The 288,358-nt window shown below is 44.1% G+C and overlaps 1 protein-coding gene across 3 annotated transcripts; it reads left to right on the top strand.

The window, feature by feature from the left end:
• The first annotated feature begins 57,693 nt into the window (after positions 1-57,693).
• Positions 57,694-215,122, top strand: EML4 (EMAP like 4). Of its 3 annotated transcripts, none has more exons than XM_066595575.1 (24): positions 57,694-57,932; positions 137,367-137,549; positions 146,569-146,692; positions 154,039-154,191; positions 159,565-159,669; positions 160,459-160,484; positions 160,773-160,805; positions 172,636-172,759; positions 173,736-173,885; positions 174,923-174,992; positions 178,112-178,222; positions 178,751-178,846; positions 183,318-183,452; positions 184,209-184,344; positions 191,137-191,288; positions 199,730-199,855; positions 201,195-201,326; positions 202,399-202,466; positions 204,065-204,153; positions 207,589-207,686; positions 208,195-208,282; positions 209,663-209,761; positions 211,369-211,499; positions 212,781-215,122. In XM_066595575.1, exons 1-24 carry the CDS (start codon positions 57,806-57,808, stop codon positions 213,246-213,248), a joined length of 3,024 nt encoding a protein of 1,007 aa, XP_066451672.1. In that variant the 5' UTR covers positions 57,694-57,805; the 3' UTR covers positions 213,249-215,122. The 3 variants fall into 3 exon arrangements, with proteins under 3 accessions (XP_066451672.1, XP_066451674.1, XP_066451673.1); XM_066595577.1 differs by lacking the exon at positions 57,694-57,932 and adding an exon at positions 95,773-96,015; XM_066595576.1 differs by lacking the exon at positions 57,694-57,932 and adding an exon at positions 118,910-119,180.
• Positions 215,123-288,358: the final 73,236 nt, after the last annotated feature.

Here is a 288,358-nt window from a genome sequence, read left to right as displayed (position 1 = left end):
GTTGCGCTGTGTTTTTTTATTATTTAAATCTCCTGCTTTCCCGTGGATTTGCTGCCCGTCCACAGGGTCAGCTTCAATGGAAGCCGTCAGTGCTGGATCCACAGAAAAATGGAGCATGCTGTATTTTTTGTTTTTCCTGCACGCGCGATCCGCACGCCAGGAAAAATTGACATCCGCATGGTTTGAATTATTTTGCGGCGCTAATGCATCATTATGGGTGGCTTGATTTGTGGATCTCTTGCATGGGTGCCTCATGAAACGAAGTGTGGGGGTACATAGAAAAACATTGCACATACAAGCATATAATATTAAACACGTTAACTATTTAGCTGCTGCTTATACTAGCAGGGTGCTATATCTTGCCCAGGCTAGGAGACTTAATACATATGTCCCCTTATTCATATGAAGTATTTAGCTGCTGCTTATACTAGCAGGGTGCTATGTCTTGCCCAGTCTAGGAGACTTAATACATATGTCCCCTTATCCATTGTAAGTTTTCAGCTGCTGCTTATACTAGCAGGGTGCTACATCTTGCCTAGTCTAGGAGACTTAATACATATGTCCCCTTATCCATTGTAAGTTTTCAGCTGCTGCTTATACTAGCAGGGTGCTATGTCTTGCCTAGTCTAGGAGACTTAATACATATGTCCCCTTATTTATTTTAACTATTTAGCTGCTGCTTATACTAGCAGGGTGCTATATAATAAATATATGCTTTGTATTATGCTTTCAGGGACTTATATTATGTGGGGATCTTTTTAATGTAATGTGTTTTTATGCTTTGTGTATTTCTGTGTTTTTCACATTATTATACTTACCTGGCTTCCCATTGATCCCTATTATGAACTCATCTTGTCCTTTGGCTTTTGTCATGTTCTCTTGACATCACTTGCTTTCAGCTCTATATCAACAAAATAATTTGGTATTTGTGACTGATAGGCTGTGATTGCTGTGAAACATCTATACGAGAGGCCACATTGACATGTAACCATAGAAAGCAAGAGAAGACCTCTATATCCTTAGAGGGACTTACAAATGAGGAGCCTACGGGCAGCAAATGCCCTCCATAGGGAATAAGTGCTCGTTCACCTGGGCGTATTTGCACAACATATTACCTGCACAAATTTTGCATGCATAATCCTCAGTAAATAGAACCTATTTATCTCAATTTCATGCAATGTGCGATCGCCTGAAAAATCCGCAGCATGACCTTTCCTGGTGTCATTTGTGCACCGCAAGAGCCTATTGAAATCAATCCACTCAACATTTGTGTGCGCAAACATGTGGCAAATACATGGCGAAGCCAGCAAAATAAGCGGCATCAGTGCATTCCGGTCACACAAACACGCTGCGTATTTCTGTGGCTGAAATGCCCTTACACCCGTGTGAATTAGCCCTAAACACAGGACAACTATAGATCTTCTACTAGAGCTTCCAGTATAGATCTCCATCACATGTCTACTAGTACTGAATGGAGAGAAGAACATCACCCACCAATAACTGACTGCACACAACTGACAACTTTCAATTTGATGACCGGCAATCCTATTGGTGGTCGCCTCCTGACGTTACTATGGCAACATAAACAACTCACGATTTAAAAGGAAATACCTCTATGTCATGAGACGGCATGTACATTTACTATCTATATAGGATTGCTATTATGACGCCTATCTTCCATAAGGAATAAAACTATCAGTTAATTGGTAGTTGTGAGTACAAATAAAATATATTATTAAATCTATATTTTATATATGATACTGCATTTCATGTAATGATACAGCACAGTGTACCTCCTCCCCCTCCATGCAGACTCTATAACCCAGTTCCCATCTACTTACTGTATTGTTGGATGAAGAAGCGATGTATCATTTCCTCTGGTCTCAGATGTGCCTCCACCTCTTCAGAGTCAGTGCTGTTGCTCAGGTGGCAAAGAGAGTGATGTCACACCACTTATGGCAGATGTCTTGGTTACGATGAGGTCACAACACTGGAGTTCTGTAAGTGCTTAAAGAGGTATTCCAGTAATATAAAGTTACTCATAGGATAGGGCATAACTAAAGTTACAATCAAAATTATCCCCCACCCCTGCAAATTAGGTTTGTCAGATTTAAGAACTTTCAGCTGTTTGCAAAAATCAATCAAATAAAAGCAATTTAAATAAATCTACACAACTGATATAAAAGTGGTTTCTCCAAATTGAAGACAAAATGCCACTTTTAATAGGCGTGAAATTTGGCAAAAACATTCTTTCGGTCCTAAATAAGAAAAGTAAAGGGGTCGCAACTTGATTATTCAATGCACGAGCGCAAAAAAGAAATCATGTTGTATTTTTTGCCACATACATGTGCATGATAGAGTGTATATATATATATATATATATAGGCTTGTATATACACATGCCCATATGCAATTACATTGGGGAATATAAACAGTTGGACCGCACATGACAGTTCCTTCATCATATGCGGCAGTGCACCAGACGGTTGTTGAGAGCCTGGAGCAGTGAGCGGTGGCCTCGTTGAGCGGTCCCTGGTCACATGATAAAGAGGAAGCGATTTACTTCAGGCCAGTCTTATACAACCGGATAGGATTTACGAACTCTGCATGTGTCTGATCCGCGGTAATACGCAGATCAATCAAATGCAATGGATTACACAATTTCGCTCAGACTAGCAGGTCGGAATTACATAATTCACACGCAGAAAACAGAGCGCTGCATGTTCTATTTTATCGCAGATATCCGCAACATTAGAGCCCATTGTGCTCCATGGTCGTGGATATACCCGCTACCCATACGCAGTTGCATTGTGTACGGGCTGCGTGTACCTGCGTCATCGATAAGCGACGGCGCGGGAAATACAAACAAAAAACGGCATAACCGCCTTTGTGAGTATGCAGATATGCGCAGTACATTACACGGATGTACGCAGCGCCACGGTCGGGCTCATAGCTGGGATTCACTGCAAGTCTCCGCTTGCGGATTCCACATATGGCCGTGTGAGCCCGGCGTAATTCAGATCGCTACCTGTAATACGTAATTTACAAGAAGCCCCCGAGAACGCTCGCCTTCATGCAGTTCCAGGAGCAGCTTGTTGAACACCTTCTGTGTGAGACCGCCGCACCTCACCAAGATTACGAAGCCTCACAGACCACCACTTTCTACACCCCATCCCTGGCACTGGGGGCAAGAAATACCACTCAAAAAGCATGAGAGGAGGGGGGATACCCGGCTTAATTGCCCCATGTGCCCATCCGAACTAGCCCCCATAATTACCCCTGTCTTCGGACATACCACACAGCTTACATTATTACTTTTATCTAAGATTTAGGGAATGCCAAAAAGGGTGCAGAGGGGGGGGGGGGGGATTATTTTTAGGGAGTTAATTTTTTTTCCGCACAAGTGAGCAATGGGGCCTGGAATTTATTCAGTTGTGCCCTAAAATTCAATGGGTGTTCCCTGCATTACAGGCCTAGCCATGTGTCCTGTAAGTAGATTAGCCACAATGTGTATGTTTCTGAACAAGGGACAAATAGGGGGATCCATTTTGGGGTGAAAGTCTTCATTCAAGTGTGTGCTGTACAAAAAAAAATGTTTTTAAATTGACATAATTGCCAAAAAAATGAAAATTGTAATTTTTTTCCTACGGCTTTGCTTAGATTAGTTCATAAACTGTGGGGTCAGAATATGCAGTACACTCCTAGATGAATTTGTTAAGGGGTCTAGTTTTCAAAATGGAGTCATTTGTGGGGGTTCTCTATCATTTTGGCCACTCAATGGCTCTACAAGTGGGCAATGGGGCCTAAATCACCTTCAAGCAAAATGTCTGTTCTGAAAGCAACGGGCTGCTCCTTTCAGTTTGGGCCCCATTGTGCTTACAGACAGAAGATTAGGGCCACAATGAGTATGTTTATGAACAGAGGACAAACAGGACACAGGACAAAATGATAATGTTTTCAAAATTTCCCCAATTTTAGCGCTTTTAATTAATATGCACAAATTCCATTGGTGTATTTTTACCACCTAAATAAAGTACAATATGTGGCAAAAAAAACTGTGTCAGAATCACTGGGATATGCAAAACCTTTACGGAGTTATTCTATGTCAAAGTGATTCATGTCAGATTTCCAAAATTTGGCACCGTCACTAAGGCGCAAACAGGCTTGTTCACTAAGGGGTTAAATGTGTCTAATAGAGATGAGCGAACGTGCTCGGGCCCCGCCCCTTTTTCGCCCGAATACCGCGATTTTCGAGTACTTCCGTACTCGGGCGAAAAAATTCGGGGGGCGCCGTGGCGGCGCGGGGGGTTGCAGCGGGGAGTGGGGGGGGGGAGAGAGAGAGGGCTCCCCCCTGTTCCCCGCTGCTACCCCCCACACCGCCGCGCCTCTCCCCGCCCCCCGGCGCCCCCCGAATCTTTACGCGCGAGTACTGAAGTACTCGAAAATGGCGGTACTCGGGTGCGTAAGTACTCATTACGAGTACGTTCGTTCATCTCTAGTGTCTAACTCTATTCAAACTCACCCCCTGTTGTGGACACTTTTGAAGAATGGAGTGAAAGGTGATAAATCTGTTCTTTTTCGTGCAAATTAATAGTAAGTTTGTCTAAAGTGATTTGCAACGGGATTATAGCACAACTCCCCAATGAATCTACATCTCCATACATATTTAACCCCTTAAGGACATGACCTATTTTGGCCATAAGTATGCAAAGATTTTTGGGGGATTTTCATTTCAAAACCTTCAAAAGCTGTAACTTTTTTTATTTTCCTGTCAGCATAGTCTTATGAGGGCTTGTTTTTATTCCAACCATTTTAGGGTACTTATGGTTTTTTTCATTTTTATAGCATTTTTTGGGGAGGTAAAAAAAAAACAAAATAAGCTTTTTTTTTAGTTTTTGCCATGCAGGATACATAGTGTGTTCAATTTATTTTACAAGTCGTTACGTAATATATGTTGTCCAGTTGCTATGGCAATCTATCACAGAGTACCGATGATGTCACATTGATGTAGATTAATTGCAGTATGTAAGGGTTTAAGAGCGGGGATCTCAGCGATCCGAGCTGTTACAGCGGGAGGCCAGTTATTAGTCACAGCTAGCTCCCGCTGCAGGATGGCATGGGCTCACTTTTGAACCTGTTGCATTACGTGTCCCACAGCCAGGACGCAAACTTACGTCCTGTAGCGTTAAGGGGTTAAAATATGCACACCCCTGGACTCTTGGCCCCAGTCCTATGAGCCCATAGCCTTAATTTATGGTGATTATAGATGATAGCAGGTTCCATTTAATCCTAGTGTTGGTTTTAGTCCAAGCGCTCAGACCCCACAGCTCAAACAGTTACAATGTGTCCTATCTTAGAACCTTGGAGCCTTTATTAATGGCAAAGCTTCATATGACTGGGACACAAGGTACATTACTGCAAGCATTATTTGCATTGACAGGAAGAAAGATTTCCGGATTCGATCTCTACTATAGAACACTTTATATAATGAAAAGAATTAACCCTTTACATTGTATAGAGGACGTATACAGCACCCAGTGTTTATTACATAGGAGAGAAAGTGGTGAAATGTTCCCTTTAAGGAATTTTGCAAGAAGCATCTTGCACAACCGAGGACTTAATGACTAGATCCTGTCTGTAATTATATTAATCAATGTTGCGCCCTGGGAAAGAATAGTTTATAAAGATGAAGGTTTTATCACATGACATATCTCAGTATATCTGTCACCACTCTATCTATCACGGTGCTCATGTCAGGACAGATATGGGAGATCGTTCTGTGTTGATTAGAATGCACATTCTGCTTTAAGTTTGAGTCTGCAACAAAGTAGAATCTAGAGAGAATACATTTATAAGGGTTGTCCGATCTGTTTTCGACATCAGGTCACTTTATATGACCCTACGTCATCACAGCGGGCTGTTCAGCTTATTTCAATAACTAAGCTAAACGCCTTCTCTGTCGCTGCATCGGCTGGCACGGATTTTTGTTTAGGTGTTTAAAGAGGGTTAAGGTGACCAGATTTTTCCAGGGTCAAAGGGAACAGGGGGTGTGGCCAGGGGCGGGGCTTAACACAACGTATGATTTTACCTCCGTTGTTATAAAATGTACAGGTACGTTTCAAAAAAGATGGAGTAAATTCCGCAGCATTTCTGCATCCAAATAACAGTCAAAATCTGTACCATTGGTGCGGATTTTGACTAGAAATTAGCCGCGTACCCGCAGCTGATTTTATGCTATGCGACACTCCCCCTCACCTTTTCCGTAGGCTCCCCGCTGTCAGTGCTTCCGGTTCCCAGTGGCCTATAGTGGCCTCCCCTTACCAGCATCACCTGAACAGGAACACTGCACCAGACCAGGCCACTAAGAAACAGAAGGCAGAGAGCGCTGACAGCGGGAAGCCTTCAGATGAGGTCAGGGGAAAGCGCTGCATAGTATGACATTAGCTGCAGGTGCGCGGCTGATTTTTTTAGTTATAATTCGCACCAATAGAGCAGATTTTAACTGTTTTTTGAATGCAGAAATGCTGCGGAATTTGCAGCGGAAATTTCAGCTGTGTACACTCCGCAGCATTTCTGCCTTGTGTAAACATACCCTGAGGCCTCCCTCACACTGGGCGTTTGCAGAAACGCAGCGTTTTTCAACGCTGCGTTACTGCAGATTCCGCCCCGTTTCAGCAGCGCTGGCATACTTTATGCCAGCGTTTTGGCTGCGTTTTCAGCTCGGCTGAAAACGCAGCCAAGAATGCTGAAAAGAAAAAAAAAAGTAATACTCACCTAGCCGCTGCAGTCCGGGTCGCGGCCGCTGGTCTCTGCCGCTGATCCGGGCTTCCTCGGCACCGCAAAGTCTATTGCCGGAGGCCAGGTTTGAGAACCCCGCCTCCGGCAATAGAGTGCTGTGATTGGTTGTCGGTGCTTGCTCGATGCCCAATCACAGCCCTTCATTGACTGTCTCAGCCAATCAGAGCTTGCCGGTACTGATTGGCTGAGACAGTCAATGAGGGGCTGTGATTGGGCATCGAGCGTGCCGATAACCAATCACAGCACTCTATTGCCGGAGGCGGGGTTCTCAAGCCTGGCCTCTGGCAATAGACTTGTGAATGCAGGGGAAGCCCAGATCAGCGGCCGCGACCCGGACTGCAGCGGCTAGGTGAGTATTAACTTTCTTTTTTCTCTCTACCTAGCTGGGGCAGATTTTCGGGGTAGGGCTTCTATTGCAAGCCCTCAAACCGAAAATCGGCGAGCGGTTAACGCTGCCAAAAACGCGGCACCAAGTGTTGCCGCGTTTTCAGCAGTGCTAAAACCGCTGCCTATTCATTTTAATGAGCGACACAGGGCTGAAAACGCCCCAAAATAGAAATCGCATCGCTGTCAAAGCGCAGCGTTGCAAGGCGCTGCGTTTTCAGCCCTGTGTGAGCAGCCCCATTGAAATGAATGGGAGTGTTGTACAGCGTTTAGCGCTGGGCTGAAAAGGCAGCACTAAACGCTGTATAAAACGCCCTGTGTGAGGGAGGCCTAAGTCAGCTAGAGGTATGCTGCCACATGCTGAGTGGCCTTAGTAGTAATAGTGTCCCCCATATTGGCCCAGTAGTAATAGTGTCTCCTACAGTGGCCCCAGTAGTAATAGTAACCACCACAGTGGCCTCAGTAGTAATATTGACCCCCACAGTAACCTTAATAGTAATAGTGACCCCCACAGTGGCCCCAGTAGTAATAGTAATCTCTGCAGTGGCCTTAGTAGTAATAGTAAGCCCCACAGTGGCCCTAGTAGTAATAGTGAGCCCCACAGTGGCCTATGTAATAATAGTGACCCCCACAGTAACCCCAGTAGTAATAGTGTCCCCTACAGTAGCCCCAGTAGTAATAGTGACCCCCACAGTGACTCCAGTAGTAGCAATGACCCCATAATAACCTCAGTAGTAATAGTGACCCCCTCAATAACCTTAATAGTAATAGTGATCCCCACAGTGGCCCCAGTAGTAATAGTAATCTCCGCATTGGCCTTAGTATTAATAGTAAGCCCCACAGTGGCCTAGTAGTAATAGTGAGCCCCACAGTGGCCTATGTAATAATAGTGACCCCCACAGTAGCCCCAGTAGTAATAGTGACTCCCACAGTAGGCCCAGTAGTAATAGTGACCCAGACAGTGGCCTCAGGGGTAATACTATTACTACTAGGGCTGATATAGGGAACACTATTATTAATAGTGTTCCCTATATTGACCCCAGTAGTAAAAGTGACCCCCACAGTAGCTCCAGTACTAATAGAAACCCCCCATGAAACCCACATACTTACCCTCCTCCTGGTCTTCCCAGCACCACTGCTCCTCTTCGTATGCTGTGAGCTGCTTAAGAAAACAGCAGGTGACTGGGGACAAGAGGTAGGAGAGTGGGAGGGAAAGTAGGTGAGCGAGCCAAGGGGGGGCGGAGCTTAGGACAGGATGTAGAAAGGAGGGAGCGGAAGAAGGGAAGCAGAAGAAGAAAGACACGAGGAGAAGAGGTGATCGGTGAACGGAGAAGACGGCAGTGAAAGAAGATAAAGAAAGATTAGAAGCAGAGCAGCAGAACGAGAGCGGGGAAGAGTCCAGGTGAAGAGGCAAGCAGCACAGCAGAAGTCAAGCGGTCGCAGCATCGGACGTGCAGCGGTGAAGAAGAAAGAAAGGCGATCGGAGGGCTGTGAGTTGGCAAAAGAGCGAGAAGTCCCAAGAGAGATGGAAGATTTGCAGAGGATGATCCGGGAGGCTATCGACCGCGATGGAGCCGGGTGGCTGGAGGAACTCCTAGGCAGCTGCAGGTCGGGATCGGAATCCGGAAGGCGGGGGGAGCCAGCAGTTCAGGAGCCGGCAGCAGGAGAAAAATCAGCGCAAGAGGGGGATGCCGGGCGAGGACGCCCGAAGAGAAGGAAGAACCCTCCCGCGAGGCTCAGCCCGAGCCCCGCGGCAAAGAGGAGCGGCCGGAGGAGCAGCCGAGGCGGCGAGAAGACAGCGGGGACAGTTCGCGCCAACCAGAAAAAGGCGCCAAAGTCAAATCGCGCGGCGGGAGGAGCGCCCGTCGCCGACCAGCGGTCACTGCCGAGTGGCAGTCCGCTGGGAGCGGGATTACAAACGGCGGCATCGTCGGGGTGCCCCGGCCCGAGGGACCAGCGCGTGGCAGGGCGCACGGCAGTGGAGCATAACTCGGGACAGAGTCAGCAAGGAAGGAGAGCGGCGCGCGGCGGTGCCCCGCAGGAGCGCAGGAGAAGACAAGATGGCGGCGCGAGCGTTCAGCAGGCGCAGGTAGGACAGACAGGGACGGGTATGAGAGGTGCAAGGGAACGAGGGGGGGGAGGCAACGAGGTAGCAGGCCACAGCAGGAGCGGAGTAGCGGGGAGGGGGAGGGAGAGTTATAGCACGTCTTCTAGTGTAGTTAGCAGCGTGGATAGCAGGAGAGGCAGCAGGCAGGGTAGCGGGGGCAGGGGTTGTGAAACAGATGGTAGCGCTAGTTTGTTCTCGGACAGCCCACCACAGGGCCCTACGCCTGGGGGCTACACAGATATCCCACCCTCACAAGGCTACGGCAGACAGCTCTCGCGGCATCAAGTTGCGGCCACTGCGCTCCCACGCGGTGCCGCGGCGTGCAGTCGTGACAGTTATGTCTCCCTTAGTAACCCTCCCCCACAGCAGCAGCATGATGGCGCACGCTCAACGTCGCAAAGGTTCTGCTACGTTAACCCACGTTTCGTGGAGGCTCTCTCTTCAGGTGGAGGAGAGTCATCATATAGCTACGTTAGTCGCGCTAGCAAGAACAGGCAAGGCCAGGGCGCTAAGCGGAGGCAGAGGGAGAGAGCTAGAAGGGAGAGGTATCAGCGCAGGCGCGATAGCGAGCAGGCCAGGCTAGCTGCGGAGGCCAGCGGCATCAGGGCAAGAGCAGGTAGAGAGACCGTAGGCGAAGGGTTCCGCGGTCCTGAGCAGCGGCACCAGACGGGAACTTACCGCCAGACGGACATCTTGCCGGAGACGCAGAACACCAGGGATTGCACACGCCACAGGAGGCGGGATGTTACGCAGGAGCGGCCGGAGCTGGGCCACCTTGGTACAACACAGGAAACGAGGGCTCGCAGGGCTCCGCACGTGAATTCGCGGCAATCAGCAGCCCTCGGGGGCAGAAGCCCAGGAGGAAGCCCGGCAAGGTCCACCCCCTTGGCGACGCCGGAGGACAGGCATGCCGGTGAGTCCAACTATTTAAATGCTTGGAATAATGTGTTGGATCCCGCCAGGGTGGCGGAGAAATGTGATTTAGTCACGGTATTGAGATCGCTGTTGAGCAGAGTGGATAATAAGGATGGTGTGTCAGAGTCCTGTGGTTCCCCAGGGGGCGCGGGCCCGCCGGTGGGGCAGGAAGGTGGTAGCTCAACAGCCGGTGGTGATGTGGACCCTATGGAGGGCTTGAAATATGCGGACTCGCTGTTTTGTGGTGTCGCCCCTTTGGGGGTCGGTTTGTCCAATGATGTGGTGGAAAAAATACGGAAAGGTATATACGTGGATATATGGTCCTTGCTGTCGGCGGACCATGTGATGGTTGACAAGGAAAGGGTTACGGAGCGTGGTGCGGACAGGAAGCCGAAAGTGGCTAAAACGTTCGCCAACTGGTTACAGGCTTATACAGTGTTGGCGTACGTAGTATGCCAACAACAGCCTAAAAAAGGCCCTGAGATGTTGGTGTACCTAAACACAATTTTTAGTGCATATAAGCTACATGGCGGCGCTGCGTGGTGGCGTTACGACGAGGATTTTCGTCGGAGGATTTCGGGCGTTAACCACATAAGTTGGGCGTCAAAAGCGACGGACGTCTGGATACAACTCATCCTGGCACAGCGCCCGCAAAAAATGACATTTCAGGGAGGAGCCGTGGGGGGCGGGCAACAGCCTCCTGCGGCCTCCTCAAGACCCAATGGCACCTGTTGGCTCTACAATGAGGGCCATTGCAGGTTCTATGCCACCTGCAAGTTCAGACACGAGTGTTCTGTCTGTGGGGGTCAACACGCGGCGGTGCGATGCTTTAGGAAGCAAAGAGCAGCAGGCGCCGGAGCTGGCGCCAGCGGAGCTCCGAACGCCGGTGAAAAGCCAGTACCTCTCCCTGTGGCTAGACAAATATCACAGGAAGGAGGAAGCAAGAATCCTTAGACAGGGTTTTGCAGAAGGCTTCGGTATACCGTTTACGTTTCAGCCCGCGTCCACGTGGTGTCCGAACCTAAAATCAGCGACGGATAATTTAGAGCTAGTAAAAGAAAAAGTACTGAAAGAAGTAGCAGCGGGCCGCATGGCAGGCCCCTTTGCTGAACCGCCTTTCCCCAATTTGCGGGTCTCCCCATTGGGGCTTGTCCCCAAGAAGGAGCCCGGAAAATTTCGTTTGATACATCATTTATCATTCCCAAAAGGGGAGTCGGTAAATGATGGGATATCGAAGGAGGAAGCGTCGGTAGTTTATGCTTCTTTTGACCAAGCAGTAGCGCTGGTAAGAAAAGCGGGAAGGCGGGCGCAATTAGCAAAAGCTGATATCGAATCCGCCTTCCGCCTCCTCCCGATACATCCAGATTGTTTTCATTTACTCGGATGCAAAGTGGACAATCAATTTTTCTTTGACATGTGTTTGCCGATGGGCTGCTCAATTTCATGTTACTACTTCGAGCTGTTCAGCTCCTTCTTGGAGTGGATGCTTAAGTATGAAACGGGCATCTCATCGGTGACGCATTACCTTGATGATTTTTTATTCATAGGTACGGAAACATCCGGCGCGTGCTCCTTGTTGTTAAACACGTTCCGAAAATTGATGTCGCGCGCGGGGGTCCCATTGTCTGAAGAGAAGACAATGGGCCCAGTTAACAGATTGATTTTCCTGGGGATCGAGATCGATACCGAGGAAATGGTTTTCAGGTTACCTCTGGAAAAAATCGCGCGGCTTCGGCAGACGGTAAACGAGATTGCGAGCTGTAAGAAGGCCACGTTACGCCAAGTGCAGGTCTTATTGGGTTTATTAAACTTTGCTTGCAAAGTGATTCCCATGGGCCGCGTTTTTTCCAGGCGTCTTTCCCTTGCGACGGTAGGCATAAAAGAGCCACATCACTTCATAAGGATCTCGCAAGGAATCAAAAGGGATCTCCATATCTGGAGAGTTTTCCTGGAATCCTTTAACGGGCAAGTGGTGTGCCCTAAGGAGGAGTGGTTGGGCCCCGACCTCTGCTTGTTTGCGGATGCAGCAGGATCGGTGGGTTTCGGGGTGATTTTCCGGAACCACTGGTGCAGGGAACCCTGGCCAGTATCCTGGCTGGAAAAAAGTTGGAACAGAAATATTACGCTCTTGGAGTTTTTTCCGCTGGTGGTAGCGTTGGAGTTATGGGGCGAAGAGCTCCAGGATCATAAGTTGTGTTTTTGGTCCGACAATGCGGCGGTGGTGGAGATAATTAACAGGCAGTCCGCAGCTTCCCTGCCGGTACTGGTACTGTTGAGACACGTGGTTTTGAGGTGTTTGCAGCGGAACATATATCTACGCGCAAAGCATGTACCGGGTTACAAGAACATGGCAGCTGACGCACTCTCTCGTTCGCAGATGGAGCGTTTCAGGGAGCGGCATCCACAGGCGGACGCCGAGGGCGTACGCTGCCCGCCTTTCTTGTGGAAGCTGGCCGAGCAGAGTTGCTGAAGCTAGTTGAGACATCCGTAGCGGCGGGAACGTGGAAGCAGTACAATGCGGTTTGGCAGAAGTGGGTGAATTGTGCGGGGGGCCGCATGGTACAGGGTGAAAGGGCGCGCGCGGTGACGCTGGACATGTTAGCGGCATTGCGAAAAAGCAAGGCGTCAGTCGACGTGGTCAAGAAACATCTTGCTGGTGTTGCCTTTTTATTAAAACTCCACAGCTTGGTAGACGTTACAAAGGAATTCGTTTTCCGGCAGATTGTCCGGGGATGGAAAAAAGAAAAGGCCCAGGTGGACACCCGCCGGCCAATAACTTACCCAGTTTTGTGTAGGTTATTGGAGGTGTTGGAAGGCATTTGCACGGACTCGGCGGAAGCGTTACTATTCAGATCTGCATTTTTGCTGGCGTTTTTTGCAGCCTTGAGAATAGGCGAGCTCGTGCCCGCCAGTAGATTCAAGGCGGGAGGGCTACACGACAACGACGTGATGATAGTAGAAGGGGCGCTACGAGTACGGATAAGAAAGTCGAAAACGGACGTGTACGGCAGAGGTGAGTGGGTATCCATCAGCCCGCTGGGCGCCCGTTGGTGCCCAGTCGCGACAGTAACACGTTATATGGCGTCCAGGCCTCAGGGCGATCGGTTTTTGGTCCACGCGTCGGGTTTTCCCCTCACGCGTTTTCAGGTTGCGGCTGTCTTGCGCAGGTCCCTACGGGCAGCAGGTTTCGACGCGTCTGATTTCGGTACCCACTCTTTTAGAATTGGCGCAGCCACATCGGCCGATGCGGGCGGTATGAGTGAAGAAGGGTTAAAGAGACTGGGGAGGTGGAAGTCGCAGGCGTATAAGTCCTACGTTAGGCCGGATCTAATGGTAGGGAACTTCCATGGTTAGTCGTGTTAGCGTTTTTAAAAATAATTTTTGTTTGTGCTCAAGAAGAGATCGTTGCCCTTGGAACTGTTTTTTGTTTTCTCAGTTATGGAGCCATGGAAGGTGCACATCGTGGGCCACTCATATATATATTGGGCCCAGAAGAGGGCGGCGGTACGGCCAATGGGATTGGACTTGGGCCTTACCGGAACGTCCGTAACCTGGCACGGCGTCCGGGGGCTAAAATGGCCGGACATGCTAAGACTCGTAGCGGACATTGGGAGGCGTAACCCCGGGAGAGTGGTTTTGGTCGTCCACGCAGGGGGTAACGACCTCGGCAGTTTGAAGACCAGGGACCTTCTGGTCTTAATGAAGCAGGACATTTTGCGTTTCCAGGAATGTTTCCACATGGTGACTATTGTTTGGTCGGACATCGTTGCCCGCAGGCATTGGAGAGGAGCAAAGAACATGGAGGCGATAGAGAAAAGCAGGAGATTTATCAACATGAAAATGTCTCAGTTTGTGCATTCCCTTGGGGGGGTGGCCGTGCGGCATTGGGAATTGGAGGATCAGGAAAAAGGTGCATTGAGGGAGGACGGTGTACACCTCAATGAGCTAGGCTTAGACACGTTTCTATCAGGGATACAGGACGGAGTGGAAGTTGCACTGGCCAAGGTCGGTGGGGTGGGACGGAATGAGCCGAAGTAATTCGCCACATCCCGTGTGGCCCGGAAGTAGTCCATGCTGGGTTAGGGTTAGAGAGGAAGGTTCGCAAGCCCAAGGAACGGGGCTTACGAACGTCCTTGGCAGACGGTTATGGACTGTAATATACCAGCTTTGCAGCATGGATAGGGTTTTTCAGAAAAGTTATGAACATTAATGTTATTTACAAGTTATTCAATAAAGCTGTGGCCTACCCCACGTTTTACAGCAAGAAGTGGTAGATGGTTATTTTGTAATTAGGTAAGCGAGCGGTTTAAGTAAGTTATTTGTCCCCAGTCTCGTATGCTGTGAGCTGCTTAAGAAAACAGCAGGTGACTGGGGACAAGAGGTAGGAGAGTGGGAGGGAAAGTAGGTGAGCGAGCCAAGGGGGGGCGGAGCTTAGGACAGGATGTAGAAAGGAGGGAGCGGAAGAAGGGAAGCAGAAGAAGAAAGACACGAGGAGAAGAGGTGATCGGTGAACGGAGAAGACGCCCGCCCGCCCGCCCGGTAAGTAGGGTAGAGAGGTGGAGGGTGCAGAGTAGGTGGTTAGTTAGGAAGTCGTCACAGCTAGTGGTTGGCCCGGAAGTAGTCCATGCTGGGTTAGGGTTAGAGAGGAAGGTTCGCAAGCCCAAGGAACGGGGCTTACGAACGTCCTTGGCAGACGGTTATGGACTGTAATATACCAGCTTTGCAGCATGGATAGGGTTTTTCAGAAAAGTTATGAACATTAATGTTATTTACAAGTTATTCAATAAAGCTGTGGCCTACCCCACGTTTTACAGCAAGAAGTGGTAGATGGTTATTTTGTAATTAGGTAAGCGAGCGGTTTAAGTAAGTTATTTGTCCCCAGTCTAGCGCTGCTGCGGGAGAAAGTGTCTGTGCCTGCAGCAGCGCCTCCTCAACTGACCTCTTCTCTTGCGGAACTAAGCAGAAGAGGTCAAGGGAGGAAGAGCCCGGATATACACACTGCCTTCAGTGTGTGCATCCAGCCGCAATGCCACAAAGCGATTAGCAGTTAGGGAGCTGCAGCACCCTGGCTGGTAATCACCTTCTTGGTGACCAGACACCCTGAAAGCGGGACAAAAGCAGAACACTTGGCTGCCCCGCTGGGGTCCCGGCATTTGGGACGCAGGGTCCCAAAGTGGGACTGTCCCGCCTTAATCGGGACGTCTGGTAACCTTAAAGGGAGTATAGTTTTTGATAGTATGATATTGTTTGTTTATGATAGTATGGTACTGTCTCTTTAATTGGGTCAGGAATGAAGGAACAGAGCCCAGCAGGAAGAAGAGACATGAAATAGTTGAGAGAGGTGCTTGTTGCAGGATGGAGGTTGAAGCAGGAGTCTCTCCTGATGTACTACAGTGTCAACGATACAGTTCTAAGTATGGTTCACTCAGGGAGAAAGAAACATAGCTATTGAGAAGCTTTTAGAGTGTGCAGAGAGCAGATAAGCTAAGGACAGAGGAAGAAGGTCTCTCCTGAATTGTGCTACAGGGCTCTAGCAATTGTCCCATGGGCAGTTTTCCTCTGGTGAACATGGAATGGAGTGCTGAATAGTTAAGTTAGTGCCAAGTGGGTCCTCCATCCCCTGTCTGACTAGGCTCATCCTGCACCAGCAGGCCTGGAAGAGAGTCATCACTGGTCATCTGGGTGTAGAGTTGTTACACGTGTTGTGCCAAAGGACCAGAAGGGGTGTTGTGTCTTCTTAAAGAGAGCACCCAAAAAGTGTGTGGAAACACCCAGGGGGCGAGTGGATCAAGGAATGGCACAGTCTCTCCCCAAGAATAGCATCCAGAACGGGTGTGGGGACACTTAAAAGCTAAGTAAGGAGACTTATAAGGCAATGCACCTTTGGGAAATTTGTGCAAATGAGAAACCTGCAAAAAAACCTCTACAGCGCCATCTATTGGATGGCAGCATTCCTTCAATTCAAAGCGACCCTATAACTTTTTGGGTGCTCTCCTTAAGGAGACACAACACCACTTCTGACCCACATCATAGGCCCCTCACAGACTAAGCCAGAATCCTACTGTACACTGATGAGGGGCAAGCACCCCTAAACAGCCTGCCTGTGCATGGTTTTTGGCTTGGTTTAATATTCCCAATCATTGAGGACTTGTTATGAGGTCACTTTGAATTGAAGGAATGCTGCCATCCAATAGATGGCAGTGTTTTTCCATCTTTCTTATGTGCTAAAGGACCTAAACACTGCTTAGTGAGACCATTATTGTTTCTGATCCCCATCAACCAGACTAGAACTCTGATTGACAACCATTCGTACGAACTTTCTTGACACCCTGGATTTCAGTTAATAAAGCATTGTTTGTTCAGCAATGGTGACTTCTGCACCCTATGTCCGTCAGGCTGACCCAGAACACCATGAAAGCCCCTAATCCGCTGCCTGCGGTCCCTTATAAGTGCAAGCCTCTTATCATTGCATTCCTCAGGCCCCCTATTCATCAAATGTGAAATCTACACAAGTTGCATAAATTATAGCAAATGTGACAAGCCATGAGCAACTACGCCCCCTAACTCCAAGCCCTGCCCAGTTTTTAAAAAAGTGTCAGGGCCAGTGTAAATTTTAAGAAAAATACACACATACAATTTTTTGCATTTGCACCCAAACTGTCGTTTCTTGACCCGACAAATCTGGTGCATGCCAGATAATAAATGTGCTCCTGGGTTCTTGTCATTCACAGAAGTTACAGAGATGAGTGTCCTGGCCTAACCACGGGTATTCTGACACTACCTCCGAGCATCATAGGTCTCTATGATGCTCGTCAGACGGGGACAACCACCCATATTACAGCCACATAAACGCTCATGTGTCACCAGCCTGGATGCTTTTATTCGTTCTTTAAAAAAAACATCTATAATCACCTATTCCTCTCCAGGCCATCTTCTTACCAAATCTTCAGCTCACTGATCTCCTCCTGGCTCCTCCAGTCCCCTAGGTCACCTCACCACCAGCAGGCTGGATCCTCTTTTTTCCAACACAATCAACATTTAAAGGTCTTTGGTTGAGTCAGCACTTAAAGGGGTTCTGTCATTTAAAAAAAAAATCTGTACTATTTCTCTCCAGGCAGTCTACTTACCAGATCTTCATCTCACTGGTCTTCATGTGGATCCCCCAGTCCTCCGCGTCACGTCACCTCCAGCCGGCCGGGTCCTCTTCTTTCTATAACGAATCGTATATTGCCGGCATTCTCCTTCCTGCAGGTCAATGTACGCTACGTCACTAGTGTTGTAGCGTTCACTGCCTAAGAGTAAGGTAAGAAGACTACCTGGGGAGGAATAGGTAAGTACTAGAGATGAGCGAACACCAAAATGTTCGGGTGTTCGTTATTCGGAACGAACTTCCCGCGATGTTCGAGGGTTCGTTTCGAACAACGAACCCCATTGAAGTCAATGGGCGACCAGAGCATTTTTGTATTTCGCCGACGCTCGCTAAGGTTTTCATGTGTGAAAATCTGGGCAATTCAAGAAAGTGATGGGAACGACACAGCAACGGATAGGGCAGGCGAGGGGCTACATGTTGGGCTGCATCTCAAGTTCACAGGTCCCACTATTAAGCCACAATACCGGCAAGAGTGGGCCCCCCCCCCTCCCAACAACTTTTACTTCTGAAAAGCCCTCATTAGCATGGCATACCTTTGCTAAGCACCACACTACCTCCAACAAAGCACAATCACTGCCTGCATGACACTCCACTGACACTTCTCCTGGGTTACATGCTGCCCAACCGCCCCCCCTCCCCCCCACAGCGCACACCAAAGTGTCCCTGGGCAGCCTTCAGCTGCCCTCATGCCACACCACGCTCATGTCTATTTAGAATTGCGTCTGCCATGACGAGGGACCGCAGGCACACACTGCAGAGGTTGGCACGGCTAGGCAGCGACCCTCTTTAAAAGTGGCGGAGCGATAGCCCACAATGCTGTACAGAAGCAATGAGAAATAGAATCCTGTGCCACCGCCATCAGGAGCTGCACACGTGGGCATAGCAATGGGGAACCTATGTGCCACACACTATTCATTCTGTTAAGGTGTCTGCATGCCCCAGTCAGACCGGGCTTTTTAATTCATAGACACAGGCAGGTACAACTCCCTATTGTGAAGTCCCTGTCGACCCACAGCATGGGTGGCTCCCTGGAACCCACCGGCGGTACATAAAAATATCCCATTGCATTGCCCAACACAGCTGAGGTAGTAATGTCGTGCTTAATGCAGGTGGGCTTCGGCCCACACTGCATGCCCCAGACTGACTGGGGTTCTTTATAAGTGTACAGATGTAGTAAAAACTCCGTGTGCACCTACAGCATGGGTGGGTGCCAGGAAGCCACCGGCGGTACATAGAAATATCCCATTGCATTGCCCAACACAGCTGAGGTAGTAATGTTGTGCTTAACCCTTTCCAATCCAATTTGTATATGGTTTTCCTAGGGGGCTTACTCTTTTTCTGCCGTTATACAACGGCGCTATATGCTGGCTAAAGCCAGTACTGCATGAGCTGACACGTAGGATAGGCTCCGACAGCAGAGAGGCTGGCAATATACAGTAAGAGAACCCCGACGGACGTCTACCAACAACGGAGCTGTACAGCCTTAAACCCTAATGTCTTCACAGGTCACACAGTGGACTGGAAAGGGTTAATGCAGGTGGGTTTCGGCCCACACTGCATGCCCCAGTCAGACTGGGTTTCTTTATAAGTGGAAACAGATGCATTTATAATTCCTTGTGGACCCACAGCATGGGTGGGTGCCAGGAAGCCACCGGCGGTACATAGAAATATCCCATTGCATTGCCCAACACAGCTGAGGTAGTAATGTCGTGCGTAATGCAGGTGGGCTTCAGCCCACACTGCATGCCCCAGTCAGACTGGGGTTCTTTAGAAGTGGACACATGTATTAAAAACTCCGTGTGCACCTACAGCATGGGTGGCTCCCTGGAACCCACCGGCGGTACATAGAAATATCCCATTGCATTGCCCAACACAGCTGAGGTAGTAATGTCGTGCGTAATACAGGTGGGCTTCGGCCCACACTGCATGCCCCAGTCAGACTGGGGTTCTTTAGAAGTGGACACATGTAGGTTAAACTCCCTGTGGACCCACTGCCTGGGTGGGTGCCAGGAAGCCACCGGCGGTACATAGAAATATCCCATTGCATTGCCCAACACAGCTGAGGTAGTAATGTCGTGCGTAATACAGGTGGGCTTCGGCCCACACTGCATGCCCCAGTCAGACTGGGGTTCTTTAGAAGTGGACACATGTATTAAAAACTCCGTGTGCACCTACAGCATGGGTGGCTCCCTGGAACCCACCGGCGGTACACAAAAATATCTCATTGCATTGCCCAACACAGCTGAGGTAACGTCAGCTGTAATGCAGGTGGGCTAAAAATTAATTTGATTACACTGTAGGCGAGGGCCCACAAAAATTGCTGTATCAACAGTACTAATGTACATCCCAAAAATTGGCCATGGCCAGCCAAGAGGGCAGGTGAAACCCATTAATCGCTTTGGTTAATGTGGCTTAAGTGGTAACTAGGCCTGGAGGCAGCCCAGTGTAACGAAAAATTGGTTCAAGTTAAAGTTCCAACGCTTTTAAGCGCATTGAAACTTATAAAAATTGTTCAGAAAAATTATTTGAGTGAGCCTTGTGGCCCTAAGAAAAATTGCCCGTTCAGCGTGATTACGTGAGGTTTCAGGAGGAGGAGCAGGAGGAGGAGGAGGAATATTAGACACAGATTGATGAAGCAGAAATGTCCCCGTTTTGGATGGTGAGAGAGAACGTAGCTTCCATCCGCGGGTGCAGCCTACGTATTGCTTACGTATCGCTGCTGTCCGCTGGTGGAGAACAGAAATCTGGCGAAATCCAGCCTTTGTTCATCTTGATGAGTGTTAGCCTGTCGGCACTGTCGGTTGACAAGCGGCTACGCTTATCTGTGATGATTCCCCCAGCCGCACTAAACACCCTCTCCGACAAGACGCTAGCCGCAGGACAAGCAAGCACCTCCAGGGCATACAGCGCTAGTTCAGGCCACGTGTTCAGCTTCGACACCCAGTAGTTGTAGGGGGCAGAGGCGTCACCAAGGATGGTCGTGCGATCCGCTACGTACTCCCTCACCATCCTTTTACAGTGCTCCCGCCGACTCAGCCGTGACTGGGGAGCGGTGACACAGTCTTGGTGGGGAGCCATAAAGCTGGCCAGGCCCTTAAAGACTGTTGCACTGCCTGGGATGTACATGCTGCTCGATCTACGCACATCCCCTGCTACCTTGCCCTCGGTACTGCGCCTTCTGCCACTAGCGCTGTCGGCTGGGAATTTTACCATCAGCTTGTCCGCAAGGGTCCTGTGGTATAGCAACACTCTCGAACCCCTTTCCTCTTCGGGAATCAGAGTGGGCAGGTTCTCCTTATACCGTGGGTCGAGCAGTGTGTACACCCAGTAATCCGTCGTGGCCAGAATGCGTGCAACGCGAGGGTCACGAGAAAGGCATCCTAACATGAAGTCAGCCATGTGTGCCAGGGTACCTGTACGCAACACATGGCTGTCTTCACTAGGAAGATCACTTTCAGGATCCTCCTCCTCCTCCTCCTCCTCCTCAGGCCATACACGCTGAAAGGATGACAGGCAATCAGCCGGTGTACCGTCAGCAGCGGCCCAAGCTGTCTCTTCCCCCTCCTCCTCATCCTCCTCATGCTCCTCCTCCTCCTCCTGTACGCGCTGAGAAATAGACAGGAGGGTGCCCTGACTATCCAGCGGCATACTGTCTTCCCCCGCCCCCGTTTCCGAGCGCAAAGCAGCTGCCTTTATGGTTTGCAGGGAATTTCTCAAGATGCATAGCAGAGGAATGGTGACGCTAATGATTGTAGCATCGCCGCTCACCACCTGGGTAGACTCCTCAAAATTACCAAGGACATGGCAGATGTCTGCCAACCAGGCCCACTCTTCTGAAAGGAATTGAGGAGGCTGACTCCCACTGCGCCGCCCATGTTGGAGTTGGTATTCGACTATGGCTCTACGTTGTTCATAGAGCCTGGCCAACATGTGGAGCGTAGAGTTCCACCGTGTGGGCACGTCGCACAGCAGTCGGTGCACTGGCAGCTTAAAGTGATGTTGCAGGGTGCGCAGGGTGGCAGCGTCCGTGTGGGACTTGCGGAAATGTGCGCAGAGCCGGTGCACCTTTTTACGAGCAGGTCTGACAAGCGTGGGTAGCTTTTCAGAAAGCGCTGAACCACCAAATTAAAGACGTGGGCCAGGCATGGCACGTGCGTGAGGCTGCTGAGCTGCAGAGCCGCCACCAGGTTACGGCCGTTGTCACACACGACCATGCCCGGTTGGAGGCTCAGCGGCGCAAGCCAGCGGTCGGTCTGCTGTGTCAGACCCTGCAGCAGTTCGTGGGCCGTGTGCCTCTTATCGCCTAAGCTGAGTAGTTTCAGCACGGCCTGCTGACGCTTGCCCACCGCTGTGCTGCCACACCGCGCGACACCGACTGCTGGCGACATCCTGCTGCTAACACATCTTGATTGCGAGACAGAGGAGGAGGAGGAGGAGGAGGAGGGTGCTTTAGTGGAGGAAGCATACACCTCCGCAGATACCACCACCGAGCTGGGGCCCGCAATTCTGGGGGTGGGTAGGACATGAGCGGTCCCAGGCTCTGACTCTGTCCCAGCCTCCACTAAATTCACCCAATGTGCCGTCAGGGAGATGTAGTGGCCCTGCCCGCCTGTGCTTGTCCACGTGTCCGTAGTTAAGTGGACCGTGGCAGTAACCGCGTTGGTGAGGGCGCGTACAATGTTGCGGGAGACGTGGTCGTGCAGGGCTGGGACGGCACATCGGGAAAAGTAGTGGCGACTGGGAACTGAGTAGCGCGGGGCCGCCGCCTCCATGATACTTTTGAAGGACTCCGTTTCCACAACCCTATACAGCAGCATCTCAAGGCTGATGAATTTTGCTATGCGGACGGTTAACGTTTGAGCGTGCGGGTGCGTGGCGGCGTACTTGCGCTTGCGCTCCAACAGTTGCGCAAGCGACGGCTGGACGGTGCGCTGAACTACACTGCTGGATGGGGCCGAGGACAGCGGAGGTGAGGGTGTGGGTGCAGGCCAGGAGACGGTAGTGCCTGTGTCCTGAGAGGGGGGTTGCATCTCAGTGGCAGGTTGGGGCACAGGGGGAGAGGCAGGGGTGCAAAACGGAGGCGCTGAACGGCCTTCGTCCCACCTTGCGGGGTGCTTGGCCATCATATGTCTGCGCATGGTGGTGGTGGTGAGGCTGTTGGTGTTGGCTCCCCGGCTGAGCTTTGCGCGACAAAGGTTGCACACCACTGTTCGTCGGTCGTCAGGCGTCTCTGTGAAAAACTGCCAGACCTTAGAGCACCTCGGCCTCTGCAGGGTGGCATGGCGCGAGGGGGCGCTTTGGGAAACACTTGGTGGATTATTCGGTCTGGCCCTGCCTCTACCCCTGGCCACCGCACTGCCTCTTGCAACCTGCCCTGCTGATGCCCTTGACTCCCCCTCTGAAGACCTGTCCTCCTGAGTAAGCGTTGCACACCAGGTGGGGTCAGTCACCTCATCGTCCTGCTGCTCTTCCTCCGAATCCTCTGTGCGCTGCTCCCTCGGACTTACTGCCCTTACTACTACCTCACTGCAAGACAACTGTGTCTGATCATCATCGTCCTCCTCACCCACAGAAAGTTGTTGAGACAGTTGGCGGAAGTCCCCAGCCTCTTCCCCCGGACCCCGGGAACTTTCGAATGGTTGGGCATCAGTGACGATAAACTCCTCTGGTGGGAGAGGAACCGCTGCTGCCCAATCTAAGCAGGGGCCCGAGAACAGTTCCTGAGAGTGTTCCCGCTCCTGAGCAGGTGTTATTGTAGTGGAGTGAGGAGGCTGGGAGGAAGGAGGAGCAGCAGACAGAGGATTCGGATTGGCAGCAGTGGACGGCGCAGAACTGCGGGTAGACGATAGGTTGCTCGAAGCACTTTCTGCCATCCAGGACAGGACCTGCTCACACTGCTCATTTTCTAATAACCGTCTCCCGCGTGGACCCATTAATTGGGCGATGAATGTGGGGACACCAGAAACGTGCCTCTCTCCTAATCGCGCAGCAGTCGGCTGCGACACACCTGGATCAGGAGCTTGGCCTGTGCCCACACCCTGACTTGGCCCTCCGCGTCCTCGGCCGCGTCCACGTCCTCTAGGCCTACCCCTACCCCTCAGCATGCTGTATTACCAGTGATTTGATTTCACAGGCAGCTAATAAATTGGCGCAAGACTGCAGGCCAAATATAATTTTTTCCCTTTTTTGAAAACGAAAGGCCCCACTGCCTCTAGTGAATGAATAATCTAAGTTTAATAACTGTGCTGTTTTCCTGCTAATGTGTCACAGAACGTGAGGGTAGCAGAGTTATTAACTGTGGCAGAGCAGGTATTTTTTTTCCCAATTAAGGAAAGCAAATGGCAAAGCCAGGAGTAAAACATAGCTGGGTGCGTCTGATTTTTACAGGTTGCACACGCAGCCGACACGTGTCCACCGGCGTTAGGACGGACAGAGGCAGGACAAATAGAATTATTTTCCGTTTTTTTGCACCAAAAGGCAGCACTGCGTATATTCAATGAATAATAACTGTGTTGTGGCCCTGCCTATACAATTCTTTCCCTGCAGTATCAATGGAGGGTGCAATGGTCTGCAGAGGCGATTTTGAGAAGCAAAAAAAAATGCAGCACAGCTAACAGCAGCCTGGACAGTACTGCACACGGTTAAATATGGCCCTAGAAAGGACCGTTGAGGTTCTTGAAGGCTACACTCACTCCTAACACTCTCCCTGCCTATGCAGCACTTCTGTCCCTAATGCCAGGTGCAACGCTCTGCAGAGCCGATTTTGAGAAAAAAAAAATTGCCACTGCTAACAGCAGCCAACACACAGCTATCAGTGGCCCTAATAAGGACCTTTGGGGGGTCTTGAAGCCTACACTAACTACCAATTCTTTCCCTACAGCAGCTCCGGTACAAACAGCACTGTCCCTCATCTAACTCACACGGCATCTGAGGCGAGCCGCGAGAGGGGCCGACTTTTATGTTCGGGTGACACCTGATCTTCCCAGCCACTCACAGCAGGGGGGTGGTATAGGGCTTGAACGTCACAGGGGGAAGTTGTAATGCCTTCCCTGTCTTTCAATTGGCCAGAAAAGCGCGCTAACGTCTCAGGGAAGGAAGTGAAAGTAACCAGAACACCGCATGGTGTTCGTTACGAATAACGAACATCCCGAACACCCTAATATTCGCACGAATATCAAGCTCGGAAGAACACGTTCGCTCATCTCTAGTAAGTACATTTTTTTTTTAATGACAGAACTCCTGTAAGTGTTGACTCAACTAAAGACCTTTAAATGTTGATCTTGTTGCATGGCAACAAGGGGTTAACTGCCTTCCTATTCTATGTAAAGCTATCTACAGTTTATATTATAGTGAACCTGTTTGTGTTTTGTGTTAAGTGGAGTAATGTATATGACTAGATGTGAAATCATTTATATTACCGCACTTCCACAAGTGATTATTCCTGCAACATCATTCCAACTTTTTGAACATGTAATCACTTTGCAGGCGTATAAGGGTGCAGTACCTGCAGGCAAACACGTGTTACATATGTTTGCAGTGAATAATGGCTGCTTTTCCTGGAAATGGATTTTAAATGTAAACCTGGAATCTGGAAATATATGGCTGTTCAGTCTGTGATGTATTAGTATACCCAAGTCTTTTTCACATGTGCTGCTGCTTAGCCCAATTCCTCCCATTCTGTATGAGCTTTTTTCATTTTTCTTGCCCAGATGTAGGACTTTGCATTTCTCCTTGTTAAAGGAATCTTCGCCTACTTTTAGCCCTACAAACTACACTCATGGGCTGAAAGTAGGTGACCCACTAAGTCCGAGGATGTAAGTGTTATACTTACCTCCCCTGTCATTGCCCCTGTGTCAGAGTGAAAAGCCACCACTCAATGCATTGAGCAGCGCTCCTAAGTGGCAGCTTTCAGTACTGACACAGAGGGAATGACAGGGGAGGTAAGTATAACACATCCTCGGACTTAGTGAGTCACCTACTTTCAACCCCTGTAGGGCTAAAAGTAGGTGATAGATTCCCTATATCAGTTTCCCCTCAATTCCCTAATCTAGATCTTTTATAAAGATGTTGAACAACACTGTGCCTAGGACAGAGCCTTGTGGTACCCCACTTGGTACATTCTTACACTTGGATGCGCAGCCATTTATGACCACTCTTTGAGTACGATCACTCAGCCAGTTGTGAATCCACCTAACAGTTGCCTTGTCAATCTCATATTTGGCCATTTTTTCAATAAGTGTAGTATGAGATACTTTGTCAAATGCTTTACTAAAGTCAAGATATACTATATGTACCGCAATATCCTGATCAACCCAGTCGGTGATTCTATCATAGAGGGAAATTAGATTTGTCTGGCATGACTTGTTTGTTACAAACCCAATGCTGGCTCTGGTTAATTACATTTTTATCCAAATACTTGCATACATGATGTTTAATAATTTGTTCAAAGATTTTTTCCAGTATAGAAGTCAGACTCACAGGCCTGTGGTTTCCTGGTTACCTTCTCCTTCCCTTTTTTGAAGATAGGGACAACATTTGCCCTTCTCCAATCTTCTGGAACGTCTACTGATTTCCAGGAGATTAAGATAATTACAACACCTGGAGTAAATTGAGCTCTCTGTAATAGTAGCTTTCTCTTCTCTCTGTCCTCCTGATCTCCTCCACCATTCCTCGACACTGTCATACAGATCTTTGCAACAGTAGCTTTCTCTGTTCTGCTCTCTGTCATTCTGATTTCCTTCAACGTCCCCTGGCACTGTCATACAGCCCACTGTAATAGCTCAGTGGAAAGACAGTGAATGCACATTTACAACATGGGAGCAAGCGAGGGGACGAGTTATTTTACTCTGACTGACAGAATTTGCCATTATTTCAGTTCTCCAGCCTGCAGTTCCTTGAAAAACAATACAAGAGTAGAAATCAAACAATCAGAAATTTTTTTATGAAAACCAATTACAGAAAGTTTTCATTTTCAAAAACACATTGATTAAAGGGAAAAAAAGAGTGCAAATGTCTACATAGCTTTTAGGCTTCTTTCACACGAGCGCATATCGGCCGGTCGTTTTCACAGCCGGCCGATATACACTACTTTGGGAGTTAAAAATATGGTGAATGGGCGCACAAATCAAACGTTTGTGCGCCCGTTCATATGGCCCGCTGAGCTTACCAGGCCATCGCCCATTTCCTCTCCCTCCCCATCGCAGGCTCATCTGTCGTTCCTCCCCACTCGCTCTGTGCAATGAGAGGGGGTGGAGCTAAGCTCCGGTCCACCCCGCCTCCTCCCATAGGAGCCCATGCAGCGGCCGACATATTCCTGGCCGAAAAGATAGTTCCAGGACTATCTTTTGGGCCCAACGTAAAAACGCCCGGCGCTATATTGGCCTGGTCGGGCGTTTTTCCATTTTAGAAATACGCCCATGGGATCTGATGCATTGGAATCCAAGGTATCAAATCACAGCGCATATCGGCCGGCCGTGAAAACGGCCGGCCGATATGCGCTCACGTGAAATAAGCCCTAAACTGTATGATTTTACAGCTGTTTAAGGGACTGTTTTTTCAGTTGCGTTTTATAATGTTGCAATTTTCTAGATTCATATAACTTAATGATTACATTTTAACTCTTTTTAGGTGAGGATGGAAAAAAACAGCAATTCCATTGTTGTTTTTTGAGTTCTACAGTTTGTGCCATTTACCATTCGGTGTAAATAATGTTAGGTTTATTCTAGGAGTTGGTACTTTTACGGCGATACCAAATGTATATAGTTTTTATATGTTTTATTACTTTTGCACAACAAAAACACTTTAAAAAACTGTTTTTGTATCACTAGATTCTGGCAGCCATAGTTTATTTTTCAGCCATATGTCGGTTGTTGTCTTTTTTGGTGGACGGATCATATTTTTTAATAGAAACATTTTGTGGTACATATAAATTATAGATTACCTTTCATTATTTTTTTAGGGGGGAGAAAGTCTGTTGTTATCAGGCACCGCTGGGCTCTTACGGTGATTACATGGGCAGAGTACTTATAGCCAAAAAAACTTAGTTATATACATGTATGCCAATTTGCGACCTACTGTTCACCCTGCAGATGTATGCAGTTCTGCACTAAGGGGTTAAAAAGGGGATTATTACAGCCATGTTTTAACCTGTTTATTACAGCTGAGCAACGCAGGACTGACATCAACTCCCTCTTCCCTGTCTGTCACCCATTGTTCAACCAAACTTTTATCTCCATACTTCCTAAGACTGGTTTCACACGGGCGATAAAATTGTGTGGTTTTCGCGCGATGTGTGAGTAAAGAAGCAGAATTATGAAACCAATGATTTTCGATTGTTTCCTTCACATCTCTGATGTTTTCACTGATGCTACGTTGCGAGAAAAAAATATCGCGGCATGCTCTATGTTTCTGCATTGTTTAATTTTTTTATTTCCAATGTTTTCTTATGGAGCCTCCTTTTTATCGCGTCACAATGCACAAACTTGTGATTCTCGTGTGATGCGATGTGTTTTCAACATTAGAAAGTCCTGTTGACTTTCGCAGCAGCGATACAAGATTATTCCAAAAAAAATAAAGCATCACTAAAGCTCAAAAGTCACGGGAACAAAGATAATCAGTATAGAAGTCAGACTAACAGGCCTGTAGTTTCCTGGTTCCACCTTCTTCCCTTTTTAAAGGTAGAGACAACATTTGCCCTTCTCCAATCTTCTGGAACTCCTCCTGATTTCGATTATTCGATGCAAAATTATTCTAAAAAAAAAAAAAGCATCACTGAAGCTCAAAAGTCATGGCAACAAAGACGTAATTTTGCCGCAATTCTCTCGTGGCAAAATCACAATTACCTGTGTGAAACTAGCCTAAGGGTGATTTAAGCTGATTCCCGTAGACTCGAAGGTCTTATGATCATCCGGAACCCACTAAGTAAAATACCTTTAAAGCGACCCTCTAGGCCAGGACAAACCAAGATGGCCACACTGCTTCTCTGACAACCTGATCAGTAGTCTAAGACATTTCACCTGATTTCATTGGCCAGTGCTGCCCATATGAGCAGTAGAGGTTAATTAAAGCAGGTGTAGTGTGCAGCATCCAAGGAGATGGGCCCACAGCCGAGGAGATGGCGGGGTAGATAAAGGTTTCTGTCATGGTTGCTCTACCATCTCCTTCCCTGAGGGTAGTTCGGGATCCGTCCAAGTTACTGCTGGGGCAAGTTAAAGGGAAAGGGTAGCTAGCAGTTACCTTTACAGTTCTTTGTTACTCGTGACACCAACGTTCCTTCCTCTGCGGTGAACCTTGAGACGGAAATAAAGTAGTCCACACACAGGGATAACTTTTTGAGCAAACCGGGAATGGTCGGTAATGCTCGTTTACGTAATTCCAACAAAGTTCCAACAAAAACAGTAACAGTCCAGAAAAAAACTCTATACACTCTCAGAAGGTGGTGACAGGGAGGACTCTCGGGGTAATCTAAACAATCCACAGTTCCAGTTATCTGTGAGATCCTGCTCCCAGCAAAACTCTCTTTCCTCTCTTATCCTCTACAGGTCATCACACACTCTTTTGGCGTCCTTCTCCTTTTCTCCCAGCGCGGATAGTGGCACTGTCATATTCTGGGTAGCGTAGGCCCAGGGTAAGCTGACAGATATCTTTCAGCTTCTTTCATTCTGGACCACACAGACCAGACATTCACTTTCTTCTCTCTTGCAAGACTTCTGCTAGACTCTCCCGACTCAGACTTGCATAGACTCCCTTGCATCCCCCTTGCAAACACATATATATATATATATATATATATATCACAGGGTCACATGATATACAACAAGATACATTTCTCAGACATAACCCAGACGTTAACCCATTCAGTGCCGCAGAGGTGCAATACACATCAAATGCATACAACATAGAAGACACGGACAATACGATTGCACAGGACAAACACTTAACATAATAGAGGGGCCCGCGTAAACTCTGGGCCCCTACATAGTGTCTTAGACTAATGATGCATACTAATGCCCTGTGTGCACCGGGTAGTCAGAGAAGCTGAGTTGTCTTAATGCATTAGAACTAAAAACTTTGATACTGGCTACAATACTGTCCTCTTTGGACCAGAATATGGAAGTAATTAGGAAAGAATGCTTTTATATTTGACTGAAATTGCTCTTTAAATATTAATCCATTCTCCATTATATGCATAAGCAATTTGTACTTTATTATGTCATATTACAGGGATTTTCTCCACATCATATCCATTTTCTTTGCTGCTGCATGGTAAGTTTCTGATCAATAATAAGAGTAAAAGTTTACTGGAACATAAATAAGAAATCCTATACCATCAGCCTCAGGGGAGTTGGAAATCTCTCTTATTGGCGGCGGGCCATAGTCATAAAATGCAAAGAGAAATTGAGGACACAAGAAGAAATACAATTATTCGCTGAGTTGTGTTTCGGTTCTTTTCATATTCTTTAGTAAATAGGCATGCTAGCTGGTAGAAGCGGTGATAAAGCGGTTTTCCAACCACAGATTTCTGTGGAATATTGACTGGCTATGCCATTTAAGTCTGATTGGTTGGGCTCTTGATGATCCAAAGAGCTGTATGCACAGTTATTCGCTATTAAAGTCAGTGGCCCATATGGATAGTTCAATGAGTGGGGTCCATTTTCCACTTTGAACAGGAACTGGACACCCCCATTCCTGCTCAATTATTGCACATGTAGTCGGTAAACCAAAAAGTGAGAAAACTCCATTAATGCAGATAGGTCATCAACATCAGATCAGGTGTTGATCAGGCACAATGCAGTACAATTTACACAAGTAGTACCTGGTATATCAGCTCAATTCATCTCACTTAAATGGGACTGAGCTGCTCTTAGGCCAAGTGATCAATGAATGTGACATCACAGGCCAGGGAAGAGGTCATAGACCAGATTCACGGGTGGTGGACCTCCACCGATCTGATTAAGTTGACCCACTGGAAGGATACGACTAGATATTTGCCCCAGGTGATGGAAATTACAGCTGCAACCCTGGTTTCCACAAAGATATGAATAACTGTGAACAAGTAGGATCCATATACAATCTGCTTGGTAAGCCCAATGGGCAGATGTCATGCTGATCTTTTAGGGTCATTCATTCCAGTGGGGCTAATATCATCAACATCTAAGAAGGCCTTAGAAACTAATTACTAGAAAAAAACGGACCATGGTATGCAACTAATAAAGCAGCCCATCTAACATTTACCCACTGGTCCTGTAGGGATGGTGGCATCAGGGAGAAGTTGTATGGCAGTAGCACAACCAACATGAAGAAGACAGAAAGAAATAGAAATGAGAAGAGCTGGAATGGCATTGGTTTCATAATCATGCGTTTTCACTCATGGCGAGAAAATTGTGCTATTGGAAAGCAGCATTCCTGCAAGTCAATATAAGACTCTTTATACAAGCTTTAATTGAAAGCCAAGCCAGAATCCATATACAGACAGCTGTCTCAGGGTGTTTGCCCCTCATCAGTGTGCAGTAGGTTTCTGGCTTGGCTAGCGAGAGGCCTGTGATGTGAGTCAGGAATGCTATCTTTCTCCTTAGGGAGAGCACCTGGAAGGTGAGTGACCATTTATGCTCCTCTGGGTAATATGCAAATAAGGGGGATAGAACAATACCTCTGCAGCGCCACCTATAGGACGGGAGTATTCCTGCAAGTCAATGTTAGACTCTTTATACAAGCCTTGCAACAATGACTGGGAATTGAAAGCCAAACCAGAATCCATACACACTTTTATTTATGTACTGGTGAGGATAGTATACTAGGAAGACAGTAAAGAAGATGCAAGTCTAAGTGGGAATTCACATCACATTGTTTATTAAGTTCCGGGGTTATGTCTGAATCCCTGAATCACCCAGGTTCAAGGTCACTTTAATACATTACTGGACCCAGTGCAAAAATATAATAAGTGGGTCACCCGCCTTCTTGAACACTTTCATAACACAAATGACATGTCCTCTTATAATATACATTAAAAAGGGACTCTCTTTCTCCCCCCCCCCCCCCCCCCCTCCCCGCAACTCCACACTCACCTCCGGCGCCCCCCGAATATTTTCGCCCGAGTAGGCAGTTACTCGAAAAAAGCGATACTCATTTGAATAATTGCTCTAAACGAGCACATTTGCTCATCTCTACTATTCACACTGATGGTGCTGAACACTGCAGTGTTATGATATGTCCTGATGGTCCAGATCTTACCTGCTCAACTGGTAACACATCATCTACTAAAGACCCCAATCACGTGATGCCACCAATCTGCCCTCTTCCTGATAGTAAGAGCCACACTGCTATTGGTGACTGTGATTGGTGGTAGTGTCATCAGAACAAAAAAGCCAAGTGATCAATGTAAATATTTAATGTGTTGGGGTTTAGCCACTAATCAGAACTGATGAATTTTATGCTTGTAGAGGGGTAGCACTTCTGGGTTATACAGTAACGATAGGAAAGACGTTGATCACTGATAATTTATATTAAGCGTGATTTTTACAGGTTTCCTAGAAGCATAGTTACATTAATACCATAATGGTTATATGCGTTTTCCATATTTGTGTTGTTTTGCTGCCATCCAAAAGTTAGAGTTGATAGCGCAATTTTGTGCACTATATTGGGGATGGGCTCATTAGCAGGAGAGAGTACGTGATGGGCAGTACAGGAACCAGAAGGGGTCTGAGTCCCTCAGCATAGCAAAAGCCACCAGTGTGAATAGATACATTGCCTTGGCGTTTGGGTGGCTCCTATGCCAGGGCCTCCAACTCAGCCACTAATTCAAGGTTCAGTATACGGAAAGCCTTGTAAGAATTTGGAGCATCTCCAGCTGTGAAGGCGCGTTGTGGAGATTTTATACCACTTAATGAACGATTTTGTACTATACAGTGTGGTGCCGCCTAACACATGCTTTCTGCCTGTTGCTGCCTTATCCTTGGCCTGAAGACAAAGATAAATCCTGAAGACTGCTCCGTATGGGAGTATTAGCCTGGCTGCGCCTTCTGGATTATTCCTCATCACCAGGCACATATAGACTTGTCAGTTTCCCTAGCCTCTGGACACCCTGGAATAACAATAGCGCAGCGTGCGCATAAGGTGCATGCGATTAAGGGATCTAATTCTATCATATCTGTTTGTAACTGCTCAATGGACTCCGAGCCTCCGGATTCTGGACAACTTTGTTTGGTAACAAACACCACTGTTATTTGTTTCAGCATGTCTTCATTTGCCGCCACCGCCCACTTTCCTTAATCTTACAGGGCTGCGGTAGGAAACATTTTCAGACTCAAGATAAATTGGGCTGGGAAGCAGACCTTGTTGCGTCAGCTCCATCCTGGGCAGAGGAGAGTCTTGATCTAGTGCAGCCGGTAGCTGGTGGCACTCGGGGGTTTCAACATTCAACCCACTGCAGGGCTTCTATTGCCTGGAATTCTGAAGGGACCCTGTTACAGATTTTGCAATGGGGCCCAGAAGCTTAAAGTTACACATCTGTGAACAATAGTTTTCATTTAGGAGTAAGTATACCCATTTAATTGGAAGTGCATAGCTAGGTAGAAGAGTAAAAGAAAATAACTAAAAGGAAGTTCTACTTTCACAAACAATTTTTTTTATGATTTTGTGTATACAGCTCCTTCGCAGACCTATGTATCACCATAGTAACAGACTACAAACAAACCCTTCATGGTCTGATACTGTGGTCGTATTCCTTTCCATCTGTCCCTCACTTCTTAATAACATTTATTTGGTAGAGTAGTATTAGCTAGAGGACATCTAGAAGGGAATATGACCTCTGGGTCAGACTACACAGAGTTTGTTTGGAGTCTGTTACTATGGTGACATATAGGTCTGTGCAGGAACTGTAAATACAAATAAGACACTTGTAAATATGACTATACAAAGTTGCTTAATTGTTTGATTCAAATATATTGGAACGTTGGGGGGGGGGGAATGGTTGCTAAGCTAAACGTTCCCTTTATGGTAATTTAAAGGAGTTGTCTAGGAAATGAAAATAATTGGTTGCCATCTAGCGATTGTGAGAAACCCATCCTGTAATGTAACTAGGACAGGATGACTAGACCTACTCGGAGGGGGTAGAGCCACAGGCGGGGTGGAGCATAGCACTTCAGCCGGATAGGAACAATGTAGCGTTAGGCTCCGCTTCTTCCCACAGCTCCGACCTTCACATCTCAGGTCTTATCAACCAGTCCTAATTACATTCTAGGACCGTTTTCTCACGGGTTTGCGGATAGCTGTTTTTTTTTCATTTCCTAGATAGCCCCTTTAATTATTTAAACATATGCAATAAAACTTCCATTATTATTAAAAAAAGTTCTAAAACATTAAAAAGTACAAAAACTGTCCAAACTTGATCATTAATACTCTCGTCGTGAGTCTTGTTAAAAATGGGGTCATTCAGGAGCAGAAAATGATTTTCAAAGGCTGAAACATGTTTTTTATGTTGTTACAGTTGTGTCTGATATTTCTACAGAAATTCCTGAGGCGCAGAAATGAAAGATTTATTGTTCCTCTGCTTGGTAAGAAAAAAAAGAAAGAGATAAGAGAGAAAAAGAGACAAATTGTCATGTATTTCAGTAGAGTTCAAATTCACTGACACGTCAATGATGAAAGTCTATAATCTGCTGATCCTTAGGACACTCTGCGAAATGTGAAGTTCTCCAGGCCCCACTTCAGCCATTATAGATCATTATATATTAATGTGAGCGCTTCGATATTATTGTTATACCAGCTACTTATTCGGGAAAGTACCTCCACATGGCATGAGATAAGACGACCATGGGTGCCTTCTTAAGGAAACAGTGCCACTCTCGTACATAAGCTGCGTCTAGTATTGCATTCATTTAAAGGGGTTGCACCAGAATCGAGTTTTTTCACCCCATTACAGTCAATGGGATCCCTTTGCTGCTGTTTGGTTCCGTCATGAGATTGATGCATTCGGCCAGGGGATTTACCTTTCCTGATCCTTGAAGGGAGCAGGAAAATGGAAACCCCGATCTAGATGTGAAAGCAGCCTTACTGCTGGGACCCTTGTAGAAGGTATTGGGTGTCAGGCTCAGGGCGTCCCCAGTTGTCCAGGTAGGTATTGGCCTGACATAGTAACAGAGTACATAGCAACATAGTATGTTAGGCTGAATGAAGACAATGTACATCTAATTCAGCCTGTTTCAACCCATTCCTTGTTGGTCCGGAGGAAGCCAAAAAAAAAAAACCCTAGCAAGCCAATTAGCATCTATGGATGAAAAAAATTCCTTCCTGACTCCATAATGGCACCCAGAGTAACCTCTGATGGGCAATGAGTGGACATTGCTCCAGAATAAGGGGTACCAGGGCGATCTCCATGAGTGAAGTCATGGTCCTCCTGGGTAGGCAAATGAGACAGCAAGGACTCATGACCTGGTTCCAGCCATACCGGTTCATGGGAGCACAGAGGTTTTATTGGTAGCTGATGTAGGTCACATGAGTTGTCATCGTTGCTGCAGAAAATAAACTTTAACCCCTTCTTGATGTGAACCATACATGTATGGTGCCTGTTGGTTGTCTGTGCTAAGAGCGGGCTCGGGAGCCAAGGCCACTACATACATCTTTGACAGCTAACACCCGCTGGCAAGAGCTGCCTTCAGTGTTTACTCTGATTGCAGCTGTTAACCATTTAAACGCACTGTCAATTGTGTCATTGACTTTTTAAGGCCCCAATCAGTGGTCCAAAATGACCCTTCCGTCTACGGTATGATTGGAGGTGCTGTTTGGTTGTCATGGCAGCCTGTGGGCTTCGAAAGGCTCCCAGGGCTGCCATTAATGATTGCCTATCATTATAGATGGCCCGTCAGAATGTGGCATAATGGAATACTACGGTATTGTATTATACTGTATGAGCGATCAAACAATTCCATGTGCAAGGCCACTATGAGAAGTAATGAAAATACATTTAAAAAAAGTTTTATTAAATATTATAAAAAAATAAAAGGTAGTAAAAGTTTAAAGAAAAACCTTTTCCCAGTTGATGGTGACAGAAATCATTTTTTTTCAAAAGGTTTTTTTTTTTAAATGTACTAAACTTTAAAAAAGACACACATTTAATATTGTTTTAATCGTAGTAAGGGTGCTTTCAGATGAGCGTGTGAGTACATAGGTGCGCACAAAACCACGCATCTATTAGAACCATTGGTTCCTTATAGTGTCTTCACATGTCAGTGTTATACAGGCATGCAAACGCACGTACCTGCAAAACATAGAACTTGCGTGCACCATAGGTGTTAATATTCCTCGGCGCTTCTGCAGGCCCATTGAAAACAGTAGGCTGCCAGCAAGCCCTGCACAGATTTTCGGGGAAGGGCTTTAAATATAAGCTCTTCCCTGAAAACCATCTGTAGAATGTTTTTAAAAATATATATACTCACCTCTCTGCAGCTGCCGGGGCTTAGGCGTGTCCAGCCTCGTCTTCTCCCTGTACTGCTCTGAATCTCTTTCAGCAGCAGGGATTTAAAATCCCCGCCTGATGAAAGGGCTGTATATGATTGGCTGGGTGTTCAGCCAATCACAGGCAGCACTCAGCCATTCATTGAATGACAGCTGAGTGCTGCCTGTAATTGGTCACAGCGCTCAGCCAATCACAGGCAGCACATGGCCATCCATTGAATTCAATTGAAAGCACTGGGCATGGACCTGCGTTCATGCGTGTTTGTGCACGTATGTGGGTGCGTGGTTTTGTGCGCACCTATGTACGCACATGCACACACTCGTGTGAATGCACCCTAACCCCAGGAATAGGACTCCAGCAGCAATGGGTTAATGAAACTATAATAAGGTATATACTGAGTCCTGGATCCCGGGATTACTTATTCTCTTATATAAAATAACACAAACAAGAAACATTCTGGCATTCCGTATTGGTGGTAAGATAATGAAAGTTCGTTGTCGAGGATGATTCTGTTTCTTCAGACAAGCAGATGTTGTCGGAAGGGAGTGAACGAGGGACCACTTGACTCTGAATTCCCATTGCAGTGCCTCCTTTCCCGCTCACTGGAGACTTTGTCTGTGGGACAATTACTGCCTTCCTGCAGCATCCATCAGTAGAGACTCCCTTCTTCCTCACGCGGCATCCAGTCCCTTCCGATCACCCCCCCCCCCCTCTTAAAGCAACAGTACCATTCAGCAAACAACACAGTATTAAACAAATAACAATAGTAATCTGTTCCCCTGTTACACCTCTACCAAGCCTAAAAAATATCTCCTTTATCCTCTTACTACACCCCCTGCAGTGAGGAGAAGGTTGGATGAATTGGCAGTTAAGCATACGCACTGCTGCGCTATTCAACTCTATGGGACTGACAGAGATAGCCAAGAACTTTTGCTCACTTATCTCCGTCTGCCCCATTGAAATTAATGTGCAGAAGGCCTTAATTTACTTTGTATTACCACACCCAATAAATGAAACCTCTTTTCCGCACTGAACTATTCTGACATCTAAATTTCCTTTTTCTTTCATCCTATTTACTGTAATTCGAGCAACTGGAAGCTATGAACACATAGGAGTCAATTAAGTTAGAGAATTTTAATAAAGCAATTGCCCGTGGATTTGGCACCAGCACATAATATATTGTTCTAATTACCGCTATTTCAAAATATAAATTGCCCATTACATTTTTTTCGTCTTGAATGTAGCTAAGGATCTTCACAACATGAACATTTGGTTTCCTCACATTGCCAGCAAATGTGTTATTGTCTCTTTAAAATTATTACATCAATAAACATAGATTTCAGAAATGCAAGGAAAAAGAACTTTCTCACACCAGCTGTGTTAAGTCGGATTCCGGGCTGCGCTGCTTTTTGGTGGGAGGCAGCATTGCTGGATATTGTAATTGTGTCAAGCTGTGGAATGCAGATGTTGAAAGAAACTGGTTGTAGACTAAACACTAATGACTATTTAATGGAAACACAACTTATAGAAGAGCTACGGTAGGTGGATGTATATGTTGTGGTCTTTATATAGATACTAATACGGGAAAAAATGCTGATTAATGGCGTTATCCAGGACTTTGGTGTCAGGTTGATGGGGGTCTGATTTCCGGTACCCAGCTGATCAGTTGACTGGATAGACCGTGGAGAGTGTATATTTAAAAAAATGGACAGTGTATCAACCAGATTATACAGCTCAATAGAAAGCAGTAAGCAGATGATTGAGATAAGTCCAGCTCTCTTCTGGCCATGTGACTCACAAAGAGAAGGCTGTGGAGAGCTGATGGAAGGAGGCTCCCTCTAGTGCCATCACCACTGCCAAAACTGCCACAGGAGCAGGCGATAGTGAAAAGTTTTAAGCCCCACCCCCAGCCCTAATTTTCCAGGTGCCCTGAAGGCATATATCCCTATTCAACACCACCTCTACTCGAGCCAGCCTAAATAACCAATCACGGTGAATCAGCCAAACCAAATAACCAATCACCGTGAATCAACCAACTCAAATAACCAATTACCGTGAATGAGTAACTCCAAATAACCAATCAGGTTGCGAATGGTATGGAGATGGGGTGTAAAAAGCTAATATGCACCCTGAAGGCACCCTATATGAAAGGTCATTTCTACTCCACCACAGACTTGGCTGTGAGCAGAGGAAAAAGCTAGAGTGTGATTGCCTGCAGAAGAGCTCAGGAAGCAGAGAGTGAGCTGAGAATAATGCTGTGCAGATGTCCCTGAAGGCATGATATAGAGTAAATTGCTGACTGCATAATGGCAGGTGCAACACTCTACCAGACTAGGGGGATTTCCTGGAGCGTACAGTGTGTGCTATACAAAGGAAGCAACATTTGCCTAATATCAAAGTTACAAGAAAGGGCCTCAACCACAAGAAGTCTTAAGACAATCTCCTGAGCAGAAAGAAACTCATTGGAGCAAGAGTTTGTACAGCAACAAGGACTTCTGGAGACAGTGGTTGAGGAACGCTTAAGTTACCACTCCCACACTACAAACCGTAAGTGAGGCCAGCCTCAATCTGCTGTAGGTGTATACACAACTGAGAATTTTATTGGGTAGTCAACAGGCCTGTCATACAGTGGGGTATTACAGCCAACACATATGGACTGTTAGTAAATTATCTTCATTTGTGCATATGGACTGATTTATTGTTAAAGAGATGAGAGCCTTTGTAGGAGCGACATTTTAAGTGTGATTCATATATTGTATTCCCATGAGACTGTTAATTGAAAAGATGTCTATAAACTCACCTGGTGTTAAAACATAACCTACTCAGGGTCACTGTCATACCCAAAGCACAAACAGAGCTTGTTTGTAGCTAGAAGTCACCACATCCTATTCGCTCTGGACATCCACCATAGGGGACACTAGCAAAACTCCTAAAGGAACTCAAAGGTATTGGTAGGCAACCATAGTAGGAAAAAAAAAACACACCAACACTCAGGAGTGTACTTCATGACATATCAGTACAAGTTAGCGGGGTCATTACCCTGATAGGGATGGCCTCACGTCAGGAACCTAGAGTACCTAGTCTATTCCTGGATGGAAAATAGGGAGGATAAATTTAGCAGATGGAATTAGCAATGTAAATAATAGTTCTAGGCAAGAGTGAATAAGCCCCAGGCAAAGTTTAAACAGCTAATGGTACTTAACTTACAGGAAACTGCTTCCTTACCAAACACCAAAGGCAAGATAATAACCGGTGCCCATACGGAGGCGGGGCCTGCATCATGATGTCACCCCCAATCCACTTCCCGATTGCGACCAACAGCATGTCACAACAGTCACTTTTAAAATAAAGAGTTCAAATGTGAGCAGAGCCTTCTATGCATGTTTTTATGCCATATTGATAGACTGCTGTTTACAAACACTATACAGACAGTCAATGGCAGATTTTGCTTTTCCTCTGCTGCTGAATCAAAATAGTTATTGGACCGGTTTCATGCTCCAAGATATTCAGAAAAAAAATTGGATAGAGAATGGAATGCATGTGAGAGCCATGGAAATTCTAGCAGAAATGATGCTTAGCAGTTTCAGAATTGGTTTCTGGTTTGGCCTGATTTCATAGTAAATCCTTTGTCCCTTCTCCAGAAAATGTAGAGATCAGACAAAAATAAGCAGTTTCTGCAGATTGGATGAAGCGGTAACACAGCTATAGCGGTCTCCCTCCTGATGCAAAAAAATATCTTACAGATGTGTAGGAAGGCAGAAAATATTTTAAAAAGTTGTAATAGATTTGCACAACTTCAACTGAGATTATTTCATCACAAGACACTTATTTCTTAATAAACGGCATTTACCCTAATAGGAAATCACCATTGACTATATCATTGGTTTCGGAATGGCGAGTAACAACATGAGAAGAGGTAGCACATGACTGTATAACTGCGGGTGCATCCACACGGGCGAGTGCGATATCGGTCCGTGAAACTCGGACCGATAACACACTTGCAATCCTGCGATCTTTGCTGCATCCGTGATGCGCTTGCAAGAAAAACATATCGCATAGCTACAAAATACGATTTTCACTCGCGTGAAAATCGCATGTTGTTTTAACCCTTTCCAATCCACTGTCTGACGTCTTCCTACATTCTGAACGAAGCTTATACAGCTCCAATGTCAGAAGACATCCGACAAGGTATTCTTACCGTCTATTGCCAGCCACTCTGCTGTCGGAGCCTCTCTGGCGCACACACACTGGCTTCAGCCAGCAGATGGCGCCATTGTATAACAGCAAAAAGAGAAAGCCTTTTAGGAAACCCTGAATCCACAATTGAATTAGAAAGGATTAATAATAAGACAAATAAAAATGACATCACATTCACATAAAATTCGCATCTATATGATAGTGCAATGTGATTTTTTTTTTTTGGCTGCCATAGGAAATCCTGCGCGAGCCTGAAACAGAATCCCCCAAAAATAGGGCACGCAGCGATTATTCAATCACGGACCATCAGGACAGTTTCAGACGGACATGGTTCTCTCCCCTTATGCGGCCGTGCCAATCACAGTTGCATAACGGGACAAAAGGAAAGCACTGATTTCAATGGATTTCAGTGGTTTTGTTTTCGCAAGCGCTTTTCTCAGCCGTTAATTGTACAGGCGACAAGATCGCACTTGCCGTATATTCGCCATACGTAGTATTAATTACATGCGGGAAAGATAGAGCAGCACTTATCTTCCTGCAGCCTTGTGTAAACTCCTGCGCTATGGCGCTGAAAACGGTCAGCGAAAAACCTCGCTGGTACGGAGCGTAGTTGCGTCCACAGCTGTTTGAGACCGCCCTCAGTCCGAGAGAAAAATCGGTCATGTGAATTTACACATTTATAGTATTGTGGTTTTTTTCACACCCAATATCTGATCATATTTCTATCGGTCAGATATCGCACGTGAAACTTCGGACATTCTCAGGCGCAACTCGTATCGCACGGCATATGGAAACACTATCCTTGTGCTGTGTAACATGCGGGAGATTGCACATCCGTATGCTCTATGCTCATGGGAGACTCGCACAAAAATAGAATATACTGCATTGTAATTACACCCATTGCAAATAATGGGCTGTGTTTTCATGCGAGTTTTGTGCATGATTTTCTAGCACAGACCGATATCACACTATTAACTCTTTCCAATCCACTATCTGGTGTCTAAAGACATTTTGATTTAAGGCTGTACAGCTCCGATGTTGGAAGACGTCTGTCAGGGTTCTCTTACTGTATATTGCCAGCCTCTCTGCTGTCGGAGCCTATCCAACGTGTCACCTCATGCAGTACTGGCTTTAGCCAGCAGATAGCGCTGTTGTATAACGGCAGAAAAAGAGTAAGCCCCCTAGGAAAACCAGGATACAAATTGGATTGGAAAGGGTTAAATTTGTGATTTTGGATGTGAGCGCTATGCGTTTTTGCTTTAGAAACACATCACATTTCAAGTCGCAATCGGAAAAATCGCAAGTGCTTGCAATAGTTTCAATAGTAAAAATTGCATTGTATTGGCATGCAAGTCACGTGCCATGTGAGTAGTATGCGATTTTTTTTTAAAAGATCCCATAGGAAGTAATGGGCAAATCATCAAAAAAAAATAGGACATGTAGCGATTAGTCACATGAAAATCATTCATGTGAATAAACACATTTAAATCAATGAGCTATTTTTTTAAATGTGACAGAACTTGCATGTGAATCCAGCCTCAGTAGATGTGCCATGTAGGAGCTTGGGAAAGCGGGATGATGACATTCAGGTGTCTGGCAGGGCAGGATGATGAACACGTACGTGGAAGCTGTAATGTATATTGGCTGTTAGGCTTTTTACTTGATTAGCTCTATAGCATTTGCCCTCATTAAGGCACAGTTTGAGAAAATAACCCACAAACCATTCCCCTTAATAACCCAAACTATACAATCCCTACATCAAACCTGGCATACACAAATTGGAAATCACATGAACCGTAAAAACTTTATAGCACTAAAAAAGCTAAACTGGAAAAAAACTGCAAAAAAGTTTATTAGTAGAGATGAGCGAACCTACTCGTTTCAAGTAATTACTCGATCGAGCACCGCGATTTTCGAGTACTTCAGTACTCGGGTGAAAAGATTCGGGGGACGCCGGGGGGCGGGGGGAGGTGTGGCGGAGCGGGGGGTAGCAGCGGGGAACAGGGGGGAGCCCTCTCTCTCTCCCTCTCCCCCCCACTCCCCGCTGCAACCCCCCACTCACCCACAGCGCCCCCCCCGAATCATTTCGCCCGAGTACGGTAGTACTCGAAAATCGCGGCGCTCGGGCGAAAAAGGGGCGCGGCCGAGTAGGTTCGCTCATCTCTATTTATTAGAAGAAAATATTTTTTAAGACACCATAATATTGTAGAATATTGATATTTAACTCAAACTATTGTTTCATGGGATTTGTAAAGTGAAAGGGGTATTCTAGAGATCAAAAGTTTTTTCAAGTTTTCACCTATACACCTAATAGGTGAAAACTGATAGATTGATTCAACCACAACTAAGAGGATAACTTTAAATTCTGGTACAACCCCTTTAAACCTTTCATGGGTCACTGGTAGAGATGAGCAAGTGTACTCGCTAAGGCAAACTACTCGATCGAGTAGTGCCTTATTCGAGTACCAGCCCGCTCGTCCCTAAAGATTCGGGGGCCGGCGCGGGTGAGAGGTGATTTGCGGCGGTGAGCAGGGGGGAGAGAGGGAGAGAGAGATCTCCCCTCCGTTCCTCCCCGCTTTCCCCCGCCGCTCCCCGCCGGCAGCCGAATCTTTAGAGACGAGCAGGCAGGTACTCCAATAAGGCACTACTCGCTCGAGTAGTGTGCCTTAGCGAGTATGTTCGCTCATCTCTAGTCACCGGTAATATTATCAGGTCTACAAACACCACCATTGGGTTACTCCACCTTTTTTTCTTGTTTTCACTTCAGTTTAAAGTGTACTTAAAAGAATTGCTGCTGTTTTGAAGGCAAAGGGCGGTCTCACCAAATAGTCATTTGATGCAGATTTCCCTTTTGTTAATTTGCTTTGCGTTTTCTTAATTGACAAAAATAAACTTTCTGTTCTTGAGAGCATTATTACTTTGCAGCATTTTTTCCGTACCTGGCTGGAGGAAGCTTTATGTGGGATGACTACAGCTGTCTGACAGACTCACCTCCGACTATCGCTTCTGCACTTTACACAGAAGTGATAGTCATTCTGCGAATGGAAGTGGAGCGGGCCGGGATTCTTGTGGCTGCCCGTCTCCATTTATAGTTAACAGAAGTCATTCAAAGATTGACAGTCACCTGATTTTTAGTTCTGCTAAAAACCAAATGACTCCTACAGGCAAATTGCACGGAAATTCGAATACACCTGGGACTAAGTAGGGTAGCCCAACCATCTAGTCGGCTGGCCTGCCTACCTAGTTGGCTGGCCTGTCTACCTAGTCAGCTGGCCTGCCTCCTCAAACATGGTGCTGCTGGGTCCGCGCCGATGTGAGTAGTCCTGGCAGCGCAAAAAAGGAAGTAAAATGCACCACTATGGATGCGATAGCACGCAGCTTCACACCTTGCATAGCACATATAGATCATGGTATCATAAGCGTATATGCGCTTACGCCCATGTATGGTTGCACTTAAAAGTGCTAAAACTTTCCATTTTCTATGGAAATTCTTTGGGCTTGGCAATGACCTGTAAAGTTGGAAACTTTATTAAATGAAACATTTAACCCAGCACTGCAGTCAATGGGAACACTGCAGGTTGGGCCTAAAGGCAATGAGTCAAAGACTTTGTTGCAGATATGGATGTAATGATTTGTGACAACTGCGAGCAATAAGAATTGCTCAGTTTACCTAAAAAAGTCCAAAATGTATTAGACATTTCATTGCTGAGTAGATGAGGGAAATACTGTACATTAGCATATAAGAGAAGGGATCATAAATAAATATAAAGACACGTCTAAGATGAATATCAGGGTTGTATCTGTTTGACTTGGACTAGACGAGCCTCATGAATATACATTACAGATTTCAAAGTTTGTGGCTAGAGTTTCGCGATGTGGCAGCGCTCATGTGTTTCTCTATAGCCTGAGGCCAGTGAATCTCTCTCTGCTGGCCTCTAGGCTATCGCTTTGATGTTGTATGCGGTTTACATATTTTATATGGGTATTAGAATAGAAAAATAGAGGTTGAAAGAAATCAGAAATGTGCCGTTGCCAACTGGAAAGAGATGAACTGTAGCATAAAAACAATCAGGCAGATTTATCAGTGTATTGGGGCATTTTTCTGGCATAACTAGAATAAAAAATATGGTGTTCAGGCTGAATATCATATTTATGAAACCCTTCTGCCACTTTTTTCTCAACCTCTGAGTTTACAGAAAAAGATGGTATTTGTAGTGTGACCATGGCAGGATGCAAGAGCTCGACAGAAAAAACGGAGGCATGAAGACACAGTTTGCATCATTTATTCTATTCTAATCATATTCTTATTTAGTGATAATATTTAAATAGTGATAGATTTGGAACAAAAGAGTCCTAAGCTCTCACTCACGACCTGAAGGTTACAGTATCAATCTCTGCATGGTTGATTCAGCTAGCCATCCCTCCACGGTTGGAAAAATGAGTACCCAGCTTGCTGGGGGTAGAGATGCCTGGAGAAGACAATGGCAAACCCCCCTGCAAAAACAGTCACGATGTAACGTCACCCTAGGAGTCGTTCATGACTTGGTGCTTGCACCGGGGGACTTTACCTTAACCTACATTTGGAACAATTAGATTTTAAGTATAAAAGTGCGTTTCAAATGTGAATCATCAAACCTGATGTTTGCCACAATCAAAATATGTGCTAGCCATAGACACTAGGGATGAGCGAACGTGCTCGTTTAGGGCAATTACTCGAACGAGCATCACTTTTTTCGAGTAACTGCCTACTCGGGCGAAATGATTCGGGGGGCGGCGGGGGGAACAGGGGGGGAGCTCTCTCCCCCCCGCAACCCCCCACTCACCCCCAGCGCCCCCCGAATCCTTTCACCCAATTAGGCAGTTACTCGAAAAAAGCGATGCTCGCTCGAGTAATTGCTCTAAGTGAGCACGTTCGCTCATCTCTAGTAGACACATGCTGTCCCCTAGTAATTATACTAACTAAACAATGCACTGCTTGGTCAGGACAAACTCTCTTTGATCAGTTCATTTATATAAGCAACAATGTGGACCAATCCGAGTGCCTGTAATATTTAGGGTCTAATAATATAGTGTCTCTTAGTAGATCAGATGGCTCATATGGTTTGGGGAGCACTCTCCAGTATATAAAGGGGCAAATGAAGGCAGTACAGTTCAAAGCACACAAATCGTGTTGGTTGACTACTTGGAAGTTATAGTTCTGCCTTAGCTATTCCTAAGTGTGCGCACTATAGTCCTACCCTAGGGACCGGTCTCTACTTACAAAGGTTATTTGAGTTCAGCTCCTACAAAACCACCATCGGCATTCTCTGTAGCATTTGAAGGTTCTTGGAAGTGATGTATGGCATCACTGCTTCTGTTCTCCCCAGCATCACTGACCTGTCCTGTCTGAAAACATTGGAAACCCACTGCTCTAAGCTCTCTTACTGAGCATTTCTTCCATGCTTTCAGCAGCTTCCTCTCAGCTCAGGTTGCTGTCTCTCTTCCGGTCAGCAGGGTAGTAACCTGCACTCACTCCTCCTGAGCTACATCAAACTAATTGCATCACCAGCTCTCTAAGAGCGCACTCCACAATAGCCGTTCCATCCCCTCTCTGTCAGGTAACCTGAAGACTACCAATCAGAAAATTGTCCAGTGTAAAGTGATCTGGGGGTTATTATATAACGTGGCCACTAGATGTCACTGTAATGTCGAGTTTAACCTTAGTCTTTATAAATGTGCTAGCTATACCGATTACATCTATATTTTCTTCGCACATTTCAACTGGATAGCCCCCTTACATATTCAGAGTGGCATGAAGTGCAATCCACTTGCTACTCAATCTGGCATATCATGCATGCTGTAAAGATTTAAAAAAAAAAAGTTTTGTTATTTCTATAGCACCGGGTAATTTATTTATTACCCCACCACCACCACCACCACCACCAAGCTGGGTACTCATTCTACCAACCTCAGAAGGATGGAAGGCTGAGTCAACCTTGAACCGGCAACCTTCAGGTCATGAGCAAAAGCCTAGGACTGCATTTCTGCTGCCTTAGCACTCTGCACCACACAAGGCTCTAAGGTATAGGTTATCTTGAGATAAGTGGCAATATACAGTACTTCAAATGAATGTTGGCTGAACTCATCAATTTTGGAGAAACCAATCAACCATCTGATGGTGTCTCAACTATCTCCTGACTGCAAATGTTGGAACAAGGAAGTGTTGATGATGTTAAATTTCAACATGCTTGATCCTTATGTTCTCAAGGAAGATAAGCTGCCACTAAAGGTTTATGGTAGCAGCTTACCGCTCTCTCCATTCAGAACATATACACACTTAGCCAAGCCCAAGGTACATGTGTATTGGGGGTTGGAGGAATAGCTGTCATTCAAATGAGAAATCATCCAACAGCTGTTAAATCTATCATCGAAGTTCATATTATTATGACTGATTGTTTATCCATCAATGGGATAGATGTTACAAATTTTTTAAAGCTATGTCCACTTAATGTTTTGTTTATACAGCTTCTAAGCAGACCTATATGTCTCCATGGTAACAAACAACAACCAAACAAACCCCGTGTAGTCTGATCCTGCAGTCATACTTCCTTTTATATGGCCCCAACTCCTTCCTAATATACCACATTTATATAGGGGACAAATGCAAGGGAGTATGACTGAAGGCCAGACTACACAAGGATTGTTAGTTGTCTGTTACCATGGAAATACATAGGCGTGCATAGGAGCTGTAAACACAAAGTGATGGGAAAGCCGTGAGAAAAATATTGTTTGCAAAGTTGGACATAAGCTTTAAGGGTATATTTACTCATGCCATGACAGAATGCCATCTGTAAAAGATATTTTTAAAAACATTTGCAGATTTACAGTTTGTCAATCCAACTTTTAGGTATAGATTTTTTAATTGTTACTGTATTGCTGAGGTAGACATACCCTATGTGCCACTGGGCCCAGTAGGTCAGTGGGCCACCTTGGTTAGACTTCCTGCAGATACTCTGACATAGAACTGCTTAAAGGAACATTATTTGTAGTTCAGCTGGATGCCAAATTTAGTTTCCCATTATCAGCCATTGTAAAATCTTTCAATGATATTACAGACAAGACATCCAAAAAAAACTGCTTTCATGTTCAGTATTTTATCTCACATATCTACATTTCTAAGACCCTAGAGGAATGTTTAGCTGTCATCCACACAGATGTATACAGAAACCCATCCTTTTGGCAGTAATCTAAGGTTATGACAAGTTCATAATACTCTCCTTCTAATATTCTAGTAGATTTGATATAACACAGTAAAGGCCCACTTACACGAGCAGATAATCGCTCAAAGACCGCTCAAACGACAGCTTTGAGCGATTATTTTGCATAAAAAATAATTGGTATTCAAGTAGCTTCTCAGCTACCGTATTTTTCGCTCCATAAGACGCATTTTTTTCGCCTCCAAAGCGGGGGAAAAAAAGTTGCTGCGTCTTATAGAGCGAATGTGCCGAAAATTCGTTCCGATCGTCATTTTTAGCGCAATCACACGCAATCACGCGATTTAGTTAGCGCGTTTGCGCATTAAACTCGCGATCGCGTAAACAAATGTGTGATCAGTCAGAAGTTTTCTCTACTCCTCACTGCCGCCCATACGTACCGCTGATTGGTGGTGAGCGCCGGCGGGTACTACTGCTGCTCCCTGCCTCCACGAAACGGCTCCTTACCTTCTTCCTGCCGCACAGCTGCGCCGCTGTGACATGTAGAGCCGTTTTTTCAAAACTCTGCTTTTTCTGCTTTGTCGCCCAGCACTAACCCCGCGCTGTCCCTGGGTGAGTTCAAAAATGTTTTCCCCTATTTTCCCGCTCTAAAACGGAGGTGCGTCCTATAGACCAGTGTGTCTAATAGAACGAAAAATACGGTACTTAAATACCAATTATATATGCAAATGAAGCCTTCACTGAACGCAGCTAATAGCCCAAGGCTAATATCTGTCCTCAGATCCATTATTCTCCAAGGGGGAAACAATGCTATTAGCACTCCCCTGTAGAGAACGACTGATAAAAGTGATCGTTAAAATCAAGTGAGCTTGATTTTAACGATCAGCAAAAAGTGCCTGAAATGCGGGTGCCCCGCTCCCATTTACACGCACCGATTATCGCTAAAATGATCGCCAATTAGCTAATTTTTAGCAATAATCATCCAGTGTAAATGGGCTTTAAGGCCTTGTTAACACGACCGATTTTGCGCAGCTAACTTAGCCGCGCAGTAAAATTGCGACCATTAGAACCTCTGGTATCCTATGCACAAAAAAATTGGACTGAAAAAGATAGCACATAAGACTGAAGTCAGTGACTGAAATTTCCTGCTGCGGAAAAATGTAGGTCTTGCCCTATCCTTGGGCTAAAAAATGCTAGAGCCTCCACAGGCTCCTATGGGAACTGCAAAAAAAGGGAGGCGGGGGGAGGTCAGCTGCGTGTAACACTGGGAAAAGATGACAGATGCCTCTATTTAAGTCATTAGAAAGCCATGAGGAAGATTTCTAAAGACCGAGGGAATTCTGAACAGTGTTGCATTTTTTCATTTTTCCATTCACCCGGTCATGTGAATGGACTAAAAAACACTAATGAAACTCGGGACTTGTTCACAGAAAATCGTCCATTCACTCAATTTTCGGCAGCGAGGTTCGCGATTTTATTGCATGGCTAACTTCGGTGCGATATTGACGCTTGTGCGAAAGAGGCCTTAAAGAACCTTGAACGCCATATTCAAATGAGCTCTAAGGCGGGGCTAATTCTCAGAAGAGTCACACTGGCTGGCTCCCCTCCTGACTTGATTGATGTCCCATGGACATCTACATCATCACAAGCATCTCCAACAGCATTCAGTGTATGCACTGTGCTAGATGAAACCAAGACCAGTAAATCCTAATTCACTGTGCATGTGCCAAAAGCAGATGGAGGTGACTAGTAATGATGCAACTGGACAGTGGGAAATCAATCAAACCAAGAAACACCTGAGGAGCTGCTCCACCCTCATAGACCACTTACAGGTCATTTCAATACAGCGTTCAAGGTTCTTCTTGTTTTTATTATGTCAAATTAGCCAGAATTTGTGAACCGGGTTGGTGGCAGTTGGGGGGTCTAAATCCTTATGACAGGTTCCCTTTAAATGTCATGGCCCTTTAAGTCCACCAAAACTAGTTTGTAACATGACTTTTTCCTTTTTCTTCATAACCTATTCTTGGCTTTAACATTCCACCTATGGCTCATGTCGCCTCCAAGTACAATTGCTGAAGCTGTTAAATATTAGCGTGCTGTTTATTTAGAGTTCGTCAAGAATGCCCATGTTATGAAGGTCTTGATTTTATGACTTTAGCCTACATTTTTGTGAGTTCTAATAAAGTGAGAATCCAAATGTTTGGTCTGGAGATCTGGACCCAGATGCCAAGGAGGGTTCAGATCTCGAATATTGAAAACCATTGAAACTTTCTGTTTAATAGTTTGAGTCAGAATGTTATTATTCGCTTTTCTCTAACCGCACAGTATAACTTCTCTCCCCTTTCATCTCTGGCATCTGTGTTGTTGTTCTTTTTCTCTTGCGGTCAAATTTTTTTTATATTCTTTAATTTCTGCCATATGGTTTATAATGTTTATGTATCAAGTTCCCCTGTTTCCTGAAGCCAAGTACTGCTTGTCTCGCAATATTATAGTTCCTATTATTATTTACATATTGAAGTATTTGTGTTATACTGACAGGCAAATGACATAATTTGTAAGTCAGTGTTCCATGTTATGATTTTCAATGTAGAATGCTTTCCATCACCGTTGAAGCCATAAGTCGAAGTTCTCATTTGTTGCAGACTATGAAGTCGGAAAGTTACCATAAGGGATCATGCACAAAACAGAGCTGTATGCAGGGGCTGTATGGCATGCATCTGGTGTGACTCCTTACACACCAGGGAAGTCTCAGCTCACCCCGTCTTGCTTGTTAACCCGCCAAGTGCACGGAAGCAGGGAGCCACTGTTGATGGCAAAGAAGTATTCCAGCACTTCAGTTATACGTGGATTTATTTCACTTCAGCATACAATGGAGGAAAATCATGGATAAGTTATACATTTCCTACGCACTTCGAGGGAAGCTCTTAGTCATGGCATATTGTATAGATATGGCAATATTTTGGGTGTGGAAACGGGACTCTAGGCAGCATGCCTTAGGATAGTGTACATCTGATATGACCAGTTAGTACAACCGGAGGTGACAAGTTTCGGATCAAACTGGTGGCCCTGTAATCTTGATCTACAAGGTCTAATAAAACGGGCTTTTGGCAAAATGTAAGAAAGTACTGTAAAGTTGATGACTATGTTTAGCAGAACTGCTCAAACTGGAGCTCCTGCCCCGAAAAGGGTGACCCCACTTTGGGAAAGAAGTCAAAAACCAGTCCGCACTGGAAACAACCAGCTCTAAACACTAATCCATGGAGACTAAAGGGTACAATGTATTAGGCATAACTCTAACGAAACTACTGAACGCAGGTCCACGGAGCATAAAGACACAGAGCATACTGTTACATCAAGATGGCAGTACACAGGACGTATAACTGGCATCCTTTACACAAAGTAGCTTATCTAAATAACCTTACACAAGAACTGATTGGCTGACTGGGTTGAAAGGATGCCATAACTCTAATGTTAGGCCAGGTCTGACACATGTTTCTAACACTGAGGCCTCATGTCCACGGGCAAAATAGGATTTAGAATCCGCAGCAGATCACCCGCATGCGGATCCGCATCCCATAGGGATGCATTGACCACCCGCGGGTAGATAAATACCCGCGGATGGTCAGTAAAAGGGAATAAAAAAAAAATGGAGCATGAAAAATCCAGACCATGCTCCATTTTCGTGCGGGTCTCCCGCAGGCTTCTATTGAGGGGAGACCTAAAATAAGAATTAACTTACCCGCAGCGGACGAGGAAGTTCTTCTCTTCTTCACGGCCGGATCTTCTTTCTTCGGCTGGGCGGATGTGCCCGGCGCATGCGAGCGGCACGCAGCCGGCGTGCCGAGCACATCCGCTGGATGAAGAAAGAAGATCCGGCCGTGAAGAGGAGAAGACCTTCCCGGTCCGCTGTGGGTGAGTTAATTCTTATTTTAAGCGCTCATGTCCGCGGGGCAGGAGGGACCCGCTACGGATTCTCCATGTAGAATCCGTAGCGGGCCTGATTTTACCCATGGACATGAGGCCTAAGCAGATCAGAGCTCCGTTATCTGAGGTTGTTCTGCATATATATATTACACTATGCGGAACAGAGCTTTTATGTCGGAGCTCTGTTCCGCATAGTGTAATATACATATGCAAAACAGCCTCTGACATCAGAGAGCTGTCCTGCATACTCTATTAATTTCTAATTTCTCTAATGATAGATAGATAGATAGATAGATAGATAGATAGATAGATAGATAGATAGATAGATAGATAGATAGATAGATAGATAGATAGAAAACTATCTATCTATCTATCTATCTATCATTAGGGAAATTAGAAATTAATTGTCTTATAATATAAATGTATGTTATATCAATATACATATTTGTACATGATTATTACAAATGATCTTCCTTATGTGAAACACTCATAACTCACATTTAATTTCCAAATAAATTGCTAAATAAATCATAATGAGTTCACTTTTATGTGTTTGTGTTGAGCAATCCCAAGGAATCCACAATGCGCTTTCCCACCCAAAATAAATACAAGCTGGGGAGTGTGCGGGTAGCAGGGAAATTGGATTGGAAAGGGTTCTAATCCCCCTGTTGTTGCCTTGCGGCTACAATTCCTAATGCTATGTTCACACTTTGTGTCTCAGCCCATGTGTGGCTGTTGCACAGATGAAGCTACGCTGCATGCAAGTCATTGCACTGTTTTAAATGACCGAAGATAAAAGCAGTTTGATTGTAAGTGGTTGCGCAGTATTGCAGGTATTAGCTGCTATTTACAATCCAGCTGTTTATCTGCCCTCAATTAGAAGACTGCACCAGCTTGCACATGGTACAGGTTTGGGCGCAACTCTGCTGTGTGACTCACACTATATGTGAACACAGCCTGGATCTTCGGGGATTCAACACGAAGACCTCTGTGTTATTCTTATTATTTCATAATTCTCTCTTTATTCTGATGATTCAAGATATTTCATGTTGAAATCAATAAATCAGCAGCAGAATTTTCAATAATTAGTGAATTTACCATAATTTGCACTTCTTCAGAACTAAAATTCAAACCATACTATCCACTTCGCAAATTCATCTTATACTCCCCATTGCCTTAGGCCGAATGCACATGGCCAGGTTAGATTCCACATGCGGGATCTCGCAGTGGAATCTAACCCTGTGCTCGGCCGGTGACCCCTGTGTACCTGTCCAAATTCTTCATAATCTGTATTGTGGATGTGACGGCCATGGGCTAGGCGATGACGCGGATTCCGCGGCCCGTCCGCAGTTTCAGTTGCGGATGGGCCGCCGATCGGATGGTTTCCATCTACTTCAATGGAAGCCGTCCGCGTAGAATCCACACTGAAATATAACAATATTAGAAGGGGTTAATTTCTATGTGGTTAATATCTATGTGTTCCATCACTTTTTGTTAAATGGGTATGGCTTGTTTCATCAAACTTTTGAAATATAGTGACATGACAAAGTGACAGACCCTCAGTGAGGTCTATCCACTGAGACCCATATCAATCATTGAAACAGATTGGATGAAACGCTCAGCGGAGTTCTGTATTCCTCGGGCTTTGACTATCCTCAGAGAGCCAAGCGTGCGGTCTACAGTTCCATAGCAAGTATATGAGTCTGTACACCGCACGCTCCATTATCCAAAGAGAGCCAAGAAAAGCTGAAGTGGCACAATGCTCAGTTCTTCTGCCCCTACATTTCAGCAATGGGTGTGGGGGTCTCAGCACCCGGACCCCCTACCTCTGACATGTCAAAAGGTAGATGAAATGACATTTTACGGCTGAGGTACTGGCGTCATGTAATAGGACAATTCTACAGATCTAGACAGCTGGAGCCAAAGTTGAATGAGAAATGAAGTGCTAAATATACTGAGGCGAGCTGGGAATATTCCAGGGGATGCAGGAACAATGATTGCTCGCTCTGAATCTTGTTAGTCGGGGTCAGGAGAGGGCCATCAATTTAAATCAGATTTATTGCGGAGATGAAAGCAGATGCTCGGTTATTAGTCGGATGGTAAATTGCAGACGTCTTCCAGGTATGGATATCTCACTACTTTGGTTCTTGTTACAGGAATATTGACATATTACAATTCTGATGTAAGAAATGCAACATGAATTCTAGTTAGATGTGATTTAACAATTCAAAGAGTTTTCTCGAAAACATCTATCAGGTATCCATAGGATGGGTAACAAATGTTTGATTGGGAGTCTGACTGATGAGATCCCCAGAGATCCCCCGAGCGGTGGTTCCCAAGTTGGCTATATGTATGAGGCAGTATTGTGTATGCGAGACTATGGAGGTAACTAAGTACAACACTGGCTATCCTCATAGACCAGTGTTTCCCAACTCTGGTCCTCAAGGCTCCCCAACTGGTCATGTTTTCAGGATATCCGATAGTAAGAAAGTGATAAAAATCAATAAATCTTGTTCTTTGTATAGCGCCAACTTATTCCACAAGGCTTTTAAGTAATTTATTGATCACCCCCCCCCACTATGTTGGCTACTAGAGATGAGCAAGCATACTCGCTAAGGCAAACTACTCGAGCAAGTAGTGCCTTATGCGAGTACCTGCCCGCTCGTCAATAAAGATTTGCGTGCCGGTGGGGGGCGATGAGCTGCGGGGGAGAGCAGGGAGGAACGGGGGGGAAGATGTCTCTCTCACTCTCTCCCCCCGCTCCCCCTGCTCACTCCCGAAACTCACCGCTCTCCCCTGCCGGCACCCGAATCTTTAGAAACGAGTGGGCAGGTACTCGCATAAGGCACTACTCGCTCAAGTAGTTTGCCTTAGCGAGTACGCTCGCTCATCTCTACAGGCTACTCATTTTACTGAAGGATGGAAGGCTGAGTCAACCTTGAGCTGGTTACCTGAACCAAGTAGGGATTGAACTCACAACCTTCAGGTCGTGAGCGAGAGCGTAGGACTGCATTTCTGCTGCCCCTACACTCTACACCACACCTGTGGCAACACTGACAATAATTATATCATCTGTGCAATACTGAGGAAATCCAGAAAACATGACCTCTTGGGGTGCCTTGAGCACTGGAGTTGCGAAACAGTGGTATAGACAGTGAATGAAGCTGTGCTCATGCATACGTACTCAATTCACTAAAAGAGATTTGGGATTAGCTGTTCTTGGGATAGCAGCGGTTGGATCCCAGATATGTCAAGTCACTCGGATTTCCAGGGAGACACAAAGGTTTTGGGGCCCTTCTCCCCTTGACTCGGTCCTTTCGGAAGTGGTTAGAAAAATTTTAAGAATTTGATGTATACTTCTTTTGCTATCCCTGGCGGCTTCAGCCATTGTCCCACTAATGTCCGTCACTTCCTGGATGCGTAGTCACATGATCTGAGCATATGACCACGTCAGCCAATCACTGAATTGGCTACATTTGTCATGTGATGACTGACTGCAGGTGGCTAGCTGAGACTGGCAGAAGTCACAGGATGGAGTCTGTGGTGGCAGCAGGGGAGAGAAAAAGGGGTGATTATTTTCTTTTTTTTTGTATTTTACTGTATTAAGTCAATTAAGAGGTGGAAGTAAAAACTGCGGATCACAAGAGGAGGAACTAAGGATTGTGATGGCTACAAAAGACGAAAGTAATGACTGTGAGATCAGAAAGAGAACATTATTATTTTTGGTGGGCACAGTATGAGAACTATTACTGTATAGGAAGCACTGAGGGGAACAGCAGGATGGGCACTGTGCTTAGACATGAGTTGTGGCTGGAAGAAGTCTTCATGGCAGTCTGGGCCAAGATGGAGAAGAAAGAAGATAATTAATGCTTGTGGGGAATAGTGTAGATTACAAATAATTTCAGGTGACACATTGTAGGTTATATTTTTTTCTGGGGGCACAGTGTATTATAATTTATCTTAGAAGGCACAGTCTGTAGAGCTGTTTCCCCCCAGACACAGTGTGTGGTGCTATTGTTTTCAAAAGAACCAAAGACATCTGGGCTGCAAAATCTGCAGCATGAATTAGCTGGAGAAGTCGTGAAGGTCTGGAGCAGATGGAGAAGAAAATGAACAAGTCCAGAGAATGTCACCTGTGAGTCACTCAGTGTCATTGTGTATTCTCTCTCTGATTGAGTCACATCAATGTTGCATCTATATGTAAGATCCATTGCATTCTAGTTTCCAAAACTGGTCACACCCTCTAGGTTGGTCACACCCTCAAAAAGCAGGCCCCATCACTCTATGAAAGGATCCCAGGTTGATGTCTATGGGACTCCCAGGGATCACACATTTAAAAGTGCTTTTTTTTTATTAGTTCAGCAACTATTAATGACCTTTCGTGACAATAGGTCATCAATAGTAAAGTCCTGGAAAATCCCTTTAAGTGATAAATGAGTTTGCTGATGTATATAATTAAAGCTGACAGCATGCAGGGATTTAAAAATCCGTAAGGGACTGATTCACAAAGTATACTAGAAAACTGTTGAACTTTTCATCATACCTTGATTACTATTTATTTGCTGTTTACACATATAGCATATGCACACAGCAGATACAGGCTAACCGGAGCACATAGGCAATGACCTATGTCCACGGATACGCCTCACTGGCTGCTCACTTGGCGCTACAGTAGTGCATTGTTAGGACTGAATCAGGGTTGCCAACCGTCTGGAAATGCTCTCTGTAAAAATGGGGGATTTTTTTCTACTGTCCGTGAAAAAAAATAGATACACGCGCAATTTTTATTTTTAAACTGGTGGTAATAGAGCAGGTTATCATGACTGTAATTACCATTTTATAGCTGACAGATGGGAATGAGTTCATATCAGTATCTGTCCTACGAACGGATTTGGATTGCGGAATCTGCGATCGCCACCCGTGCGGATGATCCGGGGCATTCCGCATCCATTAGCAAAAACAGAACATTCTCATGTCCGTTCACACGAGCGGACAGCGATTGCGATTTCTGTTCGCAGAAAAAAAAATCACAGGATGTTCTATTTTTGCATGGATTCAGCGTAGACGGCTTCCATTGAAGTTTAATGGTCCGACCTGTGGCCCTTCCACAAATGACATGGCGGAAAGGTTGCGAGAAAAAGACTGATTTGAAAGAAAATCTGTGATGTGCATGTCCAACGGCGGCTCGCTGCAGCCATCCGCGGTACAGATGAAGAAGAAAAATGGCAGGCACGCAGAGTCGCCGACCGGACACAGGGTTGGATTCTGCTGCGGGCTCCTGGAGGTGGATTCCGACCAGTTCGTGTGCAGGCGCCTTTTACGCGAGCCGATCAATCGTCCAGCGAGAATCGGAACGATTATCGTTTAGTGTAAATGCATGCAACGACTGAAAGACGAATGAGAATTCGCCTGCTTCTCGTTCGTTCAGTTTAGGGCTTGTACAGACGAACGTATGTGCAAATACGCGCATGAACTAGGTTGGGAGATGGCGAGAAACGGGCTGATACGCACATGCCAGCGCATAGTACTGTAATTTTTGCGCTCGGAATACTAGTTCACATTTGCGCGTGTTACTCCCTTTCCGGGCAATAGAGTGGCATTTAAACGCCAAATTAGGGCCACGCAGAGTAACTCCCTCCCCCTCCCTTTTTTTAAACTGCCATAGACATCAATGGCAGCTTTGTGCGTAACACACAGAAACATAGGGCAAGGCCTGTCTTGTCTCGCACGCAGGATTTGCGCTTGAGAAACACGCTCATGAGAACGAACCTATTGAAAAAAATGGCTTTGCTTCGTCACATTTTATGGGGTGTGAGTTTCACCCGCGCAAAAGTCAGTTTATGCCCTTATGAATGCAGAAATCTGAACGACGATCGGCCCGTAAATAGGCAGTATCACTTATGAACGGCTGCCTGTTTTCTGCGAATCGAGGCGGCAGGCCGGAACGATCCCCAGCCCCGCTCTGCCGCCATTCACTGAGCGATGATCGTTCCGCAGGAACAATTATTGCTGTAAAAGGCTCCTTGATTATGCTCTTTATCAATTAGTACAGTTTTTCAATGTGTTGATAAAAAATGGTGGCTGTGTGTGATTTTGCATCAGTTGCAGCTCTGGTCTAAATGGCCATTCATAAAAACTAAAAAAAATACTTGTCTTTGTTTCCCATAGCAACAACAAAGCAACTTTTTACATAGCAACCGATCACAGGGCAGCTTTCACATAACAACCAATCACAGTGCAGCTTTCATTTTTTCAGAGCAGAATCCGAAATGAAAGTTGCGCTGTGATTGGTTGCTATGGGCAACAAAGTGAGTTTTTTTCCCCCTTTCATTTTAGTATAGCTCCATGGCATTTCCATTTAATGACTGCGTCCACCATTATTATTACAAATTACTGTATTTGTCTTTCTCTTAAGAAACAAAAACCCTGTCTGTATGTATATTTTTCTCTTACTGCGGAGCCTATGACTGTGTGAGAACAGACACTTACAATAAAGTTATGACTAATTGAAAAAAAAAAGAGAAAAAAAGGAAGACAGACACTAGTAGGCGTGTCTAAGTCGGGGCAGCGCTGCAGGAGGCGGGAGCGGCAGGAGGAAGAGGAGCAGCCACATAGCTCGCACTGTGCACGGAGCGCACTGACCAGTCGTCCACGGACGTGTCCGCCGTCTCCTGCGTGCGGACTGAATGAGAGAGACTCCCCCGCTCAGCCCTATCCAGGAAGGCGCCGCTTCCTGCCCGCCTGCCGCAGCTGTACGGGACGCGCACACCACCGGGAGCCAGCACAAGATGGACGGGTTCGCCGGCAGCCTGGGTGAGTGGAGCCGCTGCATGTGTGCAGGTGACGGGGAGGGGAGTGTGAGGAGACGGGGCTGCGGGACGTTACCGGACGTGTCTGCTGCGCATGCATATATGTATATACGGTAATGTATAGCTCTGCTGTATAATAGATGCACCATTTTTGGGGAGGTTTAGTAACATTTGGTGTTTCTTCAGGATACTGGGATTATTATTATTTTTTTTGTCTTGACCAGAACATCCGTCAGAAAATTGGATAGAAATGAATAAGTGGAGTTAAAATAAAAAATTGGCGTTTCCTATTCTTGACCGGTTTTTGGACTAGACCAGCCCGTGTCAGCGTGCGGTGCCCAGCCCATTGGGTGCGGTGTCCGTGTTCTGTCTGATCCGAGGCGCACCTGTGAATCTTGGGCGCTACTTCCCTAACGCCTGTGTGCACGTACCCTTATGTGGCATTGGTTGGCGTAAAATGCGTAAGTCCACCCTAAAAAAAAAACTGCACTAGAGTTTGTGCCGTTTTCTATCTTTTCGGCATTCTTTTGGAAAGTTGCTTTTTTTTCTCAAATCCCCCCCCCCTTTTTTTTTTTTTCAAATATCACCAAAATCTAATGATCTCACCCCAAATGTCTCCATTCAGCTACGTTCTACATGGCACATAACTAGCCTGCTGAAAGTAGTCAGGCACCCGAGCAAGAGCGGAAAGCAGGATTTTACATATGCTAACACTCAGTGGGGCTCCTGTGGCCCTAATGATATGCTTGGTGGCATACTTTTTTACTACCGTCTGATTCACTTCAGCTGGTATTTCCCTCCATTCATCCTGCAAACGTCTGATAAGTTCTCAAAGAAGATGGACGCTGCTCAGATTTCATGACTTGAGGTCCCGGAGTATTGCCATATCATTGTCTGGAGTGTAAAGTTACACCGCCGTGTTCATGGCCCATCGCTACAACCAAGGGACCGAGACCATGTTAAGGTGGTGGTCCACGATTTAAAGGGGTCTTCTACGACTAAACTACTGAAGACCTTATCTGTAAAATAGGTTCTCAACTTGTGATTGGAAGCATCCTAATTAACAGACCCCCTCCCCAATCAGATGACTAGAGGCCGCCTCTGACATCTGATGTCACGTGGCTCAGTCCTAGTTAAGTGACTGGCCTGAGCTGTGATACCCAGCACAGCCACCATGCTGATTACTAGAAGTGATGGTGGCGATCACCCAAGCGCCTTCCTCACAAGTCAGCTGATTGGTGGGGACCCCAACTGATTAACTGCTGATGAACAGAGTCCCGCATGGAAAATCGGCATCAATCATTTCTTAGTTTCCATAAAAAAGGATTGCTTGCCTCATGTTACAATGTTTGGTCACATGACCCCTTGTATAGCGTATTAGTTTCTCACATTTGGCTGTATGGCAGCACATATTGTGCCATCGTTGGGTTTAACCCTTTGCAATCCAATTTTGGATTCAAGGTTTCCTAGGGGGCTTATTCTTTTTGCCATTCTACAATGGCGCCATCTGCTGGCTAGAGCCAGTACTGCGGTATGGGACATGCTGGAGTGGCCCCCGACAACAGAGTGGCCAGTAATATACAGTAAGAATACCCTTCCGGATGTCTTTAGACATCGGCGCTGTACAGCCTTCAATCAGAATGTCTTTAGACGTCAGACAGTGGATTGGAAAGGGTTAAATGCGACTATATGTTACTGACTGACCTTTCTAGAAAAAGCTTCTGGCATCTTTGTGGGTGATGAGACTGCATTGTGGTTCTAGGAGTGTATGATGTATTTACCTATACACTGCGGAGGATGGGACGGGTGGGGTGGCACAACTTGCACAGCGGGTATCAACAGCAGATATGAATGTAGGCTTTGTTATACACTGTAGGGAAATAAGGAGAATTGTAACATTGTTTCTTTCAATACAGACTGTGATTATATACACACTGGAAGCTGTTATACTCGCTGCCACTTCCCTCGCTCCAGCGCAGCGGTCCTGAGCACTGCTTTTATAGCAATGCCATTGGATGTACCCATTGGGTGCCCGCTGCCTCCAGACTCTCTATAGGGATAATATAATCAGAATTGCTATAATTAGAATATTTTTAGGATATATTCATATTCTCATCTCTACCTGCCAGCCTAAAAGGAAGTCTTTTACGTCCGCATGGGGTGGAGACTACTACTGAGTGGACATTCCACAGTGTAAAATCCATGTCAAGCCAAACATTTGGTAAAGACTCTGTGCAGAAATGAACCCCCCCCCCCCCAATTAGAGGTGCAATTCTCTCAGAATCCCCACTGCTATTATTGACATTCTACATGTCAGTTTGTGTATAGGTTTTGTGTTCATCTCTTCTGCATCGCATAGACTCTACATGCCACTGCCTTTTTTTTTTCATGTGGCAGGCCCACACGAAAATCTGCAATATATCTTCCCCATGCTAACATGGCTTTGGAGTAAAGGAAACGGTCACTCAATTTTGGGTAACGAGAACCCTGTAAAAACTCATCCTGTCGTCCTTTTCGGTTGATGCAGCACTTGACGTTAAAATAGTACTGGTAATTATTAGGGAATTGATAGTACCCGTGTTTCTGGTGGTGCAATGCGCCACACGACTGTGCTACATCCATTATGATCCCCACACATCACACACAGCTCTACTGCATGCATCCTGATTCGCACACACTATACACAGCTGTGGTACATCCATGCTGATTTCCAGTCATCACCAGCTCGGCAGACTCCTGGATACAGTGATCAGCCCCTGCTCATGTGATCCCTGACTCCACCCACACAGGTGATCACATGACAGTGACGTCATCACAGGTGCTGGTGGCCGCTGTCGGCTTATCAGTATACAGTACTTTCTACCAAACACAATGGCTCCTCCCACAGCAGTGACATCACTGCTGGTCCTTCAGCCCAGCGGATCTTTTACCGAACTGCACAATGGCTCCACCCACAGCAGTGACATAACTACAGGTCCCTCAGCCCACCGGATTTCTGTGGTAGTGGTAGGTCAGTGTCTTCTGTCAGGACCGCTGAGTTGTGTCTGAGATATTAACGGTTTAGTTGTATTCTCAGTGTTTTTTTTGTTCTCCCCTTCCAAGAGCCGTAACTTTGTTGTTCTTCTGTCAGTCAGACTCCGTGTTTTATATGTTGTAGGACCTGCGATGACATCACCAGGGGCGGGGCATGAGAAGCATGCATGCATACATACAGTCTTTAGTAGTTTGATATTTGGTGTGTGTATATATACACAAACGTATGGTAAATTGCAGCATTTTACCAGGTTGTGGAACAGCACATCGTCGTGATTGGCCTGCGCATAACAACATATCTCTCACGCTGTCCTGCATCGGCTCCCTGCTTTTTTTTTTGGTAACATTCTATTGTCTCTAAGCAACATTGTGTAAAGACGCAGCACATTCGCAATGCAATTACAATGTACAGCGGTTTTGTACGCACCTATAAAGAATAGCGCTGTCGTGCATAATGTGGTAAAGTTGAACATGCTGCGTTCTATTTTACGTGTTATATGCAGTGAATATACTCCTCTGAGTAAGAAGAGTGGAAATCAATGTATGTGAATTCTTGTGATTTACCGTGTATTGTATACGAAATAAGCAACTTCAGATACGCTTGTGTAGATTCTGTCCGAGGACCAGAGTTGCTTGTAAAAGCACTTTTAATGAACATTTGACATGCCTTACAGACATGCTAAAAGTGTTGATGGGTGGTGGCCTGCTGCTGAGACCCCCGCTGATGGTTGAACCAAGGGCGTACACGGGTTTGTTGGATTGTTCTGCTTCTATGGCTCGGCTAGCTGTGTGACTGGCACTTTGCGGAACAGGTGTAACTCCCTGCAGTGCTTGTCCCTCATCCTTCCTTAACCCACTGCCCTGCCCCTGATTTTGGCTATTTACTCATTTATGCATGGCTTCCCTTTTGGACGGGGCTCACGTAATTCTATGCTTAAATGGGAATATTGCCTTTTAAAGAACCTCTGTTGGCCTCCTGGCAAAATGATATGGAGAAATGCTGCCAGAGCCGCTCCATAAACTTCATCCAGCCATCCCTGATGGGTGTTGGAGGTGTCAAACGTTCCCGGGGACATTGTTGCAGATTCTTTGGCATGGTGACCTACTTGTACCTTTCTGGGCCATGGTCCAATCACTTATTTAAAAAATCTTGGAACTTTCCATCCACCTAGATACTTTGTAATGTTCTGCCTTGCAATATTGACAAATCCAGATCCAGGATAATACTTTATTCTCTCTGCTGCTAAATGATTGTGCCTGGGAGATACGAGGGAACAGCGCCCCCACTTACTCTGTGGCTGGGAAGTGAATTTTAGTTGCATTCATCAAATTCTTGTAGTCGCTGTTGTATTTCTGGTTTATATAAAGCATTTGTATGGTATATTCCCATTCATAAACTGTCGGTGGGCACGTGCCTGCTGCTGTATATATGAGCCTGCAGCCGTGTTTACGGATCAGTCAGTAAGGAGACATGATCTCTGCCGTAGGCTTACATCAGATATTGATCTCAGCCGCTTGTAAACATCAAACCCTCCAGTGAACTCCTTAGTAACTTCCAGGTCCAGTAATTGTGACTCATCTACTCCTGTTTTTATCTCCCATCTTTGGCCAGTCTGGCACGACCGAGTTTCTATAGCGAAGTCCGCGATCGTCAGCTGCGCGGACCATCCGAGGTATTCTACACTCGTTAAAAGAATAGAATATTTGCACATTCGCTCAGATGATCAGGCGGCGATTACCATTTCCGTACGGACGTTTTCCATTGAAGTCAATAGAAGCTGTTTGACCTGCAGCCCCTCAGTAATTGACATTGCGGATAGGCTGCGGGTACGCGCGTCATCGCTTAGCGACGGCGCATGAAACAAAGATTTGGGGGGGAAAATCTGTACTGCACACGACTGACGGAGATCAACCGTGGTCATCCGAATTACAGAGAAAATGAGGTGCACGGGGTCACCAGCCGGGGCAGATGGATTCCGTGTGCGGAATACAACCCGCCCATGTGGACCAGCCTTTCTCCACTAATAGAGTAAAGTTGTTAAGTCCCAGTGGCTCGTAGCCACCACTATGGGTCTGATTAATATTTGGCTGTATGAATGAATTGGCAGCACCGCAGATCCTTATGATCCCAGATCTGCAGCTAGAGCGAAGACCTTCACAGAACTGTGTCCGCACCGCTAAAGAAAGTTCAAAACCTGATCTTGTCTCTCTAGACACATTCACTGTTGTCTTCCCTGCAGCACAACTTTTCATCAGTGTTCCATGTCGGCAAAAGAGACATGTTTGGTCCTGTGCCATTTCCATATGTGACTTCAGTTCCCTCAAGCAAAGTTCCTAATACACTTAAGTTGCACTCTGATTCTTCTCAGACTTACCGTACCTGATTTAAAGAAGTTGTCTGGATTAAAAACATACATGGGCCACTTTATTAGGCTTTTGGACCGCCTCTGACCTTCAGGACCACAGCGATTCAACTAGGTTCTGCAGGAGATTATTGGCCCATGCGGACAGGAAGCTGCTTGTGGTTGTTGCAGATTAACCTGACAGGATGGGTCTGTTTCATGCTGTTTGTACCATTTTTTTCCATTAGGTAAGGGATCTTCTATTTTCCATACATGGAAGCTGCAGTCATGAAAAGACTTGTATCTCTAATAAAGTGACTATTCAGTGTATTTTGAAATGCCATTGTAGGGATCTTTTAGCTATTGAAGGCGTTCAGGTCCCCTTTATCAACCAGTCAGTAATGGCTACAAAGAATAGCTCTGGAGGACCTGGAATGGCCATGCATTTACATGAACTACCCATTGATCTAAATGAAAGCGATATGTACTGCTTACTTTAACCTGTGGTAGGTTAAAGTAAGCCAATGCTACCTCAACTGGACCCTGTTTTAAAGGGGTTGTCCCGCGAAAGCAAGTTGGGTTCAGCACTTCTGTATGGCCATATTAATGCACTTTGTAATGTACATCGTGCATTAATTATGAGCCATACAGAAGTTATTCACTTACCTGTTCCATTGCTAGCGTCCTCGTCTCCATGGTGCCGTCTAATTTCAGCATCTAATCGCCGGATTAGACGCGCTTGCGCAGTCCGGTCTTCTCCCTGGTGAATGGGGCCGCTCGTGCCGGAGAGCTGGTCCTCGTAGCTCCGCCCCGTCACGTGTGCCGATTCCAGCCAATCAGGAGGCTGGAATCGGCAATGGACCGCACAGAGCCCACGGTGCACCATGGGAGAAGACCCGCGGTGCATCATGGGTGAAGATCCCGGCGGCCATCTTGCTAAGGTAAGGAAGTCGCCGCAGCGCGGGGATTCGGGTAAGTACACATGCATTGGGTTTGTCTCGCGCCGAACGGGGGGGCCTATTGAATAAAAAAAAAACCCGTTTCGGCGCGGGACAACCCCTTTAAGGATGCTATTACACTAGTGGTAGACACAGTCGCTAGTGCTCAAGGATTTCCTAACAATTGCTAGGTGGCATCTGTGAGCGCAGGTGCTCCCCTGCAAATGGCACTGCTACAGCTAATTGCACTAATTGCCTAGCGGCACCTGTGCTCTTAGGTGCCTCCTGGCAATTGTATATTCCCCCTCCCTGCATAGCACTGACATGCACCTCGCATCCGGTCAGACTCATTGAAAACAATGGGTGCGTTCTGAGGGAATGCCCGCTTTTTCTTTTCTGTATTGGTCATATTAACCTCTCTAAAGACATTTCACAGTTTGGTTACTTGATGCTTTCTGTGGTTTTGTCTTTTTTTTTTTCTGTGACCCTGTACAATTGTAATGGCAGGAATCTGGATGAGCCTTTTCAAAGCTAAATACTAATTAAAAGGAAATGGGTTCTAAAATGAAAGCGTAACGAGTCCTGCCTGAGTATTGCTGCTATCATCTGGGAGATGCAGCGCGCTTCAGTGAGACATGATGAAAGCAACTTCAAAGTGCGGCTGCCAGCTGGAGTCAGGATCTTGTAGATTACTAGCGCAGACTACCTGTATCCTCTGTGTATAGGAGCGACTCTTGCAAGCCCGGCGTCTGCGTCTTCTTAGCTTTGCCACCGGCACACTGTGAGAAGTATGGAACGAGCCAATTAGGGCGACTGCAGGTTCTTGTATCTCCAGCCGGGAGGTTTCCGGACTTTGTAATTAGCGATGCAGAAGAATGAAGTTCTGATTTGCCCTCAGTAGCATTGCTGTAAGAAAAGTCAAACTTTTCAGGCCCCCCTTCAGTGTTTTGTGTGGATATAGCAGATGGGTGGTCTCTAGGGTGTATTTACACGGGTGAGCATGATATCTGATGTCACGCTTGTAAATCTGAGATTAACACTGATGCGTTTCTGAGCTGGTGCTATATCAAGATTCGTAACCAGACTGTAGATCTTTCAAGATCATGTGCTTGTATTGCAGTAAATGGTTCCGCCACAAGATGGCGTGTGCTAACCTAATGTCTCCATCGAATCCCGCAGTAATAATGAATTATGAATCTGCGTTCCTCACTTGTATTTTTAGGTGCTCTCCTAAGTCTGTGCAGGTGCTGCTCACATTATACTGTGCTGGTATAGAGAATTACAGAAGGGGCATTCAACTACTAGACCGTTGCAAGAAAGAAGTGAGCCCTCTGGAATTTCCTGGATTTCTGCATTTATTACGAATTAATGTGGTCTGATCGAGTTTGTCTGTTATGACTTGGATAACAATCAGACCTCGTTTTTGTTTGCAATCGGGGCAGGAATGCAGGTGATTCCTGATGGTTCACTTTTCTTGCATCTGCGCTCCTCTCTGACTCCTTATTTCTCAATTTGGGTTAATTGAATATTGAAGAATCAACCTATCCAGCTGTTTAGTTATATCCCACCTGTAGGCCTCCTGAATTATGTGTAGAAGACACTTAAAGGGGTTGTCCTGCGAAAGAAAGTGGGGTTATACACTTCTGTATGGCCATATTAATGCACTTTGTAATGTACATCGTGCATTAATTATGAGCCATACAGAAGTTATTCACTTACCTGCTCCGTTGCTAGCGTCCTCGTTTCCATGGTGCCGTCTAATTTCAGCGTCTAATCGCCCGATTAGACGCACTTGCGCAGTCCGGTCTTCTCCCTGGTGAATGGGGCCGCTCGTGCCGGAGAGCGGCTCCTCGTTGCTCCGCCCCGTCACGTGTGCCGATTCCAGCCAATCAGGAGGCTGGAATCGGCAATGGACCGCACAGAGCCCACGGTGCACCATGGGAGAAGACCCGTGGTGCATCGTGGGTGAAGATCCCGGCGGCCATCTTGCTAAGGTAAGGAAGAAGTCGCCGCAGCGCGGGGATTCGGGTAAGTACTAAACGTTTTTTTTTTTTTAACACATGCATTGGGTTTGTCTCGCGCCGAACCCCCCCGCCTATTGGGGAAAAAAAAAAAAACCCGTTTCGGCGCGGGACAACCCCTTTAAAGCGATCGTCTGATTTCAGGACAAAATTCTGTCACAAGGCCAGTAGTGATACATTACCTGCAGTTCTCTCTTGCTCTTCCAATTGCTGTTTCTGATCCCCAATTTCAACTTCTGAAAGGGCTACAGCAATTTTTCTACCTACCTTAATGCACACTGCTCTCTGGTTGTCTATTGCTGATCACACGAGGGGACCTGGCTAATCAAAGAGCAAGTATTGTACATTGGTAGTCTTAAAGGGGTTGTCTCGAGGCAACAGTGATTTTTTTTATTTTTTTTGCCCAGTCCCCTTTCTTAAGCATACATTACTATGCACCAGTGTTAATGGCTTTTAAAGCAGGTTTCTACTCACAGTTCTTGTGTTTCATCAACTTGTAAAACGTTTCCCAAAGATGGCCACCGGTTCTTTTCCCAAGGATGCACTGCGGTTTTCTTCCATGGTGCACCGCAGGTCTTCTCCCATGGTGCACCATGGGCTCTGTGCGTTCCATTGCCGATTCCAGCCTCCTGATTGGCTGGAATCGGCACATGTGACGGGGCGGAGCTACGCGATGACGCATAGCAGGGGGCGGAGCCAGAACTCCACTCGTGCCCGGACGAACCAGAAGAAGACCCTTCTGCGCAAGCGCGTCTAAAAAAGCAAGCAGACAGCGAAATTAGACGGAGCCATGGAGATGAGGACGCCAGCAACGGAACAGGTAAGTGAATAACTTCGGTATGGCTCATATTTAATGCACGATGTATATTACAAAGTGCATTAATATGGCCATACAGAAGTGTATACCCCCACTTGCTTTCGCGAGACAACCCCTTTAACATCAATGCACTGTGGGAATAGGTAGTCTGAAGACTGTTACTGGAAGAAGGCGGCCATGTGTTTCTAATCTCAAACAACCCGTCTTAACTCTCCGCAGTGTACATGATTTCCAATAAAAACTAAAGACCCACAAAGCAGCAGCGCTTGTTCGCCATTGCACGTCATTAAATCCTCTGAGGAATTTGGTATGGAATGACCAGACGAATTCTACCCACCCCCTACCCCGACCGCTGCGGCACCCATGTCCCATGGAAGCCAAAATCTGGCTGTGTCATTCTGCAAAAAACACACAAAATTGGCAGCTTGGTATTAAATTAATAGTGGTGTACGCTTCTTATAACGTGGACTGGATCTAGTTCAAGAGACCTAACAGACGGCCTTTGTTTAATATCGGGCTCTTTGTTTTCTTGTTAACGTTCCCGCTCATTAGTTTCTGTTGGACATGGAAGAGAAATGGTGTGTAAGGTTTAGATGGAATGAGCTATAAAGTCTTTACGAAGAGCCGTGAGGATTAGTGGGGAGCGAGATTATCCCGAAATCCACGCCGCTTCTGCAGGAGACTTGTTTGCTCCTACTGTTTAAAGGGGTTTTCTCTTGAAAACAACCCTAGTCCATGTGCTCCGTTGGGGTGCAGGGACATCATAGAATGGGATCACTCACTTAAAATCCTCATCTATGAGCCAATATGGAGACCTGCAGTGTAGGAATAGCTGTCCTCCTTGAGTTGTCCACAGGCGGAGGATGTGTCTCGCCAAATCCACACTTCTGGCGCCCGGACAGGGCCCTGTGGCTAAGCTCTGTATAATGCGCAGCAGGAGCATTCCCACTACGTATGCAGAACGTATTAACATAATGTGATGTGACTATACCGTACATAAAGGGGTCTGATTCAGAATCCTTATTTATTACCCAGAAAGAACTGCTCCAAAGGGGGGGCATGTCTGGAGGGCCCATCTTGGCCATGTATTAAAAGGACAGCCTATTGGGCTTTGTGTAATGCTTCATTTCCCATGCTGTAGTGCTGCAGGGGAACTTGGAGGCTTTCCACACAAATGCTATTGATGACCTATCCCCAGGTCCCCCATTTGTCCCTGTAGGTGAATTGAACCTCTGATCACTCTGATAATACATTGCAGTAGTTCTGTTACTGCAGTGCATTAGTGTCCTTCACAGGCGGCTCCCACTTCAGATGCCACCATCCATAGGATATAACTGTAGGGCCCATGTGTGTAGACACATTTTGACCTAGGCTGTAAATGTATGCCCTGGGACGGAAAGCTATTTAAGGGATTGTCCCGCTTCTGGCTATCAATGACCTACTCAAGATAGGTCTGCAGATCAGTGAGGTCCGTCAACTGGAACCCCCAGGGATCTGCGGTTCTCAATGTAAGGCGCTATCTGCTTCCTGCAGCAACACGGCTCAACAAACAGATGCTGACCCGAGGTATCGCTGATCGCCAGGGGGTCCCAAACAGTGGAATCTCTATCTATCCTAAGGACAGATATGACTAGAAGTCCACTCGCTGCTGGATTTCTCCACAGATTAGTTGTCTGTCTTCCTAATCATGGCGGCCGATCATTCCTGAGTCTTTAGTTTTCCACATTTTTGCATCCACCAATCATCCCAGTGGTACCAGGAAGGAGCCCTTGTCATCGCACCTTGACGATACGTCCAGTCTTTGCATTTGGAAAGTGCATGAAGTCTAACGCCAGAGCAATGATCCTCCATGTGTATCACTTCTGGTTACCGCAGGAAAGCTCTAATTGTACTGGATGTCCACTTCTCTGTAGTGCGTGGCAGCTGCCAGATAGCAGAGGTGACCTGCGCACGGACGAGACGAGTGATCCGTCTGGCTGCATCTCCGTCCTTGCTGATCTGTAAGCCATGTGTTTCGGCTTTCTCGCACTGCCAGGGATTCCTGTCTCGACTTCAAACTTTAACAAATGTCTGTCCTGCCAAGTGTTGCACTTGCTGTTTATTTCCAGAACGTTATCAGAATCATTTTCTTCAGTTTCAAAGGTTTCTGCCGTGCGGCCCCGGCCGTTCTTGGAGGGTGCGCGGAGCTGACAGGTGCTGTGGGGGTCCCAATGCCATGAGGCGCTGTGTGTTATACTTGGGCTCTCCCCACCCCTTCAGATGGCAAAAGTGAGAATGGATTCCTGGTAGGGGTTGAGAAAAGTTAACAAACCAGTCACTACAGCAGGTTCTGTTGGGTGCAGAGTAGATGGACCGACTCGCTGGAATATCCCTTCAGTTTACATTTGAGGGCGGGTGGGGGGCAGGTTAACTTTTAAGAGGTTATGCAACAATTGACCTTTCTTACCTAGCCGTAATATAGGTTCTAAAAGTCTAATGGGTGGGGTTTCACCACTGAGACCCCACTGATCCTAAGCAGGGGTCCTGGATCCATCTTATTCTGGGCTACAAAACGAACAATTCTGTGGATAATCATTAATCTCTCATGCAGTCGGTTTAGATAAGCGGATACATCGTTGGCTCGTTCAAGCTTGGCACATCTCAAAGTGTGCGGCAACAGAAGACATGCATGTGCACTGCGGCTCAATTCACTTCACTTGGATGACTGGTGATAGCTGAGCGTTTAAACTGGAGTGACTGGAACCTCATGATCAGTGGAGGTTCCTAACGGTTGGTCCTTCAGGCGGTCCGTTGGGTCAAAGACTCTTATATCTTGGGATACCCCTCTTTAATAGCTAGAATCACTCCTGTCCAGGTGTAAGAGGAACTGGCAGGTCAGCCTGCGCTGCCAAGCGTGTGGGCACACTATGTGGGCGTTCAGAGAACTAATCAAAACAAACAGCAGGGGGCGCCATAACAAGGCAGTATCTACATGTGGGACGTTTCTTAAAGCATTTCAATAAAAAAATTTGTTACATTGTGCGCGATCTAACAGACACTTCATTTTACTGTGGAATGACTACTTTAAGGTGGGGGGGGGGAAACGCACGCACTTTCAGCTGACTTTTCATGAGCTGCAAGGGTGTACACGAGGTGTAACACCATCTCTAGCCACTAGATGACTCCTATGCTGTATTTATTACCAGTTTCTCTGCAGGCTGCCTGTGGTTTGCAGTTTGCATGTATGTGCGTGTATGTCTCTCCTCCCCCTAGACATCTATGGGCAGCATGAGTCATTGCCTTCCTTAAAAAGGTGGAGCACAGGATGTAATCTATTAAAAAAAAACTTCACTTGCCAAAAATAGACCACAAATTAGAAGGGAAAACCTGTTATAGGAGTTTTTTTAAAAACAAGTGTCTAATTTTATGTAATTTACACTTTGCTACTCATCACGTTGACCGTCATAAAGTTCCAGCAAGATTCTTCTCACATCGTAACTTTCTGTGCCAGTTTCCTTTCAGTTAGTTTACAATGGCTTGTGGTGTTAAGAACAATAGGTTTTTAATGGTCGGATTTCGCATGCGGAGTCCAGCCCTGGCGGCGGCGGCGTCTGCGCGTACCTGCTTTCTATTTTTTCTGAACTGTGAGCGGTCCGCACGGCTCGCCATTGGACATGTGCGGTCCATTTTTTTCTTCTTTAAGCTCCTGCTTTTCCCGCGGAATCCGCAGCCCCTCCGTAATTGACAAGCCATCCATGCGGAATCCGCAGGAAAATGGAAGATGCTGCGATTTTACTTTTTTTAAATTTATTTTTTTAATCCAACCAGTGAGCAGAAACCGCAATTGGTTTCCACTCATGTGCATGAAGAATCACTTTTGCATTGCATACATTGGGCCGTATTTGCTGCTGAATCCGGAGGCAGTCGCCCGCAGTGGATTGCGCAATTCAAATCCACCCGTGTACATTTACCCTATACAACAGCAAGTCTGGTAATGTGGCACTTTTTCCCGCGGGAGTTGTTAGTCCCTAGGGAAAAGCCGGAAAAAAATCTGTACTGTGCATGTCTGACGGCTCGCTGTGCGGACCATCCGCAGTAAAGATGAAAACGAAGGTGAGAACGTGCGAACGGCGCTGCTCCCTGGGCAGTGTGCTGCAGCCCTATACTGTCAACTGACAGGACACAATGTTTTTACTAACTTTTTTTAATGTGCTGAAATCTATTTAGTGCCACCTCTGCCAACATCGATATTGAGCCTTAGTGTCATGTAAGCTTCATAGTGGTCCGTTACTGATAAATGGGATCTATTATTGAACAGCGTAATAAATCCTACACGCCATCTGTATGTTTGAGGAGGGTAATGATATTCCAGCTGTAATGATTGCCAGATCCTGGAACGGCGCAGTCCGCTCTCGCCATCTGTGCTTACCTTGTCACCATTTTCCTGTTTGTAAATGGCATGGAACAGTAAACAGTACAGCGTGTGCGATCTCAGGGAAAGGGCAAGAATTCACCCGCACAGGACCGGCCTTGTGATGCCCGGCTAATGTTTATTAACGGGCCTCTTCACACCTGTTGGTGTCTGTGCCAGAGCTGCTTGTAAAACAGGCAAGGTAGAAAATAGTCCCCCTTCGCCCGGGCTCCCCTCAAGCGTGGCAGCGTACCCCACATGTTGCAAACTACTGTACACACAAGGGCCACTTCTAGAACCAGTTTTAGAAAACCATCTCTGGCAGCGGTGAGACGGCCCTTTAATTATTCTGAAAACTTTTATAAATTGGATGATCTAACGGAGAAAAGCAAGATGAAGTTGTGGAACCCCTCTGAGCAGTGACTTAGCGCTCCAGTTTGTGGCTCATGCCCCGACGCCGCGGCTCACATTACAGCTCTCATCCTGAGCTGCTGTTTTTCATGTGTCCTTTGTTTTGCCCCGGGCCGAGCAGTGAGATGACTAAGGCTCCGCTCATTCTTCAGATGCTGTTTATGAAATTGCTGAATGATGAAATGGCTTTTACGTTTAATGGAGATGAAGAACCGCCCTGTGACCTCTAATGGGGTTTTTTTGGTTTTGTAATAACATAAAAGGCTAATTGAATCCGCTTGGATGTGACTGTTGTCTCAATGATTTTTATCTCTATTGACTCTGCCTCTGAATGCTATAGCTATTGTTCCCTGTTATTAGCCATTTCAGGCTGGGGAGAGACTAACAGTAGTCGTCTCATCGGACTGTCCTACATTCACCACACCTCCTAATCTGCAGATCTGAGTTATAACTGCAAGAACTCTTCCTGTGTCTCCGGCCCCCTGCACACGGGTGGAAATTCCACGGCGGATTTCCTGCAGAATTTCCGCCCGTGCCCACCTACATAGGATTGCATTAGCTAACGCAATCGTAGGCAGACGGACGTGATTTGTCCGCGGAAAAACAAATTGCGGCATGCTCTGTTTCTGTCTGGGCCTCGCATGAGGCCTGCACAGAAATGTCAGTGGTGATGGGCCGGCTCATGCGTCGGCTGGCTGTCAGACGGCACACAGCGCAGAGAGGAGACGCCAGGCGCGGGTAAGCCGCTGGCCCTGCAGGGGCACGGGACTGCAGCGGAATCCGACCTGGCCGTCTGCAGGCGGCTTAAGGTCCATTTAAACACGCAATCTTTCATACAATTAAAAGATTAACAGTTTTAGCCATCGTTTTGCATAAAGTGTTAATAAACACTAATGTCCATTAACACTTGATCATCTCATTTGCATGTAAAAAGCCTCCGGGAACGGTTTGTAGAGCTCAGCATGTGATCTGAGCTCTGCACGCAGCTCCTTTGTTCTTGCAGGGGCTGTCAGCAGAATACAATGTAATCTCTGACTCTAGTGTAGAACAAAGCGTGGGGTCTGTGTAATCGCTCTCCAGCTGAAAGGATGGATTTTAAGCTCACCTTAAAATCATTGTTCAGTCGAAGAGTGAACGATGGCAGCGTTTACACACAACAATTATCACTCATATGCCATCGTTTGCTCAAATTTTGAGCGATAATTGTTGCATGTAAATGGGCCTTTAAAGTTAAAGGGGTTCTCCAGTTTTAGAAAATCTGTCATTTTAAACCAGTTTTGGATCTCAGTTACTACAGAGGGTCCTCTGTTTAGGATCCCAAGCTCTTAGCCAGAGTGAAGAGCTATTACAAAGAGTGTCTCTCTGTCTGGAGGACCCATCCTGTCCTGTATTACACACAAACCTTGGCTATTAGTGGGCAGTGTGTAATACTTCATTTTCCCTGTGGTGGTGCTGTAGAGAAACTGAACACTTACTGACGGGCTTCAGTTAAGAGCCGATCACTGAGAATCCCAGTCTTATTCAGATCATTGTAAATGGACTCCTCTAACAAGAAGGGATTGTCCAGAGTGGAAAACCACTTTAAGGATTCTTAGACTTGACTGGAGAGAGCTGAGCACATGCATGGTCCGCTCTACGTTTAGTTCGTCGCTCGCCTGGTGTCATGGGGGTTGGGGGTTCTTGTTCTGCTGGAGTATTGTACTTTGTGACACACGACACGCCAATAATGGCCCCATAATGTGTGTAGGATGTGCAGACATGACACAATGGAGGGCGGTGGTTCCGTGAGCCCTGCATTGTAGCCATAGCTGGTCGTTGACTGTAGGCTCTTGGCTCTGTGCCAGAGATGACTGAGCAGTGAATGCAGAGGAATACTGTAAATGTGGTTTTCTCGTGCAGTTTTGAGTTTGTCTCCAGCCACATTAAAGGGCCATTAAACCTAAAAGTATTTAGTCTTCTTACAGAGCAGCCAGAAGCAGTTCTAACCAGTCTGTATTAGTGTCTTGCTCTAGGACGATGCCTTCAAAGGCTTCCCTTCTGGGTGTACACTAGATACAGACTTGCTTGTGGCAATTATTCCAATTATATTCATTATCCACTGTCAGGCAGATCAGTATTACATGGACTGGTGGGGAAGCATTATTATACACGTCGGGGTCTTGCATGAGCTTGTGTTGTGTTCATCTAGGTATGACCCCATTACCCTCTTATTGCTGCAGTGAGTAGATCACCTTGGAACAGATGTCTTTCCAAGACGACAATGTAAAGGCCCATTTAGACACAACGGTTATCGCTCAAAAGCCGTCTTTTAAGAGATAATTGTGTGTAACTGCACTGACATCGTGCAGTTTTCGCTATCCCATCGCTCATCGCTGGCTTTCAGCGTGCTGAAAGGCAATGATGAGCCTTATCAGGGATTCACAGAAGGATACAGCTGTATCCCGCCCCCTGATGACAGGCGGGGTATGAAGAACAGAGCGGTCCAGCTCTGTTCTCCATACCTTACACGGAGCGCCCGGCTGTTATACAGCCGAGCGCTCCATGCAGAAAACGGCTGGATGCGATCATCTTGCGCTGTAAATAACACAACGAGCCTGATTGTAGCCCCTCTCATACCTGACCCCCATCACTTTCCCATTATTTCCAGTCCTGCAAGAACTTTATTCCACATTGAAATGGTTTAAAATGTCATGTATTCCTGAGAAGAGATGCGGGTCCGTGCCTCCATCTGTGCCCCCACGTATCGCAAGAAGGGGACGGTTGTTATATATATATATATATATATATATATATATATATATATCTCATGTTCTGATTTTCTCCCGTTGAGTATAATGAAGGCTCTTGCATACATGCATCGCAGACTTTCTTGACTGATCCTCCTCTCTGCTGCTAGATCTTAATGACCACCGTTAATATATGGAGATGCATAACCGATCGGAATACGGGTGCCCATACTCATTAGTAGAAAGTAGGAAAAATGTATTGATTTCAGCAGGAGTAGCGGATTATCTCATTCTGGGGTCTCCCAATTTTCCTATAGGGAAAAAGGCAGGCTTTTTGGATTTCAGCATGACCTTACTACTTGGGGGCAATTTAAGAAGGGCCATGAGGCAGAATTCATGTTTGTGAACAAATAATGCTGTCCCACCACCTCCCCCCCTTCTCTTCCCTTCACCCCGCTCCCCCCTTTATTTATCTTGTTTCCGCCCTTTTACTAAAGAGTAGATGGGTCTCGGCAAAAGCAGCGTGACCATCCACAGCCTCTCAGATTTACTATAATTTGTGCCTCAAAGTAATTTATGTATTTTTGTGCAGTGACTGCGTCACATTTATTGTGTGTTCAATGAAAAATGCATCATGAGGGCACCATAGTAACAGTGACATGTGCCAGTGTGCCGATCGCTGCCCCCATGGCAGGGACATGGGGCGATCAAAGAGTGCAACAGAGGACTCCAAGGGGTTGCGGGGCAAGACTTCCTGGTGTGCATATAGCAACACTTCTTATTTAGCAGTTAAAGGCTCTTTACATTCCCAGAAGAACTTTCTATATAAACTTCCTTGTCCATTTACTTCTACAAATGTCCACTTGCTACCGCTCACTTGACTCATTTTGTGCCTAATCCTGCAGCTAGGTCGGTGTTGAAGCCTTTCTAATAAAGGGAAGAAAAAGATATTAAGTTACAGAATTCCTCCTGCTGAAAAGAAAAAAAAAAAGTACAGATGCTTTCTGAATAGTTCCAGATGGAGCAAATGGTTCTACTTTCCCCCCTTTTTTTATTTTCATGGACTGAATTTCCTTACCAAAAAAAATCCAATTTTTAAATAATTCGTCTGCCATAAATTTCACTTCCAAAAATAAAAAAAAATATATCTTTCTTCAGTCCGTGCTGCTATGCAGACTTGTAATTCTGTGGGTCTGACACAAATCGGGAAAATGTTTGCCGCACTGATGCAGTTGATTTTTGCCTGGATGATATCTTAAAGTGAAATCTTAAATATCTGGACTGTTTTCTAAGTTGGCTTTTTTTTTTTTCCCCCCAGGAAGCAGATTACTCCCTTCCCGGTGCAGTGGCCAAGCTTGGTATTACAAGCAAAGATTCTATTGGAGGGAATAGGAAGTTTGCCTGTGACACCAAGCCAGGCCACTTCACTGGGCATCAGCTTGGTGCACAAGCGTACTGGCCTGGCAAACAGCTGATCAGCGGTGGTCTTGTCAACTTATTATGGGTCTATCCGAAGGCTAGTCCAATAGTTTACAACTGGAAAATCCCTTAAATCTTTCAAACAGCCATGCATTTGTATGTTGCTGTCCCTGGCCCCGTCCAAGTGGCTTGTTTAGAAAAAACAAAAAATCACATTAGCTGAGAAATCCAATAGGATTGTTCTCAGCAGAATTAAACCTATTAAATCTGTATCTTTGGATGAAACTCCACAACCGCTCCAAGTCCTGTGACCGGACAAGTAGGCCTGTGGCCGGCAGCAGTGTGGAACATGGAATCGTGTAGCCCTAGCAAGATGCCAGGTAACTGGTTCTATCCCTGAATTTTCTGACTTGGGTTTGTTCCAAATGCAGCAAGACTGTAATTATTTGTTTAGCAATTATAACTGAGTCACCACTATAGAAATGAGAAAGGTGTACCTGTCTGAGGCCACTGCTTGTGCTTAAGTTGACCTGCTTTCAAAGTGTGATTTAAAAGAAAAAAAAAATTCCAAGGCCAGTAGTACCTACCCACAATCCTCCAGAAATGAAACTATTCCCGTTTCTTTAGGTTTGGTTATATGGCGAAATTGTCATGTTACATAGGGATCACTAGACATGATTTTTGAAAGCATGCTAGCTTATTGTTACCCTTTTTTAACTTCTATAGTTCTCTGGTATCTTACTCTTGTGTGATTACTGCAGAGAGTGCTAGAATCTGTGCAGATGCTGCTGTAATCACATTACTTCATTGGCTAAAATGTTCCCTCTAAAGACGTTCCCTCTAAAGACATTCCCTCTGTATTTCCCTATGTTAAGTGCAGACCTTTACTTCCTCCCTGCTGATGAAAGAATTTAAAGGCCCATTTAGACACAACAATTATCGCTCGTCTTCCATCTTTTGAGCGATAACTGTTGTGTGCATTTACACGGCAAGACAATTGCTCACAGTTTGCCCAAATGGCAGTTTGAGTGACAGTTTTGAGCCTTCACTTTGCATAAATGTGTAATGAAGGCTCATGCTTTATGCAAAAGACAAGCAGGACTGCTACCTTCTGCATACAGCTGTTGTCTTCTTGGAGCACTCAGCTGGTATACAGCTGAGCGCTCTGAGTGGGGTATACAGAAGACAGCTGGACCGTTTGTCTTCTGCATACTCCTGCTGTGTTCACGGGGCGCTCAGCTGGTATACCGAGTGGGGTATTCCGAAGACAGCTGGACTATTGTTTCAGCTGGTATCCCGCTCGGAGAACACAGCAGAAGTATGCAGAAGACTTTTGTATACTCCTGCTGTGTTCTCCGAGCAGGATACCAGCTGAAACAATAGTATCAGCAGTATCCCGCTGAGAACTTGGCATGTGGCCCTGATAAGACCCATCGTTTGTTTTTCTGCTAGCTGAAAGACAACGATGAGCGAATAGTTAACGAAAACTGCCCAATGGCCGCATGCTTAGACCCAACGATTCTCGCGCAAAAGATGTCTTTGAGCGAATTTTGTGCGAGGATCGTTGTCTTAAGGCTTCGCCTACTGTATATTATACTAAAACAGATTGCATGTGGAGCCTGTAAATTAATTAAGCTAATAAACTGCGTTGTGTACACTACAAATATACACACTGCATATTCCAACAAGTTATCGTGGATCATTGGAGGTTTGCGGTCCAGTAGTAAGTGTAGTTTATGGCTTCAATTCTTAGGCCTTTGTGGGATTCTGTTCTATTTCCAGGGTACATTTTACATTATTTTTACCCAAATGTTCCACCTATTTTAGGAAAATAAAGGTGGCAGATAATGGGTTAATAATCACTTTAGCATTCTGCTTGGCAGGCATCCTGTAACAAACATCAGTTTGTGTTTTTAGCAGATGTTACCTGTAGAACAAGAGTAAAAGGGCCTCGGGGATCCTGTGGTGTTTTCTATCCCGATCCTTAGATTGACGTGGCTTTCTCTGTGGCGCCGATAAGTTTACAGGTGTGCCTGGCATGACGTGGCACGCTCATGCCCATGGCTAGGGGAGAACTGTGGTCTGACGTTAGCTCTCTTTTTAGTTTTCTTGAGTCTTTTTATGAAAAGGAACTACAGGAAATTCTTGAAATTAAAGGGGTTGTCCCATCTCAGGATTTCACCGCAGGCATGTCCCCAAGTTCTGGCAGTGGTGGCTGCACGGGTGTCTCTGCTCACCTCATTGAGACTACTGCCAGAACTTCGGCATGTACCGGGGGTTAAATTTTTTTGTGAGTTCCAGCAGTTGGACTGCCACCAATCAGTAAGTGGGTAAGTATTTGTTGTGGTGGGAATAACTCTTTAACTAATGCATTGCTAATTTACGGCTACTGGTTGGCTCAATAGTCACTGGTTGGCTCAATAGTCACTGGTTGGCTCAATAGTCACTGGTTGGCTCAATAGTCACTGGTTGGCTCAATAGTCACTGGTTGGCTCAATAGTCACTGGTTGGCTCAATAGTCACTTATTTTTGAGCACCCTAACAATTTTCTGCAAAGTAGTACTCCTTTTTTGAAAGGGACATGTTCAGTTAAAGGGGCATTTATATTGATTATCAGTATCGGATCGTTGGAGGTCGGACTCCTGTGATCCCTGACAATCAGCTGCCTGTAGGTGCCATGCTGTACTGGAGTTGGCACAGCTCCATACATAGTAAAGAGGCCGTGAACAGTACTGCATGCTCAGTCCCATTCACACCAAAGGACAGCTGATGGACCTGTATTTCCTGGGTAATGCTTTTTAACTGGATTAAATAGGGAAGAAAAATGAGTAATTTTAATCGTCCACTTGTCACATTGGATCGGCATTATGGTGCACTGAGGGATTTCAAGTATTAGAGCCTGTTTACTTTTCAGCATCCAAAGTCCTTTAGCGGAGACATCATGCACTCACTTTGATGAATGTCACAGAATGAACCTCTGTAATATTCGGCTCGAGGGCCAAAGCAAACAGTCGTGTATGGATTAAATAAATACGCCTAAACTGCTTGAAAAAAGTTAATTATACCAAATACTTTATGCCTTTTTTGTTACATGGGAGATTAAATGATGAGCTACACCAGTTTAGCTAATGACTGCCATACCAGTCCTAATTGGTTAGATATTCCTCATGCTGGCAAAACCTCTTAAAGGAGAAGTGATGACATTGCTAGGTTATGCCATTACCTCCTGATCGGTTGGGGTCCGGCTTCTGGAACTCCCATTAGTAGCTTCCAGAGCTGTTTAAAGGAATCCTCCTCGCTATTTTTTTTGCTTTCGTTAACAGAAACTAGACACAAGATTTAGCTCTTCGAATACCTGGTGGAAGAGCTGTAATCTGCTGTGGAGGAAGTCTGCTGTAATACCAGTCAGAGCCTGTGTGCAAGAGTGGTGCCATTTATGGATGAAACGTAATACTTTTTATTCTTATGCATAATCCTTAACAGTCCCTTTTAATGCAACCCTCCGGTTTTGGGAGGAGGCTGTATTACCCGCAATTCTTTGCCGCCCCCTCAAAGTTACCAATTTCTGTCCCGGTTCATTCATCCAAGGTGGCTGCAGCAATTTTTTTTTTATCTACCTAATGTGTACTGCTCTAATAGGCCAGTGCTGATCAAATAAGCAGCGCTGACTAGTCTGAGCAAGTGTAGGGTATTGGTAACGTAACACTAACAATCCATTTTGGGAGGATTAAGTAGTCTGAAAATCGTCGGCCATCTTGGAAACAGAACCCGGAACAGAGAAACAGCTGCATATAATATACCCCCCCTACATAATTTTGTCCTGAAACTGGAGGGTTGCTTTTAGGGATTCAAATTTGCTACATGACCTCTAAAAAAGGAAAAGGGAGGTAAGGTTTTATGCACATCCCTTGAGAGACCCAACTGATCACTGCCGGGAATACCCCAAGCCAGAAATTTGAATGTGTGAGTGCCTGCAAGCAAAGGTATGAAGCTTTCTAAATGCATGAAAAGGAAAAATGCAAAAAAAAAATTTTTTTCTCTATGCACAAAGCTTTCCAGAACCTTGAAGGAATACTTCTGCCCTTTGAAAAGTGCACAGGTTTAAATGTCAGTGTGACCTTCCTGACTAGTCATGTAAAGAACTAGGAATAGCATTGCCAACTTCTATCAAACGTTGAAATCCACAATCTTGGAATGTTGTGATCTTTTTCCTGGGGCTACGTCCTCTGTAATGAGGAAGGCCAGATAGAATATTCTGTATAGAATAAAACTGCGGATCCCTCTCTTTAGGGGCACAGTGCCTCCAACACATGGTTCATGTTCTTTCCTTTTAAGTCTGAGGGAAAGCAGATGTGGTTCTAACTTAATTTGTTTACTGAAGAACTTTATTCTTGGGAATAAAAGAATACTTATATTTTTTCTTTAATTAAAAAAAAAATGCGCAAAACTTTTAGTTGACAGCGGTATAGTAGAGACGTCTCAGGAATAGACTTCTGGGGATACAGTAAAACTGATGCAGATATGAAAAGCCAGCGGGGATCTATCAAAAGCTCTGCTGCTGTAGGAGAAGGGAAAGTCTGCAGTTTGTCATGTGCGCTGGAAGAGCCCTCTGTGCATAAGTTGACCATATACCCGTAGATACAGTATGGAGGCCAGAAGTGTCTCATACACTATACAACGGCATCAGACATCTGTTGGGAAAGCCTTACCACTTACACAGCAAATGCAGTACAGAAGTCCTTTAGGTCTCTCCAACATGGCGGTCCAATGGAGATCCACAGCAGAAATCAGAAGTATGAAAAGAAAAAAACTGGGAAGACGCAACCCAGTATAATGGAGAAGCAAAAGGCACAGAACTTTGATCTGTCTACTTTGTTTATTGCTGGGGGCATGCTATATGGCCGAATGCCCACAGACAGATTATTACTGCGGAATTCGCGGACAAGGTCCGTCCACAAAAACGCTGTGTGAAGCTGTTCTCCGCTACCCACGAGCGGAAATCAATTTTTTTATTTTAGTTTTTTTTTTCTCCACTCGCAGTATGTCATATTCTGAGTGGAATATCACGTGGACGACTTCCATGGCAGTCAGTGGAAGCTGTCCATCCCGCGATACTTCTGCAGTGTGAGCACTGCAAAGTATCGCAGGAATCCGTGTCACAACCCAGCGTGTCATGTGCCGGCTCACCGTGCGAGACACTCGCGGTGGAGCCGGAGAAGTGAGTATGGGGTATATGGGGGACGCCGGGTTCGGTCGGATTCCACCTGCAATATTTCGCAGGCTGAATCTGACCCAGCCGTGGGCATGAGGCCTATAGTATACAATACAAATGGGTGTGCAATATATCATGGACCCCATGCATTTCTAATGCAAATTGTCAACTGAAGTTGCTCTGAATCCGCATGTGGGTTAGCACCATTGATAGTTCTATTGTTTCTGTAAGGTCTTCAAATCTGCATGTATGAACTATGGAGCAGTTTAAAGACTATTTACACGCAAGGATCTTTCAAATGATTGAAAGATTAGTGATCGTGTTGCATAAAGTTCTAATGGGCACGAATGCCCATTAGTACTTAATCAGCTTAATTTCATCAGCGTGCAAATGAGCCTCCAGGAGCTGTTGCAGAACTCAGCCAGACCATGTTATCTCCTGCTCCTGTGGAGAACACAGAGTGCGGTCTGAACTATGGCTTTTAAACACTCCTAAAAATCATCGTTCAGACGAAAAGTCCACGATGGTAGCATTTACACACAATAGTGTGGGATATGTATTTTTAATAGGACATGGTGGCGTTTTATAGTCTCCTTGTGGACGTATACTGTAGTGAGGAGCAGACCTGTGTCTCAGGAATATTAGTTTGCTATAATCCTGCCAATGTAATCTGGATATATTCAACTGCATGGCCAAACGTGACGTGAACATTGGTTATATACCAGAACCTGTTTGACCCCTGTTATAAGCTAATGCAGTTAGGCGTGGGGATTCAGAGAGCACCAAAGACAGGATCCCTGTGTTCTCCACCCTCCTAAGACCTTTAACTATGCATAACTGATTGTATGTACAGTACATGGAGACCATCTGTGTTATTTCAGGGTTCATCTTCACTATTTTATGAGGACCACTATGTGTATAAAATGCCTCATTCATAACGAAGCTGGCTAATAACTCTGGTTTGAAGTCCAGGAGCTCTTTGGTCTGGTTTTCTTTAATTGCTTAATGTGCATTCTATCTCCAGAAATTGATACAAGACGACCAGGTCACATGACTAAAAACACAGAAATATTCCAAAACTAAACAAGATACATTTCTGTAAAGGGCTAATCCAGATGTCTCCAGCTGTAGCATCACTTTTGATTTTGCATTTTATTAAAGGGGTTGTCCCGCGCCGAAACGTTTTTGTTTTTTTTTCAACAGCCCCCCCCCCCCCCCCCCCCCCCGTTCGGCGCGAGACAAACCCGATGCAGGGACTTTAAAAAAAAACAAACCGCACAGCGCTTACCTGAATCCCCGCGCTCCGGTGACTTCTTACTTACCCGGTGAAGATGGCCGCCGGGATCTTCTCCCTCGGTGGACCGCAGGGCTTCTGTGCGGTCCATTGCCGATTCCAGCCTCCTGATTGGCTGGAATCGGCACGTGATGGGGCGGAGCTACACGGAGCCGCTCTCCGGCACGAACGGCCCCATTGAGAAAAGAAGACCGGACTGTGCAAGCGCGTCTAATCCGGCGATTAGACGCTGAAAATTAGACGGCACCATGGAGACGAGGACGCTAGCAACCGAACAGGTAAGTGAATAATTTCTGATAACTTCTGTATGGCTCATAATTAATGCACAATGTACATTACAAAGTGCATTAATATGGCCATACAGAAGTGTATAGACCCACTTGCTTTCGCGGGACAACCCCTTGGTTGCGGCTACTTTGGAGACTCAAGGTTTTTCCAACTTTTAACTATCAAGCTGCAGTGCTGGGGAATGCTGTGAGTTGCATGCATCCAAGTACAATCCCACGAACTGTAGCTTCACTCAATAAAGGGACATTCCAGCAAAAAACATATTTTTTTCCAACCCTGCATCCCTCACCTGATTGCTTGTCACATTATGGAAGTCTCCTCTGTACATTGCAGTCACTTCCATACAGTGCAGTCTCCTGTCTGATGCTTATCAGGCACCCTCTTGATGCTGAAATTTCGGCTTTCACTTTCCCTAGTCTGTGCTAACCATCCTATGATGCATCAGTACACCACTGCATGTGCCATCTCTGCTGCGTTGAGAACATTGCTATTACATTCTATATTCACCTAAAATAAGCTATAGAGGAGGAGAGTTCAACGATAATTGATAAGAATATCTGTGCCCCCATCTGAAGAGCATGTGTAGTACACTACATGTAATATAATCACTCAGGACTTGCAGTGACTGAGAAACTGACTAGTCTAAAAATACATAAACCCAAGTAAATCTGAGCTGGTCAGAACTTGCATAACATAACCTACCTGGGGAGGTCAGACGTTTTGGATAGAAAGGAATAACCAATATGATTCTGATTAAAAGCACATTTACATGCAATGATCGCTTAAAATTCGATCAAACGACTGCAAGTGAGCGATTAATCATTGCGTGTAAACGCGGCCATCATGCACTTTTTTTTTGGCTGAACGATCTTTTTAAGGTGAGCTTTAAATCCATCGTTCAGCTGCAGAGAGAACACAGACCACACACTTTGTTCTCAACGGGTGCTGGGAGATTACATTGTAGTCTGAAGACAGCCCACGTGATAATAACGCAGATCTGGGCAGAGCCCAGCCCACCATGCTGGGCTCTGCAGACAGCTCCCGAGGTACTTTTTATATGCAAATGAAAATGATAGTGTTAATGGACATTAATGTCCATTAACACTTTATGCAAAACGATCGCTTAAACTTTCAATCGTTTGAACGATTGTCTTTGTGTGTAAATAGGCCCTAATACATCCTGGGGGCAGAGTTGCATAACGAATGAATACATTGGCGTGAGCCTTTTAAAATTGGTAAGTTGTGCTACATTGTGTCTTCCTGCATGCTTTCATGCGCAGTGAAAAATCGCTGCCATACGTGGAGATACGCCGGCACAGGCAGTGTTTTACAACACGCTCGAGTGAGCCCGGCCAAAGTCTCAGTCGCACAACCAAAAAAAACTTTTCTGCATCTTCTGTTGCGCTTTTCGGAACTGACAAATTGCAGCCCCGTCACAGGGTAGTCGCATCTAGGGCTGTCGCCTCTCGTGGTTTGCGGTGTGGATTACGCAGATATACTGCTTTTGGATCCCACTGGCCCTTCCACCCCTCCCCCCCCCCCCCCCCCAAAATACTCATAAAATATGTATATAATTTTTTTCATATTCTAAAGCCAACTTCTAGAACCTGGCAGGTCAGTTCAGTTCTACTTGTAAACAATGCTGCCGCCATATAATAGACGGGTGCAGTTCTACACGGTGATTACAGTGCAGGTGCTCCATGATCACAGGTGTCGTCTTTTCTGGAGTCACCCGGTTTATTCAGCTGCAAAACTGAATAATTTTTCACTGGCCTCAAGTAAAAAAATTTTTTTTAATTTAGTTTTTCGACTGGCTGCAGGTTGCAACACAACCCCATTGACAAACCTTAAGTGTTGCGTTGCGACACCGACTTGTGTTATGCAGCCAACGTCGGCATGTAGCTCTAGCCTAAAACCTTCTGGTCAGGGGTGTGTGGCAACCGCCCAGTTGTCATGTAGTTCATACATTTCCAGGAGGAATTGGAGGACTGCACAATCCAGAATGCTAAGAAGGCTCCCCATCCGTTCTAGGTTTTACCGCAGCTGCCGTATCACTTTCTGATAAAAAATAAAAATGTGTATTTATTTTGCTTTTGGATTCATTCCCCATTTTTGGAGGAATTTGGTTTGTCTTTGTATGGTTTCTTGCTGCTTTTATAACATGCATTCTCTGCAGTGAAATTCTGCTGAGCGCAGTATTCCAGGACCAATTTTTGAGGTATTTTTGGGCATGACAATCTAGCGAAAATGTTTCAAGGAATAAAACCGCTGCTCTTTGAAAGCAGAAGCCATGTAATGTGTCGTAAAGATACGGGAAGTATTAGGCCAGCATCTACTGCATGTGCATAGACTCCTAACCTTTGCAGAATTGAAGCCTGTATCTCTTCAGAGGCAAATCCCATATTGTAAGTTGTCCATTTGCTGTAGGGACCCTTTTTGGATCACAAAACGGCACACAGAACATGTTCACATTGATTGCAGCTGAACAACCCCTTGAACGTTTTGTAAACCCTTGATGGCCAATCCCCAGGATATATCAATATTAGATTAGGGTCTGCTGCCAGGGACCTCCACCGATGAACTGTGCTCTGGGGCAATGAGCTTATTTCTGCAGGAAGCAGAGGGCTCTGTTCTTAATGTAGTGGTCTGGATTGTTATTGCAGGCTACAATTCCACTGAAGTGAATGGCCTGTAATACAAAATCTGGCCACTGCAGTAAGGATAGAGCTGTGTGCTTCCTGCTGAAATCAACCCGGTGCACATCAGCCCAGAGAACTGCTGATTGGCATGGCTGTCTGACAGAACACTACCCATCTACTATTGATGTACTATTCTGAGGATTAGCAGTCAATAGTCTTATAACTGGACAACCCCTTTTAAGTATGACATTACTGCAATGTGAAGTTCTATCAGTGTAATCTACATGGGGTTTCCAGATTAGGACAACTTCATCAGAAGCCGGTAGCTTGGAGCCCTGCAGCAGCGTCTTGGGCAAGTGTTCAACTGAAACCCTAATGTCTAACACAATGTAGAAGCTAGTGACTTTGATGTGCACCATGGCCTGAACAGTAGGGACTCCATGTAATGTTGTACACGTATGCACCGCCACCAGAGCTGAATTGTAGTAAGCAACTGGCCTTAGGCAGGCATGGAGGTGTTGGAAGCAAGTCCTCCACATCCAAAGTCCTCCAGGCATGAAGAATGGCACATGACTGTCCCCCGCTTCTTCTGGGTTCTATATGATGGGCACAGGGCTGCAGTACTGGATGAGGAGTCACCAGCATAGAGTATTCTAAAGTGGTGTAAAGAGATTTAGGACTAAAATCCCACTTTGTTTCGCTGGCCGATGGCCTTTCTCATCCCTTGTCACATGTTTACACCATTTTATTGTTTCTTTAACAGCTCCATGAATATTGCACACAGCGAAAAAGCCCGTCTTAGTATGATTCAGCAATGTTGGAGGGTTCGGTGCGTGCCGTTGTCTCAAAGGATTGTGGGGATTTTATGCAGTAATTCACACCATATGGGCAAGTTAATCTTGGCGAGACACTTTACATTATATATACGATATGGAATTTGGTTGCTTGTAACCGGTTTGGTGGTGTTTGCATCAGAACGTGTTGAATAGAGAATGGACTGACATAATGTGACTTCTGATGCAGTTCCTGGCCCTCTTTAAGGGGGGAGCTACCGTTCCATTTGAATGGGGCTTGCAGATATCCCTGTGCTTCCTACTGACCCATTGCTGTTCTGATGAGTGGTATACATAGTTGCAAAAAGTTCAACAAATTTGCATATGAATATATACTTTGGCTTGTTCATACGGTCTTCTCTTTGTCAATTTCTACAATGTGGGTCTGTCTGACCCTCTTGGGTTTATTCAGATGACTGTATTTACTCAGGTAATTGGCCATGTAAAAAAAAATCACAGAAACGCAACCATGAGAAGCATTGGATTTCAATGAATTCATTCTGATTCATGTTTTTTGCTTTTTTTTTTTTTAAATGCATAAAATTGCATTGGGAAAAGTGGCACATGCGCACTCGTTTTCAGTCGCCCATTTTATACGCAGCATTACCATAGGTCTTTCCCTATCTTTTGATGTGATACACAGCAAGCTCCCTTAGACTTCTGTGGAAGCTTGAAAAAAGGGAGGTAGTTACTTTGCATACAATGCTGGGAAAAAGACCGCTCGCCATAACTAAGCAGCATTGGTCATTAAATACAGTAATGGCGCAGCAACGCCCCGTGTGAATGGCAGAAATGGATAAAAAACGGAACTCGATCGCATCAAATCTTCGGGGCGAATGTAAAACCCCTTATGGCTTATTCTGACATGCGTATAGCGGCTGTGTTTTCATGCCCAGCCGATATACGCTGTCCCTCTCTGCAGGGAAAGGAGGCAGCTTGGGAGCAGTGCACTGAGCTCCCGCCCATCGCCACGGTTTTCAGTGGGAAGGGTGGGACGGGAACAGAGCTAAGTTCTGCCCCGTCCGCCCCCTCCCATTGAAATTGGTGACGAGGGGCGGGAAGAGGGTGGAGGGGTTGTGGGAGCTCAGTGCACTGAGCATATATCGGCCGGGCGTGAAAACCAAGCTGATATAGGCATGTTGGAATAAGCCCTTATGGTCATGTGAAGGTGGTTATCCCACTTCTAGCTGTTATGCTGCAGGAAGCAGGCAGTGCTGTTTATTGTGCAGTGGTCTGCATTAATACTGAAGGCTGTCCTAGTCAGGTGAATGGTACTCTGCCTGCAGTACCATTCTGGGCCACTATACAGTGTATAGAGCGGTCTGTTTTCCTGTAGCAAAACAGTTAGTGGGACAACACCTTTAAATCTTTCGGCAGAACTTAAAGGCCGAGCCCCTGAGTTCTCTCATGGATTTCCATGCAGATAGACTGAGGTAAATCTGCGTTTTGGTGTCGGACGCGGATTTCACATCAACAATTTGACATGTCTGTTTCGTGTCAAAATGTGCATTTCAGGATCCACTTGCTAAACTGATGCCGAATTTGCAGGGAAACAATCACATTGAAAGGCAGCTTACAGAAGTGCACTAGAGGGGCATCTTCAGGGGTTCTCACTATTACGGAGTTGCACCCAACCCAAATATCACCCGGGGGTCCAGTGCATGACTTGTGTACAGAAGACTCGGAAATATGAATCCCTGGAAAGTTTTCAACTTGACAACAGTAACTTTCTTTTCTTTTTGGAATTGGGGTTCGTTCAGTCGACCCCCCCCCCCCCCCCCCATCCCCCTTGGGGATTTCTGCTTCTTAGTTTCTCTCCTCCAAAAACGGAACAGAAAATTCTGCAACGCTCCCGACTCATGTGACCATCTTGGAGAAGAGTATATTGCATCGGCTCCTCTGACTACCTGATGCCCGCTGTGTATTAGTGGCATCTGATGCCACTACCTGCTTTGATTGACCAGCATTACCCACATGAGCGGCACGGACTACTCACATCAGCATGTTGTCTTAGGCCGGATTCCCACACGGAGACCAGTAATTATAATCCAGCGGCGAGCGGTTTTCAGCGCGACCTTTTAACCCTTTGCAATTCAATTTTGGATTCAGGGTTTCCTAGGGGGCTTTCTTTCTGCCATTATACAATGGCGCCATCTGCTGGCTAGAGCCAGTGCTGCGGTATGGGACATGCTAGAGAAGCCCCCCCGACAACAGAGCAGACAGTAATCTACAGTAAGAATACCCTGCTGGGTGTTTTCCGAAATCAGAGCTGTACAGCCTTCAATCAGAATGTCTTTAGACGTCAGACAGTGGATTGGAAAGGGTTAATATCCAAAACGAAGCGGCTCTTCTGTGGTTTTTACCTTTTTACTTAGAAAATTATGAGTTCATAGAAAAAGTGGTTGTTTCCTGACATGGGACGTGTTAGCTGTCACACTGCTCAGTAGTCTCTTCAGGAGTGGACTGAGTTTAGTGTCTCATGATTAATTCATTGGATGATTACTGAAATCTCTGCACTAACGAGCCCCATAGTCCTTCATGCTGATGGGCCAAGTTTTAGTTTGGAAGTTCACCGATTAAGTGATGGCAATTTTTTTTTTTTTTTTTGCTAATTTCTTTCGGGTTGTGGGCTGGAATGAGACAAAAGTAAATGGATAAACGGCATTTTCGAGCGGTTTGGAGGATCACTCCTGAAAAAGGCCAGCAGTAAATAGACTCCTGCTATTGGCAAGAAGGTTTGGGCTAGACCGTAAATATTCCATCGCAAATTCAATTTGGCTTTTGAAACACTAGAACTGTGAGAGTGTGTGATAAAGGGGAACAGTCCATCCCTAAGCTACAAATTTACTTGTATCCGTATCAATAATCAGGGCCAAACGCCTCCTTAAAGGAGTAGAACAGTTTCAGCAAATGTTTTCTATATAATGAAAAGTTCAGTCTTCTGTAGAAATACTTCTCAAGATCTCTGCTTGCTGTTCAATGGGAGCCTTAAAGGGGTTGTCCAACCTCCAGCTGTTCTGCTGCATAAAGCAGACGGCTCCATACATTTCTCAGTGGTTTGTGTTGGTACTACAGGCTGAGTCCTATTGAAGTGAGTAAGACTCCGCCTGCAGTACCAACGTGGGCCGTTGCGCAATGTACGGAGCTGTCTGACTTCTGCAGCAGAACTACTAAAAGTGGGTGAAGGGCACATGACCAGGACAATTTTTATTCATTGAAGGTTCCTATTGAATTACTTCAATTAGAGATCTTAACTTGAAGTTTATCAATAATACGTGGTATTGCAGAGTCTGAAGGGGCGGACAATGCTGTAGAGATTTCGGCGATATATTGGCTAGGCTGTCCTGAGAGCGCTGTATGGCTCGTGACCATTGCAGGAGCTTCCAAGACTGGCTGACTGTGCTGCATTGGGATGGGGGATGCCCGTTACTTGCCAAGAGAAGAAAAGGTTTGAGATCTTGGAATACCCTTGTAGGGATATGTTCACACATGGCAGATTATGACATGGATCTGACGCAGACACCACACTTTCACTTGAAGGGGGTGCGTTCTGCTGTGGATCTGTAGACAATGGTGCAGAGTTTGATGCAGAATTTCCTGCAGGTTTTCTGCGGGGAGAAATCTGCGCTACTTCTGCTAATTGTGGGTGCGTTCACACGTAGAGGATAATGGCGCTGATTTTCTGTAGTGAAGATGCATCAAAACCGTAACAAATGTGTTAAAATCCATGCTGTTGTGGACACGGTTTGACACGTTCATTGATGTAGATCTGCAGCTTTTTTTTTTTTTAAACACTAAAAATACATAAAAATCTAGAAAACCTAAAATGTAAAGCGTAATTTGCGCTTGCTGACTATGCAGCACAGAAGACGTCCTCTTCTCCCTAGTCTTGCTTTGGTACAGCTTCATCCGTGCCCATGGACTACATTATAAATGCAAGTAGTCCTCTAACTGGCATTGGGCTTCCCATGGGCATTTCTTATCTCGTTGGCCGATTTTTGCTTCTATATACATTTCCAGATTAAACGATTTACAAAGAAATCCGGTCCTTGTGTTCTGTTAGACATTAGTATCCTCCTTATAAAAATGGCTGCTACACCTATTGGTGCCGTAACGTGTTCGCAGACCACTTGCTTCCTTCGATTTTTCACGATGTGACCGTTTTCTGCGTTTTAATGTGTTAACAATGCCTATCACATCATCAACATTCTTTACCTTGGTCTGGCATTGTTGTCTTGGCTCTATGGAGGTAATCCCCTCTGGCTGCAGCCGCTACAGGACTCCTGAGTCAGGGTTTGCCTCTCATTTTCGCAGATTCAGTCCCCGCCGCTATTATGTAGACCGGTATCTCCATACACTTTTCTGACTCTCGTCTAATGGGGCTTATTTAGCTGGAACCTGTTTTCCAGTAGAATGGAGCGAAAAATCCTAACTATATAGAATACTTGTCTGAAAATATTGGCTTTGGTTGCAGTTGTCCGCCGGTGCCAAATGTAACACTAGCGTGTACTACTGGATAGGATTTCTAGCTGCTGAGAACCGACAGAGATTTAACACCAGATACGGGATGTCAAGATGCTATTTGCTCTAATTTGCCTATTCTGCGACACGTCTGTTGCAATAGTTTGTTACATCTCAATGTTCGGTTTGTCGGAAGAGCTATAAAAACTTTATTTTTGGACTAGTCCAGTATGCTGAGTCACTGAACCAGTAGTGGATCGTTCTCCGCAGGATGGCCGTGGTTGGAAATACTGGCGGAGATGCCTCGATAGAGAGGAACGTCTCGAAGGGTCACATGCCTATGAAGATGAAGTCTAAAGTAGAGATTCCTAAAGTAGCCCCCCCCTTACGATGAATATGAAGCATTATGGAGGAGAGTGGTCAATCTGTATTGGTGTGAGGTTTTAAAGTGATCCCCTGATGTGAAACTATCACTTTGGCGAGGCACTTGAAAACCTCACACTTCAATACAGATTGACCACTGTCCTCCATAATGCTTCATATTCACCGTAATCCATACTATATCTTCGAAGGTCCGCGGCACAGCAACATGGTGGCCTCATGCAACATGGGTGTAGAAGTACGTCTCAAATTTAGGAGCTCCATCTCCTGCGGACATAATGCACCATTAATGCAAACCGATATCCCTTGTATATTTTGTTTTGTGTCACCGTGATCTGCGCACAGCGCTGCTACGAAGTGCTTTGTCCCTATTACAGAACATCAAATCTACACAAGGTGTCGTGTTTTTTTCTTTTTTTGTACCCAGTTTCACATTCTATCACTTTACTTACTAACATTGGTAACCATTAATACTGTCAGAATCCCTGAATCACGGCCCCCTGTGGAGATTCTCCGGCTATCACATCCGCCATTGTCCCTAGTGTGTGCGCACAAACATCGGTCGCTGTCCTGGATTAATGGTGCTGTCTTCAGGGACAGAGTCCCCATCAGGAAGGGAGACTCCCTTTCCTTATACGCGGATTGTGTCTGTTCTCTTTGGCCCCTGGGTCATCAGGGCTCCATTAGTGTCTCTCCGGACAATTGGGCCTTCTGGCAGCTCCCCAGGGTGGTAACAGCGTTGCTGCTTCTTTCATTGTCTACTTGCCTCCGCCACTTCTCTGCTGGCTGTGGTTGGTTGCCCACAGCTGCCGCCAGTCATGGGGCTCACCCTCCTGTAGCTGCATCACCCCCCTGTAACACAGATAGTATATAGCTCCTGCAGGGCGCTTAGAAACGTTTGGATATTTCGGGACGCGGGATCTAGCCCATCCTGTACTTCGTCCTTATCGTAAGTGCAGTCCTCTGGCAGTTAGCCACGATTTGTGTCACTGCCACAGAAGAGGGGCTGGAGTTCCTGTTCTGCAAGTAAATGACCAGGTTTAATAATTTTGAGTCGCTTGTTTGAAAGTTTGTGAACCCTTTTAGAAGTTTCCACATTTCTGCATATATTTGACCTAAAACTACATCAGATTTTGATAGGATTGCAAAAAGTAGAAACAAATCAAACCTCACTTTGTCCTTGTAAATCTCTTGTGTACTGATGGTCCATGGAATTTGGTCCTTGGGAACCCGCTAAGGGGGATTTTCAGAAAGGAAAGTGGCACATCAAATGTCATGGCTTCTGACGCCTGCGCTGAAGTAAACTGCAGTTCTGCAAAAATTATCCAAACCGCTGCAGAATGATTGGTAGGAAATCTCTTATCTGACGGCCCGTTTCTGTGGTTCAGTTACTGTAATATGCTATTTTTGAGGAGGTGTTGGATCATAGAGCCATATGCATTATACAGATCGGATGATTATAGCAGTATTTCTTAGATATGGACAATCAGCTTTAATCAGAAATGATAGTAATGAAAATTCTTAAAGGGGTTGTCCCGCAAAACAAAGTTGGGGTATGCACTTCTGTATGGCCATATTAATGCACTTTGTAATGTACATTGTGCATTAATTATGAGCCATACAGAAGTTATTCACTTACCTGCTCCGTTGCTGGCGTCCTCGTCTCCATGGTGCCGTCTAATTTTCAGCGTCTAATCGCCCGATTAGACGCGCTTGCGCAGTCCGATCTTCCTTTCTAAATGGGGCCGCTCGTGCCGTAGAGCGGCTCCTCGTAGCTCCGCCCCATGCCGATTCCAGCCAATCAGGAGGCTGGAATCGGCAATGGACCGCACAGAAGACCTGCGGTCCACCGAGGGTGAAGATCCTGGCGGCCATCTTCACCAGGTAAGTAAGAAGTCACCGGAGCGCGGGGATTCAGGTAAGCACTATCCGGTTTTCTTTTTTAACCCCTGCATCGGGTTTGTCTCGCGCTGAACGGGGGGGGGGCTATTGGAAAAAAAAAAAACCCGTTTCGGCGCGGGACAACCTTTTTAACATGCCCCAATATGCAAATGATCTGCCTGGAGTCAGGTGTCGCTAATAGGTCTTCGAATCAGCCTGTCCTTCAAGCCTAGCCTCTTTTCCAGCTGGCCGCTGCCCCCCAGGTCTGTACATTAGCGCTGAGACCCCACACGTCCATGGTACTTCACTCCCGCTCTACCGTCAATGTACATGTGCCATGGCGCGAGATGTGCTCATTTGGACTTCATTGGCGCACTATGTATGTGCCAGGGGGCTATGGAAACCATGCATTGACCTCATGTCACCCGCTACCCAACTCCCTCTCTTCTTGCTCCCGGTTTACAGCCCCATATTAACCTTGTTTCTTTTACCACTACAGACATTCTAATGGCTCGTAAATGGTTAATGTTTAGTTGCACACCGGCTCTGTTTGCTCAGCATCGCCACATTGGCGGGCTCCTTCGCTTATTATGGTTTTGTTGTTTCCTGCAAGGGTTTATAGTGTATTGTTCATCGTGTACGTACAGAAAGTATCCTGATTCCAATTGTCGGGTTATTGCGGACCTCACGTGGGAGAGCGTTTATTTAAGGATGACGTTGCCCTTTTTAAAGATGGCCATTCGCCCATCATAAGTGTTTGCAAGACTGGACATGCTGTTCTTGGATAGTGCTGCCAGTGGGTAGAGGACCAGGAGGACGCCGAGTGCTGCAAGTCTAACTTTACACCCCGTTTATCAACAGATTAACATCAAAAGCTGTCAGTCTTTGTTTGGAGTGAAACATTTCTAACATACGTGAGATGACCTGGAAATGGCGCTCAATAAACAGTCAGTGGAATTTCTATATTGGGCTGTATTCTCCCTCCATAACCTACAATAATTAGAATTTAAAAAAACATTGCACTCATATGCAAATCACATTTTTCCTTTTTATGGCAGCGAAAAAATCAATTTTTCAAAAAGTCACCCAAAAATAGGACAAGCAGCTATTTTTTTAAATCCAGATTATCGCTTAGAGTGAAAAATCGTTTATGTGAAAATTGGTTTTGGTGAATGGAGCTTTAAAGCCGGATTCACACAAGCGTATCTCCGCTCGCAATGCACACAGAATAGAGCCCATTGATTTCAGTGGATTCATATGCATGCATAAGTGTGTTTGTGTGTGAGTGCTTCTCATGCTCCGCCCCTGGTGACGTCATTGCCCTTCCTACAACATATATAAAACGCAGAGCCTGACCGACAAAAGAGCAACAAAGTTAAAGCTCTTAGAAGGGGAGGACAAAAACAACAAAATGAGAATCCAACTAAGCTATTATCTCAGATATTAGGCTGAAGGACCTGTTGTGATGTTACTGCTGTGGGAGGAGCCATTGTGCACTTTGGTAGAGTACTGTATACTGGATAAGTGACAGCCGCCACCAGGATTGGCATCATTAGAGGTCATGTGACTACCTGTGTGAGTGGAGTCGGATCACATGACCAGGGGCTGATCACTAGATCCAGGAGTCTGCTGAGCTGGTGATGCGTGGAAATCAGCATGGATGTACCACATTGGCCCTGTGTGTGAATTAAGATGGATGTAGTAGAGCTGTGTGTGTGATGTGTGGGGATCATAATGGATGTAGCACAGCTGTGTGGCGCCTTGAAACACTGCTACTATCATTTCCTTATAATTACTAGTAGCACTATGGATGCTAGATGGTACCAAAAAAGAACCCAAAAGGTATGTGTAACTCTGGCATGAAAACAAGCCATAAAATAGGAAGCTAGCCTAGGATAACTAGAGCGATGGCTAATCCCTAATGTATGTTGTTGTTTCACACGGACGTTTACAATTTCTGTCTGTGAAAAGTACACTCTTCTCACCGACCCTGCACCGGTTGTAGGCAACCAGAATTTAGTATAGGTCCGTACAGGAGTTAATTTGCAATGACCAGACCTTTTAATTTATTTTTGAAAACTTGCATGTAAATGTAGGCAATATGGCTGTCGGACATGTGTCTGCACCATCTATGCCCGATCCGATCGTGTCCTATCGCCATGGCCATAAATTTTTAAGTTTTTTTTTCCGATCCTTGAAGATTCCCTTAACGACAGCTCCTCTCTTCTGTCATGAGACAAGACTACAGAAGCTCCATACCGCCCCTGCTGGCGACGGCAAGGAGAGCAGGTGTTAAGAATCTGCTGTCCTTGCTCCTGTTGTGTTTTCTACACCCCAGACACATTCAGCTGTACATAAGGGATCTCTGTACATAATGAGCCTTTCTTTACAGCTGATCGGCCCATTTCCTCTCCTTTTTACCCAGCCTCGTACATGAGCGCAGGAAGTTGGGGGTGCGGAGGAACAAGTCAGCAGATATGAAAGCCCTCCTGCACGTGGCTGTTGCTTGTGAGCACTTCTTATTTTTGTCATAGCTACTTTTTGCTTCTTGAGGTCTGCAGAGGATCGCACTAGGAACTGTAAGCTGCCCCGCTCATTTATTAACCCCGTCCCACCTTGTCAGGTTGGGTTGTACATTTTATACCTGTCTTGAAGCTCAGGAAGCCGTGTTTGCTGACTGATCACGTGCCACCCGCCCGTCGGGTTTCTTCAGCGGGCACGCCTCTCCATTTAGTACTTTTTCAGTTATTCAAATCTAACCTTTGCTCGCAGCAGCAGCTTCACCTTCTGTGCAGAGACGTCTGGCAAGACCCGGAGTACTTCTTTAAGAAAGGCCTATTTATAGCCGGCGTGGATGCTGAGCTCCAGCCGCTCTGCGCTGAGGAATCACCAACCGGCTCAAGTAACATTTAAAGGAATAATACGCTGTCATCGGGATTATAGCTGTTTTTTTTTTCTTGAATAGTTTCAGCACTAATGGATTCTGCAAACCCGCTCGTCAGTGAGTACCTTACAATTATCACCCCCCCCCCCCCCCCCCCCCATAGTGCGACTAGAAATTACACTCTGCTTGCTGGAACTCATTTTTGCTGTGTACATATAATTACTAAATTACTTCCTAAAAGAGCAGTTCTAGTAAATCGTAACTCCCCGTAGTGATACGTTCGTGTCCTTAAAGTGGCGGAACAGAGATGGAAATGCAGCTGCTTCTTCCAGGAGTGTTGCTGTTCCTAATACATGGGCTATGACTTGGTACTTCAGCTTTCTTGTCAAATAGGTGATGCTAAGTTGCAATACCAAATGCTGCCATAGACGCGAGTGGCGCTGTTTCTGGGGGGAAAAAAAATTAAACCCTTTAATTTCCTGTATAATCCCCAAATGCTATTCAATATCTAACCCCTTCCTTACCAGGCATGGGCACGTATAGTCTATGAGCTGTCAGGAAATGGTAGTTTCTGGTCAGGAAGTAGGTATATTAAGTGTGACTGACATGTGCCACCCTTCCCATGTTCGCTTCACCCTAAAATGATCCCAGTAGTCCAAAATAGGAGGCATAAGGTTTTGATGCGCCCTAATTTCTGCTTCCTGGTCTCCTTTGTACCTGTAATGTTGGAAAATGGGGGTTAGTGGCCGAGACACCTGAACAGATTTTCTGTTGGGCTCGTTCAGACAAGCGTATCCAATATCGATGGGTTTTTTGTTTTTTTTTTAAAAAACTTTTTTCAACAGCGTCTTGCAAGTTGCATCAATTAATGTGCACTGCATCTTTTTTTTTTTTTTTTCCCCCTTCTACTATTGCATTGCAATGACCCCGAAAAACTGGGGTCCGCACGTACGTTATCCGCATGTTTATCTTTAAACAATATTTTTATTAAAGATTTTTCAATAACAAACATGGTTACCAACCGGTCAGAGAAACGAAGTTTGTTATAAAATGACTTGTCTTTTGGTGTGACGCTGGCCACAAGTCTAGCCGGGCACAATCTGTAAGGTAAAACTAACTTAAGTCATCACTTAACCAGCTTGCAAAATAATAATTAGACCCAACAGAGTGATGGAAGGAGGGGTGTAGATTTTTAATGCTACAGTGAGGTCTGCTTGACCAGGCCCTGCAAAATTTTTGTTTTTGGGGCTCTGAAATTCCCCTATAGTTTCTCGTATACAGCATGTGAGGTGTTAATGGAGGCTATCCATTCCTCGATTTTATGTGATTGTGCTACTTTTTCAGTAAAACTTTTATTTATTTATTTATTTATTTTTTTTAAAGGCACTCTGACATGAATGTGACTGACATCCAAGAAGTCCAACTATAATTGGATATTGGCACACTTTTTTTTATTAGCGTGGTCCATTGGTAGCGCTGACTGTAATGGGTCGGTTCACTTTACACGTGGAGTTGGTTGCAAACAGACCGCATACATACGTGTAAATTAGCCATGAGAATAGGCCCACAGCCTGGGATGAAACCCCTGTTAAAGGCTCCATTTTTAGGTTTTTGTGTTTCTGCTCTGCCTGAACACATCCAAACTAGGACAAACCAAACAGACCCCCTTGACACTAGTGGGGTCCATCCGCCTCTGTTACTGTACTGCAGCTGAGCCCTCACCACACATATGACCCCCTCCTTAGCATTGAGCTATTCTTTAAAGCCGTGTGTCTCGGTGGTTTCCATTGAGGTCTGTGTTACTGCACGTGTTCGGTCTCTGTAATTACCCTTTCACTGCTGATCTTCTACAAAGATTAGACCAAGAGTGAAGAAGTGAGACACGTGGAGCCCTGCGCACGTGACGGCGGCCTCTACCATACCCTGCTGACTACAGATGGCGGCAGCCATTGCAGGGTCGTCCCAGCGCACCTCATAGATTCTGACCGCCATTTATTATACAGCGGAGCGGCGTTCTCCTGTGCTCTACGTTCTTTACGTGAACAAGGAGTCCCTGGATGAAATCTTTTCTCGACTCCTCAGATGAATGGATTTGCGGTTAGATGCCAAAAAAAGTGAACAAAAGTATAAAAGGGTTTTCTTTAAAGCACTGTTGTAATTCTCCGTAAGCAGCGCGGCGTGCAGGCTGTAATCTGTGGGGGTTTTCGGAGGCCGACAGCTTCTCTAGTTCCTATTTTTATTCCATAATAGAATGAATGAAATCCATTGTGTTTCGGCCCTTACTGTTTTTTTATCACAGCTTTTTGTGTTCGCTTTACTAATCCTTAAAGGGGTTGTAGCAGATTGGAAAAATGTGGCTTTTTTTGTTTCTTCCCCCAAAAACAGCGCTGCTTCGGTTCTTGGATGGTCTGGTATTGCAGTTCAGCTCCATTCGAACGAACAGGCCTGAGCTTGCAGTACCTTGTATGACTCAAGAACAAGAGTGGCGCAATTTGTGTAAGGTGGCAGCCATGTTTCACTAATTTGATACAATACCTTTTTAAAGGGGTTGCCCAGGTGCTATAGCTACTCTTTAAAAATGGATCCAACTATGTTAAGATAAAAGCAGTGGTACTTGCCTATCCTCAGATCTGGTAATCAGCGCTGCGGTTCTTCTGGGCTTCGTTGTAGAACAGCTACCGAACTTCTAAGAACAACTAACATTATAGTGCAATACTGAAGTATTGCAGTGTATGGTAGAAGTGATCAAACTATTCCCTTTGGGAACTAAAGCAGTATAAATAAGATTTTATCTTTTTCATAAAGAGAAAAATATTCTCAACAAAACCTCTTCCCATATAGGTAATAAAATCAAAACCTATTTGGTATCGCTGTAGATATAAACATCTGATCTACCAAAATGGCGCATTTATCCTTCTTGGAATATACATCAGAAATCTTGTCTTTTTTTTTTTTCTTCCACACATGTCTCCAAGAAAATCTTTTGACTCCAAAGTAGTACTAATAGACACCACAGGTTGTCCTGCAAAATGATGAGCCCTCGCACAATCCCATCGACTGAGGGTTATGGCGGTCAGAAGGTGGTGGCAGAAAATGTCATTTCAAAGATGTTGGTTTTTTTTTCCTTTAGAAGTACAGCAAAAAAACCTAAAGCTTGGAATTGTACTGACCCACAGAATAACGTTGTCAGTTACTTTTGCGGGCAGTGTGTACTCCGTAAAAACTATTTTCTTAATTTTTGTGCATCTTATTGCCCATAAATGCCCCCCCATCTGTTGTGCTGACTCAGTTGATCTTTTGAGGCAGTGGTATAGTGCAGCCTTCATGTCACGTGAGCAAGGTCTGTGTAGTCCTAGTTTAAAGAGGTTATTTGGTTGCCGGACAATATTGCTTCACTAGCGCTCACTGTATTAAAATGACTAACTGAGCAGGACTTGTCCTTCCTCCCACCCCTGGATCCAGCGCTGCAGCACCACCATGGTCCTGGTGTCTGACTCCACCGGGGGACTACTGCAGCATCACAGTTCGGCTCTCTTCGCCATCATGATGCCAGGAGGTTGAATGGTGACACTGCAGCGGTCACTTGGCTGCTGGAGACATCAACTGTCTCGGACAAAGGGGACCACAGGCTGCAGCACCAGATCCTGGTTGTGGAGGAGAGGCAAGTACTGCTCAGTTTACTAGAATGAGCGCTATTAAAGGTGTTGTCTCGTGAAAGCAAGTGGGGTTAAGCACTTCTGTATGGCCATATTAATGCGCTTTGTAATATACATCGTGCATTAAATATGAGCCATACAGAAGTTATTCACTTACCTGCTCCGTTGCTGGCGTCCCCGTCTCCATGGCTCCGTCTAATTTCGGGGCTTTCTTGCTTTTTTAGACGCGCTTGCGCAGAAGGGTCTTCTCCTTCTCTTCGGTCCGGGCACGAGCGGCGTTCTGGCTCCGCCCCCTTCTACGCGTCATTGCGTAGCTCCGCCTGGTCACGTGTGCCAATTCCAGCCAATCAGGAGGCTGGAATAGGCAATGACCGCACAGAGCCCACGGTGCACCATGGGAGAAGACCCGCGGTGCATCGTGGGTGAAGATCCCGGCGGCCATCTTGGAGAAGGAAGAAGTAGGAAGAAAGGAAGTCGCAGAGCGGGGATTCGGGTAAGTAATTTTTTTATTTTAACACATCCCATGGGTTTGTCCTGCGCCGAACGGGGGGCCTATGCAAAAAAAAAAAAAACCCGTTTCATCGCGAGACAACCTCTTTAAATGGAGTTTGTCCTGGAACTGGGTGCCCTTTAAGTTTGTAGGTTGAGCTTGAATATCTGTATCCATCATGTATATAAATGGTTCTGTAGGGCGCCGGAGGCATATGACATAATGGTAATTCACAAGTGCAGGCATTGTTTTTAGAGCTTTCTGCCAGTAATCCTATTGAGTATGAGTCAGTCTCACCCTGATTGAATTGGCTGATAGTGGAAAACAGTAGCTGACCTTTTAAATGCTGTCTCTTCATCTCTGTGATGTCCTAACAAAGACTTTGTTCTGTCATATTGCTGTAGAGCGGTCCTGACATTAATGGTGAGAGATAATAGGGGACAATAGATTGCATTCAGAGGATCTTTTGCCATACAGACCCTTTACTGTTTGAGGGCTCTAACACTGTCAGGTGGGCTTCTGCGCCAATAGAACGCACTGACGAGTGTCAGAACAATGAAATAAAGCTGTGGTGAACCGATGGCCTATAATCAGGACAAGTCAGCAGAAGTCTGCCGACCCAGAATCCCCACCGTTCAGCTGTTTAGTCAGGCCAGTGTGCTTGTGCACTGAGCTGATTTCTGCAGGAAGCAGACAGGCTGGTTCTCACTGCAGTCGCCAGGCTTGGTATTGCAGGCAAAGGTTTCCATTCACTTCAATGGGAACTTTGCCTGCAATACCATACCTCACCACTGCAGTGAGAACGGAGCTGTTCGGTTCCTGAAGAAATCATCTCAGCGCACTGGCCTGGCTAACACTAAATGGTGAGGATCCCAGGTGTCAGACTTCTCTTGATCTACACTTGATCGCTTGCCCTGATCATGGGTCATCATTAGTTTACAACTGGACATCCCTCTTAACATTTTAAATCTGCATCGCACGTCCATTCATATGTGGATCAGATTTTGTTTAAAGGGTTTTCTGGGACTAAAATATTGATATCTATGTTCAGGATAAATTCTCAATATCAGATCGATTGGGTCTGCCGCTGAAGACTCCCTCCAATGTCACGCCATCGTTCATCGGTCACATGGCCTGAGTGCAGCTTATTCCTGGTCAGGGGAATAGGACTGACCTGCTATACTAGGCATAGCTGTTATACAATGTACGGCGCTGTGCCTGGTAAGTACTGCAGTGGCCAGAGCAGTGAGACCAGCTGCCACAGCTTCAGTGGGGGTCCTGATTGGCAGACCGCCACCAAACTGATATTGATGACCAATTCTGAAGATGGCTCATCAATATATTAGTATTGGAAAATGCCTCTAAATCTCATCCAGTTATAGCTGGTACAGGAAAATCTGCAGATGTGTGGTCATACTCCATAACCTAATTGGAGGTGTAACCTGAAGCTCCTGGGCCCCAATACAAAACCCCTAACAGGGCCCCCATCTACAATGCTTTATTCATAGTACTGGGCTCCCTATATGGAGAAGAGAGGCTTTGTGAGCCCCCTAAGGCTCCTGGACCCCACAGGTGTTATCGCATCCCCTATGTTTATGCAAATGATTCTTAGTCTCTAAAAAATAAATCTGCATAGCCCCTGTGTCATAGAAGGGATTCCCAGACTGCTCTCCTTCGCATTTTTAAAGGGAACCTGTCATCTTTCACCCCCATAAACTACATTATGGGTCTCAAAGCTGAAGAACTGGGAGTCCGCGAACTGTTGCATACTCGCTGGGCGCCCCTTTCTAGCGCTGTCCTTGTGAATTTGGCATTTGCCAGCTGACTGACATCCCACAGAGATGAATGAGAGCGCTAGAAAGTCGAGCTGCTGACGGATATCAACTCTCTGGGGACGCAGCTTTGGAATGGGCGAGTTTAAAACGCGGCGCCCCCGGACTGAGCCCCATAATGTAGATTTATGGGTTTCAAAGATGACCGGTTCTCTTTAAGGCTAGCTGCACACTAGCCAGAAGTGTAAGTTGTGTGCCAGATTCTCGGGCACAGCTTGCATCGGATGGCACACTCGCATGCAACCCCTCTCTCCCCCCACCCCCAAAAGAAAGAAAAAGCTGGTGTTCATTGCAAAAACCAACATGGAGGATTTGGCACAGCCATGCATTACATTTCTGCCCACTGAAATCAATAATACTAGATTTGCCTGTCGCCAGCAGATGGAGCTATAGACCTCTTTCATGTGAGTCACATCCAGCACTTCCGTTGGCAGAATCCTATATGTTCTGCAAGACCCCAGCACTACGTTTCTGCTGCTCATTCCCACAGTAATGGGATGTGGTGGCCTTGTTGTGTGACCGCTCTGTTGGCGAGGCGTCTGCACTGGGGATGGATCCCCCTGTATTCGTGTTGGAGAACAGTTCCTTCTAAAGGAGATCAGCCATTCTTGGCAGCTGGAAGAACAATGTGCCGTACAATGAAACTTCACAGGATGTGAAGCCAAAGCACAGAAGAATTGTAGGTATCCGGAGAAGAGCAGCGCCGCGGCCACGAGTGCAAGTAATGGGACCCGGATAAGGGCCATCTGGCACTGGAATGTGGAGGAGTGGTCCCAGATTTAAGCAGGCGATGATGGCACGGCTATTTAAAGACCATTCCAGGCAAGCTATGCCCTGGTCTGCATTTCTCAAATTGGTTTAATAACTTCTATACTGTGAGAGGGGAATGCGGCGAAGCCAAGAATGTTTAATGACATAAGAGAAATTTGTCGTGCTGTCAAGTTGTGACCGCGTCTGGAGTGGGCGATATGCGCTCTATTCATATACCGCTCGTAATGCCCAGTACACACAAGGAAGTAAAAATATTAGTCTGTATATAAGGTATAGGCTAAATGCCCTTACTCCTCTTTGGAAGTAGATTGAATGGAGCAGCAGCATAGGTGTTTGACTCCCCACCTCCTTCCCTTCCTTCCCCCTCCAATATTTGGGAGCCCTGCTCTTGTGATTGTGGGGGTCCCAGTGGTCAGTCAGACCCCCACTTATAAGGAGGTGTTGGGGGGACGGGACAATTTCTGTGCTGGACAATCCTTTTAAAGAGCCCGTCAACACCTCTGTGCGCCATACACTACGTTATGGGGCTCAAAGATGAGGAAACGGGGAGGTGTTTCATACTGCCCAGGCACCCTGTTACTGTGCGGTGTCCCCATGAAGTTGGCACGCACACAGCATGTGTATGATCTCCCATAGAGATTAATGGGGATGCACACGCACAGGGCTGGCTGAAAAAAGCACCGTATGCAAGCCAAGTGCGCAGGAACTGGGCGCCCGTTGAATATGAAACAACTCCCAGGACTCCTGTTCCCTCACCTCTTATCCCATAAACTATTACGGAGCTCAAAGGTGATGGCCGGTTCCCTTTAAAGGGGTTGTCCCGTGCCGAAACATTTTTTTTTTTTTTTTTTTTCAATAGCCCCCCCGTTCGGCGCGAGACAAACCCAATGCAGGGGTTTAAAAAAAAAACGGATAGTACTTACCCGAATCCCCGCGCTCCGGTGACTTCTTACTTACCTTGCGAAGATGGCCGCCGGGATCTTCACCCTCGGTGGACCGCAGGTCTTCTGTGCGGTCCATTGCCGATTCCAGCCTCCTGATTGGCTGGAATCGGCACACGTGACGGGGCAGAGCTACGAGGAGCAGCTCTCTGGCACGAGCGGCCCCATTCAGAAGGGAGAAGACCGGACTGCGTAAGCGCGTCTAATCGGGCGATTAGACGCTGAAAATTAGACGGCACCATGGAGACGAGGACGCCAGCAACGGAACAGGTAAGTGAATAACTTCTGTATGGCTCATAATTAATGCACGATGTACATTACAAAGTGCATTAATATGGCCATACAGAAGTGTATACCCCAACTTTGTTTCGCGGGACAACCCCTTTAACTCTGCCCCAGTTCACATGGCACAATTTTGCCGTAGATGCTATGCCTAAAACCGCAGCAAAACTCACATTTTTGCATTTTGTCAAAAGCTGTAGAATCCGTGCTGTAGTTCATAAGGTGCAGATTTTGAAGTCTGTTTTAAAAGATGGAAAAAACGGACATATCTTGATGTAGTTTCCTCTTGGAATTGACATTAGGAGGCCGCATGCGGAGTTGTCCACTCGACTGGGGTTAAATCCACCTGCGGATCTACATGAAAATCCACTTTCATGAGCTTTGAGGCTCGGACTCTGAAGTCAGTAGGAAAAATCGGCCGTGAATCTGACTCTCTATTTGTATTGGATCTTTCCTGTCTGACATTACGCCATTTTCAAAGTTGTCACTTGTGCACCATGATACTTTATAGAAAATTTAAAAGGTTTTCGTCTGTTTTTCTTGAGGACTTATCCTTAGGGTAGGTCATCAATAGTTAATCGGGAAGCAGATCACTCCGACCCTTATGTAGTGACCAGCGCTGGTTAGTGCATGTGCATCACTCATTGAATTTAATGAGCTGTGCCTGCAATTGCCGGTGTCGGCCACTACATGGGTTGGCACTATCTGCTTCCTCTCCATATTGGGTGTTTTTTTTTTTTTGTTTTTTTTAACTGGTAATGGCAGGCACCCAAACATCTGATCGATCATAAGTGGCAGAGCCCAGCTGACCATGTAATAGCGACCCGAGAATAGGCCAATAATTTCCAGGGAAAGACCTTTTAATAAACCGGATTATAGCCATTATTGCATAGCACTGGGTTTTCCCTGGACAGTTGTATAGGATGCACCTGGTGGTGGTCTGGCAGCTCGGTTGTATGCCCTACACATGAAGAATACAGATTTGCTTCGTGTAAATTAAGCCCGCACCTCGAGCTGAGGAGTGGTCCGCTCTTAAGAGGATGAGCCTTAAGCTTCCAGCCTTGACTTAAATCCTGCTGCTTGGTGTAATCTTGTCAAGTTGGATTCCTCTGCATGCTGCGAGCCATAAGTATGGGAATATAAGCGGTCTGCGGCGGGGATTGGGGACCACGTACACCTACTTGTGCAAATACACAGGAAAATCGTGTATTGTGTGCAAATGAAAAACCACAATTTCTGTATGTGAGGTTTGCACCAATTTTTTTGGGCTGTGCTGAAACGGTCTGTGAATAAACCCTAATATAGTAATTTGGCCCCGTTGGTTCCTGAATCCATTGCGGAGCATTCATTAACCCCCAAGGCTGCAGATGGGATACAGATTAGATGGTGACAGTCATTCTGCAAGGTCCTGGAAGATGAGCATGGAAGACACTGGGGAAATGTAGCTAACACCGCACTAAGATTAATGATTTAAGGAATTACTATTTGAGCAATTCTTTTCTGAAGATTTCCGTTTTCAGTTTGGAATCCAAATATCCTTTTCTATTTGCCTTGATGAATGAACTCCGCTCGGTAAACAATCCCCTAAACAGGAAGCGGCTTGGTGAACTGGGATTACACGGCTGTCGCTGTTTAACTTGGCTTTAGTGCCCCAATCCCAGGCGACACCAGAGCTGGTGAGCAGTAATCTTACTACCTTTGTAGGTATGCACAAGGCCCTGCCAGCTCCTGACACCCAGTCCCTGCGATGAGAGATGAACAGCAGCGGCCGGGACACAAGGCCCAGATGATTGTCACACAACATGGCAGAACTTGTGGGTGTCGGAGAAGTCTATACCCGAGTGTTATGTACTTGGCCAACAGACTGGCAGCAACTGCCAGCCATTCCCTCATATTGCATAATATCAGATTGTGTTCAGCAGTCATGAACAGGGATATAGGGTACAGCGTGGTTACAAAGAACTAGAAGATGCTATGGGCAAAACGGACCGGGATTCTTCAAAGCTTCTGCGGCAGAAGTTCTGATTTCTGCCATGATGTCCCACCGGATCCGTATGCGGTACCCTGCTGCACTCAGATTTGCCTTATTGACGGGCCAAATCCACATGCAGATGCACAGAAAAATCCGCCGTGGAACTCCAGGTCCCATCCTCCGTAATCTGCCGTCAAATAAACTGTCAGATCCAAGTCGGATTTTTCTGACATAGATCTGACAGTCTACGGCCCGAGGCCCAAGCGAGATAAAATGTAAAGCAGGTCTTATTTTCATGGGATTCACGTTCGAGGATAGGACTTGCAATGTGCGCGGCCTCGCAGGGTGGCCATGCGTGATGTGCGTTGTGCCCTTCTACGACTTCCCGTGCCCCGATAATGCGTATGTACAAAAGTTGTCTTTGTGAAGCAAGCCCTTTTACATGAGGGTGGAGGGGTCTGTAATACCCATTAATATATAGGTCATAGGAGATTTTATGTAGTACGTTGAGCAGTAAAACTGAATTGCCTAAACCGGTCTCTTCCTGCTAGGAATTGGCTGAACCCTGCTGTTCCTTGGAATCCGGTCAGAGGTTTGTGAGAGGGCAGTCGCCCGTTGTCACATACAGTAGAGATGGCAAACGGACTATCCCTTTCTCTCAATGGCCATCTAAAAAGGCATTGGCAATTTAAGAAGAGCCGCTACCCCATCTGATGCATACGTAGACGTGCATGTGTTCATGAGGAGCTTATGTGGGTTTTAAAAATTGATGGCCTAGCCTTGTGACTGGCCATCAATATCTGGTGGGGGTCAGAGCCTCGCCTATCAGCTCTTTGAAAGGGGGTGCAGTGCTTGAACGGGGCAATGTTGCAGAAGTATTGTATTTGGAGTACAGACCTGACTTTTTAAGCGGCTTATCCGCGGGATGCTGAGTTGGACCCTGGTCAACGACCATTGATGTCACCTAAAGATGGGCCTTCAGTTTTTAATGCCCAGGTAACCCCTTTAACCCCTTGAGTGGCACGCCCGGAAAATTTCCGGGGATGAGCTCCACTGCTCATAGCAACATAGCCCGGAAGATTTCCGGGCTATGTATCACTATGGGAGCTGCAGAGCACAATGCCACAAGCTGTGACAGTGTGCTCTGCCTGCACAGACCCACAGAGAGCAAAGCAAGGGCTTTGAAAAACCAGCAGAAGATATTGCTGACATGCCGGCAACCTCCTGCTTTGTTTACAAGTTGCCATAGAGACCATCGGCTTGTCAGAAGCAAGCCGATGGTCTCTGTGGCAGGGAGAGCTGGTTGTTCGCTGTCAGAGGATAGCTAGGTACCAGCTCTTACAGCAGAGATCAGAGAAAACCTCTGGTCTCTGCTGTGTTAACCCTTTACATGCTGCAGTCTATGTGACTGCAGCATGTAAAGGGTTGTCACTGCAGCATGTAAAGGGCTGTCACCATCAGACCCCCGGAATGTGATCAGGGGTCCTGATGGGTCCCTGTGGAAGTCCCCTAAAGGGACAAAAAAAAAAAATTTAAAAAAAAAGTAAAAAAATTATTAAAAAAAAACAAAAAACACTTGTCTCCCTTTACTTTGTAAAAAATCAAAAATACAATCACACATGTGGTATCCTTGTGCGTCGTAATGACCCAGAGAAGGAAGTTAATACATTATTTAACCCCTTAATGACATGGCCCCTTTTTTTCTTTTTTCCCCATTTCTTTTTTTCCTCCCCCTGTTTAAAAAATCACAACTTGTCCCGCAAAAAACAAGCGCTTATATGGCCGTGTCAATGGAAAAATGAAAAGGTTATGGCTCTTGAGACACAACTGCAAAACTAGTTGAAATTCAATGATTAGACCATTTTAAAAAACCTGCCCTGGTGGGCACGACAGGGTGGTAGAAAACCTGCCACTCAAGGGGTTAATTTAAGGTACTTTTACAAAGGCGATTATTGCCCAAATTATTACTGAAAGCAGCAAATTCAAGTGATTGCCTCGTGTACACATGGTCGTGGAGTGAGAAATAACTCGCCTACTGAAGTCTCCTGTGTACATATATAAAGGTCCTTAAAGGGGTCTTCCAGGCTTGCATTTATTGTTTTCTTCTACCCTACCGGACAAATCAAGAGCTGGTTGGGACACGGACCGATCACCTGTTAGTACCATGTGTTTCGCCAGTGGCAGCAGGCACTAGGTGGAAGCAGCTTGCACCAGCCCCAGTGTTTGACTGGCTCTTGTAATAGCAGGCGCAGCTCCTATTAAAATCGGTGAAAGGCGAGCCTGCGATTTACAGCGGGTGCCAAACAGCTTACTGGTTGGGGTCCCGATCAGCTATTGATGACCTATTCTGAAGATGGAAATAAAAACTGCAAAACTCCATTTAAATTCCTGGTGATGTTGACCAGAAGCTCTGCAGTGATTACGCAGCCCCCCAAAACCAGAATGGAGGAGTTTTCAGAAAGGGGCAAGAAAAAAAACTGTTCTATTAGTTTAAACGGTTTGGTCATCACTGATGTAAGCAGAGTAATATTGTGTGTAATGAGGGGTGTTCCCCTTTAATATTACCCTTACTTTATATAAGTGCAGCAATATATTGTTAGGCGGACCCGGCAGCGAGGTTTCCCGGATGGCCGGGCCTCTGCCCCAATAGGAAGGTGCAGGAATCGGGCTCTTGAAGTCCTCAGGTATTTGTAAATACTGCTTGCGTTCCAGCAGGTCGTGTAAGGACAGCGCGGCTCTTACCTCCCTGCACTTGTCTGGGTTTCCTGCCTGCTTCTCTCTATGAAATGATTACTATCTTCAGACTCTCAAGGCTTCTATAAATTCCCCCAGATCTCAGCACCGGGCCGCTGCAAATAAAATGGACTGTTCTCATTAGTTTTTGTAAATCAAACCGTATACGGTCCTGATGACTGCTATTAATTTGGGCTTAAAGGGTCATTACCCTACCGTCTCATCCAGACTTGCTGTGTTGAAGACAGTCTACAGACTGGGAGGTTGATTATAGTGTACCCCAGCCCCCCCCCCCCCCAAAAAAAAAAAAACAAACTCCAAACCCTCTGTCCCTTGATCACTACTTCATCTCGCATATATCATATTCTCAAATAATATTGTATAGTGATAGTAAGAGAATAGTATTCTAAATTGGAACTTGTAGGCAACTTGTGGTCTCCAGAGGTTTCTCTGTAAGGGGACCCTTATAGGCTATAATTTCTAGAAAGACTGATTATACAGTGCTGTAGTATAACACTGAATGTTGCCTGTAAAACATGCACATTCTATCGTAATCTTATTGCAATGATAGATGTAAAGGCTATCTGAGTAAACTGATGGGTTGTTTCTCAGCTCCTGCCATCGCTGCTCCCCTGTTAACTCAGTGGAAAGCCCGTGATTGCATGTTATTAGAGGGCTGTATGACAGCTTCCTCTGCACTGTGGTCCTCATATCCCTGTCATATCACTATTAGAGGACTGTACTTCACGCTGGGTGAGGTCTCTGCACATGTCAGCACTGAGGGGGGCAATGGGACCAGCAGCTACTCAAAAGATGACCTAGAGGAGAGATAGCTGTGTAGTACTGAGTGGGGGTGGTTGTTACACAGCTTCTGGAAGAGGAGAGGGAAGCCGGAGCTGAGCTTGTGCGCCTTCATGAGATCAGCTGATCAATGCTGGGAAGAAGTGCATCAATTTTTTTTTCAGCAGGGACTTGGTAAAGGCCCATTTACACCAGCCAATCGCTAAAAAAAAAAATCGCTAATCGGCGATCGTTTTAGCGATAATCTGTGCGTGTAAATGTGCGCCTATCGTCTGCTTTTCGGGCACTGCCGACTGATTGATAAAAGTGAGGGACGATTTTTATGTTGGACTAAATTTAACGGTCGTTTTCCACGGGTTGTGCTGATAGCATTGTTTCCCCATGGAGAGCAAAGGATCTGCACACAGATAATGGCCTCTGCTATTAGCTGCATTCAGTTAAGGCTTCATTTGCATACCTTATTGGTATTTAAGTAGCTGAGTAGCTATTTAAATACCAATTAATTTTTATGCAAAATGATCGCTCAAAGCTGTCACCTTTTGAGCGATCATCTGTAAACCAGCCTTTAGATATGTTGATTTTTTTTTTTGTTTTTTTAATGTACAAAAACTTCCTCAGACTTTCAAAGCATATATATGGTTGGCTAACTAAAAGTGAAATTGGCCATGGCAACTGATGGGATGTTTTGTTTTTTTTGCAATTTTTCTTACTGTTTTGAAGTAGTTATGTGGAACACAAACCTCCCAGAACATTTATCACTTAAGGCCCCCTGTCCACGGGCGTTGCTGTCACCCGGGAGCAGGAGCCGCAGATGAATCTCTGCCGGTCAGCCTAATCTGATAGATGGGCTGACCGCGGAGAATCGGGGCAATTCGCAGCATGCTGCGAGTTGCCCGCCGCAAGCGGAGAATCTCAATGATGCTGCGCTCGTGGACACAGGGCCGGCGCTCTCCATAGCAATGCTATGGAAAGCTTTAGCCGGTGTGATTCGCCAGCGAAATCACTGCCGTGGACACGGGCCTAAAGGGGTTGTCCAGTTGCAAAGCATTTATGGCCTAGCCTTGGATAGGCATTCATAGTAGAGCTGTACAGGTCTTTCTCCTGGGATCCATGCTGACCAGCTGGCGCGGTGTGCTTGTGCGCGGAACAGATTTCTGCAGGAAATGTACAGCTCTGTTCCCACGACAGTGGATCGGCTTGGTATTACAGGCCAAGTTCCCAGTGAAATGAATGTAATACCAAGTCTGGCCACTATGGTTGGAACAGAGCTGTCTGCTTCCCTCAGAGAATGAAATGTACAAATGCACTTGCCTGGCAGACAGCTGCACAGTTGGGGTGTCAAGTGATAAACCCCATCTAATCCATTATTGATGACTTATCTTACAGATGGTTTCTACAGCTGGACAACCACTTTAATGAAGACAAATATCCAGTTCATGCAGTCACTTTTAAACAATTTTAAAAGGGTCGGATTAAGCCCCCCCCCCCCCCCCCCCCCCCCCCAGAGACCCAGACTCGCCTCTCTCGATCCACCACGAGTGTCTTGCCCGGCGTGCATGCGGATTCTCACGGTACTTCCGTAGTGCTCACTGTGAAGTATCGTGGGACAGGCTGCTTCCATTGACTGCAATGGAAGCTGTCCGCAATTTTCTGCACAAAATAGAACGTGCTGCGATTCTCCCCCGCGAGCGGAAAATCGCAGTTGATTTCCGCTCGTTGGCAGGGGAGAATCATTTACCACAGCATGTCTATGTACGGACATTGTTACAGAATTTGCGGCGGGTATCTGATCGCGAAATCCGCAGTGATAATCCGTCCGTGGGCATTCGGCCTGATACGTGTGCATTTCTGTGCTCATTTTGAGTCCACTAAGTGCAGCTGACCACGGGTCTGACCAACCTGACTACTAACCTCATTGGCACTTATGATTAGGGGATCAGATCTGCGGTTGGGCCAGGATTTGATTAATATGGATAGCATTGGTACACTCGCTCTATGCTTCTGATATTAATCTAAGTTATTCTGAATAGGACATACAGAAACCACAAACTATACTGATGGCCATCTTTTGGCATCCCTAGTGATCATTTGATTTTGGTGGTCAACGTTACAGCCAGCTACACTCTTGCCCTGCAGGGACACCTATAAGGAAATGTAGAGGTTGGGTCATAAGTGGCCAAGATGAACGATCTACAAGATGGAGAATAAAGTGGTGGAGGGCTGAGCACTTGGACCTCCACCTATCAGATCCAAGATGCTCCATTCATCTCTAATAGGACTGCTGGAAATTGCTGCACTCTTTATCTTGAGGCCACTGACCTGTCAATCAGCATTGGGTCTATATGAATGTAAATGAAGTTACAGACCAGCACTGCAAAGTTTCAAAAGTAAGATTTGCAAAATCCCTAAACTGATCTGTATAAGTAATAGCTGAAACTGGCGCGTCTGTCACTGTACCCGCAGCATAGGGGCCATGCCAGATTCGAGTCAGATTAAACTTTGCTTCATCTGTACCTTTTTGCGCTACTCTTTAATTCACTGCACTAGGACTTGGCAAGACCTGCATCTATTGGTTAAAGGGATATTAACACCCTCTATCCCTCAAGTAAAGTGCTTCCTCCTCCTTTCAGCGCAATCGGTTTACTTAAGAAAATACATTACACCCTTTCTGTAGGGTCGGATTAATGAAACGTCTTCGCTAAGAGGTTTTCAAACCAGTTCTGACTGCTTCCAGTATTGTGGTCCTAAGAAAATATGCTCAAGAACAAAAGACTGCAACAAATCTGTTAACACAGCGCGAAGAACATGACGAAGCGACATTTACGGCCGGCCGGGCATTGTCCTGTTCCTGCTGTAATCCTCTCTGCAGAAGAAGTTGCTGGCGGAATTCTATAGACTTGACGGGCGAGGGCGGCCCGGGATCCTGTGTACACAGCCCTGTGCTGAACATACACACATTAGTAATGGAAGGCCAATGGCTGTTTACAGAGTATTACAGAGCATGGGAAAGTAACCGGAGGTGGAGGTTGCACTATGTGTGTGAAGGCCCATTTACACCAGCTGATCGCTAAAAAAAAATCGCTAATCGTCGATCATTTTAGCTATCATCGGCGTGTCTAAACGCATGCCCATCGTGCGCTTTTCGGGCACTGTTGGCTGATTGTTAAATTCAGTCCAACCTAAAAATCGTCATTCACTCTTATCAGCAGTTCTCCATGGGGAGTGCTGATAGCATTGTCTCCCCGTGGAGAACAAAGGATCTGAGCGCAGATAATAGCCCTCGGGCTATTAACTGCATTCAGCTGAGGCTTCATTTGCACACTGAATTGCTATTAGGTAGCTGAGTAGCTACTTAATAGTTTATGCAAAATGATCGCCCTAAGCGGTCTCAAGCTGTTTAAGCGATCTTTTAGCGATTGACTGGTGTAAGAGAGCCTGCAACGTTGCATACCCTGTTGACAGATTTTATTTGGGGGCATGGGGTGTTGTAGTGGTGAACCCTCACATTGTTGCACTTTTAGCACACCAGGGCTGGTTTTTGTTTCAAGGGGTTGCCCAGTTACAAACTATTGATGGTCTAACCTTCCTGTGATGTCTGTGCCTAATTGGAGTATGTGAAAGGCATTATGATGAGACAACCCCTTTAAAGTGCTCCTGTCGTCTCTTCTGACATGTTTAATAAATGCTTGTATTTTCTCGGGATAGGTCCTCAATAGATCGGTTGGGGTCCGCTGCTACCGCTGATCAGCTGTTCAGGTGCTCGCTGTCAGTGCTACTGCACAAGGGTACGGAGTGGAAGCAGATGGCTCCAGCGCCTGTGTAGTGGTCGATGCTAGTAACTGCAGGCGCAGTGCCTTAGAAACAATGGGAGCTGCCCTGCAATTTCTGGGGTCGGCCACCACACAAAGCTCGGAGTGATCTACTTCCTCTCCGTACACTGTATTGTGGCACTGATCGGCCGGTGTGAAGTGGCAGACCCCAGCAGATCAGCTATGGATGGCCTATCCTCAGGATGGGTCATCAGTAGCAATTTCCTGGAAAACCCCTTAAAATTTACAGGAGGAATAACTAACGAAAAGATGTTCCACAATAGTTTTGGGGTCTCGCTGTAAAAGGGACTACTTGTCTGACTCCTTAATAGAAGCGGCTGATGTTCTCCCATACCCCTGCACTGTATGGGACAGGACTCTGCAGAAGCCTTCGGGCTGTTCTCTTGGTACGGCGTCTCCCGTGCTGTAAGCTATTGTAGGGCGAGGAGTCCCGCAGCGCTGCCTAATTACTCCGGCTTCCACCTGTCGCTGTGTTTGTTAAAGGAAGACGCACGTGTTTTCCAGAGGAGCTCTGAAAGAACATCCTGTTTTGCATTTGTGTTCCCTGGGACTGACAGGTAGCGTCATCTGTGCTGTAAACTATGGGCTTTGTGGATTCAGTGGAAGCCTGATGAATTATAGTCGCCCATCGTTAGATCTCTGGAAACGTAGGTGTCATAAAGATCTCTTAGTCTTTGCTAAATATGGAAGACACATATTCCACTGCATATCTAGCGGCGCACGCTGCAGTGACCCTCTGGTCCTGGACGATGGGAGGGGCGCTTTGAGCGAAGTCTCAGGCGTGATGTCCGATTTCTCTATTTCTTGTATATGGTCAGTGGATAAGAATTCATAGAACCGTATGCAGGTTTAGGCTGCTCATACACGTGTTCATAAAACGTCACGTTCAAAATTGCGGTATTTTGCCACATTTTCAAGCGGCGTCTCTTAACGCACCCGATCGTTGTGATTGCTGATGAGGTGCGTTAAAGTGCAAAAATACAGCTGACTGTGATCATATTGCGGTGTTAGAAATGCCACGTTCAAGCGCAGATCAATAGGGGCGTTGTACCGTGATTAGAGCAGCATTTGAAACACTGCGCTAATTAAAAAAGTGTAAAGTTTATTTTGTTGAAAACCCAATTCACGCATTCTGTAGTTTGTTGCAGATTTTGTATGGAAAACTTTGCAACAACTTTGCTACGTCTGAGCAGAGCATCCTGAGGCGAGTGCTGCCCCCCTTCTCCTTTCTGCTCTGTTTTCAGGTTCTGCTCTGGAGGATTTTATCAAGACCTCTATGCAAAGCCCCTTTTACACGGCTCGATTAGTGTGCAAATCGCTCGTCACATTGAGCAGTACGCACGATTATCGTGCCGTCAAAGACCGATCTGGTGCTTTCACGCAGACCGTAAAATCATCATTGGTCTACCGCTGCATCATTCATGCCGGTTTACTGTGAATGGAGGCGGGAAAACCAGAATGATCTCCAGCCTGCCCCTTCATTACCTGAGTGATCGCTGTCAGGCGCCTAACAATCGTCCCGCGTAAAAGGGGCTTAAATTGACGTCCGAGCAGCCACCCGACTAGAAGATGCCGGGTTTATGGGCTCAAGGAATTTCTGCATCTTCAGCTTGGCGTAAGGGTTAAGAGTGCTTTTGTTTGCAGCTTATGAAATCTTTAAATGTTTCCTCGGCCTGCCTTTTGCTCGACTTGCAGGACCAGCAGCGCCGCGGGCTGTTTTTCTTCACGTCTCCTTCCCAGGAGTATTCACGAGATAATGGGCAGGACCAGATTTTAATCATTATAGAGGGAAGAAAACGTGTTGCTTTTCTTTCACTTCATTTGAGATTTGTTGACAAAAGAGCGAGGTGCCAAGACTGCGCAGCCCGCCCGCTGCCAGGGTGCCTCTTAAAACTACGAAAACTCCTGCCAAGGAGATATTCTAAGAAAGTAATGGTGTGAATTATATGGAAAAGTGCCTGGACCGGGGCAGAGCGCTGGGGGCCGTGTTACTGGGCTGTGAAGTGAATTATATAACTAGTGTGTGCATCTCATCTGACAGGGCATTCCATGCTATTCATAGCTGGCGAATCTTCTTACAAGCATGTACACAAATAATTTCTTAGGTTCAGGGAGAACATTCTGCTTTTAAAGGATTTGGACCTTTAACGCTGGCAGGAAAGTACTGGATTTTACTGCTAGGAGGTCTTTGCGCTTTTGTGTCCTTGGGTCAATTAAAGATCATTGCAAGTAGAAATGGTGAGGGGTCATGTGCCGTTCTGTATCATGGAGTTCTAGGCATAAATTTGGTGGTTGACTTTGATGTTAGGAGTTATCACCACACTTTGAAGAGGTAGTAAACTATTGATAGCCTATCCTCAGTAAGTTGGCAGTTCGTTGACGTGGGTTCGCTCGAGCACTGAACGGATTTCTACAAGAAGTAGACAGCTCTGTTCCCGTTGAAGTGGCGAGGCTTGGAATTACAGGCAAAGTTCTCATTCACTGTAGAGGGGACAGCCGTTTGCTTCCTGTAATAAAAGGTGATCCCTGGCGATGGACTTCCACCAATCTACTGTTAATGACCTGCCCTGAAGATTAACGTTTATAGTGCCGGTTGACACGGCGATTTTTAAAGCAACCGTCTGGCTTGTCCTGGTTGATTCTGCACTTGGTTGATTCTGCACTTGGTTTGCTGTCTTGTGCTCCAGATCTGGCAGTTTCTGGGTTCTTCAGTCTTCTAAGATGCTCACACAGATTTTCTGACTACCTCCTGCACGCTGTGCATCGTTAGCGCTTCAGTACTCTAAATTTCATGCCGCTTTTGCAGTGTTGGTGAGTAGAGTGATGCAGCCATCTTGGCGGACCAAAGTGGGGGTCTGGGCATCGGCAGTCATAGCAGAACCCCACAAAGAAGGTAAATTTTCCCCTTCCTGCCCTGAGACCAGAATTACAAGTTATCACCCTATCCTCAGGATAGGGGATAACTTGCTGATCTGTGGGGGTCTTATTACTGGGACCCCCACTGATCCAACAGAATAGGGGTCCAGTGTCCCTGTCCTCACTGCAGGCTTACTGCAACTCTGCAGTGAGGAGGAGGGAGCGATGGCCGTGCAAGCTCATTTCATTCATTCTTAATGGAAGTGCGGAGATGGCCAAGTGGCAAGCGCTCGGGTATTTCCATCAGCTCCATTTGAAATGACTGGAGCGCTGATCGCCCATGGTGACCCCCTGTTCTCAGGATTGGTGGAGGTCTCTGCAGTGACACCCCCACTGATTAGCAAGTTGCCCTCTATCCTGTATACTGTGTATAGGGGGTATCTTGAAATTGTGGTACAGCCCCCTATGACTCAGTCGCTTTACCACACTGGGTTCATCTGGATAACTGCAGTCATTTAAAGCACGCATGTCCGCTCCTGACACGTTCTAGTAATTTGTGCTTCCCATGAGATAACCCTTTTCAAGCATCTTTTCTTTGATGTCTGCACCGTACCATTCCTCTGTCGCTTCTCCTGGAAATGTATGACTAAATTGACAAATGGGAGTTGCCAATCATTCACCTTGTCAAAGGTGCGTGTCCTTGACAAGGTTTTCTGGTTTCATAAAGAAATCTGTCAAAATTTCGGGCAGCTATACCATAAATATGGGGTTTCATTGCATCTGGCGTCACTTTAAAACCATAGCTCGAACACATCTGGAATAAGCAACGGTTTCCTTATGGAGCCCTAATAAGTGTAGTGTCCATGGCTATTGCCTTAGAGGGGCTGGGGAGGGAGTATTTGGCCCTCTCATAGATGAGATGTGTATCTGCAGTGCTGACCTGAAGAGGTATGTGGGAATGTACAAATAATGCAGTATATAACCTCCAATTGCTCAGGGATTGTTTTGACATCTAACAGAATTCCTGCTGCCAGCTGGTCGTAAAAAGCAGATACCAAACAGAGAACACATGGAGATTTCATCCCGCATCAAACTGCAGGGGAGAGGAGGAAAGAAGCTGCCCATCTGACATCCCTAGAACTTGTCCTATAAATTAATCAGGTGTTCTGGTGGTAAGCCCCCCCCCCCCCCCCTCTAACCTTAATTATCATGAAGTTGTAGAGTTAAGTAAGCCTTTCTATCATGTAAATATATCACACTGCTCTTAAGTCAAAGTTGGGTGATTACTTGTATGAATGCAATTCCAGCTGCCAAAAGGGCTGCGACCCAACTTTCCCCATTTTACTAAGAACAAATCTACATGCACTATCCTACTAAAAGTGATTGGACAATGGAGCAAAAGTTAAAAGTAGTATTTATTTCCATATGTTAATACTTAGTGGGGCTCCTTTTGGCCCTAATGACATTGGATAATCTCTGTGACCTACTTTCTACTAACATTTGATACACTTCAGCTGGTATTTCCCTCCATTCATCCTACAAACGTTCTCTCAAAGAAGATAGACACTGTTCATATTTCCTGACCCGACGTTCCAGTTCTTCCTAAAGATGTTCAATAGGTTCAGGCCAGACTCTGTGCAGCCAGTCTAATCATTGGTTTGAGGATACTGATGTTCAATGTAAAACAGTGTTGGATTTGTGACAAGGCGCGTCGTCTTGTTGTAAGTATGGCCGGCCATTCCCAGAGTATTACCACATTGTCAGCAGCACATTATTGTCTGGAATGTCAGGGTACACATCCATGTTCGTGGTTCAGCACACAGGACTTGGCTTATACAGCACACTTTCTTCCTATACCGGTTTGGGATATTGGGTCACATTAATCTTGTCAAATCTGCGACTTCTCTCATTACTTGCCAAATTTAAGAAGTTATTAGAAAATGTCTCCCAAGTTTTACTCAAATTTATGAAAGTGCTTATCCCACCAAAATGTATGATTGTGGAGGGTCCGGGCACTTGGGACAGCTAGGGATCTCGAGAGCAGTGCGCAGAGTCTTCTTGCCACTACCCCCGGTGCTCCATTCACTTACCCGGGACGGAGGGAGATAGCAGATTGCATTGCATGGCTGCATCTATAGGTTGTGACTGCAGCGATGGACACGTACAGCCGCTGCATTCAGGAAGGGGGGTTCCAGCGGTCAGACCCCCGACAATCACACTTATCACCTATTCTGCCTATAGGTGATTAAAAAGGAGTTATCCAATCCTCATTTAGAGGGCTTGTACACTTGAGGATCCTCATTGCGGTCAGAGCTGGAAGTCAAATAGAAGGCTTCACTCTTAATTTGATTTCGGTGGTCGGTTACACTTCGCGCCCGACCACCAATGACTACATCCCACCCCCGCTGAGTAAGAAGGATCAGCTGATCAGTGAGGATCCTGAAGGCGGGCGATGCCATTGTTTTGGCATTAAGCCCCCTCAGTACAAAAAGAGTTAAATAACACGTCCGGCTCTGCTACATCTGTAGATATTTTAGTGTGGTAATGAACGTGACAAGTATTTTCACACTTTTTAATGAAGTCATAATTACAGCCTGGAGCGGGCAGCGCAATTCTAGATGAATCAGCGGCATTGTACAAGTGGCAATCCCCGAGGAGGGGGGTGTATATTTTTCAAGTGTTTTCATGTAACTGATAGGCAGTGTAGTAAGGGAAAGGCATTTGCCTGTCAGGATGACTGTGTGCCTGGACTCCTGACATTTGACTCTCATTACTAGCACCAAACTGAGATTTGACTGTCTCCTCCCCATCCAGCCTCTCGCTCCCTCTCGCCGGAGCGCAGCACAGAGGAGCCGGGCAGCAGCGTCTTCTCCAGCCTTTCTTTGTGCCAATACAGAAGTGCTTTGTGGTAGGCCATCTGGGCCCAGAGGATTTCCTCACAATTCAAAGTATGACGTCTGTCGCAGCGCACGGGGATTTGCTGTGAAGCTCTGGAGGTTGCGAGGAAACATTGACAAATTCGACTTTAGGACGTGTGAAATAGGTGCCAGGATGGAAGCCAGCCTGCCTGACCTCACGCCTGCGGGGTTTTCCTCCACACTCCGGAACCTGAGCAATGGTAACGTAGTAGTATTAGCATATGGAACCGTGCTGGCTTTGTCACTTAAACCCGAAAGCGCACTGTGCCAAGTGACAAACTCCTCTCGGATGTCTAACTTTTTTTTTTTAATTACTTTTAAAGTTCTTTAAACTTTTTAGTTAATGGTTATTATAGCCCAAAATTGGCGCAGCTGCGTCTTTTGAACGCGGGTCGGAGCAGCAGGGAGGTCTACGAATTTTTGCATATAGTCATTCAGCTGAGCCGTGTTTACAAAAGAAGGAAGTCTGTCTCATGGCATTGCCTCTATATGAAGCATGACACCTAGGACTTCCATGCATCGGGGGGCGCTATATTTAGAATACTTTCTCTGTAAGCACCGTGTAGATCCGTACGTTACTCCATACTGTCTGCTATGATACAATGCGATGACCCTTATATATAGGCAGCTGCCGGCGTCCTCTAGCAATCAATCTCGTGCAAGAAGGAAGTGGACGTCCAGCTCTATCCTGTTCCTTTTGTCTGGAGATGGTCGTCGGGCCACCATCACTTAAAATCATGGGGTGCACAACCTGCGGCCACTTGTGGGTAGTGATGTCCCAATCTGGACGCAGAAACGCTTGTCTGTGTGTGGCGGCTCGCATGTACTTTCCATGTCTATCGAGAGCCGCCAACTGATTGCTCAAATTAGTGATTTGACAGTTGTCATATGCAAGCTGGAATCCAAAGGGTTAATGGGTGAGAAATGGTGCATTGGTTACTTTGTTTCAGTTTAGTGAAACAATGCAATTGATAAGCAACCTCAACGATGGATGGCCGACTGGTTCAGGGTGATTGGAGGCGGGCGACCGGAAGATCTTCAGAGCGCTTCCCCCTCCGTTCACCTAGGAGCGATAATCATCCTATACAAAGCCACCTTAAGATTGACCGTTGCCTATATTAACAGGTCTGGGGGGGGGGGGGGGGGGGGGGGGGGGGGGGGGCGCTAGAGAGTCTCTGCCACCGTACAGACTCCATATACCCAAGGCCTTGCATTCTTCTGAGGCTTGATGAAGATTGCAGTGCTGTATACAACATCGCCTCTGACAGTGGAGCCACATTGAATGGTGCATGGCTTTCATTGATTTCAATGGAGCCTTGCAGACCCGCGCTCTATCACGGTGTTAGAAATCGCATCGTTTTGTTTTTTTTTTGTGCTACCTGCTCTAGTTTACCACGATTAACGCACCTAATCTCTATGGGGTGCGTAAAAAAAAGCGCTGACACAGTAACCTGCGTCTGAAACCAGCAATAAAAGTGCAGCAAAAACACCGATCAAAATCATGGTGTTTTGCCAACTGCATGTGTGAGGGTGGTCTATGGGTACGCACACGTGGCGGAGTTCGCTGTGACTTCCCATTGACAGGGCCAAATCCACGTGCCGCTCGCCACCAGAAGGCAGCGGTTTTTTGACTTGGTTCAGAGAGGTGGAATTCATGCACGCAATACCTTGCTGAGTTCTGACGCGTGGCTGCGCTTAAGGTCATGTTCGCACGTGGCGCAGATGCTGCAGCATGGACTTAAAATCTGTCACTGAAATAAAAAAAATGCCCGCTCAATTATTTCTATTTTATCTTCCCCCCCCCCCCCCCCAATCATGCAGAATTGTACCGATTTTGTCCTAAATTTGCATCTGTAGAATTTGCAAGTGTAAATCTGCTGCAGGCATGCGAGGGGCGGCATTTAATAATCGCTGATTCCACACAAATATGCGCTATGTGAGCGTGCAGCTGGGTGGGATCCAGGAGCCACACGGGGTGGGTTTTTCTGTGGATCTCACACCCATAGATTGAAGGGGACAAAGCCCACCACAATCCATGAATGGGCATATCCACAGCTTGTTTGGTTTTCTTTTTCAGTGCCCTATCATATCTTATGCTGGAAATTGCTACAGATTTGCTATTTGAAATCCGACACCTCTGACTTTTAGCCTAAAAATGGTTGTCCCCGCTGTACGGAGAATACTGTGACCTCGCTATGGAAGATCCTTGTGCTTTCATTCATTTCCTGTCATCACACGGACCTTTTAGCCTCGGCACACAGCGTGCCATCTGCACAACAGCTTGTATTGTGGTGGCGGCTGCCCATGTGGCCATGTCCGTCATACGGGAAGCGCTCTCACCCCTCTGATCTGTGAGAGGCCGCAGAGAATCCCTTAAACCCTCCTGGAACGGCACAAGCTTTATTTATGGGGGATCTCTGACAACAGGACAAAGGCGCATTCATAAATCACCCCATCTAACGGCGGCCCGGTGGTTCTCTATATGTAGATGGGACACTTCGGAGTGTCCCGGATCCTTGTGTAGAAGCTCTGCAACTTTTCGATACTTTTTTTTTTTTTTTTTTTTTTTTATTCTGTTCTCAAATCCTCTGTCAGTGAATAGAAACTTTCATTAATGGACACTGAAAACTACTTGTATTGGGATACATCCAAGTTGGTTGTCACTGTCCTTAATATATATTTCAGTATTACTGTAGGGAAGCGCTGCGCTTGGCGGCCGCAGTACATTATGGCGTTCCTAGGATTCGACCGTTAATCTGTGCTTAGAGCGCCTGTTACATCCGTTGGGTGGGATGCCATGTGGCCATAGTTCTGTGCAGGCAGGATATGCTGCACCGCTGGTACACACAAAGGAAGGAAGTGGTGGGTGGCATTTGGCGCAGCGATATGAACACTAAAAAGCCATTCAGAAGCTCCACATGTCATTATTCACCAGGCTGATTAATGGCGGTTTAACTGTAAAACGTGACAAGCCTTTGAGTTTGTCGGAAATGAACGTGCCTGAGGTTGATTGTGTCGACCGGCTTCTAATAATAATTTAATCGTAAAGATTTTTTTTTTCTATCCTTAAATGGTTGCATGGCGAAGTTTTTTTATTTATTAAATCCTTTATATTAAAAAAATAAATAAATAAAAAAATTAAAGGGGTTGTCCCGCGCCGAAACAGGGTTTTTTTTTTTCAAACACCCCCCCCCCCCCCCCCCCCCCCCCGGTTCGGCGCGAGACAACCCCGATGCAGGGGTTAAAAAAGAACACCGGACAGCGCTTACCTGAATCCCCGCGCTCCGGTGACTTCTTACTTACCCGGTGAAGATGGCCGCCGGCATCTTCTCCCTCTGTGGACCGCAGGGCTTCTGTGCGGTCCATTGCCGATTCCAGCCTCCTGATTGGCTGGAATCGGCACGTGACGGGGCGGAGCTACACGGAGCCCCATTGAGAAAAGCAGAAGACCCGGACTGCGCAAGCGCGTCTAATTTGGCCATTAGACGGCGAAAATTAGACGGCAACCATGGAGACGAGGACGCCAGCAACGGAGCAGGTAAGTGAATAACTTTTGATAACTTCTGTATGGCTCATAATTAATGCACAATGTACATTACAAAGTGCATTAATATGGCCATACAGAAGTGTATAACCCCACTTGCTGCCGCGGGACAACCCCTTTAAACTACTCTGGCAAAAACACATTTTTCCATCCCTGCAATCCTTACCTGATTTGCCTGCCTTTCATGTAGTGCTGCCTCCTGTCTGATGCTCACCAGTCACCGCCTTGTTGCTGAGATTGTCACTGCTCACTCAGTTTATGCTCTACTAACACTCCCATAATGCATCAGCATAATATCAGATAATTAGCTACAGCCGGTACCATCACTACTACACGGACATTACCATCTATATTCTATACTTAACGAAAGCTACAGAACATAAGTATGCAGCCGGGAGGATGGGCTTCTTCATTATAACCCTGATAGGAGCCTCTAATCAGAAACTGACAGGATTGTCTGTCCCTCTCTGCAGAGCTTGTGTGGTAGGGTCCGTGATAACAGGAGTTATGCTGACTAGAAAACTGACTAATTTGAAAATACATAAACCCAAGTAAACCAGAGCTGGTCAGAATGAGCTCACATAACCAGCTGAGGCGGCGGTGCCAGGAGTGTCAGAGAAAGGAATAGCTAACCAGGACAAGGTGTCCACAATGCTGGAGCTCCACAACCCTGTAGTAGATGGACGCGACTGTGCCTAATACAGCAGCTCTACTGTTTTCGCATGACTGACCCAATTAACGGATTGATGGTCTCTCCAATGGATAAGGGCATCAGTTGGTTTTCTGGAAGTCAGCTGCATGGTATTTGGCTATTGTTGTCCAATCAGAGGGGCGGTTAATATGACACCATTCCCACCCCTTTGCAACAATTGGCCTCTGTGAAACTATCCCACTAGAGTCTAAATCATGGCTGTTGGTATCTGTTCATCCACAAGGCCATTGATGGGCTCTGATGTTGGGTGATGAGGCTGGACCGTCAAACAATTTTTTTGGATCACCTTTGTGCATATTGGCAAGGGGGGAATGGCCAAAGTCCCACAAGCGCTAAAGTCCATGTTCAGAGTGTAAAACCTGACCCGGACTGCACAGAGATCCATAGTGGTCAATGTGTCAAGATACATCAGTCTTTTATTTTTTGGCACAGACTGGGTGGGTGGGTGTGGGGGGGGCCTACTGATGTAACCAGATGTGTGGACTGCATACAGATTCCATACGGAACCGCGCACGTATGGAAAGTCCACAGACGAGCTTTTATACTCTTATGCCTCCTCTCTTATGTGACTGCAGGACTGGACTGCATTTGCTTGTCTGTAACCACGGAGACGCAAGGGTGTACATAGGAGCTGTGTACGCAACACGATAAATGATTCTTTTTATAAAGACTACAAAGTCGCCTCATTTTTCTTTATCATTCATAAATTTGTGTATGTTTCCTTCTCTTATGAAAGAGGTTAACTAAACAGTTCTGCTTTTTCTCTGATGGGGGGGGGGGGGGGGGGAGGGGAGTCGGACTTGTGAAATCTCTGGGGAAAATGAAACAACTGAGACAATGGGGTGAGGCGGGGATACATCTGTTAAAGTGCGGTGGACGGCTGAGGCTTATTTCCTTAAGGTGTCGGACATTTTTAAGTAGCGACCGTATTTTTCTTGTAAGCCGAGACCGTACTTGATTAATACTTCATTCAGTGTTCGCTTCTCGCTAATACGGGGAAATTTGTTTTTTTTTCTTTCATTTTTTTGAGGAGTTAGTTAATAAGTAATTTTCTATAAATCTTCAGAGTAGTTGCGATAAAGCTGTGATCATAGAGATTTCCTGCAGACTTCCCGGCACCCGTCCAAATGAATGTGTCAGCAGTTTATAACATTTTTCATTTATTCATCCCTTTGGGGAAATGTGTAGAAGAAAGACATGTAAAGCCAGTATAGAGCCAATACCATGATTTCTTAAAGGGGATTTCTAATATTTTAAAGGGATTGTCTGGCTTCTACATGAGATTTTTAACAAGTGCATGTGTGTTAAAACGTTCCCGTCCGGAGCCCCAGTGATCTATCACTGCAGCCCCGCGCTCTTCCTGATGGATGTTGATAAGGCACGATATGGCGCCAGGTCAGGGGGGTTTGAACAGTTATGCTGTGGGGTCTGAGAGGTAAGTACTACTGGATTTGTTCTAACAAGTGTAGTTATCATTAAAGTGCCATACAGTAACCAGACGACTCCTTTACACCAAGTGCCCCGGGCTAGAGAAGGGGAAGGCGTGCGTAGAGGAGCCAGGGGGGGGGCCCTCACTGTCACCCTCTCATGTTGCCGCCTCCTCCATTGTCACCAACCTGGTTTCCACTCTTACAGGCAGCGATGCCATCCCACTTATTGCTATAGAGGAGTAAGCTAGCGCTACCCCAGATAAGGGAGACACTGGTCAATGGCTTTATACTGCATAGAAGGCAGAAGCACTCACAAATGGTAATGCAAACATTTTTCTTATTGTGCAACTCCAGAAAATTCAATGTATTGGGTCAGCATCTCCCTTTTCAATCTGGGGTATATGTCATAGGGTCCGCTGGTCATCAGGGCTGAAGAAGGGTCAGTGACCAGAAACGTTGCATTTCCCACAATCGCGCTATATATATATATATATATATATATATATATATATATATATATATATATATATATATATATATATATATATTATATTAGCGCAAAAAAAATTTATATCTAAACGACGCCTCGTGTCCAGGATACCACTTTAAAGAGGGATATATAATTTTTTTTTTTTTTTTTTGCATTACTATTTGTGGGTGCTTGCTGCTTATATTTTAAATTACCTTCTTGCTAATATGACCACTGGAGCCAATTGCTTGCCTTACCGTGTGTGGTGGGGGGGGGGGGGGGGTGTTCTCCCACCAGTGTCTCCCACCAGTGTCTCCCCTGAGAAACCCTTTTTAGATGGGGATTTACATGCCAATTTTAACTTGTACTATGCTGGGGTCAGACATGCTCCTCCTCCTGACTAATTTGGCAATCTTTTGGCAGACCATATGCTAGCTCACTGCATCCAAGTCGGCTACAAGATGCCATAATTTGCACCACAGTTTTTAGCGTCCCTGGCATAAATGGCAGTAATCTCTCCAGCTACTGCAGCCCGTCCCATCCTGCTTACACCTGACCAGTTTTTTAGGCGTTGAGCTTCGTAAAGTTGTACTTTACTTTTTTTTAAATTTTTATATGCAGCGGCATTCATCAAAATTTGTCTCCTGTTTACGCTAGAAAACTGCTGCCGGTGTTTAATTATATACAGTTAAGCAAATATGCAAAATTTGCAGTAAAGACTGGCTTCAGTTTCTACACTTTTTTAGCTGAAGCTTCATGTAATTCCAGTGGCCTTCTCAATGTTAGGGGGATTCGTGCTTCGTATAACCTCACGTTTCATCGCTTTATGTAAGGCTCTCTTGTGTCTGGATAGAATCTTGTAGACGTCTGCACCTCGGATGTTGACAGCTCGCTCTACAGCTGGTGCCATGGCCCCATCCTTCTTGTTCCAGCTGTCCATACTTGCTGGGAATGATAGTGATGAGCTGGGTGTTTAGGGTCCAAGCCTCCTGTGCAGAAGGAACCCGCCTCGGGTAATCTTGTTACTACTTGTATACAAGTCTAATAGAACTATATAGCAAATCAGATAAGGCTTAAACCTTGTTAGGGTTAAAGGGGTTGTCCCGCGAAAAAGTGGGGGTATACACTTCTGTATGGCCATATTAATGCACTTTGTAATGTACATCGTGCATTAATTATGAGCCATACAGAAGTTATTCACTTACCTGTTCCGTTGCTGGCGTCCCCGTCTCCATGGTGCCGTCTAATCTTCAGCGTCTAATCGCCCGATTAGACGCGCTTGCGCAGTCCGGTCTTCTCCCTTCTCTTGGGTCTCGGCAGCAGCAGAGTTCTGGCTCCGCCCCCTTCTACGCGTCATTGCGTAGCTCCGCCCCGTCACGTGTGCCGATTCCAGCCAATCAGGAGGCTGGAATCTGCAATGGAACGCACAGAAGACCTGCGGTCCACCGTGGGTGAAGATCCCGGCGGCCATCTTCGCAAGGTAAGTAAGAAGTCACCGGAGCGCGGGGATTCGGGTAAGTACTATCTGTTTTTTTTTGTTTTTTTTTTATCCCTGCATCGGGTTTGTCTTGCGCCGAACGGGGGGGGGGGGGGCTATTGAAAAAAAAACAAAACCCGTTTCGGCGCGGGACAACCCCTTTAAGTTGGGCATGCAAGCTTGCCAATAGGGTTTAATAGTGCTTTATCTTTTCTGCAAGGGAGATATTGGAAATTCTAGTACAGGGTTTTCCCAAAAATAAGCCCTAGCCCGACTTTTCAGGATTTTTGGGGAGTCTTGAGATATAAGCACTACTCTGAAAATAAGCCCTAGCCAAATTACATGGGGATAAAATAATAATAAAAAATTAATACATTACCTAGCAGGCTCAGTCTAGATTCTTATCGCTGCTCTCCAGAGTCCCAACATGGTTCCCGCAGTCCTTGGCTGGCCACTGCTCGGCGAATCAATGTAGCTCTCTATGAACCAATCTGATTGGCTGAGCAGCGCTCGCAGAACCTATCACAACTATCGATGCAGCACTTGAATAACCAATCACAGCAATCGCTGTTTGGAGGTGGGATTTATGAATCCTGTAGCCAGGAAGCAATCCTCTGTGGCTGGCCGAGGACTGCAGGAGCTGCAGGGACCTAGACCGCCACTGCTACGCAAGTAAAATAAGACCTCTCCAAAAATAAGACCTAGTGCCTCTTTTGGGGCAAAAATTGACATGTCTTATTTTTAGGTAAACACGGGAAACACAGTAATCTGTATCTAATATCCTGGTTCTTGTGGTTCTTGTACAGCACGGCAAAAAGTTCTGTTTTTAAAAATATTAAACTTTACAAAATGAAAACCTTTCCCAGATCTAAAACGCTCGTCTGAGAAAGCCCCATTGAAATCAATGGAGGTTCAGTACAGCGTTTTTAGCGGGCATTTCAAAAGCCTGCTAAAACGCTGTGAGTGGTGCCTTAGTGCTTGTGTCTAGTTGACCCGCCATACTTGCTAGGATTGCTAAACTCCATGCAGATGTACACCAGCACCATACATCCATTAGGCTGGGTCCACACAGGGCGGATTCGACTTGGAATTTCCGTACAGAAACTGCGCACATTTTCAGTAGCAGCAAAGCGCATGAGATTTTCAAAATGTAATCTTGCCCCTCTTAGTAACGTTTGAGCGCTCATATTGGCATGAAGTACTAAGATGGCAGTGACTGAAGACAGTCTGTATCCCCTAACGGGACACATGAACAGGGGTTCTTTTCAAGAAGGGCAACCTCTATAAAATAGGTGTACAAAAAAATTGCATCAGACGCTCCATTTAGTGTTTTTGGTAAAAACTACGTGGGCTGCATAAAACATCCATGAACTGTTATAAATAGAAAAAAAACTAAAAATGTAATTGTACTAAAAAAAAACAGTTCTCAGGTGTTCAGGTGTTATGCTGCTTACTGATCAAGCACTGAATGAAGCATTGATGCAAAAAATAAAAATAAAAAAAATTTTCAGATCACATTCTAGCCATGTGTCAAGGGTATAAATAAATAAATCTTGGTATTTGTATAGAGCCAACTTATTCCGCAGCGCTTTCAGGTAATTTATTATTCTCATTTTACCGACCTTGGAAGGATGAGTCAACCTTGAGCCGGCTACCTGAATCGTGCGGGGATCGAACTTGCAACCTTCAGGTCACAGGCGAGAGCTTACACTCTGCGCCACACGAGGCTCTCTGAATGTTTTTGGTTTGTGTTTTTATAAATACAAAAAGTATGCTGTGGAGGGTATGCTTTCTCCTTAGGGAGAGCATCTTGTGAGGAGACTTGTAGAAGGTCATGCATGCTTCTCTGGGAAACATGCAAATAAGATGGAACAATGCCTCTACAGCGCCACCTATTAGAAGACAATGACTGGGGGGAACATAAGCCAAAGCCAGAGTCTGCTCCTGTACAGACTGATGAGGGGCAAAACCCCCAAAACTGTGTATAGTAGGTTGCTGGCTTGACTATGTAAGAGGCCTATGATGTAGGGTGGAAAGGGTATGGTTTCTCCATAGAGAAGGCACTTAGTGATTGGTAGATGGAGCAATGCCTCTAGAACGCCACCTATTTGCATATTTATACAAAAAAAGTTAAACTATTACTTGACGAACTTAGAGTATAATTGGTCACAAGTAGTTCACAAATGCGTACTTCAGACTGCTTGACCTTCCTTATGTTTGTGTACGTTTTTGTGTTCTTAATGGTCTTCAAAAGCGCAGCATACGTTTTGCTTTTGATATACCCAACATAGCGTGTGATACGTTCTTACATTGGTCAATGGGGAACACTAAGGCCGGCCTGGCACGACTGGATGTAAGTTGGGGATTCCACAATCTGCGTCTGCACGGACGTTCCGTGGTAAAACGCGGCCATTGAAAGGCGTGCAATTTGGAATCTCCCTTCACACTTGCAGATATGAATTGTGTATTCTGTGAACGGAAGAAATAATGCAGCATGCTCTATTTTACAGTGGAATCGACACGGACGGCCTCCATTTATGTCAATGGAGGCGTCGACCCGCAGCCCTTTCACAATTCTCACCACGTGCCTTTGATGTGAGAGGTGAATGTCTGCTGTGAAGGTGCATGAGGGCTGACCGATAATCTGCAGTGGAACAGCTCTCCATGAAAAGAAACCAGGGGGCTACCAGATATGTCTGAAACATATCATTGCCCCCCCCTCATGTGTATGGGGCTCCGAAGCAGATGGGTGGTCCCTGCAGCTATGCTAACTAAGGTGCATGGGAAGAAAAGGCTTCAATTTGCACAGTAATTTCTGGAATTGGACCATCGCTGATTGGCAGAGGGTTGTCTTCTCTGTTAAGCCACGTTGTCTTGACATGGAATTTGTTCTGATATTTCTTGCCTGACTCGCCAAACTCCCTGCAACCATTGCTCCCTGTAGCATTCTGTGCCGCTCATCCATGTGGAAGGCACTCTGAACCGATCCGGTTAGGACTCCATCCTTGCAGATCACGTACAGCCATACATGCTGTTTGTCTTCATTGGGGCAGATGGGATCTTCCAACAAGACAGTGTGAAATGTCACACGGCTAGGAATGTCCAACACTGGTTGGAAGAGCAAACCAAGACTTGTTTGGACAGCTGTCAGGCCCTTAAAGGGGTATCCCCATCTCTGCTTTTCATAGCAGAGATGGCAAACAGCTGCCGTGGCTACTGGCCACCCATCCAGAGCCTACGAAAAGCAGAGTGCTTACTGCAGCACAGCTTCCATAGGTCTCATTAAAGTGAAATGAAGCTACCAGGATGGCATAGCACAGCATGCTGCACAGTAGCTTGAGGAGTTGACTTAGCTCCCATTCACTTCAGTACAGAACAGCACTAAGCCCTCAGCTATTTCCACTAGGGAATTAGAACAGAGCTGCCAGGTTTTCCCATCTTGCCTTTTAATGGCCAACAGTCCTCCCGTGTAAAAGCACTCTTGGATGTAGTTCAGGGCGGTAGTGGTTCTCATTGAAGAGACCCAGGTTACCATATAGCCACTCATTCCAGGCAATGCTCCCTGGGACAAGAGTATGCAAATGAGATCATGTCAGCCAAACCAGAGACTACTCCAGAAGAGGGACCCATCTGTAGATGGGCTTTCTTGGAAGGAAGCAAAGCACAATATGACATGTCATCCTCTGTGCAGCGTAAGAACATGAGCTTTCAGATAGGTGGAAATCTCTCTATATATCCATCTTCCATTGTGTTGTGAGAAGTTCCTGAGAACTCGTGTTTTGAAAGCCACCTAAATAAAGCCGCAGATGACTTGTTACTCATGCAGCCTGATCCATAAAGCCATGACAGCCAGGTCTGCGGAGAATGCCAGGAAGTGTCCAGGCTTGTCTGCTCCCAGCACCTTGTTACATTCTTCTGCTTGGAAAACTTCAATTAGTTACTGTATGTGGGACTCTCTGAGAAAAGAATTAGTTGAGTCTGCACAGGCTTTGTGGTCGGAGGCCCCGACACTCGATATCCATACCTGTGACGAAACAGAACGTGTTTACATTGCAGAGCCGTCTCGTGTTTTAGAATTAAAGGTGCCTGGCTGTCTTCAGCCGTTCCAGAGAAATGAGTGGAGCAGCAGGGTGCGTGTGTGACCACCACCTTGTTCAGCACCAGGTTTCCTGATTGGTGGGCATCCTGGGGGTCAGGATCCACCCACCCAATCAGTGGGACAATCCCTTTTTTTTAAGGAGGCTTTCCAGGTCTAGAATAATTTTCCCTTTTCATAGCATAGGTCATTAATGGCGGATTGATGGGAGGTGGCGTGAATGGGAACTATTCTTGCATTACCATTTTGGGCCTCTCCACAAAGTATAGTTACTGCTCTGTACAGGGGGACAGCCAGCCCGGTGAACAGCTGATCGAGCAAGGTCCCGAACCACAGACCCACGCCAATCGGACTGGTCATGGAAAAAAAGCCTCACATGGCAGCGTGCATGACATACGTTGTCAGTGCAAAATTGCTGCCCTACGCGGCTATACCCCCCCCACCCCAATGTGATTTTATTAAGGCCTTAACTGACATAGGGGGCTTCAAGGGGACGCTCTGTAAGGAGAAGTTTTGGTGCGGGGGTACCTGGCTTAGAAATATTTGACAGCAATGTTACATGACTCGATTTGGCGACTTGCGCAGTTTAGGTCATGTGACTTTGTTTTCCTCTTGGAAATCTGTTGACGTAGCAGATTTGCTCCGCCGTGTAACTGTCCCTGGTCTTCCATGGCGTGTGACTATCAGGCTTCAGTTTTGGATAGGTGATCCGTTGGAGGAGCATTGGGTTGCACATAGTGTGAGGCGCAGAACATTCCTGCACAGGGGAAAACATCTCGGCCTAACCTTCCGTGAGCGCGATGTGCTTGACACCATCACTTGTACGCCAGGGATTCTGTGCCCCGGTCTAGTGTTGCAAGGAATCTTTGCCCACCCCAAGGCTTTGTTAGATTGGCAGATGGCTTACAGACGGCTTTACTCTGGTTTCCTCTGGATCAGAACGCGGTTACTATTACTGCTCATGACTGATGGATCTTTTGTATTTTTGTTGACCTAAACCATTAAGCAACCTTAAGATCATGTGACATTCCAAGTATAGCGAACCCTTATGCCAGATGGTCAAACTGCTGAAGAGCCGTCGGAGTGTGATACTCTATTAGCATTATACTAGCTGCTAAATAGCCTACTAAAGTGTCAAGAGGGCGGAAAATGGGGGCATCGTGTTGATGCTCTAATGTAACAGATTCACGGAACTTGATGTCAACATGCACGAACTCTGACAGGCCCTTCACATATTACGCCGGGATGATTATTGCATGGGCACAGGGGCAGTATTTGCACACAACTGGAGGGAGGTAATGACGCTGCTGCCTCGACATTGCACAGCAGCTCGGGTTGGTAACGAGTCCTTTTGGAAGTGAATGGGACCCAACCTGTAGTACCAACATAGGCCACTGTGCAATGTATGGAGCAGTCGTCTTACTCCTGCAACAAAATGGCTAGAAGTGGGACAACCCCTTTTTTTAAAAGGAGACTCAGCAGTTTAAATGTGTGTGAGCTGGCGAGCTGTTCTAAAGCATACCTGTATGTATGCTGTCAGTAGCACCAGTTTGTAGAAAGTGTTATTCCCTGGGCTGCCACAAGGGTCATGAGGTTGGGACTTTTCTCTGAACTTCCTTTGGTGAGCTACTGCTTGACAGCTGTAGCATCCAATCAGGAGACTGCTACAGCTATCGGAGCAGCTCATTGGAGCGTCCCAAGGGCCCTGCAGAAAAAAGTTCTGGCCTCATGGCATTTGTCAGCAGCTAGAAATGTTTCTGCACACTGGAGATACTGACGGCATGCATACATGCAGGGACGCTTTAGAACCGCTCCTATAGGGAGCTGTCGGCAGTTTTTCAGACCTGCTGACGGTCTCCTTTTTTTTTTTTCTTTCTTCAAAGTACTGTCTCAAGGAGTCAGAAGACCTCTCGTAAATGTGATCAAAAATCGTAAGAGCCATTACATTTCAGTTACGTTGACTCCGATCCTATTGTATAGAGACAAGTAAGGGTACCTTCAAATGTAGTGGATTTCGACATTGATCCTCCGCTGATTTCACCCCTTCGATTGAAAGGGTGACGCCCGCTGCAGATTTACATAAAAAAACCGCAATAAATGGTGCAGATCCCCAACAAAATCTGCTAGGTGTGAACGTTTAAAGAAGGTACAAAATGTTGTCCTATATAAACAACCTGCAACGTTTTCACCATCCTGAAGCAACCTAAAATCCCCTCGTTCCCTGTAGGTGATTTGTGATAAGTGTTGGCTATGCGTTGTTACAATTCTGCATTGCGCACATTTTCTGCATATATTTGCTCTCCTCGATCTTCCTGACACATGTACTCTGCGGTCTGGCACCTCCGCTGAAGTTTCTATTCCATTCGTACCACGCGGAAGCCCTGTATATGTTTAATTTGGTGTTAAATACACATGCATTATATTATTAACATACCTAGACTGAAAATCCACAGCTGCGCTCCCCTAATTGGGACTACGTGAAGATAATTCCTCTACATACTTTGTCTTCACCCGTAAAGGTTTTCTTTACTTTGGCAGCTTTTACTAAATCTCCAGTGTGGAAGACGTAAGTCACGTCGAGCATTAGTACAGCTGCAGCATCGGCTATATGAATAGCTTTCTTTTACCGCGTTTGCTGCAAAGAGGAGATTTTCCACCAATTAGCCAACGCCGATCTCTTGACTGAACCTCTTCCAGCTCCGATGACCCAAGCCTAGACCTCCGGGCTTCGTGTGTCTTTCATTGTGTTTATTTACTTTGCCGCTCGTGACGCAGTGCAGGGCGGTGAGGTGGTGCTCGCTCTCTAGCGGTCATGCTTCATTTAAAACTATGCAGTTCAACTATTTTGCCCTTTGCTTTCCTCGCTTAAAGGGGTTCTTTGCTTGAAACAGTCCATTTTTGTTAGCGTCCCTCGACAATTTAATTACAAGATATCCATCTGATATTGGAAGTGTTCAATTTCCCTGCAGCATCACCACAGGTGAAATGAGGCATTACACACGGGTGGTCCTCCAGAGAGTGATAAATTCATTCTCGATGCTCTGTGCCATCATGAACTGGAAATATTGACCCCCATATCCTCAGAATTCAATGGTGTGGTATCTGAATAGGTTTTAGACCGTCTAGGGCCTGCTTCACATGGGCATCGACAGCGGCCGAAGGAGACGCACAGCTGTGTTTAATCCCCCCAAGTGCAGCGGCAAGACTGGGAGCGGCTTTGGCAGAAGACACAGACGACGGCGGCAGGAGAGCTGGAGCAGTGAGGGAGCGGTGGCATTGCCTCACTGCAGGGGATTCCTCCAGTGTCGGCAGGATATCGCACAGTGAGTGGAGGTGGCGGATACCGGTTGGGCAGGGGAGATGAAAGTGGGGCGACTGCTCCTGGAAAACTCATTGCTGCAGCGTGTGTATTAATTTTTGCCAGAGCTGGAGGGTTAGGGTTTGTTAGATTATTAGCTCTAAATGCTTCCATGTTACAGCTGCAATAGGCATACATTATGGGCTGTAAGGTTTTTCATAACAGGAAAACTAATCCTGCAGCCCTGGCTAAAATCAATACACAAGCTGCTGCTAGGACCTTACAGAAGTCAGCCTATCCGGTAGCTAGGGGTGTGACAGAGGCGTTCCTCCATCCAAGCCCTGTCACACCCCTAGCTTCAGGTGGTCCTAGCTTCAGGTGGTGACAAGGTACAATAATACTGAGATGTACTTGTAGACATTATACCTACCCAACTAAAACTAACTTATTGCATAACTCATTCTATTGCGGAAGCTTTGGTTGCACTATTTGTTTGTACTGTATGAAACTGTTACTTTGTTTCAATCCTTTTGAATTCACCTTGCATTGCAATGTGGTTCTTGTGAATTGAAGAATGTAACCCATAACTTTTTTGATTGTCTTTTTCTCTGTAAAGCCAGTTGATTTTTAACAGTATGCATGAAATTGTGTTGAAGAAAAACTCAATAAAAAAAATTGGTCATCTGAATAGCCTCATAGGCTGCTATTGGGCTGTGTGCTGCCAAGGGAATGCAAGGGACTGCACACAGCCCGAATATATGGTTGTCTGAATGGGCCCTTAATCGCATATGGAACTGAATGAACGCTTACTAGATTTTCTACATGTATATCATAAGCATGCATTTTAAAAAAAAAAATTTTTATTGCTACAAAGTAGCTGAGTTCAGGGATGAAAAGTTTTAGGCTACCGACTCATGAGTGAGTGCGGTTTTTTTGGCCAAGAAACTCTGCTCGATATCTTAACTCATCAACGTGTGTTTCAGGGCATCCTCCGACACGGCTTTCAGTCACTCTGTAGGAACAGCAAGTCTTTCCCATGGGAAGTATCGCATTTGCATGCACACCGTGTGGTGTTTTACTGCCCCATTGGAAACCTTAAGTGATGGGTTCCAAGGAATACGAAATGATAGGACAAGCAGCTCATGTATGACGCCATTCAAAAGAATGGGGGTTGAATTCATGTGAAACGTGTGCGTCTCGCAACGCACCAATCTTGTGTGAGTTTCTTGGTTGTATGAAATCGGCCTTACGCTTGCCTTCCGTATCGTTCCACCATTGTCAACGCTCAAATCCGCAGTTGAATGCATTGAGCGGACTACATAGCTGGGCATTTAGTGAGGGGTTTGACTACTAAAAATAAGAAAATGTTGGGGAAATTTAAAGATCTAGCCTGCATCCCCAGACTCGGCGGGTCAGCTACTTGGAGACCACAAGCTTGGCTTATAGGGATCGAAGTAGCTGACCGTCTCTTAACTGGTTACTGGAGACAACTGGTTTAAGGACTTCTTGGTCCTTGGCATCATTTAAGGTTTGTGCCACAACTATACTTCCCTTTCCTCAGGATAAGTGATGTCTGTTGGGGGTCTGCCTGCTTGGACTCCCACCGATCACAAGAGCAGGGGTCTTCAGTGTCCCTGAATGAAGTCGTGCGCATGTGTGCGCCCAACCGCTCCATTCATTCCAGGTGGATTGCCGAGATGACTGAACACTTGGACTCTTAACTCCAGCAATCCAGTTGACATGAATGGAATGGAAGTGTGCACCCGTGACATCACACCATACAGGGACCCTTGGAGATCCCCTTCTTGTAATCACTGGTCCCAGTGGTTGAACTCCCAATGATAAAATGCTCATCCCCCTATCTTGAAGGTTTTTTTTTTTTTTTTTTTCATGCGACAACCCCTTTAAGATGCTTATTTGATTTATGTCCCCTTTTAATGGTAGTCATGGTCATGTGCAAAGTTACTCTGTTATAAATGTGTAGTGGCCATAAATTGCTCCCATAAACAGGAATGTATCTGGGCCGGCTCATGCCGTCGGCTCCTTCTAGCTTTTCCATTAGTTCCTAAATGTATAATAAAACTAGCTTGGTGCATTAATTTGACTTGCAGAGGTTGAGTTCGGGGAGTCTGGATGCAGAAGCTGTAATTCCCCCTTTACCTCTGAAGAATAGTTTTGACTGCGCCAAGTCTCGTCTGCTAATCTACGTCTTAAGTGGCCGAGCAGATTCTTGGATTCCTTCTTCAGCCTCGTAGATTGAGGCCATGTGTCTTGCCGGCAGATATTTTAAGTTAATGATTGCGATGCGCAGTAAACGAGCCTTTGGTAAAATTAACAGAATTTACGGACTGATGTTAAACCTGAAATACAATTTCCATTACAGATGGGTCCAGTATATGAGGACTATGCATGTCTAACTGGGTGGATGTACATATCTGAAGGGGCGGCGCTATATGGGCCTAACTGTAGGTGCAGCAATCCTTTTTGGGTATTGTAAATGGTGAACTACTTGTACATTATAGCGCAGTACAGATGCAGCAGAGCTCGGTTTGTCAGTGCAGCAGAGCAGAGCTCATTTGACCCTGTAGGGCAGATTTATATGGCCTGAAATGGAGCATGAAACAAGACTGACAGCCAATTAATCACAATGGTGCTGTGATTAGGTGCATCTTAACCCCTTCCAATCCATTGTCTGACCTCTGAAGACACTATGATTTAAGGGTGTACAGCTCCGATGTTGGAAGACGTCCGTTGGGGTTCTCTTACTGTATGTTGCCAGACTCTCTGCTGTCAGAGCCTATCCAACGAGTCACCTCATGCAGTACTGGCTTTAGTCAGCATATTGTATAATGGCAGAAAAAGAGTAAGCCCCCTAGGAAAGCCAGGATACAAATTGGATTGGAAAGGGTTAATACACTTTCTAGACTTTTTTTCTTACTGGTGCGCCCTTCTCGTTGGCTTCCCCCTTTGGCCGGGCTCACATAAGCATAATATGTGGTGAATGGAGTCGATAAAAGTACATTCATTGGTCCACTTGCGTATATTCATTGTGTATAATGGGCGTGTTACGCTCTATCTTACCGCATAAGGTGGCATCCGCCATATATGCCAGTTTTCCGGCGCAGCGAATGGCGGAATTGTGGCTCGTTTGACTTGGTAAATGGGCCTCATTGAGGAGGTCCACAGGACTGCAGAGTTTCTTGAGCCCTCAGACAGGCTGCTCTACTGTTGGCCTCACTGACCATTATAATCCTTTGCTATGTGCCTGTTAAATTTTTATGCAAATTTTTGTCAAAACCCCCCAAAAATTACATATTCGAAGCAAAAAATCTTAAATGTCTCCTCCTCTTTGTTGTACAGATGATAGCATTTCTGCGGCGAGTACCTCCGATGTGCAGGATCGCCTGTCTGCCCTGGAACTGAGGGTTCAGCAGCAGGAGGATGAAATCACCGTGCTCAAAGCCGCCTTGGCCGATGTGCTCAGACGTCTGGCCATTTCTGAGGATCAGGTGGCAACTGTCCGAAAAGCACCTCCAAGTAAAGGTAATTGCTTTTGGTTTGTGTTAAAACGAAGTGCATTATGTCTTTTTGTCTTGGATGAGAATGGGGGGAAAAAAGTCAACTTTCATCTAGAAACAGTACCACCCTTATTCTCAGGCTGGGTCTGGTATTACAGCTCAGGCTATGTTTAAATGAAAGGGCATCTGCAATGCCAGATATGCAAAAACTGGCATGATTTATGGGGAAAGGGACTGACTTTTTTTTCTCTTCTTTTTTTTTTTTCTCCCAAGAACCCCCAAAAATCTAGTAAAAGCCAGCATCATTATGCAATGAGAAGCAGTGCTTACCTGTTTATTCACCTGCCAATCCACTCCCTGCTGGTCTGTCGGGTGCTGCTGCGATTCCATGCCAAACTCCCTGCTGACCACTGTAGCCAATCATTGTTCAGAGGTCGGGTTGGGCAGGTAATCGCTGTAGTGCCACAAGACCTGCAGGGAGCGCTAGAACAGGTGAGTAATACTTGGTTTCTCATTTTATTTATACCTTTTTGGGGTGGCTCAGAAAGCCCTTTGGTTTTCTTTAAGAATGCAGGACTTGTGTGATAGATGACTTGCAAGTGATTTACACTTGTCTTCCATTTGCACTTTCTCCCCCCCCCCCCCCCCCCATCCCTAATTTACGTCTTATTTACAACCTGTGTGTGCTTTTTGCGCCTGGTCCAGCAGTTTAGTCTTTGCCAGAAAAGGGTGAATAGTTTAATTGGAGTGTGATTTTTCAAGCAGTTTAAAAAAAAAAAAAAGGTTAAAAAAAAAAAATAATAAAAAAATTGGTGCGAGCTGTAAAATTTAGTTTTCATTGCTATGGCGATAAACTAGGGACTTTAGTACTTTGGATCATGAGACTTTTCTGTAGAAGTGTTATCTGGTGTTCCAGAGAACGAGGAGTTAATAGGTTATGGCCGCTAGATAAAAGAGTTTCTGCCTTTTCGCCTCACTGTAAAAGTGCCGCCTGATCCCGTTCAGCGGGGATATCGGGGGATGCAGAGGTATCTGTAATATTTGTTTCCTGCATGGGCCTATTTTTGCTCAGTCCAAGTTTCCTCTTCCTCCCCGGCTCCGGTTCCTCAGGGATCTAATGTCTGGATGGGAAATGCAAACTATAAAATCATAGACTTTGCAGAAATGATTCACGTAGAGAGGTCACGGCGGCTGCGGCACTATGGGGGGAGGGAGGGGGAAGTATCTGTCCTCGCTACCAATCCCCGTGGTCATATTGATGCCACTTGATTGCTGTGAGCTGGGCTTCCCGCACCCCTGGCAAACACCCGATGGGCTGACCCAACGCTTACCCAGCAAAAATAGTCGCCATGCAATACTACATACTGCAGGGGAAAGGTTTAGTTAAATGGACGTCACTTAGGGTTCTTTTATACAGAGCAATGGTTGGCGTAGTTTGCTTTTAAACAACGGCTGTTTACACGCACAAAGCATCGTTAATAGTTTTTAGTCTTATTTTGTGTCATGGCTCACTCAGTCCATCGCTGGTTTGTCGGGAGTTTAAAAATGTCTGGAAATGGTTTATGAATGACTGAAGTGCGATCGTTCTCAGTAAGAGAAACCAAGTAATCCTGAGGATATACCTTATTAACGGTTAACAAAAATACATGATGTTAATGCGAGCTTTCAGACCTCACATGGTTCATCAAGGCATAATGAAATGGATCCAAAGATAGATATATATTTAGGACAAGGCACAGACATGGATGTAGTATCCTTTCAAGGGCAAATTAATCACAAGAGAAATACAAACCTAGATGACAGGGTTTTATGGGCCCTGAATTAGTGTTAAGAGATCATCAGGTCAGCAGTTTTATCTGTGTTTATAGATGTCTCTTACTTCCTAGTCGCCATGAGTCCTTTTTGAAGAATTTAACCCTCTGTTGAAAGAGTCAAAAGTTGTTATAAATTTGTATTCCCGAATTCTTCTATGGCTTTATCTGAAATTGCCTTCTCATCTTCTAAGTTGTGTCCATGACTAGAGAAGTGCTCCGCCACAGGGAATTCTGTCTTTCTCTGTTTAATTATGTGGCGATGAGACCTCATCCTCGCTTTAAGTTTTTGTCCTGTTTCTCCAGCGTAGAGGGCATGCACAGGATCAGGTACACAGCATTGGACGTAGAACATGTGATCCCCGGGATCTTATAGTCCTGCTGTGTGTTGGGGATCCGTATGCTGTGTCCGGTCCGTACATGTGAGCAGGTCTTGCAGCTCCTTACATTACAGGAATAAGTTCAGGGGGCAATGCACTCCTGATTATATAGGTCCTCAGATTTGGAGGTTGCCTGTAACATAGGAGGGGAGGGTCCGTGAATATGGTTTTCAGGCGGTCATCCCTGTGTAGGGTATGATGGGGTTTCTTTGCAGTTTTCCTTAATACCTCCAACTGTGGATTGTATTTTTTTTTTTTTTTTTAATTTCTTCTTGCATTGGTCATCCTGGTGATTTGGTCATCAATTTAGGTGAGGTGGGATGGTAGCCTTGGTTTAAAAATGTCCTTTTAAGATGGTATAAGTGTTCTTCTCTGTTGGGTTGGAGCAGACCCGGTTGTATCTGATGGCCTGCCTGTAGACAGTTGACTGTTTGATATGCTTAGGATGGGAACTGTCCCATCTGAGGTATGTGGGTCGATCAATCTGTTTTCGGTACAGGGATGTCTGTATTGAGTTGTTTTAAATTTTTATTGTGGTGTCCAAAAAGTTGATTTCTGTATATGAGAAGCTTAATGTCAGGCTTATGGTGGGGTGGAATGCATTGATTCTCTCTTGGAATTTTATCAGTTCTTTTTCTGTGTTGGTCCAAATGATTATGATGTCATCAATGTAGCAGAAGGAGGCCAGTGGTTTGTTGGGGCAGCAGGCCAGAAAGTCAATCTCCAGTTTTGCCACAAAAAGGTTGGCACATTGCGGTGCCATTTGACTGCCCATGGCAGTTCCCGTGAGTTGCAGGAATCTTTGCCAATGACTGAAGGATTGCCCTTTATACGCAATTACCAGAAAATGACAAATGATTTTTATTTGCCAGCATAAATAAGTGAACAAATTATTCATCGTTCAGTCTTTTGCCGTGTTTACACTAAGTGATTATTCATTTTCACATTACTTGGCAATTGTTTGAACAATATTCATAAAAGGGCTCTTACATTGCAAATCTCAGCTTCGGCTTACAGCTAGAGGCCTCCCAGTCCTGGACATCTTTTATAGGACCTTTAATTGCCTATGAGTTGTGATGAGTCAACCTCTTTTGTACCATGTAATGATGCGATCTCATATCCACAGGATTAAGCCTCATTTACACGCAAGAATTATCACTCAAAATTTGTTCAAAAGATGGCTTTTGTGTGATAATCATTGCGTGTAAACACTTCCATCTTTCATTATTCGGCTGAACGATGATTTTTAGGTGAGCATAAAATCCATTATTGAGCTGGAGAGAGATAGCAGGGACCGATTCAGCTTGTAGCCCGTGCAAAGACCATGCAGCTGAGTGCAAAGTCCCGACCACATGCTGGGATTTGCAAACAGCAGCTGGAGTCTCGCTTACATGCAAATGAAGCTGATGGAGTGCTGATGGACATTATTGCCCATTAGTACCTTATGCAAAATAATCAATAAAATTGAATCTTTCAATCCTTTGAAAGATTGTCTTTGCATGTAAATGAGCCTTTAGAGGTTAAATGAGCCGTCCATAATGGGCCATAATAGTATATCGCCAGAGATGCGCTGTGTGAGATCTCTGCCAATCACTGGGGCAGTGTGCTAATGCACTGAGATGATGTTTGCAAGAAGCGGACATCTGTTTCTACTGTGGCCAAGCTTGGTATTATAGGCACAGTTCCAATTGAAGTGAATGGCAATTTAGTTTGCAATACCAAGCTGGGCCACTGCAGAGAGAATGGAGCTTTATGCTTCCTGCAGAAATCTGTTCTGTGCAAAAGCATACTGGTCCGGCAAGTAACTGATCTATGTGGATTCGCAGTTCTCAATTCTGTCAGTAGAAGTGGTTAACAGTCATGTTGATGGACACATACCTTAATTGCTATTAAATTCTTGCTGCTCTTTGGCTGAGGTTCTGGCCCATACCAGTTTTTGTATATCAAAGTGTTCTCTAAGAAGACCTTTTAGTGGAGGTTGGAGCCTCATCATAAAACAAGGTCAGCTTGAGTTTGTAGGGATGCATTGCACAATTTCTGTTTAGACCATTGGTTGTCTGCCTACGGTCCCCGACAGATCACATGTCTATTACACGGGTTTGTTAAGGGCTTATTCAGACGACCGTATATCGGCCGGGTTTTCACGCCCGGACGATATGCAGTGTCTCCCTCTGCAGGGAGAGGAGGCTGGAAGAGCCAGGAGCTGTCCACTGAGCCCCCGCCCCCTCCACTATTTGCAATGGGAGGGGACAGTGCTAAGTCCTAGAACTTGGCGCCGCCCCGTCCTGCTCCCTCCCATTGCAAATGGTGGCGAGAGGTGGAGAGGGAGCGGGAGCTCAAAGCACTGCTCCCAGCTCTTCCAGCCTCCTCCCCCCCCCCCCCCCCCCCCCCCCGAAAACCCACCGATATATGGGCGTCTGAATAAGCCCTAAAGGTAAAAGATTTACAATAAAGTCGGGGTGCAGACAACTGAATTTCTCTGCAAACTAAAAACATGACCTCTACCTTGTCTTGCTATCGTGTTGAATCCATATAAAATCCATCTGGGTAGGAATGCCGCCCAATATCTCCACTAAATAATACTGATAATGGATGCAAATGTCTGTGAAAAATGAAGAAGAAAAAAACAAAAAAAAACTGGCCTGGAGCTGCGAAGCTGATTGGTCTTTATTCAGTGTCTGCCAGCAAGTTTTGCTGCTTTTCCCCTCTTTCCTTTTCAGACGTCCTGTGCCTAATAATAATAGACAATATCAGGAAGACAAATGTGCTAGAATTTACACTTTGAGCCAATTTAACTTTCAGGTCTGCAGTACTTGTTTTTATTGATGGCCTTTATTTTTTACTTAACCCCTTAAAGACCAGTCTGTTTTGTACCTTTAGGACCAGACACTTTTTAGGGATTTTATCCATGTGGCAGTTTTACTGGCCTATATATATATTTTTTTTTTCCTTTTAGCTATCAAAATTATTTTTGCTGCGTTTTTTCCCCCCGTGGCATATCTTTTTCACTGACTCCACCCCCACCCCCCGCTTTTTAGTTTTATTGGGGGTAAAAAGCTAAAAAAAAGTTCGTTTATTTTAGTGTAATTATACAAATTAAAAAAAATAAAGTATGGGAGCGGGTTCCTTATTTTGTTCCGGACATTTTTATATAGAATATGTATGGTTTTGGAATATGTATGGTTTTGGATTACGGGGCGCTTATAGCTACGTTTTTGGTTGGCGTCTGTTTTTCTGTAATTTTTATTTATTTGTGTATGTAATTTATGTTTTTTACTATCTATGTCCCCATGACGTCATACATGACCTTTTGGGGGACATTCATTTTATTTATTTTTTTTTAATTTGGCATTTTTCCACTGTGGCTGGGGTAGAAATCTGAGTTACAGGGGGAAAACATCCCCTGTAGTGACATTAGTCACTGGCAGAGGTGATCAGGGTCTGCTGTGACCCCCAGGCTCCCGTGACTCCTGGGCTCCCATAATGGAAGTTACACTTCCACTTTCTAGCTGATTGAGTGCGGTGTACTCGGGGAATGAGCGGGCTGAAAGGGTTAAAAACACCTCCTCCTCCAGGTTATCAGCTCTTACTAACAGCTGACAACCAGTCCTGCTTCTGATTGATTGCAGAACAGGAGGCTTTAATCCTTACCGTAATTTTAGATACGGCTGGGCTTAAAGCCCGGCACCAGGTGCCGCATATTCACGGTGCCTGCTTTTCTGAATCTAGGGAGACCCCCTTTAACCCATTTAGAACCAATTACACAGGACACATAAAAATGTACAGAAAACACACATTCCATTCTGGGAGCGACTGTAGCAGTCATGTGCGGTTCATCGCTCATATGACTCAATCGGTTGATTTACCAATTGAGCTATTTTAAATGTTTCTTTCAGAATTGACCGCAGCATTGAAAGGGTTAATGGCTGCGATTATAGGTCATGCTAGTTGCGGCTGTGGAGGACTGGTGTCCGCTATCAGACACTAAGCGTATATAGAGCTTACTCTGCTTCCAATCCTGCGCCATATTAACTCCTAAGATGTAAATATCTATAGGTCCTGGGTTGTAAAGGGGTTAAAGTGCCGAGAGAAGCGTACAATAGCCAAAAGCTACAAAGTATTGTGCAAGTATGGTATGTGAGTAAAATCAAACAGACTTCCCCCCTATTCTTGATCTGCACCAGCAGTTGTTAGTACTTTCTATATGCTGTGTGTCTATGTACTACACCTGCGGAGGACCTGGGATTTGTAGCTGGAAAAGGAGCCCTTTAAATCAGCACTTCAGTCTTGAGGCTGGGTTCACACTTTACGGCAGTGTTGTGCTTCAGCTATGGATTCTGAGAACCACAGCACCGCGGCCTTACCTAGCACCCCCCCGCTGTATATCACTCCGCGCACAAAGTCATTCTCTGTAAAGTCTCCGATGGCGTCTTTCCTTCCCTTGTCAGAATATAATCATTACCTCCTTTAATTAATGAAACAGAATTTTTCAAATGGTAGCAAAATCTGCTCCGTCTAATAAATGTATTTCCCTCTTTGATCTCCCACATTCTGGCTCCCGTCCCGCTCGCCAAACACTGGATCTCATTTTACATTCATCTCACATCTGCTCGTTGTGCTCGGGCCAAAAAGATAAAGCGGCCATTTTTCCGACTGTTTACCCAGGTAATTGACATACGATGTGGCGCTGGAAGAAACCTGCCATTGCGGGTGATTTATCTCTTGTTTGGCAATAGATGTTTGGTTTGGATCCTGCATTGATTTCTTCAGGTTTTTTTTTTTTCTGTCTGCAGTTGAACAAAGGTCTCTTTGTAGCGTAGGTGTCATAGCAGATTGAAGACTGGAGGCGAATCAAAGACGGTAATCATTAAATTATCCGTAGTCCACTTATCTATTGTTGGATTAGGCGCTTGCAGGGCTGATGGCTCCAAACGTTTTCCACCTTTTAAAAAGGATCTGCAAAAAAACGAATTACCATCAATCATGTAATATACACTGCTCTGAAAAGGAAGGGAACGTTTGGGCTGGGTTCACACACGCCAGAATGCCGGCGGAAATCTCGCAGTTTGGCCACAAATGCGAGATTTACGCCGGGAAAGCGCTGCTTCAAAACCTGCTGCGGCCAGAAAATCTGTGCCGCAACGCTGGCTTTGCCATGACTGATTCGCAGTCCCTCGTGGACGAGATTTCTGAGAAATCTCGTCCACATGGCTGGCTAATCCCGGGATTAGCGGCCGCAGACGGATTCGCCGCAGAGAAACTCTGAACGGAATTTCCGTGACAAATTCGCCCTGTATGAACCCAGCCTTAAGCGTCACATTGTAACCCCAAGTCACTTTAACTTCTAGAATATCAACCTGTTCAGGTAGGAAATGGAAGAAATTCTGAATCCATTTGACCCGTTCAGTGCCAATGAGTGACAACAGGTGCATTTGATAAGGCAACAGCAAGGCAATCCCCAGTAAGAGGGGTTTTGCAGGTGGTGGGGGTGGTGTTACATGGTGCGGCACATGTAGCACACATAACTTGTCGCTCCATAGGAGGCGCTTGTTACTTGAACATTGCGAAAACCTATCAGAGGATAACATGTCTTATGCAATCCTCGGCTACATCGCCATTATTACTTACCTGGGCCGCAACTAGTTGCCTGATGCTTTTGGGCATCTGCTTCACTTACCCAATGCTGACTCTACTACCGGTAGCCTAGACCCATACCGCCCCATATGGCAACATTGTTACAAGTCAAGTTCTGAATTTTTATGAAATAAAAAAAAAAAAAAGATTATGATTCAGAGGAGGGCATCCCTCTTGACCTCCTTCAGACCTTTCATATTTTCCACTGGTGCAAAAATCCCAGGCTGAGGTTCAATGGATTTTTGCACCAGTGGAAAATATGAAAGGTCTGAAGGAGGTCAAGAGGGATGCCCTCCTCCAAATCATAATAATTTTTTTTTTTTTTTTTAATTCATAATTTAGAACTTGACTAGTAACAATGTTGCCATCCACTAGGTGGTGCTGCATCTCCTTCCATGTGCAGGTTGAAGGAGCGATAAGACATAACATAACTGTCCTGAGCTCAGTGGACTGATTTACGATGTATGTCTTAGCTGTTTTTCTGTTTTTAAGTTCTGAGTGCAAAACGGTCTCCAATTTCAGTGTGTGAACATTTATTTAGATCAATAGCCATTTGTTCCCCTCCCCTCTGCATCTGTGTTATAATTATGTGCCATCCAAGCTAGTTTCATTCAGTAGCCTAACGAAGGGGGCGAGATATCCCCAGAGCTTGCTGTAACATCATGCATTTTTGTTAGCCATTAAAAGGTATCCTATCTACAAGATTACTTGGCTTCTCTCACTGAGAACAATCGCACTCAGACCACAATTGCTGGATGCTGCTCTTCTTTCCTGCAAATCGCAAGTGGGCAGCCATTTTTTTTCTTGCACTGCAGTCACAAATTAACTGATTGTAACACTTTAAAAGCTGCACAATAGTGACTGGGGAGACTACAACAGAAAGTGTTGATAAAACGGTGCGGTCAACAGAAGTTTTAACATGGCTAGAGTGCAGATCATTTTTCACTCTCCCTTGTACTTTTTGGTATACTTTACTTTCTGGGCGCTGCAGTTTGGAATATCTGCAAGATAGCACTGTTATTTTTTTATGTCCCTAGTTCTTGTCTTGAAATTGTAACGGAGTTGAGTTTGAAGGCCCAACTAGAATAAGGGGCAGGCCTTGTATCTGAATTTAGCTTCCTCAACACCGCCAAGTCCACTTTTGGGGCTGCCTGGAGGTTATTACTGGACTACCACTGACTTGCTGGAATTGACATTTTTTTTTCTGTCTTCCCCCTAGGTCCACCCACGCTTCGTGAAGCCCCTTCTCTGCCTTGTATAACCAATGGAGGTGCTGGAACCAGAAAACCAAGTCACACTGTATCAGTTACTAGGAAAGATACGCAGGCATCAGCAGCCAAAAGGTACATTTATGTCCTCAAATATTCTGGAAAAGATAAAAAATACCCTTATGTAACATTGTGATGTGTTTTTGCATTTGGTCAGTTATTTAAATGCTTCTACTTAGCAACTGTTGGAAGAGAAAAGGAAGTTCTACATAACAGATTCAGTGTTTTCAACATGTCTACTGTTTGACTTTGTTTCTGATGGCGGATTATTTAGGACTTAAAAAAAAAAAAATTGGCAAAACTATTTTTAAAAAATTGCTTTTTTTTAAGAATCAGTATTAAATTCTGTGCCTGGTTAGTGTTTTAGAAACCACGTCCAAAGGTAGCTTTTGACTTGGTTTCAACTATAAATTGGTACTAGTTTTAAAGTCAAATTTTTTTTGCAAAGATTCTTGTTTTCACGTGTTTTTTTTCCCCCTCCCCCCTTTGTTTGATATAAAATGAAAATTTCATAAAATGTGACAAAAAGGGTAATTTTTTACTTTTCTGCATGAGTTCAACGTTTGCCCTTCTGCATCAGTGGCTCCGTCAGATTGTCACATCATGGAAGAAATGGCACAGCATGCCAGTACGAACACTGGTGGAACCCATCGGACCCCCAATATGTCAGTGGGGTCTGTCGGGTGTCTGGCTTAGTCATGTGATGGATCAGTCACAGCTCTAATGAAATTTCCCTTCTCATTAGACTGAGCGGAAAAATGGAATCCACCTCTGATGTGAATTCTTCTTAGGCTGGGTTTACCCACCGCACGAAAATACCACTTTTTTTTTTTTAAATTGAGACTAAGCAGCAACAGACATGTGACATGGAATTCAAATCTGCGACATGTCGATTTTTGGCGCTGTTTCCGCTGTTGGCCCTCTTCTCTCTGTGGGGAGAGATTTCCGCAGCGGAATACAGGCGGAAAAGCTGCTTCAAAACCCATGCCAGATAGTGCTGGTTGTGAAGCAGCAGCCTTTCTGCTTTGGAAATCTCAAATTTCCGTGTGGTCCTGCTGCGGGCATTCCGCGAAACGTCCATTCCCTGAGAACCCACCTAAAAGGTTGTAAAAACGACATTAAAAAAACAGGATATGAACATTTAATCATGGAAAAACATGAAGTCTTAAGCAAAAAGCTGTTTGTTTTTTAACCTATAGCTATACATTTTCATGCGTTTGTCAGTTTTTACATTTAAAATGTGTACAGTTCATGGTAAGTTGTTTTATGAAAACCTTTTGTAGTTGGACTTAGGAGCTGTCTGAATCTAAGAAATCCTCTTTTGATCTGTAATATTGATATAAGAGAAAGGTGAATGTCAAATGCAAAACCTAAACTTTACTAAGATCAAAATATATGATGCCTCAATTCTCAATTCTCATGGCACATGTATGAAATGGTTAATCTAGAACACAGCCACAAGAAGGTTAACTATAGCAACACCTACTTCAGTGACTATAAAGCTGGATCTTACCGCTCCTGTAGACCCGGACATTTACCTGGGTGCAATTTTCATGAACATTGCTGGCTGTCAACAGGGGCTTCCTCTTAAAGGTGAGCTTAAAGGGAATGTACAAACCTTTCCTGAATATCCCTCATAATTTAATCCCCCTATGCAGCAACATGCAGGGCGATGGAGCTTCCCTGGCACAGAACTAAACACCAGCCTACAGATTAATAGATCGTCTAGACCACTCAGCAAGACGGAGACTTGAGTTTTACAAAAAGGCTTTTCATTTATTCCCACAACCAAATTGAATGTGTAACTACCAAAGATCTACGACTTTTTGCCCATAAATTACATTGGCACAAGCGTCACCCTATTTTGGATTGCAAAGTCGAGAATCGGATCTTTTTACTGATATTCTTCCAATAGAAGTTTATTTGATCCCTCTGGAAAGCAATGATGTGGGAGAAGGAGGGGTTTTTAGATCTCGAAATAAGAGCACAAAGATGGGAGACGTCTCATGTATAGATGTCTTTGTTAAGCGTGGTAGGGCTCCTGTCCACGGATAATCCGGCCACAACTAACGCAGTGCAAGCTTTACATTGCTATGGAAAGTGCAGACCCCTGTCCATGAGAGGAGAATCGTAGCGATTCTCCGCTCGCAGGACTCAAATCACGGCATGTGGCAATTTGCCGCAATTCTCCGCGGTGAACCTATCTGTCAGATAGGCTCACCACAGAGAACTGTCAGTTCGCTCACCTGCTCCCCCGTGGCGGAATATCGCTAGTGATATTCCACCTCGCCCGTGGACAGAGGGCCTTAGAGGCAACTGGCGATATACAGTATTGGATGATCTGCCCTAGTGAGGTGATCCATGCCATCAGGTCCCTTTAGCAACCCATCACCAGCAAGCCCTCGGATAAGGGAGAGGGAATGTGGTGATGATGGACGCGCCTGATTATTGTAAAATGTGTGACAGCATGTTATGTGATTCTGTTATCGGATACTAGTCCACGTTACCAGCTTAAATTAACAGTTTATTGGCACAAACCAAAAGTGATTAACCTAATTGGGATATAAAAATTCATATTCGTCAACAAAGTTTCCAGTCCTGGCAATTTTTTATGGCCTCTCTAAACTTCACAAAGGGCTGACTCCACTGAAAGGTCGTCCAATTGTTTCGGGAGTTGGGAGTTTGTCAAAATTTTGGCAGATATGTTGATTGTATTTTGTCTCCACTCTTCTGGCCTTTTGTAAAAAATACTAGCGGTTTATTGAGATGCACTAAGGGCTTTTCTATTGACTCATGTATTTGGTTGACTTCCATCGACATTGAAGCACTTTTATTTCTCTCTTCCTTATGAATTTGTGCAATTGCTCAGTTTTTGGCTGCCAATATAGACTACAATCAGTTTGTACTACAACGGCTTGCATTTGTCCTTACAAGAAATACCTTCTTAGCTCTGGGGCACCGTGATGAAGTTCTTCTCCTGAGCAGTTATGGAGGTCACAGAATCTATTAGTTTATGGCTTTGCTAGATGGGCAATATTATTGTGGTTTTGGTTTGGGGACAAGAATGCCTTTTTGGAATTTTTCTACAATTTTTAAAATGCAGTGGGTCTCTGGTTCACTTGTGTGATCCATATTGACAGGCAACCTTTTTTAGATGTTTGTACAGCTAAATCAACAAGCAGTGAACTTGGTACCACCATTCACCGTAAACCTACTCCGTTCTCCACTGGAGAAGCTGTCGTCTGAAGAGAGGGACCCCATATTGTCAATACCTCTGATTTTAAGAATACGCTCAGACAGGAATGATTTAATTAAAAAGGCAATAGGTGTTCCTTTTAATAGATGTGATCATATTTGCGATGAATAATATCAGTCTTGTGTCAAGATAGGACTATATGTGATTCACATTGGATTAAAAAGTCTGAACAAACAATCCGACTAATTACTACCTAACGTAGTACAGTGTATGGTTCTGGACTTGATTGGAGCTGTTGACACTTGTCCTTCCCATAACGCATCATCGTTACTAGAAAAACTGGTCCACGGCCTCTTTGTGGCTAATTGTCATGGCTATAGTTGTGCGTTGTAGGTTGTTTTCGTTGTAGTGCTGTGTTTTATATATACGTGCAGGGCACACTTTTTGGAGTGAGCATTCTGCCCAACGTTAAATATTTCATTAACTATAGCTCATGGGGGTCTATTTACGCAGTCCCAAGCTCTCGCTCACGACCTGAAGGTTGCGAGTTCAATCCCCGCATGGTTCAGGTAGTTGGCTCAAGGTTGACTCAGCCTTCCATCATTCTGAGGTTGATAAAATGAGTACCCAGCTCAGGGGTAATAAATTGCCTAAAATCACTGCGGAATAAGTTGGCGCTATACAAAAAAGTCCCTGTCCCTATTTAGCTACTAGTCTGTGTGTGGATAAGCCAGTGATCGGGTTCTGGAGTGGAGTTTGCGAACCTATTAATGGGGCGGTAAGATCCATCTTTACAGTCAAGTATATTTTGCTATAGTTGACCTTCTTATGGCTGTTCTAGATCACCTATTTCCATACATGTGCTATGGTGTTACACGCATGACAATTATCAATGTTCTTTCTTGGCATGCTGGGTCTTGACAAATTTTATTGAGGCATCATTTATTTTATATTTTTGGATTTGATTTTATTCACCCTTTGGTGAATTTATAGTATAAGATCCCTTGGGATTTTTTTAACATTGCTATAAGTGCTTATATTAGAGCAAAAGGATCATTTATTGCGTAAAAGTGACCCTTTGAAGGAAGGCTCTAGTTCCCTGTTATACCGCCTCTAACTTGGATACAATATGTGATATGGACAGGCATGGACGCTCTAGTACCGTGTTGTACAGCCTCTAGCTTGGATACAGGGATGTTACACTCGGACCTGGAGGCTCTAGTACCCTGTTGTACCGCCTCTAGCTTGGATACGAGGTGTGATACAGTCGGGCATGGAGGCTCCAGTACCCTGTTGTACTGCCTCTAGCTTGGATACAAGATGTGATACGGGCAGGCATTGAGGCATACAGGTTCCATATTGTATCCTGTGGCATATCGCTCCACATTCTCTGTAACTGAGCATCTAGATTGTGCAAACTTGTAGGCTGTCGAAGTTGGCGTCCAGGATGGTCCCATGTATGTTATGTTGGCAATAAATCTGGTGACTGGGCAGCCAGGCAAGTGTGACAATGTTGTGGAGGCTCCTTGCTGTCTGCAGCCAAGCATTATCCTGCTGCCTCTTGTTAGCCGCCATGAGAGGAACACGTATGACTGCTGGATGTCCTAAACTTATTGTTCCTCGTAGCTGGATTCATTGAGGAAGATAACCTGGTTGTACTCCATAGCAGTCCAGTTTTGTAGTTTGACACCACTGCAAGTGGATGTGACGGTGAGTTTCAAAGGCCGTACATGTAATGGGTACTGTGAGACCAAATGTCCTACAGTCAAGTGCCTGGAAATGGTTCCGACATACACAGGGTCTGTAACTGTCAAACTACTAAACAGTTGGAGCTGTTGGTGCTTGTTTGATGATCAGAGGATCCTCTCTACTGATGTCTGTCGAGGGCTTCCTGAGCCCGATTTTGCCTTGTGTGCCCTCACACATCCACTGGTCCCAACACCTAACAATCTGGTCAGAATGGCCCGATGGGGGACAATTCATCAATACGACCATCCAGCTTCTCGCATGCCAATAATGTGCCCCTCTCATCGTAGAGGCGTCTAGTGGTCAACACGCTCTACACAAGCAGATGTCACTACACAAGGAGCCTCTGACAGCCTTGTATAGGACATGGGCAGAATCACTTGTAGGGCCTCAGGTGGCAGACCGTTCATCTAATCACCCCACAACGCTAATCATTTGTATATCTGGCTGAGATGTAACTGCATGCCCAGTTTTGCAGCAAAACTCCTAGGTGCTTGGTTTTTCATTTATTTATTTTTACAGAGGACTCTGTATATTATGTGCGTGACTGATGGCTAAAATGGGATGTGACCCGCCTTTTAGGGTGGTTTCACATGGGCTGCTTGTGGACGCATTAAGGCATCTGAAATATGGCCTGACCATGGGTCAGTACTCAAAACATCAGCTTCCTATGAGGATATGATACCAGCAGTCAGGTCACCGGTCCGTATTGGAAGCCTGAACGTACCCAGAGCCAGCCTCCGTGTGACAAATGTGCTGGTCTCTTTCATATGTGTTGTCGATTCCCGGTCAGTTGTTACCTTCTAGCTGCAGCCATGATGTCTTTCCAGCATGGAATTTTTTTTTTTTTTTTTTTTATATCAATTGTTTTAGTTTACATCAATTATAAGGTTTTACAACCTTTTTTTCAGTGGCTTTTTTTGATTTTGTGTAATTTAAGACTTTTAGGTCTCTTAGATTAACAATTTTTTAAAAATATTTTTTTTTTTTTAGTCGTTCTGAGGGTTTGCATGATTCCTTGCACTTTTCAACATTTCAGTTTTCAAGTGGTTTTTACAGAACTAATTTCTTTATACGGTATTCAATGGTTTTCTTAAAAGATGATTTAGCAAATTGCTCGCCTCCTGTTTAAGACTAACGTAGACCTAAAGAAGTTGTCCTCCACCTAGTAAGGGGTTAGAAAACGATGCTTTTCATCTGTACTTTGCGTGCCGCAAGACTCTTCTGGCATTCAGGAATTAGTTTGATGTTTGAGATGTGGATCGTTCTAGCTGCCCAGTCTTGTGGGTGAGGTCCATTACTTGCTATTAGTGAATGAACACATGGCAGCCAATAGTAGTAGTTACACGCAGGGACCGCCTGCTCGGCTCTACAGAACTGCTCAGCTAGTTACCAAGTCTCGGTACGGCCGGAGGTCCGCACAGGGGAGGCTTTGTACCTGCAGACGATTTCTTACACTGTTGGGCCCTTTTTCACAAGGAAAGACTCCCTGTAATCCACATCAATCAGCGGATAATCCCCATTACTTAAGTGACCCATGAATGAATCTCGGTGCCACAGAGCTCAGATTGGGCTTTTCCATATGCAAATTTCAAATACATGGAAAATGTGACAAGTCACTGTTTGGCTGAGATTCTGTAGTGTTTTCCGTACAACGATTAGCCTCATTGACTAAAACTAATTGGAGTGCAAAGCCGCCACTTGTTTTGTTTTTTTTTTTGTTTTTTTTTTACATCTTGTGACCGTACCCTAATTAGCCCAGCGACTTGTGGGCACCATTAGATTACTACCAGCAAGCAGAAGTCATGCACATGTCTTATTGTAGAACTTCGGTATATAGTGAATTATATAAGCTTGGACAACTTTTTAGAGGCTGCTTTTTATAGCTTTGTATCTTGTTTTGATCTTTAAATATTCATTTTAGCTAAATAGGTGCAATATTCTATGCGGATTGATCTCAAAATCTTAAATAGATGCTCTGTGTAGTCACATGGTGTCATACAGGCTCCATCAAACCAGTCAGCAGCCCTGAAAAGGATCATGTGATTTAGTCGGTGACCAGCATCTGGCTACCCCAGGATGGTAAGCCAGCCTCCTTCGGAGGAAGTTACATTGACGACCTTATTTAACCCATTCTTGCTTGTTGACACATGGCTGTGCGAAGGGGTGCAGCAGGTTGGAGCTCTGTAGTTAAAGTTGAAAAAAAAACACAAAACTGCATGTTGCACCTCTTTAGTGTGTAAGTTGTGATGGTCTTAACCATAACTTCAGTAATACTGCAGTGTTATCCCCCAGATCTAGATGCTGTAGACCTACAATAATGTTTGGACTGTCTGCAGCTCTGTTACATCTTGGATTGTCAGGACATTTAAAGATGGAGTCATACATTTTAATTTGCCTATGTTTACCACCTTTTATGTTTCCCAATCATGTCATTTCATAGTTTTTCTTTACATTCTGTTAATTTTTACTTTTGCAGTAGCACAGAGAGAAAGAAACCTCAAGGCGTCAAAGAGGAATCACATTATCCAAATCGGTTAAACCAAGCATCTCCTTCTCCCCAACCATCCCCTCAACCTACTCAAACACACAGGCCAAATCACGAAAGCAGAACCCCTACATCCACAAAAAGGTCTCCTTTTATTCTGTTTGCTGAAAGCATACGTGGCAAGAGTTGTTCTATCGTGATATATGTCCCAAACATTGTTTTTTATTTTTTTTTAAATTAAATCTCACTTTTAACCTCTAATCTCCTCTTTATTAAATTGTTTTAACTCAAAGATTTTCAATTTAAGTTTAAGGTCATATTAGTATATGCTTGGGGTACTGGTAAATGCATCCTTGCACTCCTGTCTTCTGACATGTTCTGAACAGCTGACAGGAAGGGTTCATCCATTCATGCTGCTTGTGCCAAATTCTGACATTTTCATCAGCACGGTGCAACAGATTTATCTGACCAGGTGGTGACCACCACCTATACATCAGAACGATATTTGACACCTTCCTCTATCCTTTTTTGAAGAGTGTTACGTCAATTGGATTCCTTTTCACTGGATGTTTTTCCTCGATTGCACTACTCTTGGTATACTTTCTACTGAATGAGAACACCTCAGAAGGTTGGCAGTGAAATCTTGGCCCCGGCTAGTCTAGCACCGATGACCAGGCTTCGTTGGAAGCCTCTCAGATCGCTGGATTTTCCCATGTAATGTGGATTCTCACTGAAGCTGATTTACGGAAAACGTATCACAAGATTTTATGCTGCGCTCCGCGGTCTACTTTCCATACAGGGAATGGCTATAATAAAGTCACCATCAGCAGATGTCTCTTTTCAAGGTGGCAGCCTAAATGTGTCCAAGCTAATATTGTATGCGATTTAGAAAAACATCGCTGCTATCTTCTGAAATCGGCGCTACTCTTGCTCATGTGCTGTCTGGTTTTGCAGCTCACTCCTTCTCCCCCATTCAAGAGAATACAGATCAACTTGAACTCAGTCCCATTCTGCAAGTGATACAAACCTGGGAACCTTCAGCAGACTCCGACCATGTCACTGTGCACAAGGATGTTGCATGCAGTAACATTTTGAAGGACTGGACAATTTTTTTTTTTTGCACTTTTTTTTTGTGTTCCTTTTGAGGCCCCCCCCCCCCCCCACCTTCTTTTACTGTTTTTGTCTGCCAAGTTTTCACTAATAGACTTTCCTTTAGTAAAGGAGCACTTCCATTCTTAAAGCTTTCTAGAACTTCTGAACCCTTCCCTAAAACTTTGTTTTTTTAATCGCAGCTGAAGTTTGTCTGAGGGTTAACCAATTAGAATAGCTCCATATAATAATAAGGCTCGTTACCAGGCTCTTGGCGGTGGCGGCATGCTCACTTCAGATAGTCATAATAACTTTCAAGTGCACTTACAACCATGTGTTTTTAAGTAAGATTGTGATGTTGGAGCTCGTCAAGAATGATCATCCAACATCAGAAACATTTGAGTAACACAAAGGGAGTAATAAAACGCCCGCACAGTCACGTAGTACCTAGACTTTTACGACGTTTATGGTTAAAAGCCAAGATATTAGCAGATTTGCATTGTCAAATAATTTGATCATGATCTCACTGCCAAAAAGGTTCAATTTCTCTGCAGCGCCACCACAGGAAAAATGATGCATTGCATGCTGCTTGTTGAAGTCAATGGGCTTCCTAGATAATGCGTGGATATACCAGCTCCTCCAAGAAATGCTCTTTAAATCAGTGTTGCTTAATTGATGAATTTCTTAATCAAAACACTTATTATTAACTCCAAATAGCCTACATTTTTTTTCCTAAGATTTAAATATTTTTTTGAGGACTTTTTAGAAAGCCGGGTGCAACCAAAGTTAAAGGAGTTGTACCAAAATTACAAGTTATGCCCTATCCACAGGATTGTAATGCTGCATTTCCCTTGGCCATGGATTTTGGCTGTAAAATCAGTAGGCCAAGCGGCAACTGGAGGGATCAACTGTTCACCCTTGACTAATAACTAAATTGTAAGAGGAATTAGAATTATCAATGTCATACTATGGCCTTCACTAGTCGGGGTCATTGACCTCCCATCAACACTAATGAATGGGAATCTATTTGCCTGTCAACCAACCCTTGGTGCACTGCCTGGAGAGTTTCAATGATCTCTCAAAGCCCGAATAGTCAATGGAAGCTGTCGCACTCATTCATGGCTTCCATACTCATTAAATCCATCGTATGGCCAGCATTGAGCAGAAGACATCAGGTGGTTTAGATCTTCTAAGAGGCCCTATGTTTTGGTCGGGTTTTCGTCCGTCCGTCCTTGTATCACTACAACTCTTGCCACGGTGATGCGTTCAGATTTTTGCATTCTCACATTTTGAAAATCTCCCCTTCTAAAACTTGCTTGGCTGTCGGCTCTTATTCTGCTTGTGTGATTTCACACATCTGTCGAACTAATGCAAAACTAAGCAGACGCCAAACAGCTTGACACAGCTTGAAGTCTCTGCTTTACGCTTCTAATAGTTTAAAGGGAAAAATCAACCGGGAGCCGCATGCGCGAGTTTCCTGATTTTGCTCATTTCTCATTGTTCTGCAGGGTTTCTGTTGCTTGCTGGTAATTTTTGCCATTAACTACTACTTCTCTCTTATTTAATATTACATAGGTACGTTAATGCTGAACCCTCCCCAGTGCTTAATTTAGACTTCATGATGCACAGAAACTAAATCCAAGCTGTAAGGCTCTGTTTACACGGCCGCTGGAGTGCTTTCCATAAGGTTTCAGTTGCCCTCCAATGGCCAGGATATGATAGCCTGCAAAAAATTAATCAGAAGCCGGGTGGATCCATCATAAGTCATTTGTATCCATTAGGACCTGTTAAAATCAGTTGCACAATGGCTTCTGTAATAACGAAAAGCAGCGTGAAGAGCACCGAAGACCATCAGCAGAAGTCTACCATTGTGCAACAAACGCTTTCCTAAAATCTAATTCCTGGTCGGATCCAATGAATTCTGATGTATCAGTACTGCTGTGTTTGGGTTTCCTTCTAGCTTATGGTGTTTGATAAGAATAGCGCTATAGACCACACTATACTTCCCATCAAAACCCCTAACAGAAACCTAAAACAAAATAGTAGTGTGAACAGAGCCTTATTCTTCAGGTTTTTTTTTTTAATTCCTTAAAGGAGTTGTAAACTATTGAAGGTCTATCTGTTGGATAGGCCACCAATAGTATATTGGCAGGGGTCTGCTTGCTTGAAACCTTTTCTGATCAGCTGTTTGCTTGGTCAGTGCATGAGCTAATTTCTGCAGGAAGCAGACTGCTCTCTTCCCAGTATAGTGGCCAAATTTGGTATTGCAGGCAAAGCTTTCATTTTCTTCACTGGGAACTTGCCTGTACTACCAATCCTGGCCACTGCAGTGAGAGCAAAGCTGCTTACTTGCTGCAGGAATTGGCTCAGTACACTGGCCTGGTGAACCGCTGACCATCAGATGTCCCAAGCAGCAGACCCATGCTGATCTTATATCGGGGGCCTGTCCTGCAGATCGGGCCATCGGTAGTTTTTACAACTAGACAAGACTTTAATGTTTTAGTAGTGCTTGTGCGTGCTGTGAACAGGAATGGCTGGCAACTAGTGCAGGGATGGGGAATTCCCAATGGCTTCGCTGCAGTCTACTGCTCTTTCAGTTCAGAATTTTTGTAATTTTTCTTCCGTAGGGATAACTCTAGAGCAGCATTAATGGCTGAAGTCCTGCAGCGGGAGCAATTCTGCCTCTGAGTGTACATTAGCAAACTATAGATAATCCAGTTCCCTCTCCAAAGGTCCCGCCCCTTTAGACCAGCCCCTTATCCAAAGCAGATATCCTATGATGGATTTTCATGTGCGCCATGTATTATGTATCTTGGCCATCTGCTTTGTCAGGACTAGACACCTAAAAAAAATCACTTGACAAAGAAACCTTTGGTTTCCTCAAAGAGGTTTCACTGGATTCTTGTATGCTGCTTTTCTTCCAAACCAGATGATGCTTTTGCTAGTTTCCTAGATAGTGAAATCATATGGTAAATTATTTTAGCAGTTGCCCCATGCAGATTTAATTTAGGTAGGAATACTACATTGAAGGAGTTGTCCTTAATTTTTGATCTCCTATTGCTAAGATATAACATCAATCCCTGATTGTTCTAATCGGCAGAGGCTGCATCGATCAAACCCCCAACAAAGTGGCAGCGGCGCTAGGGGGGCTTCCTTTAGACCACATGGACTAGAATTAAAGGAATGCCATAGAATGGCTGCTGTCAGAGCAGCCTGCGGGGACTTGTCCTAGGATGGGAAAACTCGTATACAGGTGGAACCTTATGTCTGTGGGGCATAGTCTAACATTAAGAGCAGTGTAATGGAATACCTCAGCCCTTGCCCCTTTCCCTTTCACCTCCAGTCTATGCATGAATTCTCCCATCCTAGGACAGGTTGTACTAACTTCTTTCTGGAAGTCTCTTTTGAAGGTTTTTTTTTTTTGGGGGGGGGGCGGGGGGGAGTACTATTGATCTAACCTTAGGATAGGTCATCAATAGAAGATCACTGGGGATCCATCGCTCAGGACCCTAACAGATCAGTTGGTCTTCTGTCAGTGCAGCGGGGCCAGATATCGTCATCTGGGTTGAAGCAGGAAGCCGAATAGTTGGCTTTCCTCACCTTGAAAGCAGTGGGAGCGGAGCCACATAATACACTTCTAGCTCCAACCCCAGTGCGAAGCCGGAAGTGGAATAGGTGGCTTCGCTTCCATTGTGTTCAGTGCGAACAAAGCCGCCTGTTTGGCTTCCTGCTCCGACCCCCACCCCCCCATGCCCTGCTGCACTTAGTGGGATGGGTGATCCTCTGATAGCTGGGGATCCCAGGAGGTGGATTCCCAGTCATCAATAAGTGTTCGGCCAGAAAACCCTTTTTACAGTGATGGTGGCCACACCAGCTTCTCTGACTACCCGATACACACTCTTAGTATACCTCATTAGTTTAAGACATTACATGCTGATGTGAATGGCCAATGCTGGTCATCTGGTCAATCACTACATCAGCATGTAGTGTTAGACTAATGATTCTTACTAACACACACCGTACATCAGGTAGTCAGAAGTGGTGTGGCCATCTTCTGTTTCTCCAGGACCCGAGGGTCGCTTGAACTATGTAGTTGAAAAGTGGGCATTGTTTATAAACGGAGGACTTGCTCTATCAGTCCACTCCTACAATGCTCTCAGCTCATATATCCCGCTCTACTTTGTGTTTTGCCCCTATTGAAAACACCACCTACTCCTGAAGAAGGGTCTTCACCAGGGTTTTTACTGGGTTTCACTCTTATAGATTTCTGAGCTTTGCTTCCACACAGCTCTTCTGCATGGATTTGTTGTAACCAGCATGGTCCTTATTAACCAACGTAATGTCCCGTCTTCTCGTCTCTCCTTCTCAGACTTTTATAGTTAATATCCTCCATTATTTTCATTATGCCTATTTTTTTCCTATTTCCAGTGTAAAACTAAACACCAAAGACAAATCGCACAGCACATGGGAAAATTCTGATGAAAGTCGAAACCGAGTCATAAGGGTGCCTTCCACGTCAAAATTAACTCCAAAGTAAGTATTAATGAAGTTGGCCGGGTTCCGGGCTGATGGTGATTAAAACGAGCACCTTGTCAAAAGAGATCATGGTTTCATGCCGATGGCCTGCTTTTCTGCCTTTTGTAGAAGGGTTCTCAGAAGTCAATTTATTCCCTTTGTCCTACATAGTTATGTACATTTCTTAAAAGTGCATTTCTAGTAGTTTGTCTGTCGTGTGTATCTATTTGTACTCGCAAAATCTTCTGGGTGTGTTTTTTTTTTTTTTTTTTTTAATAAATATTGTAAATTAACCATATTTTCTATAAAGGTTTTCCAGTTTTATGTAAACTAAATCTTAAAAGGGTTGTCTCCTCCCTTGATGGAACACGTGAACGTCCTAGAGAGGGGTCCTCAGCTCAGGCCCCCTTTTAGCTAGCCTTGATTGGATGGCCATAATTGTATGGTCCCCCCCTCCCCCCCTCCCCATTGCCCAACCTGCTACAGTATATAAAGATTGTTAGTGAGAAAACCCCTCTTTAACAAAGTATATATCAGAAAGTTACAGAACTTTAGAACTTTTCATTATATCTCTGGATACGGCCAGTGAATAGAAACATTCTTGTTTACATCAGGTAATTATGGACTATCAGATTCCACTTTAATGGAATGGGGGTATATATGTATGTAGCAGTGTGTATCTCTTGATTTCACCATGACTTTCCTGCCGCCGCCGGTGTTCCTCACAATCTCCTTGCTCTTCAGGCTGCACCCAGCTGCTTTGCCATCTGTAACGTTAAAGTAACGCCCGATTATTTTTGTTTTCAGGCCTAAAGATATTGTCATCAGCCCAGGTAAACACCCACCTCAGACTGTGCAGTTTTTTTCTTTTCTTTTTACGCCATTGTGGTTAGTTATTTTCTTGAGATTCTTCATGTAACGTACACAGCAGTATCACGCTTGTTTCCGTTTTCTTTTCTGCCATAAGACACATTGTAACACGCAGATACATTACTCATGATGTGTTTGATTTAACTGTTCGTTTTCTATATAAATTCTAAAGCAGCCGCACGATTACATGCTAAGCAGACTGACATGTTGACTTAAGAGATTAAGTTGTCTTACTTCTGTCTCAAAACCAGCAAAAATGTCGACAAGAGAAAAAAACAGCCAAGGTAAGACTCGGCTCGAGACTCTTCAGCTTGGTCTTTTCCACTATAACCTCTTGCATTTCTTTGCATCTAAATCAGAATTCTAATCTTTGGCATGGAGATTTCTACCTGTTACTTATACGTCATGGGCAGGAAGACATTGTAGCAAACGAACGTATATTTTACGTCGCATAGATGGTGTTGGCTCAGAAGCTGAGTCTGCGCCATCCACAGCAGGAGCTGGCGATGGCTGACAATCAGGGTCCCCCTGCAACATGGTGAGAACTATCTCAATCATCCGCGCCTTACACACTGTGATCAATGTTGATTGCAGCATGTACGAGTGGAATATAGGGAGCTTCCTCTGTGATGTCATCAGCCCTTTGCTATATAACCGCAGACTGCAGATGGGTTGCCACTGCAAGTGGATGCCAGTCAGTGATGTCCGGATCTGCCATGGACTGCAGTGCTTAACGCATATAGATAATACACTGCAATACCGAAGTACTGCAGTGTATTATCTGAACACTCATGAGATTGTAGGTTCATGTTCCCTACAGGGACAATAAAAATGTGTTGTTTTTTTTTCATTCTTTAGTTCTTATAGTTTTTTATGTTATCGCTGCATCCATAACAACCCATACAGTAAATTGAACGTCCTTTTTATACTGCACTGCAAGTGTTATAAAAAGAGCCAAAATGATGATTTTTTTTTTGGTAACTTTGGCTTCCAAAAATTTCTTTAAAAACCACTCAAAAAAGCTATACGTACCCCCAAATTGGCCCCTTAAACATTACATCTGGTCATGCAACAACCAAGCCCTCCTGAGTCTAGGTTGACGGAAAACCAAAAAGCTATGAGAATTCTAAAAAAAAAATAAAAAAATCCTTGCATCCTTTTCCGCTTGCGAAACTGCGTCGGTAAATGGGTCATCAATAGTTTGTCTGGAAAACCGCTTTAAAAGGAACACCATGTCACTCGCATGAAAAGGGATCAATTTTTATTTTTTTTCTTATAGAAAATGGTGGGCGATTCAGCGTTTTTTTTTTCTATTTTTGAGCAGCGCTAGAAACATTTCCCTTGTGAATACACTCGGTCTCCATTTTAGTTGGTAGGTGGCTGCCCATGTGGGACCATCTTTACCCTTAAACCTACTTGTTATGGATGTTTATGGGGTCGTGGCTTTAGCTTTTAGACCCCCTTCTCTGTCCCATCAGATAGAAGTACCCTTTAGTATCTTAATGATGATGCTTATTAGTACCCCCTAGTGTGCGTATAAAAAAAAAAAAACAATTTTAAGAATCCACCCCTTCCCCACTTACTGCTTTTGGCTTCCTGCTGGCTTCACGGACAGAAAATAAACTTTATAGTCTGCCATAATTTGCTGCTTCTATTTGCTTTATCTTCTTGTACACTCTGCTTTAGCATGAAATCTCTAATCTGTGCATGCCCCTTGTATGCATGTTCAATGGTATCCATTGTGAAGGTTCATACAGGTGATGGGTTAACATAGGAACCGATGTCTGCCATTGTAGTCATTCGCTTCTCTGCATATGGTGGTGCCGGTCTTTCGTTAGGCTTAAGTTCCATGGACAGTGTTTAGTTGCTTACAGACTGCACTAATAGACTTGCTAGAGATCCGTGCCTTCTACATTACTATGAATGTTCAGTTGTCCTATAGTCTTCATAGGGTAGTGGTGGCTCTAATTGCATAAAAGATGATCGTTAGTGCTTTATTCCCCCCCAACCCCTCCATCTACTATATAATCCAATAAGTCATTTTGAGCAGCTCCTAAATTTTGGGACTGACCTGCAGGACTGTGGAGTCGGTCCATATAAATGTACTGACTCTGACATATTAAAAACATATACTATTAATACGGTATAACTTGATGCAGAATTTCCTTTCATAGGAATTTAAGGAAAGTTTTTTGTTTTTTTTTATAAATGTCCTTTAAATATATATTCTATTAATCAAAGCACCTTTTTATCAAGTCTGGGAGTCTAGAGTCGGAGGTTTCAAAGTAATGTTCAAATAGTCAAGGGTCAGGCTATACAATGATCACCACTAGGACTACAGCCCAAGAGGCACATCAACCTGTTATTAACCCCTCAAAAAAAAAAAAACTTTTATTATGTAACCTAAAACTACATAATATGTATAAAAATGAGCAGACTGCGCATGCACTGCACTAAAGATCCCGAAGGGTATCTGCATAACCAAAGTGAAAGGGATACCTATGTATTGCAATGAGCAGATGCTAGTTGCCACTAAAATGCAAGTTGCTGTAGCCCCCCCTCATAATTACAGCCCCGCCCTCTGACACTGCATCGGAACATGTCAAGGGGGTACAGTCACCTGTATTTTAGTAGCAACTTTTGTGTCTGCACACTGAGATGCATGGGTTATGCGGTACTGTTCAGCAGCATCGGCGTTTTGGCTCCGCCCCCGTCACATGTGCCGATTCTAGCCAATCAGGAGGCTGGAACCGGCACACGTCATGGGGCGGAGCTACGCGATGACGCGCACAAGGGGGCGGAGCCAAAACACCGATGCTGCCGAGCCGAAGGGAGAAGACCCATCTGCGCAAGCACGTCTAAAAAAGCAAGAAGACACCGAAATTAGACGGAACCATGGCGACGGGGACGCTAGCAACGGAGCAGGTAAGTGAATAACTTCTGTATGGCTCATATTTAATGCACGATGTATATTACAAAGTGCATTAATGTGGCCATACAGAAGTGTATAACCCTACTTGATTTCGCGAGACAACCCCTTTAATGATTCTACTCCCCTACTGACTATTATCTAAAATACTCAGGCAGTGGTGCTTCAGATAAAAGCATTTATAAGATGCTCTTAAAGGGTTAAACCGGAGGTCTCTGGGGGTAGTTTACTTTGATTAAAAAAAGGGTTGCTGGCTCTAGATGGCGACACATCTAAAAATCCATGTAGTTTAGGGCTTGGGAGAAAAATACCAAGAAAATGGATTACAAACAAATGTTGACCTTTTTGAAAACCATTTTTATTTTGTCTAAATAGTATCTTAATTTCTTGTTGAGAGCTCCAAATCCACTGTGTATTCTCTTCCACAAGAGGGTGCTAACGGTGTATGGCTGTATAGAGCTCTAATGTAACCTAATGATCTATATGCAGTGAGCTCCCTCTAGTGGCCGCTACTGGCAGGCTGAATTTTAAAATTAGTTCAATGATCACTTCACTTTGAGAACTTGTGTTAACTTTGCAGCCATTATGATAACCAGCAAAAGTGCAAATCCCTTTATTTAGAGGGATTTTTCTTCAGCACAACCCAGTAAAGTGCTGGCCATTAGGGGGTCTACTTTCTAATTTGCTGTCCCCAGATGGTTATACGAAGTCTTTCTTTAGTAGTTGAGATGAAATATAGGAAGGGGAGAAAAGTGATGACTTGTGCTGCCCATAGAAGCGGAAGAGAAGCGGGGAGTCTCGCACACTACTACAGCTAATAGTGTTTAGTGATTCACAGCTAATGGATTTAAATCTACACTTCTCAGTAGTTCTGTATAATGTCCTACATGATGATGATGATTGTATATGCTGCAGAGAGGGGCAGAATCTGCCGTTTTCTCCATGTGCAGTGACTGCTTGTCATGAAGCCTGCATTTCTCGCATTCTTCCTCCTGCAGGTCCCTGTGACGTAGCGTTCACTGGCTAGGAAGGAATGCTGATCTATTGCAAAGACAGCACGCATGCGCAGTCTCTGCAATAGCTCGGCACTGTGTTAGGCTGTGAACTACTGACGTAGCATACGTTGCCGGGCAGGAAGGAGACTGTCTGTGAATGTACGTAAAGTCACAAAGTGGAAGAATCTGCCAGCTGGCAGTGAGTTGACCACGGAGACAGAAGATCTGGTAGGAAGACTGTCTGGGGAGAAAAGGTAAGTATAATTTTTTTTTTTATTTTTTTTTTTTACAGAACCCCTTTAACTCTTTCTGTTGCATTAACAGAAGCAGAGTATATGGGGCTCTGTATCATAAAACGCCTATAAATGTGTTTGCCATGGTGAGATGGGTACAAGCTTCTTATAATCGAGTGATTAGTATTACATCTTTGCTTCATACTTGCACATGTTCACTTTACAGTTTAGCCCCGGCGTCCATTGTTGAGCCGGATCAGAGCGGTCTCGCTCGTTTCTGCATTGTCTGTATGTCTGTTTGTTAAATCACTTAAGTCCCGGAGAACAAAGCCATTTGCTGATTTTTATATTACCGCAAACATTTCTTTCATTCTCCCCGGTAAAAGTACAATTTCCCTTTTGTTTAAAAAGCCCCGTATAAAGTCTGTTTAATACGATGGCTCCAGATGGTGTCAGTTTTATGCTGTAAACACACCTGGGAGTAGTTATATAGTTATTTTCCAGTCAATATAGAAAATGTAGCACAACGCTGTAATAAATTTGGCATGTGCATAAAGTATATATTAGTCTGTTATCGTTGAGCCGTTTGGGTCATCCTGGGTCACAGGCGGTTTCTGGCCTCAGCGGTGATATCACTACATACGATAGATCACTTGCAGCGATTGGCTGCCATGGGGGACAACACTGGACCGAGCAGCGAGTTGGAGTTGAAACTTTTTACTAGCTGGAAAGCCATTCTAGTGAGGTTTCTCACACGGGGGCAGAGTTCCCATTATGAATGTGCCAGTTGTCTAAATAGGACTCTGCCAAAATTGCATCCAAATGATGGTGCAAAAACTGTCTAACTTTATACAACTTCTTAGTTTACACCAGACTTTTAAAAATGTGGCAGATTTATCATCCAGCGTGAGCTACTGTGACTAGTCTGGAGTATTCCAAGTCCATGCAGTCCAACTTTGCACTGTCTGTCGTATAGGATTTATAAAAATTTGCCCCAGTGCCCCTCAAAAAATGCCAGTGTTTTTTGTGGCACTTGTATTTTCTCGGCCAAAGCCAGAAGTGGCTTCTAAAGAAATGGGAAATGTTAAGGAAGAATTTCTCCTCATTCCTGCTAGATCCACTTTGCATTTTTTAAATCTTTTCAGTCAAAAAGCAATGCCCCCCCCCCCCCCTAAAAAAAATAAAAAATAATAATTCTGCGTGTTAAAAACATGTTAAAGAGCTGTTCCTAGTAATGCATCGTGGTGGCACCAGATGTAATAACTGGTGGTTATAAGGAGCAGCCTTCCCTTAAATTCGCAATTCCTGCAGTGTTTTCCATTGAAACTAATGTGGAAGAATAGCAATAACGCCCATGATGGATGGGGGATACTGTGGTTACCAGCGTAAAGGAGCAATACTCACCTTCACAACTCCCATTCCTGTGCCCTGTTCCCTGCTGGTCTTCACTTCCACTTGCAGGGTGCCAGCGGTGGCATCGTAGGCACCAGGGCTGTTTAACCACTGCAGCTCATCACCAGTTGACTTTAGCCGGTCATGTGTCTTGGTGTTGGTCTCTGCGGCAGAAATGCAGCTTCAAAACTCGCGCATTCCACTGCGGCCATCAATCCCCATAGAGGGTAGAAATGGCCACAGCAGAGATGGCAATAAAATTGACATGCATAGGCTTTGAATTCCACGCGGAATGTTAGTTTCAGTGCAGCTTGGCCACAACCGCTTCTCCGCAGCATGCAGGTGGGATTTTTGCAAATTTCCTCCATTTTGCTGCTTTAGGGTGACTACCCACTAGCGTTTTTTTTTTCCTGCGATGCCAAATTGCGTTTTGCGTTTTTTCTGAAGAGCCATTAGTATAGAATGTGTTCTTGTCCATCTGGGGTTTTTTTCCCGTTTCGTTGCGCTTTTACACATAGCAGCTGTCAGTCGCATATGTCTCCTTATTTTTCTCTTAATGCACCCATGATTGCCAATGGAGGGCTGTAAAAATGCAACACTTCAAGCTGTGATGTGCTGCGAAATTACGGTCAGAAAAACTCCGCGAAAAACACAAGTTCGCAAATGCGAAATCGCTGCGTTTTTTCACGCATGGAAATTGGCAACGCCAGTGGGTAGGCACCCTTACGCCGTGATAGAAATTCCTGGCTGAATTTCCATGCAGAAAATCTGCACGGAAATTCCACAGCAATTCTGCCCCGTGTGAACCCAGCCTAAGAGGGCATTCGCACATGGAGGAGTTTTTGGTGTGGAATCACATCTCATTTCACCGCCTATCTTATGCTTTGAATATGCACTGTTCAATTGAGAGGGCGAAATCCGTTGCCTATCTCCACATCATTGATGCAGATTTTGGCATGGATGCCCAGCAGATTTCAGTGTAGATTTTGATGTAATGTCCTCTGCATAAAATCCGCACCAAATCTTGACCGCGTGAACGCGCCCGTAAAGTATGTCCACATGGGTTAGATTTGCCGTAAATTTTCTGTGCTGAACCACCAAGGATAATCCATGGCATTTGCAGTAGCAAACAGAATAAGATTTTAGGGACGTGCTATGTGAAATTTAAATCCACGGCCCGTCCATTAGAGCAGAAAATGATTGGTGTGTAATCCACCTCCCAAAGAGGGTGAATTCTGCACAAAGTTCAAAATGGTATGTTTTGGGGTTTTTTGCACTGCGAATGTGCTCCAAACATTTCAAAACAAATCTATATCCCATGTGAACATATCCTTAGGATATGTTCACCCATAGCTGATTTTGCTGAGGATTTTGGTGTAGATCTGCAGCAGATTTCACACTTTCAATTGAATTTATATTGAAGGGATGAAATCTTCTGCAAATCTGCAACAAACTCCACTGCAAATTGGCTGCATGTGAACATAACCTAAAAAAAGGAAAATGATCCTTAATAGCTTCAAATGCAGAATCTAAATGGGGAATTTTATATATTTATGTCTATGTAACGTCTGGATGCTGCAGTTTCCGCCCTGTGTAACAAAAACAGCATAAGTAACGCAAAAATAATTAGTGTGAACTTGCTTTACTAAATGAGATTGGGTAACATGACTAAAGGCCCATTTACACCTACCGCTGATCTTTCAATCTCTTGAAAGATTAGCTATCGTTTTGCATAAAGTACTAATAGGCACTAATTGCTATTAGTACTTTATTAGCTTCATTTGTGTACAGATGAGCTTCTGGGAGCTGTTGCAGAACTCAGCAGGAGGGCTGAGTCCTGTAACTGGCTCCATTGTTTGGCCATGGGCTGCTAAGAGAAAACAATGTAATCACTAGCTCCCCATGGAGAATTCGGCACCATGGACAGCAGACGCAGCATGCCGTCAGGCTTATCAGCTATCAGCCCCGCTGGCAGAACAGCTGATGCAATGTTATTAGCCCTCCTCGGGCAGAAAACGGCGTACGGTCCTGCTTATTAGCTGTTCTGCCAAACGATTATTTTCAAGCAGAACTGAAAACTGTCCTTCAGCAGAAACCTGAAAGATGGGCAAATTTAGACACAACGATCATCGCTCAAAAGATGGCTTTTGAGCGAATTTTGAGCAATAAGTTTTCTAAATGGGCCTTTTTCACGGTACGTATAAGTGCTTCTTAGTATCTTCCAGTGGTACATACGGCTTTCACGAGCTGTGACTCAAATAGGCCGTGTTATAATATATTACACACCTCACTAATATATATTCTAATACCAGAAATATTTGCAACATTCTGATTACATCTCAAGGCGCACAGCGCTCTACCAAAACCTATAAGCCATAAAACCTTTATAATTTCTAACCTCGTATAAGGAGACGCTAATAGGAATGTTCTCTCATGTGTGTTAGTATTATATTCGATAATGTTTTTACCCTGTGATTAGTTAAACAGAAGGCCGTTCGTGCCAGTGCAAACCATTAAATAGCATTCACGGCTTATTGTTATATTCATACCAGATGATGATGTTTAACTTCACTTTAGCTCAAAATTTTAAGATTTTCACATTTTTAGAAAATATTTTAAAGGGGTTTTCATCCCTACTGTCTTTGTATTAGAAGCTAATAATTTTAAATGGTCAGCTATTTATTTCAGTGGCCATTGTGCGACAATACATTTTACATATAAAAGGGATCTGAATGGCCGGCGGCTGAAGCATTCCCTGGCCATAATACGGGAAAGTGACGCATTATAATTTCCCATTATAACCAATAGACAGATCATCAGTAGCACATCAGCGGGTGTCTGCCGCCTGGAATCCTCACTGATCAGCTGTTCACTGGGCAGTGCCACTCGTGCACCAAACTGATTTCTGCAGGAAGCACGCTGCTTCGTTCTCACTGCAGTTGTTAGGCTTGTACTGGTCTCTTTCACTTCAACAGGAACTTTGCCTGTAATACAGAGTCTAGCCACTATAGTCGGAACGGAGCTGTCTACTTCCTGCAGAAATCAGTTCAGTGCATCAGCCTTAAGGATGGCTGATCTGTGGGGATTCCAGGTGGCAGGGCCCCACCAGTGCCTATGCTGTGAATAAGCCATCAGTAGTTGACAACTGAATAACCCCTTCCGGAGTTGGCCAGCTAATGCTGTTTGAATATAATATTGGCGGAGCTTTACAAGATCAGACTGCCTGAGAAGAATCTCAGGCAAATAGAACAAATCAGCCACAACACCATGTGAGACTCATTGATGATTTGTAGCATTTCTGTTCATTTGCAGACCGGTCATTCCTGTACAAATCGCCCAAAGTATAACACCAGATTGCTGTTTTTTTGTTTTTTTTGGGGGGGGGGGGGGGGTTTGGTTGTTTTTTCAATTTTTTTTTTTTCTAATTAAAAAAAACAGTGTTGCATATTTGATTATTACTAAAATCTAGATGAAAATCTCAATTTTCAGACCAATGGGGTCAGGAAATCTGCAAGGGTCAATTTTTTATTTTTTTTTAAGGAACACAGATCCATAATTTTTGGTAATTCATATCTCAAACTATTGTGTGTAGGAATGACTGAAGTGTCATTCTCTTCGTAATATGAAAAGTAAGGTTGTTACCTGCAGCACAGAGGTCGCCCCAGTTGTGGGTCAGGCTAGAGAGATGCAGCGCCAAAATAGGAGACCAAGCCAGTAGGGCTCCAAAATCGCAATCCAGTAATAGAGTAAATGGCAGCATATGCGGATGTAAATAGTGCAAAAAAGTCCTTTATTGCCCCATCACATGAAAAGGGACGTTTCGGCCGTGATGGCTTGAGGAAGGCCATCACGGCCAAAACGTCACTTCATGTGATGGGGCAATAAAGGACTTTTTTGCACTATTTACATCCGCATATGCTACCATTTACGCTATTACTCTCTGCGTAATATGTTGATTTCGAACTTAACTTTCCTAACTCTGTAATTTCAATGCAAGTTAAAGTAAAATTAAACAAATATTTTTTTTTAAAACTGAGCCACTGGAGAGGAAGTGGGAAATGTGTATATATGACACATAAAAGTTTAACACGAAATTTCAAGAAAAAGTTCTTTGTCGTTTTTGAGAGAGAGAAAAAATTCTTAGCTTCTTACTGACCAATAAATTGCTGATACTGGCAGGTGATGGATAAATAAGGTGCTGTGGGAAATATTTGAAGTTTGTAATATGTATATCCCGTCTTTCTGACCATAAGATGCATCAATCTGGCTAAAGTGTCCCTGCACCTTTATAGTCTGAACGGTCTCCCCCTTCCCTGTCTGTTCTGTGTGCGGCCTAGCCTTCTAGACCCCCACAGAGCAGTGATACCAGGGCTGCTACCTCCGAGACCCCCAGCAGCCAGCTGAACTTTCACTTTAACCCTTGAGTGACTGATCCTACCTACTGCAGGTACTGCATAAGCCTTTCTCCATCATTCTTCTTCTTCCTCCTTGCCTCGCTCAGTCTGCTGACTCCTGCTCCATCCCCAGCTCACAGGCAATATGCTGCAGTGAGATGCCGCGGAACTTGTAAGCGGAGCAATTTAAGTCATTGGAGAAAGCCGTGCTGCGTAATAATGTGTAGTTATTGGAGCTGAAGCATTACTGAGGAGGGGGTTAAGCACCTAGCGATGATCATCAAGTGAATAGGGAGTAAGTTGACCGAGGACATCACTGCTACAATGACAGGAATGCAGGTGTCCAGTTTCACAGTGAACTCTCAGTGCGCAGAGATGGCAGAAGTGAACATACAAGTGTGCAGGAAGATCTAGACCAGTATGTGCTCCTCTAGCACTATTCAAGTTTAAACAGGCATTTATTGGATCATCTGGCTAAAAATACAGGACTACCATTCAACGAGAAAATCGTATGTGGACAGATCTGTACTGGAGAATAACATGGGCCTCATTCTGACAAGTGTACAGTTATACCCTTGCATCCCTTCTCATCAATGCAGATTATAATGCTATTATAATATTCCCTTTCTAAGAAACCACCCTACACACCCTAAAAAACTGACATTAGTCTGGACTAGAGTAGTGACATCAGTAGAAAAATATTTTTCCCCTATTTTCTGTTGTCTAAGGCCTAGGTCCGCCCTAGACTCGGGTGTGTCTTATAGTTTGAGGCTGCTTTCACATAGCCAGCTTTTACAGCAATTGGCGTGGTGTTTCAAATGTGGCACTAATCGTGGTCTGTCTCCATTGATCTCTAGCGTTGCGATTTTCAAGCACGGTCTGATCTATTTTTGCCATAACCATATTTCAAATGGCCAGTTGTCATGGGGATTCACAGATGGTTTGGTCAGCTGAACAAATTGTATGTCCAAAAGCAGATTTCTCACCCAATTCATGATATGAAGCATATTCAGGCGTATTTAGTCAGATTGGATACCGCTAAAATGGTTCCGTATAGAGTTGGTAATTGTCAAGAATTTTTTTTTCTTTCCCTCAAAACTCACAAAGAAAACCTTCCTGAAATTTAGTGGTAAGAATCTTCGGTGTACGTTATATATATTTATATATATTTCCAGTTTTGTCTCTGAAGTGGCTCAGTCCACCCCCCCCCCCCCCCCCCCAAAAAAAAAAAAAAAAAAAAATTGGAAATTTTTCATTAATTTTACTATAACTTGCATTGAAGTTAGTGTTAGGGAAAATGTAAGTCTTGCTCATCTTCCAATGCTCAATAGTTTCCAAGATATGAATGATCAAACATTACAGTTCTTGGTGACCTTTGAAAAATTGCCCCCCTCAAACCCCTACCCCTGCTGATGTAGTTCTTGACCCATGACCTGATGGGTCTGAAAAATAAAATTTTTTATATACATTGTTGTTGTTAGTAGCCATTTAGTTGTTCGCCCTTAAAAGCTCCCTCGCTCCATGTTTTTCGGTTTTGCACTGCTATACACTGTAGTATCAAACAAATATGCAAAGTTTGGTAAAAATCTGAGCTGGTTGGGTGTTTGTTCCTCCTTGGGTTATTTTGTCCTGAATGACCTAGAAGCAAAAAATGTAAGTACGTAGATGACGCATTGCTGTACTTTTGATCAGCTATTAGCTCATTCTAGCTCCTACCCAGTTAGACTTTTGAAGCTGTGAAACGATGGCAGGTACTGTGAAGAGGGACGTCTCATTAAACTCATGATTTTGCAGATTTTTTATTTATTTATTTTTTTGTTTCCATCGTGAAGCTTCTTTTGGAATGCAGCGTCTTAAGAGATTTCTAACCTCCTAATGTTCTTGATGCTTCCCCCATTATAAGAGCAGCCTTCTAGCCTTTTTCCCTATTTACAACCACCCAGACCTAATATTCTTTTTCAGCTGGTCACAGAATCTACCTCCTGTAGACTAAGCATTGCTGGGAGGGAGTCATTGTAACCTTGTACATGTTGACCACACTCTCAGATGTTGATCAGGCTTGTACGACGGCCGACGACATCTCCGAAAGTTCAACCTTTATGGCGACGGAGCACGATGCTTGTTCTTCATTGACTAACGCCATGCTGCCTATTCTTGTTTTGTTTTTCTAGAAGGAGAATACATTAAGATGTTTATGCGAGGCCGACCAATCACAATGTTCATTCCTTCGGATGTTGAGAACTATGAAGACATTAGAACAGAGCTGCCACCAGAGAAATTAAAACTGGAGTGGGTGTATCCTTTTATGCCGTCATTCTGATATTTGGGGTCTGATCCTACAGAATCCGTCACAACTGTGGAAAAAGTATTCTACCAACTTTGTCTCGCTAGTTCTTTTGCACTGAAAAGTCTTATCTTGGGCGCCTGTTCTCGCCCCTTTAAGGTTTTCCAGCAAGTATAACATTGTAATCTGCATTTTTGGGGCTTTGTCACATTTAACTGCAAGATTTGAATGTAACCTTGAAAGGGACATGTTGGCAAGTATTGGTGGAGGTCTATGCCCAGAGGCCCATCCATGGTTGCTTGGCAGTCAGCTCCTCTTGGCTGCCCTCAAAGGTGCTTTTAGAGCATAGACTATAATTGCATGAAAACATCTACCCTGAAGAAAGCCGATTGGGTTCCAGGATGTGTGACAGCCAATTTTATGTACATTCGCTTCAATAAAAACTATATAAGTAAGGGGGAACCTGAGTAACCACAGGTCATGGGTGTCTTTAATTCTTTTTAGATGTACAATATTTGAGGAGCACAGTTATCCAACACCCATGTGAAAAAGTAACTGTTTACTTAAAGGGTTTTTCCGAGATAAGGGTTTTCTGTAAAACGTGAAAAAAAAAATCTGTTTGCTTGCCTCTTCCCACAAGCCCTCAACCAGTGGCTTCAGGTCTCCTCACCGGTGTACTGTTAACAGGTTGCTGCAGGAAGTGACAGCAATGGTTGATCGCTGAGCTCTGTTATTGGCTGCAGCAGCCTCTGAGGTCCTGTACACGGGCTGCTGCAGCGAGTCTGGGCTGGTTTATATTTTTCACATGACAGAAAACCTTTATTTCAGAAAATCCCTTTAATAACTGGCTGTACCACTTTAAGCTGTTTACTGGAGGTGTCTGGGTGTGTCAACTGGGATCATAGCATTTGTATAAGAGGGGAATGTGGTTTTTATTTTCTTTTATCCCCATTACGTGTGTCTTCCCCTTAACAGAGTGTAATGAAGATATGGTTATCGTGGTAGAGACTGTCGCGCTAATGTTTACCTCCTCCCTACTGGGGAAATTGTATATTTCATAGCGTCTGTTGTAGTACTGTTCAACTATGAAGAAAGAACTCAACGGCATTATCTGGGGCACACGGATTGTGTAAAATGGTAAGAGATCTGTTTTTTTTGCGGAGGGGGAATTTTGCACAGTTCATATTCTGTTCTGGTGTATAGTCTCATTAACCCTTTCCAATCCACTGACGTCTAAAGACATTCTAAAGACATCCTGCAGGGAGCAGCGCGTACTCATCCGCGCCCCGCAGCTCCGGATCTTTCATGTGCCGGCTGCCGGGCAGCCGGTGCATGCACAGACTGGAGCCGGTGGCCAGTGCCCCGCACAGAAATAGGACATGCCGCGGTTTGTTTGCCGCGCGAGATTTCGCAAGGACAAACCACAGCCATCTGCCTAGGATTGCATTTGCTAACGCAATCCTATGGCAGCTTCCAAGGGCGGAAATTCCGCAGGAATTCACAGCGGTTTGCTGGAGGCTTCAGGAGCTGGTGCCGCTCAAATTAAAGGGGTATTATTGGTGATGAGATGATGACCCCTTTTAAAAGGGTTTTCCCATAGAAATCCATTACCCTATTCACAGAATTGGTGATAATTTCTGGAGGTTCCACTGCAGAGACCCCCTGCAGTCATGAGAATGTTCCACCCAGAATCTGCCAGATGAATGGAGCGCTGTGGGCGACCATTGCTCCATTTATATCTATTGAGTGATGACCGCTCATGCACACTGCTGCTCCATTAGGGGGACTCTGTGTGCACCATGCCTATAAACCCTGTGGAGACCCCCAGGAATCAAATACTCATCACTTATCTTGTGGGTAGGTGATTTGAATGATTTTGAGAGAACCCCTTTAAAAAAGCCACATGGATGCTTGCAGACTTAAAGGAAAAAATACAATTCAAATCCTGTGTCGTTAATGCCATAACTGGGATGACTCCTGCAGTGGTTAAGGCAGAGACCCATGTGGGGAGAATATCCCTGCGGAATCTGTAAAGCGATAGCTGAAGCCATAATCTACAAGTGCTGATCTGTAATACAGTGAAAGTTCACAATAACTTAAATCCTGCAACTGTTCTAAAGTCATTTCTGCCCATCCTGATGATTTCTGTTCTCTTCTTACAATGCCTGGTGCAGTATCGCCCTCCATCCTGACAAAATCAGAATCGCCACAGGACAGATTGCAGGAGTGGACAAGGATGGAAGGGTAAGGACTACATTGCTGTGATCTCACTTTGTTTAATGTGGCTTCAAATCTTGTGTTTTTGCTTTTCATATTTGATTTGTATTAAAGGGGTTGCTTGACTTTTCCCCCTATATATTAAAGTCAGCCCCCCCCCCCAACCCCTCTATATATTTTAGCAAAGTACTCACCATGGCGCTAGAGTACAATTCAGGCGCTTCAGTGCCACAGCATTTGACCTGTAACATCACTGGGTCTTGTGGGCCAATGAGGCCTCATAAACTGGTCACATGGGCTTCTAATGTAGAAGCCCTGACCTATTTCTGAATCACTGACATACTGTGACTGGGCCTTCTATTGGCTGCAACAATCACATGGGTAGACAACCATATCACCATTGCAGACAAAGTAAAGAGACGTAACAAGAGGACTGGATCAGCCAGTGATAGAGCAACGCGTGAGGGATAGGGGAGTGTACAATGTGTATATATTTTTATTTTCACTCTGTAGACACCTTTTTGGCAATTTTTGTTAAATTTTCATTAAAAAGTTCATACAGTGTACTGAGCAGATTAATAGGAAGCTCTCCACACTGTGAATCTGTTCCGCTCTGTATACTGTAACATTGTATGTCAGGCCCAAATAGATACATGTCAATCTATTTCAGCCTATTTCCTCCCACTCCAAATGTTGATCCAGAGGAAGCCAAAAAACAATGAGGTAGAAGCCAAGTTTCCTCACGTAAGGGTAAAAATGCCTTCTAGACTCCAATCTGGCAATCAGAATAATCCCTGGATCACCGACGCTTCTGAAGTTATTAATGATTATAACGTATACCGTAATATTGTTACACTTAAAGGCGTCCAGGCCCCTCTTGTTCTCTTATCGAATTCACCATTACTACGTCCTCAGGCAGAGAGTTCCATAGTCTCACTGCTCTTACAGTAAAGAAACCCCTTCTATATTGGTGTAGAATAATTCTTTCCTCTAGACGTAGAGGGCGCCCCCTTGTCACAGTTCTGGGTATAAATAGACTAGTAATTATTAGGAAATTATAGTACCAGTGTTTCTGGTGGTGCAACTTACTAATATAATATAGTGAAAGGGGTTGGAGTTGGTCACAGATCCTAAACCAGCAGAGGCGGACTGCTGCCATGTTCTTACAGGACCTGTGATGTCATCGTCTTGTGATGAGTCACCAGGGCTCTGAGCTCCACCCCTGATCACATGACTGACATCAACATAGGTGCTAAACCAGAAAAGCCGGACAGGAGCTGTGTGGAGTCCCGGTAACTGATCACATGAAATCCCTCATTCAGTGCACAGAGATTAAGGACCTGTGGTGACTTCACAGTCATGTGATCAGGGGCGGAGCTCAGAGCCTCGGTGACTCATCACATGAAATCCCACATCAGTGTACAGGGATAAGGGACCCGTGATATCAATCAGGTGATCAGAAGCGAAGTTCAGAGGGTCTGTGACTGATCACATGACGATAACCTCATCATAGGTAGTCACTCCCTGTGCATATGTAACTCACACAGTCACTCACGGATAGTTGGTCCATTAGTATTTTGATGATGGGAGAGATCTCTGTATAGTCCCCTGATAGTTGTACAAAATTAGGTCGCCCCTCAGCCTTTTTTTTTTTTTTTTTTTTTCTTAACCTAAACTAACCTCAATTTTCATAAACTCTGGCTATTGTAGTCCACCCATTCCACTAAAGCTCTGATATGTCCTCCTTGAGTACCAGTGCCCAAAATTGTCCATGATATTTCATATGTAGTCTGACCATTGACCTGTAAAGAGGAAGAACAATGTTCTTGTCATGTGCCCCTAGAGACTGCTTTTGCATCTTAAAGATCTCGCACACAGCTGAGTTTGATGTAACTGCCGATGCTGAACTTTTTTTCTTCCCTGGCGATAAAGTAATTGTTCATCTCCTCCTTCCTGAGCTGTAACATGAACTGTCATTTTCTCCTCCTGCCTGGCAGTTTCTCATCTCCTCCAACCCCCTCTCCTGTCATTACATTCAGTGCTGAAGAACGGTCCATCACTCTGCCTGATGGATTTTAGGAGAATCTTAGCCCTCCTGCTTAGTATGTTAGAATATACTGTAAGCATAGCAAAGACATGGTAGAAATTAATCAGTTAGCAAACAATGGTGTCCATCAGGGGAGTAACTATAGAGGATGCAGGGGATGCGGTTGCACCCGGGCCCAGGAGCCTTAGGGGGCCCATAAGGCCTCTCTTCTCCATATAGGGAGCCTAGTACTATGAGTTAAGCATTATAATTTGGGGCCCTGTTACACTTTTTGTATGGGGGCCCAGAAGCTTCAAGTTACGCCTCTGGTGTCCATGGCCCTTTTACATGTTAATAATTTTTTACAATTTATCATTCATCAAAATGCTCTTGGGTAGATTTTCCTGAAGGGAAATTTCCAACTTCCCATCTATAGTTCTCTGGTTCTGGGATCTGAGTGCACTTTTTTTTTTTTCCTTGCCCAGATTTTAGGAAAGTTGTCTTATTCCAGCATCGACAGGATCTGATGTTATAGCTGATTATCAAACAGTCTTGTAGCTAAAGATGAATACTGATCTAAGATATTCTATTACTTTTCCATCAATGGAGAATATTTATCTCTGCTCCGTTTTCTTGACTGGTTTTGGGAGATTTCAAATTGACTTGAAAACCCGTTGAGGACTGAACTATTTGTTACTGGATTGATGGCCTTTAATATATACACAATTATGTTTCAAATATGTACAGCAAATAGCGTGGTCACATGTCTGCAAGAAAAATCTATGATGAAGGAAACCTGTTATGTCTTATGAATCCCGTACATTAAGGTTATGGGGCTCATAGGAAGTGATGTGCCAAGTCCAGGGATGGAACTTTTATACTCTCCTGCCTCCCCGTTCCCTCGCTGTTTGCCTGCAGAGCTGGCACTCGGTGCATTGAGCCGACTCTTCACCGCACATTCATATGAGATCCACGACAAGAAGCGTGTGTAAAACGTCTGAAAACGGAGAGCTTTTCCATTTACAAATCAGCACTGCTGCACTTGTTGCTATACACCTATGTATAGGTTTTATAAAAGTACTTCTCAGATATATAACCTCTTGCTTTGTATGTTGTGCAGCCTCTACAACCTCATGTGAGAGTCTGGGACTCTGTTAGCCTATCCACGTTGCAAGTCATTGGCCTTGGGACCTTCGAGCGTGGCGTCGGATGCCTGGATTTCTCAAAAGCGGTAATATTTTATTTGGCTTTACAAAACCTAAAAAGTTTAAATTAGATGACAGAAAATCATTCTTACAATTGGACATGATTGGCGTGTTCAGGACGTTCGTATCATGAGACAGTGTGGCCTCCTGCATATATATGACTTGGCCTTCATTCACATCCATATTTGGGGCTCTGTTTGCAGTCTCCATGGCTGATTTCTGCTCAAATGCCTGATGGAACCTAAAAGGACCCCAGAATAGTCCATTGGGTCCATTTGGTTCCATCGTAACATATGGCCATTCAGCCAGTGGATTCCATTATCCCGCTGCCATAACAGAGCAGGAAGATGGAAACCGCAAAGCTAGAGAGAGCGAAGCCTTGGTTTACTTGTTCTGTGCCTGGAGAAGAGAACTTGAGTAATAGATCTTCCCCTATATTCATGGCTTTACCAATCCTACAATACACAACTCGGAGATACTGTGTAATGGGGATTATTGTATGACATAGGAAGGTTTGGTCTCTTTAAATCTTCTATGGCTTTGCTGTATTTCAGGACTCTGGGGTTCATTTAGCTGTGATCGATGACTCCAATGAACATATGCTAACAGTATGGGACTGGCAAAAGAAGTCAAAAGTAGCAGAAATAAAGGTAATTATCAAAAAAATAAAAGTATTATCTTAGCCCCATAAAGTTGAATGGAGCAGCAGTGTGTGTACATGCTTGGCCAGTGTGGAGGGAAGGGGTCATGGGTTTCCGTTCTTGTGATCTTGGGGTCCCTGCAATTGTATCCCCAGAATAGTGGGGTTTTTGTAACAGGGTGAATGCACACAGGCAGGAATTTCGCAGCAGGATTTCCCGCAGAATTTCCGCCCGTGCACGCTGCCATAGGATCGCATTAGTTTATGCAATTCAATACAGATGGCCGCGATATGACCATGTGTTTTTTTTGTTTTTTTTTTCCTCTAAGTGGGCAATCATACAATGTTTCTGTTTTAGGGGTTTCGTCTCAAGTGCAGAAAACTGTATTGAGATGCAACTGCAGGCTTTAATGTGTGAAATGAAGACCACTTTAGTCTGTTTCACAATGTTTCTGGTAGTTTAGGAGGCTAGAATAGCGCAGTCTACTACACTTTGCTATGTTCCTAAACTACCAGAAACTAATCGACCTACCAAAATACCTTCCTTTGTACACATTAAGGCCCCTGTCCATGGCTGAGGCGGAATATCACTAGCGATATTCCGCTGAGGAGGAGGTGGAGCGCTATCAGGTCTTCGAGGTGAGCCTATCTGGTAGATAGGCTCACCGTGGAGAATCGCGGCATCCCGCAATTAAAATCCTGTGAGCGGAGAATCGCTATGATTCTCCGCTCGTGGACGCCGGTGCTGCGTTTTCCATAGCAACACTATGGAAAACTTCACAGCCTGATCCGCCGGTGGATAATCGCCTGTCGACAGGTAGCCTAAAGCCTACAGTTCTGTTCAGGGTTCTGTCTAAATGCCATTTTCATCATTTAAGATTGAACCCCACATCATATTCAGAAACTGTATGAATGTTCCCTAATCTGAGAACCAACAATAAGTGAGTAGGGTGCAAGTGATGAAGATTGAATGGAGCGCTGGTCACACAAGCACACTGCTGCTCCTTTCACCTGCAGTGGGCCTGCAGAGCAGTCGCTCGGCTATTTCTGGCAGCCTGACTATGCATGCTCAGCTAGCACTTCATTAAGTGATGTCACTACGGGGGGAGGAGTGGCAGCAGAGCAAGACACGGGAGTCCTATGCTCCAGATTGGTGGGGCTCCCAGTGGTGAGACCCCTACTGATCAGCAAGTTATTCCCTATCCCTATGGATAGCTTGTTTAACAAGTAAACAAGAAAATTGAGAAGATTTTTACTTTTATTCAATGCCGCTGTTTTACCTCTTTTTTCTTTAAAGCCATGTGACAGACGAGGCCAGTTTTCCGGCGTTCAGAATAAATGCCACATTTACGAATCGCTGCCGACTGTCAAAACAGCTGTTTTCATTTGGGTCGGGATCATGGCCTCCAGTCAGACCAAGTGCAAATGATTTATCAGCGTGTTCTTCCACATTTCTGAACAGGATTTTCTGTTGAAAGTCATAGTTTTTGCCCAGAGGGTGGAACACGGTGTAGATTTCTAGACTACATTTCAGACGTTCAGAGTTTGATTAGCCAGAAAAACAAAATCTTTCTGAAATGAGATTTGGGCAGAAGAAAACCTGCTGCAGAAATAAAGGAATCGTCCAGGCGAAGCTGATACGGTGTTATGTCTAGGCCGAAGAGACAGCAGAAGTCTTTGTCTGCACCCCTCTCAAACCCTACACTGGGTATAACATAGGGTGTGAGTTGCATATGAAATGTTGCTTTAACCCTTTGCAATCCAATTTTAGATTCAGGGTTTCCTAGGGGGTTTTCTCTTTCTGCCATTATTTAAATGGCGCCATCTGCTGGCTAGAGCCAGTACTGTGGTATGAGACATGCTGGAGAGGCCCTGGACAACAGAGTGGCCAGTAATCTACAGTAAGAATACCCTGCCTGTCTTCTGACATCGGAGCTGTACAGCCCTCAAATCAGAATGTCTTTAGATGTCACAGTGGATTTGAAAGGGTTAAAGGGGTTCTGTCATTACAATCTGTATTTTTTTTTTCTCCAATAAATCTGCCCTGCCAGCACAGGCTGCTGTCAACAACACATACAAAATGTTTTTTTCAGAAGTAGTACTTACCTAGGCTCCATTTTTCACCTCCATGCTCTGTTTACATCTTCAGCCCCTCCTGCTAGGAGGTCATCTCCCAGCACCCCTTGCTGTGCTGACCACTTCCGCCCTCACAGAGCTACTTCCGCCCAATTCATGGCAGTGAATATAGCTTTGCCTACTACACCAAGCACAGTGTGCAGAAGCCTGCTAGTGCTTCAGTCTCTCTCTCTCTCTGAACACTCAAGGTTTTCCAAGAGCTATCAGATCTTGTTTGCTATCTCACAGTAGTCACTTCACATGGCAAAAACAAAAAATACATGTGTTTCTTTTTTCCCCTCTGACTTTCCATATGCAATGTATTGTGTGTGTGTGTGTGTGTGTGTGTATGTATATATATATATATATATATATATATATGTATGTGTGTGTGTATATATATATATATATATATATATATATATATATATATATATATATATATATATATATATATATATATATAATAGCTTAGGGACTGACATTACCTTTTATTTTTTTTTTTTTTTTACAAGGCCAAGAGTTTTTTTACACGGGACTGAAGCATAGACGGCGATTACAAACTACCAGTAGAGCAGGAGAAACTTTATTTTCCTATTGGCTAATAGAAATGTATTCTACCTGACAACAAAGTCAAGGATACATTGCTATTGGCTGATACATTAGCCTGCGAGTGCGCAAGCGCTAGAGCTCTGTCTAGCCCGTGCACTCACGGCTCTGTCTCTCTTCTTCTCATGTGAGCGCGCTCGTGACGACGCATCACATGCAGTCGCGCTGAAGTCTCGCGCATGCGCGCGATATCCATCTCCCGGGAATTCGGCGCTTGCAGCCAGTGCAATGAGCGCTACGTCACTAGTGACGTATGCGTACATTGCCCTTCAGGAAGAAGAATGTAGCTCAATGTACGCTACATCACCGGATGCAGCTAAATCGGGTAGCTGCAGGTCACGTGACACCAAGTAATAGAAGTTCCAGGAGAAGCTGGGACAGTGAAAGAAGAGGTAAGCAGGCTATCTGGGCAGCAATAGGTAAGTATATAATTTTTTGTTTTTAACGACAGAACCCCTTTAAGCTCACTAGGATTTCCAAGCATTTTGCTGTTTTCAAGAAATGGTGTTTCTGTAGCACAAATTTTGCTTGAAAAACCCCTTGAAGCTACAGTCGGGTATCAAAGAGTCAAAAGTGGCTGGGAATGGCATAAAATATCAAGGTAAATAATACTCAGTTGGGAATTGCCAAAATCCAGTATGGCCCATTCATCGCTGATTTGAATCCTGCAGTGATTGGCTGCCTTGATTAATGTGAACAGTGCGTAAAAACTGCAGCAATTTTTTTTCCACTGACGTGGGTGTGCTGGAATCGGAAGACATCTGATCAATTAGTAATTAACTCCTTAATGACAGCCCATACACCTTTCGACAGCAGTCATTAATGGACTTGATTGTAATGCAAGGCCTTTTAATGGGAGTGCCGTGTCAATAGGAATCGGGAACTGGGCTGTCTGACTGCTCAGCACCTGCTAGAACAGTGGGGACCAGAGAAACCTTTGATCCCTGCCACGGTCAATGTGACCATGCAATGTAAAAGGCTGATGGATGAGGCCCTGCTTAAACGACAGATTTTGTTAATCATGCCTCTAGAAAAAACATGAGTGAATATTTTCCCAAAAACAGGATAAATGAAGACTAGACCTCATTTTGTTAGAAACAAGTTCTCATAGACCTGCGTCGATGGCAAAATGAAAACGTTATGGCCCTTGAAATGTTGCAGCAAAAAAAAAAAAAACTTAAAAAGATAATGGTGGAAAAAAAAAAAACCCAAGAGCTTATAAACTTGGTATAGTCAGAATCGTGCTGACCCCAAGAACCTTGTTCTGAATTTTTTTTCCCACTCTGACCCGCAAAAAATATACAATACAATTATATGCATCCTAAAATGATATTAAAAAACTTTGCAAAAAGCAAGCCCTCATACAGCAATGTTGCTAGAAAAATTAAAGTTATGGCTCTAGGAATAGGATTAAAAAAATTGAAAAATTGGTTATATGAACTTAAAACTGGCCTGTCACTATGGGGTTAATTTATTTTGTGCTCTTCCCAGCCATTGGCCTCCGCACCCACTCTTCCCTTCTGACTCTTGAAAAACTCATAAGCTAGAACAGAGGGCCTCAAAAGTTAAAGCAACATTTATTCATAGTCGTCCTACCTGTGCGCCCTCAGTTGGGGTGGTAAGGCGCATGCATGTTGGAAAGTCTGGAAATGGACAATACTCGGTGAGCAGTGCATGTTTATTACATGCTGCATAACTCTGATCGTTACCTGTGGAATAACATGTTGGTTTAGACTTCTCTCTTTTTGTCTTGACAGACTACAAATGAGGTGGTCCTGGCTGTAGAATTCCATCCAACTGATGCCAACACAATAGTCACCTGCGGGAAGTCTCACATATTCTTCTGGACCTGGAGTGGAAACTCGCTGGCAAGAAAACAGGGGATTTTTGGGGTAGGAAAATATTTTTTATGGTGGTTTTGTACGTCTTACAATCAATTGTCCTTCTCAGGATGGGGTATGGAGTGAGGGAAGGCTTTCAGACACGCAGTGCAAGGTGAATTACAGTATTTGGTATTGCATTTCAGTCTGTATGGTGAGAAAGTTGGAAAGGTTTAAAGTAACCTTATGGTCCCTGGCTAAAACCTGTCCTGGGATAGGAAGTGGAGTAATATTGGTGTCGTCCCTCAGATCAGCCAGTTACTAGGTCCTTATTGCCAGATGGCCGTTGCAGCATTTTTCAGACTATCCGAGTCCTTCTAGTGCATTGGTAGTTTAAGACATTACATGCTGCTCTGGTTAGCCACTTGAGCAGCACTGGACAATCAGGGCAGCATGACGTGCGTGAGTGCACCGGGTTGTGACAGGAGGGATGCCAAGATCTTAGGTCACGAGAACAAGCTGATCTGGGTGAAACTGGAAGAAAGGGCACAAAGTAAGGCTGCCTGCACACGGGTGGGGTTGGACTCCACATGCGGGATTTCCACAGCGGAGTTCGACCCGGTGCCTGGCCAGTGACCCTAGTGTACCTCTCTACAGTCTTCTCCTTTTCTACTGATGTGCCAGCTGGCACACATACACAGTTTAGAGGATGCCACGCCGTTGCTATGGCAATGACGCGATTGCTGTGACCATCTTTTTTTTTTTTTTTGTTTTTTACCCTCTAGACCTAACAATGGTCCATTTACATTTTTCAATATTCTTTTACAGAAATATGAGAAACCAAAGTTTGTACAGTGCTTAGCCTTTTTAGCCAATGGAGATGTACTTGCTGGAGATTCTGGTGGAGTCATGTTAATATGGAGCAAAACTCCTGTCGAATCAACGGCTGGCAAAGGAGTGAAAGGTAAGCTTCACCATTCTACTCTTGGGCTAAAGGCACAAAGTTGTATTTTCAGGCCGTCTAACTTCACAGACCTCTCACAGCCCATTATAGCGCATGCACAAGTGATTTTTCACACAGACTGATGGTCCGTGTGTAGAGTTCATGGCATTTACTTCCAATGTGCAGGGTCTTTGTACACTATATAGCACAGCGCACAGATAGGTGCCTATGTGCTGCCTGAGTTCCTCCGGCACAACTTGTAGCTAGTCATCTGCCACTAGTCTTTAAAGGGGTTGTCACTAAAAAAAAGAAAAAAAAAATAATGGCTGGGCCCGTGAAAAATTAAAAAAAAAGCTCCCACGTGGACGTCCGCCGGAAATCAGGTGACTGCGGTGGCAAATCAGAGGCTGCAACCTTATAGGGCACGTTTGTTCATCTGCATGGAATTTGCAGAAATTCCTACCCATCTTGCAGGAACAACCCCATTCAGATACATGGAGCAGATCTTCAGTTGCAGAGGTTTCTGCCACGTGTGACTATAGTTCTTGGCCAACAAGTACGTGCACACCTCTGCTGCTGCAGGATCCGTTCTGCCACCAGGGTGGTTAAATTGACAAAGACACGCATTAGATTTCCATAATCTTAAATAGTGCTAATATAAGGGTGTGGTGATATTGTAAAGGTTATCCTGAATGTTTTTGGCTTTTCCTTCTACCACTCCTAACACTTTTAATTACTTCTAAATCCCTGCTTGGCATCCAGCTAAATGTCTCTCAATAATTGTTCTGGAAGCTCAGGTAATTATTTGTAGTGATTTATATGACTGAGTCATTAGGTGTATTCCCCGCTCCTAATATCATTAATATGCCTGGCACACGCTGAAGAACACTCTGCATGCAAACACTTCGCCCGATGAGAGATGCGGGAAAATGTCTACTCCCCTTTTGGACTTTTGTTGTGTTACCACATTGACGACGGAGCAGAATTGAGTAGGTGGATATAGAGAAAAGTATAGTATTTTTAGGATTACGGTCCATGGAGCTCTATTTTACACATTTAAAATGCAAAGTAGGTGAACACATAATTATTTACACCTTACAAGTATACAGAAAAGCAGCGGCTTGCAACTTGTTGCATATGGAACTACTCTCTGCAACTTGAAGTTAGGTCTCCAATAGCTGGAGAACCAATGGGGTTTCCCCGCACAGGTTCATATCCTGTTCACAGTGGAATATATATATATATATATATATATATATATATATATATATATATATATATTTTTTAATCTTAGAGTCTCGTGTGGCCCAAAGTGCTAAGACAGCATAAATGCAGTCCTAAGCTCTGGCTCACGACCTGAAGGTTGCGGGTTCACTCCCCGCATGGTTAAGGTAGCTGGCTCAAGGTTGACTTAGCCTTCCTTCCATCCTCATGAGGTTGTTAAAATGAGTACCCAGCTTTGAAAGAGCTTCGGAATGAGTTGGCGCTATACAAATAACAGGATTTACTATAAAATTGTGCAGGTTTTTCACAGTTCTGCAATGGAAAGTTTGCAGCATCTCCACTATATGAACATACAGTACTGAACAAGAGTTTTTTTTTTTTCAGTTTTTTTTACCTTAAGGCTGCCTGTCCACGGGTGTTCTTGTATTGCGTTACCCGCGGCAATAATCCGGCCGCTGGTAACTCCGGTGCACGCTTTCCATAGCGTTGCCATGGAAAGCACAGCCCCCTGTCCACGAGCGGAGAATCGTAGCGATTCTCCGCTCGCAGGACTCAAATAGTGGCATGCCTCGATTCTCCGCGGTAAGCCTATCTGTCAGATAGGCTCACCACAGAGAACTCCCAGGTCTCCCCCCTCACCCCCGCTGCGGAATATCGCTAGCGATATTCCGCTATGGCCATGGACAGGGGGCCTAATACAGTTCAAGTTTAGCAAATAACGTGAAATGGTTTAAAAGTTAACAAAAATATGACATTTTAACAGGAAATGCAACAGTAAAGTTAAATTTATCATTTTTAACCAAAGGGCGTTTTTCAGAGACAACTGCTCTGCAGCACAGAAAGAGAAATTACGGTTTGAAATTGGATGCAAACTATTCCTACAGCTGTCAAATTTTGTGAATTACCCTAAAACCCTATGGTTCCTATATAACCAGTGTTGGAACAGACTGCATTGCAGCGCTCGTCTAGGACAGGATTTGGACAGTTTTGGGTGAAATTGCACATTGTGTGTGTATGACGTAATCATTGTTTTTATAATCGGAAATTATATGCATTTTTTTTTTGCTTCCATCATAGTATTTTAAACCGCGGTTATGCACATGATCACGGTTTGATTTTACTTTTTAGCATCCGTGTTCTAATATGAGGATTTGCAACCCAGTCTCATCACAAGACACTGCATGGAATAAGTCGCTGTGGGGATACAAGCTAATTCCATAAATCAGACTGAGCTGAGCAATCAACAACCATCTCTGGTACCACTTATCTCAGAGGAAACAGTAGGGTCTAACAGGGATTGTCCAACTGGACATCTCTTTGGAAATGTCCTTGAGTACCCCATAAAGAGCAGATTGTTTTCCGATCCTAGTGGAACTGATGGAATCCATCTCTTCTGGGCAGCTTTACTTGTATAGTATATGACAATGTAATCTGTTGCTGGACCGGATGAAGAATGACTTTTAAGCACTTGGCACACAAGGACGTACTGTTAGAACACAGCAATTTAAGATCTAACTGTAGTATTGCATAGTGCTACGTCCACCGTACGCAAGTAATGGTGCCAAAACCGTGGCAATAACTGCTCACACTGCAAAAAACAAGTAGTCCCTGTTCACCTATGGCAGTGGGAAAATAAAAAGATCACTCAGTCCTGCATGGCAATAATAGACCGATCCCTAAAGGGTTAAAAACATGGCAAAATAAGGACGTTGAAAATCAATGTAACTTCCTGGTAATAGAATAATGGACCACCCGGCTGCAGACATAACCATTACACAGCACAGCGCAATGTGAAGGCTTAAGAAGTATTACAGAGCTTTTCACAATGTCCCCTCGCTGCGAGGTTCCATAATCACATCGTAGTAATCATATTTTTTAGGATTTGAAGCGATCAATCCCTTTCTCCGTTAATTGCGCTAAATTAACTCGTCTTCTCCTTTCCTCAAGAACATTTTGTCATCCGGGTTTGGCCACCAGAGCCATGTGATAAACAACCCAGATCCTGCCTTGTGAGTGCAGATGCTCAGGGCACAGAGGAACGTTAGTCAGTTCCAGAAGAATTCTCTGCATGCCAGCGCTTCCTGTTCTGCTGTTCATTCCCTCAAATCATAACACAGTAAAACCCATCCCCGAGGTTCTGCATTTCTTCCCAAATCTGCTGGGATTTCAGTTTAATACTAATTTAATCAAGACATGGCACACACCACACAAATCCATTGTTTCAAGACTCCGGAAATTAACACAAGCACATCTGAAGTCGCACACAAAAAGAAGGGAAAGGAGAAAGTTGTTTGTCTCCGTTATGGGTTAGATGTGGAGTTCACGTAATGGATCTGTGTATTCTGCAGCGATTGGGGGGGGGGGGCAGCTCTTGTGGGGCCGCGTTAGTAATTATTGTATGGCCACTCTTGGGTTTGTGCAGATTTTTAATGTATATGGTTGTACCCAATATATTGCAGGGACAACCCCATTTTGAAGGGCTTGTCTAGCATATGCAGCCTTTCTGTGGTGATTGGCCTATTGTCATGGTATATTCAATATGAAATGAAGTTGTCATTGTGAGAGAACCCAAGGTGAAGCGCTGAGCGAGAAGCCCACAATCCAGCAGTGTTCTCTGCCGGTTTAAACACTCCTTACCAGTGACGTTGGCGCTCATGCAGTCGTTTAGACGAGACTCATCCCGCCTAAATGGGATATTACACAAGCAGTCTTATTGATCAGAACTGTGTAATACTTCATTTCTTCTGTGATGGTTGGGGATCTGACCACTTGCACATGGAGTAGTTCAGCACCAGGAAACATGGGGTCTGTGGTTTGGCATCTTTACTCACTTGTATAAGCTTTTTGACACAATCATCATCCCACTGTTCAGACCATAAGAATAGGCTGGATTCTCTCACATCAACCATACATAACTGATGATGCCAAGAAAAGGGGGGCATCTTGAGTTACTATTGTCAATACAAAGGAAATGTAACCTAGCATGTAAAGCCAAAAAAATGTCCATCCTGTTCAGCCCCCCCCACCTCCCCCCCCCACAATATTGATCAAGAGGAAGGCAAAAAAAAGTTAGAAGCCAATCCTCTCAGCTTAAGGGGAAAAATTCCTTCCTGACTCCAATCTGGCAATTGGAATAATCCCATGATTATCGACCCTTCTGGTAGTGATTATAACATAATATTGTATCATTCAAGAAAGACGTCCAGACCCCTCCTACACTCTTATCGAGTTCGCAATCGCCACATCCTGAAGCAGAGCGTTCCATAGTCTCACTGCTCTTACAGTAAAGAACCCCCTCTGTATAGAAACCTTCTTTCCTCTAGACATATTAAAATCACAGTCCTGGGTATAAACAGATGATGGGAGAGATCTCTGTATTGTCCCCCCTGATATATTTATACATAGTTATTATGTCGCCCCTCAGCTGTCCTTTTAATTTTTTTTTCTCAACTAATCCCAATTTTGATAACCTTTCTGGGTATTGTAGTCCGCCCATTCCATTTATTACTTTAGTTGCCCGCCTTTTTACCCCCTCAAGCTCTGATATGTCGTCCTTGAGTACTGGTGCCCCAAACTGTCCACAATATTCCATGCGTGGTCTGACCAGTGACTTGTAAAGAGGAAGAACAATGTAAATACCTTGTTACCTGCCAAGATTGGTACCAGGGCAGCTGCCTGGTTACTTAAGAATTATTCTCCAACGAGATGATCTTCTATGTCTGATAACACCCAGTGGTGCAAATATTGGAGACGTTCTGAAGAAGTAGAAACAGGTCACCTGTAATATACAGTATAATGGTTAGAGGTGTGTATATACAGTAATCTGGAGAATAAAGTAGGAGCTATAGCTTGAAGCACCAGTTTACACATTACCTGCTGTAGATTAATTAGATGAATCACCCAGGAAATGTCACCCAAGTAATTAGAGCCTCCCAGTTACTGCTACCAAGTCAAACCGCAAAGGATAAATCATAAAAATATATATTCTCTGCCTGCAGCTAAACGTCAGCAAGTTGTGGCAGTAAGGAAATGCTGGGCTAGGAATAAAATTATACTGGAAAATGTCATTAGGCGGGAGCTCTATTGATTCCCAGCTCTTGGTGTTACTTTGATCTTGTCTTCACTGGGATGTCAACCCTCCTACGGGAGACCCATCAAGGAGGTGGAGAGATCTCAAGCAACGCTTTATGGGGAAAGTATGCAAACAGTTTCCTTCTGTCTGGAGGAGGGAGAGCTAAGCTGCCACTTACTGTAACTGTAAGTCAATAAGGCAGACCTATTTAGACAGGTGTCTTGTGCTCTGGTCTAAGTGCACCATATGTCTTAAGAGGTGCATCCTTGGTATATTTGACACATCCTCGGGTCACCTATGCACCAAATGCGAAATCTGTGCCAGCTACAAGTTTATGTAGATTTCTGCTATAATTTACACTAGATTCACAAAAACTACAGTAAATGTATGGTATGCACCACAACGTGAAGCTTCTCTACACCAATTTTCTGGTGCAAGCCTTAAATAAGCCTCAGTAGTTCTGTGCTCTTGTGCTCAAACCAGAAAGGCCCTTGTGTGGACAAATGTGTGATGAGAGAGACAGCACAAAAACAGAGTAAGGTTCTGATTGGCTATGTTTAGTACCATGCTTAAAAGTATTGTCTGAGATGTATGTTGTTTTTGTTTGTTTTTTTTTTGTTTTTTTTTTAGGGCTGTTCCCTATGCCACAAAATAATAAACTATCATATATTCACCTCTCCTTGCTCCCTGCATCTTCCATGCCATTGCTCCGTTCTCCATACCCAGTGATTGCTTACAGGCTGCAGCAGCCTTTGTACAGCACATCACAGGCTGCTGCAGCAAATGACAAGGCTCAGTGCTCGGGTACTGAACTCTTATTGGCTACAGCAGCCTGTAAGCATCACATCGCAAGGGAGACCCTTTTAAGGAGACGTCACACAATGCTCCTTGGAAAATGGGTAACCAGATTCTTAACAGGCATAAAATAGGTTTCACATAACTAATCGGAAACCAGATCTGTGCTGATGAGACCAAAGAGGCTGAACCGTGTCCACACATTGGCGTCTTTGGTCAGGCAGTATCTGCTTCCTTTTGGGGCGTATCCATCAGTATGCTCTGCGGTATGCCAGCACAGACTTTTAGTGTAAGGGGGTCAGTGTTCCTCCACTTGGTGAACCCCAATTGAGGCATATAGGATACAACTACTGAGCTTTATTAAGTTGTACCTGATGTGGTTCGCCCCACTTTCTGTGTAGACTAGTGATGGAAAGCTGTGTGCAACATGTAAGCCACACACCGTATAAGCATGCCTAGATCCTACAAATAGGTTTTCCTTCTCCTGTAGACTTAAAGGGGTTTTAGAAGACTAGAAAAACATGGTCTCCTTCTCCCTGGCACTCTTGTAATACAGTGCGTGTTGAATACAATTGCAGTGCATATTCGAAAAGGCAAAGCTTCTGATCGGTTTTACGCAAAATTGTGCCTCTGAGTCTTCGGTAAAATTTCCCATGATGCACCTTAATTTGACTGATGTGTAGAGTAATACACGATCATATCTTCACAATGTCTCTTTTCAGGTGTCTACCAAATCAGCAAACAAATCAAAGCTCATGATGGCAGCGTATTTACACTGTGCCAAATGAGGAACGGCATGCTGCTCACGGGAGGCGGGAAGGACCGGAAAGTCATACTGTGGGATCATAATCTTAACCCAGAAAGGGAGATCGAGGTAAGACGTCTTGTATGTAGTGGCAGCGCACTGGGGTTCCAGAGACCAGGACTGGGGAGACGTAATGTGTACCTGTAGGAAGAGTAACTTCTTACAACCTTCTCACACGTCAAAACGTTTGGAGCAGTGGAGGTCCTGCTGCTGAGACCCCACTGATCGTCAAAATGAGGGAGCTACAGCGCTGTGCCCCTTCAGCTGTTTTTGTTGCTTGCCGGCTCCTCTTGGCAGCTAAAAACAGATGCATAGATGTCGTCTATAGATCTTGACACGTCTGTCTAAAGCTGCTAAGAGGAGCGGACAAGAAGCGAAGAGAGCAGAAGAGCACAGCAATGGAATGAGAGCTGTAGGCCTTGTTTCAGCAATCGGTGGGGGTCTCGGCACTGGTAAAAACCTCTGACTTGTCAAGTTTCTAAAGTGAAGTTCAAGTGACGAATCACAAAATAGTTTAGACATTGTGGCTAATGCCCACACGGACATCTCTGGTGCAGCTAGGACTTTATACAAGTGCACAGGGTTACTATCGCTAGCTTTTGGATTTTGTGCTAAAGCAAGTATATGGACCGGCTAAGGGTGGCAACTGGCATAAAATGGTGCTTTGCTGAGAAGCCTTCTGGATATTAAAATTGAATACGAGGTTCCCATTTTGCATAAATTAAAGGCAAGATTTAATGTACTTATATTGAAAGAACCTCTTAATAAGGAATTGTGTGTGGGAGCCAATGTCTGATTGATTAAAACTGGGCCCTGTGCCAATTAATCAACGATTAGCTTATTTTGGTTTTAAAGCTTTTTTTTTGACTGTTGCCATGAGTAATCAGTTTTTGCTTGAAATGCGTAGGCCTATGTCTTGGGACATTATGCCAGCAACTATGTTTTTAAGATTTGATTAAAGAAATACATTTTAATTTTATTGCATCAAGGTGCAGGATTCAAGCTTTTTCTTTGTTGTCACAGCTGGATTTCCCTAATAACCCCCTTTTTAAAGAGTACCTGAGTTTTCAACACGTTTTTTTTTAAATATAGCCAGTTACTTACTTGCTGCTCTTTGCCCCTTTTTAAGTTTTAATTTTCAGATGGTCTTCCCTATTTTTCTGCTGCCCTGCTATTTGGAATCTACTTTCAGGCAGGGAGTGTATCGCAAGCCTAGCATCCTGCCAGTAGTTCATTGTCATGCATTTCCTTTCCCTCACTTTCCATGCTGCATTGCACTGTCTCTAGTTCAGTCAGCAGGGAAGCTTTATCTGAATGCCCATCCCTTTGAATGCTTATCTTCTACGATTGTCTTGGGAAAACAGAAGATCTGGCTAAATGGTTAGTTATCCCAATATAATGTACACAAACATCAGGAGATGCAGAGATTGCACATCTGTCGGCCTGTAAGTTTAGGGAATGCAGCTCAGTACTTAACAGGCAGTGCATTTGAGAGGGGCAGGAAGGGAGACCCCTAGTGGCAGCCACATTAAACTTGATTTACAGTGGTAAATGTTTTTGGAGCAAGCTGGGAAAAAAATGACATCTGCAGGTATTTAATTACCTGTGGATGCCCAGTGAATGTCTATGGGCATTTTGAACTGGGGATCATCTGCACGGATTCCTCAATTCAATTTTGCCTGCGGACATGAGGCCTTACTTACCTCACTTTTGCAATTCTCAGATGAACGCTGAATACAATGTAGTGCTTTGCATTGTGTCACTACATTAAATGTAATATCTGCTTGTAGCTCTGATATCATGCGTAGGATATTTCTTGTATGGATGGTGCGGCTTTATCTTTAAATCTAAAATTGATATTTAAACTGCAATTCATCTTTTATTCTATCATGCTTTTTTTCTTTAATATCCCCCCGGCAAGTTTTGTTTGGACACCAGAGTTGAAAATCTTTCAACCATTACATAAACACTTTTTAGCCAAAAGATTACATTCTTTGTAATCATAAGAAGCTTTCCTTCTAACTAGTAAATGACCTACTTACAAAGTTTGGAAATGACTTTTCGGAAGTCAACGTAAGCTCCAGCTTATGAGGACATGCTCCTTGGCTTCATAGTTGGAGTCACGCACAAGTCATTCAGTAATGGTTTGTATACTGATCTACTGGTGTACAGCCTCCATACATAAAGGGGGCTTCCCATAAGAATATATTATGGTGTATATATGACACAAAGGGTATCCCCTGAGCCAGAACGTAGTCACTAATATTCAATGACTCTGGTGGACTCCCTGTCTGCATGTAATGCTATGTAACCCCAGGAGCAGCCATTGTAGGGGGAAATTGCTCAATTTCCATGTAAATTGTATGTACCACGAGGAGTGTTTCTCAAACACTAATTGCGCCGACCCATGTGGATGCACCCTAGGGGCTTACTCACACACATGCATTTACACAGTGTATTTTGCATTCAAAATTTGCACATGCAAATAGGCAGAGAACGCATGCGTAAATATAGTAAAACACAAATACGCAAAACACCCATCGCATAAATACACTTATGCTTGTGTGAAGTCGGCCTAAAGGGGATATTTGTGATCAGACCTTCCCTTTAAGCAAACCATAAGCATTAATTAGTGTTGATGCCTGTAACAATCTAAAGTGTCAGGGCCTCTTGACTGTACTTAAAGGCCCATTTATACGTAACGATTATTGCTCAAAATTCGTTCAAACAACCAAAAATAAGCAATCGTTGCGTGTAAACGCGGCCATCATGCGCTTTTGGTCTGAAAAATTATTTTAAGGTGAATGTAAAATCCATCCTTCAGCTGTAGAGAGAAAGTATCTCAAGAGACCGCATGCTGTGCTCTTTGCAGGATTTGGGAGATTGCATTGTATTCTGCTGGTAGCCCCCAGAAAAATGCAGCTGTTTGCAGAGCCCAGCGTATGACTAATCACACACCCAGTGTGTGCAAACAGCTGGTGGAGGCCCGTTTACATGCAAATGAAGATGGTAAAGTGTTAATGGACATTAGTGTTCATTAACACTTTGTTCAAAAAGATCGCAAAAACTTTTAATCTTTCATCGTTTGAAAGATGATCTTTGTGTGTACATGGGCCTTTACTCTTACAGCAGATGTCTGCCGAAAGGAGGATCCCCAGGAGATAAACCACCATCATTTTGTCTCTCTACCCTTGGAAATAAAACATGCATAATTCTGGCAGCTCAGCATGCATCTTTATGGGGAAGTGAGCAACTCTTATGAAGCAATCAAAATTATTTAACCCCTATTAGAAAATGGGTTTATTTGCCAAATTTACAAACTTTCAGCTCTTTCCAAAAACATTTGATTGCTAGAAATATGGCTGAGGGCCTTTTTACGCAGGCTTAAATCATTAAGATTCCTGCATCCAGCGGGAATCTGAACAGGCGAGTATCCATTTACACTGACCAATAAATGAGAAACTAAATGACGGATTGGCCTGTGTAAACAGACCCTCATTCGATTATGGAGCGCTGCCTGTTGTAAATAGAGGCGGACTAGAACGATCCCCGGCCCACTCGGCCTCCATTCACTGGGCGATGCTATTCTCTGTTTAAAACCCCCGGAATGATTATGGCTTGGACGACCTGTCGTCCCGTATAGGAGGGCCCTTAGCCAAGAGTGGTCCAAATAGTTAAGAGATCATTGCCTTGTACAAACAGGAAAATAATACGTAAAGATGACAGTCACTGAATATTCCTAAAGATGCAGTTGGAATCAGTTCCCAGGAACACTTACTACACTACTGGGTGTGGTAGAAAGGGGAAACTGTCACAAGCTCCCACCAGATTCCTGGGGAGGTCAGTGGTCAAGAACCCTCGCGTTATTGCAAGAGATGAGCAGCAAGACTTGTTGACAGCAGGCACTGAGGTTCCCTTTTGCTCAGTAGGGTGTATACTAACACTGAAGGTCTTCAAGCCCGAATTCCAAGATGCGCTTTTGGGTCAGTAGAGGGGTGCAAGAAAAATTGTCTCCAATGTGCTCAAAACCATATAAATAAGCTACAGAAGTTTTTCTTTGTTTGTTTCTGTGAAACAAAACTGAAGTTTTCGGGCCTATGGATCGGTGGTATGTCTGTAGGAGGAATGACGCATACACTGAAAAGGACACCCCGCCTACAGTGAAGCATGGCGGTGGCTAGTTGATGCCCTGGGACGGCTGTGCTTCCTTGGACATTGAAATCTCTAGTGCGTGAAGAGCAAGATGGATACAATTATGTATCAGGAAATCCTATGAGAATACATCATGTCTTCTGTGAAGAAGCTGAAGCTTGGGTGTCCTCGTACCTCCCAACAGGACAATGATCCCAAACATACCTCAAAGTCCCCCAAGGCTTTGTTTCAGAAGAAGTCCTGGAAGATTCTGGAGTGGTCATCACATTTGCTTAACTTGAACCCAATTAGTAAATCTATAGTGTGATTTGAAGAAGGCCGTTGCAGTATGCAAACTCAAGACTAGTAGTGAACTGGAGGCCATTGCCCATGGGGAATGGGCAAAAATTTCTCAAGCACGCTGCAAGAAGCTGGTATCTTGCTATGCATCAAATATGCAGAAGGTCATAACCGCAAATGATGAGGTAAGTACTAAAGATGCTTGGCATAAAGGGGTGGAATAATTCTGAGACCGCAGTAGGCATTACAAGTGACGTGTTTTTAACTTGCAGAAACCACTTGTTGGGTTGAGCTATTTAAATTGTTCTTGTATTATATATTTTATAAACAGCTGAAAAGCAGCCTGATGGCCTAATGATTAACATTAGAACATCGCCCTTGCAGCGCTGGGGTCCTGAGATCAAGCCCCCAACAAGAACATCATCTGCATGGAGCTTATATAGGAGTGCTCCCCTTGTTTGTATGTTTCCTCCCGCACTCCAAAAACTAGATTTAGCCTCAGTAGGCACAGAAACCAATATCATATGATATAAAGTGCTGCGTCACCACCAGTTCTCCTGGCAGTCATGTGACTCCCACTATAAAAAGAGACCAGCATCATTGCAAGGCCCACTGTAGTGTTTCCTGGGGTAAGAAGAGAGTATGGCTTATTTTATAGCATGGCCACTTAGTTTTGTTTTTAGTTTGACTCCCCCTTTAAGCAGGTTTCACCAATCTGCACTTACTATTAATAACATGTATGACCTGAATAACTGAAGATATGACCCAAGCAATGTAGTTATCTCCTATGACAGAAGACAGCAGATGTTCCCTGCTTGGAGGTTCGATTAACGTAATTGATGGTCTTCACTGTACAGCTCCAAAACTGCATCACAACCATGTAAAATGAGCCGGTTATCAGGAGGACAGAAATAGTGCCGGTGGTTGTCTGGAACTGTCAGCTAATGAGTTTGAGGCCGTGGGTTTAAAAGTTGAAATCCAAAGCTTTGGTTTACTAAAGCTGCCAAGACAGTTTTCTTATTGAAGTTCTTAAAGGGACACGATCCTCCAATTAAAATTGCTGATGATTTTGTTTTCCACACCTACTGACACCTAGTGGCCAAACAGGTTGCACTCAAGACTGTCAAGAAGCAGAAACAGCTTTATGCAGCCTAGAGTGGAATTTAACCCCTTAGTGACGGCCCCATAGTGTTTTTACGTCCTAGCAAAGTGGGCTTTAATCCTAGAGGACGTAAAAGCATGCATCCTCTGAGGATTAAAGCCCTCTGGGCTGTGGACCTGACAATAAAAAGTTAAGTTAGATTCAGCTGCCTGGATCCATCAGGCAACTGAGAGTACTTACCCCGGTCCTCCGTGATGTCCCGCAGTGATCTGGTTCACCAGGACCTGACGCCAGTCTTCTGCGCATGCGCGCCAGGCACCATTTACGTCAGATGCATGCACAGAAGGGCCGGAGCCCAGGGAAATTTGAAATCTCCTGGCTCCTGAAGGTAGCCGGGAGACAGGAGATGCCAACGGGGACCGCAGTTATCTAATGGATAACGGCGATCACGGAAAAGAGAAAAAATTTAAATAGTTTCAGCAGCCCTCATAGATCGGATCCATGTGGGCAGCTGAAAATACTCACCCCGATCCTCCGTGATGTCCCGCGGTGATTGGGACCTGCCGCGGGCTTCTGGGCATGCGCAGAAGCCCGGAGAGCCCGGAAAATTTAAAAAATCTGCGTGCAACCGGCTGTCAAAGATAGTCTAGTGCAGAGAGATGTGACCTGGGACCGCTGTATGCGGTTCCTGGTCACATGATCACTGTTATCCATTGGATAACAGTGATCATGGAAAGTTAAAAAAAAAAGTTAGACTAAAAGTTAGCTTAATCTCTCCTTAAAATCGTATTCGTAAGGGGAGATGAAACTACATAATTAAGGTCACCAGATTTTTTTACCCGATGGGATCTTTATCCGCGGACCTTACCCCGGCTTCTGCGCATGGGACCGTCACCAAAATGGCAGACGCATGTGCAAAAGTTGAGGATTGCCCAGGAAATTTAAAATCTTCCTGCTCCTGGCTGTGAAAGGTAGACAAGAGCCTGGAGATGTCACAGGGGGGGCTGCAGTTAGCGGTTCCTGGTTACGTGATCGCTGTTATCCAATGGATAGTGGCAATCACGTAAAAGTTTTTAAAAAATTGAAGTTTCATCTCCCCCAACCGATGCAATCGGTGAGAGGAGATAAAAATTTTTACCGGAGGCCTCTGTATTTGAACCCCGGCATGATTCTCCTCCACGGAACTTCCCCGGCTTCTGCACATGCGCCCGCCAGCAAAATGTCAGGCACATTCACAGGAGACTGAAAGGGTCTGAGAAATTTAAAATCTCGTTGCTCCTGGCTACTAACGGTCGCCGAGGGCCTGGAGCAGTGACTGGCGGCCTCGTTGAGCAGTCCCTGGTAACATGATAAAAAGGTAATGATCACCCTTAGGCAGTCTGATCCCCGGTAATACGCGGATCAATAAAATGCCTTGGATTACACAATGCCGCTCACATTAGCGGGTCGGAATTACGTAATCTACTTGCAGAAAACAGAACACAGCAGGTTCTATTTTGCCGCAGATATCCGCAACATTACAGCCCATTGTGCTCCATGGTCGTGGATATGCCCGCAGCCTATACGCAATTACATTGTGTACGGGCTGTGGGTACCCGCATCATTGCTAAGCGACGGCGTGGGAAATACAAACAAAAAAGGTGTACTGCGCATGACCGCCTGTGTGAGCACACGGTTATGCGCAGTACATTATGCGGCTGTACACAGCGCCACGGCCGGCCTCACAGCCGGGATTCTCTGCGGGACACTGCAAGCAGATTCCACATACGGCCACGTAAGCCCGGCGTTATTCAGACCGCTACCTGTAATAGGTCATTTACAAGAAACCCCAGGAATGCTCGCCTTCCTGCAGTTCCAGGAGCAGCTTGTTGAGCTCCTTCTGTGTGAGACCAACGCACTTCAAGCTTACGAAGCCTTTCAGAGCGCCACCTTTTATACCCCGTTCCTGCCACGGAGGTCAAGAAATACCCTCAAAAAGCATAGGAGGAGGAGGAGGGATACCTGTTTTTTATTGTCCCATGTGCCCTTCCCAACCAGGTTAAAAATAAAAAAAAAATAAAAAGTTTCAAATGTGCGTCCAGAATAAAGTAAACAGGTGGGGGGAAAAAAGTGTATATATGTATGTATTTTTTCAATGTTCCTGATTTTTGGCGTTTTTAATAAACATAAATGCTATCTGCCTATTTTTGATTTCAGATCCTACTGAAATTGGCATGAGTTGTTCTCGTTAATTAGCAATCTTCTGCCTGTAGTGAATAGGACCGGGTGGGGATAGCTGTTGGTATGCCGATGTCTATTGCTAGCTTGAAACCTAAAGGGGCTTTCTAAAGTTCAGATGTTGATTACTCATCCTTATTAAATTTGTGGGACCCCTATCTGAAGAGGTCAAGGACTCTTCTCAGGCTTGTGATGCCACATTAATCGGTCACATAACCTGAAAGCAGCTCAGTCCCATTCAAGTGAATGGGATTGAGCTATTATGCCAGGCACAGCGCTATCCAATCTGCAGCCCCGTCCCTGGTGTGCACCAAAGCAGCCACGGCACTCTCTTCAAACATACGGTGGTTGGAGGTCTTGAGCAGCGGACTCCCGAATGTTATTGATGACCTTTGTTGAGGATAGGTCATCAATATCAGAGTTTTGGAAACCCCTTGAAGTTTATGGCCAGGATGTCCATGGGTGAAGAGGTATCCGTCGTATCCAGGCTGTCTGGACATGCTGGGGGCTGCAGTTTTCCAACAGCTGGTGAGCTGCAGGTTGGAGACCACTGCTGTGAAATATACCGCTTTATACTCTTCAGAGAGGTTGATCATTCTGGTCATGGAAGCATAGGAGTGCTATTTGTATATTCCTTTGCTACTACCATAGTATTCTTTTGGATGGAATCTGATATGATATGCTGGATCAGGTTTAATGAATAAATGATATAGGGGAATGAAATTGTATGTATGAACTTATTATATTAACCACCTTCTAGGTTCCAGACCAGTATGGCACCATCCGAGCTGTTGCAGAGGGCAAAACTGACCAGTTTCTAATTGGTACATCAAGGAACTTTATTCTACGGGGTACCTTTAATGATGGTTTCCAGGTTGAAGTTCAGGTAAGTAACCATTGGACTGCATCTTGTATATTATGTTAAAGGGAATGTATTACCAATTTTTTTTTTTTTTTTTTTTTTTTTTTTAAATAAAGGGGTAAGCCAAGGAAATGCTATTGGTGACCTATCCTCAGGATAGGTCATCAGCAGTTGATTTTCTGGGATCTGCCACTTGGAACCTTTACTGATCAGGCGCCCACCGTCAGTGCAGGAACACAGAGGGGTATGGAGCAGAAGCTGCTGTTCCGAACCCTGTAGAGTGGCCGCTGCTTCTAACTACAGCTCCTATTGATTTTAAAGGTGTTGCACCTGTAATTTAGTAGTAGCCTGTATACCGGGGTCGGAGCAGCAGCTTCCACTCCATACATTTTGTTTTGCGGCGTTGACAGTGGGCAGATCAGCTGATATTCTGAGGGCCGTTGCTTGGACCCCGGCCAATCGACTATCGATGACCTATCCTAAAAATTAGTCATCAATTGTATTTCCCTGGGAAACCCCTTTTTAATACCAGATAGTCAAGCACTTTCCTTTTTTTTTTCCCCCTCAAATCTGTTTGTATTTTTTAATTGCAAATTCTTTTTCTTTTCTGCGTGTACATGCCTAGGGGGCGCTCGTCTTGCTTGAGCTGCTATTAAAGGGGTTGTCAGCCCTTTTAAATCTGCGTTTAGATTTTTCTGTAAAGTCTCAGAATGCTTTAAAACAAGAAAAGTAATGCTCCCCTTACTAATTCACCACCTCTTCCATTCTGATGCTTCCCTGGGTCCCTTGCTCATTGTCGTACTACCTGGTCCCTGTTTTATTGATGTGGGACCACTGTGGCTTATCAATGGCTGTAGCAGGTCACAACTGTGGTTGGTGATTAGCTGCAGCAGTCTGTACTACCTGGTCCTTATTGGCCCCCACGCAGTAATTGACCCTTTAAAGCGTTGAATTGAGAGCAGAGAGGTTTTGGTAAGGTGTACATTAATTCTGTTAACTAAAAGCATTCTAAGCTCTTGTATGTATTTTATTTTTTTTAAGCGGCTCAACAATCCCTTTAATCGCATTTAGTGATATACTTTACCGCAGCCTGACAGGTCATAGACACAGTGGATGGGAGCAGACCCATTGACTTTTATGGGAGAATCTTGTGACGAAAAGTGTCAGATTATTCTTACGCTTGGTGGTCAGAGTGAAAACTGCAAGATTTCAGGATTTTTCTTTTTTGGTAAATATAGACCATGGCATCAAACAAAGAATAAAATCACATTCTTAAATGTTTAACATGAAATCTTGACACATTCCTTTTTATAAGCTGTTGCGCTTACGAGGCTCTATTAAACTGATTTCTTGCAAAATGCAGGGTCACACAGATGAACTCTGGGGACTAGCAACGCATCCTTTCAAAGATCTTCTCTTAACGTGTGCTCAAGATAAGCAGGTCTGTCTCTGGAACTCTGTAGATCACACGCTGGAATGGACCAGACTTCTAGATGTAAGTAGATCTTGTTAAGGTTTCATTCACACGGGTTATTGATCCATGCGAGTTCTGCCAGAGTGCGGGATGGACTGAACTCGCACGAAAAAAGTGCCCATTTGAATGGGTTCATTCACACGAGTTTTTTTTTTTTTTTTTTTTTTCCCCACTTGGACAGATGATCTGAGTTTAAAAAATTGCTGCATGTCTTATTGTCCGATTCTTGGATGAGATTAGGACATGCAATAGTGCAGTGCTAAGGCATTACATCATATTGCAAGAGTGATCAAACCACCGCAAGCGCTTGTCCCCTCTGGGGGCTGAAAAAAAAAAAGGTTTACTAGTTATTAAAGAAAAATAAAATAATAAACCTTTTGCCATATTTATAATATAATTAAAACCTATTTAGTATTGCTGCATCCGTAAGAGTCCGATCTATCAAAGTAATGCATTATTTACTCCGCACGGTGAGCGTCATCAGAAAAAGAAAAAACCGCTAGAATTGCGCTTTTTTTTTTTTTGTCACCCCCGCCTCCAGGATAAAAATGCAATAAAACGATCGAAAAGTCGATTTGTATTCCAAAATCGGACCAGTAGAAACTACAGGACGTCCCGCAAAAATAAGCCCTCGCGCAACAAAAAAAAAAAATTAAAACTTGACTTAAAAAAAAGTGGTAAAGTAAAAAATACTATAGAATAAACTTATCAGGTCATTTTTGTTGCAGTGTACGCTGTAGAAGCAAGATGCACCCAAAGATGGTGGAATTTCGTTTTGTTTTTTTTCCCATCACACTCCGTTAAGAATTTTTTAAAAAGTTTTTCAGTACATTTTATGGTACATTATATAGTAGCATTGGAAAATACACCACATCCCGCAAAAAAAAACAAGCCCTCAGACATCTACGTTGATGGATAAATAAGAGTTATGATTCTTTAAAAGGGGGAAGAAAAAAAGCGAGGGTGGGGGCTTTCTTAAGGGATAAAGTATGGATAATTTTTATGTTGTGGTGAAGTTTCTCCTTAGAAGTGACTGACAACTGTGAAAGCTAAGCTATCTTACGGGTGTTTTGTTTTGCATTTTTGCCCCCAGGAACCAGGACACTGCGCAGACTTCCATCCAAGTGGAATAGTTGTAGCTATTGGAACACATTCTGGAAGGTAATTCCTGAGATTCTTACTTGTGGTTTTCATGCCTGTTGCAGAGGAGTCTGATCTGCTCTGTGGAAGAATACGTGTCGCACATACAGCAGTTCATCTGAAACTGAACTACATGTTACAATGGGGGTTGTTTGCAGGGAGACCCGTGAGTCTGTCCTTACAGACTGCTGCTTTACTACATCTACCACTTTCATGCCTTGGGTTATCTATATTAGTGTTAGTGGAGGTAAATATGAAGCTTAAAGGGAGAATTTGTATGTGCCGACCGAAGATAATGGTATAAAGGTAAGAAGAAACCAACTTTAAAAAAAAAAAACGGAAATAATCCTAAACGCCCACACCTCTGGTCCCAAGAACTGTCGCAGGCATGGTGCCATTCATGTGACTGCTGCAGTCAATCACTGGCTTCAGAGATCACATGCAGCTTATGAGCACATGACCACTAAGGCCAGCGATTGACTGCAGTGGCCACATGATCAGCACTATGACCGTGACGATAGCGGCTTGGGCTTTTTAAGGTGTTTTTGCAAGACTTCCATATATGAAAAGAAAAACTTTGGAAAAACATGTAATGTGCAAATATATGAAATTGCCACTCAAAGAATTCTTCAAAAAAGTGTTCAAGTTTAAAAGTGCATAACAAATAAAAAAAAAAATTTTTTTTCAGAAAACCCCTTAATAGTTTTTGGTGCTCGCTGCTGGGTCTTTGAACAGAAAAGAGCGTTGACATTATGTCTGGGCAATATATTGTTGTCAGGGCTCCAGATGGTGACCCAATGCATCCAAGACTTTGCAAATTGCGACAAGACTTAATTCTTATTGCCATCTCTTACCAATTCTGCGATGGCACTGCATGGGTATAGTGAAAAATGTCTTAATCTACCTTCCATGCTGCACAGTAGACATGCCTAGTAGTAGACCCACCCCCGAGGACACGCTGCCCTGAAGCCAGTGGAGAGGCATCAACATGCCTGATCATTTTAGGCTCCCTTTCCTGTGCCGTGTTCCCCAGAAGTTTGCTTGCTGCTGTTCAAGTAATCTGAACCGCGATGGTAGTGGCTACTGTGGCTATACACTATGAAACTGCCTGATATGGCGCTTACCAACGTGTTTTAAATACAGATGCCAAGCTGGTTATCGTTCAAAGAAGCATCACATCTTTAGGCGCGCGTTTCACAGGCGCTAGAGGATCACAAGTGTTTCCCATTGATTTGAATGGGAAACCTCAGTCGCGGGCATATTGCACTCACATAAGATGAGTTGCTGTCCCATTGAAAACAATAAGTGACGCATTCCGAGGGACGTGAAAAGGTGGCACATGCTTCTATCTTTTACTTCGCCACATCGTTGCGCAGGGAAAAAATCGTTCATGTGAATGACTCCATTCTAAAGAACGTACTTCATTTTCACGTGTGCATGTAGCCTTACAGTAGTCATCGGGCAGACGGTCCAGAGTCTCCCAAGATATGTTCATCTTTGAAACTGTATAGTCTAACTGCATGGATAAGCTGGAGTGATGGTACCATTGCTGTATCTTGGGTTTTCTTCTCTTTTTATGCGTTCTGTGAACACGAGAACCTATTTTCCTTATTTTCTAGATGGTTTGTCCTGGATGCAGAGACGAGAGATCTGGTCTCCATACACACGGATGGTAACGAGCAGCTCTCGGTGATGCGATACTCAATCGGTGAGTGACTCCTTGCAAGCAGTCAGTCAATTAGCATTGATTGTAACATTGTGTTCATGTCATCAGCTCCATTCCCATAACAGTTGGATTAGAACTATTCACTGTTTGATAATTAGATTATCAATGGTGAAAACCCTTCTGTGAACCTATCCGCGCTAACTGCATGATGGGCTCTTGTCTAGGGAAGGCCTTCTCTCTCGGCTCAACCTGTTGTCAAGCTGGGACGCATTCAACTCTGAGCTTGGGTTTCCACTTTCCCACTCCGATACAGAAGCAGTAGAACGTAGTCCCGGCTCAAAAAGATGGGTTCATATGATGGAATCAAACAGACCCGCCATTATGTGCTCCTGTATCTTCCCATTTGCGGCACTATTTTAGGTGTTTTACGCTGGAACGGCGCCAGAATCTCCGAATGGAGCCTCCAACACTGATATTAATGCGGCCTGTGACACTCCTTCAGGGGTTGTACCGGATTACAAAGAGGGTTCAATGTTTTGCAGAATCTGTGTCCACATTTTTAATGTTTTTTTTTTTTATTTAGTTGTAGCTCAGCTCCATTCAGTGCTAGGTACAGCCTATGGTCCATGCATAAGCCTGTGTCTCAGGACTTACTCAGTTGCATAATTGTGTGGTCTCGGAGAAGATGTGTTTTTTGCAAAACTATCATGATCTTCTAGAAGACTGTAAGCTCCGGCAGCATACACTTGTTGGCCAGTGTCCACCGGTATATGCCAATCAGGCCGTTGATATTGTGGTCAGTAGCAATATATGCCATTTAAATGTCCAGCGCAGCCTCCCTGGTCCCTGCAGCTCTGGTCTCTAAAACTCCTACAGTAATTATGTGCCATTCATCAATGTGATCTCTGCAGCGGGCAGGTGCATGTATGGCTTATGACTGCTGCAGAAGCTCCTCAGACCAGAGCAGCTGCATTAGACCAGCAGAACCTTTAAAGGGCCACTCCAGTGAAAACCTTTTTCCATCCCTGCCCCCTCTCACTTGATTGCCTGTCACACTCTAGAGGTCTCCTCTGCATATTGCAGTCACTTCCATGCAGTGCAGCCTCCTGTCTGGTACTTTATCAGGCTCCCTCTTGATGGTGAGATTTGTTCGCTTTCACATCAATCTCGTGATCTATCGACGCAGCTAAACGGCTAACAATGTATTTCTGCCTGCTGGTTAGACCATTTAATTGCCTTCTATGTTCTTCTAAATAAGCTATAGCCCAAATATACAGTCAGGATGAGCTGTGATCTCCTCTATTACAACTGTGACATGAGCTGTGAGATCATCAGTACTGTGATGGGAATGTCTGTGTCCCCCTCTTAGTATTTCTGTGCTCAGGTCCATAAAATAGTTGTGTCCAATTTCTAGTCACTCAGTCTGTGTGATTCTAAGTACATTTAAACCAGTTGGAATTTAGATCACATGACCATCTGATGAAAGAGGCCAGGAGCTTCAGATAGAAGGAAATAACTATCCAAGGTAACACTAGCTCAGTTATATATACTGGGGGCTAGCTACATAATAACTATCCAAGGTAACACTGGCTTAGTTATATATATACTGGGGCTAGCTACATAATAACTATCCAAGGTAACACTGGCTCAGTTATATATACTGGGGCTAGCTACATAATAACTATCCAAGGTAACACTGGCTCAGTTATATATACTGGGGGCTAGCTACATAATAACTATCCAAGGTAACACTGGCTCAGTTATATATACTGGGGCTAGCTACATAATAACTATCCAAGGTAACACTGGCTCAGTTATATATACTGGGGGCTAGCTACATAATAACTATCCAAGGTAACACTGGCTCAGTTATATATACTGGGGGCTAGCTACATAACTATCCAAGGTAACACTGGCTCAGTTATATATACTAGGGCTAGCTACATAACTATCCAAGGTAACACTAGCTCAGTTATATATACTGGGGGCTAGCTACATAATAACTATCCAAGGTAACACTAGCTTAGTTATATATACTGGGGCTAGCTACATAATAACTATCCAAGGTAACACTGGCTCAGTTATATATACTTAGGCTAGCTATATAATAACTATCCAAGGTAACACTCACTCAGTTATATATACTGAGGCTAGCTATATAATTATCCAAGGTAACACTCGCTCAGTTATATATACTGGAGGCTAGCTACATAATAACTATCCAAGGTAACACTCGCTCAGTTATATATACTGGGGCTAGCTACATAATAACTATCCAAGGTAACACTGGCTCAGTTATATATACTGGGGGCTAGCTACATAATAACTATCCAAGGTAACACTGGCTCAGTTATATATACTGAGGCTAGCTATATAATAACTATCCAAGGTAACACTCGCTCAGTTATATATACTGAGGCTAGCTATATAATAACTATCCAAGGTAACACTAGCTTAGTTATATATACTGGGGGCTAGCTACATAATAACTATCCAAGGTAACACTGGCTCAGTTATATATACTGGGGGCTAGCTACATAATAACTATCCAAGGTAACACACGCTCAGGTATATATACTGGGGCTAGCTACATAATAACTATCCAAGGTAACACTGGCTCAGTTATATATACTGGGGGCTAGCTACATAATAACTATCCAAGGTAACACTAGCTCAGTTATATATACTGGGGGCTAGCTACATAATAACTATCCAAGGTAACACTGGCTCAGTTATATATACTGGGGGCTAGCTACATAATAACTATCCAAGGTAACACTGGCTCAGTTATATATACTGGGGGCTAGCTACAGAATAACTATCCAAGGTAACACTGGCTCAGTTATATATACTGGGGCTAGCTACATAATAACTATACAAGGTAACACTGGCTCAGTTATATATACTGGGGCTAGCTACATAATAACTATCCAAGGTAACACTGGCTCAGTTATATATACTGGGGGCTAGCTACATAATAACTATCCAAGGTAACACTGGCTCAGTTATATATACTGGGGGCTAGCTACATAATAACTATCCAAGGTAACACTGGCTCAGTTATATATACTGGGGGCTAGCTACATAATAACTATCCAAGGTAACACTGGCTCAGTTATATATACTGGGGGCTAGCTACATAATAACTATCCAAGGTAACACTGGCTCAGTTATATATACTGGGGGCTAGCTACATAATAACTATCCAAGGTAACACTGGCTCAGTTATATATACTGGGGGCTAGCTACATAATAACTATCCAAGGTAACACTGGCTCAGTTATATATACTGGGGCTAGTTATATAATGAATGAAGAACAGATCCCCAGTGTGGCCCTTTAACAGGTGAGTACTGCTTAGTATCTTTTGCGCTTTCTCTCCCTTTAGCAGCTTTTTGATCAGTCCCGAGTCCTCCGATTGGACTGGTTATGTCGGTTATACATTTATACTTACTAGACGTATATTTTTCTCCTGCAGATGGCGCCCTGCTCGCTGTGGGTTCACATGACAACTTAATTTACCTCTACAATGTTTCAGAAAATGGGAGAAAATATAGTCGATACGGAAAGTGCGCTGTAAGTGAAACAGGCGTATAATGTGTACTTGGTGAAACATTTGGGGTACTTCCACATGTATTGGAAATGCTGTGCGTTTTCCTCATGGATTGGTAGACAATCTGCAGTGGGATATAGTATGAACAAACCTCATGCCTGTGCTGTGGAAATTGGCCCACGGTGCAAATTCTCAAATCCGCATGTTGGCTTCTACTGCAGACCTCACCCTTGTAAGTGTAAAGGGGTAGAAATCCTCTGCAAATCCATATTACGCAGGCAGAAATCACCGCAGCGGTATCCATCATGTCTGAACGTATCCTAAAGGAAAATTCCAGGCAAAGGGTATTTATGGACACTTAGTTCTGCATGTCCTGACCCTTAGAGGGCGACGTGGGGCACTGACGTACTGAGGGGGGCAGAGTATTAGAGTCTTCCTTTACTGTTGCTCTGCCCTTAAATAATAGTAACGTATGATTTCTACACTGTTAAATCCCACAAACACCAGTCTTACTATGTTTCTACTTTTCAGGGACATTCCAGTTACATTACACACCTTGACTGGTCCCCAGATAACAAATACATCATGTCAAACTCAGGGGACTATGAGATATTATACTGTAAGTATCGAAATACGTTAAGTGCATGGCTTTGTTTCTATAGAGGTTTATACAAGTGTGAGTAAGGTCCACGGGCAGATTTGAATTGCGGAATCTGCGTGGGTCACCCGACCGGGAGATCGGCAGTTCAAGCCGCCCATAGGGAAATATGGGCATCCGCACCTGAATTAAAGCATGCAGAGTCGATTTGCGGCACTTTGGTTGCCGAAATCAGTGCGGTTCCATTGAAGTTAATGGAAGCCGTCCGATCCACAGCCCGTCTGCAATGTCAATGGATGTAGGAAAGTAGGAATTTGAACAAAAAAAACCAAAAAAAACTGTACTGCGCATGTGCATCGGCATGCCGGCTGGTACTTCTACACACATCCGCAGTACAGAAAAAAGACCCGGACGGGTAAGCAGGGTCCTAGGCTGCGGGCATGGTCAGATTCCACTGTGGGCTCCCGCATGTGGAATCCGACCCACCCGTTTACAAGATCCCTAAGTGGTGCTGTATACAGAACCTCAGTGCTTTATTTACTGGAGGGAAAATGTACATAATTGATTTACCACCACCCTAAATCATACTGGCAAGTGCTAGAAAACGGATGCTCGAAAGGGAGCAAATAAAATACCATGCTACAGTCACATTAATGCTACACAAGCAATAGCTTACTTTATTTTTATTACTTGTAACAAAATAAGAATATAATTCCCCATTACTGCCGTCCTTCCCTTTCCTTAAAGCCTGAAAAAACCTGATTAATGACAGACTGATAAAAATGTAAGTAAGTTAGGCCGTGTTGCTCTCCAATATCTGTACACCACATGCAGACCGGTCATGGCATGGCAGGTTATGCTGGTGACATCTTTTAACTAACTTTTTTCCATTCTAGAACTCCTTTACTTGTAGAGCAGCATAAATATGCAGAGCTAGAAGCAGAGCCTTAGCCCTCATGTCCACGGGGAAAAACAGGCCCGCCGCGGATTCTTCATGCAGAGTCCCGCAGCTGGTCTCTCCTTTCCCGGGGACATGAGGCTAAAAAGAAGAATTTACTCACCTGTCCGGACGCTGCGGACCTGCCCTCCGTCGCGGCCGGATCTCCCTTCGTCGGCCAGGCGAATGTGCTCGGCACGCCGTCAGCGTGCCGCGTGCATGCGCCGTGCACTCCATTTTTTTTAATTTATTTTTTTAAACTCCTGCTCTCCTGCGCTTGGAGAGCAGAAATTCAGGCACGGGTGTACCGTGGATCCGGACGGCTTCCACAGGCTTCAATAGATGGAACTATTTACACTTGGCTTAACAAAGTCTTGAAGATTTGAATTTGGTATTTTTTACCCCTGCTCTACATGTAATAACTGGTTTTTCCTGTCTGCTTTCTTGCTGTTTTTCGTCTGCAGGGGACATTCCAAGTGGTTGTAAATTAATTCGGAATCGTTCAGACTGCAAAGACACGGACTGGGCGACGTACACGTGTGTGCTGGGATTTCATGTGTTCGGTCAGTGGCCATTGATTAACTGTACATCGGCTTTAATGTTCATTGTGTTTAAAGCTCAAAATAGCTTTCCCTTAAATGTCTATATTTTATAACTTGGGGCCGAAGGACAGACTAGACCTGGTACATGCTGAACCATAACGATCTGTAGCTTGGTGTCAGACAAGTGCAAGGGAATTAAACGGATACCACCCCAGGTATAGATCACGTCCTACACATCATAGAAACATATTGGAAGTTCTCCTTATTGGGTCATCAGGGGCTGAAATGCCAACAATGCCCAGAACACAAGCCTTGCCACTTGGGCTCCTCTTCGCTTTATATGGGTGAAGTAAAGACAGACCATTGACTTTTGTACAGTATATATGTCTTCCCTTTCAGATTGAAGAAGCTGCATGGATGCTCCTCTTCTAGTGATTTGATGGAGGTCTCTGATTCCTACTGATGAGAACCTCTTACGTGTGTCTATGGCTTCAATTTAAAGGAACATTTTAAAGGTGTAATCTAGGAAATTACCAAAATGGCTGAGAGCTGCAGACCGTCCTAGTATAGGACTAGGTCTAGTTGATGAGCCCTGAGATGAATGGTGAAGAGAGGGGGCAGACTGTACCGCCACATTTTTTTTTTCCAGTTAGGCTACATGCACACAGGCGTATTTGCATTGCGGAATCTGGAGCAGGCATCCGCCTCCGGATTCCGCAGCAAATACTGCCCAAATATAGGATATTGAAAATCGCTTTTGCCTGTCCACGAGCAGAAATCAATTGTGTTTTTTCCACTCGCGGAGGGAAAAATCGCAGCATGTTCTATTGCAGTGCAGATGGCTTCCATTGAAGTCAATGGAAGCCGCTTGAACCGCGTCTCTTTCGCAATGACATTGCAGAAAGGCCGCAAGATCCGCAGCATTATGTGTACTGCGCATGTGCGCTGGCTGGCACATCTGCATCGCAGATAAGAATCCGGACAGGGACGCAGAGGTCACCGGCCGAGGACTGGGTCTGATTCCGCTGTGGGATCCCGCATGCGGAATCTGAACCGGCCATGTGCATTCGGTCTTAACCCCTTCATGACGCGGCCCTTTTTTTAAAAAAAAATGCCCCGCGACCTCTCTGCATACATGCCTTGACATTGCAGGACAAAAATGTACATCCTGGAGCGGGAAGGGGTTAGGCAGGGATAGAAATGAGTCCGCCAACATACAAGAAACATTGTTCCTATAAGTCAGGGACCAACATTGCGGTTTTAGGTTCTGCAGCCTTCATCTCTCAGCAGTCTCATCAGCCTGTCCAAGGTACATTCTAGGATGGGCTCCTCACAGGCTGCAGATGGTGGTCATCTTGTTCATTTTCTAGCTACCCCTTTAAATTTCTCTTTTTATATAAAATTTAGACAATTCCCAGTAAGCCTTCATGATGTTTCTGTTGTGTTTTCTCCTTGTCCATAAGAAGCTGCCCACCATGTAACCGTAGTCTGCAAAGCTTAACTTTTTTCTATCACTCTTTTTATGACAATCTTGCATTAATCGGTCTAAACTTCATGTAAACTGTGAGCTGATTTCTCGATGCACGGGTTTTACTCTTACTGTAATGAAATATTCTTTGTCCCATTAGGCGTGTGGCCAGAAGGATCAGATGGCACAGATATTAACGCGTTAGTGCGATCTCACAACAGAAAGGTTATTGCTCTCGCTGATGACTTCTGTAAGGTCCACCTATTTCAGTATCCGTGCTCAAAACCAAAGGTAATTTTAATCAAGGCGATGACTGCATAGATATTCATGAGGTACTGATATATTCCAGAATTTGGTTCCAACTCCTCTTGTCTGGCATGTTCATGCATACTCGGTGGTCTCCAGCTGCTGCAGAGTTAAAACTCCCAGCATAATGAGAACTACAGAGACCACTGTGTTAATCCAATAGAAAGCTCTAGTGCTAATTTTCATTAATGGTACTCCATTTTGAGTACCCAAGTCAGTACCCATGGGCTATTTGTTTTTACCCCATGCCTCCTGCTTTGCTCAACTCTGTTAAGACATAACTGTAATATGTGACCGTTTAGTCACAGTGCCTAAACTGCCATTGTCTGGGACACACCCACTTATCATTGGTTTATGCTGCGGAGGAGGTAGATTGGGGGGGGTGTCCCAGACTACTTCATATTAGGCACTGTGCAGGTAAACTGCAATCATAGGACACAGCTCTGTGCTGATAGAGCTGAGCTAAATAGCAGATGAGAAGTAAGGACTGAGGGCTCATGTCCACGGGCAAAATATGATTTAAGATCCGCAGCGGATCTCCCGCATGCGGATCCGCACCCCATAGGGATGCATTGACCACCCGCGGGTAGATAAATACCCGCGGATCGTCAATAAAAGAGATTTAAAAAAAAATGGAGCATGGAAAAATCTGGACCATGCTCCATTTTCGTGCGGGTCTCCCGCGGGGTCGGCTCCCGCGGGCTTCTATTGAAGCCTATGGAAGCCGTCCGGATCCGCGGGAGACCTAAAATAGGAATTTAAAGTATTTACCATCCGTAGCGGACCGGGAAGGTCTCCTCTTCCTCACGGCCGCATCTTCCTTGCTTCGGCTCGGCGGATGTGCCCGGCGCATGCGCGCGGCACGTTGACGACGTGCCGGCGACGTGCCGCCGGCGTCAGAAATTCATCCGCCGGCCGAAAATGAAGATCCGGCCGTGAGGAACAGCTGACCTTCCCGGTCCGCTACGGATGGTAAATACTTTTAAATTGCTATTTTCGGCGCTCATGTCCGCGGGGCAGGAGGGACCCGCTGCAGATTCTCCATTGAGAATCTGCAGCGGATCTGATTTTCCCCGTGGACATGAGGCCTAAGGGAAAAACTAATGTGAGACGTGATCATCCCCCGTGGGTAATACCTTGCATGTTAATTTTGAGCTCCTAATTCGAGGGTTATTTTAATACAATTTTCTGAACATTTGCTTTTTTTCTGGTCATATTAATGGTTTTGTTTTTGTGTGTTTTTTTTGTTTTTTTTTTGTTCGACAGGCTCCAAGTCACAAGTACAGTGCTCATAGCAGTCACGTTACCAATGTAAGCTTTACCCACAGCGATGGCCACTTGATTTCAACAGGAGGGAAGGACATGAGCATTATTCAATGGAGACTGATAGAAAAGGTGTCGTCAATCTCTCAAAATGACAATCTAGTTGAAATAAGTCCAGCCAACACACCAACTGTAACAGAGAAGGTTGTGCCGGAGGAAGTTTCCCCCGTCCCTAAGCCACAACCCGCCAATGAAGAAGTCACGGCGCCTGTAGAGTCTCCTTTGCCAGTAGAAGATGCTGGAGAAGAAAATACAGTAGACACAGAGTATCAAAACGAGGTGCAAAGTGAAGAGAGCAGTCAAGGACCTGTGGAGGAAAATGGTCAAGAAGTCTCTAGTGAAATAAATGAAGAGTCCGCCGATTCTCCAACCCTAGTGGAATCCCAGGGAGAAGATTCACCAGTGTCTTAACAGCGTAATATGTAACAGTTTGTTCCTTTTTCTTTTCTTTGTTTTCGTACCTGGTGTGTGAGCTTTCGTTATGGGAAGAGGGTTTAACTAGCAGGAGAATATTTTGGCTGGAATAGGACACCATACTTGTGTGATGTCGGCTCCGGGAAACTGTACATGAGCTCCAGAACAAGCCAAAGCTGGAAGATGGACAACCAAGTCTAACAACGACGTGGATGATAGACTTTAAGAACCAATGTCACAAAGTGGTTTGTTGTACATATTTTTATTTTTAGTTTTTTTTATTTTTAGGGTCAAACTGGGTCAATAAAGTATAAAAATATGGAATAGAAAAAAAAAAAGCAAACGTGATGATTGACAGAAGACCTATATTACAAATGATACAGAAGCAATTTACTAGGTGCATCAAAGGCCAAAGGATGATCCACTGTGGATTATATTTCAGGTAAAACTAAAATCTCCGCCTGCGCTAGACTTTCAAAGCGACTTTGGTCAACATTATGCAATTTTCATACAGTTTTAGATAACGTTTGCCATACAAGGTTTGCCCTAAGTGCTGCTACCTACCTTCTTAAAGGACTGTTTTATTGCCTAACAACTATATTGAGCAGCGTATTTAAGAAGATCTTGCGTTATCCTGACCAAGCAATGTTTTTGGAATGTTTTTATTTTTTTTGTGATCCTAATTCACATAATTGCATGTCTATTCACAAATGTGAACGGATAAAATTTGCATTAAGGGGGAAAAACAAGTTGTAGGATTATAATCTCATCACCCGTTAATTAAAACAAAATTCACGGTCACTAATAATGGTGCTTGGCATTTCTATTTTTTTTTTTTTTTTTCTCGTTTAAATCATTTTATAGTAGTTTTTTCTCAACAAATTAACACATTTCTTGTGCAGCGTAACCGCTGTTGGAAATGTAAAAAAAAAAATGCATTTTTGTGAATACATTAAAATAAGACTATTTTTTATGTAACTTTTGTTCATATTTTTTGATGAGCTTTTTTCTTTTTTTTTCTTTTTTTTTTTTTGAATGCACAAGTCTTAAGTGTGCAAGAGTTTACATCATTGCGCCATTCCAAAGTGCATCTAAAATGTCATTCCCTTCCAGTATCTTCTCAGGAGAATCGCTACAGATAAAAGGGTCATTAGAAGATAACAAGGGGGCCGCCCAAAGGACATCACATACTAAAAAAAAAAAAATATCTACAGTTAAAGTTATATGGCAAAAAGTTTATGTATGTGTCTATAGATTCTATTTGTCTATCTTCATATATGTATGTGCATACGGGGTTGTATACACATACATTTATCTAAAGATTTACTTGGATGTATTCTCTTGTTTACAGTGGTCCTAAGAAAAAATAAAAATTCCTCAGTCTTGAGGAAAAGAAAAAAAAAAATCTCATTCCAAATAATATGCGTATTTATGTGGTGCCTACGCAATTTTTTTTGTTTTATTTTGTAAAGATTTAGGCATGGATTTTAAAAATAAAAACGTTGCAATTTTTTTTTTTCCCGTAAAATCGAAATGTAATGATAAATACGCAATTGTTTGGGAGGGGAAAATAAATAAAAGTTGCTATTACTACAAAAGAAGAATTTTAAGAACAGAAAAGTTGTATGAAATCTACAAAGTTTCTACCTGTATCTAACGGCAACTACTGTTTATTAAAAATATGTGATTTATGGATGGAAAGCGTTTTAACTCTGTAACTGTAGGTGTTTCAGGTTCAAAAATTGTGAATGAAATCTGAATCGGCGTGTTTCATGTGAAGATGTTTGAGCCATTTCTATCTCATGCATTCCTGTCTCATGACAGTAATTTTTTGACATTTAAGAGCAAAATAAAATCATACTATATATGTGGATGTGGTTTTTTTTGTTTTTTTTTATAGGTGATTTTATAATCTTTATTTAAAAAAAAAAATATATGAAATTCACGGCATGGTTTTTAAAGGCATTGTCCTATAAAAGCAACTTGGTCCCTATTAGAGATGAGCGAGTACACTCGCTAAGGCACATTACTCGAGCGAGTAGTGCCTTAGCCGAGTATCTCCCCGCTCGTCTCTAAAGATTCGGGGCCGGCGCGGGTGACAGATGAGTTGCGGGGGGGAGAGAGGGAGAGCGTGAGAGAGATCTCCCCTCCGTTCCTCCCCGCTCTCCCCCGCGCTCCCCGCCGCAACTCACCGGCGCCGGCCCCCGAATCTTTAGAGACGAGCGGGGAGATACTCGGCTAAGGCATTACTCGCTCGAGTAATGTGCCTTACCGAGTATACTCGCTCATCTCTAGTCCCTATCCATCTTGCTGATCGTTGGGGACGGAGGGCTGGTTAGTCTGACTGACTGCTGAGACTCACCGCTCCGGAGAACTGGAATCTGGAGCATTCTGCAGTGAAGATGGCAGCGGTCACTGATGCTCGCTGCCGTTCCAATTTAATGTGGCGGTCGGAGCTCGTCAAGTTCGAGCATTCAGTTATTTTTGCTGGTCCCATTGGAAATGTATTGAGCGTTGAGGCGTGTTAAACTGCTCCATTCATCCCTAAATGCACAATACTCTCGTTCTTGAGATTGAAGGTGGTACTAGCGGTCATACCCCACCAGTCTGCAATATGTAGATTGGTGATAACTTGCTTGTGTGTGACAACCCCTTAAAAGGTTTAAGGGGGGGTATTCCCATAAATAACATTTAGCACATTCCCTGTGGATTGTTGCTGGTGGCCACGCCAATGGAACCCCCATGATCACTAGAATGTTCCTCATTACGACACAATCACCGTAAAGAGGAGTTTGGAAAGAGCGGCGGACTTGGCGTGCATGCTGGCACTCCTGTTAGTCTGTGGAGCTGACGCATACAACTGAGCACAGTAATTTTTTTTTTTTTTTTGTGAAAATGCCCTTCTAACTGCTTCTTGATATCTTGTTATGGCATCTGTCCAGAGATCCCATCAGGCTGTCTGTTATAAAATCCCAAAAAACTGGACCTGAATTGACCCTATCTTGGCCATTAATGAAAACTCCCAAAACGGACACTGGTAGGTTCCTGGCGTTTTTGTTCCGGAAGTAATAACTAGGTCCACCAGATCAGAAACCTGCTGAAATGGAGATCTATGAATCACCATTTCAGCAGTTTTTATTAATGGCCAAAAATATTGCATTCAGGTCCATCCAGGTCTGACGTTCTTGGGATCTTCTGGCGTTCGTCCAGGGGTCAATTGGACTTTCCATATAATGAAATGTAAACGGGCTCTAAGAGGGTTTTATTTTCATCTCCACTGTATTTAATTTTTCTGTTGAGCTAAAACCATAAATGGGTCTAACTGGAAGTAAACGCACAAGTCCATCCTTTTTAAGTTTCCCATTCCTTTTTAATTCCACTTCTGGTTTTGGCTCAGTTGCTTGAAAAACTACCCTTAAAACTGCTGCATTTTTCTAAAAAATGTTGTGTGAAAAAAGCCTAATGTTCTTCCTGTGACACTCAATGGTTCTCTTCGTGCACTGAAGAACTACTCTGGATTTGGGAATGTGCATAATCTATCACAGAGGCAAATATTTCACATGTAAAGGTGGATGTTTTAGTAGCCATGCATACACTTAAAGGGGTTTGTAGTGTCAGGGTTTGGATATTAACCCCTTCCCGCTCCAGGGCATACGTTTACGTCTTGGGAGCGGGGTACTTCCCGCAACAGGGCGTAAACGTACGTCCTGGGGATAGCGCGAGATCACATATCCCGCAGCTATCCCTCTGTCTTCAGCCAGCTCCTGCGATGTTATCGCCAGAGCCCGGCCTGTCGCCATGGCAATAGGACGCCTGTATTGGCGTCCTGTATTGCCAATGCCTATTGTTGTATGGGCAGTACTGTGGTCAAAGTTCCCCAGGGGGACACAAGTTGTGTTTAAAAGAAAAAAGAAAAAAAAATTAATAGAAAAAAAAATAAATCCCCTTTTTTATGCTTTTTCCTCATATTGGCATAAAAAGTAAAAAAAAAATTAAAACCCTACATATCTGGTATTGTCGCGTCCGTAACGACACGTACAATAAGCTGCACATGCTTTTGAGTGTGCACGGAAAAAAGCGTAAAACACTAAACTGAGGCAAAATGCTAATTTTTAGCATTTTGCCTCCCTAAAAACACAATAAGTGATCAAAAAAGCCGTATGTACCCCAAAATGGTACCGATAAAAACTACAGCTCGTCTCGCAAATAATAAGCCCTCATAGAGCTCCGTACATAGAAAAATAAAAGTTGCAGGACTTTGAATGCAGCGATTTAGAAAAAAAAAAATTTCCAAAAGGTTTTTATTGCAGAAAAGTGGAAAAACCTAAAAAAAGTAAGAATTTCGATATCGTTGTAACCGTACAAACCTGCAGAAAAAAATCGATTGAGTCATTTATGCTGCATGATTAACGCTGTAAAAAAATAAAATCTATGGCAGAATTGATGCGTTTTCTCTCCCTGTGGTCATAGAAAAAAAAAAGTTTTACAATATAGTCAAATGTACCCAAAAGTGGCACCAACAAAAGCGACAGTTCACCACGCAAAAAACAAGCCCTCATACGGTCGCGTCGACGAAAAAATAAAAAGTTATGGCTTTTGATAAATGGAGAAGAAAATCCACCAAAAATCATTGCGTCCTAAAGCCCAAAATAGGCCATGTCATTAAGGGGTTAAGGATGAAAAATCTGTAATAGACACTTAAAGTGCCTACCATGCAAAATCTTCAATAGGAGTTGTGCCAAGTTGTAAAGTTATCCCGATCAAAAAGATAGACCCCCCCTTAATTCAACACTACCTTAGCCGATCATGAAGTTAAGCCCTGATTGCTGCCCCCCAGATCCAGACATTCTGGTAAAGCATAGGCCATGCATGCATTTCCATGAATGCTGAAGATTGCTGAGTGCTTATATTTGGCAATTTCTGATGTGCCAATTAAAATGATTTCTAGCTGTGACTTGCATGCATGTCCTCTACCCCATATATCCCGGGGATCTTCAGGACATCGTTCTTGAGACTGGTGGGGCTACAGCGGTCATACCCTCACCAATCATAGGGGAGGACTATATAACTTTGTACAGCCTCTCTAAGGAAATGCGGTATGTAACCTACAATACAGTAAATCTATTGTAACAGATACCGCTGTAGCTCCCCGATGAATGGACTCTTATAGTCCTCAACGAAAATCTATTCACCCTTCAACTATATAGTAAAATGTAATACTAGTACATAAGGGGGACATTCCCTTGAAGAAAATCTCTTCTAGCACCACGTCATTCGTAGGACCTATAATGGGCATTTTCTTAAACTGTATTCAGAAAATATATTTTACCAATCCGAGTTTACACAGTTACATTTCAAAATCCGGTGTACCTCCGACGTAGTGCATACGGGACCTATTTAAAACCAGACTGTTTTGAGGGTGGACACTCACTTTTGAAGGTGTATTTCCATCGCTGGTATTTATGGCATATCTGCAGCCATTAAAAAGCACATGCGGATGAGTGCAGGTCCCACCTCTGAGATCAGCACCTCCGCAAAAACTGCCCTTAACTCCATCCCACCTCTCCTACTCTAGTAATTTAGGGTTTTCCAATACGGCCACATAAAGCTGTCTGCGTCTTGGAGGCATGTCTGGTCTACTAAACTTATAATGGTCAAACTACTAAGCGCTGCTCCATGCACTGCAGCGGTAGCGTTCAGCGCCCACCTTCCCCTTCGCTACACTGATGTAAGTACAATACATACATCCCCGGGCTCCATGCTTATAGGGATAAAGGTAAGTGACAGATTTCCTTTGTAAGTTTGGTGATGTTCATCAGTATAAAATGTGCCACATTTACTAAGAAGTGCATCTCGGATTGTTCTAAAGACAAGAAAATGAAGTCCACATCTGCTATAAGCGGGCACAGAGTCAGGACCCCCTGCAGCGTCCAGATCAAGTGCTGCTCCATGTAATGCATTCTCCTTGCAGATGATGTATGTCTGCTGACAGTTTGGATTTAGCAATATGAGTGACAATCTTAAATGGCACATTCAGAATGAAATGAATGTGTGGGTGCAGGTTACTGTGGCTGTAATGGCCCTGTCACTGATGGTCAGGCTTGGTCCATTCTGAAAGACTTCTCCACTTGAGACTATTCTTTTTTTTTTTTTAAATAAATGTTTTAAGAATTGTGTTCTGTTTGCCATGTATGGAGCCAAGCTGCACTACCAGACACAGCCTATGGACAAGTGTGGCACTGTTGCTTAAACTTTTTTTTTCTTATGTATAAATGTATTTTATTTTTGTATCTCATGCCCTCTTTAAATGGGTTCTCTAGGGAGGGGAAATACTCTTGTGCTGCCACTTCCAGCCTAGTTCCACCACTGGTTGCCTTGGCTCAGAGCTCTCTTCACCGTGCCAATATCAGTGATGTCATTGCAGGGAACTGTTTCGCTCATTTCAATTACTAAGCTAGCCCCTTTGTCTGTCATGGCCAATGTTGGGACAGCGAAGGGCGTTGGGTTAGTTATTGGCATATGCTGAATTCCCTGCGATTGTTGCAGGTGTTGGTGTGTGATGCCCAAATAATTTACTCCTACCTGCTTGAGCCCTTGTTAGATGCCCTGTCCATGTTAATAATGTTCAAATCCTTGCAATGCGCACATCAGACCTGCTGGTTAATAAGTCTTTACTGGTGTGCACACCAGTAATCAGCTTTCAGTGAGGCTGGCCTCACTTACGTATGTTTTTGTGGAAGTAGCAGCTGCCTCTGCCTACTCCAGAAATTCTGCAAATGTAATCTGCAAAGCTCCCAGTGGTTTCCCAAATGTTGCTTTTGTAGTCAGAGACCCAGCACTGATCCCCAGTCTTATACAGACCGTTGCAACTGGGCTGATAGATCCTCTTCAGGCAGCAGAAGCACTGCTGCACTGTCTCCTAGTAGTGCTTCCACAGCAACTCTCCTCAGATTCAGACCCTGCAGCACCTCTGACCCTCGATGCAACTGCTGCTTTCTGTGGCACAAACTACTACTTAGGACTGTGGTTCGGCTTAATCTTTTTTTTTTTTTTTTAATATACACCCACTCTCCCCAGAAGATTCACACAACTTTTAGTCCTGGGGTGTGGTGATGTCATGGAGGGGGCGGAGCATTGTTCTGGCCCAGGAAGTACCCACACTTCTTTCTTCATGGCAGTGTCCTTGCCAGGACTTAGGGCCTACCATGGCCATCTCGATATTCATGTGAGTAGTTCTGAGCCAGTGTAAAGTCTAAGGGGGACCAAAGCAGTGCTTCTCTTATATGATGATATCGACAGTGAGAGTTCCATACCACATGACTTAGTGTCAGAACTACTGCATCGGGTATTTCTCCTCTGTACAACCCCTTTAATTTCTAGCTAAAGTGAAAGAAATAAGTTCTGAAAAACCTTCCTGCTACCATGCTTCCCTGAAAACAAGACCCTGTCAGCTCAAATGTGTCTTTTTTACACCACAAAAGAGGTGCTAGGCCTTATTTTTTTGGGGATGTCTTAGTATACTTATCTAGCAGCCTCAGTCCAGATCCGTCCTGCTGCTCTCCCAAGCTGTGATTGGCCAATTTATAAGTTCTGCCTCCACAACACGATGGCTGTGATTGGCTCTTTGACCACTGCTCAGCCAATCAGTGCAGTGTTCGATGACCCAAACACTCTCATCGCATTTGTTTATCGAGCACTGCATTGATTGGCTGAGTAGTGCTTGAGAACCAGTCGGAGCCCTCGCTTTCTGGAGGTGGAATTTATGAATCCTATAACTAGGAAGTGATCTTTTGTGGGCGAACGAGGTCTTCTCGATGCATGGCGGAGCTCCGGATAGCAGCAGGAGGACCCAGACTGAACCTGCTAGGTAAGTAATCCCGCTTTTTTTTTTTTGTTTATGTAATGCAGCTAGGGCCTATTTTTTGGGGTAGCGCCTATATTTCAAGCCTCCCTGGAAATCCCGAAAAATTAGGGTCTTAGTTTTGGGGAAACTGGGTACTAGAGGAGCCATCTATGATCGTTGGTCTGTCATCTCTAGGAGCTGATGTCCTCGTATTTCACAAAAATAGTGGAAATTAGGATCAGATGCTGTGACTTACACATCGGGCTCCGCTACAACTACACAAAGCCACTTCCAGTAAGCGGGTGCCTGTATTGACCTGGCTGGGGGCCCACATCTTCTTATAACTGAATGATGGAAGCCATAGTCACAGCCTGATCCTGGACTAAATCACAGGCTGCGCATACCTTGTATGAATAATAAACGTCTTTGTTCCAGTTAACCCTTTATTCAGTCACCTGAGCTGCTTAGCCACATTGTAGTGGTCGCTTGTAATGTAGATGTTTTGGAATGTACTCCCACTGAAATAACACTGAGATGAATGTGCTGCTAATATCTCATTGAAGTGAAACGTACTGCAACGCATCCTGTGGTGAGTGCGTAATAAGTCATTGGTTATTGCACAATGTCCATAGAGCTGCATGAGGTGGGAGACGTTAGTCTGATGATGAAACACTCCAAGGACTGGACTGACATATTCTTGGTCAGGACTAAGGTATTTACACATTAAAATGGGCAGAAATAGGGAATTCAGATGCTTTGTTTTAATAACCCTGGCAGGGGAATGCAGAGACTTTGACTCCTTTGCTCAGGTTCGGACTGGCCTCCAGGAGAACAGGTGCATCACCCAGTGGACCCTGAGCCGGCATGCCCTCCTTCCCATTAGATCTGCATGTATTGGCTGAATGAGAGTCTTACAATGCCTGCCCGCTGCATTCTCCATATACTTCAGTGGAAACTGGGCTGATCGCAAACCCTATCACATTTGCAAATGAGATCCGGTACCATTTGCATGGAGCTGTACAAGGCCGCCCAGAATGACTTTTACTGGTCGGCCTTGGGCAACCCAGTCCAACACTACTACTGCCTGCTGTATAGATGTGACATATTACTGTCATGGGAGGGGGCCCGCACTGCACTGTACCTCCTAGCCAATTCTAGGGTTTTACTTGCAGCCACCACTAGCAGGAGCACAGTTCATACAGTTTTATACAGCTCCCACTAAGTTTAAAACTAACTTTATAAACCCATGTACCATCAGTGCCCCCTGGTGGTGGATGGATAAAATCTGAAATTATATAATTTATCATGTCAAAAGAACGGGCCTTTGTTTGATTTCACATCTGTGTCGGGGATTCCTCTTTCCTACTCCCTTCAGGAAGCCAGAAAGGGGAGTCCCCACAGCTGAATGGCTCAACCTCAAGATGGAACCACGTCGAACGGACTCCACTGACTATAGCGGGGTCCATCCTGTTTCCACTCAGCTGCCCGCCTTTTGGATAGAAGAAAAAGCGCAAGTATTAATAATACTTTTATGGACGTTGGGGGATCAATGCCCTTCATATTCTACAGTTAAGAACTGAGTTGCCAAATTTAAAACGGGCCACTTCAGCACCAATGATGAGGAACGTCCTGGACGACCGAGAGAGGTTGTTATTCCGGGGATCGTCGATGCTGTGCACAACCTCATACTGGAAAATCGGCGCATTTCAGCTAAAGGAATAGCAGACATCATGGGGATTTCTCGTGAACGTGTTTGTGTCATTATTAGAGATGAGCGAGCACTCTCGGTTAAGGCAGATACTCGAGCAAGCATCGCTCTTCTCGATTATCTGCATACTCGTCCGAGCAAATTCGGGGGGGGGGGGGGCGGGAGAGAGAGATCTCTCTCACCCCCCCCCCCCCAATTTGCTCGGACAAGTATGGCGATACTCGAGAAGAGCAATGCTTGCTCAAGTATCTGCCTTAACCAAGCATGCTCGCTCATCTCTAGTCATTATCCATGAATATTTGAAATGAAGAAGCTATCTGCAAAGTGGGTCCCCAAATGTTTGACAACAGATCAGAAAAGCAAGCGAGTGAAGACTTCCCGGTCCATTTGTCAGCGTTTCCGGCCTGATAAGAACTTCCTGGAGCGACTGGTCACTATGGATGAGACCTGGATTTATTTGTATGACCCTGAAACCAAGGAGCAGTCAAAAGACAGGAGGCACAGTGGTTCTCCTCGCCCAAAGAAGTTCAGGGTGCAAAAAGCAGCCACTAAGGTGATGGCGTCTGTGTTCTGGGATAAGGAGGGTGTGCTGCTAGTGGACTACCTTCAAAATGGTTCCACCATCAATGAAAGGTATTACATTGAACTTTTGGACCAATTGAAGGCAGCTCTGTAGGCCAATAGGCACAGCAAGCTGAACAAAGGAATCGTGTTCCTGCAAGACAACGCCTCCGCTCACACTGCACAAGCGACCACGGCAAAACTGGTGGAGCTAGGCTTCCAGCTAGTTGACCACCCACCTTATTAACCAGATCTAGCGCCCTCCGACTGTCATCTGTTTCCAAACCTGAAGAAACACCTCAAGGGTACCAAATTTCACACCATTTCTGATGCCATGGCTGCTACGGATGACTGGTTTGAGGCACAACTGAAATCCTTCTTTTTGCAAGGCTTACAGAACTTATATGTCACCGAGACAGAATAAATTCCCTGAAGGAATAACTAGGTCACCGAGGGAACCACTAACTGATAGGTAAAATATAACCTTTATTAAAGAAATTTAAAAAGAATTTTAATATATATACAAAAAGGACGTGTAGAATTTCTCGTAGGTAATGAGCCTGTCACGATCAATCGGCACTATTACCAATAATAATTTTCCTTGAAACACTAAATGTTAGATGGAAGCATTCATAATGTACTTGCGTATTAACATTCGGCTATATACACCAAACGATAGACACCAGTGTATATGCTCTGAATGGACATAGTCATACTCTTATCACCATATCCCCATTCCCAGATCGTGTGTCCCAATGGAGATAACCGTGGCATGAGATATATATCCCTTCTGATAGAGCAATGATAGAAATACGTGTTCAGTATTTTATGCACGATTTCTAATTTTGATAGAAAAAACGCTAAGTCAATTGTTCAAGGTATGGGTACATCTAGTATGGGATAGGTGGCTGGAATATACTGCACACCATATCCACTAGATTGCTGCTCACAATTGTAATCAAGAAGCACTCACTAATTATAGCTCAATCAGTGGTTATCCACAGTCATCTATATGGACTGAAAGAACCCACTTACTAGTGAGCTATATGTGACTTTAAGGGAAGATCCAATAAAGAAGGCTGGACTAATTCATTGTCCATAAGCAATAGCCTTATAATCGGACTTCTACCTGGTGCTAAGACCCGTGTAGATAGTACAAATAGAGTCAATGTCAGGGTCAGGACTGGTTATATAATGTCCAAAAACCTACAGACACTTAGTCTATTAGTAAATTAATTAGCTCACTTAATAGCAGGATGACCCCAGTAAAAACTGCGTATGGTCACACTACTAATCACTTAGTGAATAAAGGACACCATCTACGCGTTTCAACAGCCTATGGTGCTTAGGCTGTGTCATCAGGATGGTTTACTAGATTTATGGATGTCAATCACAAGATGAAGAGATTGCATCAACATAACTAACTAAGTGTTGCAGCAGTCATAGATAAAAGTGACAAAGCTGCAGCATTAGCTAGTATCAGCGTTTAGCCAGCAAAGTGTTGCAGCAGTCATGGATGTATGAGACAGCGCTGCAGCCCTTGGCTAATAAGAACGGGTAGCGATACGAACAGCCTGACCGGCTGTCTACAAATGAACAGCAATGGTCCGTAGCCCGACTGACAGGGCTTAAAAAGAGCAAGCCACGCCCCCCCTGTGTAGGGGCTCGTCCCCGCTCAGCCAATCGGCTTCATATCCTCATCTGTCACTTTTCTTCTCGGGATCTCGCGATGATAGAGGTCCCGCGCATGCGCAGGACCACATAGCGTTAGCGGGTGCCAACCAACGCCAACCAGCAGGAAGACGTAGCGGCATCCGGACACTAAGCAGAACAAGCGCACGTAGTGTACAGCGGGATGCAGGGCAGCATAGAGTCCCCGAACAGGACGATAATTATGGAGGTGTAGAACAGAAACTTAGGGAAAAAGGATAAATTATCTCAACTGTATTGAGAATCTATCTGCAGCAGTAAAACTCAATAAAGGTATAAGTGCTTGCAACAAAAAAGGTAAGTATAGGTGTGTATAGTAAAATGCAACAAATTGCAGCCTGGTAAGGTTGTGTAATGAACTTTGGACGACTGTGACCACAATTGTCACTGTTCCTGGATATAATAAAAATGACAACCACTGCCAAACATCTGTCAAACATCTTCAGCTGCATTATGAATAACACAGCATCCTTGGAGATCAGTAAGAACATGGATTCATAAATGGAGGAAGGTAAGTATTAGTATATGTAGATCACAATGATTTCACTAGATTGCAATATAATAGAGCTAAATTTTAAGACTAGAAACTGCATATGGTTCTAGTATCGGGACAGAGTGTTTGTTAACGATCACCCTATTTTATCAAAGATACCCCGCAATATAGGCAAACAATTACCACAATGTAGATGGTAATGTATGTATCTAGTGATACCCCTAGATGCATATACCTCAAACATTTCACGAAAATATGACGGAATGTTGACATGCACCTATGTTATTACAAACGTTGGTGCCCAGCCTCTATGGTGCCTAAGGGCTAGGTAAATATGTGCAATTCATTCTACAGGACAATAGTGTCACTGAGAACCAGATATTCAACAACTGCTCAGTTCGATGGTGCAATCAAATAAATGCTGTAAAAGATAGTTGGTCATTCAGACCCTTAGGACTACAGTAGTCCAAACGATGAATCCACCGGGTTTCTTTTTGCAGCAACATTCTATCTATGTTACCTCTTCTTCCATTTGATCTAATGATCTCAACTCCCTGAAACTGGATGCAATCTGGATCGTTATTATGTACATCCCTAATATGTACTGCCAAACTTGTCTTATCACCTCGATTAACGTTGCCAATGTGTTCCAGTATACGTCTACGTAATTGGCGGATGGTTTTGCCTACGTAGTCGAGTGGGCACGGACAAGTGGCTTTGTATACGACACCACTGGATCTACAATTTATAAAATCCCGTATTTGGTAAGTCGTACCAGTGGAAGAGCTAGAGAAACTCCCTCCCCGTTTGATGTACTTACATGCCTTACATCCAGTACACCTAAATGTACCTTTAGGGAGATCTGAACCAAGCCATGTTCTTGTCGATGTCTGGACTGAAAAATGGCTATGGACTAATCGATCCCTCAGATTGCGTCCCCGCTTGTAGGTGATCAGGGGTTTTTTTGGAAGATGTTCAACAATATCTGCATCTTTACACAGTATATGCCAATATTTATTCAGGATGTGCCTGACTTCATAGGACTGATCATCAAAAGTGCCAATAATCCGGATTTTTGCATCTCCCTCCACTCTCTTTCTTGGTCTTAGACAATCTTCTCGTTTAAGGTTCTTAGCATAATTATCAGCTTTCTCTATTACCTCTACAGGATAACCTCGGTTGGTAAATCTCCTACTGGTCTCCTGAGATTTAACCAAGAAGTCATTGTCAGAAGAACAGTTGCGCCGAGTGCGAATCAACTGTCCCTTAGGTATTCCGCATTTAAGGGAGATAGGGTGATGACTCTCCCAGTGTAACAGAGTGTTTGTTGCGGTCTCTTTTCGAAATATTGACGTTTGCAAAGATCCGTTTGGCATCTTAGTGATGGTCAAATCCAAGAATGTAATTTTGGAAAGATCAATTTCAGCCGTGAAGTACAATCCTAGATCGTTGGTATTTAGATGATTTACGAACCGATGGAAATCATCAATCTCACCTGTCCAGAGAATAAACACATCGTCAATAAACCGGACCCAAAGATCAATAAATGGGGTCCAGGTCTCATTGTCCTCACTGAACACGGTGGTCTCCTCCCACCAGCCCAGGTACAGATTGGCATAGCTGGGGGCACACGGGCTCCCCATAGCCGTGCCCCTGAGCTGGTGGAAGTACCTCCCCTCGAAGAGGAAGTAGTTTTTCGTGAGGACAAAGGACAACAGAGTCATTAGCAAACTGTTGTGTTGTTTTAAGTGTGTGCCTCTCTGGCGAAGGTAGTATTCTACGGCTTGCAGTCCCCCACTATGGGGTATCGAACTGTACAGAGCCTCAACGTCGAGGCTTGCCAGTTTAGTGTTTGGGGACACGACGATGTCCTCCAATTTTTTAAGGACATCGGTTGTATCTTTGATATACGCCGGTAGAGACTCAACGAAAGGTCGTAATGCAACGTCTAGGTATGTACTGATTCCTTGTGTCAGGCTGTCATTGCCTGCAACAATGGGTCGGCCTTTTAATGGAGTAAGGCCTTTATGAATCTTAGGTAAACCATAGAATGTCGCTATTTGAGGCGTGGGAGAGAATAGATACTGAAGCTCTTTGTCATCAATCAAGTCATCCGTTTTAGCTTGCATTAAGATTTTTCTAAGCTCCGCACGAAAGGTGTCAGTAGGGTCCTCCTTCAAGATATGATAATTGGATTCATCCAATAGTATCCGAAGGCACATTGCCCTATAATCTTCACGATCCATCAACACAATGTTGCCCCCCTTATCGGAGGGCTTAATAATTATCGTCTCATCCTTCTCAAGCATTTGTAAAGCCGTTTTTTCACCAACGGTAAGATTTTGATGTTTATACTTCTTTTCCTTGGATAGCCTCTCAAGGTCCTCAATCACCATTGCTTCAAAGATCTCAATATATGGAGAATCACCTGATATGGGTGAACTCGTGCTCTTTGGTTTTAAACTAGTGAACGGGCCCTTGCTAGGATCTTTCATATTCTCGTTCTCAAGGGCTTCCAGGGCTAAAATGGCTTCTAAATCCTGATGGTCCAGACCTAAATCTGCGCATTTTTTTCTATCACGAATGGCAAAATGTTTTTTCCATCGCAATTTTCTAACAAATAAAGCGATGTCTTTTGTCCATTCGAACAGAGAGAATTTGTTGGTAGGGATAAACGATAAACCCTTCTTAATCACGGATTCTTCCTGTCTGGTCAAGTTTCTGGAAGACAGGTTGATGACTTGTAACTCATTCTCTTTAGTGGTTAGCTCAGCGACATTTTCGGTATTACCTCTTACAGGCGTAGATGTTATGGCTAGGTCTGGTGGTGTACTGATGTTTCCAGCATACCCCGATTGCGTGTCATATAGTGGGTAATGGGTTGCCCTAAAAAATGATGACTCTCACTACTATTACCTCTACCTCTACCCCTTGTTCTCATTCTCTGACCTCCTCTCGCTCTTCTCCTATCCCCATGACCACCTCTCTTGGAATAATCGTAGGTAGAATGGTCACTTTCAGATGAGCTTAGTTCACTTTCTGTTGGTTGTCTCATCTCGTATGCCCTATTCTCTGTAAAGTCGCGCAGGTCTCTTTGGTATTGACTATGTTTGCGCTCCTTGAGGAAACCTGTGTATCTCTCTATTGTCAATTTTAGGGAGTTCTCTCTTTTTTCATAGTCCGCCTCAGAGGAGAACTTCTTTCCCTCTTTAATCAATTCCTCAAGGGCTTTGCCTGCTTTCTCTAGGTTGATTTTTTCCTCTTCCAGGAGGAGATTCATCAATTTGAGTGAGCTATCGGTAGATTCTTTCTCCCATCTACTCATAAATTCCATATTCCGCAATTTAGGGGGGGGGCATAATGTGAATACGGAGGCCTCTGGGAACAATCTTATTTTCAAGATAATTAGTGAGAGCCTGCACTTCCCACCAGACTCTAACAAAGTCTTTGTACGCTCTAGTGATATTTTTAAAGGCCTGATTTAAAGAAGTAATCTGTAATGTGGTATCCATTTCCCTATCTGAAAACACCATTTTCGCCTCCATAAGCCAGGAGGCCGTATTGATAGAACTAGATAGAAAACCTGCCATTTTTTAATCAAATATGTCACCGAGACAGAATAAATTCCCTGAAGGAATAACTAGGTCACCGAGGGAACCACTAACTGATAGGTAAAATATAACCTTTATTAAAGAAATTTAAAAAGAATTTTAATATATATACAAAAAGGACGTGTAGAATTTCTCGTAGGTAATGAGCCTGTCACGATCAATCGGCACTATTACCAATAATAATTTTCCTTGAAACACTAAATGTTAGATGGAAGCATTCATAATGTACTTGCGTATTAACATTCGGCTATATACACCAAACGATAGACACCAGTGTATATGCTCTGAATGGACATAGTCATACTCTTATCACCATATCCCCATTCCCAGATCGTGTGTCCCAATGGAGATAACCGTGGCATGAGATATATATCCCTTCTGATAGAGCAATGATAGAAATACGTGTTCAGTATTTTATGCACGATTTCTAATTTTGATAGAAAAAACGCTAAGTCAATTGTTCAAGGTATGGGTACATCTAGTATGGGATAGGTGGCTGGAATATACTGCACACCATATCCACTAGATTGCTGCTCACAATTGTAATCAAGAAGCACTCACTAATTATAGCTCAATCAGTGGTTATCCACAGTCATCTATATGGACTGAAAGAACCCACTTACTAGTGAGCTATATGTGACTTTAAGGGAAGATCCAATAAAGAAGGCTGGACTAATTCATTGTCCATAAGCAATAGCCTTATAATCGGACTTCTACCTGGTGCTAAGACCCGTGTAGATAGTACAAATAGAGTCAATGTCAGGGTCAGGACTGGTTATATAATGTCCAAAAACCTACAGACACTTAGTCTATTAGTAAATTAATTAGCTCACTTAATAGCAGGATGACCCCAGTAAAAACTGCGTATGGTCACACTACTAATCACTTAGTGAATAAAGGACACCATCTACGCGTTTCAACAGCCTATGGTGCTTAGGCTGTGTCATCAGGATGGTTTACTAGATTTATGGATGTCAATCACAAGATGAAGAGATTGCATCAACATAACTAACTAAGTGTTGCAGCAGTCATAGATAAAAGTGACAAAGCTGCAGCATTAGCTAGTATCAGCGTTTAGCCAGCAAAGTGTTGCAGCAGTCATGGATGTATGAGACAGCGCTGCAGCCCTTGGCTAATAAGAACGGGTAGCGATACGAACAGCCTGACCGGCTGTCTACAAATGAACAGCAATGGTCCGTAGCCCGACTGACAGGGCTTAAAAAGAGCAAGCCACGCCCCCCCTGTGTAGGGGCTCGTCCCCGCTCAGCCAATCGGCTTCATATCCTCATCTGTCACTTTTCTTCTCGGGATCTCGCGATGATAGAGGTCCCGCGCATGCGCAGGACCACATAGCGTTAGCGGGTGCCAACCAACGCCAACCAGCAGGAAGACGTAGCGGCATCCGGACACTAAGCAGAACAAGCGCACGTAGTGTACAGCGGGATGCAGGGCAGCATAGAGTCCCCGAACAGGACGATAATTATGGAGGTGTAGAACAGAAACTTAGGGAAAAAGGATAAATTATCTCAACTGTATTGAGAATCTATCTGCAGCAGTAAAACTCAATAAAGGTATAAGTGCTTGCAACAAAAAAGGTAAGTATAGGTGTGTATAGTAAAATGCAACAAATTGCAGCCTGGTAAGGTTGTGTAATGAACTTTGGACGACTGTGACCACAATTGTCACTGTTCCTGGATATAATAAAAATGACAACCACTGCCAAACATCTGTCAAACATCTTCAGCTGCATTATGAATAACACAGCATCCTTGGAGATCAGTAAGAACATGGATTCATAAATGGAGGAAGGTAAGTATTAGTATATGTAGATCACAATGATTTCACTAGATTGCAATATAATAGAGCTAAATTTTAAGACTAGAAACTGCATATGGTTCTAGTATCGGGACAGAGTGTTTGTTAACGATCACCCTATTTTATCAAAGATACCCCGCAATATAGGCAAACAATTACCACAATGTAGATGGTAATGTATGTATCTAGTGATACCCCTAGATGCATATACCTCAAACATTTCACGAAAATATGACGGAATGTTGACATGCACCTATGTTATTACAAACGTTGGTGCCCAGCCTCTATGGTGCCTAAGGGCTAGGTAAATATGTGCAATTCATTCTACAGGACAATAGTGTCACTGAGAACCAGATATTCAACAACTGCTCAGTTCGATGGTGCAATCAAATAAATGCTGTAAAAGATAGTTGGTCATTCAGACCCTTAGGACTACAGCAGTCCAAACGATGAATCCACCGGGTTTCTTTTTGCAGCAACATTCTATCTATGTTACCTCTTCTTCCATTTGATCTAATGATCTCAACTCCCTGAAACTGGATGCAATCTGGATCGTTATTATGTACATCCCTAATATGTACTGCCAAACTTGTCTTATCACCTCGATTAACGTTGCCGATGTGTTCCAGTATACGTCTACGTAATTGGCGGATGGTTTTGCCTACGTAGTCGAGTGGGCACGGACAAGTGGCTTTGTATACGACACCACTGGATCTACAATTTATAAAATCCCGTATTTGGTAAGTCGTACCAGTGGAAGAGCTAGAGAAACTCCCTCCCCGTTTGATGTACTTACATGCCTTACATCCAGTACACCTAAATGTACCTTTAGGGAGATCTGAACCAAGCCATGTTCTTGTCGATGTCTGGACTGAAAAATGGCTATGGACTAATCGATCCCTCAGATTGCGTCCCCGCTTGTAGGTGATCAGGGGTTTTTTTGGAAGATGTTCAACAATATCTGCATCTTTACACAGTATATGCCAATATTTATTCAGGATGTGCCTGACTTCATAGGACTGATCATCAAAAGTGCCAATAATCCGGATTTTTGCATCTCCCTCCACTCTCTTTCTTGGTCTTAGACAATCTTCTCGTTTAAGGTTCTTAGCATAATTATCAGCTTTCTCTATTACCTCTACAGGATAACCTCGGTTGGTAAATCTCCTACTGGTCTCCTGAGATTTAACCAAGAAGTCATTGTCAGAAGAACAGTTGCGCCGAGTGCGAATCAACTGTCCCTTAGGTATTCCGCATTTAAGGGAGATAGGGTGATGACTCTCCCAGTGTAACAGAGTGTTTGTTGCGGTCTCTTTTCGAAATATTGACGTTTGCAAAGATCCGTTTGGCATCTTAGTGATGGTCAAATCCAAGAATGTAATTTTGGAAAGATCAATTTCAGCCGTGAAGTACAATCCTAGATCGTTGGTATTTAGATGATTTACGAACCGATGGAAATCATCAATCTCACCTGTCCAGAGAATAAACACATCGTCAATAAACCGGACCCAAAGATCAATAAATGGGGTCCAGGTCTCATTGTCCTCACTGAACACGGTGGTCTCCTCCCACCAGCCCAGGTACAGATTGGCATAGCTGGGGGCACACGGGCTCCCCATAGCCGTGCCCCTGAGCTGGTGGAAGTACCTCCCCTCGAAGAGGAAGTAGTTTTTCGTGAGGACAAAGGACAACAGAGTCATTAGCAAACTGTTGTGTTGTTTTAAGTGTGTGCCTCTCTGGCGAAGGTAGTATTCTACGGCTTGCAGTCCCCCACTATGGGGTATCGAACTGTACAGAGCCTCAACGTCGAGGCTTGCCAGTTTAGTGTTTGGGGACACGACGATGTCCTCCAATTTTTTAAGGACATCGGTTGTATCTTTGATATACGCCGGTAGAGACTCAACGAAAGGTCGTAATGCAACGTCTAGGTATGTACTGATTCCTTGTGTCAGGCTGTCATTGCCTGCAACAATGGGTCGGCCTTTTAATGGAGTAAGGCCTTTATGAATCTTAGGTAAACCATAGAATGTCGCTATTTGAGGCGTGGGAGAGAATAGATACTGAAGCTCTTTGTCATCAATCAAGTCATCCGTTTTAGCTTGCATTAAGATTTTTCTAAGCTCCGCACGAAAGGTGTCAGTAGGGTCCTCCTTCAAGATATGATAATTGGATTCATCCAATAGTATCCGAAGGCACATTGCCCTATAATCTTCACGATCCATCAACACAATGTTGCCCCCCTTATCGGAGGGCTTAATAATTATCGTCTCATCCTTCTCAAGCATTTGTAAAGCCGTTTTTTCACCAACGGTAAGATTTTGATGTTTATACTTCTTTTCCTTGGATAGCCTCTCAAGGTCCTCAATCACCATTGCTTCAAAGATCTCAATATATGGAGAATCACCTGATATGGGTGAACTCGTGCTCTTTGGTTTTAAACTAGTGAACGGGCCCTTGCTAGGATCTTTCATATTCTCGTTCTCAAGGGCTTCCAGGGCTAAAATGGCTTCTAAATCCTGATGGTCCAGACCTAAATCTGCGCATTTTTTTCTATCACGAATGGCAAAATGTTTTTTCCATCGCAATTTTCTAACAAATAAAGCGATGTCTTTTGTCCATTCGAACAGAGAGAATTTGTTGGTAGGGATAAACGATAAACCCTTCTTAATCACGGATTCTTCCTGTCTGGTCAAGTTTCTGGAAGACAGGTTGATGACTTGTAACTCATTCTCTTTAGTGGTTAGCTCAGCGACATTTTCGGTATTACCTCTTACAGGCGTAGATGTTATGGCTAGGTCTGGTGGTGTACTGATGTTTCCAGCATACCCCGATTGCGTGTCATATAGTGGGTAATGGGTTGCCCTAAAAAATGATGACTCTCACTACTATTACCTCTACCTCTACCCCTTGTTCTCATTCTCTGACCTCCTCTCGCTCTTCTCCTATCCCCATGACCACCTCTCTTGGAATAATCGTAGGTAGAATGGTCACTTTCAGATGAGCTTAGTTCACTTTCTGTTGGTTGTCTCATCTCGTATGCCCTATTCTCTGTAAAGTCGCGCAGGTCTCTTTGGTATTGACTATGTTTGCGCTCCTTGAGGAAACCTGTGTATCTCTCTATTGTCAATTTTAGGGAGTTCTCTCTTTTTTCATAGTCCGCCTCAGAGGAGAACTTCTTTCCCTCTTTAATCAATTCCTCAAGGGCTTTGCCTGCTTTCTCTAGGTTGATTTTTTCCTCTTCCAGGAGGAGATTCATCAATTTGAGTGAGCTATCGGTAGATTCTTTCTCCCATCTACTCATAAATTCCATATTCCGCAATTTAGGGGGGGGCATAATGTGAATACGGAGGCCTCTGGGAACAATCTTATTTTCAAGATAATTAGTGAGAGCCTGCACTTCCCACCAGACTCTAACAAAGTCTTTGTACGCTCTAGTGATATTTTTAAAGGCCTGATTTAAAGAAGTAATCTGTAATGTGGTATCCATTTCCCTATCTGAAAACACCATTTTCGCCTCCATAAGCCAGGAGGCCGTATTGATAGAACTAGATAGAAAACCTGCCATTTTTTAATCAAATATGTCACCGAGACAGAATAAATTCCCTGAAGGAATAACTAGGTCACCGAGGGAACCACTAACTGATAGGTAAAATATAACCTTTATTAAAGAAATTTAAAAAGAATTTTAATATATATACAAAAAGGACGTGTAGAATTTCTCGTAGGTAATGAGCCTGTCACGATCAATCGGCACTATTACCAATAATAATTTTCCTTGAAACACTAAATGTTAGATGGAAGCATTCATAATGTACTTGCGTATTAACATTCGGCTATATACACCAAACGATAGACACCAGTGTATATGCTCTGAATGGACATAGTCATACTCTTATCACCATATCCCCATTCCCAGATCGTGTGTCCCAATGGAGATAACCGTGGCATGAGATATATATCCCTTCTGATAGAGCAATGATAGAAATACGTGTTCAGTATTTTATGCACGATTTCTAATTTTGATAGAAAAAACGCTAAGTCAATTGTTCAAGGTATGGGTACATCTAGTATGGGATAGGTGGCTGGAATATACTGCACACCATATCCACTAGATTGCTGCTCACAATTGTAATCAAGAAGCACTCACTAATTATAGCTCAATCAGTGGTTATCCACAGTCATCTATATGGACTGAAAGAACCCACTTACTAGTGAGCTATATGTGACTTTAAGGGAAGATCCAATAAAGAAGGCTGGACTAATTCATTGTCCATAAGCAATAGCCTTATAATCGGACTTCTACCTGGTGCTAAGACCCGTGTAGATAGTACAAATAGAGTCAATGTCAGGGTCAGGACTGGTTATATAATGTCCAAAAACCTACAGACACTTAGTCTATTAGTAAATTAATTAGCTCACTTAATAGCAGGATGACCCCAGTAAAAACTGCGTATGGTCACACTACTAATCACTTAGTGAATAAAGGACACCATCTACGCGTTTCAACAGCCTATGGTGCTTAGGCTGTGTCATCAGGATGGTTTACTAGATTTATGGATGTCAATCACAAGATGAAGAGATTGCATCAACATAACTAACTAAGTGTTGCAGCAGTCATAGATAAAAGTGACAAAGCTGCAGCATTAGCTAGTATCAGCGTTTAGCCAGCAAAGTGTTGCAGCAGTCATGGATGTATGAGACAGCGCTGCAGCCCTTGGCTAATAAGAACGGGTAGCGATACGAACAGCCTGACCGGCTGTCTACAAATGAACAGCAATGGTCCGTAGCCCGACTGACAGGGCTTAAAAAGAGCAAGCCACGCCCCCCCTGTGTAGGGGCTCGTCCCCGCTCAGCCAATCGGCTTCATATCCTCATCTGTCACTTTTCTTCTTGGGATCTCGCGATGATAGAGGTCCCGCGCATGCGCAGGACCACATAGCGTTAGCGGGTGCCAACCAACGCCAACCAGCAGGAAGACGTAGCGGCATCCGGACACTAAGCAGAACAAGCGCACGTAGTGTACAGCGGGATGCAGGGCAGCATAGAGTCCCCGAACAGGACGATAATTATGGAGGTGTAGAACAGAAACTTAGGGAAAAAGGATAAATTATCTCAACTGTATTGAGAATCTATCTGCAGCAGTAAAACTCAATAAAGGTATAAGTGCTTGCAACAAAAAAGGTAAGTATAGGTGTGTATAGTAAAATGCAACAAATTGCAGCCTGGTAAGGTTGTGTAATGAACTTTGGACGACTGTGACCACAATTGTCACTGTTCCTGGATATAATAAAAATGACAACCACTGCCAAACATCTGTCAAACATCTTCAGCTGCATTATGAATAACACAGCATCCTTGGAGATCAGTAAGAACATGGATTCATAAATGGAGGAAGGTAAGTATTAGTATATGTAGATCACAATGATTTCACTAGATTGCAATATAATAGAGCTAAATTTTAAGACTAGAAACTGCATATGGTTCTAGTATCGGGACAGAGTGTTTGTTAACGATCACCCTATTTTATCAAAGATACCCCGCAATATAGGCAAACAATTACCACAATGTAGATGGTAATGTATGTATCTAGTGATGCCCCTAGATGCATATACCTCAAACATTTCACGAAAATATGACGGAATGTTGACATGCACCTATGTTATTACAAACGTTGGTGCCCAGCCTCTATGGTGCCTAAGGGCTAGGTAAATATGTGCAATTCATTCTACAGGACAATAGTGTCACTGAGAACCAGATATTCAACAACTGCTCAGTTCGATGGTGCAATCAAATAAATGCTGTAAAAGATAGTTGGTCATTCAGACCCTTAGGACTACAGCAGTCCAAACGATGAATCCACCGGGTTTCTTTTTGCAGCAACATTCTATCTATGTTACCTCTTCTTCCATTTGATCTAATGATCTCAACTCCCTGAAACTGGATGCAATCTGGATCGTTATTATGTACATCCCTAATATGTACTGCCAAACTTGTCTTATCACCTCGATTAACGTTGCCGATGTGTTCCAGTATACGTCTACGTAATTGGCGGATGGTTTTGCCTACGTAGTCGAGTGGGCACGGACAAGTGGCTTTGTATACGACACCACTGGATCTACAATTTATAAAATCCCGTATTTGGTAAGTCGTACCAGTGGAAGAGCTAGAGAAACTCCCTCCCCGTTTGATGTACTTACATGCCTTACATCCAGTACACCTAAATGTACCTTTAGGGAGATCTGAACCAAGCCATGTTCTTGTCGATGTCTGGACTGAAAAATGGCTATGGACTAATCGATCCCTCAGATTGCGTCCCCGCTTGTAGGTGATCAGGGGTTTTTTTGGAAGATGTTCAACAATATCTGCATCTTTACACAGTATATGCCAATATTTATTCAGGATGTGCCTGACTTCATAGGACTGATCATCAAAAGTGCCAATAATCCGGATTTTTGCATCTCCCTCCACTCTCTTTCTTGGTCTTAGACAATCTTCTCGTTTAAGGTTCTTAGCATAATTATCAGCTTTCTCTATTACCTCTACAGGATAACCTCGGTTGGTAAATCTCCTACTGGTCTCCTGAGATTTAACCAAGAAGTCATTGTCAGAAGAACAGTTGCGCCGAGTGCGAATCAACTGTCCCTTAGGTATTCCGCATTTAAGGGAGATAGGGTGATGACTCTCCCAGTGTAACAGAGTGTTTGTTGCGGTCTCTTTTCGAAATATTGACGTTTGCAAAGATCCGTTTGGCATCTTAGTGATGGTCAAATCCAAGAATGTAATTTTGGAAAGATCAATTTCAGCCGTGAAGTACAATCCTAGATCGTTGGTATTTAGATGATTTACGAACCGATGGAAATCATCAATCTCACCTGTCCAGAGAATAAACACATCGTCAATAAACCGGACCCAAAGATCAATAAATGGGGTCCAGGTCTCATTGTCCTCACTGAACACGGTGGTCTCCTCCCACCAGCCCAGGTACAGATTGGCATAGCTGGGGGCACACGGGCTCCCCATAGCCGTGCCCCTGAGCTGGTGGAAGTACCTCCCCTCGAAGAGGAAGTAGTTTTTCGTGAGGACAAAGGACAACAGAGTCATTAGCAAACTGTTGTGTTGTTTTAAGTGTGTGCCTCTCTGGCGAAGGTAGTATTCTACGGCTTGCAGTCCCCCACTATGGGGTATCGAACTGTACAGAGCCTCAACGTCGAGGCTTGCCAGTTTAGTGTTTGGGGACACGACGATGTCCTCCAATTTTTTAAGGACATCGGTTGTATCTTTGATATACGCCGGTAGAGACTCAACGAAAGGTCGTAATGCAACGTCTAGGTATGTACTGATTCCTTGTGTCAGGCTGTCATTGCCTGCAACAATGGGTCGGCCTTTTAATGGAGTAAGGCCTTTATGAATCTTAGGTAAACCATAGAATGTCGCTATTTGAGGCGTGGGAGAGAATAGATACTGAAGCTCTTTGTCATCAATCAAGTCATCCGTTTTAGCTTGCATTAAGATTTTTCTAAGCTCCGCACGAAAGGTGTCAGTAGGGTCCTCCTTCAAGATATGATAATTGGATTCATCCAATAGTATCCGAAGGCACATTGCCCTATAATCTTCACGATCCATCAACACAATGTTGCCCCCCTTATCGGAGGGCTTAATAATTATCGTCTCATCCTTCTCAAGCATTTGTAAAGCCGTTTTTTCACCAACGGTAAGATTTTGATGTTTATACTTCTTTTCCTTGGATAGCCTCTCAAGGTCCTCAATCACCATTGCTTCAAAGATCTCAATATATGGAGAATCACCTGATATGGGTGAACTCGTGCTCTTTGGTTTTAAACTAGTGAACGGGCCCTTGCTAGGATCTTTCATATTCTCGTTCTCAAGGGCTTCCAGGGCTAAAATGGCTTCTAAATCCTGATGGTCCAGACCTAAATCTGCGCATTTTTTTCTATCACGAATGGCAAAATGTTTTTTCCATCGCAATTTTCTAACAAATAAAGCGATGTCTTTTGTCCATTCGAACAGAGAGAATTTGTTGGTAGGGATAAACGATAAACCCTTCTTAATCACGGATTCTTCCTGTCTGGTCAAGTTTCTGGAAGACAGGTTGATGACTTGTAACTCATTCTCTTTAGTGGTTAGCTCAGCGACATTTTCGGTATTACCTCTTACAGGCGTAGATGTTATGGCTAGGTCTGGTGGTGTACTGATGTTTCCAGCATACCCCGATTGCGTGTCATATAGTGGGTAATGGGTTGCCCTAAAAAATGATGACTCTCACTACTATTACCTCTACCTCTACCCCTTGTTCTCATTCTCTGACCTCCTCTCGCTCTTCTCCTATCCCCATGACCACCTCTCTTGGAATAATCGTAGGTAGAATGGTCACTTTCAGATGAGCTTAGTTCACTTTCTGTTGGTTGTCTCATCTCGTATGCCCTATTCTCTGTAAAGTCGCGCAGGTCTCTTTGGTATTGACTATGTTTGCGCTCCTTGAGGAAACCTGTGTATCTCTCTATTGTCAATTTTAGGGAGTTCTCTCTTTTTTCATAGTCCGCCTCAGAGGAGAACTTCTTTCCCTCTTTAATCAATTCCTCAAGGGCTTTGCCTGCTTTCTCTAGGTTGATTTTTTCCTCTTCCAGGAGGAGATTCATCAATTTGAGTGAGCTATCGGTAGATTCTTTCTCCCATCTACTCATAAATTCCATATTCCGCAATTTAGGGGGGGGCATAATGTGAATACGGAGGCCTCTGGGAACAATCTTATTTTCAAGATAATTAGTGAGAGCCTGCACTTCCCACCAGACTCTAACAAAGTCTTTGTACGCTCTAGTGATATTTTTAAAGGCCTGATTTAAAGAAGTAATCTGTAATGTGGTATCCATTTCCCTATCTGAAAACACCATTTTCGCCTCCATAAGCCAGGAGGCCGTATTGATAGAACTAGATAGAAAACCTGCCATTTTTTAATCAAATATGTCACCGAGACAGAATAAATTCCCTGAAGGAATAACTAGGTCACCGAGGGAACCACTAACTGATAGGTAAAATATAACCTTTATTAAAGAAATTTAAAAAGAATTTTAATATATATACAAAAAGGACGTGTAGAATTTCTCGTAGGTAATGAGCCTGTCACGATCAATCGGCACTATTACCAATAATAATTTTCCTTGAAACACTAAATGTTAGATGGAAGCATTCATAATGTACTTGCGTATTAACATTCGGCTATATACACCAAACGATAGACACCAGTGTATATGCTCTGAATGGACATAGTCATACTCTTATCACCATATCCCCATTCCCAGATCGTGTGTCCCAATGGAGATAACCGTGGCATGAGATATATATCCCTTCTGATAGAGCAATGATAGAAATACGTGTTCAGTATTTTATGCACGATTTCTAATTTTGATAGAAAAAACGCTAAGTCAATTGTTCAAGGTATGGGTACATCTAGTATGGGATAGGTGGCTGGAATATACTGCACACCATATCCACTAGATTGCTGCTCACAATTGTAATCAAGAAGCACTCACTAATTATAGCTCAATCAGTGGTTATCCACAGTCATCTATATGGACTGAAAGAACCCACTTACTAGTGAGCTATATGTGACTTTAAGGGAAGATCCAATAAAGAAGGCTGGACTAATTCATTGTCCATAAGCAATAGCCTTATAATCGGACTTCTACCTGGTGCTAAGACCCGTGTAGATAGTACAAATAGAGTCAATGTCAGGGTCAGGACTGGTTATATAATGTCCAAAAACCTACAGACACTTAGTCTATTAGTAAATTAATTAGCTCACTTAATAGCAGGATGACCCCAGTAAAAACTGCGTATGGTCACACTACTAATCACTTAGTGAATAAAGGACACCATCTACGCGTTTCAACAGCCTATGGTGCTTAGGCTGTGTCATCAGGATGGTTTACTAGATTTATGGATGTCAATCACAAGATGAAGAGATTGCATCAACATAACTAACTAAGTGTTGCAGCAGTCATAGATAAAAGTGACAAAGCTGCAGCATTAGCTAGTATCAGCGTTTAGCCAGCAAAGTGTTGCAGCAGTCATGGATGTATGAGACAGCGCTGCAGCCCTTGGCTAATAAGAACGGGTAGCGATACGAACAGCCTGACCGGCTGTCTACAAATGAACAGCAATGGTCCGTAGCCCGACTGACAGGGCTTAAAAAGAGCAAGCCACGCCCCCCCTGTGTAGGGGCTCGTCCCCGCTCAGCCAATCGGCTTCATATCCTCATCTGTCACTTTTCTTCTTGGGATCTCGCGATGATAGAGGTCCCGCGCATGCGCAGGACCACATAGCGTTAGCGGGTGCCAACCAACGCCAACCAGCAGGAAGACGTAGCGGCATCCGGACACTAAGCAGAACAAGCGCACGTAGTGTACAGCGGGATGCAGGGCAGCATAGAGTCCCCGAACAGGACGATAATTATGGAGGTGTAGAACAGAAACTTAGGGAAAAAGGATAAATTATCTCAACTGTATTGAGAATCTATCTGCAGCAGTAAAACTCAATAAAGGTATAAGTGCTTGCAACAAAAAAGGTAAGTATAGGTGTGTATAGTAAAATGCAACAAATTGCAGCCTGGTAAGGTTGTGTAATGAACTTTGGACGACTGTGACCACAATTGTCACTGTTCCTGGATATAATAAAAATGACAACCACTGCCAAACATCTGTCAAACATCTTCAGCTGCATTATGAATAACACAGCATCCTTGGAGATCAGTAAGAACATGGATTCATAAATGGAGGAAGGTAAGTATTAGTATATGTAGATCACAATGATTTCACTAGATTGCAATATAATAGAGCTAAATTTTAAGACTAGAAACTGCATATGGTTCTAGTATCGGGACAGAGTGTTTGTTAACGATCACCCTATTTTATCAAAGATACCCCGCAATATAGGCAAACAATTACCACAATGTAGATGGTAATGTATGTATCTAGTGATACCCCTAGATGCATATACCTCAAACATTTCACGAAAATATGACGGAATGTTGACATGCACCTATGTTATTACAAACGTTGGTGCCCAGCCTCTATGGTGCCTAAGGGCTAGGTAAATATGTGCAATTCATTCTACAGGACAATAGTGTCACTGAGAACCAGATATTCAACAACTGCTCAGTTCGATGGTGCAATCAAATAAATGCTGTAAAAGATAGTTGGTCATTCAGACCCTTAGGACTACAGCAGTCCAAACGATGAATCCACCGGGTTTCTTTTTGCAGCAACATTCTATCTATGTTACCTCTTCTTCCATTTGATCTAATGATCTCAACTCCCTGAAACTGGATGCAATCTGGATCGTTATTATGTACATCCCTAATATGTACTGCCAAACTTGTCTTATCACCTCGATTAACGTTGCCGATGTGTTCCAGTATACGTCTACGTAATTGGCGGATGGTTTTGCCTACGTAGTCGAGTGGGCACGGACAAGTGGCTTTGTATACGACACCACTGGATCTACAATTTATAAAATCCCGTATTTGGTAAGTCGTACCAGTGGAAGAGCTAGAGAAACTCCCTCCCCGTTTGATGTACTTACATGCCTTACATCCAGTACACCTAAATGTACCTTTAGGGAGATCTGAACCAAGCCATGTTCTTGTCGATGTCTGGACTGAAAAATGGCTATGGACTAATCGATCCCTCAGATTGCGTCCCCGCTTGTAGGTGATCAGGGTTTTTTTTGGAAGATGTTCAACAATATCTGCATCTTTACACAGTATATGCCAATATTTATTCAGGATGTGCCTGACTTCATAGGACTGATCATCAAAAGTGCCAATAATCCGGATTTTTGCATCTCCCTCCACTCTCTTTCTTGGTCTTAGACAATCTTCTCGTTTAAGGTTCTTAGCATAATTATCAGCTTTCTCTATTACCTCTACAGGATAACCTCGGTTGGTAAATCTCCTACTGGTCTCCTGAGATTTAACCAAGAAGTCATTGTCAGAAGAACAGTTGCGCCGAGTGCGAATCAACTGTCCCTTAGGTATTCCGCATTTAAGGGAGATAGGGTGATGACTCTCCCAGTGTAACAGAGTGTTTGTTGCGGTCTCTTTTCGAAATATTGACGTTTGCAAAGATCCGTTTGGCATCTTAGTGATGGTCAAATCCAAGAATGTAATTTTGGAAAGATCAATTTCAGCCGTGAAGTACAATCCTAGATCGTTGGTATTTAGATGATTTACGAACCGATGGAAATCATCAATCTCACCTGTCCAGAGAATAAACACATCGTCAATAAACCGGACCCAAAGATCAATAAATGGGGTCCAGGTCTCATTGTCCTCACTGAACACGGTGGTCTCCTCCCACCAGCCCAGGTACAGATTGGCATAGCTGGGGGCACACGGGCTCCCCATAGCCGTGCCCCTGAGCTGGTGGAAGTACCTCCCCTCGAAGAGGAAGTAGTTTTTCGTGAGGACAAAGGACAACAGAGTCATTAGCAAACTGTTGTGTTGTTTTAAGTGTGTGCCTCTCTGGCGAAGGTAGTATTCTACGGCTTGCAGTCCCCCACTATGGGGTATCGAACTGTACAGAGCCTCAACGTCGAGGCTTGCCAGTTTAGTGTTTGGGGACACGACGATGTCCTCCAATTTTTTAAGGACATCGGTTGTATCTTTGATATACGCCGGTAGAGACTCAACGAAAGGTCGTAATGCAACGTCTAGGTATGTACTGATTCCTTGTGTCAGGCTGTCATTGCCTGCAACAATGGGTCGGCCTTTTAATGGAGTAAGGCCTTTATGAATCTTAGGTAAACCATAGAATGTCGCTATTTGAGGCGTGGGAGAGAATAGATACTGAAGCTCTTTGTCATCAATCAAGTCATCCGTTTTAGCTTGCATTAAGATTTTTCTAAGCTCCGCACGAAAGGTGTCAGTAGGGTCCTCCTTCAAGATATGATAATTGGATTCATCCAATAGTATCCGAAGGCACATTGCCCTATAATCTTCACGATCCATCAACACAATGTTGCCCCCCTTATCGGAGGGCTTAATAATTATCGTCTCATCCTTCTCAAGCATTTGTAAAGCCGTTTTTTCACCAACGGTAAGATTTTGATGTTTATACTTCTTTTCCTTGGATAGCCTCTCAAGGTCCTCAATCACCATTGCTTCAAAGATCTCAATATATGGAGAATCACCTGATATGGGTGAACTCGTGCTCTTTGGTTTTAAACTAGTGAACGGGCCCTTGCTAGGATCTTTCATATTCTCGTTCTCAAGGGCTTCCAGGGCTAAAATGGCTTCTAAATCCTGATGGTCCAGACCTAAATCTGCGCATTTTTTTCTATCACGAATGGCAAAATGTTTTTTCCATCGCAATTTTCTAACAAATAAAGCGATGTCTTTTGTCCATTCGAACAGAGAGAATTTGTTGGTAGGGATAAACGATAAACCCTTCTTAATCACGGATTCTTCCTGTCTGGTCAAGTTTCTGGAAGACAGGTTGATGACTTGTAACTCATTCTCTTTAGTGGTTAGCTCAGCGACATTTTCGGTATTACCTCTTACAGGCGTAGATGTTATGGCTAGGTCTGGTGGTGTACTGATGTTTCCAGCATACCCCGATTGCGTGTCATATAGTGGGTAATGGGTTGCCCTAAAAAATGATGACTCTCACTACTATTACCTCTACCTCTACCCCTTGTTCTCATTCTCTGACCTCCTCTCGCTCTTCTCCTATCCCCATGACCACCTCTCTTGGAATAATCGTAGGTAGAATGGTCACTTTCAGATGAGCTTAGTTCACTTTCTGTTGGTTGTCTCATCTCGTATGCCCTATTCTCTGTAAAGTCGCGCAGGTCTCTTTGGTATTGACTATGTTTGCGCTCCTTGAGGAAACCTGTGTATCTCTCTATTGTCAATTTTAGGGAGTTCTCTCTTTTTTCATAGTCCGCCTCAGAGGAGAACTTCTTTCCCTCTTTAATCAATTCCTCAAGGGCTTTGCCTGCTTTCTCTAGGTTGATTTTTTCCTCTTCCAGGAGGAGATTCATCAATTTGAGTGAGCTATCGGTAGATTCTTTCTCCCATCTACTCATAAATTCCATATTCCGCAATTTAGGGGGGGGCATAATGTGAATACGGAGGCCTCTGGGAACAATCTTATTTTCAAGATAATTAGTGAGAGCCTGCACTTCCCACCAGACTCTAACAAAGTCTTTGTACGCTCTAGTGATATTTTTAAAGGCCTGATTTAAAGAAGTAATCTGTAATGTGGTATCCATTTCCCTATCTGAAAACACCATTTTCGCCTCCATAAGCCAGGAGGCCGTATTGATAGAACTAGATAGAAAACCTGCCATTTTTTAATCAAATATGTCACCGAGACAGAATAAATTCCCTGAAGGAATAACTAGGTCACCGAGGGAACCACTAACTGATAGGTAAAATATAACCTTTATTAAAGAAATTTAAAAAGAATTTTAATATATATACAAAAAGGACGTGTAGAATTTCTCGTAGGTAATGAGCCTGTCACGATCAATCGGCACTATTACCAATAATAATTTTCCTTGAAACACTAAATGTTAGATGGAAGCATTCATAATGTACTTGCGTATTAACATTCGGCTATATACACCAAACGATAGACACCAGTGTATATGCTCTGAATGGACATAGTCATACTCTTATCACCATATCCCCATTCCCAGATCGTGTGTCCCAATGGAGATAACCGTGGCATGAGATATATATCCCTTCTGATAGAGCAATGATAGAAATACGTGTTCAGTATTTTATGCACGATTTCTAATTTTGATAGAAAAAACGCTAAGTCAATTGTTCAAGGTATGGGTACATCTAGTATGGGATAGGTGGCTGGAATATACTGCACACCATATCCACTAGATTGCTGCTCACAATTGTAATCAAGAAGCACTCACTAATTATAGCTCAATCAGTGGTTATCCACAGTCATCTATATGGACTGAAAGAACCCACTTACTAGTGAGCTATATGTGACTTTAAGGGAAGATCCAATAAAGAAGGCTGGACTAATTCATTGTCCATAAGCAATAGCCTTATAATCGGACTTCTACCTGGTGCTAAGACCCGTGTAGATAGTACAAATAGAGTCAATGTCAGGGTCAGGACTGGTTATATAATGTCCAAAAACCTACAGACACTTAGTCTATTAGTAAATTAATTAGCTCACTTAATAGCAGGATGACCCCAGTAAAAACTGCGTATGGTCACACTACTAATCACTTAGTGAATAAAGGACACCATCTACGCGTTTCAACAGCCTATGGTGCTTAGGCTGTGTCATCAGGATGGTTTACTAGATTTATGGATGTCAATCACAAGATGAAGAGATTGCATCAACATAACTAACTAAGTGTTGCAGCAGTCATAGATAAAAGTGACAAAGCTGCAGCATTAGCTAGTATCAGCGTTTAGCCAGCAAAGTGTTGCAGCAGTCATGGATGTATGAGACAGCGCTGCAGCCCTTGGCTAATAAGAACGGGTAGCGATACGAACAGCCTGACCGGCTGTCTACAAATGAACAGCAATGGTCCGTAGCCCGACTGACAGGGCTTAAAAAGAGCAAGCCACGCCCCCCCTGTGTAGGGGCTCGTCCCCGCTCAGCCAATCGGCTTCATATCCTCATCTGTCACTTTTCTTCTTGGGATCTCGCGATGATAGAGGTCCCGCGCATGCGCAGGACCACATAGCGTTAGCGGGTGCCAACCAACGCCAACCAGCAGGAAGACGTAGCGGCATCCGGACACTAAGCAGAACAAGCGCACGTAGTGTACAGCGGGATGCAGGGCAGCATAGAGTCCCCGAACAGGACGATAATTATGGAGGTGTAGAACAGAAACTTAGGGAAAAAGGATAAATTATCTCAACTGTATTGAGAATCTATCTGCAGCAGTAAAACTCAATAAAGGTATAAGTGCTTGCAACAAAAAAGGTAAGTATAGGTGTGTATAGTAAAATGCAACAAATTGCAGCCTGGTAAGGTTGTGTAATGAACTTTGGACGACTGTGACCACAATTGTCACTGTTCCTGGATATAATAAAAATGACAACCACTGCCAAACATCTGTCAAACATCTTCAGCTGCATTATGAATAACACAGCATCCTTGGAGATCAGTAAGAACATGGATTCATAAATGGAGGAAGGTAAGTATTAGTATATGTAGATCACAATGATTTCACTAGATTGCAATATAATAGAGCTAAATTTTAAGACTAGAAACTGCATATGGTTCTAGTATCGGGACAGAGTGTTTGTTAACGATCACCCTATTTTATCAAAGATACCCCGCAATATAGGCAAACAATTACCACAATGTAGATGGTAATGTATGTATCTAGTGATACCCCTAGATGCATATACCTCAAACATTTCACGAAAATATGACGGAATGTTGACATGCACCTATGTTATTACAAACGTTGGTGCCCAGCCTCTATGGTGCCTAAGGGCTAGGTAAATATGTGCAATTCATTCTACAGGACAATAGTGTCACTGAGAACCAGATATTCAACAACTGCTCAGTTCGATGGTGCAATCAAATAAATGCTGTAAAAGATAGTTGGTCATTCAGACCCTTAGGACTACAGCAGTCCAAACGATGAATCCACCGGGTTTCTTTTTGCAGCAACATTCTATCTATGTTACCTCTTCTTCCATTTGATCTAATGATCTCAACTCCCTGAAACTGGATGCAATCTGGATCGTTATTATGTACATCCCTAATATGTACTGCCAAACTTGTCTTATCACCTCGATTAACGTTGCCGATGTGTTCCAGTATACGTCTACGTAATTGGCGGATGGTTTTGCCTACGTAGTCGAGTGGGCACGGACAAGTGGCTTTGTATACGACACCACTGGATCTACAATTTATAAAATCCCGTATTTGGTAAGTCGTACCAGTGGAAGAGCTAGAGAAACTCCCTCCCCGTTTGATGTACTTACATGCCTTACATCCAGTACACCTAAATGTACCTTTAGGGAGATCTGAACCAAGCCATGTTCTTGTCGATGTCTGGACTGAAAAATGGCTATGGACTAATCGATCCCTCAGATTGCGTCCCCGCTTGTAGGTGATCAGGGGTTTTTTTGGAAGATGTTCAACAATATCTGCATCTTTACACAGTATATGCCAATATTTATTCAGGATGTGCCTGACTTCATAGGACTGATCATCAAAAGTGCCAATAATCCGGATTTTTGCATCTCCCTCCACTCTCTTTCTTGGTCTTAGACAATCTTCTCGTTTAAGGTTCTTAGCATAATTATCAGCTTTCTCTATTACCTCTACAGGATAACCTCGGTTGGTAAATCTCCTACTGGTCTCCTGAGATTTAACCAAGAAGTCATTGTCAGAAGAACAGTTGCGCCGAGTGCGAATCAACTGTCCCTTAGGTATTCCGCATTTAAGGGAGATAGGGTGATGACTCTCCCAGTGTAACAGAGTGTTTGTTGCGGTCTCTTTTCGAAATATTGACGTTTGCAAAGATCCGTTTGGCATCTTAGTGATGGTCAAATCCAAGAATGTAATTTTGGAAAGATCAATTTCAGCCGTGAAGTACAATCCTAGATCGTTGGTATTTAGATGATTTACGAACCGATGGAAATCATCAATCTCACCTGTCCAGAGAATAAACACATCGTCAATAAACCGGACCCAAAGATCAATAAATGGGGTCCAGGTCTCATTGTCCTCACTGAACACGGTGGTCTCCTCCCACCAGCCCAGGTACAGATTGGCATAGCTGGGGGCACACGGGCTCCCCATAGCCGTGCCCCTGAGCTGGTGGAAGTACCTCCCCTCGAAGAGGAAGTAGTTTTTCGTGAGGACAAAGGACAACAGAGTCATTAGCAAACTGTTGTGTTGTTTTAAGTGTGTGCCTCTCTGGCGAAGGTAGTATTCTACGGCTTGCAGTCCCCCACTATGGGGTATCGAACTGTACAGAGCCTCAACGTCGAGGCTTGCCAGTTTAGTGTTTGGGGACACGACGATGTCCTCCAATTTTTTAAGGACATCGGTTGTATCTTTGATATACGCCGGTAGAGACTCAACGAAAGGTCGTAATGCAACGTCTAGGTATGTACTGATTCCTTGTGTCAGGCTGTCATTGCCTGCAACAATGGGTCGGCCTTTTAATGGAGTAAGGCCTTTATGAATCTTAGGTAAACCATAGAATGTCGCTATTTGAGGCGTGGGAGAGAATAGATACTGAAGCTCTTTGTCATCAATCAAGTCATCCGTTTTAGCTTGCATTAAGATTTTTCTAAGCTCCGCACGAAAGGTGTCAGTAGGGTCCTCCTTCAAGATATGATAATTGGATTCATCCAATAGTATCCGAAGGCACATTGCCCTATAATCTTCACGATCCATCAACACAATGTTGCCCCCCTTATCGGAGGGCTTAATAATTATCGTCTCATCCTTCTCAAGCATTTGTAAAGCCGTTTTTTCACCAACGGTAAGATTTTGATGTTTATACTTCTTTTCCTTGGATAGCCTCTCAAGGTCCTCAATCACCATTGCTTCAAAGATCTCAATATATGGAGAATCACCTGATATGGGTGAACTCGTGCTCTTTGGTTTTAAACTAGTGAACGGGCCCTTGCTAGGATCTTTCATATTCTCGTTCTCAAGGGCTTCCAGGGCTAAAATGGCTTCTAAATCCTGATGGTCCAGACCTAAATCTGCGCATTTTTTTCTATCACGAATGGCAAAATGTTTTTTCCATCGCAATTTTCTAACAAATAAAGCGATGTCTTTTGTCCATTCGAACAGAGAGAATTTGTTGGTAGGGATAAACGATAAACCCTTCTTAATCACGGATTCTTCCTGTCTGGTCAAGTTTCTGGAAGACAGGTTGATGACTTGTAACTCATTCTCTTTAGTGGTTAGCTCAGCGACATTTTCGGTATTACCTCTTACAGGCGTAGATGTTATGGCTAGGTCTGGTGGTGTACTGATGTTTCCAGCATACCCCGATTGCGTGTCATATAGTGGGTAATGGGTTGCCCTAAAAAATGATGACTCTCACTACTATTACCTCTACCTCTACCCCTTGTTCTCATTCTCTGACCTCCTCTCGCTCTTCTCCTATCCCCATGACCACCTCTCTTGGAATAATCGTAGGTAGAATGGTCACTTTCAGATGAGCTTAGTTCACTTTCTGTTGGTTGTCTCATCTCGTATGCCCTATTCTCTGTAAAGTCGCGCAGGTCTCTTTGGTATTGACTATGTTTGCGCTCCTTGAGGAAACCTGTGTATCTCTCTATTGTCAATTTTAGGGAGTTCTCTCTTTTTTCATAGTCCGCCTCAGAGGAGAACTTCTTTCCCTCTTTAATCAATTCCTCAAGGGCTTTGCCTGCTTTCTCTAGGTTGATTTTTTCCTCTTCCAGGAGGAGATTCATCAATTTGAGTGAGCTATCGGTAGATTCTTTCTCCCATCTACTCATAAATTCCATATTCCGCAATTTAGGGGGGGGCATAATGTGAATACGGAGGCCTCTGGGAACAATCTTATTTTCAAGATAATTAGTGAGAGCCTGCACTTCCCACCAGACTCTAACAAAGTCTTTGTACGCTCTAGTGATATTTTTAAAGGCCTGATTTAAAGAAGTAATCTGTAATGTGGTATCCATTTCCCTATCTGAAAACACCATTTTCGCCTCCATAAGCCAGGAGGCCGTATTGATAGAACTAGATAGAAAACCTGCCATTTTTTAATCAAATATGTCACCGAGACAGAATAAATTCCCTGAAGGAATAACTAGGTCACCGAGGGAACCACTAACTGATAGGTAAAATATAACCTTTATTAAAGAAATTTAAAAAGAATTTTAATATATATACAAAAAGGACGTGTAGAATTTCTCGTAGGTAATGAGCCTGTCACGATCAATCGGCACTATTACCAATAATAATTTTCCTTGAAACACTAAATGTTAGATGGAAGCATTCATAATGTACTTGCGTATTAACATTCGGCTATATACACCAAACGATAGACACCAGTGTATATGCTCTGAATGGACATAGTCATACTCTTATCACCATATCCCCATTCCCAGATCGTGTGTCCCAATGGAGATAACCGTGGCATGAGATATATATCCCTTCTGATAGAGCAATGATAGAAATACGTGTTCAGTATTTTATGCACGATTTCTAATTTTGATAGAAAAAACGCTAAGTCAATTGTTCAAGGTATGGGTACATCTAGTATGGGATAGGTGGCTGGAATATACTGCACACCATATCCACTAGATTGCTGCTCACAATTGTAATCAAGAAGCACTCACTAATTATAGCTCAATCAGTGGTTATCCACAGTCATCTATATGGACTGAAAGAACCCACTTACTAGTGAGCTATATGTGACTTTAAGGGAAGATCCAATAAAGAAGGCTGGACTAATTCATTGTCCATAAGCAATAGCCTTATAATCGGACTTCTACCTGGTGCTAAGACCCGTGTAGATAGTACAAATAGAGTCAATGTCAGGGTCAGGACTGGTTATATAATGTCCAAAAACCTACAGACACTTAGTCTATTAGTAAATTAATTAGCTCACTTAATAGCAGGATGACCCCAGTAAAAACTGCGTATGGTCACACTACTAATCACTTAGTGAATAAAGGACACCATCTACGCGTTTCAACAGCCTATGGTGCTTAGGCTGTGTCATCAGGATGGTTTACTAGATTTATGGATGTCAATCACAAGATGAAGAGATTGCATCAACATAACTAACTAAGTGTTGCAGCAGTCATAGATAAAAGTGACAAAGCTGCAGCATTAGCTAGTATCAGCGTTTAGCCAGCAAAGTGTTGCAGCAGTCATGGATGTATGAGACAGCGCTGCAGCCCTTGGCTAATAAGAACGGGTAGCGATACGAACAGCCTGACCGGCTGTCTACAAATGAACAGCAATGGTCCGTAGCCCGACTGACAGGGCTTAAAAAGAGCAAGCCACGCCCCCCCTGTGTAGGGGCTCGTCCCCGCTCAGCCAATCGGCTTCATATCCTCATCTGTCACTTTTCTTCTCGGGATCTCGCGATGATAGAGGTCCCGCGCATGCGCAGGACCACATAGCGTTAGCGGGTGCCAACCAACGCCAACCAGCAGGAAGACGTAGCGGCATCCGGACACTAAGCAGAACAAGCGCACGTAGTGTACAGCGGGATGCAGGGCAGCATAGAGTCCCCGAACAGGACGATAATTATGGAGGTGTAGAACAGAAACTTAGGGAAAAAGGATAAATTATCTCAACTGTATTGAGAATCTATCTGCAGCAGTAAAACTCAATAAAGGTATAAGTGCTTGCAACAAAAAAGGTAAGTATAGGTGTGTATAGTAAAATGCAACAAATTGCAGCCTGGTAAGGTTGTGTAATGAACTTTGGACGACTGTGACCACAATTGTCACTGTTCCTGGATATAATAAAAATGACAACCACTGCCAAACATCTGTCAAACATCTTCAGCTGCATTATGAATAACACAGCATCCTTGGAGATCAGTAAGAACATGGATTCATAAATGGAGGAAGGTAAGTATTAGTATATGTAGATCACAATGATTTCACTAGATTGCAATATAATAGAGCTAAATTTTAAGACTAGAAACTGCATATGGTTCTAGTATCGGGACAGAGTGTTTGTTAACGATCACCCTATTTTATCAAAGATACCCCGCAATATAGGCAAACAATTACCACAATGTAGATGGTAATGTATGTATCTAGTGATACCCCTAGATGCATATACCTCAAACATTTCACGAAAATATGACGGAATGTTGACATGCACCTATGTTATTACAAACGTTGGTGCCCAGCCTCTATGGTGCCTAAGGGCTAGGTAAATATGTGCAATTCATTCTACAGGACAATAGTGTCACTGAGAACCAGATATTCAACAACTGCTCAGTTCGATGGTGCAATCAAATAAATGCTGTAAAAGATAGTTGGTCATTCAGACCCTTAGGACTACAGCAGTCCAAACGATGAATCCACCGGGTTTCTTTTTGCAGCAACATTCTATCTATGTTACCTCTTCTTCCATTTGATCTAATGATCTCAACTCCCTGAAACTGGATGCAATCTGGATCGTTATTATGTACATCCCTAATATGTACTGCCAAACTTGTCTTATCACCTCGATTAACGTTGCCAATGTGTTCCAGTATACGTCTACGTAATTGGCGGATGGTTTTGCCTACGTAGTCGAGTGGGCACGGACAAGTGGCTTTGTATACGACACCACTGGATCTACAATTTATAAAATCCCGTATTTGGTAAGTCGTACCAGTGGAAGAGCTAGAGAAACTCCCTCCCCGTTTGATGTACTTACATGCCTTACATCCAGTACACCTAAATGTACCTTTAGGGAGATCTGAACCAAGCCATGTTCTTGTCGATGTCTGGACTGAAAAATGGCTATGGACTAATCGATCCCTCAGATTGCGTCCCCGCTTGTAGGTGATCAGGGGTTTTTTTGGAAGATGTTCAACAATATCTGCATCTTTACACAGTATATGCCAATATTTATTCAGGATGTGCCTGACTTCATAGGACTGATCATCAAAAGTGCCAATAATCCGGATTTTTGCATCTCCCTCCACTCTCTTTCTTGGTCTTAGACAATCTTCTCGTTTAAGGTTCTTAGCATAATTATCAGCTTTCTCTATTACCTCTACAGGATAACCTCGGTTGGTAAATCTCCTACTGGTCTCCTGAGATTTAACCAAGAAGTCATTGTCAGAAGAACAGTTGCGCCGAGTGCGAATCAACTGTCCCTTAGGTATTCCGCATTTAAGGGAGATAGGGTGATGACTCTCCCAGTGTAACAGAGTGTTTGTTGCGGTCTCTTTTCGAAATATTGACGTTTGCAAAGATCCGTTTGGCATCTTAGTGATGGTCAAATCCAAGAATGTAATTTTGGAAAGATCAATTTCAGCCGTGAAGTACAATCCTAGATCGTTGGTATTTAGATGATTTACGAACCGATGGAAATCATCAATCTCACCTGTCCAGAGAATAAACACATCGTCAATAAACCGGACCCAAAGATCAATAAATGGGGTCCAGGTCTCATTGTCCTCACTGAACACGGTGGTCTCCTCCCACCAGCCCAGGTACAGATTGGCATAGCTGGGGGCACACGGGCTCCCCATAGCCGTGCCCCTGAGCTGGTGGAAGTACCTCCCCTCGAAGAGGAAGTAGTTTTTCGTGAGGACAAAGGACAACAGAGTCATTAGCAAACTGTTGTGTTGTTTTAAGTGTGTGCCTCTCTGGCGAAGGTAGTATTCTACGGCTTGCAGTCCCCCACTATGGGGTATCGAACTGTACAGAGCCTCAACGTCGAGGCTTGCCAGTTTAGTGTTTGGGGACACGACGATGTCCTCCAATTTTTTAAGGACATCGGTTGTATCTTTGATATACGCCGGTAGAGACTCAACGAAAGGTCGTAATGCAACGTCTAGGTATGTACTGATTCCTTGTGTCAGGCTGTCATTGCCTGCAACAATGGGTCGGCCTTTTAATGGAGTAAGGCCTTTATGAATCTTAGGTAAACCATAGAATGTCGCTATTTGAGGCGTGGGAGAGAATAGATACTGAAGCTCTTTGTCATCAATCAAGTCATCCGTTTTAGCTTGCATTAAGATTTTTCTAAGCTCCGCACGAAAGGTGTCAGTAGGGTCCTCCTTCAAGATATGATAATTGGATTCATCCAATAGTATCCGAAGGCACATTGCCCTATAATCTTCACGATCCATCAACACAATGTTGCCCCCCTTATCGGAGGGCTTAATAATTATCGTCTCATCCTTCTCAAGCATTTGTAAAGCCGTTTTTTCACCAACGGTAAGATTTTGATGTTTATACTTCTTTTCCTTGGATAGCCTCTCAAGGTCCTCAATCACCATTGCTTCAAAGATCTCAATATATGGAGAATCACCTGATATGGGTGAACTCGTGCTCTTTGGTTTTAAACTAGTGAACGGGCCCTTGCTAGGATCTTTCATATTCTCGTTCTCAAGGGCTTCCAGGGCTAAAATGGCTTCTAAATCCTGATGGTCCAGACCTAAATCTGCGCATTTTTTTCTATCACGAATGGCAAAATGTTTTTTCCATCGCAATTTTCTAACAAATAAAGCGATGTCTTTTGTCCATTCGAACAGAGAGAATTTGTTGGTAGGGATAAACGATAAACCCTTCTTAATCACGGATTCTTCCTGTCTGGTCAAGTTTCTGGAAGACAGGTTGATGACTTGTAACTCATTCTCTTTAGTGGTTAGCTCAGCGACATTTTCGGTATTACCTCTTACAGGCGTAGATGTTATGGCTAGGTCTGGTGGTGTACTGATGTTTCCAGCATACCCCGATTGCGTGTCATATAGTGGGTAATGGGTTGCCCTAAAAAATGATGACTCTCACTACTATTACCTCTACCTCTACCCCTTGTTCTCATTCTCTGACCTCCTCTCGCTCTTCTCCTATCCCCATGACCACCTCTCTTGGAATAATCGTAGGTAGAATGGTCACTTTCAGATGAGCTTAGTTCACTTTCTGTTGGTTGTCTCATCTCGTATGCCCTATTCTCTGTAAAGTCGCGCAGGTCTCTTTGGTATTGACTATGTTTGCGCTCCTTGAGGAAACCTGTGTATCTCTCTATTGTCAATTTTAGGGAGTTCTCTCTTTTTTCATAGTCCGCCTCAGAGGAGAACTTCTTTCCCTCTTTAATCAATTCCTCAAGGGCTTTGCCTGCTTTCTCTAGGTTGATTTTTTCCTCTTCCAGGAGGAGATTCATCAATTTGAGTGAGCTATCGGTAGATTCTTTCTCCCATCTACTCATAAATTCCATATTCCGCAATTTAGGGGGGGGCATAATGTGAATACGGAGGCCTCTGGGAACAATCTTATTTTCAAGATAATTAGTGAGAGCCTGCACTTCCCACCAGACTCTAACAAAGTCTTTGTACGCTCTAGTGATATTTTTAAAGGCCTGATTTAAAGAAGTAATCTGTAATGTGGTATCCATTTCCCTATCTGAAAACACCATTTTCGCCTCCATAAGCCAGGAGGCCGTATTGATAGAACTAGATAGAAAACCTGCCATTTTTTAATCAAATATGTCACCGAGACAGAATAAATTCCCTGAAGGAATAACTAGGTCACCGAGGGAACCACTAACTGATAGGTAAAATATAACCTTTATTAAAGAAATTTAAAAAGAATTTTAATATATATACAAAAAGGACGTGTAGAATTTCTCGTAGGTAATGAGCCTGTCACGATCAATCGGCACTATTACCAATAATAATTTTCCTTGAAACACTAAATGTTAGATGGAAGCATTCATAATGTACTTGCGTATTAACATTCGGCTATATACACCAAACGATAGACACCAGTGTATATGCTCTGAATGGACATAGTCATACTCTTATCACCATATCCCCATTCCCAGATCGTGTGTCCCAATGGAGATAACCGTGGCATGAGATATATATCCCTTCTGATAGAGCAATGATAGAAATACGTGTTCAGTATTTTATGCACGATTTCTAATTTTGATAGAAAAAACGCTAAGTCAATTGTTCAAGGTATGGGTACATCTAGTATGGGATAGGTGGCTGGAATATACTGCACACCATATCCACTAGATTGCTGCTCACAATTGTAATCAAGAAGCACTCACTAATTATAGCTCAATCAGTGGTTATCCACAGTCATCTATATGGACTGAAAGAACCCACTTACTAGTGAGCTATATGTGACTTTAAGGGAAGATCCAATAAAGAAGGCTGGACTAATTCATTGTCCATAAGCAATAGCCTTATAATCGGACTTCTACCTGGTGCTAAGACCCGTGTAGATAGTACAAATAGAGTCAATGTCAGGGTCAGGACTGGTTATATAATGTCCAAAAACCTACAGACACTTAGTCTATTAGTAAATTAATTAGCTCACTTAATAGCAGGATGACCCCAGTAAAAACTGCGTATGGTCACACTACTAATCACTTAGTGAATAAAGGACACCATCTACGCGTTTCAACAGCCTATGGTGCTTAGGCTGTGTCATCAGGATGGTTTACTAGATTTATGGATGTCAATCACAAGATGAAGAGATTGCATCAACATAACTAACTAAGTGTTGCAGCAGTCATAGATAAAAGTGACAAAGCTGCAGCATTAGCTAGTATCAGCGTTTAGCCAGCAAAGTGTTGCAGCAGTCATGGATGTATGAGACAGCGCTGCAGCCCTTGGCTAATAAGAACGGGTAGCGATACGAACAGCCTGACCGGCTGTCTACAAATGAACAGCAATGGTCCGTAGCCCGACTGACAGGGCTTAAAAAGAGCAAGCCACGCCCCCCCTGTGTAGGGGCTCGTCCCCGCTCAGCCAATCGGCTTCATATCCTCATCTGTCACTTTTCTTCTCGGGATCTCGCGATGATAGAGGTCCCGCGCATGCGCAGGACCACATAGCGTTAGCGGGTGCCAACCAACGCCAACCAGCAGGAAGACGTAGCGGCATCCGGACACTAAGCAGAACAAGCGCACGTAGTGTACAGCGGGATGCAGGGCAGCATAGAGTCCCCGAACAGGACGATAATTATGGAGGTGTAGAACAGAAACTTAGGGAAAAAGGATAAATTATCTCAACTGTATTGAGAATCTATCTGCAGCAGTAAAACTCAATAAAGGTATAAGTGCTTGCAACAAAAAAGGTAAGTATAGGTGTGTATAGTAAAATGCAACAAATTGCAGCCTGGTAAGGTTGTGTAATGAACTTTGGACGACTGTGACCACAATTGTCACTGTTCCTGGATATAATAAAAATGACAACCACTGCCAAACATCTGTCAAACATCTTCAGCTGCATTATGAATAACACAGCATCCTTGGAGATCAGTAAGAACATGGATTCATAAATGGAGGAAGGTAAGTATTAGTATATGTAGATCACAATGATTTCACTAGATTGCAATATAATAGAGCTAAATTTTAAGACTAGAAACTGCATATGGTTCTAGTATCGGGACAGAGTGTTTGTTAACGATCACCCTATTTTATCAAAGATACCCCGCAATATAGGCAAACAATTACCACAATGTAGATGGTAATGTATGTATCTAGTGATACCCCTAGATGCATATACCTCAAACATTTCACGAAAATATGACGGAATGTTGACATGCACCTATGTTATTACAAACGTTGGTGCCCAGCCTCTATGGTGCCTAAGGGCTAGGTAAATATGTGCAATTCATTCTACAGGACAATAGTGTCACTGAGAACCAGATATTCAACAACTGCTCAGTTCGATGGTGCAATCAAATAAATGCTGTAAAAGATAGTTGGTCATTCAGACCCTTAGGACTACAGCAGTCCAAACGATGAATCCACCGGGTTTCTTTTTGCAGCAACATTCTATCTATGTTACCTCTTCTTCCATTTGATCTAATGATCTCAACTCCCTGAAACTGGATGCAATCTGGATCGTTATTATGTACATCCCTAATATGTACTGCCAAACTTGTCTTATCACCTCGATTAACGTTGCCGATGTGTTCCAGTATACGTCTACGTAATTGGCGGATGGTTTTGCCTACGTAGTCGAGTGGGCACGGACAAGTGGCTTTGTATACGACACCACTGGATCTACAATTTATAAAATCCCGTATTTGGTAAGTCGTACCAGTGGAAGAGCTAGAGAAACTCCCTCCCCGTTTGATGTACTTACATGCCTTACATCCAGTACACCTAAATGTACCTTTAGGGAGATCTGAACCAAGCCATGTTCTTGTCGATGTCTGGACTGAAAAATGGCTATGGACTAATCGATCCCTCAGATTGCGTCCCCGCTTGTAGGTGATCAGGGGTTTTTTTGGAAGATGTTCAACAATATCTGCATCTTTACACAGTATATGCCAATATTTATTCAGGATGTGCCTGACTTCATAGGACTGATCATCAAAAGTGCCAATAATCCGGATTTTTGCATCTCCCTCCACTCTCTTTCTTGGTCTTAGACAATCTTCTCGTTTAAGGTTCTTAGCATAATTATCAGCTTTCTCTATTACCTCTACAGGATAACCTCGGTTGGTAAATCTCCTACTGGTCTCCTGAGATTTAACCAAGAAGTCATTGTCAGAAGAACAGTTGCGCCGAGTGCGAATCAACTGTCCCTTAGGTATTCCGCATTTAAGGGAGATAGGGTGATGACTCTCCCAGTGTAACAGAGTGTTTGTTGCGGTCTCTTTTCGAAATATTGACGTTTGCAAAGATCCGTTTGGCATCTTAGTGATGGTCAAATCTGTGGGGGGGTCTGGAACGCAGACCGTAATGCGAATGTTGCCTGTATCCAAATTAAGAGGAAATATTATATAGAGTACTCATAGAGAACCATAATAACCACTACACATAAGACCGTCTAGTGATCAGAATGAATTCTGTTTATTGTTGTACATTGCTAGTTTATATGCAAGTTGTAAAGAAGGCGTTTCCAAATGTTACCTGATGCCTGGTTACAAAGTACATTTGGCAACTGTAAATCAACAAGCCAAATGTTACCTGATGCCTGGTTACAAAGTACATTTGGCAACTGTAAATCAACAAGCTTTTCTAAACAAAAGGTATCAACAAAACTGTTTGAAGTAGACATGGAAACAGTTACAGTGTGATAATACAGGTTTTGTTAATTACATTTCTTGTTTGGGAAGAACTGTAATCTTCAAAGTTCATCAGCAATTTGCACATCAAAAGAGGGGACATTGTTTCTAATTTTCACATAGACAAAACTGGTCCAGCCACCTACTCGGAAGTCAGCACAAAGTTGGTAAGTTGGTATTCAGTAAGATAACTGAATAAAATCTAATTAGTCATACATTTGGTATTTTAAAATCAATATTTATATAAACGCTTGAATATACCTTTTTACATATGATTCTATATCCAAATTCTACTAGCAACTTCCGGAATGTTTTACATATAATACATAACATTATATAACCAAATAACTAATGTCACATTCATTACACTGTTTCCTTATCTTTCTTATGTTAGGTTATTGATTAATAATGATTGACCCCTATCATTCCCCCATTTGGACATCAGAGCCACCATTATCTCCTGGTTCTGTCACCCATAGGTGCCGGGTTCCCAGGAAGGAATGGTGCACTCTATGTCCATCAAGATATTTAAACAAATGACATAATATCAGATATTGCAAGTCAATCAAGTTCACAATACAGTAATCTTAGATTTATCAACATCAATATCGTCATCGTCATATTAGACACTTAAAGGGGTGTATTTTTGGGTATGTCTCAAAAAGTCTCTACAGGAGTGGGGACAGATAATAGACAAGTCCGCAAAATGTCTTCTCCACTTCTGAGGTTGGGCATACATGTGTGGGAAATATTTGCCCATCCAGTCCATCGCTTCTCCATGTGGATCGTTCGTAGTGGTGTTTCCCAATAAGAAGACAGTCCAATAAGACAAATGCAGAAGTCAAAATCAAAATGTCCATTACCTCCCCCACCCACACAACGCCGGGATCCCACCCATCACTTTTCCTCTGGCTCGGGAACTTTCTTGCAGTGGGAGGCATGTATCCACTTTTACAGAAGTAGGCGTTGACAACAGAACTTGGTATGGTCGTCAAACCTTGGGTCCAAGGCCTTTACTACGTGTCTTTTTGTGACCACCCAATCTCCAGGTGGCAAGAAATGAGTCCCCTCTAGGTTGTCAGGGTCTGGAATTGGGGAAAACACTAGATCGGGTGTTATTTTCAGTTTACGACATAGTTCTTGTACATATTCAATAAACTTATCACACTCCCGCTGTAGGGCCTGTGGATGGTACAGGCCTAATCTTGGCATAGAGCCAAACAACACTTCTTTTAACTTAAGCATATCATTTCAGTTCTTTCAACTTTTGTTAAACTCTGCGGGTGATATGGAGTGTAAAACGCTTGTTCCACCCCAAGGCTGACATCACCTTTCGCATCACTTCACCTGTAAACTGTGTACCTCTGTCACTCTCAATTGTCTCTAGTACCCCAAATCTACATACAAGTTCTGACACAAGTTTAGCCACTGTACATTGTGCGGTGGCTTTGAACAGGTCCACGCACACAAGGACGTACTCATACCTGCCTGATTTGGGAAGCTGGATGTAATCGATTTGTAATCTCTGAATAGGATACAGTGGTCTGGGTGTGCACTTCACATGCCTTCACATATGCCTTTGCCAACCTGTCGAACCCTGGAGCATACCATACCTTGTCCATAACAGAAACCATGGCATTCCGAGAGGCATGCACTTTCCCGTGAGCTAGGACGGCGAGGTGGGTGTAGGCAGCCGCTGGTACATCATCTACGTCCCGTAGGACGCCAAATTCCAAATCAACAAGAGCGGTGGGACCAAGATCCAACTTACAGCACAAGGGGTCTTGCGTCCTGTCCTAGGAGAGCTGCAGCCTTGGCTGCCCTATCCCCTTGTTCTCTGGTGACTGCCCCTGCGTGTGTGCTTTAACCTTTATTATGGCCACCTGTCCTGGCAACATGATAGCTTAATGGGCTTGCCTTGTGCCGTGAGAAAGCTCCTGGACCGCCAGATGGGTCCATAATCGTGTGCAGTACCAAAGGCGTACCTGGAATCAGTGTAGATATTAGTAGTGGTATATTTTTCAATCGTACAGGCCTCAGTTCCTGCGCTGACATGTATGGCGGCAGTGGTTTTTGTACAAGCATCTCATTCAGTGTGACTACTTCAAAACCTGTTACAAACCTTCCTTCGTCATTCAGGTATCTAGATCCATCCACAAACATTTCAAGGTGGGGGTTTAGGAGGGGTTTGTCAGTGACATGTGCGAACCCAGCTGTCACAATCATGCTGGTGTTCTGCGTCAAAGGCCTCCTCTTCATCATCAGTCAGAGAATTTGCAAAAAAGCTGGTCCTCTGTACTTACTCCCCCATTTGAATCAGTGTCACCTAATGGCAATAAGGTGGCCGGATTCAAAGTGGTGCAACGTTGAAATGAGACATTGGATGAAGAGTGTAAATGCAAGTTCCATTTTGATCCGTCTAGCAAGAGACAGATGTCTACGGCTTACCTGTGTCAGGATACCATGTATGTCATGTGGGGTGTAGATCACCATGGTGTGATCTAAGACAACGTCAGAACTTTTGTCCATTAGTGCCTGAACTGCTAGAACCGCTCGGACGCAGGATGGAGACCCTCTAGCCACCGCGTCAAGATGGGCACTGTAGTATGCTACAGGTCGCTTTTTGTGTCAGCACAGCGGTGGCGTGTCCCTCCATCTCAGTGACGTACATTTGGAAAGGGTTGTCATAGTCTGGCAGCCCCAGTGCACCCGGTTACCTGTACTTTCAGCTGATAGAAGGCTGACTCGGCCTGCGGGGTCAGGGCAAATGGCCGTGAACCCAAACAGTCGTACAGAGGCTGCATGGTCATGGAGGCAGAGCGTCCATTGCCAATAGTATGAAACCAGTCCCAAGAAGGTACGCAACTGGGCATGGGAGGTGGGAAGTTACATGTCACTTACCACCTTCGTGCGTTCCGGCGTCAGGTGCTTAGTACCTGGACCTAGGCAGTGGCCCAGGAACACTACGTGAGACTTGCAGAACTGAAGTTTCTCTTTGCTGGCTTTGCAGCCATTCTACTCTGATGGAGGAAACACAAAAGGCTTAGTGATGCATTGAGGTAACTGTCAGCAGTACATAAAAGTAAATTAAAAACAAATCATCAACATATTACAAGAGGGCGGTGCCCTCGCGAATTGGCCAGGCGTCTAATACCAGTTTCATGAATCTGGTGAACTGGTATTGGGCTATACTGTGCCCCTTGTGGTAGCACTATCCAACAGTACTGCTTTCCTCTGAAATTAAATACAAACAAATACAGACAGTCTGTCGAGGTCCGTCTGACTGGTAGCCCAAAGGCTCAAAGGAACGACACTAAGAACTTGTTTCTCTGCGTGCGTAAGAGTGAAGACAGGGAGAGGTGTCGCTAGGTCTGCTGCCATCCGACCGAAGGTCGGGTGACTTTCAGACCTGGGGTGTATACGAGCCTCACCGGACGAGTGAAGTTCGATACAAGATCCCAAGGGTCCCATCATTTCGGTTCCCAATATGCTTTCAGGACTTTCCAGCACAAGGAAGCGCATGAGGCATCGTGACCCTTTAAACATTACCTCTAGTGGTTCAGTTTCTGCCAGCTGAATCGGCACTCCTGAAACCCCTTTCACCAATTACTGCTAGATAATCAAGCTGGTATTCTATTAAAATAGATCAGAACCTTGTAGCAAAAAAAAAAATTAAAAATTAAAAATTTAGAAATTGCTGACCTGCAATACCTGGATCACCTATGTCAGATATCCAGTTCCTTGGGCTAAGCAATGACTCAAGAATTGGAGTTTGTCTTGGAGGTGACTTACTATTTGTCAGGACCTGCGGAAAGCTGAGTTTCTGCAGTGGCTATCAAGACAAATACATGAGCCGGATCTACCAAGAGAGCAGTTAGTTTACAAAACCTCCTCTGAACTGTCACTTGAGGTCTCAACCCGTACCGATCCATCCGGTGAAAATTTGATGGATGCAGATAAGGCTTGTAAGATATTAGTACAAATAACAGACATGAATTACAACAAGGCAGAATAATCCACAAACATGTATTCATATTGGAATATGATATTCTTTAAGCAAATTCATTATTAATCTGATCCTGCCTGCAATGTCTCATCAAATTTGAGAAGAAAAAATTTCCTAACTGCCCAAGCTCCTCACCCCCTCCTTTGTAGACAAAAGAAGGATGAAACATTACCTACTTTTACATTATCTAGCTCCACTCCTTCGATGCTGGTCGTTTGCATGTCTCTCCTACAGAACATTCTTTCAGAGACAGTGCAGTACTAACAGCATTTAGCAGTGATATAGACGTCCAACCAATCACAGAACTGACATTTACACAAAAAGCAAAGAAACTAAAATATATCTTAAAAAAATCCCTATATGTTCTCTATTTTTAAGACCGTATAATTCACATAATTCATTACAAGTTTCTTATTTCATCAGCGTCTTTCTTCCTTTCTATGACACTGAATTTTATCTCTATGAAACAATAGCTAAGATATTAATAAGCAACTAAAACATTCAGACTTCAAACAGCATTAATTATTAGTAATTACTAGACGTATACTTCTCTCCTAGGCTGGTCTGTGTTGAGGGTGGAAGACCTCTTCCTATTGTTCTTCCCTCCCATCTCCTTACATCACCTAGCTCCACCACCTGTGGTCTGGCTCAGCGTTTGGTCTTTCTTGCCTCATTTAGTTTCTAGCCACCGGACAGTATATACCATATAACACAAGTATCTCATGTGAAGTAGAAACTGGGATTGTATTTACTGTTCATAGAACTTCCCATATTGAACAAAGTATATATATATATATATATATATATATATTTAATATAATACAACATAGGGGCTTTTTTTTTTTTTTTTTTTTTTTTTTTTCTCATTCCTATACGGACTGATAATATGTGAAGTAGAAATTGGGATTGTATTTACTGTACACCAGACTTCCAATAATGAGCGAATTATGTATAGATAAGAAAAACTCTTAGTACCGCGGTTTTTACACAATTTGCTCAGAATAGGCTACCCAATGACAAACACAATACAACTTATGCCCATTTCTACCCACATACTGATATTCACCACTCCAGATAGCAACTATTATTACCGTGCATTGTTAAACCTTCTACCTTTCCTTAACTCATTGACTTGCTTTTTTCTTTTTTTTTTTCTTTCTTTTAACAAGTTATACTACACTTTCTTTGTTCCCTATTAACCTGCACAGTCTGCTTACACCATTCCTTACTGCAGAGACAATACAACCCCCCATAGCTCATACCTTCTTTACACTCAGGAAAAAAAACAAAACAAAAAAAACCACCCAGTATATATATACTTCATTGTTCTTTTGAACCCCCACAGATGTGAGTGGGGTATAACTTTCTTACACTTAGAAATTAGACATTACAAGAACACTAAGACGTACAACAAAGACTAGTTTACATAACAACAAGACTTACAAGACAAACAATAGTGGTTATTTGTCACATAATTGTCCACAGATTTTGCATGAACTTACTTTATGTCTTAGAGGGACACAATCTATAAGAGGATTCCCTTTCTCTGATAACCCCTTACTGCCGTATCTATACTTGCCTTAATCCATCTGTCTAACATATTTTTATACAACCTTTTGACTATCTCTGAATCTTTTCCCCAAACTTGCTGGTCTAAGACTCCCAAAATTCTAAACACCTTACTACATTCTTCTTCCCACAGCTAACGTGCCTTCTTTGTCTTTTACTATTTCTCTAGCTGATTTCCATATAGGCATACTGCTTGCCCTGTACATTTCCCATATTGTCTGTTCCTTTATCTAAACCGGCGTCTCTGATATCTTTCATATGCTTTTTCCCGTACTGTTACCAGAACTCATACTTAAAGGTTCCTGCTTTTCTAAGTCCTATCTTTCTATATTTTATACACTTGTCTGCAATCGTCTCCCCCTTCCCTTTCTCACACAGCTTATGGCACACAGAACCTTATTTGTCACACAGGTTTCTATTTGTCACACAGGTTTCTATTTGTCACACAGGCTTCTATTTGTCACACAGGCTTCTATTTGTCACACAGGCTTCTATTTGTCACACAGGTTTTTATTTGTCACACAGGTTTCTATTTCACACAGGCTTTTATTTCACACAGGCTTTTATTTCACAGAGGCTTTTATTTCACACAGGCTTCTATTTCACAGAGGCTTTTATTTCACACAGGCTTCTATTTCACAGAGGCTTTTATTTCACACAGGCTTCTATTTCACAGAGGCTTTTATTTCACACAGGCTTTTATTTCACACAGTACACTAAGGACCCCTGGTCCTGGAATAGTTTTACGGACTCCTTAAGGGGGGGGTTTAGGGGAGACCAGACCTCTCTTCTAAGGGAACTTCTGGTGATATTATAACAGACTCAGTAAAAGCGAATTATGGCTAACACGACAGACTATCAACGTACAGATTTCAACAATTACTACAGGCAACATGGCAATATACACACAAGGGTTCTTCCGTCTAGCACGGTCACTAAGAACACCGTAAATAACAGGCAGAAGCGTCCTATATAACATACAGCAACTCACCCCCTGTCGACACGAGACTTGAAGTCAGGAGAGCCCAGAGCTTGAGTGGTAAGTCAAGAGCTTACCGTATACCGGTGTTTTGTAGATCTGGGGTCCCGTGGCCTCTCGTCCGGCTGGTCGGCAGGTAGTGTCGTCAGGTATCGGCTGCAGGTAAGGAGTTAGCTTTGGCCCCACGTTGGGCGCCAAATAAACTGTGGGGGGTCTGGAACGCAGACCGTAATGCGAATGTTGCCTGTATCCAAATTAAGAGGAAATATTATATAGAGTACTCATAGAGAACCATAATAACCACTACACATAAGACCGTCTAGTGATCAGAATGAATTCTGTTTATTGTTGTACATTGCTAGTTTATATGCAAGTTGTAAAGAAGGCGTTTCCAAATGTTACCTGATGCCTGGTTACAAAGTACATTTGGCAACTGTAAATCAACAAGCCAAATGTTACCTGATGCCTGGTTACAAAGTACATTTGGCAACTGTAAATCAACAAGCTTTTCTAAACAAAAGGTATCAACAAAACTGTTTGAAGTAGACATGGAAACAGTTACAGTGTGATAATACAGGTTTTGTTAATTACATTTCTTGTTTGGGAAGAACTGTAATCTTCAAAGTTCATCAGCAATTTGCACATCAAAAGAGGGGACATTGTTTCTAATTTTCACATAGACAAAACTGGTCCAGCCACCTACTCGGAAGTCAGCACAAAGTTGGTAAGTTGGTATTCAGTAAGATAACTGAATAAAATCTAATTAGTCATACATTTGGTATTTTAAAATCAATATTTATATAAACGCTTGAATATACCTTTTTACATATGATTCTATATCCAAATTCTACTAGCAACTTCCGGAATGTTTTACATATAATACATAACATTATATAACCAAATAACTAATGTCACATTCATTACACTGTTTCCTTATCTTTCTTATGTTAGGTTATTGATTAATAATGATTGACCCCTATCAAATCCAAGAATGTAATTTTGGAAAGATCAATTTCAGCCGTGAAGTACAATCCTAGATCGTTGGTATTTAGATGATTTACGAACCGATGGAAATCATCAATCTCACCTGTCCAGAGAATAAACACATCGTCAATAAACCGGACCCAAAGATCAATAAATGGGGTCCAGGTCTCATTGTCCTCACTGAACACGGTGGTCTCCTCCCACCAGCCCAGGTACAGATTGGCATAGCTGGGGGCACACGGGCTCCCCATAGCCGTGCCCCTGAGCTGGTGGAAGTACCTCCCCTCGAAGAGGAAGTAGTTTTTCGTGAGGACAAAGGACAACAGAGTCATTAGCAAACTGTTGTGTTGTTTTAAGTGTGTGCCTCTCTGGCGAAGGTAGTATTCTACGGCTTGCAGTCCCCCACTATGGGGTATCGAACTGTACAGAGCCTCAACGTCGAGGCTTGCCAGTTTAGTGTTTGGGGACACGACGATGTCCTCCAATTTTTTAAGGACATCGGTTGTATCTTTGATATACGCCGGTAGAGACTCAACGAAAGGTCGTAATGCAACGTCTAGGTATGTACTGATTCCTTGTGTCAGGCTGTCATTGCCTGCAACAATGGGTCGGCCTTTTAATGGAGTAAGGCCTTTATGAATCTTAGGTAAACCATAGAATGTCGCTATTTGAGGCGTGGGAGAGAATAGATACTGAAGCTCTTTGTCATCAATCAAGTCATCCGTTTTAGCTTGCATTAAGATTTTTCTAAGCTCCGCACGAAAGGTGTCAGTAGGGTCCTCCTTCAAGATATGATAATTGGATTCATCCAATAGTATCCGAAGGCACATTGCCCTATAATCTTCACGATCCATCAACACAATGTTGCCCCCCTTATCGGAGGGCTTAATAATTATCGTCTCATCCTTCTCAAGCATTTGTAAAGCCGTTTTTTCACCAACGGTAAGATTTTGATGTTTATACTTCTTTTCCTTGGATAGCCTCTCAAGGTCCTCAATCACCATTGCTTCAAAGATCTCAATATATGGAGAATCACCTGATATGGGTGAACTCGTGCTCTTTGGTTTTAAACTAGTGAACGGGCCCTTGCTAGGATCTTTCATATTCTCGTTCTCAAGGGCTTCCAGGGCTAAAATGGCTTCTAAATCCTGATGGTCCAGACCTAAATCTGCGCATTTTTTTCTATCACGAATGGCAAAATGTTTTTTCCATCGCAATTTTCTAACAAATAAAGCGATGTCTTTTGTCCATTCGAACAGAGAGAATTTGTTGGTAGGGATAAACGATAAACCCTTCTTAATCACGGATTCTTCCTGTCTGGTCAAGTTTCTGGAAGACAGGTTGATGACTTGTAACTCATTCTCTTTAGTGGTTAGCTCAGCGACATTTTCGGTATTACCTCTTACAGGCGTAGATGTTATGGCTAGGTCTGGTGGTGTACTGATGTTTCCAGCATACCCCGATTGCGTGTCATATAGTGGGTAATGGGTTGCCCTAAAAAATGATGACTCTCACTACTATTACCTCTACCTCTACCCCTTGTTCTCATTCTCTGACCTCCTCTCGCTCTTCTCCTATCCCCATGACCACCTCTCTTGGAATAATCGTAGGTAGAATGGTCACTTTCAGATGAGCTTAGTTCACTTTCTGTTGGTTGTCTCATCTCGTATGCCCTATTCTCTGTAAAGTCGCGCAGGTCTCTTTGGTATTGACTATGTTTGCGCTCCTTGAGGAAACCTGTGTATCTCTCTATTGTCAATTTTAGGGAGTTCTCTCTTTTTTCATAGTCCGCCTCAGAGGAGAACTTCTTTCCCTCTTTAATCAATTCCTCAAGGGCTTTGCCTGCTTTCTCTAGGTTGATTTTTTCCTCTTCCAGGAGGAGATTCATCAATTTGAGTGAGCTATCGGTAGATTCTTTCTCCCATCTACTCATAAATTCCATATTCCGCAATTTAGGGGGGGGCATAATGTGAATACGGAGGCCTCTGGGAACAATCTTATTTTCAAGATAATTAGTGAGAGCCTGCACTTCCCACCAGACTCTAACAAAGTCTTTGTACGCTCTAGTGATATTTTTAAAGGCCTGATTTAAAGAAGTAATCTGTAATGTGGTATCCATTTCCCTATCTGAAAACACCATTTTCGCCTCCATAAGCCAGGAGGCCGTATTGATAGAACTAGATAGAAAACCTGCCATTTTTTAATCAAATATGTCACCGAGACAGAATAAATTCCCTGAAGGAATAACTAGGTCACCGAGGGAACCACTAACTGATAGGTAAAATATAACCTTTATTAAAGAAATTTAAAAAGAATTTTAATATATATACAAAAAGGACGTGTAGAATTTCTCGTAGGTAATGAGCCTGTCACGATCAATCGGCACTATTACCAATAATAATTTTCCTTGAAACACTAAATGTTAGATGGAAGCATTCATAATGTACTTGCGTATTAACATTCGGCTATATACACCAAACGATAGACACCAGTGTATATGCTCTGAATGGACATAGTCATACTCTTATCACCATATCCCCATTCCCAGATCGTGTGTCCCAATGGAGATAACCGTGGCATGAGATATATATCCCTTCTGATAGAGCAATGATAGAAATACGTGTTCAGTATTTTATGCACGATTTCTAATTTTGATAGAAAAAACGCTAAGTCAATTGTTCAAGGTATGGGTACATCTAGTATGGGATAGGTGGCTGGAATATACTGCACACCATATCCACTAGATTGCTGCTCACAATTGTAATCAAGAAGCACTCACTAATTATAGCTCAATCAGTGGTTATCCACAGTCATCTATATGGACTGAAAGAACCCACTTACTAGTGAGCTATATGTGACTTTAAGGGAAGATCCAATAAAGAAGGCTGGACTAATTCATTGTCCATAAGCAATAGCCTTATAATCGGACTTCTACCTGGTGCTAAGACCCGTGTAGATAGTACAAATAGAGTCAATGTCAGGGTCAGGACTGGTTATATAATGTCCAAAAACCTACAGACACTTAGTCTATTAGTAAATTAATTAGCTCACTTAATAGCAGGATGACCCCAGTAAAAACTGCGTATGGTCACACTACTAATCACTTAGTGAATAAAGGACACCATCTACGCGTTTCAACAGCCTATGGTGCTTAGGCTGTGTCATCAGGATGGTTTACTAGATTTATGGATGTCAATCACAAGATGAAGAGATTGCATCAACATAACTAACTAAGTGTTGCAGCAGTCATAGATAAAAGTGACAAAGCTGCAGCATTAGCTAGTATCAGCGTTTAGCCAGCAAAGTGTTGCAGCAGTCATGGATGTATGAGACAGCGCTGCAGCCCTTGGCTAATAAGAACGGGTAGCGATACGAACAGCCTGACCGGCTGTCTACAAATGAACAGCAATGGTCCGTAGCCCGACTGACAGGGCTTAAAAAGAGCAAGCCACGCCCCCCCTGTGTAGGGGCTCGTCCCCGCTCAGCCAATCGGCTTCATATCCTCATCTGTCACTTTTCTTCTTGGGATCTCGCGATGATAGAGGTCCCGCGCATGCGCAGGACCACATAGCGTTAGCGGGTGCCAACCAACGCCAACCAGCAGGAAGACGTAGCGGCATCCGGACACTAAGCAGAACAAGCGCACGTAGTGTACAGCGGGATGCAGGGCAGCATAGAGTCCCCGAACAGGACGATAATTATGGAGGTGTAGAACAGAAACTTAGGGAAAAAGGATAAATTATCTCAACTGTATTGAGAATCTATCTGCAGCAGTAAAACTCAATAAAGGTATAAGTGCTTGCAACAAAAAAGGTAAGTATAGGTGTGTATAGTAAAATGCAACAAATTGCAGCCTGGTAAGGTTGTGTAATGAACTTTGGACGACTGTGACCACAATTGTCACTGTTCCTGGATATAATAAAAATGACAACCACTGCCAAACATCTGTCAAACATCTTCAGCTGCATTATGAATAACACAGCATCCTTGGAGATCAGTAAGAACATGGATTCATAAATGGAGGAAGGTAAGTATTAGTATATGTAGATCACAATGATTTCACTAGATTGCAATATAATAGAGCTAAATTTTAAGACTAGAAACTGCATATGGTTCTAGTATCGGGACAGAGTGTTTGTTAACGATCACCCTATTTTATCAAAGATACCCCGCAATATAGGCAAACAATTACCACAATGTAGATGGTAATGTATGTATCTAGTGATGCCCCTAGATGCATATACCTCAAACATTTCACGAAAATATGACGGAATGTTGACATGCACCTATGTTATTACAAACGTTGGTGCCCAGCCTCTATGGTGCCTAAGGGCTAGGTAAATATGTGCAATTCATTCTACAGGACAATAGTGTCACTGAGAACCAGATATTCAACAACTGCTCAGTTCGATGGTGCAATCAAATAAATGCTGTAAAAGATAGTTGGTCATTCAGACCCTTAGGACTACAGCAGTCCAAACGATGAATCCACCGGGTTTCTTTTTGCAGCAACATTCTATCTATGTTACCTCTTCTTCCATTTGATCTAATGATCTCAACTCCCTGAAACTGGATGCAATCTGGATCGTTATTATGTACATCCCTAATATGTACTGCCAAACTTGTCTTATCACCTCGATTAACGTTGCCGATGTGTTCCAGTATACGTCTACGTAATTGGCGGATGGTTTTGCCTACGTAGTCGAGTGGGCACGGACAAGTGGCTTTGTATACGACACCACTGGATCTACAATTTATAAAATCCCGTATTTGGTAAGTCGTACCAGTGGAAGAGCTAGAGAAACTCCCTCCCCGTTTGATGTACTTACATGCCTTACATCCAGTACACCTAAATGTACCTTTAGGGAGATCTGAACCAAGCCATGTTCTTGTCGATGTCTGGACTGAAAAATGGCTATGGACTAATCGATCCCTCAGATTGCGTCCCCGCTTGTAGGTGATCAGGGGTTTTTTTGGAAGATGTTCAACAATATCTGCATCTTTACACAGTATATGCCAATATTTATTCAGGATGTGCCTGACTTCATAGGACTGATCATCAAAAGTGCCAATAATCCGGATTTTTGCATCTCCCTCCACTCTCTTTCTTGGTCTTAGACAATCTTCTCGTTTAAGGTTCTTAGCATAATTATCAGCTTTCTCTATTACCTCTACAGGATAACCTCGGTTGGTAAATCTCCTACTGGTCTCCTGAGATTTAACCAAGAAGTCATTGTCAGAAGAACAGTTGCGCCGAGTGCGAATCAACTGTCCCTTAGGTATTCCGCATTTAAGGGAGATAGGGTGATGACTCTCCCAGTGTAACAGAGTGTTTGTTGCGGTCTCTTTTCGAAATATTGACGTTTGCAAAGATCCGTTTGGCATCTTAGTGATGGTCAAATCCAAGAATGTAATTTTGGAAAGATCAATTTCAGCCGTGAAGTACAATCCTAGATCGTTGGTATTTAGATGATTTACGAACCGATGGAAATCATCAATCTCACCTGTCCAGAGAATAAACACATCGTCAATAAACCGGACCCAAAGATCAATAAATGGGGTCCAGGTCTCATTGTCCTCACTGAACACGGTGGTCTCCTCCCACCAGCCCAGGTACAGATTGGCATAGCTGGGGGCACACGGGCTCCCCATAGCCGTGCCCCTGAGCTGGTGGAAGTACCTCCCCTCGAAGAGGAAGTAGTTTTTCGTGAGGACAAAGGACAACAGAGTCATTAGCAAACTGTTGTGTTGTTTTAAGTGTGTGCCTCTCTGGCGAAGGTAGTATTCTACGGCTTGCAGTCCCCCACTATGGGGTATCGAACTGTACAGAGCCTCAACGTCGAGGCTTGCCAGTTTAGTGTTTGGGGACACGACGATGTCCTCCAATTTTTTAAGGACATCGGTTGTATCTTTGATATACGCCGGTAGAGACTCAACGAAAGGTCGTAATGCAACGTCTAGGTATGTACTGATTCCTTGTGTCAGGCTGTCATTGCCTGCAACAATGGGTCGGCCTTTTAATGGAGTAAGGCCTTTATGAATCTTAGGTAAACCATAGAATGTCGCTATTTGAGGCGTGGGAGAGAATAGATACTGAAGCTCTTTGTCATCAATCAAGTCATCCGTTTTAGCTTGCATTAAGATTTTTCTAAGCTCCGCACGAAAGGTGTCAGTAGGGTCCTCCTTCAAGATATGATAATTGGATTCATCCAATAGTATCCGAAGGCACATTGCCCTATAATCTTCACGATCCATCAACACAATGTTGCCCCCCTTATCGGAGGGCTTAATAATTATCGTCTCATCCTTCTCAAGCATTTGTAAAGCCGTTTTTTCACCAACGGTAAGATTTTGATGTTTATACTTCTTTTCCTTGGATAGCCTCTCAAGGTCCTCAATCACCATTGCTTCAAAGATCTCAATATATGGAGAATCACCTGATATGGGTGAACTCGTGCTCTTTGGTTTTAAACTAGTGAACGGGCCCTTGCTAGGATCTTTCATATTCTCGTTCTCAAGGGCTTCCAGGGCTAAAATGGCTTCTAAATCCTGATGGTCCAGACCTAAATCTGCGCATTTTTTTCTATCACGAATGGCAAAATGTTTTTTCCATCGCAATTTTCTAACAAATAAAGCGATGTCTTTTGTCCATTCGAACAGAGAGAATTTGTTGGTAGGGATAAACGATAAACCCTTCTTAATCACGGATTCTTCCTGTCTGGTCAAGTTTCTGGAAGACAGGTTGATGACTTGTAACTCATTCTCTTTAGTGGTTAGCTCAGCGACATTTTCGGTATTACCTCTTACAGGCGTAGATGTTATGGCTAGGTCTGGTGGTGTACTGATGTTTCCAGCATACCCCGATTGCGTGTCATATAGTGGGTAATGGGTTGCCCTAAAAAATGATGACTCTCACTACTATTACCTCTACCTCTACCCCTTGTTCTCATTCTCTGACCTCCTCTCGCTCTTCTCCTATCCCCATGACCACCTCTCTTGGAATAATCGTAGGTAGAATGGTCACTTTCAGATGAGCTTAGTTCACTTTCTGTTGGTTGTCTCATCTCGTATGCCCTATTCTCTGTAAAGTCGCGCAGGTCTCTTTGGTATTGACTATGTTTGCGCTCCTTGAGGAAACCTGTGTATCTCTCTATTGTCAATTTTAGGGAGTTCTCTCTTTTTTCATAGTCCGCCTCAGAGGAGAACTTCTTTCCCTCTTTAATCAATTCCTCAAGGGCTTTGCCTGCTTTCTCTAGGTTGATTTTTTCCTCTTCCAGGAGGAGATTCATCAATTTGAGTGAGCTATCGGTAGATTCTTTCTCCCATCTACTCATAAATTCCATATTCCGCAATTTAGGGGGGGGCATAATGTGAATACGGAGGCCTCTGGGAACAATCTTATTTTCAAGATAATTAGTGAGAGCCTGCACTTCCCACCAGACTCTAACAAAGTCTTTGTACGCTCTAGTGATATTTTTAAAGGCCTGATTTAAAGAAGTAATCTGTAATGTGGTATCCATTTCCCTATCTGAAAACACCATTTTCGCCTCCATAAGCCAGGAGGCCGTATTGATAGAACTAGATAGAAAACCTGCCATTTTTTAATCAAATATGTCACCGAGACAGAATAAATTCCCTGAAGGAATAACTAGGTCACCGAGGGAACCACTAACTGATAGGTAAAATATAACCTTTATTAAAGAAATTTAAAAAGAATTTTAATATATATACAAAAAGGACGTGTAGAATTTCTCGTAGGTAATGAGCCTGTCACGATCAATCGGCACTATTACCAATAATAATTTTCCTTGAAACACTAAATGTTAGATGGAAGCATTCATAATGTACTTGCGTATTAACATTCGGCTATATACACCAAACGATAGACACCAGTGTATATGCTCTGAATGGACATAGTCATACTCTTATCACCATATCCCCATTCCCAGATCGTGTGTCCCAATGGAGATAACCGTGGCATGAGATATATATCCCTTCTGATAGAGCAATGATAGAAATACGTGTTCAGTATTTTATGCACGATTTCTAATTTTGATAGAAAAAACGCTAAGTCAATTGTTCAAGGTATGGGTACATCTAGTATGGGATAGGTGGCTGGAATATACTGCACACCATATCCACTAGATTGCTGCTCACAATTGTAATCAAGAAGCACTCACTAATTATAGCTCAATCAGTGGTTATCCACAGTCATCTATATGGACTGAAAGAACCCACTTACTAGTGAGCTATATGTGACTTTAAGGGAAGATCCAATAAAGAAGGCTGGACTAATTCATTGTCCATAAGCAATAGCCTTATAATCGGACTTCTACCTGGTGCTAAGACCCGTGTAGATAGTACAAATAGAGTCAATGTCAGGGTCAGGACTGGTTATATAATGTCCAAAAACCTACAGACACTTAGTCTATTAGTAAATTAATTAGCTCACTTAATAGCAGGATGACCCCAGTAAAAACTGCGTATGGTCACACTACTAATCACTTAGTGAATAAAGGACACCATCTACGCGTTTCAACAGCCTATGGTGCTTAGGCTGTGTCATCAGGATGGTTTACTAGATTTATGGATGTCAATCACAAGATGAAGAGATTGCATCAACATAACTAACTAAGTGTTGCAGCAGTCATAGATAAAAGTGACAAAGCTGCAGCATTAGCTAGTATCAGCGTTTAGCCAGCAAAGTGTTGCAGCAGTCATGGATGTATGAGACAGCGCTGCAGCCCTTGGCTAATAAGAACGGGTAGCGATACGAACAGCCTGACCGGCTGTCTACAAATGAACAGCAATGGTCCGTAGCCCGACTGACAGGGCTTAAAAAGAGCAAGCCACGCCCCCCCTGTGTAGGGGCTCGTCCCCGCTCAGCCAATCGGCTTCATATCCTCATCTGTCACTTTTCTTCTCGGGATCTCGCGATGATAGAGGTCCCGCGCATGCGCAGGACCACATAGCGTTAGCGGGTGCCAACCAACGCCAACCAGCAGGAAGACGTAGCGGCATCCGGACACTAAGCAGAACAAGCGCACGTAGTGTACAGCGGGATGCAGGGCAGCATAGAGTCCCCGAACAGGACGATAATTATGGAGGTGTAGAACAGAAACTTAGGGAAAAAGGATAAATTATCTCAACTGTATTGAGAATCTATCTGCAGCAGTAAAACTCAATAAAGGTATAAGTGCTTGCAACAAAAAAGGTAAGTATAGGTGTGTATAGTAAAATGCAACAAATTGCAGCCTGGTAAGGTTGTGTAATGAACTTTGGACGACTGTGACCACAATTGTCACTGTTCCTGGATATAATAAAAATGACAACCACTGCCAAACATCTGTCAAACATCTTCAGCTGCATTATGAATAACACAGCATCCTTGGAGATCAGTAAGAACATGGATTCATAAATGGAGGAAGGTAAGTATTAGTATATGTAGATCACAATGATTTCACTAGATTGCAATATAATAGAGCTAAATTTTAAGACTAGAAACTGCATATGGTTCTAGTATCGGGACAGAGTGTTTGTTAACGATCACCCTATTTTATCAAAGATACCCCGCAATATAGGCAAACAATTACCACAATGTAGATGGTAATGTATGTATCTAGTGATACCCCTAGATGCATATACCTCAAACATTTCACGAAAATATGACGGAATGTTGACATGCACCTATGTTATTACAAACGTTGGTGCCCAGCCTCTATGGTGCCTAAGGGCTAGGTAAATATGTGCAATTCATTCTACAGGACAATAGTGTCACTGAGAACCAGATATTCAACAACTGCTCAGTTCGATGGTGCAATCAAATAAATGCTGTAAAAGATAGTTGGTCATTCAGACCCTTAGGACTACAGCAGTCCAAACGATGAATCCACCGGGTTTCTTTTTGCAGCAACATTCTATCTATGTTACCTCTTCTTCCATTTGATCTAATGATCTCAACTCCCTGAAACTGGATGCAATCTGGATCGTTATTATGTACATCCCTAATATGTACTGCCAAACTTGTCTTATCACCTCGATTAACGTTGCCGATGTGTTCCAGTATACGTCTACGTAATTGGCGGATGGTTTTGCCTACGTAGTCGAGTGGGCACGGACAAGTGGCTTTGTATACGACACCACTGGATCTACAATTTATAAAATCCCGTATTTGGTAAGTCGTACCAGTGGAAGAGCTAGAGAAACTCCCTCCCCGTTTGATGTACTTACATGCCTTACATCCAGTACACCTAAATGTACCTTTAGGGAGATCTGAACCAAGCCATGTTCTTGTCGATGTCTGGACTGAAAAATGGCTATGGACTAATCGATCCCTCAGATTGCGTCCCCGCTTGTAGGTGATCAGGGGTTTTTTTGGAAGATGTTCAACAATATCTGCATCTTTACACAGTATATGCCAATATTTATTCAGGATGTGCCTGACTTCATAGGACTGATCATCAAAAGTGCCAATAATCCGGATTTTTGCATCTCCCTCCACTCTCTTTCTTGGTCTTAGACAATCTTCTCGTTTAAGGTTCTTAGCATAATTATCAGCTTTCTCTATTACCTCTACAGGATAACCTCGGTTGGTAAATCTCCTACTGGTCTCCTGAGATTTAACCAAGAAGTCATTGTCAGAAGAACAGTTGCGCCGAGTGCGAATCAACTGTCCCTTAGGTATTCCGCATTTAAGGGAGATAGGGTGATGACTCTCCCAGTGTAACAGAGTGTTTGTTGCGGTCTCTTTTCGAAATATTGACGTTTGCAAAGATCCGTTTGGCATCTTAGTGATGGTCAAATCCAAGAATGTAATTTTGGAAAGATCAATTTCAGCCGTGAAGTACAATCCTAGATCGTTGGTATTTAGATGATTTACGAACCGATGGAAATCATCAATCTCACCTGTCCAGAGAATAAACACATCGTCAATAAACCGGACCCAAAGATCAATAAATGGGGTCCAGGTCTCATTGTCCTCACTGAACACGGTGGTCTCCTCCCACCAGCCCAGGTACAGATTGGCATAGCTGGGGGCACACGGGCTCCCCATAGCCGTGCCCCTGAGCTGGTGGAAGTACCTCCCCTCGAAGAGGAAGTAGTTTTTCGTGAGGACAAAGGACAACAGAGTCATTAGCAAACTGTTGTGTTGTTTTAAGTGTGTGCCTCTCTGGCGAAGGTAGTATTCTACGGCTTGCAGTCCCCCACTATGGGGTATCGAACTGTACAGAGCCTCAACGTCGAGGCTTGCCAGTTTAGTGTTTGGGGACACGACGATGTCCTCCAATTTTTTAAGGACATCGGTTGTATCTTTGATATACGCCGGTAGAGACTCAACGAAAGGTCGTAATGCAACGTCTAGGTATGTACTGATTCCTTGTGTCAGGCTGTCATTGCCTGCAACAATGGGTCGGCCTTTTAATGGAGTAAGGCCTTTATGAATCTTAGGTAAACCATAGAATGTCGCTATTTGAGGCGTGGGAGAGAATAGATACTGAAGCTCTTTGTCATCAATCAAGTCATCCGTTTTAGCTTGCATTAAGATTTTTCTAAGCTCCGCACGAAAGGTGTCAGTAGGGTCCTCCTTCAAGATATGATAATTGGATTCATCCAATAGTATCCGAAGGCACATTGCCCTATAATCTTCACGATCCATCAACACAATGTTGCCCCCCTTATCGGAGGGCTTAATAATTATCGTCTCATCCTTCTCAAGCATTTGTAAAGCCGTTTTTTCACCAACGGTAAGATTTTGATGTTTATACTTCTTTTCCTTGGATAGCCTCTCAAGGTCCTCAATCACCATTGCTTCAAAGATCTCAATATATGGAGAATCACCTGATATGGGTGAACTCGTGCTCTTTGGTTTTAAACTAGTGAACGGGCCCTTGCTAGGATCTTTCATATTCTCGTTCTCAAGGGCTTCCAGGGCTAAAATGGCTTCTAAATCCTGATGGTCCAGACCTAAATCTGCGCATTTTTTTCTATCACGAATGGCAAAATGTTTTTTCCATCGCAATTTTCTAACAAATAAAGCGATGTCTTTTGTCCATTCGAACAGAGAGAATTTGTTGGTAGGGATAAACGATAAACCCTTCTTAATCACGGATTCTTCCTGTCTGGTCAAGTTTCTGGAAGACAGGTTGATGACTTGTAACTCATTCTCTTTAGTGGTTAGCTCAGCGACATTTTCGGTATTACCTCTTACAGGCGTAGATGTTATGGCTAGGTCTGGTGGTGTACTGATGTTTCCAGCATACCCCGATTGCGTGTCATATAGTGGGTAATGGGTTGCCCTAAAAAATGATGACTCTCACTACTATTACCTCTACCTCTACCCCTTGTTCTCATTCTCTGACCTCCTCTCGCTCTTCTCCTATCCCCATGACCACCTCTCTTGGAATAATCGTAGGTAGAATGGTCACTTTCAGATGAGCTTAGTTCACTTTCTGTTGGTTGTCTCATCTCGTATGCCCTATTCTCTGTAAAGTCGCGCAGGTCTCTTTGGTATTGACTATGTTTGCGCTCCTTGAGGAAACCTGTGTATCTCTCTATTGTCAATTTTAGGGAGTTCTCTCTTTTTTCATAGTCCGCCTCAGAGGAGAACTTCTTTCCCTCTTTAATCAATTCCTCAAGGGCTTTGCCTGCTTTCTCTAGGTTGATTTTTTCCTCTTCCAGGAGGAGATTCATCAATTTGAGTGAGCTATCGGTAGATTCTTTCTCCCATCTACTCATAAATTCCATATTCCGCAATTTAGGGGGGGGCATAATGTGAATACGGAGGCCTCTGGGAACAATCTTATTTTCAAGATAATTAGTGAGAGCCTGCACTTCCCACCAGACTCTAACAAAGTCTTTGTACGCTCTAGTGATATTTTTAAAGGCCTGATTTAAAGAAGTAATCTGTAATGTGGTATCCATTTCCCTATCTGAAAACACCATTTTCGCCTCCATAAGCCAGGAGGCCGTATTGATAGAACTAGATAGAAAACCTGCCATTTTTTAATCAAATATGTCACCGAGACAGAATAAATTCCCTGAAGGAATAACTAGGTCACCGAGGGAACCACTAACTGATAGGTAAAATATAACCTTTATTAAAGAAATTTAAAAAGAATTTTAATATATATACAAAAAGGACGTGTAGAATTTCTCGTAGGTAATGAGCCTGTCACGATCAATCGGCACTATTACCAATAATAATTTTCCTTGAAACACTAAATGTTAGATGGAAGCATTCATAATGTACTTGCGTATTAACATTCGGCTATATACACCAAACGATAGACACCAGTGTATATGCTCTGAATGGACATAGTCATACTCTTATCACCATATCCCCATTCCCAGATCGTGTGTCCCAATGGAGATAACCGTGGCATGAGATATATATCCCTTCTGATAGAGCAATGATAGAAATACGTGTTCAGTATTTTATGCACGATTTCTAATTTTGATAGAAAAAACGCTAAGTCAATTGTTCAAGGTATGGGTACATCTAGTATGGGATAGGTGGCTGGAATATACTGCACACCATATCCACTAGATTGCTGCTCACAATTGTAATCAAGAAGCACTCACTAATTATAGCTCAATCAGTGGTTATCCACAGTCATCTATATGGACTGAAAGAACCCACTTACTAGTGAGCTATATGTGACTTTAAGGGAAGATCCAATAAAGAAGGCTGGACTAATTCATTGTCCATAAGCAATAGCCTTATAATCGGACTTCTACCTGGTGCTAAGACCCGTGTAGATAGTACAAATAGAGTCAATGTCAGGGTCAGGACTGGTTATATAATGTCCAAAAACCTACAGACACTTAGTCTATTAGTAAATTAATTAGCTCACTTAATAGCAGGATGACCCCAGTAAAAACTGCGTATGGTCACACTACTAATCACTTAGTGAATAAAGGACACCATCTACGCGTTTCAACAGCCTATGGTGCTTAGGCTGTGTCATCAGGATGGTTTACTAGATTTATGGATGTCAATCACAAGATGAAGAGATTGCATCAACATAACTAACTAAGTGTTGCAGCAGTCATAGATAAAAGTGACAAAGCTGCAGCATTAGCTAGTATCAGCGTTTAGCCAGCAAAGTGTTGCAGCAGTCATGGATGTATGAGACAGCGCTGCAGCCCTTGGCTAATAAGAACGGGTAGCGATACGAACAGCCTGACCGGCTGTCTACAAATGAACAGCAATGGTCCGTAGCCCGACTGACAGGGCTTAAAAAGAGCAAGCCACGCCCCCCCTGTGTAGGGGCTCGTCCCCGCTCAGCCAATCGGCTTCATATCCTCATCTGTCACTTTTCTTCTTGGGATCTCGCGATGATAGAGGTCCCGCGCATGCGCAGGACCACATAGCGTTAGCGGGTGCCAACCAACGCCAACCAGCAGGAAGACGTAGCGGCATCCGGACACTAAGCAGAACAAGCGCACGTAGTGTACAGCGGGATGCAGGGCAGCATAGAGTCCCCGAACAGGACGATAATTATGGAGGTGTAGAACAGAAACTTAGGGAAAAAGGATAAATTATCTCAACTGTATTGAGAATCTATCTGCAGCAGTAAAACTCAATAAAGGTATAAGTGCTTGCAACAAAAAAGGTAAGTATAGGTGTGTATAGTAAAATGCAACAAATTGCAGCCTGGTAAGGTTGTGTAATGAACTTTGGACGACTGTGACCACAATTGTCACTGTTCCTGGATATAATAAAAATGACAACCACTGCCAAACATCTGTCAAACATCTTCAGCTGCATTATGAATAACACAGCATCCTTGGAGATCAGTAAGAACATGGATTCATAAATGGAGGAAGGTAAGTATTAGTATATGTAGATCACAATGATTTCACTAGATTGCAATATAATAGAGCTAAATTTTAAGACTAGAAACTGCATATGGTTCTAGTATCGGGACAGAGTGTTTGTTAACGATCACCCTATTTTATCAAAGATACCCCGCAATATAGGCAAACAATTACCACAATGTAGATGGTAATGTATGTATCTAGTGATACCCCTAGATGCATATACCTCAAACATTTCACGAAAATATGACGGAATGTTGACATGCACCTATGTTATTACAAACGTTGGTGCTCAGCCTCTATGGTGCCTAAGGGCTAGGTAAATATGTGCAATTCATTCTACAGGACAATAGTGTCACTGAGAACCAGATATTCAACAACTGCTCAGTTCGATGGTGCAATCAAATAAATGCTGTAAAAGATAGTTGGTCATTCAGACCCTTAGGACTACAGCAGTCCAAACGATGAATCCACCGGGTTTCTTTTTGCAGCAACATTCTATCTATGTTACCTCTTCTTCCATTTGATCTAATGATCTCAACTCCCTGAAACTGGATGCAATCTGGATCGTTATTATGTACATCCCTAATATGTACTGCCAAACTTGTCTTATCACCTCGATTAACGTTGCCGATGTGTTCCAGTATACGTCTACGTAATTGGCGGATGGTTTTGCCTACGTAGTCGAGTGGGCACGGACAAGTGGCTTTGTATACGACACCACTGGATCTACAATTTATAAAATCCCGTATTTGGTAAGTCGTACCAGTGGAAGAGCTAGAGAAACTCCCTCCCCGTTTGATGTACTTACATGCCTTACATCCAGTACACCTAAATGTACCTTTAGGGAGATCTGAACCAAGCCATGTTCTTGTCGATGTCTGGACTGAAAAATGGCTATGGACTAATCGATCCCTCAGATTGCGTCCCCGCTTGTAGGTGATCAGGGGTTTTTTTGGAAGATGTTCAACAATATCTGCATCTTTACACAGTATATGCCAATATTTATTCAGGATGTGCCTGACTTCATAGGACTGATCATCAAAAGTGCCAATAATCCGGATTTTTGCATCTCCCTCCACTCTCTTTCTTGGTCTTAGACAATCTTCTCGTTTAAGGTTCTTAGCATAATTATCAGCTTTCTCTATTACCTCTACAGGATAACCTCGGTTGGTAAATCTCCTACTGGTCTCCTGAGATTTAACCAAGAAGTCATTGTCAGAAGAACAGTTGCGCCGAGTGCGAATCAACTGTCCCTTAGGTATTCCGCATTTAAGGGAGATAGGGTGATGACTCTCCCAGTGTAACAGAGTGTTTGTTGCGGTCTCTTTTCGAAATATTGACGTTTGCAAAGATCCGTTTGGCATCTTAGTGATGGTCAAATCCAAGAATGTAATTTTGGAAAGATCAATTTCAGCCGTGAAGTACAATCCTAGATCGTTGGTATTTAGATGATTTACGAACCGATGGAAATCATCAATCTCACCTGTCCAGAGAATAAACACATCGTCAATAAACCGGACCCAAAGATCAATAAATGGGGTCCAGGTCTCATTGTCCTCACTGAACACGGTGGTCTCCTCCCACCAGCCCAGGTACAGATTGGCATAGCTGGGGGCACACGGGCTCCCCATAGCCGTGCCCCTGAGCTGGTGGAAGTACCTCCCCTCGAAGAGGAAGTAGTTTTTCGTGAGGACAAAGGACAACAGAGTCATTAGCAAACTGTTGTGTTGTTTTAAGTGTGTGCCTCTCTGGCGAAGGTAGTATTCTACGGCTTGCAGTCCCCCACTATGGGGTATCGAACTGTACAGAGCCTCAACGTCGAGGCTTGCCAGTTTAGTGTTTGGGGACACGACGATGTCCTCCAATTTTTTAAGGACATCGGTTGTATCTTTGATATACGCCGGTAGAGACTCAACGAAAGGTCGTAATGCAACGTCTAGGTATGTACTGATTCCTTGTGTCAGGCTGTCATTGCCTGCAACAATGGGTCGGCCTTTTAATGGAGTAAGGCCTTTATGAATCTTAGGTAAACCATAGAATGTCGCTATTTGAGGCGTGGGAGAGAATAGATACTGAAGCTCTTTGTCATCAATCAAGTCATCCGTTTTAGCTTGCATTAAGATTTTTCTAAGCTCCGCACGAAAGGTGTCAGTAGGGTCCTCCTTCAAGATATGATAATTGGATTCATCCAATAGTATCCGAAGGCACATTGCCCTATAATCTTCACGATCCATCAACACAATGTTGCCCCCCTTATCGGAGGGCTTAATAATTATCGTCTCATCCTTCTCAAGCATTTGTAAAGCCGTTTTTTCACCAACGGTAAGATTTTGATGTTTATACTTCTTTTCCTTGGATAGCCTCTCAAGGTCCTCAATCACCATTGCTTCAAAGATCTCAATATATGGAGAATCACCTGATATGGGTGAACTCGTGCTCTTTGGTTTTAAACTAGTGAACGGGCCCTTGCTAGGATCTTTCATATTCTCGTTCTCAAGGGCTTCCAGGGCTAAAATGGCTTCTAAATCCTGATGGTCCAGACCTAAATCTGCGCATTTTTTTCTATCACGAATGGCAAAATGTTTTTTCCATCGCAATTTTCTAACAAATAAAGCGATGTCTTTTGTCCATTCGAACAGAGAGAATTTGTTGGTAGGGATAAACGATAAACCCTTCTTAATCACGGATTCTTCCTGTCTGGTCAAGTTTCTGGAAGACAGGTTGATGACTTGTAACTCATTCTCTTTAGTGGTTAGCTCAGCGACATTTTCGGTATTACCTCTTACAGGCGTAGATGTTATGGCTAGGTCTGGTGGTGTACTGATGTTTCCAGCATACCCCGATTGCGTGTCATATAGTGGGTAATGGGTTGCCCTAAAAAATGATGACTCTCACTACTATTACCTCTACCTCTACCCCTTGTTCTCATTCTCTGACCTCCTCTCGCTCTTCTCCTATCCCCATGACCACCTCTCTTGGAATAATCGTAGGTAGAATGGTCACTTTCAGATGAGCTTAGTTCACTTTCTGTTGGTTGTCTCATCTCGTATGCCCTATTCTCTGTAAAGTCGCGCAGGTCTCTTTGGTATTGACTATGTTTGCGCTCCTTGAGGAAACCTGTGTATCTCTCTATTGTCAATTTTAGGGAGTTCTCTCTTTTTTCATAGTCCGCCTCAGAGGAGAACTTCTTTCCCTCTTTAATCAATTCCTCAAGGGCTTTGCCTGCTTTCTCTAGGTTGATTTTTTCCTCTTCCAGGAGGAGATTCATCAATTTGAGTGAGCTATCGGTAGATTCTTTCTCCCATCTACTCATAAATTCCATATTCCGCAATTTAGGGGGGGGCATAATGTGAATACGGAGGCCTCTGGGAACAATCTTATTTTCAAGATAATTAGTGAGAGCCTGCACTTCCCACCAGACTCTAACAAAGTCTTTGTACGCTCTAGTGATATTTTTAAAGGCCTGATTTAAAGAAGTAATCTGTAATGTGGTATCCATTTCCCTATCTGAAAACACCATTTTCGCCTCCATAAGCCAGGAGGCCGTATTGATAGAACTAGATAGAAAACCTGCCATTTTTTAATCAAATATGTCACCGAGACAGAATAAATTCCCTGAAGGAATAACTAGGTCACCGAGGGAACCACTAACTGATAGGTAAAATATAACCTTTATTAAAGAAATTTAAAAAGAATTTTAATATATATACAAAAAGGACGTGTAGAATTTCTCGTAGGTAATGAGCCTGTCACGATCAATCGGCACTATTACCAATAATAATTTTCCTTGAAACACTAAATGTTAGATGGAAGCATTCATAATGTACTTGCGTATTAACATTCGGCTATATACACCAAACGATAGACACCAGTGTATATGCTCTGAATGGATATAGTCATACTCTTATCACCATATCCCCATTCCCAGATCGTGTGTCCCAATGGAGATAACCGTGGCATGAGATATATATCCCTTCTGATAGAGCAATGATAGAAATACGTGTTCAGTATTTTATGCACGATTTCTAATTTTGATAGAAAAAACGCTAAGTCAATTGTTCAAGGTATGGGTACATCTAGTATGGGATAGGTGGCTGGAATATACTGCACACCATATCCACTAGATTGCTGCTCACAATTGTAATCAAGAAGCACTCACTAATTATAGCTCAATCAGTGGTTATCCACAGTCATCTATATGGACTGAAAGAACCCACTTACTAGTGAGCTATATGTGACTTTAAGGGAAGATCCAATAAAGAAGGCTGGACTAATTCATTGTCCATAAGCAATAGCCTTATAATCGGACTTCTACCTGGTGCTAAGACCCGTGTAGATAGTACAAATAGAGTCAATGTCAGGGTCAGGACTGGTTATATAATGTCCAAAAACCTACAGACACTTAGTCTATTAGTAAATTAATTAGCTCACTTAATAGCAGGATGACCCCAGTAAAAACTGCGTATGGTCACACTACTAATCACTTAGTGAATAAAGGACACCATCTACGCGTTTCAACAGCCTATGGTGCTTAGGCTGTGTCATCAGGATGGTTTACTAGATTTATGGATGTCAATCACAAGATGAAGAGATTGCATCAACATAACTAACTAAGTGTTGCAGCAGTCATAGATAAAAGTGACAAAGCTGCAGCATTAGCTAGTATCAGCGTTTAGCCAGCAAAGTGTTGCAGCAGTCATGGATGTATGAGACAGCGCTGCAGCCCTTGGCTAATAAGAACGGGTAGCGATACGAACAGCCTGACCGGCTGTCTACAAATGAACAGCAATGGTCCGTAGCCCGACTGACAGGGCTTAAAAAGAGCAAGCCACGCCCCCCCTGTGTAGGGGCTCGTCCCCGCTCAGCCAATCGGCTTCATATCCTCATCTGTCACTTTTCTTCTCGGGATCTCGCGATGATAGAGGTCCCGCGCATGCGCAGGACCACATAGCGTTAGCGGGTGCCAACCAACGCCAACCAGCAGGAAGACGTAGCGGCATCCGGACACTAAGCAGAACAAGCGCACGTAGTGTACAGCGGGATGCAGGGCAGCATAGAGTCCCCGAACAGGACGATAATTATGGAGGTGTAGAACAGAAACTTAGGGAAAAAGGATAAATTATCTCAACTGTATTGAGAATCTATCTGCAGCAGTAAAACTCAATAAAGGTATAAGTGCTTGCAACAAAAAAGGTAAGTATAGGTGTGTATAGTAAAATGCAACAAATTGCAGCCTGGTAAGGTTGTGTAATGAACTTTGGACGACTGTGACCACAATTGTCACTGTTCCTGGATATAATAAAAATGACAACCACTGCCAAACATCTGTCAAACATCTTCAGCTGCATTATGAATAACACAGCATCCTTGGAGATCAGTAAGAACATGGATTCATAAATGGAGGAAGGTAAGTATTAGTATATGTAGATCACAATGATTTCACTAGATTGCAATATAATAGAGCTAAATTTTAAGACTAGAAACTGCATATGGTTCTAGTATCGGGACAGAGTGTTTGTTAACGATCACCCTATTTTATCAAAGATACCCCGCAATATAGGCAAACAATTACCACAATGTAGATGGTAATGTATGTATCTAGTGATACCCCTAGATGCATATACCTCAAACATTTCACGAAAATATGACGGAATGTTGACATGCACCTATGTTATTACAAACGTTGGTGCCCAGCCTCTATGGTGCCTAAGGGCTAGGTAAATATGTGCAATTCATTCTACAGGACAATAGTGTCACTGAGAACCAGATATTCAACAACTGCTCAGTTCGATGGTGCAATCAAATAAATGCTGTAAAAGATAGTTGGTCATTCAGACCCTTAGGACTACAGCAGTCCAAACGATGAATCCACCGGGTTTCTTTTTGCAGCAACATTCTATCTATGTTACCTCTTCTTCCATTTGATCTAATGATCTCAACTCCCTGAAACTGGATGCAATCTGGATCGTTATTATGTACATCCCTAATATGTACTGCCAAACTTGTCTTATCACCTCGATTAACGTTGCCGATGTGTTCCAGTATACGTCTACGTAATTGGCGGATGGTTTTGCCTACGTAGTCGAGTGGGCACGGACAAGTGGCTTTGTATACGACACCACTGGATCTACAATTTATAAAATCCCGTATTTGGTAAGTCGTACCAGTGGAAGAGCTAGAGAAACTCCCTCCCCGTTTGATGTACTTACATGCCTTACATCCAGTACACCTAAATGTACCTTTAGGGAGATCTGAACCAAGCCATGTTCTTGTCGA

The sequence above is a fragment of the Eleutherodactylus coqui genome, chromosome 3 (assembly GCF_035609145.1).
Source record: "Eleutherodactylus coqui strain aEleCoq1 chromosome 3, aEleCoq1.hap1, whole genome shotgun sequence".
Taxonomy (NCBI): domain Eukaryota; kingdom Metazoa; phylum Chordata; class Amphibia; order Anura; family Eleutherodactylidae; genus Eleutherodactylus; species Eleutherodactylus coqui.
Note: the sequence above shows the minus strand (reverse complement) of the source record. Positions and strands in the feature narration are given on the sequence as shown.

What these genes read in the sequence shown, in the direction of transcription:
- EML4 (XM_066595575.1), top strand. Translation starts at nt 57,806, where the DNA reads ATGAGAGAGACTCCCCCGCTCAGCCCTATCCAGGAAGGCGCCGCTTCC. An exon ending in AGATATTGTCATCAGCCCAG is followed by an intron (nt 160,485 to 160,772) that starts GTAAACACCCAC and finishes TCTCAAAACCAG; the next exon opens with CAAAAATGTCGACAAGAGAA. An exon ending in CAAAAGTAGCAGAAATAAAG is followed by an intron (nt 178,847 to 183,317) that starts GTAATTATCAAA and finishes TTGTCTTGACAG; the next exon opens with ACTACAAATGAGGTGGTCCT.